The sequence below is a fragment of the Gorilla gorilla genome, chromosome 11 (genome assembly GCF_029281585.2).
Source record: "Gorilla gorilla gorilla isolate KB3781 chromosome 11, NHGRI_mGorGor1-v2.1_pri, whole genome shotgun sequence".
In the NCBI taxonomy this organism is placed as follows: Eukaryota; Metazoa; Chordata; class Mammalia; order Primates; family Hominidae; genus Gorilla; species Gorilla gorilla.
The window spans coordinates 81,552,209-81,840,566 of NC_073235.2; the positions used below are offsets into that span (position 1 = coordinate 81,552,209).

The 288,358-nt window shown below is 37.6% G+C and overlaps 1 protein-coding gene and 1 non-coding gene across 3 annotated transcripts; both read right to left on the reverse strand.

Moving 5' to 3' along the window:
• Positions 1-30,859: 30,859 nt before the first annotated feature.
• Positions 30,860-187,455, reverse strand: SESTD1 (SEC14 and spectrin domain containing 1). 2 transcript variants are annotated; one of them, XM_004032876.5, is made up of 18 exons: positions 186,607-187,455; positions 113,825-113,904; positions 104,979-105,087; positions 98,361-98,451; positions 94,043-94,156; positions 73,218-73,331; positions 71,228-71,325; positions 68,333-68,388; positions 65,508-65,719; positions 54,200-54,322; positions 46,233-46,427; positions 45,585-45,699; positions 43,631-43,790; positions 39,393-39,474; positions 38,533-38,655; positions 36,927-37,118; positions 34,596-34,717; positions 30,860-31,582 (listed from the first exon to the last, which is right to left on the reverse strand). In XM_004032876.5, the coding sequence occupies exons 2-18, from the start codon at positions 113,877-113,879 to the stop codon at positions 31,453-31,455; spliced, it is 2,091 nt and encodes a 696-aa protein (XP_004032924.2). In that variant the 5' UTR covers positions 113,880-113,904; positions 186,607-187,455; the 3' UTR covers positions 30,860-31,452. The 2 variants fall into 2 exon arrangements, with proteins under 2 accessions (XP_004032924.2, XP_055236298.1); XM_055380323.2 differs by having other exon boundaries at positions 186,225-186,608.
• Positions 47,413-47,514, reverse strand: LOC115933899 (small nucleolar RNA U13). The gene has a single exon (XR_004069740.1). It is a non-coding gene; the product is annotated as a small nucleolar RNA U13 (small nucleolar RNA).
• Positions 187,456-288,358: the final 100,903 nt, after the last annotated feature.

Consider the following 288,358-nt stretch of genomic DNA (forward strand, 5'->3'; position numbering starts at 1 on the left):
AAGAAGGGCATTACATAATGGTAAAGGGGTCAATGCAACAAGAAGAGCTAACTATCCTAAATATATATGCATCCAAAACAGGAGCAGCCAGATTCATAAAGCAAGTCCTTAGAGACCTACAAAGAGACTTAGAATCCCACACAATAATAGTGGGAGACTTTAACACCCCACTGTCAATATTAGCCTGATCAACGAGACAGAAAATTAACAAGGATATTTAGGACTTGAACTCAGCTCTGGAACAAGCAGACCTAATAGACATCTACAGAAATCTCTACCCCAGTTCAACAGAATATACATTCTTCTCAGCACCACATCACACTTATTCTAAAATTGACCACTTAATTGGTAGTAAAACACTCCTCAGGAAATGCAATAGAACAGAAATCATAACAAACAGCCTCTCAGACCACAGGGCAATCAAATTAGATTTCAGGATTAAGAAATGCACTCAAAACCACACAACTACATGGGAAGTCAACAACCTGCTCCTGAATGACTACTGGGTAAATAACAATATTAAGGCAAAAATAAATAAGTTCTTTGAAATCAATGAGACCAAAGACACAACATACTGGAATCTCTGGGACACAGCTAAAGCAGTGTTTAGAGGGAAATATATAGCACTAAATACCGACAGGAGAAAGTGGGAAAGATCTAAAATTGATACCCTAACATCACAATTAAAAGAACTAGAGGCCGGACGTGGTGGCTCACGCCTGTAATCCCAACACTTTGGGAGGTCAAGGCAGGTGGATCACTAGGTCAAGAGATCGAGACCATCCTGGCTAACATGGTGAAACCACATCTCTACTAAAAATACAAAAAATCAGCCCAGCGTGGTGGTGGGTGCCTGTAGTCCCAGCTACTCAGGAGGCTGAGACAGGAGAATGGCATGAACCTGGGAGGCAGAACTTGCAGTGAGCCATGATTGTGCCACTGCATTCCAGCCTGGGCGACAGTGCGAGACTCCATCTTAAAAAAAACAAAACAAAACAAAACTAGAGAAGCAAGAACAAACAAATTCAAAATCTAGCAGAAGACAAGAAATAACTAAGATCAGAGAAGAACTAAACGAGATAGAGACACAAAAAGCCCTTCAAAAAATCAATTAATCCAGGAGCTGGTTGTTTGAAAAGATTAACAAAATGGATAGACTGCTAACCAGATTAAGAAGGAAAGAGAGAAGAATCAAATAGACACAATAAAAAATGATAAAGGGGATACCACCACTGATTCTACAGAGATACAAACTACCATCAGCGAATACTATAAACACCTCTATGCAAATAAACTAGAAAATCTAGAAGAAATGGATAAATTCCTGGACATATACACCCTCCCAAGACTAAACCAGGAAGAAGTCGAATTCCTGAATAGACCAATAACAAGTTCTGGAATTGAGGCAGTCATTACTAGCCTACCAACCAAAAAAAGTCCAGGGCCAGATGGATTCACAGCCAAATTCTACCACAGGTACAAAGAGGAGCTGGTACCATTCCTTCTGAAATTATTCCAAACAATAGAAAAAGAGGGACTCCTCCCTAAATCATTTTATAAGGCCAGCATCACCCTGATACCAAAACCTGGCAGAGACATGACACAAAAAGAAAATTTCAGGCCAGTATCCCTAATGAACATTGATGAAAAAATCCTCAGTAAAATACTGGCAAACCAAATCCAGCAGCACATCCAAAAGCTTATCCACCATGATCAAGTCAGCTTCACCCCTGGGATGCAAGGGCGGTTCAACATACTCAAGGTGGAGTAAAGACTTAAACATAAGACCTAAAACCATAAAAACCCTAGAAGAAAACCTAGGCAATACCATTCAGGACATAGGCATGGGCAAAGACTTGATCAATAAAACAGCAAAAGCAATGGTAACAAAAGCCAAAATTGACAAGTGGGATCTAATTAAACTAAAGAGCTTCTGCACAGCAAAAGAAACTATCATCAGAGTGAACAGGCAACATACAGAATGGGAAAAATTTTGCAGTCTATCCATTGGACAAGGGGCTGATATCCAGAATCTACAAAGAACTTAAACAAATTTACAAGAAAAATACAAACAACCCCATCAACCCCATATCCTTTTTGGGCAAAGGATATCAATAGACACTTCTCAAAAGAAGACACTTATGAGGCCAGCAAACATATTAAAAAAAGCTCATCATCACTGGTCATTAGAGAAATTCAATTCAAAACCACAATGAGATACCATCTCATGCCAGTTAGAATGATGATCATTAAAAAGCCAGGAAACAACAGATGCTTGAGAGGATGTGGGGAAATAGGAACAATTTTACTCTGTTGGTGGGAGTGTAAATTAGCTCAACTATTGTGGAAGACAGTGTGGCGATTCCTCAAGGATCTAGAATGAGAAATACCATTTGACCCAGCAATCCCATTACTGGGTATCTACCCAAAGGATTATAAATCATGCTGCTATAAAGACACATGCACATGTATGTTTATTGCAGCACTGTTCACAATAGCAAGGACTTGGAACCAACCAAAATGTCCATCAATAATAGACTGGATAAAGAAAATGTGGCACATATACACCATGGAATACTATGCAGCCATAAAAAAGGATGAGTTCATGTCCTTTGCAGGGAAATGGATGAATCTGAAAACCATCATTCTCAGCAAACTAACACAGGAACAGAAAACCAAACACTGCATGTTCTCACTCATAAGTGGGAGTTGAACAATGAGAACACATGGACACAGGGAGGGGAACATCACACACTGGGGCCTGTCGGGGGGTGGGGGGCTAGGGGAGGGATAGCATTAGGAAAAATGCCTAATGTAGATGATGGGTTGATGGGTGCAGCAATTCACCATGGCACGTGTATACCTATGTAACAAACCTGCACATTCTGCACATGTACCCCAGAACTTAAAGTATAATAAAAAAATTAATTATATTATTTTAGTTATTTTTAAATGTAAAACTAAATTATTATCGACTATAGTTACCCTATTGTGCTATCAAATACTAGGCCTTATTCATTTACTCTAATTATTTTTTTGTATTGATTAACCATCCTCATCTCTTAAACCGCCACCCCCCCACTACCATTCCTAGCCTCTGGTAACCATCTGTATTAGTCTGTTCTCACAATGCTAATAATGACATACTCAAGACTGGGTAATGTATAAAGGAAAGAGGCTTAATTGACTCGCAATTCAGCATGGATGGGGAAGCCTCAGAAAACTTACAATCATGGCGGAAGGGGAAGCAAACACATCCTTCTTCACATGGCAGCAGCAAGAAGTGCTGAGCAAAAGGGGGAAAAGCCCCTTCTAAAACCAACAAATCTTGTGGGAACTCACTCACTATCACAAGAACAGCAGCATGGAGGTAACCAACCCCATGATTCAATTACCTCCCACTGTGTCCCTCCCATGACATGTGGGGACTATGGGAACTACAATTCAAGATAAGATTTGGGTGGGGACACAGCCAAACCATACCATTCAGCCCCTGGCCCCTCCCAAATCTCATGTCCTCACATTTCAAAACACAATCATGCCTTCCCAACAGTTCTCCAAAGTGTTAACTCATTCCAGCATTAACCTAAAAGTTCAAGTCCAAAGTCTCATCTGAAACAAGGGAAGTCTGTTCCACCTATGAGCCTGTAAAATCAAAAGCAAGTTAGTTACTTCCTATCTACAATGGGGGTACAGGCATTTGGTAAATACAGCCATTCCAAATGGGAGAAATTGGCCAAAACCAAGGGGCTACAGGCCCCATGCAAGTCCAAAATCCAGCAGGGCAGTCAAATCTTAAAGCTCCAAAATGATTTTCTTTGACTTCATGTCTCACATCCAGGTCATGCTGATGCAAGAGGTGGGTTCCCATGGTCTTGGGCAGCTCCACCCTTGCAGCTTGTCAGGGTACAGCTTCCCTCCCAGCTGCTTTCATGGCGGGCATTGAGTGTCTGCAGCTTTTCCATGTGCACTGTGCAAGCTGTGGTTGGATCTTCCATTCTGGGATCTGGAAGATGATGGCCCTCGCTCTCTTCTCACAGCTCTCCTAGGCAGTGCACCAATGGGGACTCTGTGTGGAGGCTCCAATCCCACATTTCCCTTTGGCACTGCACTAGCAGAGGTTCTCCATGAGGGCACTGCCCCTGCAGTACACCTTTGCCTGGACATCCAGGCATTTCTATACATCCTCTGAAATCTACGTGGAAGTTCTCAAACCTTAATTCTTGTCTTTTGTGTACCAGCAGGACCAACATCACGTGAAAGCTGCCAAGGCTTGGGGCTTGCAGCCTCTGAAGCCATGGCCCAAGCTGTACCTTGGTCCCTTTAGTCATGGCTGGAGCTGAAGCAGCTGGGACACAGAACACAATTTCCTGAGGCTGGACACAGTAGGGGGACCCTGGGCCCTGCCCACAAAACCATTTTTCCCTCCTAAGCCTTCAGGCTTGTGATGGGAGGGGCTGCTGAGAAGGTCTCTGACATGACCTGGAAACATTTTCCCCATGCCTTGGTGATTAGCATTTGGCTCCTGGTTACATATGTAAATGTCTGCAGCAGGCTTGAATTTCTCCCCAGAACACGGATTTTTCATTTCTACTGCATTGTCAGGCTGCAAATTTTCCTAACTTTGTGCTCTGTCACCTATTGAATGCTTTGCTGCTTAGAAATTTATTCCACTAAATACCCTAAATCATCTCTCTCAAGTTTAAAGTTCCACCAATCTCTAGGGCAGGGGCAAAATGCCACCAGTCTCTTTGCATAGCAAGAGTGACCTTTGCTCCAGTTCCCAAAAGGTTCCTAATCTCCATCCGTGACCACCTCAGCCTGGACTTTACTGTTCATATCACTATCAGTATTTTGGTCAAAGCCATTCAACAAGTCTCTAGGAAATTCTAAACTTTCCCACATTTTCCTATCTTCTTCTAGGCCCTCCAAACTTTCCAACCTCTGCCTATTACCCAGTTTCAAAGTCGCTTCCACATTTTCAGATATCTTTATAGCAGCACCCCACTGCCAGGTAACAATTTACTGTATTAGTCCTTTCTCATGCTGCTAATAAAGACATACCGGAGACTGGGTAATGTATAAAGGAAAGAGGTTTAATTGACTCACAGTTCAGCATAGCTGGGGAGGCCTCAGGAAACTCACAATCGTGGTGGAAAGGGAAGCAAATATCCTTCTTCACATGGCGGCAGCAAGGAGAAATTCTGAGCAAAAGGGGGCAAAGCCCCTTATAAAACCGTCAGATCTCATGAGAACTCACTCACTATTATGAGAACAGCCTGAGGATAACTGCCCCCATGATTCAACTCCCTCCCACTAGGTCTCTTCCACGACACTTGGGGATTGTGGGAACTACAATTCAAAATGAAGTTTGGGTGGGGACACAGCTAAACCATATCACCATCCTTCTACTCTCTATCTCCATGGTTTCAATTGTTTTGATTTTTAGACCCCACAAATAAGTGACAACATGTGATGTTTGTCTGTCTGTGCCTTGCTTATTTCACTTAACTTAGTGACCTCCAGTTCTATCTATGTTGTTGCAAATGACTGAATCTCATTCTTTTTTATGGCTGAATAGTATTCCATTATGTATAAATACCACATTTTTCTTATCCATTCATCTGTTGATGGACACTTTTGTTGCTTCCAAATCTTGGCTATTGTGACAAAAGCTGCAACAAACATGAGTACATATATCTTTTTGATATACTGATTTCCTTTCTTATGGGTGTGTAACTAACAGTGTGATTGCTGAATCACATAGTAGCTCTACTTTTACTTTTTGGAGGAGCCTCCAAACTGTTTTCCATAGTGGTTGTACTAATTTACATTCCCACCAACAGTGTATGAGGATTCCCTTTTCTCCACATCTTTGCCAGTATTTGTTACTGCCTTTTTTTTTTCTTTTGAATATAAGCCATTTTATCTCAGATGAGATGATATCTCATTGTAATTTTGATTTGCATTTCTCTGGTGATCAATGATGTTGAACATATTTTCATATGCCTGTTTGCCATTTGTAAGTCTTCTTTTGAGAAATGTCTATTCAAGTCTTTTCTCCATTTTTAATCAGATTTTTAGATTTTTTCCTGTAGAGTTGAGTTTCTTATATATTCTAGTTATTAATCCCTTGTCAGATGAGTAGTTTGCTAATGTTTTCTCTCGTTCTGTGGGTTGTATCTTTACTTTGTTGATTGTTTCTTTTGCTGTGCAGAAGCTTTCTAACTTGATGCAATTCCATTTGTCCGTTTTTGCTTTGGTTGCCTATGTTTGTTGGATATTATTCAAGAAATCTTTGCCCAGACCGATGGCCTGGAGAGCTTCCCCAATGTTTTCTTGTGTTAGTTTCATAATTTGAGGTCTTAGGTTTAAGTCTTTAATCCACTTTGATTTGATTTTTGTGTATGACAAGAGATAGGGGACTAGTTTCCTTCTTCTGCATATGGATATCCAGTTTTTCCAGCACTATTTATTGAAGAATCTTTTTCCCAATGTATGTTCTTGGCAACTTTGTCGAAAATGAGTTCACTGTAGGTGTGTGGATTTATTTCTGGGTTCTGTATTCTGTTTCATTGGTCTATGTGCCTGTTTTCATGCCATTATTATGCTGTTTTGGTTTTTGGTTACAATAGCTCTGTAGTATAATTTGAAGTCAGGTAATGTGATTCCTCCAGTTTTGTCCTTTTGCTTAGGATAACTTTGGTTATTCTGGATCTTTTGTGGTTCCATATACATTTTAGCATAGTTTTTTTTCTATTTCTGTGAAGAATATCATTGGTTTTATGATAGGCATTTCATTAAATCTGTAGATTGCTCTGGGTAGTATGGACATTTTAACAATATTCATTCTTCCAATTCATGAACATAGAATATCTTTGTATTTTATGGTGTCCCCGCCTGAATTTCTTTAATCAGTGTGTTGTAGGTTTCATTATAGAGATCTTTAACTTCTTTAGTTAATTCCTATATATTTAATTTTATTTGTGGTTATTGTCAATGGGACTACTTTTTAATTTGTCAGTTTCTTCAGTTTCAGTTTCTGTTAACATACAGAAATTCTATGTATGTTGATTTTGTATCCTGCAACTTTACTAAATTTTTAAATCAGTTTTAATAGATTATTTTGTGGCTTCTTTAGGTTTTTCTAAATATATCATTTGCAAATTTGACTTCTTTGTTTCTAATTTCGATGGCCTTTATATCGTTCTCTTATCTGATAGCTCCAGCTAGGACTTTCAGTACTGTGTTGAATAACAGCGGTGAAAGGCATCCTTGTCATGTTTCAGATAATAGAGGAAAGCCTTTCAAATTTTTTCCCCTTCAATATGATACTATCTGTGGGTCTGCCATATATGGCTTTTAATATGTTGAGGTATGTTCCTTCTATATCCCATTTTCTGGCAGTTTTTATCATGAAAGGATGCTACATTTTATCACATGCTTTTTCAACATCAATTGAAATGATCATATGGTTATAGTCCTTCATTCTGTTGATATAATGTATCACATTGGTTGATTTGCATAATGTTGAACCATTCTTGCAAAGTAGGAATAAATACCACTTGGTCTTGGTCTTTTTTTTTTTTTTTTTTTTTTTTTTTTTGTCTTTGAGATGGAGTCTCGCTCTGTCACCCAGACTGGAGTGCAGTGGCATGATCTAGGCTCATTGCAAGTTCCGCCTTCTGGGTTCACACCATTCTCCTGCCTCAGCTTCCCCAGTAGCTGGGACTACAGGCACCCGCCACCACACCCGGTTAATTTTTTGTATTTTTAGTAGAGATGGGGTTTCACCATGTTAGCCAGGATGGTCTCGATCTCCTGACCTCGTGATCTGCCCACCTTGGCCTCCCAAAGTGCTGGGATTACAGGCGTGAGTCACCGTGCCAGGCCAATGAATAATCTTTTAAATGTACTGTTGAATTTGGTTTGTTAGCATCTTGTTGAAGTTTTTGTATCAATATACATTAGAGATATTGGCCTGTAGTTTTCTCGTTTTTGATGTGTCTTTGGCTGCTTTTGGTGTCAGTGTAATACTGGCCTTGTAGAATGAGTTCCAAAGTATTCCCTCCTACTCTGTTTTTCAGAAAAGTTTGAATAGAATCAATATTAGTTATTCTTTAAATATTTGGTAAAATTCAGTAGTGAAGTCATCAGGACCAGGGTTTTCTTTACTGGGAGACTTTTTATTATGGCTTCAATCTCATTACTTGTCAGAGGTCTGCTTAGGTTTTGAATTTCCTTATGGTTCAACCTTGGTAGTTTGTACGTGTCTAAGAATTTGTCCATTTCTCATAGGTTTTCCCATTTATTGGTATATAGTTGCTCCTAGTAGCCACTAATGACCCTTTGAATTTCTGCAGTATCAGTTGTAATGTCTCCTTTTTTGTCTCTGATTTTATTTGGATCTTCTCTCTCTTTTTTTTTTTTTTTTGTTAGTCTGGCTAGAGGTTTGTCAATTTTGCTTAACTTTTCAAAAAACCATCTTTATGTTTCATTCATCTTTTGTTATTTTCTTAATTTCAAATTCATTTATTCCTGCTCTGACCTTTATTATTTTTTACTTCTACTAATTTTGGGTTTGGTTTGCTCTTGCTTTTCTAGTTCTTTAAAATCCATTGTTAAATTTTTTATTTTAACTTTTTCTTATTTTTTTGATGTAGGTACTTATAGCTATAAACTTCCCTCTTAGAAGCGCTTTTGCTGTATCCCATAAGTTTTGGCATATTGTGTTTCCTTATCGTTTGTTTCAAAAAATTTTTCAATTTCTTTTTTTATTGTAATATCTACATTTTTTATTTTTTTAAATTTTATTATTATGCTTTAAGTTTTAGGGTGCATGTGCATGACGTGCAGGTTTGTTACATATGTATACACGTGCCATGCTGTTATGCTGCACCCATTAACTCGTCATTTAGCATTAGGTATATCTCCTAATGCTATCCCTCCCCCCGTCCCTCCACCCCACAACAGTCCCCAGAGTGTGATGTTCCCCTTCCTGTGTCCATGTGTTCTCATGGTTCAATTCCCAACTATGAGTGAGAACATGCGGTGTTTGGTTTTTTGTCCTTGCGATAGTTTGCTGAGAATGATGGTTTTCAGCTTCATCCATGTCCCTACAAAGGACATGAGCTCATCATTTTTTATGGCTGCGTAGTATTCCGTGGTGTATATGTGCCACATTTTCTTAATCCAGTCTATCATTGTTGGACATTTGGGTTGGTTCCAAGTCTTTGCTATTGTGAATAGTGCTGCTATAAACATACGTGTGCATGTGTCTTTATAGCAGCATGATTTATAATCCTTTGGGTATATACCCAGTAATGGGATGGCTGGGTCAAATGGTATTTCTAGTTCTAGATCCCTGAGGAATCCCACAGTGACTTCCACAATGGTTGAACTAGTTTACAGTCCCACCAACAGTGTAAAAGTGTTCCTATTTCTCCACATCCTCTCCAGCACCTGTTGTTTCCTGACTTTTTAATGATTGCCATTCTAACTGGTGTGAGATGGTATCTCATTGTGGTTTTGATTTGCATTTCTCTGATGGCCAGTGATGATGAACATTTCTTCCTGTGTTTTTTGGCTGCATAAATGTCTTCTTTTGAGAAGTGTCTGTTCATATCCTTCGCCCACTTTTTGATGGGGTTGTTTGTTTTTTTCTTGTAAATTTGTTTGAGTTCATTGTAGATTCTGGATATTAGCCCTTTGTCAGATGAGTAGGTTGCGAAAATTTTCTCCCATTCTGTAGGTTGCCTGTTTGCTCTGATGATAGTTTCTTTTGCTGTGCAGAAGCTCTTTAGTTTAATTAGATCCCATTTGTCAATTTTGGCTTTTGTTGCCATTGCTTTTGGTGTTTTAGGCATGAAGTCCTTGCCCATGCCTATGTCCTGAATGGTAATGCCTAGGTTTTCTTCTAGGGTTTTCATGGTTTTAGGTCTAACATTTAAGTCTTTAATCCATCTTGAATTAATTTTTGTATAAGGTGTAAGGAAGGGATCCAGTTTCAGCTTTCTACATATGGCTAGCCAGTTTTCCCAGTACCATTTATTAAATAGTGAATCCTTTCCCCATTGCTTGTTTTTGTCAGGTTTGTCAAAGATCAGATAGTTGTGGATATGCGGTGTTATTTCTGAGGGCTCTGTTCTGTTCCATTCATCTATATCTCTGTTTTGGTACCAGTACCATGCTGTTTTGGTTACCGTAGCCTTGTAGTATAGTTTGAAGTGAGGTAGCATGATGCCTCCAGCTTTGTTCTTTTGGTTTAGGATTGCCTTGGCGATGCGGGCTCTTTTTTGGTGCCATATGAACTTTAAAGTAGTTTTTTCCAATTCTGTGAAGAAAGTCATTGGTAGCTTAATGGGGATGGCACTGAATCTATAAATTACCTTGGGCACTATGGCTATTTTCACGATATTGATTCTTCCTACCCATGAGCATGGAATATTCTACCATTTGTTTGTATCCTCTTTTATTTCATTGAGCAGTGGTTTGTAGTTCTCCTTGAAGAGGTCCTTTACATCCCTTGTAAGTTGGATTCCTAGGTATTTTATTCTCTTTGAAGCAATTGTGAATGGGAGTTCACTCATGATTTGGCTCTCTGTTTGTCTGGTGTATAAGAATGCTTGTGATTTTTGTACATTGATTTTGTATCCTGAGACTTTGCTGAAGTTGTTTATCAACTTAAGCAGATTTTGGGCTGAGACAATGGGGTTTTCTAGATATACAATCATGTCATCTGCAAACAGGGACAATTTGACTTCCTCTTTTCCTAATTGAATACCCTTTATTTCCTTCTCCTGCCTGATTGCCCTGGCCAGAACTTCCAACACTATGTTGAATAGGAGTGGTGAGAGAGGTCATCCCTGTCTTGTGCCAGTTTTCAAAGGGAATGCTTCCAGTTTTTGCCCATTCAGTATGATATTGGCTGTGGGTTTGTCATAGATACCTCTTATTATTTTGAGATACGTCCCATCAATACGTAATTTATTGAAAGTTTTTAGCATGAAGCATTGTTGAATTTCGTCAAAGGCCTTTTCTGCATCTATTGAGATAATCATGTGGTTTTTGTCTTTGGTTCTGTTTATATGCTGGATTACGTTTATTGATTTGCGTTTGTTGAACCAGCCTTGCATCCCAGGGATGAAGCTGATTTGATCATGGTGGATAAGCTTTTTGATGTGCTGCTGGATTCGGTTTGTCAGTATTTTATTAAGGATTTTTGCATCGATGTTCATCAAGGATATTGGTCTAAAATTCTCTTTTTTGGTTGTGTCTCTGCCAGCCTTTGATATCAGGATGATGCTGGCCTCATAAAATGAGTTAGGGAGGATTCCCTCTTTTTCTATTGATCGGAATAGTTTCAGAAGGAATGGTACCAGCTCCTCTTTGTACCTCTGGTAGAATTCAGCTGTGAATCCATCTGGTCCTGGGCTTTTTTTGGTTGGTAAGCTATTGATCATTGCCTCAATTTCAGAGCCTGTTATTGGCCTATTCAGAGATTCAACTTCTTCCTGGTTTAGTCTTGGGAGGATGTATGTGTCGAGGAATTTATCCGTTTCTTCTAGACTTTCTAGTTTATTTGCGTAGAGGTGTTTATAGTATTCTCTGGTGGTAGTTTGTATTTCTGTGGGGTCGGTGGTGATATCCCCCTTATCATTTCTTATTGTGTCTATTTGATTCTTCTCTCTTTTCTTCTTTATTAGTCTTGCTAGCAGTCTATCAATTTTGTTGATCTTTTCAAAAAAGTAGCTCCTGGATTCATTAATCTTTTGAAGGGTTTTTTGTGTCTCTGTTTCCTTCAGTTCTGCTCTGATCTTAGTTATTTCTTGCCTTCTGCTAGCTTTTGAATGTGTTTGCTCTTGCTTTTCTAGCTCTTTTAATTGTGATGTTAGAGTATCAATTTTAGATCTTTCCTGCTTTCTTTTGTGGGCATTTAGTGCTATAAATTTCTCTCTACACACTGCTTTGAATGTGTCCCGGAGATTCTGGTATGTTGTGTCTTTGTTCTCATTGGTTTCAAAGAACATCTTTATTTCTACCTTCATTTCCTTGTTTACCCAGTAGTCACTCAGGAGCAGGTTGTTCAGTTTCCATGTAGTTGAGCAGTTTTGAGTGAGTTTCTTCATCCTGAGTTCTAGTCTGATTGCACTGTGGTCTGAGAGACAGTTTGTTATAATTTCTGTTCTTTTACATTTGCTGAGGAGTGCTTTACTTCCAGCTATGTGGTCAGTTTTGGAGTAGGTGTGGTGTGGTGCTGAAAAAATGTATATTCTGTTGATTTGGGGTGGAGAGTTCTGTAGATGTCTATTAGGTCTGCTTGGTGCAGAGCTGAGTTCAATTCCTGGGTATCCTTGTTAACTTTCTGTCTTGTTGATCTGTCTAATGTTGACAGTGGGGTGTTAAAGTCTCCCATTATTATTGTGTGGGAGTCTAAGTCTCTTTGTTGGCCACTCAGGACTTGCTTTATGAATCTGGGTTCTCCTGTATTGGGTGCATATATATTTAGGATAGTTCTTCTTGTGGAATTGATCCCTTTACCGTTATGTAATGGCCTTCTTTGTCTCTTTTGATCTTTGTTGGTTTAAAGTCTGTTTCATCAGAGACTAGGATTGCAACCCCTGCCTTTTTGTGTTTTCCATTTGCTTGGTAGATCTTCCTCCATCCCTTCATTTTGAGCCTATGTGTGTCTCTGCATGTGAGATGGGGTTCCTGAATACAGCACACTGATGGGTCTTGACTCTATCCAATTTGCCAGTCTGTGTCTTTTAATTGGAGCATTTAGTCCATTTACATTTAAAGTTAATATTGTTATGTGTGAATTTGATCCTGTCATTATGATGTTAGCTGGTTATTTTGCTCATTAGTTGATGCAGTTTCTTCCTAGCCTTGATGGTCTTTACAATTTGGCATGTTTTTGCAGTGGCTGGTACCGGTTGTTCCTTTCCATGTTTAGTGCTTCCTTCAGGAGCTCTTTTAGGGCAGGCCTGGTGGTGACAAAATCTCTCAGCATTTGCTTGTCTGTAAAGTATATTATTTCTCCTTCACTTGTGAAGCTTAGTTTGGCTGGATATGAAATTCTGGGTTGAAAATTCTTTTCTTTAAGAATGTTGAATATTGGTCCCCACTCTCTTCTGGCTGGTAGAGTTTCTGCAGAGAGATCAGCTGTTAGTCTGGATGGGCTTCCCTTTGTGGGTAACCCAACCTTTCTCTCTGGCTGCCCTTAACATTTTTTCCTTCATTTCAACTTTGGTGAATCTGACAATTATGTGTCTTGGAGTTGCTCTTCTTGAGGAGTATCTTTGTGGCGTTCTCTGTATTTCCTGAATGTGAATGTTGGCCTGCCTTGCTAGATTGGGGAAGTTCTCCTGGATAATATACTGCAGAGTGTTTTCCAACTTGGTTCCATTCTCCCCGTCACTTTCAGGTACACCAATCAGACGTAGATTTGGTCTTTTCACAGAGTCCCATATTTCTTGGAGGCTTTGTTCATTTCTTTTTATTCTTTTTTCTCTAAACTTCCCTTCTTGCTTCATTTCATTCATTTCATCTTCCATCACTGACACCCTTTCTTCCAGTAGATTGCATCGGCTGCTGAGGCTTCTGCATTCATCACATAGCTCTCGTGCCTTGGTTTTCAGCTCCATCAGGTCTTTTAAGGACTTCTCTGCATTAATTATTCAAGTTATCCATTCGTCTAATTTTTTTTCAAAGCTTTTAACTTCTTTGCCATTGGTTTGAATTTCCTCCTGTAGCTCAGAGTAGTTTGATCGTCTGAAGCCTTCTTCTCTCAACTCGTCAAAGTCATTCTCCATCCAGCTTTGTTCCGTTGCTGGTGAGGAGCTGCATTCCTTTGGAGGGGGAGAGGCACTCTGATGTTTAGAGTTTCCAGTTTTTCTCCTCTTTTTTTCCCCCATCTTTGTGGTTTTATCTACCTTTGGTCTTTGATGATGGTGATGTACAGATGGGTTTTTGGTGTGGATGTCCTTTCTGTTTGTTAGTTTTCCTTCTAAAAGACAGGACCCTCAGCTGCAGGTCTGTTGGAGTTTGCTAGAGGTCCACTCCAGACCCTGTTTGCCTGGGTATCAGCAGCGGTGTCTGCAGAACAGTGGATATTGATGAACCACAGATGCTGCTGCCTGATCGTTCCTCTGGAAGTTTTGCCTCAGAGGAGTACCCGGCCGGGTGAGGTGTCAATCTGCCCCCTACTGGGGGATGCCTCCCAGTCAGGCTACTCGGGGGTCAGGGACCCACTTGAGGAGGCAGTCTGCCCGTTCTCAGATCTCCAGCTGTGTGCTGGGAGAACCACTACTCTCTTCAAAGCTGTCAGAGAGGGACATTTAAGTCTGTAGAGGTTACTGCTGTTTTTGTTTGTCTGTGCCCTGCCCCCAGAGGTGGAGCCTACAGAGGCAGGCAGGCCTCCTTGAGCTGTGGTGGGCTCCACCCAGTTCAAGTTTCCCTAGCTGCTTTGTTTACCTAATCAAACAACTAACTCGGAAATGCCGGGCGCCCCTCCCCCAGCCTCGCTGCCACCTGGCAGTTTGATCTGGGACTGCTGTGTTAGCAATGAGTGAGACTCCATGGGTGTAGGACCCTCTGAGCCTTGTGCAGGATATAATCTCCTGGCGTGCCATTTTTTAAGCCAGTTGGATAAGTGCAGTATTAGGGTGGGAGTGACCCGATTTTCCAGGTGCCGTCTGTCACCGCTTTCTTTGACTAGGAAAGGGAATTCCCTGACCCCTTGCACTTCCCAGGTGAGGCGATGCCTCGCCCTGCTTCAGCTCGCACATGGTGTGCTGCACCTACTGTCCTGCACCTACTGTCTGGCACTCCCCAGTAAGATGAACCTGGTACCTCAGTTGGAAATGCAGAAATCACCTGTCTTCTGCATCACTCTCACTGGGAGCTGTAGACTGGAGCTGTTCATATTCGGCCATCTTGGCTCCTCCCCCCCAATTTCTTTCTTAATTTCTTCTTTGACCCAATGGTCATTCAGGAGCATATTGTTTAATCTGCATGTATTTGTATAGTTTCCAAAATCCCTCTTGTGATTGATTTGTAGTTTTATTCCATTGTGGTCAGAGAAGATGCTTGATATTATTTTAATTTTGAGGGGATATTTTAAGGCTTTTTAAGTGACCTAATATATGGTCTATGTTTGAGAATGATCCATATGCTGAGGAAAAGGATATGTACTCCATAGTCATTAGATGAAATGTTCTATTAATATCTATTAGATCCATTTGGTCTATAGTGCATTTTAAGTCTGATGTTTCTTTGTTGATTTTCTATTTGGAATATCTGTCCAATGCTGAAAGTGGGGTGCTGAAGTCTCCAGCTATTATTGTATTGGAGTCTCTCTCTTTAGCTCTAACAATATTTGCATTACATAGCTGAGTGTGCCAGGGTTGGGTCCATGTATATTTTAAATTGTTATATCCTCTTGCTGAACTGACCCCTTTATCATTATATAGCGACCTTGTCTTTTCTTATAGTTTTTGTTTTGAAATCTATTTTGTCTGATATAATGATAGCTACTCTTGTTCTTTTTTGGTTTCCATTGGCATGGAATATCTTTTTCTATTCCTTTATCTTCAGTTTATGTGTGTCTTTATAGTTGAAATGTGTTTCTTGTAGAAAACAGATCAATAGGTCATGTTTTGTGTTTCTTTGTATCCAAAACTCTGTCTTTTATTGGAGAGTTTAGTACATTTACATTCAATGTTATTGTTGATAAATAACGATATAATTCTACTGTTTTGTTTTCTGTTTGCTTTGTGGTCTTGTCTTCCTTCTTTCCTTCCTGTCTTCCTTTTAGTGAAGGTAATTTTCTCTGGTCATATGATTTAGTTTCTTGCTTCTTATTTTTTCTGTATACGTTGTATGATTTTTGGTTTGAGATTAGCTGATAACAACACTGTTTGCAGAAACAAACAAACATGCAAGCAATCAAAAAGAAAACTAATATTGTATACCTTAATATTCCCCTTGCTTTTTAATTTTTTGTTGTTACTCTTTATATCTTACTGTACTGTCTACATCATAAAAATTTGTTGTTGTTACTATTTTTCATTGGTTCATTATTTAGTCTTTCTACTTAATAACAGTTTACACACCACAGTTACCATGTTATAATATTCTTTGCTTTTCTTTGTACTTCCTATTACCACTGAGTTTTATACCTTCAGATTATTTCTTCTTGTTCCTTATTGTCCTTTCCTTTCTGACTATAAAACTCCCTTTAGCATTTCTTGTAGGACAGCTCTAGTATTAATAAAAATCTCTCTCCTTTTTTTTTTTTTGTCTGGGAAAATCTTTATTTCTCCTTCATGTTTGAAAGATAATTTCACCTGATGTACTATTCTAAGTTAAAAAATATTTTCCTTCAGCACTTTATATATGTCATGCCACTCTCTCCTGGCTTGTAAGGCTTCTACTGAAAAGTCTGATGCCAGATGTATAGGAGCGATTTGTGTCTTTTCTCTTGTGGCTTTTAGGATGCTTTCTTTAGCCTCGAAATTTGGGAGTTTGTTTATTAAATACCTTGAGGTAATCTTCTTTGGGTTAAATCTGTTTAGCATTCTATAACTTTCTTGTACTTGGATATTGACGTCTTTCTCTAGGTTTGTAAAGTTCTCTCTAGTTATCCCATTGAATAGATATTCTACCTCTTTAAGGCCAATAACTCTTAGATTTCCCCTTTTGAAGCTATTTTCTAAAATCTGTACGTGTGTTTCATTGGTTTGTATTATTTTTTGTCTCCTCTGACTGTGTATTTTCAAATTGCCTGTGTTCAAGCTCACTCATTCTTTCTTCTGCTTGATCAATTCTGCTGTTAAAAGACTATGATGCATTCTTCATTATGCCAAATGCATTTGCCAGCTCCAAAATTTCTCCTTGATTGTTTTTAATTATTTCCATCTCTTTGTTCATTTATCTGATAGAATTCTGAATTCTCTGTGTTGTCTTTAATTTATGTGAGTTTCCTCAAAACAGCTATTTTGACTTCAATATCTAAAAGGTCACATATCTCTGTCTCTCCAGGATTGGCCTCTGGTGCATTATTTAGTTCATTTGGTGAGGTCATGTTTTCCTGGGTCATCTTGATACTTGTAGATGTACATCTGTGTCTGGGCATTGAAAAGTTAGTTTTTGTTTGTTTGTTTGTTTGTTTTTTTGTAGTCTTCTCAGTCTGGGCTTGTTTGCAACTGTAGTTTTTGGGAAGGCTTTCCAGATATTTTAAAAGGCTTGGGTGTTCTGATCTAAGCTGCATCTGCTTTAGGGCAGACCCCAAACCCAGTAGTGCTGTGGTTCTTGCAGACTCATAAAAGTATCACCTTGATGGTCTTGGCCAAGATAAAGAATTCTCTGGATTACCAGGCAGAGACTCTTGTTCTCTTCCCTTACTTTCTCCCAAATAGTCTCTTTCTACCCTGAGCCACCTGAAGCTGGGGGTGGAGTGACACAAGCACCCTGGTGGCCACCATCCCTAGGATTCTGCTAGTTCAGACCTGAAGCCAGCACAACACTGGGCATTATGCAAAGTCTGCTGTAACCACTTCCTGGCTAACACCTATGTTCGCTCAAAGCCCTGGGGCTCTATAATCAGCAGGTGCCAAGGCCAGTCACACCTATGTTGTTCTTTCATTTAGGGTGGTGAGTTCCCCCAGGCTCCCAGGTGGATCCAGAGATGCCATCCAGGAGCTATGGTCTAGAGTCAAAAACCTGAGAAGTGCACCTGGTATTTTATCGTACTATAGCTGAGCTGACACTGAAACCACAAGAGACTGTCCTTCTCATTCTTCCCTCCCCTTTCCGAAGGCAGAGGAAGCTCAACTGGTGGCCATTGCCACCTATTCCATTGTGGTCAGAGAAGGTGCTTGATATTATTTTAATTTTAGGGGGATATTTTCAGGCTTGTTATGTGACCTAACATATGGTCTATCATTGAGAATGATCTGTGTGTTGAGGAAAAGGCCCATGGGGAGTACTGCCAGACTACCACTGATGTTCTCTTAAGGCCCAAGGGCTCTTCAGTCAGCTTGTAGTGAGTGCTGCCTGGCCTGGGACTCATCTTTCAGAGCAATGGGCTCTCCTCTGGCCCAGGGCAGGTCCAGAAATGCCATCCAAGACCTAAGTCCTAGAATTGGGGGCCCCAAGAGCCTGTTTGGTGCTCTAGCCTGCTGTGGCTGAGCTGGTATCTAAGGTGCAAGACAAAGTCCCCTTTACTTTTCCCTCTGCTTTTCTCAATCAGAAGTCTCACCCTTTAGACACCACACCTGGGAATATGCTGAGACTCATTTGTGGCTGGTAAGTCTCTGTCTCACCCAAGTCCCTTGACATAGTACCTGGGTATTGCTGCTGGTTATTCAGGACTCAAGGGCTATTCAGTTACCGGGTAATAAGCCCTGCCAGTACTGGGTCCTTCCCTTCAAGGCAGTGGTTACCTTCTGGCCTAGGGTTGTGTCTAGAAATGTCCAGGAGGTAGGGCCTGGAATAGGGTTCTTACGACTTGGACTGGTGCCCTATCCTGCTGTGGCTGAGCTGGTATTTAAGATGCAATACAAAGTCTGCCCCACTCTTCCATCTTCTCTCTTCAAGTGCAAGAAAGGGTTCTCTTTTGGAGTTGCCTGGGGTTAGGGGAGGGGTGATGCTAGCACTCCCTTAGTCACCCCAGCTGATGTCTCAGTATGTCCCATGTCCCTCCAGGCCACAGGCTCTGGGCCCAGTTCAGACCTAGGACTCATTTATGTGTTGCAGTCCTTGTGGCCTAGACAGCCTTTCACGTTTATTTGGGACCCCAAACCCCTTAAGCCTACAATGATGAGGTTTGCAGGAACTCAAGTTCCAACCTCTGGGATCTGTGATTCCCCTCTGGCTAGGACTGGTTTACATGCACCCTCCAGGGTGGGCATCAGCTGAGTTGGGTCTGGTTTTGCTTTCTGCTATAACAGCAGCACGGAGTTCAATACCTCACAATTGCTGTGCTTTCCCTCTCCCCAGGGCACAGAAGGCACAAGGTTCTCTTCACCTTGTTGCCACTTTCAGGGGATGGGGGAGGAGGTGGTGTCAGTAATCCAAGACTGTTCATTCTACCTCTTCATTGCCTCTTTTAGCGATATGAAGTTAAAACCAGGTACTTACTGTGAGTGCTCACCTGATTTTTTGTTCTTATGAAGGTGCTTTTTTTGTGTGTGTAGATATTTTTTAAACTGATGTCCTTGCAGGGGGCTTGAGGGGGAACAATTGGTGAAGACTTCTATTCCACCGTCTTGCTTTACCCACTCCACCTGCCTCACGTTTTAAATGCCATGCAAATTATCATTTTCTTTTTCAACAAATACTTACTGAGCACTTTTGATGTACCAGACATTGACTTAAGCACCAGGAAAACATCAGGGAAGAAGACAAATGGGATCCCTGCCCTCAGGAGCTTGCTGTCTAGGAAGCTCAGAGAAAATAACATCAATATAGGGCACTGATCGTGTGCCAGCTACCCTGCTGAAGATTTATTTTACATAATGTCACTTAATTACTAGAGAAACACTGAAGTATTTTCTATATTAATGCCATTTTATTAAGGACATTGACCTAAAAACGTTAAATAACTTATCCAAAATCACAAGGCTAATATGGCTTAACTCATGCCAACTTAACACCAAAAATAGAATTCTGAACCACTGGCTCTAAATTATGAAACCCCAAAGCCTGTGTTCTGTTTTCTGTGTCACACTGTCTAAAGTAAATCTGACTTTGAGTAACTATTGGAACAATGATAAATGATTTTACCAAACTGAAAAATTAAACATGCATTACTAATTTCAGGATAGGTCAGGTGAGCCTTGTACTTGTGAATTCTTTTGACCATCAATCCAACTACAACAGAATCTGTTGCACTTTGTTAGTGTGAGCACCTGGGTTTCTGTCTCGGTCTATTTCTTCTGTTATTAGTGTTGATACATCATTCTGGTTTTGCATGTCTTTGTTGATCTCATGGGTCAGGCCTTATTGTTTGTGTGTTTTGCATGTTATATTCAAATATACTATTGTAAATATGCTTCATATGTTTGTAAATATACTCAGTAAATGAATACTATAATCATTACTGTTCCATTCCTTTCACAAATCTTCAGTTGTTTCTCCATTTTTTCCCTTCCCTTCCATTTTGTGCTACTCTCTTGCTGTTTGGTCTTTTCTGTTGTACTTTTTCCTCTCTGCATTCTGCACAGGTTCTCTCTCTCTGCTATACAGCTACTACTTCTTCACTTCCCTTCTTGTTTTGACTAAAATACCTCTAAGCCTATAACCTTTTTCTTTACTACATAAATTCGCTGGCATCTATACTCACCATGCCACCAAAAAAATTCTTTCAGTAGGAAAAGCTGTTTCTCTGCAATGCTACAAAAAATAACTTTTTATTTTTTGTTTGTCTTACTTTTAAAGCAATACTAAAAGCAGTGTGGTATAGGCAAAATTATAAACAAACTGATCAACAGGACAGAATAGCTAGCCTAGAAGTAGCCCCAGAAAACTTAAGAACTCAACTCTATATATTTTCAAAGGAGTTTCAGAAATCAATGGGAAGGATAGATTATCCAATAAGTTATGTTGAGAACATTTGATATGTGGAAAAATGTATCATATTATATCACCACCTGACACAAGGCACCAAGTTTTTTTCTGAATGTAGGAGTCTAGAGTAAAAAAAAACTGCACAGGAGAAATAAAATTTAAGCTGAGGAAAGATTTTCTAGTCATTAAGGCAATATAAAAATATCAAGGTCTGTAAATAAATTTCACCATAAATATGAGCATAACATCACCAAACTTCGTAAAGACAGAATAAATAACAAACTAGGAAAAATACTTGTTCAAATATGATGGATTATTAGCCTTATTAAAAAAAAAACTCTTCAAACAAATAAGAAAAAAAGCTAACTCCAAAGGAAAAGTATGCAAAAATAGTAACAGACAAGTCACCAGAAGGGAAACACAATGGATAATAATAAATCATTAAATTTGTTTCAGCCTCACTGGTGGTTAAAGAAATGTACAGTGAACTGGTTTTCTCAAAGATTTGTAATGACTTTAAAAAGAACACCACTTCATTCTGGAAATAGTGCCATGAGACAGGCACCCTGTTTTTTTTTTTTTGTGAGCTTATTATTATTATTATTATTATTATACTTTAAGTTTTAGGGTACATAAGCACAATGTGCCGGTTAGTTACATATGTATACATGTGCCATGCTGGTGTGCTGCACCCATTAACTTGTCATTTAGCATTAGGTATATCTCCTAATGCTATCCCTCCCCCCTCCCCCCACCCCACAACAGTCCCCAGAGTGTGATGTTTCCCTTCCTGTGTCCATGTGTTCTCATTGTTCAATTCCCATCTATGAGTGAGAACATGCGGTGTTTGGTTTTTTGTCCTTGCGACAGTTTACTGAGAATGATGATTTCCAATTTCATCCATGTCCCTACAAAGGACATGAACTCATCATTTTTTATGGCTGCATAGTATTCTATGGTGTATATGTGCCACATTTTCTTAATCCAGTCTATCAGGCACCCTAACTGTTAACAGACACATACATCTACCTAACCTTCTGGAAAGCAATTTGGCCATATCTATTAAAAGCCTCAAAATATAAATACATTCCAATCCAATATTTCTACTTTCAGGAATCAATCCCAAGGAGAGATGCTGTCAAAAAGTTAAGAGCAAGGATGTTCATTGCAGCATTACTTATAGTACCATTAAGAAAGAAAGAGAAAGAAACTAAATGTTTCACCTAATAGTTTAATAGTTAAATCATGGTATTTACATATTATTGACTATTACACAGCTATTGACAAACTGGAAAAAAGTTTAATAATTTTTTTATGCTATAATAGCTGTAAAAAGCAGGAAATAAAGTTGAATGCTAGCATACTCGTTAGGTTAAATACAAAGGAAATGTATCAAATATTAACTATATTCTCAGCATTGATAATGGGCAGTTTTCACTTTTTATATTTTTCTGTATTTACTAGAGTACTTTAAAATAATAACTACACATTATTCTTAAACAGAAATTTAAAGAATAAAGCATAAAGGAATTAGTTATTTCCAGTTGAAAACAACCTTCCCTTAGTGATGAGATACTGGAAAATGACAGTTCAGGCTTCACTCTGTTTTGAATTTGCTAAAATTTACCATAGATTGGATGTGCTAATCTTTCAGAACGTGTTAATTTCATAAACATGTTTGGTTTCTCTAGTCCCTATAAGTATATAATTCCCAAAATGCCATCTCTGTATTCTTCTATTCAAATTAGAGAAATTAGGTAATTTGCAGGATGATCAGACACTGTCTCTGAAAAGTTTATATATTGAAGTTTTTATAAAAGGTATTCTAGAATCTTGCAGTCAGAAGTGTGGTCTGCAGACTGGCAGCATCAGCAGCAGCTAGAAACTTGTTGAAAATGCAAAACTTTGGGTCCTACCCCAGATTTACTGAATCAGAATCTGCATTTTAGTAACACTTCCAGTTGATTTGTAGGCACATTCATATTCATATAGAACACATATTCTAGTTCTAACTACATGTCTACAATGCAACTATAGTCCTCCTTCAAAACTTAATCTATGTTCATGTCCTAAGTACCAGTACTATCTTTATGGTCTATGAGTTCTAAACATTTTCTTAGAACAAGAGCGGCTTCCAACTAATGAGTGGGATATATCCTCAAAATATATTGGTAGGTCAGTTGTTAACTTATACAGTAATATTATTAATGCTAGATTTCTAGGTCATCTTACAGTAGCTTGCATAACCCATAATATAGTTGAAGAAGAGGACTAATTGCATTTTAATCATTTTTTTATGGGAAAATATGTTCCCAGTTCTAAGATTCTAGGAAAGCCTGATGCTGCCATCAATACAGGACTCCCAGATGGATGCAACTATTAGTATTTGTGTATGTGTAGACAATTAGTAGAGCTGATTTTCCGATTCTGAAAATGTTCTAAACAAAAGAATAAAATGTATTAAAAAGACAGGAATGTCAAGTGTTGCTACTGACTCATTCACATTTTCTCCCAATTTTATTTTGACAAACACAATGGTAAGATCACTTCAATGGTTTGAAACAGGTTTGTGGATACAATGAAGCATCTAATGGAAAACCTAGAGATGGATACTTTACTCTAACATGTAAAGTAAACATGTCCATTAATAACAAACGTACATTGTCTTCTATATATTTTTTTGCTTGTATGTTGAACTGTCACTCAAATGTACTTAACTTCATTGGACAAGGTATAAGCCTTGCCAATTTCCAAAGTCTGGCAATCCAAAATCCTTAGTAGCCATTCTGGAACTGCTATTGTTTATAGCATAATATGATTGTGTTATTTTAAATACAGCTTTGTTGTAATATGCCTCCTCCATCCCCAAATACACATTCACCTTTTATGCCTTAAAAATGGACTTCTCAGTAGGAACAATGGAAATTTAACCACTGTCTATTATGGTGAGAACCTATTTCTGACAACAACATAAGACCTAGAGAAAGCACTGAACTTCTGTGCCAAGCCTGTGGGAAGGGATTGTTGGGGTCATGGGAGAGGGAAGCAGAAGCCTCTGTCTTCTAAGACTCCAGGTTATTTCAGAATATACAAGTTACATTTTTGATTTAATCAAAGGTTTTAGGTAACACTGTTAGAAACAATTTAAACCTTTACAAAAAATAACTCAAATTGATTCAAAGATGCAGAATTCATCAGATTATCTTATAGAGACCAGTGTGACTTAATTCTCCCTAGATTTTATGAACAACTTTTATTAACAGAAATCAAACTTATTGTCCAAAGTGACAATATATCAAAGAAATACATACCAAAACCTGCTGCCATTATAGTTTTTAACATTTTTATTGCATATTTACAATGTGTGGAACATTATAAGGATTTACAGTAGAAGCCAAATTTCCCAGCCCTTAAAATTTTAATAGGAAAAATCGAATAAACCATACATATTTTTGAAAATGAGCATTAGAAACACACAGATGATTATAATTCTATAGACTAATACAGGTGAATGCTGTATGTAATAGAACAGCTGGGAGAGGTAAAAGAGTGGATAAGAGAGTCATCAGAGTGTGAAAAAACTACAGCTGGGTGGTATTGAATAAAGAGACAATATGGAAAATATTTTTAAAGGCTAAAATGTCCCGTAAAAGCATAGCTATCCCCTATGCAAAACTGTGAGGTAGAATTTTTCCCACCCCGTTTTCTGCTCTTCTGACCACCATTTGGGGGACTTCCCTGCCCAGGTGACTCTCTCTCACATAGCTGTACCTGGGGCTTACTAGCAATACATGCTTTCCACTACCCCCTCAACCTCATCACAGAAATAACCTTTTCTGTTCAATGATCAGTCTTACTTTACCTACTGAAAACGGGTGGTGAAAGTTAGTAACATAAACAAACCAGTGCTGTTTCTTCTAGCTAACATATCACCATGGTTGGGCTTTAACCTTTCAAGGAGTGAAATATTGCTAAAGTTTCAGGCATAGGAACCCCTTAAGGAGCTGTTTGGGGCAGACAGGTCTTTGCTTTGCTTTCCTCAAATAGTTCCAATTGTCATCCTTGACCATGAACAATGCCATTGTTATTCCAAACTCACTTCTTCTAATACTTCAGTATGGATCATAAAAATAGTTTACACCTTTATGCACATCAAAATACAAAATACAGGGTACAATAAAACTGAACTGGAAAAAGGTATGGCAGTTTCTTTTAAAACTACCCTGTGACCCAGCAATTCTAATCCAAGGAATTTACTGCAAAGAAATGAAAACCTATGTTCACAAAGACTTACATAAGAATGGTCATAGCAGCTTTATTTATAATGGCCAATCCTGGAAACAGCCCAGGTATCTATCAATAATAGGAAATTGAATAAACAAACTGTAATATTGTCATACAGTGGAATACTATTCAGCAACAAAAAAGAACAGCAATAAAAAATGAAACCTTGTAGAAAAGCGTACATGTTGTGTGACTCTATATAAAGTTTTTGAACAGAAAAATCTTATGGTAAAAAAAGGAACAGTGGTTGCCTTTGAGGGTCAAGTAGGGACATGAATTGACTGGAAAGGGCAGTGTGGAAACTTTCTAGGGTGGTGATAATGTTTCCTATTTCCATAGCACTATATGCATTTGCCAAACCTCAGTGAACACATATGTTCTATGCACTTCATTGTATGCTAATTTTACATAAATAAGCCAACAATGAACTCGTTAATGATATGCAATTTAAAATGCATCAAATAATAATATGAAATGATGAATGGATATGTGACAAAGCAAGCATAGGTAATGCTAATTAGCATCTAGGTAGTGAGTACACTATAAAATTGTTTTAACTTTTTAATGTATTTGATAATTTTCTAACAAAATGTTGGGTAAAAATACAGGGTGCAATGTTTACCAAATAGTTTTGCTGAGAATTTCATTATTGATTTTATGACAGTAAGATCATCAAATTCTTCTAAGTGTCCATTGAGAAGTAAGTTTCTCTTAAAGGCTTCTGAGACTATTCCTAAGTGTGATGTGAGCAATCAGTTCTCAAATCTACTCTGGTTTATAACTGTCAAAGTGGTATTTCGATCGTTTCACCTTTACAAAATACAATACATATATTTGATGATATATTCTGAGCAAATCTGTTGGCCATAAAGATAACATAAGAGTTAAGATGAGAAAACATTCCTAAGAGAAAAATCAGACATACAAATTTTATTTACCCTAACTTCCAGACTAAAAAAGAATCTGTAACTGTAATAGAAAAGAAGTGAGGCTTGGTCATAAATGGTGAGTGGTCTACTGTGTTCTGAGTGGAAAGGCACCCAGTCATCTCTCATCTCTCCCCCAAGACAGAAGCATTTGGACACGCTAAAGACATGGTATTCAGCTTGTGAAGACTTCTAAGGTGCCTCCTGGAGATTCACTGGGAAGTGGCTGGAGTTCAGTAGCCCTTTTGTCGAAAGTTTTCTACATGCCTAACTTAAAATTCCTAATAACACTGCTCCTGATAAGTAGCAGTTGATAACTATTTTCAGTTAAGAATTCCTATAAAATTACACACAGGAATTATACATATAGCCTCATAAAGTTCTCCAAAAAAAATCTTTAAAAATGTGCCCACTGCTTTCAAAATATTTCATCATAGTTCTGGCTGTCTTTTGATCTCTAAGTTCTTCATGTTCTAGTACAGGTTCTGCTTTTTCTTGAAGTAGAGGGACTAGTGTTTATTCTCAAGCTTTCATGTTTGCTTTAAAATTCTGCAGTAATGTTGAGTCATATTAAGTGTCATACCCGTCATCTAGCATGACGGGTATGACACTTAATATGCACATGTATACATATGTAACTAACCTGCACAATGTGCACATGTACCCTAAAACTTAAAGTATAATAAAAAAAAATGTAAAAAAAATAAATAAATAAAAAATAAAAAAAAAAAAAAAAAAAAAAAAAAAAAAAAAAAAAAGTGTCATACCCATGAACTTTTTTCAGTCTTAAAGACTCCCCTGTATTTATGCCAGCTCACGGAGTGTCCTTAGTTCTATGCCTCTATTACAGTATCAGTTGGCCATTTTCTGCTCATCATCACTGCCTGAGTTTACCAAGAGACTGCTCCTCTCTAAGCATAACCAGCACTAATTGTGGTCTTTTCATGCTTTGTTCTGTTTTTTTTTTTTTTAACCTCATTATTGGGATACTTTATAAATAACAGATTTATGCTGTTGTTGTTTCTACTGGTTGGTGCTCGCTCACTAATACCCAATCCTAGTATGATTTTCTTTTACTTGTGTCTATTAACGGGGTTATGTCACACCCTGTCAACCTCAAAACAGATGATACTCATCACTTGTCTTCCATCTTGCTGTTCTATTATCTTCCTACAAAAATAGCTAATTTGTCAGATTTCAAAGCCTTGTTATTTACTGATGAGCTTACCAACTGGACCTTTTGTATCTTCAGTGTGTAATTCTGAAGATGCAGATACACTAGTGAACTGGGGGGACGGTGAAGGGGTGGTGGAGCTAAGGGGGGTGGGGCGGCGAACATAGGCAATACGCCATTTCCTCACCATCCCATGCTTGTCATGTGAGACAACAGAAAGGATAAAGAATACTCTATTTTTTATTCTGAAAAGATAATTATAGCAATGATACCTTCCATTCTGTTTATTTCTGGATATTTTGGCTTCAACAATTCTTTATATCGTATTTTATCCTTGAAATTGGTATGACTTATTTTACAGCCTGAGATAAATTCTCAGATTTTTTTTTAACCAAGATCAGTCACAGTAAATGGCAAAGCCAGATTTTTGAAGCCAAGTATTCAAGCTCCAAACACTTTCCATTATATTCTTACAGTTCTTGTTTTAGCTGGTATGTTCTTTCCTCTACAAGTACTGCCATTATTTATGCTTCTTAGCTAAACCTAGACTTTTCAGTAGCATGTATGAAAGTCAAATAATGTCAAATGGTAAGTTTCTACTTCATTTTATCTCATCAGGGTATTTGTTGCTCTATATACCAGCATAGTATATTTTCTACTCCCAACTGAAGCTTTTCATTTTTAGGACTGAAAGTTAACAATAAGTCTACTAATTAGGTTAACTGCTTAGCTATGTTCCAGCCATGTTTTTAATGCTAGAGAATTTTTCCTTTGGGGGCTTAAGCAAAGATATCCTAATCATACAGATCTCACTACTGATGATAATATACTTAATGGTGCTTGTTTCTGCCTGTACCATTCCCTATAGGCTGAAGATGTAAAGGACATTAGCAACCACAGTATGTTTAGTTTTTAGTAGCAACAGTATTTTACTATGGCCTTGTGTACTTTGGGTAGGATGTGAGAAGGGGAGGAGTACATAATAATGCCCAATCTCTATTAGCAAGTAACTTACAATGTAGTAGAGAATTCTGAACTATTTCTTCAAATGTAGACCACATAGTGAGATAGATTCAGCTAACTTCATAATCACATCATTGGTAACAATGGGTTTAGATCAGAGTATGGTTTACTCATCACCGTCAGTAAGGTAACTTAATTGTCATGCTCACACTAATGAGTATGACACTAATAACACCACTCTGTATGTCAGCTAATAAGATAATGAAATAACAAACATGTTAAGACTAGCTAACACATGGGAGCAATAGCCAATGTAAATTTGTATAAAGTGAGAAGTATTCAATCTTCTACCTAGCAATGAAGCCTAGACTTGCCATCAATATCCCAGCTGGCAGGCTGAGCAGTTTCATCAACATCACCAATGAGTCACCAGAACTGAACAAAGTGACCAACAATGAGGACTGGGAACAAAGCCAGTTTGACCTAAAATGAAGTCATCATTTTTGCATAACTCTGCTGGGTTAGACATGTGCGAAGAACAGATGCCAAACTGCCACTATATATTAAGCTTACACAGGAGCAAACAAATGATAAAAGAAAAAAAAAATCCTCAAACAAAAAAACCCAAAAAAACCAAAACAAAATGAAACTAACCCTGCCAGCGTTTCAATAATTCCCTGAGATGGGCTAAAGGAATGTGGGAGGTTGTGACATATACCAATTACAAATGAGTGGTTCTTTCAGAGACTTGCAAGCTGATGTTAATTTATGACATAGAAACAGCTTGTGGTTTCAAACACACTGCAGTCACTTTTTTCACATGTTTACCTTAAGTGAGCTTTGGACCCTATGGAAGAAAGTTGCTTTAGGGCATTACTGGATTTTCATTCATAACTCTATGTACAGATACACATATGAAAGCAGCAGCAAATTTACAGATGAGGAGCAATGATATTCATTATGTTAAAATCATATTTGGCCTCATGTGAAACACTCAATTTACAAGTAACATTTATGAATCCTGCCTTATTTTACTTTTTGTAGGCAAGATAGCTTAAGGTATATAAAAATTAACTTATTTGGCAATTGTAACTCCATGAGTTGATGGCAGAATTACTAACAAACCAGTTCCTTTCTAGCAAAGTCTTAAGAAAAACATTCTAACTACTCTGAAATTCAGAAGAAACAGATATTGAGTATTGATATTTAGTTATTGAGTATAACTAAATAGTTAGTATCTAAGAATCTAAGAATAGATTCACTTGTAAGTCAGTTCTAACTTTAAAAAAGTATGTTTAAAACATACTTCAGACTGCAATGTAACAGGGATTATTACTAATGCCTATAATACAGCATTCATATTTAGGAGGAATGGGCATCTGTTATGCATGAGCAAGACTGGGAAAAGGAGAAGACAAGATTCCTTCCCTCAAAAGGGCTTAGTGGGTACAGACATAAACAACTGTAGAATGTGATAGCACCATCATGAAGACTGAAATAAATAATCACAAAAGTTCATACTCATAGCAGTAAAGCCCCAAAGGACTGAGAAGATTATCAAGTATAGAAAGAACTTCCTGGATGTTCTCAGAAGCAGTGACCACATAAGACAAGAGGGAGCAGTTGAACTTTGCCCTGAACTTCCTGGCATGTTTGACTAGGAAAAAAGGCTGCACCACTAACCTAAATTGTTCCAGGAGGAAAAGGTGATAAATATTGTCAATCTTTAATCAAGGTTGAAATGTCAAGTAGGCAATTAAAAAGAAGTACAAGTCTAGATTTCTGGACCAGGTATGTAATCCAGAACATTGGTATAAAATAAAAACTCTAACGATGCGATACCTAGAAAAGAGCCAAAAGCATTCTGAGGACAGGATCTGAGAGAGCACATGTTCAGCAGGCACATCTTAAATTAGGGTTATGCGACTGTACTCACAGTTATTTCAGAGGATAGCATCTTCAAGGAAGGAGACACTGTCTAGGAAAGGTTGCTCAATGGTGTAAATGTTGCAGAGAAAAGGGTAAGGGATTCAGACAGAGAAAAAAACCATTCAGTTTGGTAACTGGGAGGCCATTGCTGACTTTCAAAAGAACAGTTTCAGTAGAGTGCTGTGTAAAACCAGACTGCAAGCTGCTGAGTAGTGAGTGATGAGGATGTAGGGGCACTGGATGTGGATTTCTCCAAGAAGTCTGTCAGTGAAGAAGGCTGGAAAAACTAGCAGGTTAAAAGGGAGGGTTTTTTTTTTGCATTGGAAGATACATGAACAATGTTTGTAGACCTCAAAAAGGAACCAGTATACAACTCGTTTATAATTTTGTAATGACTACAAGACTAAAAAATAATTTTTAATATTTTAAAAAATGTTCTGAAATAAAAATACATAAAATTTAAATTATATGCATTTTACCATTTAAACTTAATACAAACTTAAAAGAACTAGCATTTCATGATAAATTTTATTTCTAAAGGAGTCATACGGTTCTGTTATTGGACTACTTGAGAATTTATTTTGCTTTTAGACTATAATGAGAAACTAAATTTTATTAACAATTGCTATTTTAGCTCCAGAAAGATTACTCTGATATAAAGGATTACACTGAAGTAATTATGTATGCCTTCTTCCTCAGCCCTCCTCCCCTAAAGACAAAGTATCTTCAGGGTAGTTAATAATTTTGAGAATATTTTTCAAGTTGAAAAAGAGAAAAATTAGAAATAGTATTCCATTATTAATAAGTTCTTAAAGATCTAAATTGTTCACAATAATTTTTCATGATAAAACATGCTTATTTATTATATACACATGCTTACATATGTATTTCCTGTCTAAAATACATGCAACCACCATGAAAAAACAAATATTAAACCATCCTCACAGTCCTAAGAATGCCCTTTTAAATAAGGCACTCATGTTTGGAAATAGGATGTAACTACTAAATTAAATAAGATGTTTAAAGAAATCTTTTATTAAGCACAAACAACTTTTAATACATTATCAATACAAATAGGAAAAGGTCTTTTAATGACTATGATATATCAAAGATCTGAAAGGCTTTCTCTGTATTGACACAATAAAAATAATCAATTCTGAAGAATTACAAAGTAAAATTTTGAGGACACCACTGTCTACTAACAAGAGTTTAACTACTGTCTAAATTTACTAAATCACCTGTGGAGGAAGGGCAACTTTTTTTTTTTCTTTTTAATAGAATTCCTACTCTTTTTAGCACCATTCAAAGCTTATTATCAGTTGTTGGTCTACAAACTGACAGGTCAGGTAAAGCTTTAAAGCAAGTTTTCAGTGCAATGTTTATAGTTCCTTCTTTTAAGATACTTGGAATCTACAGCCTCGAAGCATGTTAAGTAATTATGCCTTGGTAGTAGCAAGGTGTTAACATGTAAAGAGAAATGTGTCATGAAAAGAAATGAGACTTATTTTGGCTGTGAAATGCATCTTAAGGTGTGGTGGCTAATGCTGTAGTATGTTGACAACATGCGGGATTATGAACTGCAAATCTGTAGGTAGCTGGTAGCTATTAGCTCTCTGTGGTCACCATTTCAGGATGTCTCAGCTGCTGCCTTTTGAGATTAACTAGTTTCATCCTGTCTCTGATGTGTTCTGCAGTAGAAGCCATGTCACTTGGACTCCCAAAATATTGTTCGGTTCTAAAAATCAAAACACACAGAAAAACCTCAGATTAATACAAATCTATTAACTGCAGTGAATACAAATAGAAGCAAAAATTTACCATAAAAAATCTACATGAGATAGCTTATGTGTAAATATCAGTTCATTGGTGATCATACTGTTTGAGCAGGAAATTTAGCAGGAAAAACATTTTTTAAAATGGCATAAAATACATTAAGACATGATGAGAAAAACATATTGGTGGTATAAAGGTTATATTGTGTGTAGTTATGATAACAGCAACAAACTGAACAATGAAACACTGGAAATATGTGGGTCCAGAAGGATGCACAAACATAAAATTTATACAGGTACTTGAGTGCTACCGGCTGGAGACACCACTTGTCTATAGAGCTGGCAAGCAAAATAAATATTCTTTTTAATGTTATGACATTTTTTGGTACATTAACAGATAAAATTATTAATTTTATTCTACTCTCAAAGATACTGTATTCAGAATCACAGAATATTTTTAGAGCTGGAAGATTTCTTAGAAATTATCAGGTTAATCTCTTTATTTTTCAGATCAGAAAAGTGGAGCCTAGCAAGTTAAATGATGTAAGCAAGGTCACACAGGGAAAAACCAAAATTTGAACCTAGGTCTTTGAGCAGTGAATCCAGAGAGACCATCAATCTCTTTTATTTTACCAGGAGAAGGTATAAAAGACAAATCTGTCTAACCTGTCAAACAAACTATACATGGCATAAACAGATTACCATTATATTAATAATTATGGAAAACACTACACACAACTTTGGGAAATATTTAATTCAGCAAAATACCTAAAAGAGATATACGTAAGTTTTAATATGAATATAAAGTGGAATAAAATAGCAATTCCAAAATACTAAAGGTGGGTGTGAACTTTGAATATATAGTACTAACATTCTTTTATCTTAAAAGGATGAGGAAATGACACATAGACTATCTGTGAAACACAGACGAGAAGCTGAAGCAAGCATACCAGGGAGAGGTGTTCCTAGGCTGACACGGGTAGAACAGGAGACTGACTGTGTGACAACTGGCTGTGAAATGTAGGAATCAGGGAGGGTAAGGGATCCTGGAATGGAACAACCAGAAGCACGCCTATAAGTCTGCTACTAGCTGAATTTTGTTGTCTTTTATTGCAGATGTGTAATACAACTTTAGGTGACTTTAGGCCACCTCTGATTGTTCAAGTTTAGGTGGGGCTTGAGATAACATAAGTATAGACTATGAATAATATTCTTTCAAGGAAATAAAATGCCATCTTTTCAATATCAATCCCAAATAATCACTGGAAGATCATGGCACAGTAGTAGCAGTGCTTATTGTGTGTCAGATCTGTTTTAAGTACTTTATACTTATTTAGCTCAGGTAATTCCCACACCCCCGTAACCTGAGGAAGGTATGAGTGTTACATGGCAGTTTTTGGATGAGGGAATTGAGGCACAAAGGTTAAGTGGCTTGCCCAAGGTGTTACAGTGAGTAAGTGGTAGAGCTGAGACCTCTGGCTCCAGAGTGCACAGACTCATCACACTATACCACACTGTTAAAGGTACTTGTATTTTTATTTACTGGTTTGGTTACTCTATCATTTGAATTAAATATCCTCTGGATTATCTCTAAATTATTTTCACTAAGAATCAGGTCTAAATCACCAGGGATGAAGCTCCTCCTGATTCTTTTTTTTTTTTTTTTTGAGACGGAGTCTTGCTCTGTCACCCAGGCTGGAGCACAGTGGCGTGATTTCGGCTCACTGCAAGCTCCGCCTCCCAGGTTCACGCCATTCTCCTGCCTCAGCCTCCCGAGTAGCTGGGACTACAGGTGCCCGCCACCACGCCCAGCTAATTTTTTGTCTTTTTAGTAAAGATGGGGTTTCACTGTGTTAGCCAGGATGGTCTCCATCTCCTGACCTTGTGATCTGCCCACTTTGGCCTCCCAAACTGCTGGGATTACAGGCGTGAGCCACCACGCCCGGCTGAAGCTCCTCCTGATTCTTTTCCTGATCCATTTATTTTGCATCAGATTATTTCATATTTTTATCACTATTTGAAATGGAAAGGTGTAAGATAATCAGGACCCCATTCCTTCACACATAAAGAAATTAGAACGCCATATAACACAGTACAAAGAGAATGGGTTTGGAGCCACACAGACATACCTGAGATTTTATCTTTATGCTAACTCTTTTTTTTTTTTTTTTTTTTTTTTTGAGACGGAGTCTCGCTCTGTCGCCCAGGCTGGAGTGCAGTGGCGCGATCTCGGCTCACTGCAAGCTCCGCCTCCTGGGTTCACGCCATTCTCCTGCCTCAGCCTCCCGCGTAGCTGGGACTACAGGCGCCCGCCACCACGCCCGGCTAATTTTTTGTATTTTTTTTTTTAGTAGAGACGGGGTTTCACTGTGCTAGCCAGGATGGTCTCGATCTCCTGACCTCGTGATCCACCCGCCTCGGCCTCCCAAAGTGCTGGGACTACAGGCGTGAGCCACCGCGCCCGGCCTATGCTAACTCTTAGAAGCTGTGAAATCCTGAGAGCCTTACTTAATCTCTGTGGGCCTCAGTTTCTTCATTTGTAAATCAGGAATAATCATACTGGTTTGGTCCTCTTTGGTCAAAAGTAATGAAGGTGAAATGTTTCACTTGGTACTTGGCATATATTGTGAACTCACTAAACATCAGTCCCTTGTCCCCTCTTCCTTTTCCTGAATGAAGCCCCAAGTCACACTATTCCCCACCATCATAGCCAAGGCTAGAACCCAGTGTCTTAATCTAGTCAATGATCATTCTACAACAAGCTGTCAAGAAGTAACACATCTGTTGTTGGCAAGTACCATTACTGTGGCTAAGAGGTGTGGATTTCTTTTCATTTTAAACTAATTTATCGTAGGAGTTAAAGATGTGGACCAAACCTAATTTACTTGGCTTTTTAAAGAATAGATTTCCTCTTTTAATGATTTCACTTTAAGACCACACCAATAAAAAATAAAATTATAAGAACATGCCCCATACCCATCAGGATAAACTACAGGAACAGTTAATCTATCCAAAAGTGATTTCCCAACTGCTTCAATTTCATCAAATTGCTCCTCATCATTAATAGCTTCAGGCTCTTCTGGACAGTCCTGCAAAATCTGCAACAAATAAAAGAGCAACATCAATCAAGAGACACAGACAGGTCTGCAGTTTCAGAGGATCACCCCACCCCACAAAAAAAAAGAGAGAAAAGAAAGACACAGAAATGGAATCAAGCTCATACAAATTTGGTAGATTAAAGGCATTTTCTTGTTCTTAGCATCTTCAGGTACACCACTATATAAGATCTATTATTGGCAAAATTCTTCAAGAAATTCAAACAACAAAATGAAATACATAATTCCTACTAACAATATGGTGATTTCCAAGAAAGAAAATAACTAGACTACTATTTGGAAAATAAGTTCAATCTGTCCTTAAGAAGTATTCTTTCATTTATTAAGTAACCATTTATTGAACAGTTTATGTTTATTTAGCAGCCTGGAAGGTGAAGGAGGTATAGACTGTGTTCTCAAAGAGCATATAGACATTACAAATGAAAAATTATATAAATAAAAAACAACAAAGAGTACAAATAAATAACTGATGTGACAACTTAGCTAGATGATAATATTTAACAACTGATCTGCTGGCTTGAGTTAACTGCCATAAAATGATTAAGTTATAATTCAAATATGGGAATCTCTATAGTCCTTGATGAGATACTGTTCTTCACTTCACCCTAACCATTACCATTTAAATTAAACCACAAGAAAGAACTGCAAAATTTGAGAGAGAGAATCAAAAGAAGTACTCATTTTTACAACTTTTTTTTGCATTACACTTTATCTAATCATGTTTACTTCAGCATTACTCATAAACGGACATTTTTGTATTTTAAAACTCAAGATTTAATTTAGATACTTTTCTAATCATTATACAATTTGCTTATAGTTGTGGTTATTTATATTTATGCTTAATGGTATAAAATAGAATACAGTCAAGAGGAAAGTAATATCTGATAACAAAGGGCTTTACTTAGGTTTGTACAACAAGCTCCAGGAGGCGGAGCCTGCAGTGAGCCGAGATCATGCCACTGCACTCCAGCCTGGGCAACAGAGTGAGACTCTGTCTCAAAAAAAAAAAAAAAAAAGTTATCAGTGGTGCTAGACATTGGGCCAATTGTCACCCTTTGACAGTGAAGTGATTGGGGGAGCAGTACTGTGACTACAGAGGGTGGGGGGAGCTTCTGGGTGCTGGTAATGTTCTGTTTTTTTGAACAGTACACTGAGTACACAGGTGTGTTCACTTTATGAAATCTCACTGCACAGAATACTTGTGGTATGTTTTCTATGTTAATAGTATACTTCATAATAATAAAAAATTCTCATTGAAACAATCAGTAGATAAACAAGTTACACCATTTTGTATACTTCCACTTATCATCATTAGGCCCATGTTAATCAAACACTGATCTGTGGAGTTCAATGACCAGCTGAGAATGAGTTAACTATGGACCCTTCCCAACAGATGTACTTCATAACTCAGATAGAAACTGTTTAATTCCTGAGGTTCCTTGCAACATCTGTTCCATGGATCAAGTTAGGTTTGCTAATATCTCAAAGTGTATTGAACATTCCCTACATATAAACTTTTATTGTAAGAGATCAAAACAAAATTAACTACATAATAAAGTTCCTTTTCAGAATGGATATGTAAGGCTTGGGTACAATAAATTCTTACTATGAAGAGTAAGAAAAAAGTTCTATTGAAAATGTGTCCAAATAACCCTGCATATTTTATTTTTTGTTTCTGAAATTAATGACCTTAATTCATTGAATAATAAATTCTAGAATGAATCTTTAAAGAACACATATAAAAAAGCGTTTTACTTTTGTCCTTATTTTTTTAATGTCCCGACTTTATAAAATCACAAGGTGCCTTTTAAAAAATGTGTGACAATTAATAGCAGTTGCCAAAGCAAAAAGTTTCCCTTCCAGGCATAACAAAAGAGACTGAACTCATGATACTCTAAAGAACAGAGGGCATATTCTGGACACCAGGCTTGGTGAGGAGAGAAGTGTAAAGAGAAGACTACCAGGTGGTTCTAGATTTCTCCAATCATGGCTCTCCAGCACTGGTAAGGATTAAGGAAATTTAATTTGAACTCTCTAAGGCAATGTATTATATCTAAACAAACCGTAACAACGGAACTAATATAAATATTGAAAAATAGATTAGTCATATAGTTACATTACTAAAATTAACATATTTTAAACACATATAATCAATACCACTGAGAATAACATTTCAAAAACACAAGCAAACCTTTTCAGCATTTGAGTGAAATGCAATAGCCATTTCCAATCTATGTACTCTCTCTTCAGATGCTATTGTAAATTGTTTCCATACTCTGTTCAATCGAGGAAGTGTATCCCCAGATGACCGAGAAGTGCAGCGTAAAGATTGGCATAACACAACTGTGGCCTGTAGCAACTGCCTGCCATAGTCATAAGTGCTCTAAAAAAGAAAAGGAAACATAAAATTGTAATAAAAGAATTCTTAAGAGAAGGATGGGGAAAGTGTGCAGGAAGATTGTCGTTACAATTAAGTGACACTACTAGAAATCAATACTGAATAAATCTAGTGGCACTTATTACTACAAATCATCTGTGTGTATAAGTAATAAAGGGGAAGCTATATTTTTGTTAGTTTATAATAAGTTTCATGGCCAGGCACAGTGATTCATGCCTGTAATCCCAGCACTTTGGGAGGCTGAGGTGGGTGGATCGCTTGAAGCTAGGAGTTCAAGACCAGCCTGGCCAATATAGCAAGATCCTGTCTCTAAAAAAAATGAAAAAAATTAGTTGAGTTTGGCCACACTTGCCTGTAGTCCTAGCTACCTTGGAGGCTGAGGCAGGAGGATCACTTGAGCCCAGGAGTTTGAGGATGCAGTGAGCTATGATTGTGCTGAAACATTGTATCCTAATTGACAGAGCAAGGCCTTATCTCAAAAAAACAAAAATTGTTTTAAAATTTTTAATTAGAAAAAAGTCTCTTTCTGTTAGGCTTCCCCACTTTATTCTGTTTCCCCCATCACAGTCTGCTTAAATTTCACTGGCCAGAAAGAATGTCTGCTTATGAATTAATCAAAACTACTTTCAAAAGTAGGTGAAATTAGGCACTTTATATTCCATATAAGAAACTACACCTGTTAAAACGTGAACTCATTATTAGGGAAAATAAGATACTTTTTGGCTTGGCGCAGTGGCTCACGCCTGTAATCCCAGCACTTTGGGAGGCCGAGGCAGGTGGATCGCTTGAGGTCAGGAGTTCAAGACCAGCCTGGCCAACATGGTGAAACCCAGTCTCTACTAAAAAGACAAAAACTAGCCAGGCGTGGTGGCCGGTGCCTGTAATCCCAGCTACTCGGGTGGCTGAGGCATGAGAATTGCCTGAACCTGGGAGGCAGAGGTTGCAGTGAGCTGAGACTGTATCATTGCACTCCAGCCTGGGCAACAGAGGAAGACTGTGTCTTAAAAAAAAAAAAAAAAAGATACTTTTCACCACAAAAAAGTTCTGTATTATTATGCTAACACTAGTGAGATACAGAAAGTGAGGTTTCTTATTTACTGATATTAACATCCATTTCATATTAACTTCTGTGGATGAACAGTTGGATTGCCTTAAAAATGCCATAATATATAGCATAAATCAGAGGGACCATGCAGAACATGTATTCAGGGAAACATAAACCCTCTCAAGTTTATGCAGGCTAGTTTTGATGCACCAGCTGACATTTTCTTAATTCTGTGACACTTCTGGAATAACAAAACTAACCTTCTTGTACTTGGAGGGTAAAGTTACATTATAATCATGCAGAAAGCTATTCAAACACTGAGCTTGTGGAAAAGGAAGATAACCAGTTTTGCACCTGTGCAACATCAACAAATTTTCTATGCTTTTCCAGCAAAACTTTCGTTTCTTGAGCATCATCGCCCAATCTGATGTGAGTCTTAAGCAGAGCATCCAGAAGTTCACTTAGCCATTCTACTGCCTAAACAAAAAGACATAACAATGAAGATGGATTCAGAACTCTTTACTTATTGTATCAAAATGTCATTTATACAGAGATTACTATCATGTGATTAATGAATCCGTTAATTATAACCTAAAGTCTTAAAAACTTATTTCATTCAATGATAAGCTACATGAATTAATGACCTCTCCTACTCCTCAAAATTCTTTAAATCTGAAGGCAAGACATACTGAAGAAAAGCATTCTTTTAAAATTAATATCACATAATAAAAGATCATGTATTTCTGTATATAGATCCAACAGGATTGCATTACAGATTTGTGTTACTACATAAAATCAAAAATTTTATCTAAATCTAACTGAAATGATGTTCTCTGATGATAACGACAAAATATATCAAATTGTTTATCTGGTACTGAAATTTCTCTTGCAGATGCAAGAGAGCAAAATGCAGTGTGCTCCACCAGATTTTATCCTGGATGTAACTGACAACATAATAAACAATAATAAATAATAAACAATCCCAATCTCTAGCTCAATAGAGGATTATAGAGAATTTCATTGACAAAATTAAGTTAAATGAGATCAATCAACTAGCTGGGAATACCAAAGTGTATTCTTCAACAAGATAAACTAGAACCTGACTTCAAGAATTTACTTTTTTAGGACCCTGAAAAGTACATTTTTGTTTGTAGTTAGATGAAAGCAATCTTCTAAGAAAAGTTAACTACATAATGTAGCTGACTGCTCCTTACCTGGGCAGCGTCTTCTTCACATTTAAACAACTGCACCATCTGAAGCATCTTTAACCTTCGCACATCTACCATGTCTTCACATCTAATGAACCCAAACATAAATTTAACTCATCATTTCTGTTTTATTGATTACTATTGTAACATCATCATTTGGTACATGTATTTTATAGTACACTAAAATACTCAGTCCTACACAATGGAGAATGCAAGTATTTTGTATTGATTTGTAAGAATTTTAGGGATATTTATATCAATGTTACATCAAAACATCAAAATACCCAAATGATACTCAATGACAAACCCTCTTAAGGATAGCATGGATTCTGCAAAATATTAAAGCAAAATGTAAGGACAATAGTACACTAAAACCCCAAAAAATCTCCATTGCTGTTTAGCATCAAACAAGTTTCAAGGATAAAAGTGTAACGTTTCTCAAATACAGGATGATATTTTTTTGAGACAAGGTCTCACTCAAGCACCTAGGCTGGAGTGCAGTGGTACCATCATAGCTCACTATAACCTCAAACTCCTGGGCTTAAATGATCTTCACATCCCAGCCTCCCAAGTAGCTAAGACTACAGGTGTGCACCACTATGCCCAGCTAAAGAAACATTTAAAAATTAACGCTTTTCATTATATTATAGTACCTAAAATAATATTTAATTCTGATTTTTTTTAAAACCCTCCATTTACATTCTTAAAAACTAGACGGAGGGCTTAAGAAAAAAACTCTACTGACCTCTGGGTGTAGAGAAACACAATTCAAATTTTTTTTTAATCTCATTGTGGTCTGTTTGGATAATATAACCATTTAAATTTTTAAGGCAACTTAACCTAACTTAACTCTGGTCCATTTCCTTCATTTCCATAAAATTCTGCATACTGCAGGTGGGATGGGGGACTCCCACTGCAGTCTCAAATACCAATAATATGTTACCAGACACTGCGCTCTACTATACTTGATGTCCTTAAAGAAAGCTTAATAACAATATAGAAGTAGGTATCACAAGGCTTTTTTTAAAAAAAAAATAAAGATGCTCTGAATAAAAGCTATAACATGACATTAAAATTCAACTTGGTTAAAGTAATCCTACAATGGACTGAAGGGAAGTGATAATTATTTTTTAAATATGAAACTAAAAAACAATGTAGGCCACTTTGATGAAGATGGTATCATACATATACTGTATTCAGGTATTAGATAATGTGTGCTGGGGAAAATATAAGATATGGTCTCTACTATCAAGATGCTCCCATTTGCAGAGATGTAATAAGTACTATTATAAAGCTATTTAAAATGTTTTATAAGAGTAGGGAGGAGCAAGTGACTAACTTGCCTTAGAAGTCCAAAAAGGCTTCTTAAAGTAAGTATCCCTGAGTCTTGACGAGTAAGTAGGAATTCACTGAGCAGAAAACAAGGAAACAAGTATTCTTAGTCATGGATGCATGAAATAGCATGATGCTTTCAGGGAGATAAAAACAACTGTGTGATTTTATGGGAATGTTATAGAAGATAAAATTATGCAAGAATTGGATTATGAAGGGTCTCCTACATTATTCCAAGAAGACAAACTCCATCTGAGCAAACAGGAAGTCACTGAAGGAAGTTTTACACAATTGTTGTACTTTATGAAAATTACACTTATATACAAAAAGCTGAAGAGTAGCCAGGCCAGAGGCAGATAAGAGTTTAAGATCTTGACCATAAATGTTTGAGATTCAGAGACAGCAGAACCTGGACATTTGATTAAGCTATAAGGGATGAGAAAGACGAAGGATTTTAGGATAAATCTCAAGTTTGGTAGCTGATGGTAACTTTAACCTAGGCAGGAAATTAAAAAAGGAGGGCAAGTTTTAGAGGAAAATGATTCCAGTCTGGACATACTAGGTGATCTGGTTTGGATCTGGGTTTTGGATTTGTGTCCCCACTTAAATCTAACATCAAAGTGTAATCCCAATATTGGAGGAGGAGCCTGGTGGGATGTGATTAGATGCCTCCCCTTCCACCACGATTCTGTTTCCTGAGGCCTCTCCAGCCCTGCAAAGCTGTGAGTCAATTAAACTTCTTTCCTTTATAAATTATCCTGTCTTGGGTATATCCTTACAGCAGCATGAGAATGGACTAAGAAATACAAGGGGCCTGGTGGGAGATGACTGGATCATGGGGGCACATATCCCCCTTGCTGTTTTCATGTCAGTAAGTGAGTTCTCATGAGATCTGGTTGTTTAAAAGTGTGCCGCACCTCCCCCTTCACTCTTTTCCTCTTTCTCCATCCAAGTAAGATGTGTCTGTTTCCCCTTCACCTTCCATCATGAGTGGAAGTTTCCTGAGGTTTCCCCAGCCATACTTCCTGTACAGCCTGTGGGACTGTGAGCCCATTAAGCCTCTTTTCTTTAAAAATTACCCAGTCTCGGCCGGGCGCGGTGGCTCACGCCTGTGATCCCAGCACCTTGGGAGGCCAAAGTGGGCGGATCACGAGGTCAGGAGTTTGAAACCAGCCTGGCTGACACGGTGAAACACCGTCTCCACTAAAAATACAAAAATTAGCCGGGTGCAGTGGCACGCGCCTATAGTCCCAGCTACTCAGAAGGCTGAGGCAGAAGAATCGCTTGAACCCAGGAGGTGGATGTTGCAGTGAGCCTTGATCATACCACTGCACTCCAGCCTAGTGACAGAGTGAGACTGTTTCAAAAAAAAAAAAAAAAGAAAAGAAAAGAAAAGAAAAACTACCCAGTCTCAGGTAGTTCTTTATAGCAATGCAAGAATGGACTAATACACTAGATTTCAGCAGTACATGGGGCATCCCGCAGGCGACACTAAGTAGGCAACTGGAATTATGGGTCTACAGCACGGGAGAGCTGTAACTACTAAACCATGATCTATTAAAGAAAGTAATTCAAGTAGTGAGAATGTCCAGGGAGAATATATAAAGAAGGGAATCTGGCCTCAGAACAAACCCTGGAAGCAGTAACTTTAGCTAGTGGCCAAGAAATCAGTGACAAAAACCAAGAAGAAACAGAGAAGGGTCATAAATGTGTTTTCAAGAAAGATGAAATCGAAGAAAAGTCAGTTGTGCCTAACGCTAATCACAGTTAAGCAAGTCAGGACTAAAAGTATTCTCTGAACTTTAAGTAAGATCCAGCATTTATTACGTTGGTAATGCCGGTAAGAGCAACACTGAATGAAACAGTGAGGGTAGAAGTCAGACTGAAAAGGGATGAAAATAAATTGGAGGTAGGGGGGAAGTAGTATGAATGTACCGTAAACCTATCCAAATGACTTAGCTGTGAGGAAGAGTTCTAATGCTAAAAGACAAAGAGTTGAAGAGGAAGACATACCCATGTGTGTGATTATTATTTTTAAAATAGGAGAAATTTAAGCATTTAAGTGAGGGCAGGAACCAAAGTAGAGAATGGGATTTGATGGGAGTTAGGAGTCAGGAGGGTGATCAGAATCAGAGCCTAAATGGAAGCTCAGCTTTGATATTTTTTGATATAAATGGAGAGCTCTATCATCCTCTGTGGTGACAGAATAACAGTAAGTTTGCAGATATGAGGGAAGAAATTTCTGCCTCATGACTGTTTTCTCTGTGATGTAGAAGGAAGCTTTCTGTGAAGTTTTGTTGATGATCATAAAATTTTTAAGTGTGCAAAATTTCATATAACCATGCTAGATTGTGTATATTGCATAATTTTAATCCTTTACTTTGCAATACTTTGTAGTTGCTATTGCAAACTGAGTTTTCAAAGAATCTTTTGAATTCCTAGTTTTATAGAAAATGAAACTAAACATCACTAGTCCACTGTTTAATCCTCCTACAGCAAATATGAGAACAATGAATGTGTGACATTCTGTAAGTGTAGATGAAGAAACAGATCAATGTAGATGACAAGTTTAATGGAAACTCTAAACTAAATGAAATTTAAAAAGCAAAATTATTCTTCAAGAAGTTTTTTTTAAAGAAGAACAGAGTCATAGACTACACTAGGGATATGGAATTTGAAGTAGTTGAGTATAATTGAAATTTTTACAACCCAATAAAAAGGAAAATGGTACCTAATAATTGAATAAATTATTACTATTTGTTAGTAAAATTATATACAGTAATTATTACATTCACCAAAAACCTACTATATGTCTTCTATATAACAGTTAAGAACGTTTTGTCTCTATATAAAATGTTATATAACTTTTCATTTATTATTTTAGTAAAAAGTAATTAATGGTCAAACTTTGCCTTTGTTTTCTAAGCTGCATATCTTCCATCACTCCTTGTATGTGGTCCACATTTTCTTTATTTTCAATGGTTACATCCTTTCCATAGGCCCAGGATGCCTGATTGGAGATCTGATCCAGGAGACCTTGACCTTTTTCACGCAAACCTTGCAATCCCACATCTAAAACAAAAGTTACTAGATTTAATCTCTTACACAACTAAGGCGCTTTCCCTCCCTCAAACAAATCGTCTCATCAGATATTGTACCTGGATCGCAAGTATAGGAGCTTTCTTTGTACAGTAAACCATCTTGGGATGGAATCCCAAAACTCCATCCTATGAACATTTCAAGCAATAAAACCCTTTAAATGTAACTCGAACTGGAGCTCTCTCTCATGCCAAATTCTCCCTAAAGGGAATTTTGAAAACATGGGTTTCCATAGACAATAATTACTTTTAAAAAATGAAAGCAGAAGAAAAATATGAAAATTCCTATTTCTAATAGAAAACAATTTTCTGTTTTTTCTTCCTGCTTTTATGCTGTCCAACTTATAGGAGAACAAGGCAAACACGTTGTTTAAAAAAGCGCATAAGCCTTGCAAAATTTTAAGACACTCCAGCAATGTATCATCAATGTCAAAGGATGTTGAACATTGTGACTAAAGGTACAGTCTAGCTTCTATACCATAGGAAGCAACAATTAGGGTATATTTACAATTCTCCAAATTACATGTGTAAAGGAACTTTTTTTTTTTTTAAACAAAGACTGTGGCTCAAGAAAACTAATATTTTAAAAGAAAATTCATTTGTCATATTAAACACTAAATATGTATTATGCATACCATCTGTTAAAATAACAGAGGCTGGCCAGGTGCGCTGGCTCATGCCTGTAATCCCAGCACTTTGGGAGGCCGAGGTGGGCAGATCACCTGAGGTCAGGAGCTCGAGACCAGCCTGGCCAACATGGCAAAACCCCATGTCTACTATAATTACCAATACAAAAATTAGCCAGGCGTGGTGGCAGGTGCCTGTAATCCCAGCTACTTAGGAAGCTGAAGCAGGAGAATCGCTTGAATCGGGGAGGCAGAGGTTGCAATGAGCCAAGATGGCACCACTGCACTCCAGCCTGGGCAACACAGCAAGACTCCATCTCAAAAAAATAAAATAACAAAGGCTGTAAGCAAGTAAAATGTCAGTACAAGTGTGATTTTTCAAACCAATTCCCTAAGGCAGTTGTCAATAATTAATTTGGTTTAGTCATGTGCAACCACTTTTTACTAGTTCTCTGCCTTAAGTTCCTGTTTCCTCTCTTCCATTGCCATTTCCCCTTTTGTCCCCCCTTGATACGACTCCCCACCTTCCCACTGTCACATCCTGACCTTTTAGGAAAGTTCACTGTGCTTCCTGCTGTAGAAAAATTCTGAAGGCCTTGATGTCAAATGACATCAAGCCTACATCAGCTTAATGTAACTGGACCCCTTAATGTAAATGTACCCCACTCCTTGGAGAATGGGTAATCTGACAATATTCCCACTTTGGTGAGACAAGAACCAAAAAACCAAACCAACTATTTTTTCACAAGGTTAGGATAAAGCAACAACAAAAATCATTGCATGAAACACAATTTTGGGCATACAGGGTTTACCACAGAACATTTCACAGCTAATTACAGTTCATGCATGCACTACAAATAACTGTTCATAGTATATGCAAGACACAGCACCTGTAGATATAGCTGGGTAAACAGGCAAGGGTAAAGGCCCAGTGAAGGGAGGAGTGACTAACTAACGATGAAAAATAAAATTTTCAGCATAAATTATAACCCCTCAAGGGAATAAAACCTTTTTATACTATTTTTCTGTTTCCTGAAAATAATACTAATTAGTTCAGTGTAAGTTGACTTAATTGTCTAACCATGGTAATGATATTTAAAAAAAAAAAACCTTATGTTTCAGCATTTTTAAAATCTGCTTACCAACACTTTTCAGCTTCTCTTCAAGCAGTTTTAAAGTTTGCTGAATCGATGCTCCATCAGCTGGCGCTACATCTACGCACAACATCCCTAATAAGCCATCCAACTGCTGAGACAACTAAAGCAGAGGGACACCAAAGAGATAACCCTGATGTAATCGGCATCTAAAGTGTTTAATGATTAATGAGGTTTATATCTAATGAGGTTATCACAATTACACTTGAAAAGACTACACTGTTACAAGACAAGGACGAATCATTAGAATACGCATTATCTGGAAGATAGAACACACAGATGCATGCACCAGGAAGACAAAGAAGTACATTCAGGTCAGCAGAATGCAAAAAAGTACTGAGACTTCCATTTCCATCTAAGTTATAAAGCATAAACATTGAGAAGGAGTCAAAATAAAATATTCTACTAGATTGGAACACTCTAGTTAGACAATAAAAGGTTGAATTGCATGCAGAATGACTTAAAAAATACTTGTTTTTAAAAAAATCAAAGAATTTTATCTCATTACCCCCACCAGTAATTCATTTTATTGGTTCAGAAAAATAATTTAGGAGGCATGCAAACCTGAAAAAAATTACGTGTAGGTAAGTGTTCAGATAATTTGAAGAAAAGAAAAGAATCAGAGTAGACACTTACATCTTGGGCAACACCATGAAATTCAAGAGCTGCTTGTAAGAGATTTTGCCTAAATTCCAGCTGACTGGCCTGTCGATAACAAACATCACTAAGTTGTTGCTGCAGTGACTTTAGTTCCACAAGATCTTCCTCATCGCCAGCATTCAAGAGTGCTGCAATTTGCTGATTAAGTTCCACATACACTGCAAACCACTCCTGTGATCAAGATGTTACAAAGTAAATTAAGGCTCAAATTAGTTCCTGGAAGAGATTACATTTTATAATTTCTCCAGATAAACTAAGTAATACATGATTTTTTTTTCTAAGGCAAAATTATTAAAATTGAGGGTGGAAAGTTCCTAATCCTCAAATCCTAACTGTGATCCCTGGAACTCAATCCCTGACCTCTAAATGTTCTCTTCTCTTCCTTGCTCTAAGTGAAACCTGTCCGCCCTCAGTCACCCCTGCAGCCTTCTCAACTGATTACTGTTTCCAAGTCTCACATACTGCAAGCCTGAAGGTGGGTTTGGGTGCCTCGTTCCTCACTACTTGCAGACCATTTATTTTCCCTCTTCTTTCAAAAAACCGTATGCCTTTGAAGTGCATGCTGTTAGATTACATCTTTTCAGCTTTCTGTGTTATCCCCTCATGCACAGAAGGGTTTAGCAAAGGTCACACTGCCTTTCTCTCAGCATCAGCCTTCTTAGTGACTTCCACTACATAGGCACCCACCACCATCCTGAACCTCCAGTTCCTTGACTCCCTCCCTCACCTCGAACTAACTTGTCCTCACCTCAACTCAGCTACCTCTTCCACTGGCCATAAAAACGTGTCATCATATACTACTATGTAGCTCCAAAAATCTGTTTCATGAAACCCATTTTCTGACCACCTATTGACTCTCCCATTCACCTCTGTTTGTAGGCTCACACCTACAATCCCATGGAATCCACCAATCTATTGACCTCTCTACCGTCCAGCACATGAGAACCTCTGTCCTCACTTCCATCCTTGATCAAAGGCTATAACCACCTCCCAGCATATAATCCATGCCCCTGCCTGGCTTTCTTTCCTTCCATCAGAATGACCTGTTGAAACCTGAGATCTGTTTTCTCTGCCTAATGTGTGCCTGTACCAGAGTAGCCGAACATGGGTAGACTAAAAACAACTAGGTAGATAGCGCTCTCTCTCTTTTCCCTCACATCAGAAGGGTAACATGCTGATGTTGTTACAAGGCTTTGAGGGAGACACATCTCAGATGAGTGTGAGCACCCATCATCACGCTTATAAACTACAAAAGGATTGACAGATCTCTTTTTAAAGTTATGACTAAATAATCTCAAATGAGTCTTTGGTAATCCTTTTATGTTTCTCTAGTAAATTCACTTTCTCATTCTCATGATCATTTATGTTTTTTTCACTATCAGTCTCCAATTCCCTTTTCACTTCTTCATTCTCAGCCAAAGATCTTAATTCACTGGGAAGTAATCGGAAAACTCTTTCATCTTCCCACCAACAAATCCCCAACCCTCCGTTCTTCTACAGCCCTATGCTCTGCCCTCAGAGCTGTAATAATCAGCAGCCTGTCTCTTCTTCTAAGGCCAACCACTCCACTTGTGCATTACAGCCTATCTCTGTTGCCTACACAAAGCTTTGCTCTCACAGTTATCTTCTCTGTCTCCCATCAGTTCTTCTGTCTCAACTGGATTATTTCCACCAGCATATAAATAAGCTGTAATATATTAAACAATAAAAGACACATTTAAGATTTGTGCATTTTACTACGCTGAAATTAAACCTCAGTTTAAAAAAAAAAACATTTTCTTAAAGGAGTTCTCTGTATTTACTCTTTTCTCATTTTTCATTCTTTTTTTAATCCATTCCAATCAGGATTTTTTTTCCCACCCTTCTGAAACCAATTGTCAAATTCACCAAAAAATTCCATCTTGCCACAAATCCAATGGTCAATTCTCAGTCTTTATTTTATTGAACCTCTCAACAAACAGCTGCATTTGGCACAAGTAAGCACTTCCTCCTCCTTGAAATGGCCTTTTCTCTTGTTTTCTGAGACACAACAGCTCCTTTTAGCCTTCTTTGCTGGCTCTCCTCCCTCTTTTTGCACTTAAAGTTTAGGTTGACCCAAGGCTCAGTTTTCCAGAGGCTCTCTTTTCTTCTCACTGGGTTTGGATGACTTCACCTAGTCCCATGCCTTTAAATAGATCTATAGGCTAAGAATTACCAAATTAATATAGGCTTTAAATATATCTATAGGCTAAGAACTACCAAGTTAATATAGGCTCTAAATACATCTATAGGCTAAGAATTACCAAATTAATCATCAACATTGACCCCTCCCATGAACCCCAGATACTGATACCCAACTGCCCACTAGCCACCTTCATCTGGATGACTACTAGATATCTAAAATCTAACCTGCCACCAAAGACACTGATTCACTATCCTCCCAACCTGTTCCTCTCGCAGTCCTCCCTGCCTTAGTAGCTGCTAAGGCCAAAAGCCTGATTCTTTCATCAGCAAGTCTTGCTGGCTCAACCTCATCAACTTCTATCAATTCTCATTACTTCTAATGCCTCCATCTATCAGCCTCCCGCCTTCCATTTTCATTTCTAGTCTCTGTTCCCTATTTTCCACACAATAGCCGGTGATTTGCTTAAAACATAAATTAATTATCCGTCCAAAAGTTTCAAATAACTTCACCTAACATTTAAAATAAATTTCAAGTTTCTTTTCATGGGCTAAAAGACATTACATGTTTTGGCCCCTGACATCCTCTAAAACTTTATTTTCTGTGACTCTCCTTTGCTCCCTGTACTCCAGCCACACCAACATTCTTGCTGTTCCTCAATCATCTTCCTGTGCTGGGGTGTTTCTACTGCTGTGTCCTCTATCTGAATTGCCCTTTGTTTGGATTACTTCTCGACATCATTTCAAGGTTTCTGATTAAATGTCATCTCCTCAGAGAGGCCTTTCCTAAAATCTATACCTATATTGCTTTCCGCTCCCCAACTTGAATGTAAATTCCATATAGTAAGACAGTATTATATTGCAAAAGCCTAGAACAACACATGACACATAGTATGTGCTCAATTAACATTCATTGATTGAAGGTATAAAACATTAATCACTGTAGATTTACCGACATTACATTAAGTAGGTAACAGAGGGTGATTTTGTCACTCAGGGAACATGTGGCAGTGTCTGGAAACATTTTGGGTTATCACAACTGAGGAACGGGGATGCCACTGCATGCAGTAAGTAGAAGCCAGTGATGCTGCAAAATACCCTACCATGTGCAGGACAGCCCTTACGACAGACATTTATCTGGCCCAAAGTCTCAAGAGTCTGCTGAGGATGAGAAATCCTCCTATATCCAATGGTGATGATAATATCTGTCTTACCTTGTTTATCAGTTATTGTTTGGATTTAACTCAATAACAAGCATAGAATATTTTTAAACTATATAGTTTATAATGGTTAACAGAGACTATTTTAAAGTAGAAAATATTACCTCAGAAAATTATCACTGTCATGCTCTAAAATATAAAAGGATTTCAATACCTTATTCATAGTACTTACATATCATTAAATGCTCTAAATAAATAGGCTTAACTCTTTGAAGAAGTAATAGCAACGATTCTGAGAAAAGCAGTAAAGGATTAGAGTCCTAGAATAGCACTTTTCAGAGCTACCAGCATTAGACCACTTGGGGTGTTTATTAAAAATGTCTAAACTTCACTCCTGAGTTACTAAATCAGTATCTGGGAGTTGGGCCCTGGAATATATATTTCAACAAGCATCTCTGATGATTCTTATGACTGTTAAGGTTTAGGAATCACCATTGTGGAGCTAAAATTATTTCCTGGTTTGAATTTGTAAAATATAGGCTCCAGCAACCTGACCAGGGATGTAAATACATTGTGAGGACTACTATGTCTCAAGAAATTAACACCTGAAATTAGAGACATTGATATTACTGATTGAGGTTGCCATAAAGAAATAATTAGTCTCTCTGGGATGTGGAGAGCAAAAAAATCTGGCTGATACATTTGCATATATTTAAAAAAAGTCATCCAAATGTTTCTTCCTAAAAAACGGGAATGTACGGCCAGGCACAATGGCTCATGCCTGTAATCCCAGCACTTTGGGAAGTCAAGATGGGCAAATCATGAGGTCAGGAGATGGAGACTATCCTGGCCAACAGGGTGAAGCCCTGTCTCTACTAAAAATACAAAAATTAGCTGGGTGTGGTGGCGCATGACTGTAATCCCAGCTACTCTGGAGGCTGAGGCAGAAGAATCGCTTGAACCTGGGAGGCAGAGGTTGCAGTGAACTGAGATAGCACCACTGCACTCCAGGCTGGCGACAGAGCTAGACACCGTCTCAAAAAAAAAAAGAAAAGAAAAAAAAAAAAACAAAACAGTAGAATGTAGACTGCCTAGAACCTTAGGTGTATTTTGTTCACTTACAGCCATTCTCCGGTCTGTCTCTTATGTATATTTAACTGTGTAGAAAATGATTATTTTATAGCAAAATAAAAAAAAACACCACCAATATATGGGATTTGGATTGAGATGGTAAGAAAAGGACTTGAAGGTTCACATTTAGGACACAAGCAGTCAGGATTGACAATGCAATCATGTTGGCAGTGATGCATACTTGGTGAAATGATGGATATTTATACTTTATACCATGAAATGTGAATCCATATGTAGGCAGAAGGAAACAATGCCAACTCGGGTTAAAAAGGTGATTATACTCAGACTACACATTAGGAGAAATGAGTCTTGATTCGCCAGGTAGACCTGTTCTGCTGCTTACTATTATGCATAATGCACCAGAGAAAGTGGTTTCTTTGTAGACCAGAACTCAGCACTACGAGATGGTGGGATAGTGACAAAATTCTGAAGTAGTTTCAGATATTTATGCTCCTCAATGTTCCTATCACACACGCTTTTCCTACCACACACTTCCTTCAACCCAAAACATAAAATTAGATTTTTGAACTAAACTGCTTTTAAATTTATTGTCAGTTACTATAACCATTTTCATGTACCTTATTTTTTTTGTTGTGTTCTATTAAAAAACCAAGTTAACTTCTAATTACCAATCCTTGAACTAGAACTACAGGTTGGCAGAAATTTCATTTTTCTATGTATTAAAACTTAATATCCTAACAAATTTGGGGTTTTTAGCTTTATTTCTGCATTGTGCTTTTATATGGACTCTAAAATTTAATATATGACATTGAGCTGGTAATGCAAGATTGTATGTTAAAAGTTTTCTCAAATTCTACCGTTAACAGCTGTCAATGCCAGAAATTAGTCACAATTTCACAAGACTTGAACAATTCCAATAATGCTTTAATCTGTTAACTCTTAGTTACAGAGAGAAAAGAAAGCTTTTAATAAAATATTAGAATATCTTAAACATCATAAGCTAAAATATTCATCCAGCATCAACCAACCTATTCTCAGGGTGACAATGCAGTGCCACCTATTGGCTAAAACAGCATAACGGGCTTTTTAAAAATATGTCAAAAGTGGGAAGAATAGTGTAATGAACTCCTTCCTATCCAGCTTCAATAATAATCAATTCATGGGTAATTCTGTTTCACATACACTCCCATCCATTCAATCTGTTCCTACCTCCCAATTCTGAAACAAAACCCAAATATCACACATGATTTAAGGAAATAAAATCTCTGATAGCCATCAATGTTTCTTTTCTTTAGGTCATGTCTATAAATGCAGATGTCAATGTATATGTACATTCCTAAGTATTAAAAGTACAAGAATGAAAAAATACTGTAGCTTAAGCATATCTGTAAAATTTAGTAGCTTTCTCTAAGAGACAGAGAAAGGATCCCCCCTGGGTATCAAGAGATCTGTGTCTTAACAATAGTCCAACTATTCATTGATCAAAAAATGTAGCTTCCCAGTGTTTTCATCTATAAAATAAGATGAAGATATTAGAATAATCTATAAGGTATTTTGCAATTCAAAAGTTTTATATATTGGTTCCACATTATAAGTAAGCTTAAGCACATGGGAAGGGCCACCCTTAAGCGATGTTTCTTTAAGCTGATTTTGAAAACCTTATATATTAAAAATACAAAACCAACATCTGAACATAGCAATTTCTATGTACATCATCTGCAATTTCATCCATACTATACGCAATATGAAATTTGCTTTTGAATTCTTTTTGTAAACTTAGAGTACAGTACAATATGTATACAATCCAATTTCTAACTGTAATTAATTATTATTTCTCTTGGCATTTAAAAAAATAATAAAATATAGATAAATCCTGTCTTTAGAATCCTCATGTGCCATGTGTCCTTCCTAAAAAGGACTTTTGGAATACTTTCATAACTAAATCCCCTTAGGTGAAGTCTAGAATGTTCTAGAGTAAATACAGTTTTTAGGAACTAAAGAGAGGAACAAATTGTAGACTCTAACTATAGTAACATGTTCTAGAACAGTCTACCAGGTTCAAACAAATCACAATCCATGTTAAAAAAAATCAAAACATTATTTTAAAAGTACCAAGAGAATTAAAAGATTATATCCTCAGGAACAGGGTTTGTAATATGATTATTTTAGTATAAAAGGAAGAACCATTATGTTGGAACCTATGAAATGCATAAAATAAATCGATTTTCAATTATGAGATTTCATTTTCAAGTTTTTTACAAGTACTAATTAGAAAAATTGCAAGGAATATATATGTAGTGCCTTTAGACAATTCCAAATCTTGTAATATCTCTTATTATTCCTTCAGCTAGATTACAACTGCTTTAGGGTATAGTAGTAGATTTTCTGCCAATACCAGTAATTGCTATATCTGATTTACAGAATATTACAAAGAAAGCAATATGAGGAAACTAAGCAAAATGGAATACATTTAGAAGAAAAATAAGAATCAGATATTGTTAAATTCTAGTAAAGATGAGATTTACTCATTCAAATTTATTCCCAAGCAAACCATGTTACTTATTCTTTAATCTTGTTTAGTTAAAAATGGACATTTCCTAATACTATCCAACATAATTAGAGGAAAGAAGAAACGTTGCAGAAATTAATGTTCCGATGGTACTTAATGCTCATCTGGGTCCAGAGTTTAACATTTTGACCAACTTTTTTAAGACAACCTAAGGAGAAGGGAATTAATGGATTCAAATTTTATTTTTCCAATTTTGTATTTAATCTATTTTAAACTACCAAAGTAATATGACCTTGGGGAGAGGGGGGTGAGCTACCCCGTCCACAAACTGGATGATCTCTTTCTCAGTAATGAAGAATTAACTATAACAGAGCAGGAGCTTAACGAACACCAGCTTCTTTCACGTAACAAGTTGTTAAATTTTAAATTATCTTTAACAATTATTATCTATAATCTGCTTAAGAATCTATTTATTTCCCAATAAATAGATTTCCCAGTAAATGTGATTTGTCTGATTACCCCTTTCACAAATACAAAAGGGACCCCTAAATGCTCAGAGAATGGAAAAATATTCTGCACCCTCTGGACTTACTCTCCATCAGTTGTGTTTAATGCAGCAGCAATTCTGCTATCACTCTTAGGCATTTAATTGTACTATATACTCCCAATAAAGCGGGGGGTGAGGGGGACTTGAAAACAGAAGTTTCTGTCACAGAGACTACAGATGAAAGCTCTATTTTTGTATTATCACTCTTTTTTCTGTCACTGTAGCTTAAAATTTCATGCAAATTGTGCTTCTATAAAAATGTAATTAAACTGCATTAGAGACAAAACCAAAAACAACCTTCTAATTAACATGTACTAAGTAATCAAAATGTACTTTATGACCTCTAGGCACTTAACAAACTTTACTTCATGCCCCATACCAAAGTTTGTAGCAACTTATCACTCAGTACCACAAATGCTACTAATTACCCACGTTCATAATATCATTGTAACTTGCAGAGGAAAAAGCCTCTCACACTGTGCTGGCTCTCAATCTCTTCGTGTTTCTGCTGTAGGGCCTGGGAGGCCCTAATGGAGTCTCCAATGCCCCACTGGGCTCTTAGTTGTTCTGATCCAGGCCCTTCTAGCCAGTTCACAACCTATAAACAAAAGTTGAGATAACATTTTTAAAGAATCAGAAACTTTTCAAACTTTCATTCTAACTTATTTTTCCCCTCCCAAAGTTCCCCAATTATTTTTAATGTAAATTATTTACATTCTATCACATAGGCAGTAAATGTTTCTTTTGGAACTACACAGCTATAATGTGACAACATTTTCAAAACTTAAATGTGGAAGAATGTACACTGTAGCATCACAAGCTTTCAGCTATCTGATCATCTTCCAGGCTAAAAGAAATCTGGAATGCTTCTATAAAAGAGGATTAAAAATTAACTTACGAAAAGAGAATCAGAGAATCATAAGATTTAGAGTTGGAAGAAACATCAGAAATGATATCAGTCAAAGTTCTTAACTAACATTTAAGAAAACTGAGTTTCAAACAGATTAAGTGACTTGCCCAAGATAACATAATCCATTATTGAAAAACTGGACTAACAGCCATATGTTCTAACTCATAGTCTAATGTTCTTCCCAAGCATTGAAAAAACTGACTGAATTAACTACTATAAAGTTAATATACCACTTTATCACTTCAAAAATAAAATTAAAAACTAATTAGAATTATGCTAAAGTAATAAATACCCTCTTGGAGTCTTCTTAGGATCAACCAACACTCAGACCCACAAAAGGCCCCACTGGCACCAGTCTGCTAGTAAGGATATAGGGTGGGAACTATAGTTTGCCAGGATGACAGCATCAGGAGTTCTTCAGCTGAGTCCCTCAAGCAGGTATAAGGAGATGAGATCAGTATGGGGCAGATATGGGAGACACTCTGGCATCAAAACATGATACCCCACAGGACTATGCCCATTATGAGTCACTGAACTCAAGGATCCCCACCCCAAGTTATGCCTTCCATCATATATTAATAATTCTCCCAGTCCAGATCTGCAATAATGTTTACTATAAGCAATATTGCCTAGTAACATAGTTGACATTCCAATTTTTAATCAGGTCTTCAGGGGAACAGAGCTAAAGGGTTAAGCAAAGATCAAGTTCTCATGCAGAAGGAGAGGATTGTGCTGACACTCTACCCACAATCATATACACTCTGAAACTACAAACACATTGTGGAGTAATTTTAGTGGAAAAAATGGTATTACCAAGCTTTACCTTTTGCCAAATTAGAAAAAGGAATTTAAGAATAGATGTATGGTTATATCCTAAATCTAAACTCAGGATAGCTCCCAAGAAGTGAATGGGGATATCTCTGCAGCATAATATTATAGACCCAGTGGGTAGGGTTAACGTACAAATTTATAAAAGAGCAGTGCAGATATACATTTCTGCTGTTACCAGGTTAAAAAAATATATTTCTAAATCTAACAGTTCATGGATCTTTTTATAATTATATAAAAATACCACATCATAAAGAAAAATCACATACGCACTCAGCCCTGTCTGGATATCCACAGATTTTCATGCCTGAATTCAACCAATCACAGATTGAATATATTTGGGAAAAAAAATCAAGCACAAAAAAATAACAATACAACAATTTAAAGATACAAATAATAAGCCAGTACACTATAACAGCTATTTTCATAGCATCTGCATTGTAGTAGATCTTATAAGTAATCTAGAGATTATTTAGTGTATATGAGGGTATCCATAGGTTATATGCAAATATTATGCCATTTTATATGAGACTTGAACATCTTTGATCTTGGTATCCACAGTCTGCAGGGCATCATTGAACCAATCCACCACAAATACCAAGGGACAACCATATTCTATTTCCTTCCATTAATTTTTCACCTGCATAAGGGTTTTCATATGCTACTCCACATTTCAGTGTTATAGCCAATTCTCATAGATAACAAGTAGTTTTCATCCTGTTTTTCACTTAGCATTAAACTATAATACTTTAATGATTTTTCCACTTGGCTATTGTTATTATAACATAATTTTCAATGACTTTGCAAATCCTTTTTTCAGAAGGCCAATCCTGTTGCCTGCCTGCCTCCATCTCTCCCATCTGTCCAACCAAGCAACCAATCAACCCACTCTTATTAAGAGCTAAGTAACGTACTGCCTCAAATAACTATTGTACCTGCTATCAACACTTCAATTCTCTATTGTCGGGAACATAGGATGTTTCCAATTTCCATCAATTCTAAGTAATTGTATGACTAACACATATATAGCAGTTATATATAACGTTTTTTTTTCTCTGTTTTATTTTCCCAGAAAAGGTTTCCAATACAGATTGGAACAGTTTTCCAATAGAGATCTTCTTGGGTCCAATGATGATGTAATACTAATGCTTGTTAATATACTTTACAAAATTGCTCTCTAAAGCTCTTGTTTCTATCTGAAATACCCAATTAATGACAGTTTGAACTGTAAATAACCTCTACAAGGTATACAAACTATTGACTGTTAATATACTTTATAAAATTGCTCTCTAAAACTCGTTTCTATCTGAAACATCCATCAATTAATGATAGTTTGATCTACAATAACCTCTATAACATATACAAACTATTGGTTTTTTTGTTGTTGTTTTTTGTTTGTTTTTGAGATGGAGTCTTGCTCTGTTGCCCAGGCTAGAGTGCAGTGGCACGATCATGGCTCACTGCAACCTCTGCCTCCCAGGTTCAAGCAATTCTCCTGTCTCAGCCTCCTGAGTAGCTGGGATTACAGGCGCCGGCCACCACACCTGGCTAATTTTTCTATTTTTAGTAGAGACGGGGTTTCACCATCTTGGCCAGGCTGGTCTCAAACTCCTGACCTCGTGATCCACCTGCCTCGGCCTCCCAAAGTGCTGGGATTACAGGTGTGAGCCACCGCCCCCCGGCCCAAACTGACTATTGTTTTTAAAATACTTCTGCCAATTGAAAAAACAGAAATCTTTCCATATTTTTTACAGATTAGTGATTGAATACATTGCAAATGTTTGCTTATTCAAGGTATGTGATATTTTGTGATTTATCTCTTCATGTTCTTTGTTCATTTACTTTCTAGAGTCTTAAAGAATTAATACATAAACTTGTCCCTTCTCTTTATAAGGCTTAATACTAGAGAGAAGGCTAGGCACAGTGGCTCATACCTGTAATCCCAGCACTTTGGGAGGCTGAGGTGGGCAGATGGCTTGAGCTCAGGAGTTCAAGATCGGCCTGAGCAACATAGTGAGACCCTGTCTCTACTAAAAATACAAAAATTAGCCAGGCGTGGTATGCACATCTATAGTCCCAGCTGCTCAGGAGGCTGAGATTGGAGAATCGTTTGAGCCTGGGAGGCGGAGGTTGCAGTAAGCTGAGACTGCACCACTGCACTCCAGCCTGGGTGACAGAGTGAGACCCTGTCTCAAGAAAAACAAAACCCCAAAATCTAGAGCGCAAAACTCAAAAACAAAAAAGTCAAAGTATTATTGTTGACTCAGTGGAACAGCCTAAGTGCTATAACTTTCTATTGGCTAAACACTGTTTTCACAGCGCTAAGTTCATCTTCAAAACTGTATTATCAGATGCTCTTCAGAGTACAATGTTTTTTTCCTCAACACATCCACTTTTTCTGCTTTACTCTTTTGTATGAGTTATCTTTGGAGGGCTAGTGTACTAGGATTCTGTTTCTCTCTGCTAGCTTGGGGAAAGTATCATTTTTTCACGAGACAGGTAAGCAGTGCGACATAAAGAAAGCCCTAGCCATGATTCTGAATTCTGAATTCTCATTCTGCCACTACTAGTGGGTCTGAATTCCGGCTCTGCTTCTTCTAGTTGAAAAACTTTGGTTTCTCATCTTTTAAATGATGTTAATGATACCTACAGCACAGGGCTGTTGTCAGGATTATACCACTCATTATATGTAAGACAGCCAGTAATGATACTAATAATTGTTAGCCTCTATGCTTTTCTTACTTTTTCTGTAGCCTAGTTCCCTCTGTCCACTAACTCTTTATGGAGTTTATTTCACATCTGCATTTTACAATAACAACCCTGAGTTTCTGGAGAAAGTCCCTGAACTACTGTATCTGACACTGTATTCTATAATACTGTATTCTATTTAAAAAATAGAAATAAAAAGAACGAGTTTTAAGGAAACATAGGTAAACATTTTAGAACAATTTTCCATGTCTTTTTTGGGAATCAATTGCTTCTCATTTATCACTATGTGTTACAAATACAGATATAGAAACATAGTGATAAAATGACTTTTAAGTATTTTAAATAATGTAATTATTTTACTAGAAATATCTAAGTTCTAAAAATAAAAGTGGAACAAATGCATATAAAAAATTTAACTAACAATATATAGTTTTTAGAAACTTAAGACATCATTAAACATTTAGACTTTGATTTTAGAATAATCTAGAAACAAAAGAAGCAGGTTAATATAAATCGTGATAGCTGGGGATACAATTCATTAACATGGAACTTTTAAAATGCCGTAAATTGAAAAATAAATCTTAAATAAAGCAAAGATATATCTTTGCCTCAAAAAACCAGTCACATAGTAATGGACATATATATGTATATATATATGGCCTTAATATAGGCTGAAAGTAATCTCCCTTAGTATACAACATCAGTAATGTAGACACAGTAAATATGTCTATTTCTAATTAAAATGATGCAAATTGAGGTTGATGCCCCAGTAAACAAGTCTATTTAAATGCATTAATAATGGCAGTTTGCCAAACTAGGTTATAACTTAATTTCAACCAGGACATCTTGCTCAATCAATCTGAATATTAACTTACTGGAAAAACAGTTCTATCCCCAATCCATATCAACGTGACCCTTCAAATGGTTACATTTACATGCAAAGTATAACCTTGGAGCCATGCTTTTAGAATCCACCATGAAAAATATTTACACTGGCCAGAAATGCTTGTGACTATCCATGCTTCTTGCATGGCTAGGCTCATTTTTAAAAACTGCATGACAGAACATGTAGAAGTATGCAAAGTCAAACCAGGCAGAAGGGCATGTCAAGCAAATGTCAACCATCTAACCTGGAGAAAGAGTATGGAGAACTGAGAATACAGCCTCCAGCTGTATGCTTATGCAATGCAGTGTATTCTATTTGGCATCTATGATTCCTCTCTACAGAGGAAGAAAAGCATATGGATGATTCTAGAAATAACATTTGCAGTGCTGGCAGTAATTACTGCCACAATAAATAATGAGCATAATGATAGCACATTTCAGTGAAGTGGCACTGTCTGCTACCCAGAAGCATGTGAAATCTAATTTTTAACTGTAACAGCAGCAGCAGTATGGAGAATCTCTGCATATCACATGAAGTCTTGTGCTACCAATTTGAACTGTGGGGAATCACGGATAAATATCATGGTTATTACTTATATAATTTATCCATCAAAGCAATTGATTCCTCTTGCATTATGTTTTCAGTGATGTGTCGGTAAAAACAAAAGAAGTTTGAAACAATTCAATTTTCACTGATTTAACACAGAGATACTCAGTTCATAATTATCTTTACACAAGCAAAAAAATTTTCACATTTTCGTCAAATTTGTAAGACTGAAAATAGTATGATTCATGCTCTGTGTGACCAACATATGATCAATGTTACTATATAGTTCAATATATATTATCATATAGTAATCATTTTGGCAAGGGATATAGATATTTCCTTAAAATGTGACCTGTGAAAAACAGAGTACAGGAAACATTATATGCTGAATATTATTGTTCAAACAAATTCACTTGTTATCCTGATATAGAAAACTGAATATGAAGTTTACCAGTTTTTAACAGTAATCTTGTTACCATCATCACCATCATTATAAATATAATCATCGTCATCTCCTTTCTCCAGTTTCTTCCTTACCCAGTTGAGCTGGTCCGTCATTTAAAAATGTGTTTGCCAATACATTAACGCCTTTGCCCCTCTTTCTGTCATAATCACTTAACCCATTTAGCAAAGTAAAAATGCTGGATAAATCCTGTCACCCATGTTTTTGGTGCCTGAACCTCAACAGCCAGCCATGAATTGTCAGATAGGGTTACATAAAAAGCCAAAAAGGTTCTGCAATACATTCAAGATCAACACTACCCCAAAATACAGCTACATTTTTGTGATGTGAAAGTTGTCCGAATCAAAATGGAGTCACTAATATTGGGGGAAAAATAAACAACCCTGACAAATAGTGCCAGAGAAAGCCATGGTGAGAGGTTCTCAGGCTTGTATGCCTGCTAACAAAAACTATCACAAAGGACTGCAAAAATCAAAACTATACACAAAGGCATTGCAACTTCACACAAAAAATACTTCTGCAGCCTGAGAGGCATGGTGAAACCCCATTTCTACATAAAATACACACCAAAAAAACAGCTGGGCATGGTGGCATGTGTCTGTAGTCCCAGCTACTCAGGAGGCTGAAGTGGGAGGGTCACCTGAGCCTGGGAGGTCAAGGCTGCAATGAGCCATGATCAGGTCTCTGCACTCCAGCCTGGGTAATAGACTGAAACCCTGTCTCCAAAAAAAAAAAAAAAATCCTTCCACAAGGACATCTGTCCAGCAATTGCCTGTCCAATATCAGATGCGCATCACCCTTGTTATTGATCTTTAGAACCAAAGGCAATTATTTCAAAACAATTACGTAATCCTCATTTTTTTTCCTTTAAAAACGTTTGTCTTCCTTTACCTCTCTGAATATGCACACAGCTTACTATGACATGCATATTCCCATTGTAATGTTCTATTCTCTAAAACAAATAATCTCTTCCTTTTAAAGAGCCCTTCACTGTTATTTAGGTTGACAGTGATAATTTCACTCTTCGATTCCCCACAAAGAAAATTTTTAATCACCTCCACTCTATTCAAACCACTGATCCTCTTTAACCATCACCCCTGCAATTTGTACCATCAAGCAGACGGCCTTTTCCTCTTTATGAAAAAAAGACACATCACACAGTAACTCCTTCAAACTTCCTGATGCCTGATTTACACACAGATCACCTCTGGACTCATCCTAAAACCGCCCCTATAAACTTTATAAAATTAATCAGGGAAGAAAGAAGGGGGAGAAATGAAAATATACAAGCTTGCAGCATGTTGAACATTAATTGTTAGGTCAGATCAGTTTCACCTGCTTCCTCATAGTTGTTTGGTGCCTATTGACCTAGAATCATGGACCCTATTTCAAGATTATAGTTCCCCTTAACTGTTCTATAGATAACAACCTAAACATTATGAATCGTTAAGTTTTCACTTTGAGACATTCCTTCAGGTCCTGCATACTGACAAAACTACTGTGCCAGTTGGTTTGAAGGACCCCACTGACTCAGCTGGTCTGAGGGGCCCCACAAGACACCGACTCACCAATGATGCAGTTTCCACATCCTGCTGACTTCATCTCCCTTGCCTCAACCAATCAACAACCCCAATTTTCCAGCCCCTTACCCTACATGATCTCCTTAAAAACTCCAGCTCAGAACTCCTCGAAGAGATGGATTTGAGGGTCTCCTCCCATTTCCTTGCTCGGTGCCCTGCAATAATTAACTTTGCTGTATTCCTGCTGTCTGTGTAACTGGTCTGTTACTGGCCAGAGGTCATAGGAACCTCATGGTCCTATGGTAATCCTAGCCATCCTTCCTGGGACACAGAAGGAGCTCTCGCTCTTACATTCTAAAGCGAATCCCTTCTATTGTGCTTTGATTCCGTTTACGTCCACCTTGTTGGGAACTCGATAGTATTAATTATTCCTTCTCTCTTGTGTATTCAACCTCTCCCCCCCAACACTTTCCAGCAATCTTTAAAGTTTTTCATATCATGAAAAGAAAGAACAACTATCCTTACCCCTCCTATAGGCTGAATTGTGTCCCTCCCCTCAAAAATACATCTGTTGAAGTACTGACCCACAGTACCTCAGATTCTAACAATATTTATTAGGAGACAGTCTTTAAAGAGGTAATTAACCTAAAATAAGGTCTTTAAGGTGGGCCCAATATAAATATATGACTGGTATCCTTATAAGGAGAGGAAATCTGGACACAGACACATACAGAGAGAAGACAATGTGAAGACAGGCAGAGATGGCCATCATCAAGTCAAGGAGAGAGGCTGGAACAGAGCATTCCCTCATGGCCCTCAAAGGAACCAATCCTGCTGACATCCTGATCTCAGAATTGCAAGAAAATAAATTTCTGTTGTTAAATCACTTAGTCTGTTTGCTACGGCAGCCCTCGCAGAGCAATACAACCCCTCTTCCACCACTTACAGCCATTACTCTATTTCTCATCTTTCCTTCAGAGACAGTTATCAATGACTTGTCTATACTCATTGCTTCCTTCACCACACCTCCCTTTCATTCCTGAATTCACTCCACTGTTGCTCTTGGCCTTGCCACTCCATGCCCTGTGGTCACCAGTGACCTCAATCTTGTGCTTTCTAACAGACATTTTAAGTCCTTTTATTCAACCTTACAACAGCATTTGACAGGGTTGTAACTCCTTCCCTGAAATGCTTTCTTCCCTTGGTTTCCATGACAAAGAACTCTTCACACTTTCTCATCTCTGGCCAGTCCTTCACTGCCTTCTTTTCAGGTGTATGCTCCTCTACCTTGCCATGAAATGTCAGAGTTTCTCAAAGTTCAGTTTAAAGCACTCTTCTTACCTCTCTCAACTTTCTCTTCGGACAATTTTCAATCACATCAATGCTTTTAATTACCATTCACGCACAGATGACAAACAAATATACCCCAGCCCAGACTTCGAAGTCTGGACCTGTTGTGGACTACCCTTCTACATATTCTCTTAGAAGTCACAGTCACCTCAAACTTAACAAGTCTGAAACCAAACTCATGATTCTCCACACTATTTTGCATCCCCAGTAATATCCAAATCTTGCCCAATGTTCCCTAGGTGGGCAACACCATTATCTTGCAAACTAAGACACCAAGTCTTACAAGTCAGAAATATGATTCGTCTCTAATATCTTCTTACTCATCCTAATCCTACTCCCATCACTCTCCTTCTTGGCACCTGGCATAGCTGCAATTTCACAGCTGTTTGTGTCATCATGTAATTATCTCCCATGAAGCAAGAACCCTATTTTTACTCATCATCACATTGCTGAGCCTAGGACAATGTCATACTATTGTAGACATTTGTTTTTTTTTTGAATGGATGAACTAATAGATGTTATTAATAGAAGACTCATTATGTGCCAGACACTAAATATTTTATAAAAATTATCTTCTTTAATTCTTGTAACAGTCCTATTAAGTAGGTATTATTGTTGTTGTGGTTACTGTTGTTATCCTTTGCTTACTGAAGAGGAGACTATGACATAAGGACCTTCTTTTTCCCCAAGGTCAAGCAGCTTGGAAGTGGTAGAAGAGGGTAGATTCAGATTATTTGGGTTCAGAATATGATTTTTGTACTGCTCTGCTACTCTGTCTTAGTGGTTTTCTAAGATAATCTCAAGCTAATGGGCTAAAACTTACCTGAATTTAAAACAAACCCTTTAACTTATGAATGAAGTCCATGGAAAAAGCCACATACAATTAACGTATGCTCAGAAATCTCCAGTTTATATATGGTTATCATGGAATAAATTCTAAATCCTTTTGCCTGAAATTCATCATCTTCCATGATCCAACTCCTTCCTTCCTTTCAAGTCTTTTTTTCCCATGACATCCTGATGCTCTAATTTGGGAAGTCATGAACTAGATCAATTGTGCAGGCCAATTCTGGCCCACCACCTGTTTTTGTATAATAAATAAAAGTTTACTGGAGAATGGCCACACATGTTGGTTTATACAATGTCTATATCTGCTCTTGTACTATAATGGCAGAGTTAAGCAGCCACAGCTGCAAGAAAGACCGTATGGTCCACAAAGTCTAAATGTCTGGAATTTTACAGAAGTTTGCCAGCAACTACACTAGACCTCTAGAGTAGTCTAGTTCAAAAGAAATACATATAATAACTACCACTGATTGAGAGCTGGGTTCTTTCCAAACACTAGCCTTTCAAAAGGGGTATTATTATTCCTGTTTCAATTAAGCAAAGAAGGCAGAGAGGGAAAGAAAGAGAGGAAAAGAGGAAAGAAAGAAGACAGTTCAAGCGAGGCTCAGAGGTGAAGTATCGTGAATAGTAACACAGCTAAGTGAAGAAACTGGGATTGGGATCATGCTCTATGACTCAAAAAGGCCATCCACTTCCCACTGTGCCTACTGTTTCCTTTTTCCTCAACAGAACTTGGGATTCTATGCTGCTATGATTTACCATGCTACTCTTCATCCTCCACAAAATGCCAGTTCTTTCAAAACCTATCACTGCCTGGTGAAATCAGATACATTCTGGGAGGACAATCTCAAATGCTACTTCCCCCACTAAGTCTTCCCAGATTACCTGAAGCTAGAGAAATAATCCATCCTATAATTGCCCATAACCTCTCAGTCATGTCCTTGTGACCCTTAACACTTTCTCTCCCTAAACTTATTGATAGTAAAAATCAAGTCTACCTTTATATCCTGTAAAAAACCTAGCACAATGCCTTCCACAGAGGAATCACTTAATAAATGTTTATCTAATGAGTAAATGAACCTAGATTTAAAAATTAGGACGTTTCCAGTTTGCATTTTTAAATAAAATATTCGAAGATTTATTTTCTTAATTATTCAACATAAAAATCCAGAGTGTAATGTAAATAATAGAAATGTCTTCCTTTAGTATTTTTAGTATTTTAGCCTACTTTTCTTATAAAAATAAAGTTTAGAAGAAATTAAAATTCCTAATAAATACATTTAATATTTTCTATCAGTATTATAAAAAAATTTGATATTAGAATCATTTGCATTACATGTGTTATTTTGTTAGGATAGAAATACTCTTTGTAATACCTAAATTAACCAAAAAACTAAGTTATTAGAAATGAAGAATAAATCAAGTATCAATAATGAAATGTTATTTATTGCAAGAATACACTGAGACCACTGATGACGTTTCCAAGAACCAGTTATTTTTGAAGTTCATTGTTACACTAAGCTGAATGCTCAATGTCATCACTGTGAAAATAACATAACTTTTAATTCAAATACTATTTGTAAAACAATACACAATTTAAAAGTTTTAGAATCCAGTTTGATGTGTTCTAAGGTTTTCTATATAGTGTATATAAGACTTAATAGTCACATAGTAGAAATTATAACGAATTAAAAAGAGTTAAATATATTCAAATCAGACACCTACCTGCATTACCTTCTGTTGAATCTCTTCTAACTGTGTGCGCTTGCTACGTTGCCTACAAACTTCCTGGTAGCGGGTATATTGCTCTCGGAGTGAATCTAATAATTTCATAACCTGTGGCTGTGCAAGAAGTTCATCATCCATAGGAGACCATGAAACCCCTCCGTCTGAGCCATTAAATCGACGCTGCTGTAATTCGGATAACAATTCATGCCCTTTACAAATAAAAGATACTTGAAATTAATATCTGTAAAGAAATGTAATTCTCACTTCTCAATATTCCCAATTCTAGTCCCTTGTTTTTAAAACCTATCTACCTACATATCTACCAGGTTATAAATGGAATTTAAAAATTTATGTATCACAATAAATAGGAAAACTGTACATATTAATATGTATATGTGTGTATGTGTGTGTACATATATGTTATGTAACTAGATAGTATATTAAAATGCTATATCACATATCACAAATATACACACCATAGAAATACTATACTACATATTAAATATGGCATATATACGGTTTATATATTTTTTCTATCAATCACATTTTTGTTATTGGTGAATTCATTACTCAGGATACTGTGCCAAACAATCCTATTTCCCTGTAGAGCAAAATTATACTGTGGGATTTCTGTCTGATGGTACTAATCCAAGTAATATGTTGTAGGATTTCAGTATTAATCCATATTCTCAGTCACAGCATTTAAAAAAAAGGTGACAGTATAACAAATGAATGATTAAAGGGAGAAAAGTTTTTATTACAAGTACAAAATAATATTTATATAATCTCTATTTATAAGAATCTTCACAATATATTAACTGTGAATAATAACGGGCCATACTAGTGTTAGAACTGCAATGAATGTGACTCAATTACAGCAAACTCATGTAGAAAATCCACTCATACATGAGAAACTACAATTGTAGAATGTGCAACAACTAAAGCTGTAGATATTAAATAATTTTAAAAGTAAATAAGGTAAAAATTGTTTTTGTGACTAATATTCAGGCATCAAAACAATCCACATATTTAAATTCTCTTCCTTATTTAGAATAATATCCTAAATTTAAATGGCTTTCAATATATAGCAACTGAACTTTTACTATGGTTTGGAGGTATTTCTAATTTCTAAAAGTACCCATGATTGTTCCAAACCTCTTTGTTTTATACTCTCTTTCAATACTTACTTTAAAAGTTAATAGCATATAAAATAGGACCTAGTAGCATATAAAATTAAATTTACAATAGAAATTGTAAAAGTTTCTTAATTCAATGAATTAAAATAAAAAGCTTTCAAGCTGCTAAACATATATATGGAATTAAGTTTTAAATCTAGAGCAGTATTTTTACTGACAGTCTATTGTACCTGCTAAATATATAATAATTCAGAGATTACAAGTATTTCTTTGTTCTCTAACAAATTAAGCTGTATATCATACTGGAAGAACTTAGGACACCTGAATCAATACAACAAATATATTCAGAATTTACTTCTTTATTATTTATTACATTTTATAATTGGAAAAATAACTGTTCTAAAGGTTTGTGCAAAGTCTTTTTATATATATTCATAAAAGCTATGAATATCAGAATACATTTATTTTTTTCTACTTTGACAATTGCCACCCTTAATTATTTTCCTTGTCGATATCATTTTCATTAGAGAAGCAGCATAGCATAATGATTTCAAAGAGCATGCTTTGAAATCAAACTGCCTAGGTCCAAGTCCCAGCTCCAGCATTTACTAGCTATGTAACCTATATAAGTTACTTAACGTTTTTATGCTTCAGCTTTCCCATCTTAAAATTGGAATGACAATAGTATCTATTTCACAGGACTGAAATGAGTTAACATATGTAAAGTGCTCAGACAGTATGTGGCACACAGTAGGATTAGAATTATGAGCTATTATTAAAAAAAAGATCAGAAATAAAATTGAGGTATTTCAATTGGAAAAAATTACAATTTGATTCTCCTAGAGTTTGTGAAACTGCTACTAGAGATATTTGGGTTGGAATATACATATCAGGCAGCACTACGTGCTTGCACTATGTGCAAGGCTTTGCAAGGTGATAAGTGTTTTTACATCGATGATTATAAAACAGTAGAGCTTTGGCTTTGGATTTAGCTATGGAGAGAGAGCTTAATAGTTACTTGATCTTCGGCAAGTCATTTTCTATTGCTAAGCCTTGGCTTCCTCCAGTACAAAATAGATAAAATAATACTAATTATCTCAAAGGCTTGTTAGGAGAATGAAAAATAAAAATACATAAACACAATGTCTGGCACATAAGGAGTGTTCAATAATTCTCATAGCAACCCAGTGAAATAAAAATTTTCATCTTCATTTTATAGATAATAAATTAAATCCAAATTAAGAGAGAGATTATTATTAATTTTTAAAAATATTATAAAGCTGGGGTTCCCCCCACCCCCACCCTGGGCCACACAGCAGGAGGTGAGTGGCAGGCCAGCAAGCATTACTACCTGAGTTCTGCCACCTGTCAGATCAGTGGCGGCATCAGATTCTCATAGGAACACAAACCCTATTGTGAACTATGCACGCGAGGGATCCAGGTTGCGTACTCCTTATAAGAACCTAATGCCTGATGATCTGAGGTGGAACAGTTTTATCCTGAAACCATCCCTCACCCAGTCCACAGAAAAACTGTCTTCCACAAAACCAGTCCCTGGTCCTCAAAAATTTCCCCTTGAGTTCCTTCCACATGTACCACATTCATGCTGAATTCATGTTTATTTAATGAACGAATCAATCCAATTGGTTTATTGGATTATTATCACAAATATTTTTTAAATCTTACCTGTCTGAAGAACTGTTTCAGGATCAACTGATGGAAGAAAGTTTAAATCCACAGACCTGGAAAACACCAAAGGAGTAATTTTCAAAAGGCATATTTCTATCAATGTAACTAAAAATTCCTTTACATATAAAAAAACAGAACAGGGGCACAAAAGTATGAAAATCTGAAGCATACCATCCTACCATGCTAACTTCTCTCAAGCATAAGGAAGCCCGTTAGGAAAAGTAAATACTAGTAGCCAGAGAAATACCAACGTAATAAATCATAAAACAACTACTTGGAAAAATATAGTTTACTGTTTTTAGTCATAATATTATTTCAAATATATCAAAGAAGTCCATTTAGTATTTATCCAATGAGTATTTGTTTCAAAATGAAGTTTGTCATATACTAACCCAGAAATGTAACATTAAAAAATGCATGCAGCCATCCTCCAGACAAAACTTTATTTACCTACAGCAATCTTTGATAGCTGTGAATATTCTGTCTTATATTCCAGGGGTGTGTGTGTGTGTGTGTGTGTGTGTGTGTGTGTGTGTGTGTGTCCTAGCAGTTGTACTCTCTTCCCTAATCATACTTCTTGTGCAGCTAGCTGGACATCTGCCTTTATTTTCCTAAACACATACAGGAAAGAAAAGATGAAGGAAAGAAAGGGGACAAGGACCTTGCTGCTGTAACTGACTGGTCTCGTGCTAAATTTTTCACTTTTTGTCAATGGATCTAGGCCCTCAGATGCTTCCTGAGGATTGACATAAAGAAAGTTGAAAAAAAAAAGACAGTTGATAAAAATTTGCAAGAGGAGGGACTCTATTATCTGGGATCTGGGGTTTAAAGGAAACTAAGCAATAACACATCAGTTCCTTGAGGAGGAACTGGCAAATACAAGATTTTGATATTTCATGTAGTCATGGAAACCAGGACTTCCCAAAGTGTTTCCCAAAACACTGAACAAGATATGTTTGGTTTTTTGTTTTTTTTTTTGAGACGGAGTCTCACTCTGTCACCCAGGCTAGAGTGCAGTGGCGTGATCTCGACTCACTACAACCTCCGCCTCCCAGGCTCAAGGGATTCTCCTGCCTCAGCCCCCTGAGTAGCTGGGACTACAGGCACGTACCACCACGCCTGGCTAATGTTTGTATTTTTAGTAGAGATGGGGTTTCACCATGTTGGCCAGGATGGTCTTGATCTCCTGACCTTGTGATCCACCCACCTTGTCCTCCTAAAGTGCTGGGATTTCAGGCATGAGCCACCGCGCCCAGCCTGAACAAGATATGTTTTAAGGAAGCAATTAAACAGGTTTCTTTGCTGCACTGCTTCTTCAGAACCTTTAATCTGCATTATTCACCGTCATTCTCAAAGAGGGAAATACAGTCAACAGCACAAACTCTTTGACCATGGACTCATTTTCTATAGTCACCAACATGGGATGTCTTTCCCAAGGAATATAACTAAGAAACATCAAACTTACTCGGATGGACTATTCAAAAAACAAAGAAGTCCAGCTAATTTTCAAGTAACTCATGATATTTTCACTTCCTAAACCACAGCATATATGTGTGTGATATCTACAGACACACAATCACATATTTATATACATATACAAAATTTCATAATTTTACATTTTTATACGGCATCTGTAGGATGGAAACATTCCTAACTGCTTGTGGTGACTTTAATCAGATTTACATTCAAACCATTTGTTTTCACAGTTTGACTTTGTTTTAATCAAGATTTTGTGTTAAAACTATGATCTTACACTTGAAAACTTGATATGTGACTATATTTGGATTCAAGGAATAACAAGCATTTTATTAAGGTTCCACTGTTATCTTCAAGGTCAGATTCAAAGGAGACAGATCGGATGACAGGGAACACCAGGATTCTTTCACATTTCCTAATGAAAAATTACTGTTTTAGTGACCAGTAATAATCAAGTGGCCTGAATAGTTAATTTGCTTGCTAAAGTGCTTTTTATCTGAGGAGAAGGACTTGGTGTACCAACAGAAAAGTGAAAGCTGACAAGGTTGTAAAGTTCAAGGGAAATCTGTTAACATGATAAATCTAGGTAGTTACATTCAGATAATACCACTCAACTATTCATTGCATATCATAAAACACTAAATTCCCCAATTTGAATTCATGAATATCACATATTTTACAAGAGCAGAAAAAGTTCTATAAGCTAGACATTTAAGTGCTAATGTATTCAAATAAGGTTATAATAATTGTATTTCAAACTGAAACTTTTTTCATATTCTTAACCAGGAAAGAAGATAACTCTAAAAAGGTAGAAAAGTGTTTCTTTTGAAAACACGTTCTTGAAACATTTTACATAGTGTCAGAAAAAAGTAAATACATTACTATTAATTTAAAAATGAGCCGGGTGCAGTGGCTCACGCCTGTAATCCCAGCACTTTGGGAGGCCGAGACGGGTGGATCACGAGGTCAGGAGATCGAGACCATCCTGGCTAACATGGTGAAACCCCGTCTTTACTAAAAATACAAAAAATTAGCTGGGCGAGGTGGCGGGCACCTGTAGTCCCAGCTACTGGAGATGCTGAGGCAGGAGAATGGCGGGAACCCAGGAGGCGGAGCTTGCAGAAAGCCGAGATTGCGCCACTGCACTCCAGCCTGGGTGACAGAGCAAGACTCCCTCTCCAAAAAAAAAAAAAAAAAAAAAAAAAAAAAAAGGCTTTTGTGAAGAAACTCTGATTCAAACCAATACGTTTTACATGTAAAGCAAATTCAAATTCTCACGAATATTGCACATCAATTTTGATTGAATGAAGACTTTGTTTACTGTAGTTCTTTTACCTTGCATTAACAACAGAGGTATCTTTTATCAGAATAATTATAGTTTTGCAAGGATATAACTGCATGCCACTAGCCACCTACCTTTCTTTCTCTTGCTGATTTCCTTTATCACTTCCATTGTTAATCAAAGCAAGTTCATCTAATAATGATGTAGATTCCTTTGTAAACTTCTCAAAAACCTACAATATGAGTTTTATTAACATACTAAGAACAATCTTAAAAATTAATATGTAATAATGATTGCCAGTTAAGAGCAATAGAATTGGCCAGCTAGGATTTGTTTTCCTTCCCCGGCAGTTCGTGCAATTCTACCACCAGAGCACAACAATGTACACAAGAGAAGACAAAACTGTTTCCTAAAGCAATGAATAGTTTCATGGATAAATAATTTTTTAAATTTAAATACATCAATAAATTATCTTCATTCTCCATTCAGATACGTGTTTCTTTGAGAAACATTTGCATTGATAACAGTTCTAACTACATACATGTAATTTAGAACACGCTAAGTCTCTAATAACAGTTACAGAACACTTCTTTATGTTATTCTATCACCAGCACATGTTGGTTTCATATAATAGTTGTTATATACATGCATGTAGCATTTAAAATTAGTTATAATTTTAATGATTTCTTCAAATATTTCTGAAAAGGAATTTGGGCAAGTCTGTTTAAACGTAAGTAATGAAGTAGACAATCACTTGACTAACACCACTTTTTAAATATGGTGGAAATAGGCTAGGTGCAGTAGCTCATGCCTGTAATCCCAGCATTTTGGGAGGCCGAGGCAGAGGGGTTGCTTGAGCCCAGGAGTTCATGACTGGCCTGGGCAACATGGAGACTCCATCTCTACAAAAAATAAAACCTTCGTCAGGCATGGTGGCATGCACTTGCAGTCCCAACAACTTGAGAGGCTGAGGTGGAAGGACTGCTTGAGCCCAGAAGTTAAAGGCTACAGTGTGTGGTGATCATGCCACTGCTTTTCAGCCTGGGGCAAGACCCTGTCTCTAAATAAATAAACTGGGTGGAAACAGAATTAGTTATCCATTCAGAGATAACCAAAAGTTCACCATTCTCCAATAAAATTATCATTTAATCTAAAATGAGTTAATCTGACGTTTGTTCTTTCAGTAGTTCAATTAAAAAAAATCAAATTACACAGAGTTGCAGATTTCAGAAGTCTAGAATGCCAAAGACGATACATTTTCACAAATGAAAATGCTTAATCTGTCAAACTGCTCTTCAAGTTGATAATTCAAATTAATGTTTAAATATCCTCTGAAAATGGTATAGCAACTAGATCACCTCAAGAAATTATGCTACTGTTGGCTGGGAGCAGTGGCTCACGCCTGTAATCCCAGCACTTTGGAAGGCCGAGGCAGGTGGATCACGAGGTCAAGAGTTTGAGATCAGCCTGACCAATATGGTGAAACCCCGTCTCTACTAAAAATACAAAAATTAGCTGGGCGTGGTGGCGCGTGTCTGTAATCCCAGCTACTCACGAGGCTGAGGCAGGAGAATTGCTTGAATCCCAGAGGCAGAGGTTGCAGTGAGCTGAGATTGCGCCACAGCACTCCAGCCTGGGCAACAGAGCAAGACTGTCTCAAAAAAAAAAAAAGAAAAGAAAAAAATTATGCTACTGTTATTCTAACTAAAAATTTTACAACCTTTACTGATGCTACTAATGACAGAACAGTAATAGCTAAAACTTATACAGTGCCACTATATCATGTCTGGTGCTGTTCTAAATGCTTTATATGTATATTCATTTCATTTTACCCATAATCACACAAAGGTAGGTACTATTACTATCACCATATTACAGATGTGGGAATCAGGCCAAGGCAAGATTAAACGCATTGTTGAAGGCCTAGCAACTAGAATCAGGATTCTAATCAAGTAAGTCTGACTTCACAGTATTTGTCTATTACGCTATAATGTGGTATGCACATATTTCTCCATTTTTGTAAAAAGAAAAATAATCTATATTTTAATAGACTAAAATGATAAAGTTATCAAAATATATCTTATTTCTACGCAATAACATTTTATCTCATTGTAATATACCAACCAGCCTCTTATTTAACCAGTCCATGTGATCATAGGTGAGACTCCCACCAAAATCTTCTGTTAATTGGCATGGTTCTATATAACGAGTCAATTTGTTGGCGGACACTAAAATAACCTATAAAAAGGTTAAAAGAAAAGAAACATTTAGTAACCCACTATTAAAATCCATGAAAGTAACCAGGAGGTAAAATTAGGTTGAAATATGCAATATTGTTTCCAACATGATGATACATTATCATTTACTTAATACAATATTTAAAACCAATTCAATAAGTTATAGATACCTGATAAAAAATTCATCAAAAACTTCTTCTAATACATTTTAAAAAACAACAGGTACCAGCAGTTCAGATGAAATATTTTCAAAAATATTTTATCTTGTTTCTTTGTAATAAAAATCAATAATCAATTCCTTAATACAATGAAGTAATAAAAAATTTTCACATCATCTTAAAATTAGCTAAGGACACTAAAATGATAAGCCCTATGAAGAGTAAATGTAGCAATCAAAAAGTTATCCATTTTAAAGTTTTTCTAATGTTCCTTTGATTACATATAAACAAAACAAGTCCTCCGGTTGTAGAGTATAACCCACAATAACGTATGCCAATATTTAATTTTTAGTAAAAATTAGAAGATCAGAGTATTTATAAACTTGAAACGCACATATTAAAATGCTAATCTTTTAACTCTAAACTTAAAAAGATTTCAAATACAAATTAAATAAGTACCTAAGAAACCACTGCAGAACTAAATAAAACTTCAGTGAAGATACACATGCATATAAAGCAAAATACATCTATGGAAGAAAGATATTCAAATGGTAGTGTTAATACTAAATGACATATGGAAATGTGAATTTATTAAAAATGACTTGATAAGAAAAATAATGTGTCTGGCTGGAAAGAGCATCATTGCCACTCTCACAATAACAAAAGCCAGACAATCTGCAAAATTATAACTTTTTCTGGAACTCCTAAGAAAGCTGAGGTTACAGGGAAACCTGTAACTAGTTTGAAGTTGAAGAGAAGGCAAGCACCACAGAGAGAAAGGTGAAAGGGGCTACCACAGAGCGCATGTGCGAAATTTTTGGAACTCTTCTGTATCTTGATTATGGCAAAAATTATGTGACTATATGTGCTTGTCGAATCTCATAAAACTATATGCTAAAGTATGAATTTTACTTCACATAAATTATACCTCATAAAACTGACTTTAAAAAAATTTAAAAAACAACTTAAGGAGGACTTGTGGAAGAACTCAAAAGGAGACAAATGAAAATTTAGAAACAGACACAATATGTAAAACAAGGTACATCCATACTGTATATGAAGTTATAATATCAACAATAAATAAGGAGAAATTACCAAGACTGCTTTGCCGGAAGAGGGAAAATTTCATCCTCAGGAAGATACCAAAAACATTGCATGAAAAATTCATAGAACTATGAACTCTATCAAATTTGAGTGTACAACAAATTGCTATTCATAACAATACATTCAATGGAAATTAATAGTCTTAAATATTTATATGAGGAAACAAAGCCTAGTGAATAATGAGCTAAGTGACCCATCTAAGAAGTCAGGAGAGGAAAAAGAATAAGTCCAAAGAAAACAGAAGAAAGGAGGTGAAAAATCAGAAGTAAATATAAATTAAGATATTACAGGGGCTCAAAAAAGCCGAAACTTATTTCTTGAAAAGACTAATGAAATCAACAAACTTCTGATAGGAGGAAGCAAGAAAAACAAAGTACAAATAAATAATGGTAGCAACATAAAGGAGAATACAATTTCGTTGATAGCACTGGTTTAAAAGACATTAAGGACACAAGACAATTTTGTGCCAATACCTATAAACTTAGAAGAATAGACATATTCCTATTAAAAAGTGTAACTTATCAAAACTGACATAAGAAAACAATACCTACAACCAATGAAGTGAATCATTAGATTCTTTATGTTTTCAGTAATCATGCTGTTAGTGATAGTTTTAGTATTGCCATTCTGCAATCACCTGATGAGGAACAAAGCCAATGAGTGAGATGGGATATTATAATTCTGCCATCCCTAACAACCTTAAGAAAATGGGATTTTTGGAAAGCGAGGAAGGAAGATGTGGGAGAGAAAAAGCATCCTTACGGTGCTCGTTTTAAATTGGAAGTATCAGTTTAAACTCCACAATATATTTCATTTTAAATGAACACACACACACACTCTCGCTCTCTCTCTCACACACACTTATATGTATGTGTATTTTCTAGTTGTGTCCAATGGAAGGTTTAGAAATAATGACCAATTTTGTAGAAATGTATGTTCCTAGCATCCAGACTGTGATCTCTGAGTACCATTTCTCATTAAAAAGAATCAGGTTTTGTTAAAATAGCATTAGTCAAAAAAAAATAATAATTTTAAAAGAAAATAAAAGGAATCACACCATGATGAGTGAGCTTGGAACATCTTACCCAGACATCAAAAAAGCTATCAAAGACTACTATGGTTGTGACGAAAGGACATGAAAAGGCTTCCACTGACCAAAGATGTGACAAGTTACACATCAATAAGAATAATAAATGCCATGAATCGAAACATTAAATATGCTTAAATCAATGAGTGCATACTGATACAAAAGAAATAATGACCATTGGACTAAGCTAGAGAACACACTTATTATAATGAAAACGAGACTGGGCACGGTGGCTCATGCCTATAATCTCGGCACTTTGGGAGACCGAGGCAAGAGGACTGCTTGAAACCAGGAGTTTAAGACCAGCCTGGGCAATGTAAGAAAACCCAATCTCTACAAAAAAAAAAAAAAAAAAAAGGTGTTTACTTGTAGTCCCAGCTACTTGGGAAGCTGAAGCAGAAGGACCACTTGTTTCCAGGAGTTAGGCTGCAGGGAGCTATTATTGCACCACTGCACTCCAGCCTGGGGGTCAGAGAACCCCATGAAGAAAAGAACGGAAGGAAAGGAAGGGAAAGAAGAAAGGGAAGGAAGGAAGGGAGGAAGGAAGGAAGAGAGGGAAGGAGGGAGGGAGAGAGGGAGACAGAACAGCAATAAAGAGAAACAAGCATTTATTTCACTTTTCATATACAAACTGTATTACTGGATAGACAAATAATAAGTTTCTCATTATAAAATGATTCCAGCTAGTAAATGAAGAAGGAATAATAGAACTAGATTATCATTTTATAATTTTTAATGAAGTAAGAAATCTAGACACTGAACATTAATGGCTGCTAACATCACAAAAAAGACAACTATTACAAATCTCATGATCAAGGAACACATCACCACCTGTGAAGAGCCTTAGAAAAAGGAAATCAACTCTAAAACTAATCACTGTCTAAATCCAACTATCAATTTATAAAAACACATGTAAATTATACCACAGGGATACTTTCAGAAATATGCAGACTACTGGAAACTCTATAGGACAAACAATTTGGTCTCTTAAAAAAATGTATACGAGAAAGAGAAGCTAAAGATTAAAAAGCTGCATTTAATAGACATATACAGAATCTCACAACCAATAATAAGAGAATTACATGTTCTTTTCAAGCAAGTATGAAATATTTTAAAACTTGACTGTATATTAGTGCATAAGAAAGCCTCAGCAAATTTCAACGGAATATATAACATAATCACAAAATTAAGCTAGAAATCAATAATCAATCATATCAGCAATCCGTATTACTGATTTCTAGCTCACTGTAGTCTCTGCCTCCCAGGTTCAAAGGATTCTCCTGTCTCAGCCTCCCAAGTAGCTGGACTACAGGGGTGTGCCACCATGCTCGGCTCATTTTTTTTTGTTTTTTAGTAGAGACGAGGTTTTACCATGTTGGCCAGGCTGGTCTCACATTCCTGACCTCAAGTGATCCACCTGCCCTGGCCTCCTAAAGTGCTAGGATTACAGGTGTGAGCTATCGCATCCGGCCCACAACTCTTTTTTTGGGATCCACAGAAAGGCTTTCACACTAGGGAAATTAAACACAATCAGATCCCAGAAAAGAACTTTTCCTTTCTCCAAAAATGTCAAGCAATATATTAATAAGATATATAACTATATATACTAAGAATGAAACCAAGCAATATACATTTATTCTATGAGTAAATAAATTACTTGCTAAATTGAGCATGAATTCACATCTGAAAAGATAAAATCCCAGAGCACTCTCTCCTGAAAATGCAGGCCGGGCACGGTGGCTCATGTTTGTAATCCCAATGATTTGGGCAGCCAAGGTAAGAGGACTGCTTGAGCCCAGGATTTCGAGACTGCAGTGAGCTATGATCATGCCACTGCACTCAAGTCTAGGCAACAGAGTGAGATTCTGTCTCAAAAAAAATACAAAACGTAAGGATGGTCTTTTTGCTCTTCAACTGCATCTTATTTAACGTAATAGTCTATTTAAATACTGACAAAAATCTCTTTTGAGAAATCCCACTATCATGTCCCTTATTTATTTTTAATTTTCCATAGGTTACTGGGGTACAGTTAGTGTTTAGTTACATGAGTAATTTCTTTAGTGGTGATTTGTGAGATTTTGGTGCACCCATCACCCGAGCAGTATACACTGCAGCATATTTGTAGTCTTTTATCCCTTGCTTCCCTCTCACCCTTTCCCTCACGTCCCCAAAGTCTATTTTATCATTCTTATGCCTTTGTGTCCTCATAGCTTAGCTCCCACATATCAGTGAGAACACACGATGTTTGGTTTTCCATTCCTGAGTTACTTCACTTAGAATAATAGTCACCAATTTCATGCAGGTCGCTGTGAATGCCATTAATTCATTCCTTTTTATGGCTGAGTAGTATTCCATCATACGTATAATATATATATGTATATATATGTATATGTGTGTGTATATATATGTGTGTATATATACACATATATATATATCACATATATATATCACAGTTTCTTTATCCACTCAATGATTGATGGCGACTTGGGTTGGCTCTATGATTTTGCAATTGTGAATTGTGCTGCTGTAAACACACATGTGTAAGTATCTTTTTCGTATAATGACTTCTTTTCTTCTGGGTAGATACCCAGTAGTGGGATTGCTGGATCAAATGGTAGTTCTACTTTTAGTTCTTTGAGGTATCTCCACACTGTTTTCCATAGTGGCTGTACTAGTTTACATTCCCACCAGCAGTACGGAAGTGTTCCCTGATCACGGCATTCACGCCAACATCTGTTTTTTGATTATGGCCATTCTTGCAGGAGTAAGGTGGTATCACATTGTGGTATTGATTTGCATTTCCCTAATCATTAGTGATGTTGAGCATTTTTTCATATGTTTGTTGGCCATTTGTATATCTTCTTTTGAGAATTGTCTATTCATGTCCTTAGCCTACTTTTTGATGGGATTGTTTGCTTTTTTTCTTGCTGATTTGAGTTCATTGTAGATTCTGGGTATTGTCCTTTATCAGATGTATAGATTGTGAAGATTTTCTCCCCCTCTGTGGGGTTGTCTGTTTACTCTGCTGACTGTTCGTTTTGCCGTACAAAAGCTCTTTAATTTCATTAGGTCCCAGCTATTTATCTTTGTTTTCATTGCATTTGCTTTTGGGTTCTTGGTCATGAAATCTTTGCCTAAGCCAATGTCTAAAAGGGTTTTTCCAATGTTATCTTTTAGAATTTTTATAGTTTCAGGTTTTAGATTTAAGTCCTTAATCCATCTTGAGTTGATTTTTGTACAAGGTGAGAGATGATGATCCAGTTTCATTCTCCTACATGTGGCTAGCCAATTATCCCAGCACCATTTGTTGAAAAGGGTGTCCTTTCCCCACTTTATGTTTTTGTTTGCTACCCCTTTTACAATAGCTGCAAAAAAATAAAATACTTAGGGATATACCAAACCAAGGAGGCAAAAGACCTCTACAAGACAAACTACAAAACACTGCTGAAAGAAATCACAGATGACACAAACAAATGGAAACACATCCCATGCTCATGGATGAGTAGAATCAATATTGTGAAAATGCCCATACTGCCAAAAGCAATCTACAAATTCAACACAATCCCCACCAAAATACCACCATCATTCTTCACAGAATTAAAAAACACAATTCTAAAATTCACATGGAACCAAAAAAGAGCCCGTATAGCCAAACCAAGACTAAGCAAAAAGAACAAATCTGGAGGCATCACACTACCTGATTTCAAACTATACTATAAGGCCATAGTAACAGTGTCATTGTTTCTTTGTTTTCATATTTAGAATCATAGGATTATTTATTTCATATTTAAAATCGTAAGATGATAAATCACAGGATGAGTTATTTCTGGGTTCTCTATTCTGTTCCATTGGTCTATGTGACTATTTTTATACCATACCAGCACAGAACCCAGAAATAAATCCAAACACTTACAGACAGATGTCCCTTATATTAAACTTAATTTTTAATAATGTGTTATTGATTCACTTAACAATCATTATTTAGTGGAGCTAAATTTATTTATTAGAAGACATGTGTTTTAGTGTTGGGAATATGAGGATGAATAAGATATGCTTCTAGCAAAGAAATTATCTTTTCATTTGTTTCTTTGCAATATTTCTCTGCAATATTCCAGAGACAGTTGTGTAATGCACAAGATGTAGAATAAAGTTTTCTGCTTTGTTCTAAGGCCTTTGTTGAAAATACCCTAAATGTCATTGCTGCTTTTGTCATAACAGCATAGAGGGCCAAAGGCTTTACTAGAATACCCCAAATGATTTCCAAACCCTTTTACTAGGGAAAAAACACCATTATTTTACAACTGAAAACATACAAAACTAGAAGCCATTCATTCCAGGTTTGTGCCCTAGTTCTGCCATAAATTCACTAAATTTGTAGAAGACAATCTAAAGGAATTCACCACTCCAAGCTTATTCCCCAATCTTTTGAAGAAGCCACCTTCATTAAATTATCTATGATGTTTCTTTAAGCTCTAAAAGGACATAATTCTAATGAGTTGTTATCTGATACATTTAATTTGGGCCATTCTCTCTCTTATATTACCTATCTTGTCCAATGAAGAGCTCTTGTCACTTTTCTATCCACACTGGTTAGCCTTACCATATGTATTCCTTTCTACTTTTATAGTTCCTAAATGCACCAAAATCATTGATAAACATGTTTCAAGTTTAACAAGCCACACGGAAATTTTCCAGTTAACAGTTACATACAACAGAAGTTTATTTCCATGTGAATAATTCTCTTAAAAGCTCTTTTTCCTAAAATTAACTTAAATGTAAACAGTACAGATTCACCTTCTTTTATGACATAACACATATTTAAGAGTATATTATCCTTTAATCAAAATAATTTTTTTAAAAAAATTGACCAAGATTACTGCTATTATGTTTTTACCTATGCAAAATAGTTTTAAATAAGGGAAGGACACAATTATGGAGAGCTACAGAAAACTCATTATTATAAAACATTTTATACAATCCATATTCTTATAAAATTCACTGGTGGCTATTAAAAGTTAAAACAGTAGCCCTGCCATGTAGACATACAGAATTGTATCAACACCAAAGGTATCTCAAAGTTAAATAACGTATGTCGGGGAAAAGCAACAGTTTGAACAATCGGCAGACTCACAATCACAATAATTTCCAATTGACAACTTACAGAACTATCTACTGTGATGAAACATCTCAGTTTCCACTGCAATAATCTCATTTTTGTTTAAGAGGGTGAAGGTGAGGAGAAAGGGCAGAGTAGGCTGGCTAAAGAACAATAAATGTTTCCATTTTACTAGAAACATTCTTTTAGAAAAAGAATGAAGGGAAAAGACATTTAAGAGTGTGCAATAGTAGGAAACATCTTATTCTATGCATATGCTTTTCGCCTAACAATCACCTTTACAAAGTGGGTCAGGATCAGCATGTGTAAGAGGAAAGAGAATCCCTCCTTCCAGTGCACTGCAAAAATACACCCTGTTTACAAAGGTGAAAAACTGTCCACCTGCTTTTGGAAAATTACACCACTTACCAGGATACAACATATAAATAATAGACAACTGCTTCCCAGAGGACAAACCAAGTTTGAACAAACAGACAATTCAACTCCACTCCAATGATGGCAAACATCACAGAAAGGTGTGATTTCACTGCTGTGAATTTGCTCGTGAAGACCAAATTCAAATGTGCAAGCAAAAGTAAGAAACCATTTGCAGGGCGGGATTTAGGCCTGAAGTAGAACTGGAATGCTGAAAAAGGAAAACTGTGTAGAGATTTCTAGATGTTTGAAAAGCAAAAACTCGAAGAAAACAGAGAAAACTGACACATTTCAGGGTAATGCAACAAAACAAGATTAGGAATCCCAGACTAGGTGATTTTCTATAAATTGTTTCATTACAGCTTTTTAAATTACAAAATACTGGTAGGGCTTCCTATATTCCTTTCTGTTACAGTCCTTAAAGAGACCACTAAATTTCCATAGATAGCAAACCTATATGAAAGTTTAAATATAAAGCAATGCAAATCAAAGGATCAGTTTTATCTTATTGGAAATGTTCTATTACCTGGCAAAGAAGAAAAAAACAAAGAAACAAACATAATGAAAAAAAATTTTTTTTGAGAGTTTTGCTCTTGTCACCCAGACTGGAGTGCAATAGCACGATCTCAGCTCACTGCAACCTCCAACTCCCAGGTTCAAGCAATTCTCCTGCCTCAGCCTCCCGAGCAGCTGGGATTACAGGTGCCCACCATCACGCCCAACTAGTTTTTCTATTTTTTTAGTAAAGATGAGGTTTCACCATTTTGGCCAGGCTGGTCTTGAACTCCTGACTTCAGGTCATCCACCTGCCTCAGCCTCCCCAAGTGCTGGGATTACAGGCGTGAGCCACTGTGCCCAGCCCATAATCAAATTTTTTTAAAGTCCATCCTCAGAGAGCAATTATCAACTAAAAGTAAGAACAAAATTAGGAAAGATTCCCCCTCAAAATCATATTGAGATCACATGTATTACGTATAATTCATTTTCATCCTATGATTCTAAATATGAAAACGAAGAAACAATGACACAATTGCTGAAAATTCTAAAGAAATATTTTCCAAAGCTACAAAAAAAGCTTCGAAAATCTTCAGTGAAGTGATTAATGAGTAAGAAATAACACCGTGAATTAGAGCACAAATATTTAAAAGTACAAAATGGCAAAAATATATATAATTATATTAGATTATATTAATTTAAAAATTATATGGTTATTTTCTGCAAAACCTTCTTTTAAATATTTATTGACATTGTCACCTGTTCTAATTAAGTGACCAATTGATAGAAACATCATATTCTAACTTAAAGACAAACCTTTAAAAATCAAACAATTCATTGCCTGTGAAGAAGATGGAACCACAAACTCAACATTTTCATTTCTCAGAAAATATTTAAAACAGTAAATTTTCTAAAAGTATCCAGCATTTCTTTAGACTAGCCTATTGTGAGTCTCTAAATCACTACTTCCCAGTTATGAAAATCTCATACTCTCCATATCATTCTACTTTTTTTTTGCAGAACATAATGAAGTAGTATATATAATAAGCTCATTTTAATTTTAAAAAGGATTTACTTATTAGTATTACAAAATTAACTAAATTAAAGCAAACTTCATAATAACACACCTTAAACAATTATTTTTTTTTAGAGACAGGGTCTCTCTCTGGCACCCAGGCTGAAGGGCCACTGCACCTTGACTCTTCAGCTCAAGTGATCCTCCCTTCTCAGCCTTCCTAGTAACTAGGAATACACAGGTGTGCACCACCATACCTAGCTTTTTTTTTTTTTTTTTTTTTTAATTTTTTGTAGAGGAGGGTTCTCATTATGTTGCCCAGGCTGGTTCCAAACTCCTGGGCTCAAGTAATCCTGCCATCTCAGCCTCCCAAAGTGTTGGGATTACAGGTGTGGGCCATTGCTCCTGGCCTTAAATAACATATTATACCAAGATAAAAATGTAAGACCAATTTGTATTTTTCCCACCTAACAAATGACATTAAGGATCTTCGGTTAATTTAGAAACAGTTATGTAAAATACAATGATTCATCACAAATCATTTATAAAGTTACCTTTCATGTTGAATTTTAAGATTACACATACATCACATTCAAAATGGTATTATGTTGGGAGGCCGAGGCGAGCGGATCACGAGGTCAAGAGATCCAGACCATCCTGGCCAACATGGTGAAACCCCGTCTCTACTAAAAATACAAAAATGTGCTGGGCATGGTGGCACATGCCTGCAGTCCCAGCTACTCAGGAGGCTGAGGCAGGAGAATCGCTTGAACCCGGGAGGTGGAGGTTGCAGGGAGCCGAGATCACGCCACTGCATTTCAGCCTGGCAACAGAGTGAGACTCCATCTCAAAAAAAAAAAGAAAAGGTATTATGCCATCAAAAATAGAGCGGAAAAGCTATTTTCATGACCTGATATTTGAAATTTTAACTTTTATACTTTTAAAAAACCTAGCTGGCTTGTTTTTGTAATCTTCATATTTCTTTTTAAGCAACTATATATGAGAAAAAGTTTGCTGTCCTGGACTGGTAGATAACTCTTTGAATGTGTAAAAAGTCTTTTATTCTCCAAAAATGAAGAACCAAATTTGGTTTCATCACACTGCATACTATGTTTTTTACCATTATTTTTAGAGTACTAAAGACATCTTGATATGCTACATAACAATTTTATGAAACGAGTACAATTTACACATTTAGTAATAATTGTCTTGAGGCAAATTTATAGGATTATCATCCTTATTCTCCTTAAGTTGTCATGTATCAATTATCAGTGACTCTTATGGTTTGTTATTCACCAGTGGTTTATTTGAAATTGTTTAATAGAGAAAGTCACCAAACTGATTATGATTTCCAGCTGAGTGATAAATCTGAGCAACTGACAAATCTCCCAAACTAGTCAACTAATATCTGAAAGTTTTCAAATTAATATATTTTAAGTAAAAAAAAAAATATTTTCTAAAAGATACTATTAAAAATATGATTCCTTCATTAAGGATATAAATCCTCTGGAACAATTTACAAAATGATGTAGGAAAATGCTAAATAATGTTGCTCTCGGCTTGGAATACAAAGTTTAAAGAGAGACTGATACTTACTTTGATACTAAAATATCAAACTTCAAGAAACAGCTTATATTATCTTGCAGTGATCAATGCAGTATGTCACTGATATCCAAAATCAAGTTTTACAAAATATCCTCCTATCAAAAAATAAAATTCATCTATAAGAAAAACTACCTAAATCTCAGAAACAGGCAGACATTATTACTGAGTGTTCTTTCATGCAGTGGTGGGTTTGTATCTTTGATTGACTCTCTATAGACTGATCAGTAGGTATTAAGCTCTGTAGGAGTAGAAGTTAACTTGTAGATTCTGTTTAGAACAAAGGCAAATAGGCTGGGCACGGTGGCTCACGTCTGTAATCCTAGCACTTTGGGAGGCTGAGGCAGGTGGATCACAAGGTAGGAGTTCGAGATCAGCCTGGCCAACATGGTGAAACCTCGTCTCTAGTAAAAAAAAAAAAAAAAAAAAAAAAAAAATTAGCTGGGCGTGGTGGTGCATGCCTGTAATCTCAGCTACTCGAGAGGCTGAGGCAGGAGAATCACTTGAACCTGGGAGGCGGAGGTTGCAGTGAGCCAAGATTGCGCCACTGCACTACAGCCTGGGCAACAGAGTAAGACTCCGTCTCAAAAAAAAAAAAAAAAGAATAAAGGCAAATAATTGTTGTCTAACGAGATTGATATATTTCCGTCCAGTGGAATAAGAGACAACCTCAAAGTTTATAACTTATGGATCTATAGAACAATAATTAGTTTTGTATCTAATTTGGTTGGCAATCTTTTCCTATAAAAACCTGGAATTCCTCAAATGCTCTTTGAACCACAGCTTACAAATTACTAGTAACCTCATTTATCAATGAATTGAATAATGTATTTGACTTATGCTCATTTTATATTTGCATTAGAGTCATGATTTCACCTTTAGGAAAACGACACTTTAACATATGCTTTATCAATTTCAGAATGTGGAGTGGATGAAATTCTGACTTTCATCAACTATTTTCAAATAGCCATCTCCATGAACATTCTAATATTTATGCGTACCATTAAATTTATGAAGAAAAACGTTACTAGTTGCGTTCAAAGTAGCTGTCATTTTACTAAGCAGAAATCTAAATCTCAAATCTATCCTCACATTACCAAAGAAATCTGAAATCTAATAATCAGCATAAAGGGAACAAGAATAAATATATATATATAATATATATAAAAGAAGGAAAAAAAAGATCACTACCCTGCACAAGAATTTCAAACTTTTGCTAAGTCCTTTCAAAGGCAATACAAAACATAAAGTTTTAAAAATAATAAAGCCCTACATAAATATTACTTTTCCCCTTCATTTTATACATGCTAGAGAAGTTAAGACAAGACAAATTAAATGACTAAACCACAATACTGTATTAACTAGCACATATCATGGTTCAACAAGTTTGAAGAGAAAGGTATTTACCATATGGTCTTTAATAAAACATTTGTGCAGGTTTTCTTTAATCTCAAATTTTAACTTGCAGAAAGATTAAAAACTTGTTTCTCCCTTACTCTCATTATTCCATCTGTAATTATAATACTTATCCTTTCCTAGTAAAACATTCCCCAAAAACCTACCACTGAAACTTTCATTTTGTAGGCACTGAGATGGTTTATTATTATTTCACTATTGCTAAGAATGTGCGTGCAAGATCCAGAATGAAAATCTGCCTTTGTATGTATTTCTGCACTTAGTAAAGATTCATGTGTGTATATATGTTCATACACATACTATTTTGATGTGTATGTCTGCTTGTACCTGTTTGTTGAAGAATATTTTTCTCACTCAAGGAAAATAGGTTTCTATAAAAACTGGAAAGAATCAGAATAAATGGAGCCAGGAGTGTTCTTGAAAGAAGAGCATCATGGAAGTCTTTGGTCCTGGATCCTACAATTATGTATAGTCTCAAAAAAGAACATGATTAGATCCAGTATTAACAGGTAAGAGAATAAAGCAATTTAGAATGGGTGCTGGTTAACATTAAATAAACAACACTTTAATGAGTGACAAAAAAGGAGAGTGGAGATCCCTTTGATAATTAATCTCTCCATTTGAGGACAAGATTAATGCTAGTATGACCTCAATTTTATCTTGTCATTAGACAGAATATAGACACTATCTTCAAACCAGCAAAACCTATCATAGTCACCAGGTACAATGCCGCTGAAGGATACGAAGTACTTGAATATAATATCTGAGTTGCTAAAAAGGAAAATGAACAGGTAGGTATCTATGTCAGAGATAGGAAGGATATACAGAGAAATATTAAGGTTAGCAACGAGAGATGAATATTCAATTGCTGATGAAAAACATTGGAGGAGTGAATAGCAAGGAGGTTACCTAGAAGAAAAAATTTAGAAAGTATCATGGGCAAGAAAACAAGAAATCATGTGGGAACAAGGTGTCACCAAAATGACCACTGGGTGTATACTTAATGAGCATTGTGGACAGCTGGTAATAAATCTTTGTTGCAGATAATTTAATTTTATAAGGTAAAACATACATTTATGCTTACAGGATCACCACTACTCTTAACAAAGTTTTTAAAATATTTTTTTAAATATTTACAAACACAGGCTTAATTATAACAGCCTAAATTATCCAAAATAATACCAAGAAAAATAATTTGCAATTAAACGAGCATCTATGTTGGATTTAATTATATAGAGCTCTAAGTCTCATTTAATGGATAGTGTTGAACTGCCCCCTTATAGCCGGGTTTGCCTGGCAGCGTATTAACCAGCATTTGAAATTACTCTCACCTCATTAGGAAATTGGGCTTTTAATAAGTGCCTAGCGCTTTCTTGAGAAAATATCCTAGCTGAATCTCTTCAATGTCTAAGAAAACGTATTGATATAAGAAGTTTTAATGCTTCTGTTTTAAAACAACAATCTATGACACCACATCAAGGTAGACAGAAATTCTGTCTTCTATTTTATCCTCCAAGATGCAGGGTATTTAATCACTATTAATTTCTATAACATAAGACCCAACTACCAGAGCATCTCTGAGCAGATGCCTATTTAGTTTAAGCAGGATGTGACAGGTGCCTCATAAAAGGGATCTTCCGTGGTACTGGGTGTTCACAGCTTTAGTTTCAGCTATTTGCCCCTGGTTCACTTTGCATTGTCTCAGAGCAACATTCCCTGCATGCCCCAAGGCCATGAACTGCAGACCTTACTAGCTGGCTGAAGTCTTCACTCACCATGCTCCTGACTCTTGAAGCAACATTCAGACCTCCTGGCTTCAGCTTTTACTTTCTTCCCTCACTATGCTTTTGTCTCTTTTTGTTGGGGCACAGTTTTCCAATCAACTACCAGGGCAACACCCTTCCTAATGTGATCCAGCAGCCTTGGTCATCTTCCCTTACATTACTGGCACACATCCTTCCACAAAGTCTACATAATAGTCAAGTCTACCAATGACAAAAGTTGAAGAGAAAAGTGGGAAAAAATTCTGGCTCCTACTTAGGATGTAGAAAGTTGGAAAGAGCATGGCTCCAACTCTTACATAACAATGACCAAAAAAAAATGCAAGTTAATCTGAAAAAACCACAACTTTTCTGAAGCCACTGGAGAGCTAAATTCACAAGGAAACCAATTAACCTGGAATCTAAGGAAAGATCTGCATCTTCAAGAAGATGGAACTGGAGTACTTGCTCACCTGGGAAAAATGCCAGACCTGATGCCAGCCAGGTAGGAATTTAGGTTAAAATTTTTAATGAATCACTAAGGCCAAATGTGGGCTAGTGTGAAAGTACAGAACTCATGGGAAGTATAGACACAAGAATTCATACTCACTTGGAGGCTGAATCTCCAGAGGAAAGATCTCTGCAGGAGTCATGAGAAAGACTGGAAATAAGAGGAATAAGAGATTTGAAAAAGCCTCTCTTGGAGCACAAGCCTGGGTGAGGGGAAGAGCAGCCACTAATGGAAAGGCATGAAGCACAGCCCAAAATCTTCGATGCTATCTCTCCTATGAAAAAAAAAATCTTAAGAGTGCTGTGGAAAGGACTGAAAATCCTGCTGACCTTAGAGGACAACTGAAGTCCCACCACAGGTGGAAGAAGGGAAAAGAAAAGACTATCACAGGGGAGGGAGTAGACACAGGAATATATTATAAACCCGAACTATCATAGGTTCCCAAAACTGGGGGAGGGGCAACATTACCCACTAGGCTGAGGGACACAGAGCCTGCCTAAGATTGAGGCTGAATAAGAACAACAGAGAATGCCTCTCTAACAAACACGGAATAACAAGGAACAGCAGCCTATTGCTGAGGGTCAACTGTATACAGAAAGACTTTCTCTGAGGCGCAGGTACAAAGGAAAGACCTAGAGCAGAGGGTAGAACAAATAATGAAAAAGCAAAATTCTCTGGCAAACCAGCCCCCATCTTCAACACAAAGTAACTCTAGAGAAATGAGAAGCCTGTTGTGCAATGAGGAAAATAATAGCAACAACAAAATCCAAAGCCAATTCAGTTCCTGGTTAGAACTCAACACTTCTCTTACGCTACCAAAAGCCTAGGAAAAGGGCAAGATGAGCCCATGTGCAGGCACAAATACTACCTACACCTCAGTCTTTACTGTCCTAAACAAGATGTCTAACATTCAATAAAAAATAACAAGGCACACACAAAAAAGGAAGGAAAATGACCCACTGTCAAGAAACAAAGCAAACAACATAAGTGGAGTAAGACAGATGCAGATATAAGGACTATCAGATAGGAAATTTAAGATATTGATGCTATAGAGAATGAAAAATAACATGCAAGGACAGACGAGGAATTTCAGCAAAGAGATAGAAACTCTAAAGAAAAGTCAAATAGAAATGCTACAAATCAAAAGCATGGTAATTTTCAATGGTCTCATCAACAAACTTAACACAACCAAGGAAACAAAGAGTGAACTTGAAAATGGATCAAGAGAAAATACCTAAACTGAAACACAAAGAGAAAGACACAGGGATAAAAATAAAACAGGAGACCAAAGAAAATGGTGAGAAAATTTCAAATATTGTATCATACATCCAAATGGAGTTCCAGAGGAAACAGAAAAAGAGCAGATAAAATATTTGAAAAGAGAATGTATAAGCATTTTCCAAAATTGATGACAGACATCAAACCAGATATCTAAGAAGTACAGAGAACACTAAGTGGAATAAATACCAAATAGAACACACAGAGATACAGCAAAATAAAACTGCTAAAAACCAGAATCAAAATGAAAAATCTTGAAAGTGGCTGAAGGGGAAAAAAGGCAAATAACATACACAGAGGACCAAAGATATAAATAACAGCGGCCTTCTTGTCAGTGACCATTACAATGAGAAGGCAAAGGCAATGAGACAGCACTTTTAATTTTATTTAATTTTTACTTTTTTTTCTTTTTTGAGGCAAGGTCTCACTCTGTTGCCCAGGCTGGAGTGCAGTGGCATGATCTCGGCTCACTGCAACCTGGGCCTCCTGGGTTCAAGCAATTCTCCTGTCTCAGCCTCCCGAGTAGCTGGGACTACAGGCACATGCCACCACGCCCGGCTAATTTATGTACTTTTAGTAGACACGGGGTTTCACCATATTGGTCAGACCAGTCTCAAACTCCTGACCCTCAGGTGATCCACTGCCTTGGCCTCCCAAAGTGCTGGGATTTCAAGAGCCACCACACCCGGTGAGAAAGCACTTCTAAATACAGTTGACCCTTGAACAACTCAGGACTGAATTGCACAGGTCCGCTTATAAGGGAGTTTTCTTCTGCCTCTGCTACCCCTGAGACAGTAAGACCAACCCCTCCACTTCCTCTTCCTCCTCAGCCTCAAGACAATGAGAATGGAGACCTTTATGACGATCCACTTCTACTTAATAAATAGTAAATATATTTTCTCTTCCTTATTATTTTCTTAACATTTTTTCTCTAGCTTATTTTATTGTAAGAATACAATGTATAATACATATACAAAATTTGTGTTAATTGACTGTTTATGTTATTAGTAAGGCTTTTGGTCAATAGTAGGCTATTAGCATTTAAGTTCTTAGAAAGTCAAAAGTAAGTTAGACACAAATTTTCAACTGCACAGGAGGTTGCTGGCCCTAACCCCTGCATTGTTCACAGGTCAACGGCATGATTAAAGTGCTGAAAGACAAAAAAAAAAAAACTTGAAAATAATTTTCAAAACTAAAATAGACATACAGATTTTCTTTAGGCAAACAAAAAATGAGACAATTCAATGCCAACACACCTGTACTGCAAGATACATTAAAAGAAGTACTTTAGGCAGAAGGAATGTAACACCAGACAAAAAGATGAATCTCCAAAAAGAAACGAAGAATGCCAGAAATGGCATAAATGAAAGTCAATATGAAATTAATTTAAAATTTTTAATTGCTGTAAAAGAAAACAGATTATCTGTAGCAAAAAAATGTAGCAATGTAGTGTTTGTTTATAGCACAGTAAAAGTGAAATGCATAACAATAATGGGATGGAAGTATTGGAGATATACTGTTTTAAGGTCCTTCTATTTCATGTGAAGTGGTATAATTGAAGGTTAGACTCTGATTATTAAAGATGTATACAGTAAACAGTAAGGTAACCATTAAAATAATTAAGAGACATAAATTACAAGCCAATAACGGAGTAAGGTGTAATTATAAAAAATACTTAGTCCAAAGGCAAAAGAACAAAAAACCCCATAAAATCTAGCAAAATGGTAGATTTTATAAACTATATCAATAATTGCATTAAATATAAATAGTCTTACCCATGAAAAGACAGAGATTGTTAAACTGGATATGAAAGGAAGATCCAACTATATGGTGTCTACAAAAAATTCATTTTAAATATAAAGAAGTTAAAAGTAAAAGAATGGAAAAGATACAACACACTAACACTAATCAACAGAATGCTGGAGTAGTTATATTAATATCAGACAATGTACATTTCAGAGCCAGATATAGTATCAGGAATAAAAACATTCAAAAATGATAAATTGGGCCCTACTCACCAAGAAGACATAGCTATCCTAAATCTTTATGCAATAAACAATAGAGCTTCAAAACACATGAAGCAAAAACTGACAGAAATAAAATAGAAATAGTTCCACATATAACAGTTGGAGGTTGCAATATTCCTCTTTCAGTTATTAAAAAAACAGGCAGACACAACATTACCATGGATAGAGAAGACCTGAAAAACATTAAGAATCATCTTGACAGTTACAGAACACTCCACCCAACAACAGAATACTTATTCTGGGAATCACCAAGATAGAACATATAGTGTGTCACAAACCAAACCTTAAACTTAAAATGACTGAAGTCAGCCGGGCACGGTGCCTCATGCCTGTAATCCCAGCACTTTGGGAGGCCGAGGTGGGCAGATCACCTGAGGTTTGAGACCAGCATGACTAACGTAGAGAAACCCCGTCTCTACTAAAAATGCAAAATTAGCTGGGTGTGGTGGTGCATGCCTGTAATCTCAGCTACGTGGGAAGCTGAGGCAGGAGAATCTCTTGAACCTGGGAGGCGGAGGTTGCAGTGAGCCGAGGTCGCACCACTGCACTCCAGCCTGGGTAACAAAAGCAAAACTCCATCTCAAAAAAAAAACAAAAACCTGAAGTCATAAAATACATATTCTTGACCATAGCTCACAAACATTAACTCAAAATAGATCACAGATCTAAATTTAATGACTAAAACTATACAACTTTTAGAAGAAAATATCAAGGACAATCTTTGTGACCTTGAGTAAGGCAAAGATTTCTCAGATTATGACAACAAAAGTCTGATTCATAAAAGAAAACTGTTTCTCCACCTGTGAAATCAGAAGGCAAAAAAAAAAAAAACTGAAAAAGTGGACTTCATCATGGTTAAAAAAATTTCTTGAAAACTCTTAAGAGAATGACAAGGCAAACAATAGACTAGGAGGTAATATTTGTAAATTATGTGTCTCATAAATGACTTCTATACAAAATACATAAAAAACTCTCAAAATCCAGTAACAAAAAAGATCTTATTTATTTTTTAAAAAAAATAGGTAAAAGATTTAAACTGATACCATCTGTGATACTGTGATATAAGAAATATGCATTTGCTCTTTGTCCTCGGTTTCTGGCACAGAACTCCTGAAACCCTTGTAATTCCTAGGTGACAGGAGCATCCTTTATTACAGTATTTGGTCTCAGTCCCCAGTTATCGACACAAGAGTTACAAGATCCTTGGCATTTCTGGAGTGATAAGTGTTTTTTTGGGTGTTAGTAAGATGAGTGGTGGCTGTGGGCCTCTAAACAGATTCAAGATGAAGGCTTGTCACCAAAAAGACCAAGGCATAATTAGAGAGTTGAAACTTTCATGGCCACTCCTCTCCCTCCAGGGAAGGGGAAGAGGCTGGAGACTGAGTTAGTTAATCACTAATGGCCAATGATTTGGAGAGTTTCTAGGTTGATAAACATGTCCACGGGCCAGGAGGGTGGTGCACCCCAACTCCCTAGGGTTAGAAGCTCCTGCGCTCTGGATCATTCTAGACCTTGCACTTTGTGTATCACTTCATCTGGGTTGTTCATCTGTATTCTTTATATAAAGCCAGTAAATGTTAGTAAAGTGATTCCCTGAATTCTATGAATCAATATACCAAATTACTAAACCTGAGAAGGGGCTTGTGAGTACAGAAACAGTTTTCCTACCACCAGTCAGGGGCTAGAAATGGAGAAGTTAACTATAGGAGCATATAGGGGAATTCTGGGGGTGAGGAGACACTTCCTGATTTCTTGATTGTGGTTTTATATGTTTTGTCAGAACTCTCAGAACTACACACTAAAATGAATTAATTTCACTGCACGTAAATTATAGCTTAATTTTTTTAAGTAAAGAATAAAACCATGTATTTTTAAGAAATTTCAAGCCATCTCCTTTAAGAATAAACTAAGTTTTCTCAAATCTTTCTATCCAATATACATTAACAACCTTTTCTCCATACCAAAAATACACTGATATTGACCTCAGTAAAAATAAAAATGAGTGTATAGCATGGCAAGTTCCAAAATGAATCTTTATTATCTGACTGTAAGCATTCCAAGGGCCTATATTATACCAGGTTGGAGTTAGTCTTTGTATTCTTCAAAGTTTCCACACTTTATTTAGACAATGTAAAGTCTGTTATTTATCAACTCTCCTACTGGGAAGTTGAGAATTAACAGGTGTGGAAGAAAGAATATGACAAACTGCTTAGATTTACATTCCATCGTAGTGCTTTTTTCTAACCTACAATAAGATGCACTATCACACAAGGAAAGTGAAAGAGAGAAATAAAAAGTCAGTAGGAAAGAATGGATAACTGTGTTCATGTATTAAAACTGGCCAGATACTAAACAATAATTCTGACATGTCACAAAAAATAGACTATAATTTCAACTCCAAAATGTCCAGGATTTCCTAGTATTTGTTAAATTTCCTCTCCATAATGCAATAAAAAACTTTAAATACAAAGGTTCTACTTATTCAAAGAAGTAACAAAGAATGATACAATTGAAAATGGAAAACAAGAAAGCTTTCATGATCTTTAACAAAATATCATACTTCATTCAGCAAGTATCCAAATGCTGACCATATACTAATTATTACTTAGGCACTAATTAAGCATTCCTTAAGCACTGCTTAGTAACCAATGCTGAACCGTCAAAAATAATTTCAGTAAAATACTATTTTTAAAGATATAACGGACTTTAAAAAAAGAGATTACATTTACCTCAAAGCCAAGTCTATCCTTCTCCTTCCAAAAACAAAAATGCGTTACTTTCTTATCCCAGAATTCATCTGGCTTTACCACACAAACAAGGGACACCTCAGCTGGAACAACATTCTATAAAATACAGAAAAATAATTACAAATTACACATGTAAAATGAATAATTTACTAAATTTATAAATTACCAGACAGTCAAGATTATGCTACATAAGAGACTTTTGGAGAAGAATTAAAATAATAAAGAAGAAATTCTCTAGACTTCAAAACATACATGGCAATAAAGAAGAACTTGAAAGACAAGGTGATTCAGAAAATACTTCAAATAAAAAATGCAGCATAAATTGTACATGTGAATTACTTTTTGTTTTATTTAATCTCTGTACTAGGAATATGTTTAGCTTAAACTGTAAGAGTTAATTTTTAGTTGGGAAATTATTAAATTTGATTTTTCTACAGTATGAAAAATTTTTTCTAACACAATCATCTTGGAGAATTTCTTCAAAAGATGTAAAATCAATTTTCTCACTAAAATAAGTTTTTTATCAGTCATTATACAATGAGACCAAGATTTTACATGATTATTAACTTGAAGAAGAGGACAAAAAGCTAATCTTTGACGAATACAATTTCACATTTACTTGATATGGTTACTTATACTACCTAATGAACTGAAACGAACATTTATTGAATTAATAAATGTTTCACATATATTTTATCAAGTCCTATAGAGTCTAACTTTAAAATGCATCTTAAATTCAACAAGTTCTACCGCCTGCATTGTTAACAACGCCAAACTATCCAGCTTTCTGAAATATCATCATTACAAGGCTCCTTGCTTGACTTTCTCTTGCACTCTGAATGAAATTCAAATCTCTTACCAAGACCTACAAGGCCCTTCAAGCTCAGGCCCCTGTTGGCCTCTCAGATCTCATCTTACACCTTCCCCTCCTAGCTCACTCCTCCACAACAGTTTGCTGCTCCTGCAATATGAAAAGTCTGTTCCACTTCAGGTCTTTGTCCATGCTATTTCCTCTATCTGGAATGTCCTTTGCCTTATACCTAGGAGTGCTCCCTCAGTTTATTTAAGATTCTATTCAAATATTCCGTCTTCAGAGAGGCCTTCCCTGTCTACCCTACCTAAAGTGGCATCATCTGACTCAGTCTCTTTCACTGCTGTATTTTTCTTCATAGCATTTATCACCATGGGCTGTTACGTTTGCTTAACTGCTTATTGTCTAACTCTTCAAGTAGAATATAAGATAATAAAGATAATAAAACCTTCCCAATGGCAGGTACCTTATCTATCCTGTCACCCCTATATTTCCAGTGTCTATGACAAATGTCTCACATATGTAATAGAACACATGCTATAAATATTTGTTAAATAAATGAATCCTCATTACTAAGTAGATCTCATTCTCTTAATTTTACAGGAGAGTAATTTGAGCTTCAGAGAAACAAAGTCACTTGTCTAAGATAACATAGTTAAAAAGTCATTGAGCTGAATAGAAACCACCTCTGTCTGACTCTAAAGTTCTACTACACTACTTCATATGCTCTGAACCTGGGTTCAATACATTCTTCCCGAAAGGTCCAGATAATAAGTTATTCTAAGCTTTGCAGGCCATAATGTCTCTATTGCTACCACTCGGTTCTGTCAGGATAGTATGAAAGCAGCCACACACAATATATAAATGAATGGGAATGGCTGAACTCCAATAAAACTTTATAAATTCAAGGGCCCAACCTCTGTTCTAGACCATAAATTGCAGCACTGAATAATTATAATAATAATTACTATTATTACTATTCAGGGAAAAATGGAAAACCTTTGGAGGTAAACATGCACACATCATAAATCTAGCATCCTCTGCAACAACTGCATTGTGACTAAGGTAAGTAAAATAAATTCAATGGTATCAAAACTTTTACCAGAGGGGCTGGAAAATTTAAGATAAAATTGAGCTTTATTCATATATTGCCTTGTGGAAGATTATTATTTCAAAATCATTGAATATGAAAGGTGTGAGAAAGAAGAGAAACCACACCCCTCATTTTAGAGAATACCAGTTATAGGCACTGTGGGGTCCCAAACAGCTGGTCCCAGTACCTTCGGAGATGAAAGCAATGAATGACTTCATATGTAGAAACTGTTTGACTAGAAGTAAAAAGGCCATTGCAACTTCTGAAAATGTTAACTATTAATAAATCCAAAAGTTGTTAAAATACCTATCAGAAAAGAAATCGCAAGAGGGGATTAAATCATCCATTGATTGTTCTTCAAAACTGCCACTGATCAAAGTCCAGTTCAAACAGCAAGTCCCAAACAGCTCATCTGTGACACAGTTGAAATGACAGGATGAAAGGAAGAACACAAGGTCATAATTAATGGATTTCTTACCTAATAGTTATTTTAACAACTTTCACAGAGAAGAGTTAATTCTCAAGGTTTGAAAAAGTGCTGGAAGCACTTTTTTTCCAAAGAAAAAGTTATTTTAGGACACCAATTTGTGCTCCCTTAAAAACTGATCCTGCGGAGGCTATGTCCTTTCTAACCCAAAGAGTGATTCTAGCCTGTAATCTCAGCGATTTGGGAGGCTGAAGCAGAAGGATCACCTGAGCTCAAGAGTTTGAGACCAGCTGGAGCAATATAGTCTCTACAAAATAAAAAAAGTAGCCAGGTGTGGTGGCGCTCGCCTCCAGTCCCAACTACTCAGGTGGCTGAGGCAGGAGGACTGCCTGAGCCCAGGAGCTGGAGGCTTCAGTAAGCCATGCAACTGCACTGCAGGCTGAGTGACAAAGTGAGTCCCTGATTTAAAAAAAAAAAAAAAAAGGTGGGATGGGGGGATTCTCATGATGAAAAGTTTAAGCCAAACATTTAAGAAGAATGAGGCAATGGGTAGAAAATTCAGAGACCACCTCAGCAGATACATGCCACTGGTAAATACACATTTTAAAATGGATAAAGTCAAGGCCTGGGGCTTACTTAGACTATACTAAGTTCCAATTTTAAGTTATTTAAAATCCTTGAACCTCGTTGACCTCTGTAAGGTTGTGAGGCCAAAATTAAATGAGATAAATTTATATAGCAAGCTTAGCACAGTACCAAAAACATAATAAGCACTAAAACTAGAACTAAAACCTAAAATTACCACTTTGTTCCTATCCCTTGAATCCCTTTCTCCCAATTAACCTAAATAAATGATAAAACGTTAAAAACCATTCTCCTTAGTTATCATTTAAATTTTAAAATTATATGCCTTTCCACAGAACCCTAAAGTAGCTACCTTATTTGTTGAATTCATTTAAAATTCTTGATCTTTCTTTCAATATCACTGATATCCACTTAAGTGAATGTTTATGATTCCATGTTACTACCAACTTATGTTTCCCCTAGACTGGCCTGCCATCAACTACTCTCATTGTATTTGCTTCATTATGAGCTACATGTAAGTCAGAGTACCTGTGAGGAAGGCCCTCTTTACTTTCATTTAAATTGGATAATTAAAATTTTACCTCTCTAGAAGCCCTTCTACAGAAGGCCAAGTGCATGAGAGCAATCTGCCCTCCGCATCACTCAAATGTTTTCCTTTTCCTTTTCAAATCATATCTTCAATACCCTTAAAATAAATCAACAAATGTCTACTGGGTGCCTACTACATGCCAGGGGATCACATAAACATTCTGTGTGGAACACGAGGAAACATAAAACACAAGGCTGGCATCAGATCTCAAAAAGTTTGTAATCGTAGATGTTTATTAAATGTTAATTTGTGAGGGGCTGAAATTCCTGAGGACACAGCTGTTAAGTTTCTTCTGGGCTACAAAGAAATAATAACATCATCGTGAATCCTGATGCTTTATGTAGGAAATAGGGGACCAGAAGAGAAAGACATGCCAGAATCACCAGAAGTTTCTTCGAACTACACTTAACCAATCCTACCACCCACCTATAGTTTCAGAATGGGGTGCAAGAGGGAGAATGATACAGACATCAGAGCATGCAAAAGCTCCCAGGTGAGTCTCATCATTTCAATGCTCACACATTTAAAATCACTGGCCTCCTTTCTTAAATTACTTAAACATGACATATTATTTTCATTTACAAACCTATTAGAATAGAGGTGAGATATACTTAACTGCTTAAATTCAAACCTAAGGAGGTGAATTTGAACAATCCAATAGTGATAAGTGCATTTTCACAACTCAGTCACTGCTAGGAAGCCAGGCACAGTCCAATAAATTAAATGCATTTGCCATTTTCACCAAGATCTGTTGCTGTAAAATAACCATTTCCTGATAGACAAAACCAAAATTACCTGTAGCATTACGACTACTGTTTTCACCACATTCCACTGTGATTTTCTGCCATCCACAATCACAGTAAATCCTCTAGCCTTACACTTCTCACTGAAACAAAATAAAATTACAAAGCATTAAAACAAGCTCCAGATTTCGTTCTTCATAATTCTAAATAAAGAAGGTTTAAAACTTAATCGCATATGGAGTAGAATTAATCTCACTTGGTTTAGTTTACATTGTCAATAAATAAAATTCTTGAGAGTATCCTTTCATTTTCTCAAGCAATTTATTTTTCTCATTTTAGGAAATGTTCACAATTTACAAACTAATGTGGCAAGAAAATTATTCTAAAAGCATAAAAGTCAATGTCTTAAAAAGTAAAGAAATCAAAGCAACATTCAAACAGTCTTACTAGTCTCTCAATTTCTTCGTCTGTAAAATGGGATCACAGTGAAGTAAGTTACTTATTGCCAAATGTGTTATATATTTCTTGTCTCACCTTCCTGCCAGAAGTATAAGATTTGTGAAGTGATAGTTCAAAACAGATAGAAAATAAAGTAAGTTATTAATAAACCACAATAATGGGCTTCTTAGCGTTCCTTTGGAGAAATTTAATGAGATGAGGTAGAACTTGCTGATTCAAAAGCTTGGACAGACCATGTCTAACCCACTTATGCTCTCACTTTTGCATTCTCAGTCACAGGACCAGTAAAATATTATCTTCAGTGTTGGATTCCTGTATTGCATTGAGTGATTTAAGTATTAACTAAACACTTCCCAGAAGTCTAACCTAGTAAAACGCAACAACTTCTGGAGGGAAAAACTCCATTCTAAAGGCCAAAACTACATACCTATCATTATCATTATTATTATTGTGTTTACTTATCAACTTAATGTAAGGATCTCAATTGCTCTCCTTCCAATACAGTAAATGGAACTACAGCTTTGCTTATCAGAGCAAGATTTTGGTAGTGAAACCTGTCCCCATCCAAACTGTTCCCAGTTACATACATTATAGGGAAAAATAAACAGACCTTTTCCTGGGATTTAAATCCACCAACAGTTCAGGGGACTTTACTAGTCCTCCTCTTCTCCCTCCAAGCATGCACACTAGTTCCAAGAAGGCTCTTGGAGAAGTCATGCCCTGTTCTACCAACAAACAGTAAGACCACAAGAAATGAGGATGATATTGCTAAAAGTTTAGAGTGGGAGGGAACAGGCAAGGACTAAAGCTGAGCTTCCAAAGTAAACAAAAGAGTATTCAAGAGGTAAGGCAAACTGATGCATATGTTCACACAAAAACCTGCATGTAAATATTCATAGCAGAATAATTCATGATAGCTGAAGAGTAGAAACAATCCAAATGTCCACCAACTAATGAAGAGAAAAACAAAACACAGTATAACCAAACAATGAGACATTATTCAGCCATAAAAAAAGAATGAAGTACTGACAGATGCTAAAACATGGCTAAACCTTGAAAACATTATGCTAAGTAAAACACACCAGACACAAAAGGACACACATTGAATGATTCCTTTTATATGAAAGGTCCAGAATAGGCAAATCTAGAGACAGAAAGCAGATTAGTGGTTGACAAGGGTTAGGAGGGAAGAATGGAGAGTGAGTGCCAATGGGAACAAAGTTTATTTTGGGCTGATAAAAATGTTCTGAAATTAGATAGAATAATGGATGCACAACCTGTGAATATACTAAAAATCACCGAATTGTCTACTTTAAAAAGATGACTTTTGTGACATGTGAATTATATCTCAATAAAACAAAAGTACTCTATTTTTGGATGTGCATCACAAGATAAAGGATCCACTAAATATTCCTTGGAAAAAACTAAAGGTAAGGCCAGTACAGTGATCACTTGTGGGTTAGCAAAAGAAAATAAAAGACTTGCAGAGGGGGCTAGGCGTGGTGCCTCATGTCTCTAATCCCAGCACTTTGGGAGACTAGAGCAAGAGGATGGCTTGAGCCAAGGAGTTTGAGGCCAGCACGGGAGACCAGCAAGACTCCATCTCTATTTAAAAAAAAAAATAAAAGACTTGGGGAGAGAAGCAAACCTGACACACAATGACTATCTGTGGGCTCAAGTAATGAGGGGACTCCTGGAGTTCTCCACCAACAAAACATCTAAGAAGACCACCATGACACAGGAGAGGATACAAGCCAAAGAGTGATCAGCTAGGCACGGTAGCTGGCTGTTGAGCGGCCTGGAGTAGAGGCAACAATGCAGGGATTCTACCAATGCCTTTTTCAGGAAGGAGAGCTAAGACACAGCAGTCCAGGAGAGGGCCTTCCCACCAACAGAAATGTGCCATGTGCCATTCTCATAATGTGATACTTTCTCAACACTGGCTTCTGTATCCCTGAGATGCAGGTTACACAACCGTTTTGTTAAATACATTTTATACAAGCAATACATTTATATTTCAAAGCACATTATAAATTAATCTGTACATTAAGACTAAGAAAGTAATGAAGCTTGCAAATACCATCTGTAGTGATCTTAAAGGAATAAAATACTCTAAATTTATCTTTCAGAGTACTTAGAAACACGCTTAACTCTGTCACATTCTCACATTTTACTAAGATGGATAATGAAAATACACAGAATCCAAAGATAACTATTTCAAAATTGCCAGACCAAGTGGTCTTTCAGGTACTTGAAAGGAAATAGTTTTGTTTTTTGCTTCATCCCTGTAAGTGGAATGATGGCTTAAACTGCTTTTAACAACATATTTAATTTAGAAGCATGTTACACCCTTTATAAAGGGCCTGTTGTAGGACCTAAAGTGTCATTAATAAAAAATTCCTATAGCCACTGTTAGCATGTTTATAACTATACTTTAAGAACAGTAATAGAAAAAAAAAAATCTAAGACTCAGCCTCCTAGTTCCTAGTCCAGTTGAGCCTTTCAAGTGTGACATAGCTGAGTTAAAACAGCTATGTAAAGGTGAAACTGTCTAAACAGTCCACTCACTTTTGACACAGAAGACAATGTTAGTGGATTTCCTGGGGCCAACATCCTGCAGATCTTCACTCATTTCTTTGATTACAACTAAAGGCTCCTTCTCTTCCACTCATACAGCTCTGCTGGTACTTACATAATGGCACTAATTTCACTTATGCTTTTATTATAATTACTTGTTTACAATTCATCTTCATTAGATAATATGCTTCCAGAAAGCAAGAATGTTATCTTACAAATGTCCTGGCAGCTTCTAGCACCGTGCTTTAAATATGGAGTGCCTTTAATAACGTTAGATGACACACATCACATCACTCCTCAGACACGACAATAGCTTTCCATCTCATTCAGAATGGAAGCCATTGCCTACATGGTCTTCCATGACCTGACTCCTGACTCTCTTCTGATCCCCCTCCCAGCACTGTGCTCCTCTCTCAAACTGTTCCAGCCACGCTAGCCTCCTTGATGTTCCCAGAACATGTTAAACCTGCTCCTGCCTCAGGGCCTTTGCACTTCCTGCTCACTCTGTCTTCAATGCTCGTTGATCAGATTCTGTAGGGTCTGCCTCTCCTTTCAATCATCTCTGGTAAAATATCTTCTTATTTTGTAAAGTATCACCACTCTACCACTCTGACTCTTTTCATGCTTTGTTTTCATAGCACTCATGAATATCCAAAATACTGTACACTTAGTATCTGAAACACAAAACAAACTTAGGGCCAACCTGTGTAGAAAAGAGTCAAGAAATGCTTCCATTCTCAACTGTGCTAGGTTACCCACTTAAAATAGCTATATATCACACTTTGTCCCTGTGTTCATTAAAAATAAGCACAAAGTATAAGAAATTGAGTAATTTCTTTTTATTTTTGCAAGAATTTTGAAAAGCTATTATTATATTCAAAATGTTAAGATAGTCATTGCATGAAAAAAACAACTTTGGACATCTCCTATTAGGAAGAGGCTACCTTAGCTAGCTACACTGCTGGAGATGTTGGCAGATGTTCACAGCTGGAAGGAGTTAAACATTAACAGCTGGAAGCTGGGAGACAAAAGCAGGTCACAAAAGAATGTAGATACACCAGAAATGAAAAAACCTTTCTAGATACATGCTGGGCCTGATCTGCTAGGGTAAACTTAAAAACATTCCTAGGACAAAAAGAGGGGTGAAACATGGGAGATAACGTGATAAAAACAAAGTACACTATTAGTTTTAGATTTTCCAAGTGGTGGACATATGGGTGTCACCGTATAATTCCTTCAACTTTCCTGCATATATGAACATTTTAATAAAATGTTGGGGGGTTACGTTTTAAAAGCACTCCTGAGTGGTGGAAATTCTGAATGAAAAACATTAGTTTTAAGATCACACATCTAGTTAACTGCTCTCTAGCATTGCAATGGAGAGATCAAAAACATCTTAGCTCTCTAAGGAAATGGCAAGTACGGATAAAAAGCTGACAGCCATGTTTGTTAATCCCAAAATTATGGGAGGCTGATCCAAGAAAGCAGAAGGATAGAGTTTTCATGAATATTTGAGAAGGCCAAACTTTAGCAAAACAATCATAAGAAATAAAGTATCCAGGTATCTATTTTGCCTTGCTAGAATGAGTTCTTTCATCTTGCTTCAACTTACACCTTCTCTGCTAGTTGGCAGGTACGTGTAGATATGCAGAAACTGATTCATCATTTACACTGGAGGAACATCATATGCACATTTACATGAGAAAGAGAAAGAAAAAATTTAAATAGTATAGGCTATTTTGCCTTCCACTGTACTTCCTGCTTATCCACGCCAGAGTGAACATGAGCCCAGAGATGTGAATGAATCTGCTGGTCCTTTAGCCTCCCTCAGTTACCCAGTGCCTCGGACAGGGTGAGCATCCTGTTGAACTGAATGTGATTCCAGTATACACAAACATGCATTTTCTTAAAACAAACCTAATCACAAGCCAACTATGTCTTCTGGAATTCAGTATGAATAACTTGCTCCAATGCTGAAGGAAAACCTAACATGTTCATGGAAAGATAATACAGTGTCTGATCCACCCTCAGGCATTTTTCAAGAGTAACTTTGACAATTAGGAGTTTTTGCTTTTCATTTGAACCTCAGAACTGGACTTCACATGAGATGCAACTACACTGAATTCTACTCATTTGAAGTACAAAAAGGCTCTAAATTGGTGTCAGGAATCGTGGACTCTCATCCCAGCTGTGCGACTCACTAGGTGTGAGATCTTGGGCAAGTAACCATAACCTCAGAGTTTCAATTTCCTCAACTACAAAATAAGGCACTTGGCTCAGATGGCACTTGACATATTTAACCTTCTATGAATCCATCTATGAATATTTTTTTCATAATTTGTAAGCTATAAGTCTGGCAACCATGGTTACCTAAAAAGCAGTTTGTTATCTAATGATGAACAAGTTAGCAATCCACAGCTTGGGGGATTAGCAAGATTACTGCTAATGCAATTAGCTAATGCTAATACTAATGCACTGACTACAGGTTCTCATCATTTTCACCCCCAGAAACTGAAAAAATTGAAAATTTTCACATGAAGACCGCTGTTTCCACAATATTAAAAAAAAAAACAGCAACAGAATCATTAAATTATAGAACACTATTGGATGCAGGTGCGATTAAAATCAGTTGTTTAACCCCATACTCTGCAAGGTGGTTTAAATGGAAAAAAGCTATTGCGTCAATAAAATGCAAATACAGGAAAAACATACAAAGAATTGTTTACTCTGATGAAAATGTTTAAAATTCACTAGCTAGAACTTAAGAGCAGTATATGAGATAGTCGTGTTCCTTTTTCTACCTCTACATTGTACACACACAAACACACACACACACACAGAAACCTGCCCTCATTTACATGCTTAATTGTAGTGGTTTACAAATCTGGTTGCACATTAGAAATACACAGGAAGCTTAAAAGACTTTTTAAAAATTCTGATAAGCAGGCTTCCCAAGAACAATTGGATCAGAATCTCTGGAAGTGAACCCCCCCATCATTAGAATTTTGAAAAAAATCTCCAGATGACTAATACGCAGTCACAGTTGTGCCTCAGTCCCAATTATGGGAGAAGCAGATGCGGAGGAAGCTTTATTTTTTTTGTTGAAGTCATGGGTAGACTAGGACCAATAAAGAGGGTTAAGTTGGGTCTTCACTGAAGAAATGTGAAAATTAAAGGCCCTTTAGATTAAAATATAAACAAACATTTTTGACATTTTTAAAAATATAAATATTTATAAACTCCTAATAGCCTTCACTCACTTAATACATTAAAACCTGCAGACGTATTTATATCAATATGGTGAAATACCTTACCTAAATAAAAGATGTTTTCTACTGATTGAATTCTCCAATTTTCCTAAAGTTATATGATATAGATGCTTAGTTACTGTGTTCCTTAAAAGTCGACAATACATACATTTTGGAAATCTGTATATCCTTAAATTCATCAAGAGCATAAAATAAGCATTTTATCTACAATGATGTTATAAGTCATTGATTTTAGTATCTATAATTATAATTTCACTGCGAATAAAAGCAGATAAGATAGCAAAGTATACTTCAACAATAGAAAGAATCATTAGTAACTGAATGAAAACATACTGAGATTTAAGAAAAGACACCTTTAGAGTCACCTTGGAATGCTGAGTAGGTAGTCTAGGGTGACACTCAGCTCATCCATATTTGTCTGTTCCAGGCATAATGGAATTGTCAAAATGAGGCCACTCCGTCTGTCCTTTCCTCCTATTAAAAAAGAGATTTAAATTTAACATGTAATACATATTAAGGCATAATCTGAATAATATACATTTGAATCCAATCTTACTAAAATAATGATAAGTTTAAGATATAATTTGGAAAATATCTAATGGCTACTTATAGATTGTAAATTTTTATGATAGTATAGAAGAATTACAGAAAATTTAGAAAAAAGGAAAAAAATTCACCCATGAAATCTTCACCCAAACATAGCAAATATCACTTTATTTAAATTTCTTCCATTTACTGTGCTTAATGTAATCAATTCATCAAACACCTCTCATGTGCCCAGCACAGTAAGTATTTGCAAGTAAAATAAAATAAATTTCCAATCAACCTAGGAAGAAAATATTTAGGAGATAAGAAATATGATAGTTTGTTATGTTCTATAAGATATATAAAATTATAAAAAGGGATTTAGAAAATGATTAAGAGCTGCAGTAAATGTGAAAAGTTTCACTGAAAAGTTGAGACTTGAGAAAAACAGAGTTGGGGGTATTGGCGTGTCTGTAGTCTCAAGTCCCAGCTACTCAGGAGGCCGAGGGTGAGAGTATCACTTGAATCCAGGAGTCCAGTACTGGCCGGGGCAACATAGCAAGATTGCATGGAAAGAAAGAAAAGAAAAGAAAGAAGAGAGAGAGAGAGAAAGAGAGAGAGGAAGAGAGACAGAGAGGAAGGAAGGAAGGGAGGAAACGAGGAAGGGAGGTAGGGAGGGAGGGAGGGAAAGGAAAACAGGTAGAATTTGTAAACCAAGTCAAAAGAGTATTCTGTGATGAGGAATGATCTGAGTTAACTCACAAAGGTCAGACAGGCATATACTGTTCATAAGACAATAAAGATAAAACCCTGCCCAGCTGAGAAGGGTGCATGGGAACTGGATATTGAAGTCTGAAATCCAGGTAGTAGAATACAGTTACATTCCATGTACGTTCAAGTCCCTTTCAGTGTGCCAAAAGTATAATGTAACTTTTAAATACTTTTATACCCACATCATGTCTTTGGAAGTTTCCTACATGTTTGAATTTCATACTGAAGCTCATCTTCTGACCAAACTGACATTTGAGGTAATTTTAGAAGCTTAAAAAGCAGCAAATACTGAAAGAAACGATTCCACATGATCGCTAGACATCTATCACTAAAAACTGAAAGGTGTGAAGAAAAAGACTCATATTAGCGACACAAATGCAATTCATAACATATGAACCATAAATGAACCTCTGTCCTCCATTAGGTCAACCATTACTGCCATCCAACCACTTTGTTTAATGTCAACAAATAATCATCTAAGGTGATTCAACTTAGTAATCAATCAATACGACTTCAATTGCCTATTTTGTGTTCAGAATATGTGTCATTTTTCAAAACAAAAATGGATTAACACAAGTGGTTTTCAAACTGCATCCCCTGAATGACTCTGTTAGTTTGAAAAAATTTTCTCTATTACTAAAAAAGTTTGAAAATTACTGGCTTAAATCATCAATGGTCAAGAGAGGGCGTTAATAGGAACAGGCTAAGAAGTCTTTCATTTACTCCTCAAAATTGCTAAGCTGTATCCACGCATTAAGCCAAGCCCCAAAAAAGGCTCACACCTGGACTATGGCACTCTGACTCACTGTAGAATTGTCTTTAGAAGACAAATTTAACATTCAGGGCTATATTTAAATCCATTCCCTCAGCTTTCATTCAGGGACAATAAAATAATCACCAGTGTAAAAGTATCAGAGGAGTGAAAGCCAACAGGAAAAAGACTTTCAAGATAGTTATGGTCAAAAGCATCAAATGCTACACAGAGACAAGCATCACAAGATGCAAAAATGTCATGGTAAAGATTATAAGAGAATAATAATGTCTACTATTGAAAAGAGTGTGAGAACACAGGCATTTTCACACACCATTGGAAAAAATAGAAATTGAAACAATCAGAGGGCAATCTGACAAAACCTAACACAAATATAAATGCGTATTATCCTTATACCACTTCTACTTATAAAAATGCATACTGCTGAACTTGTACAAAATAGACAAAGCTTTCCAGGTATAGAAGAGAAAAAAATGCACAAACCTATGAATAAGAATATTTACAAAATCATCATTCATATCAGAGTATAATACATAATATAGCATATATTAATATTATATATTGTATTAATATAGTATAGTATTATAAACTCAATATATATTACATATTGTATATATAGTATATATAATGTATATAATATAGTATATTGTATATTGTATAATAGTAATATATAGTATATAATATACTATATATTACTTATCATATATACAATATATATTATATTGTATATTGTATATTATATATCGTATATATGCAATATATATGTATATATGTTATATACGTATATAATATTCAATATACAATATAGTATTATACATATATTACTATTATACAATATATAATATAGCATATACAATATATAATATAGCATATACAATATAGTATATTATATAATATATAATATAGCATATACAATATAGTATATTATATATAATATATAATATAGCATATACAATATAGTATGTTATATACAATATATAACAGCATATACAATATAGTATGTTATACACAATATATAATATAGCATATACAATATAGTATATTATACACAATATATAATATAGCATATACAATATAGTATATTATATACAATATATAATACAGCATATACAATATAGTATATTACATACAGTATATAATATAGCATATACAATATAGTATATTATATACAATATATAATATAATACATACTAGGAAAATGTCAATTATACAGAGACATAACATACTTTGAAAAAAGGACATTAGTATTATCAAGGCAATTAGGACACGACATAAAAAAGAATAACACAGAGAAAGCAAGATAATGCAGTCCAAATAACTCTGAGTTGGCAGAGCTACAGTATCTATACTAAATCATGTAGAGATTTACTCAATGATCTAAACTCCAGAAGATCACTACACCCAATGTACCATACATACATGCTGCCACTCATAGCTTCCCCTTGACTCATCTTAGCTGATACACACTTCAAGTTGGTAACTGAAGATAAATTCAAGTGTATATAAACAGTTTTGAACAGCAAAGAGTGAAAACAGAATAATGGATATTAACTCCTCCAGTGTACTGAAACTTTCTCAGAGGAAGATGGAAGAAAAAAGCTAGAAGACAGTTATCATAAAAACTAATTATTCTGTATTTCAGAAACAATTATTTGGATGCCAGTCAATTATTATTACATTTTCATATCAGAAGTGAGACATCATGACATCTACCTTGTAGAGGTCATTTTAATGAAATTACAGAACTGAATAAGTATCAGAAGACTGTACTTTCAGGGAATTTTGTTTTTTTTTTTTTGAGACAGAGTCTTGCTCTGTCGCCCAGGGTGGAGTGCAGTGGCGCGATCTTGGCTCACTGCAAGCTCTGCCTCCCAGGTTCACGCCATTCAGGGATTATTTTTACAGTTCATTCCTAGAGAGCTTTCTCCGAATGTGTAGAGCATCAAAAATCTTAAAGGAGGCTAGAGAAGAGTCAGATCACACACAATGGGAACCCTGTCAGGCTAACAGTGGACTTCCCAGGAGAAACATTATAAGCCAAAAGAGACTGGAGGCTTATTTTCAGCATTCTTAAAGAAAAAGATTTCCAACCAAGAATTTCACATCCCACCAAACTAAGCTTTATAAGTGAAGGAGAAATAAAATCTTTTCCATACAAGTAATTCCTAAGGGAATTCATTACCACTAGACCAAAGAGATCCTTAAGGGAGTTCTAAATATGGTAACAAAAGAACACCTGCTACTACAAAAATACATTTAATTACATAGCCCACAGACCCTATAAAGCAACTACGCAATTGAGACTACAAAGCAACCAGGTAACAACTTCAAAATAGGATTATAACCTCACATATCAATATTAGCCTTGAATGTAAAAGGTCTAACACCCCACTTAAAAGACACCAAATGGCAAGATGGATCCAAAAAAAAGATTTGGCCAAGCACAGTAGCTCATGCCTATAATCTCAGCAATTTGGGAGACTGAGGTAGAAGGATCACTTGAGCCCAGGAGTTTGAAACTAGCCTGGGCAATATATAAGGACACCTGTCTCAACAAAAAAATTAAAAATGAGAAAATTAGCTGGGCATGATGGCACATGCCTGTGGTCCCAGCTAGTCGAAAGGCTGAGGTGGGAGGACTGCTTGGGCCCAGGAGGTCAAGGCTACAGTGAGCTATGATCGCACCACTGCACTCCAGCCTGGGTGGCAGAACGAGATCCTGTCTCAAACAAACAAACAAAAAACAAGACCCATCCATCTTCTGTCTTCAAGAGACCCATCTCACATGTAATGACAATGACAGGTTCAAAGAAAAGGGTTGGGGAAAGACCTATTACACATATACAAAACAAAAAAAGAGCAGGGATCACTATTCTTATATCAGAAAAAACAGACTTTAAACCAACAATAATAAAATAGGACAAAGAAGAGCATTACATAATAATAAAGGGTTCAATTCAACATGAATACTTAATCATTCTAAATATATACACATGCACCCAACATTGAAGTACCCAGATTCATAAAAAAAAGTAATTCTGGACCTACAAGATGAATTAGACAGCCACACAATAATAGTAGGGGATTTCAACACTCCACCGATAGACAGATCATCGGGGAGAAAACAAACATATTCTGAACTTAAATTTGACACTTGACCAACTGGACCTAATAGACATCTACAGAACAGTCTACCCATCAACCACAGAATATACATTCTTCTCATCTGCATATGAAACATACTCTAAGACCAACCACAGGCCCAGCCATAATGCAAGTCTCGATAAATAAAAAAACTCGAAATCATACCAACCATACTCTCAGATCACAGTGTAATAGAAATAGAAATCAATACCAAGAAGATCTCTCAAAACCACACAATTACATGAAAATTAAACAGCTTGCATTTGAATGAATGTTGTGTAAACAAAATTAAGGTAGAAATCAAAAAATTGTTTTGAGATAAATGAAAACAGTGATACAATGTATCAAAATCCCTGGGATGCAGCAAAAACAGTGTTAAGAAGAAGGTTTATAGCACTAAATGACTACATCAAGAAGTTACAAAGATCTCAAATTAACAATGTAACGTCACACCTACAGGAACTAGATAAACAAGAACAAACAAACTCCAAAGCTAACAGGAAAAAAAGAAATAACTGAAACCGAGCAGAAGTGAATGAAATTGAGACCCCAAAATCCATTAAAATGATCAATGAGGCCAGGCGAGGTGGCTCAGCCCTCAAATCTCACCACTTTGAGAAGCCAAAGTGAGCGAGTCACTTGAGCTCATGAATTTGAGATCAGCCTGTGCAACACAGCAAAACCCCATCTTTACAAAAAATACAAAAATTGGCTGGGTATGGTGGTACACACCTGTAGTCCCAGCTAATTGTCAGGGCTGAGGCTGGAGGATCGCTTAAGCTCAGGAGGTCAAAGCTGCAGCCAGCCTTGTTCGTACTACCGCTCTCCACCCTAGACTGAGTGACAAAGTGAGATCCTGTCTCAAAAAAAGGGGTGGGGGGCTGACAACACCAAATGATACACAAGATCAACAGACCACTAGCTAGATTAAGAAAGAAAAAAAAGAGGGGAGATCCAAATAAGGACAATTAGAAACGACAAGGTGACATTACAACTGATCCTACAGAAATACAAAAGACTTCTGTGCACACTAACTAGAAACTCTAGAGAAATGGATAACTTCCTAGAAACACAGACCCTCCCAAGGTTGAATCATAAAGGAACTGAAGCCCTCAACAGCCCAATATTGAGTTCTAAAACTGAATTGGTAATTTAAAAAAATCTACCAATCAAAAAAAGCCCTGGACTAGATGGATTCACAGCCAAATTCTACCAGACATACAGAGAAGAGCTAGTACCAATCCTACTGAAATTATTCCAAAAAATTAAAGAGGAGGGATTCCCTCTTCTGTAAAGCCAGCATCATCCTGACACCAAAACCTGGTGAAGTCACAACAACAAAAAAAGAAAACTAAAGGCCAATATCCCTGATGAACACAGATGCAAATATCCTCAACAAAATACTAGCAAACGGAATCTGACAGCAAATCAAAAAGTTAATCCTCCACATTCAATTAGGCTTTATTCCTGGGATGCAAGATCAGTTCAACATGCATAAATCAATAAATGTGAGTCACCACATAAACAGAATTAAAAACCATATGATCATCTCAATAGATGCAGAAAAAGCCTTTGATAAAATCCAAAATCCTTTCATGATAAAAACCCTCAATAAACTATGCATTGAAGAAATACATCTCAAAATAATAAAAGCTATCTATAGACAAACCCACAGCCAACATTATGCTGAACAGGCAAATGCTAAAAGTATTCCCCTTAAGAACTGGAAAAAAACAAGGATAGCTACTCTCACCACTTGTATTCAACATAGTACTAAAAGTCCTAGCAAGAACCATCAGGCAAGAAAAAGAAATAAAAGGCACAGAATTAGAAAAAGGAGGAGTCAAATTATTGCTCTTTGTTGACTTTATGTTTCCATACCTAGACAACCCTAAAGCCTCCACCAAAAGGCTTCTAGAACTGATAAATTACATTAGTAAAATGTCAGGGTAAAAAAATCAATATACAAAAATAAGTTGCATTTCCAAACACCGATGACAAACTGAGAGCCAAATAAAGAACATATTCCCATTTATAATGGCCATAAAAAATACCTAAAACTACACCTAAGTAAAAAGGTGAAAGATATCTACAAAGAGAGCTATAAAACACTGCTGAAAGAAATAACAGAAGACATAAAGTAATGGAAAAACATTCCATCGTCATATTTAAAATGTTAAAATGGCCATACAGCCCAAAGCAATCTACAAATTCAATGCTATTCATATCAAACTACCAATGTCAATTTTCACAGAATAGAAAAAAACTAAAGTTCATATGGAAACAAAAAAAAGCCCAACTAGCCACAGCAATTCTAAGCAAAAAGAAAAAAGCCAGAGATATTACATTACCTGTCTTCAAACTACACTACAAGGCCGCAGTAAACAAAACAGCATGGTACTGGTACAGAAACAGACACATGGACCAATGGAACAGAATAGAGATTCCAGAAATAAGGTCACATACCTATAGCCTTCTGATCTTCAACAAAACATGCAATGGGGAAAGAACTACCTATTTAATAAATGATGCTGGGATAACTTGCTAGCCATATGCAGAAGAATGAAACTGAACCATACCTTTCACCATATACAAAAATTAACTCAAGATGAATTAAAGACTTAAACCTAAGGCCTAAAACTATAAAAATCCTAGAAGAAAACCTAGGAAATACAATTCTGAGTATCGGCCTCAGAAAAAAAATTATGACTAAGTCCTCAAAAGTAACTGCAACTAACACAAAAATTGAAAAGTAAGACGTAATTAAACTAAAGAGCTTCTGCACAACAAAAGAAACTATCAATAAACAGACAACCTACAAAATGGGAGAAAATATTCACAAACTATGCCTCCAACAAAGGCCTAATACCAAGAATCCATAATGAACTTAATCAATTCAACAAGGAAAAAACAAATAACCCCATTAAAAAGTGGGCAAAGGACATGAACAGACATTTCTCAAAAGAAGACATACAAGTGGCCAACAAGCATGCACATCACAGATAATCACAGCAATGCAATCAAATTAACAATGAAATATCATCTCATACTAGTCAGAATGTCTATTATTAAAAAGTCAAAAAATAACAGATGCTGGTGAAGCTGCAGAGAAAAGGAAATGCGTATACACTGTTGGTGGTCATGTAAATTAGTTCAGTAACTGGAGAAAGCAGTTTGGAGACTTCTCAGAGAACTTAAAACAGAGAATCTACAAAACAATGTATTTTCCTTTGGGTATATACCCAGTAATGGGATTGCTACCATTCAATCCAGCAATCCCATTACTGTGTATATATCCAACGGAAAATAAATTGCTCTATCAAAAAGACACATGCATTCATATGTTCCTTGCAGCACTATTTATAATAGCAAAGACACAGAATCTACTTAGGTGCCCATCAACAGTGGAATGGATAAAGAAAACGTGGTACATATACATCATAGAGTACTATGCAGCTGTAAAAAAAACAGGGAAATCATGCCCTTTGCCACAACATGGATGCAGCCAGAGGCCATCATCCTAGGTGAATATTGACACAGAAACAGAAAACCAAATATTGCACATTCTCATTTGTAAGAGGGAGCCAAACATTGGGCACACATGGACATAAAGATGGGAGCAACAGACACTGGAGACTACTGCAGGGGAGGGAGAGAAGGGGAAAAGGGCTGAAAAACTACCTGCTGGGTATTATGGTCACTACCTGGGTGAGGAGAATCAATTATACCCCAAACCTTAGTATCATGTAATATACCCATGCAACAGACAGGCACATGTACCCCCTGAATCTAAAAAAATGAAATTAGAAAAATAAATTGGCCTGCCAAGAACCAGTATAGAGTTAGCTCTCCTAGCTCTTCATTCTGATTTAAAGATGTCTTAGAAATACCTTTTAAACAAAACTTTCATTAAAAAAATGCATTTGTCATACTTAACAAAGAAGAAACTATTAAAAAGTTTGTATATCAAACACTTCAAATTTTAAGAAGAAATCATACCTGAAAGGAAGGCTAGTTTTTTCTTCAGAATGGGTAATATTACTGAGGCCTCCATTTTACTCCAGTGAACTTCCTTAATTCTGAAAACACAGAAAGTCAAATGTCAACTACAAGACAACAATTATTCCACGAAATATATCCTGATGATAGTTTATCCCAGAGTTTCTAAACCTGAGAACTACTGACATTTTGAGCAAGATAATTCTTTTTTTGTAAGGAGTTATCCTGTGCATTGTAGAATAGTTTGCAGCATCCCTGGTCTCTACTCACTAAAAACCAATACCACCTCCCTTTCCCAGCTGTGACAACCAAAATGTCTCTAGACATGGCCAAATATCCTCTGGTAGGCAAAATCACAAGTGGTTGAGAATCACTGGCTTAATTCTTTCTCAGAGCAATACTCGGGCTAAAACACTGCCTGGTACATACCAGTAACTAAAAAATTAATTCGTTGAATAAACAAATGAATCAATCAAACAGGCAGTCAATCCTCCTTTGTGTTCCTTATTAATTACACAGCTTAATGCCAAATATCTGATTCTTTCCATTTCACTATTAAATGGCTTTTTCTGATTTCTCATATTTTTACTCCCCTATAACACATGGTACCACATCTTATCCTGTTTATCTCACATTTTCTGATACATTGTTTCAATTTTTGCCCCCATTGTTAACTGCCTCCATCTCTCTACATTTTACAGTTTTTAATTTTCCAGAGAAAAATTTGATTAGGCCAGCTCATCTTTTTGTACCAGGCCACAATTCACTATTCTTTGATTCAGTTTTCCAGGGTCTACTCAGCCATAGCCAGGGGTTATAGCTAAATACAAAAAGGGACTACCCTTATAGCAAGGGCTAAGGGCAAGATAGTTTCCCTTAAATGGAGGTTTTGCCATGGCAGGCATTCAGGCTAGGCCAGCCCAGTATACCATCAAATTTTGATTTTAAGGAGAGCAGGACCTTTCAAACAAAACAACAACAAAAATGAACAAAATCAGATTCAATTCTATTATCCTCTTATACTCATGTCTGAGAGAGTATTCTCAATCACATTTTATCCCTTCCTCCCCTGTCCCATCTCACACCCACCCACCATCACAACACAGAGCAGTTCCTTGAAGTACACTGTGAAATTTTATTGTATTTAGTGAAAGCATATTCTCTTGAAGACATTTCTAGAACAGCAGAAAATATGACTCTTTGTATATTACTTATTCAGCAAACACCTGCTATTAACCTATCCCACCTAAGGCTGTGCTATCAGCTAGAGCTAAAAACTCCAGAAACAGCCCTGCTCTAGGGGGCGGGAAAAAAAGGCAGTCTTTAAAAAACAAAAAAAATAGATGTTAAGGCAAAAAAAAGATGGAATTGTAACATTGGTCAGATAATGGCTAATTAAACAAGACTAATTGAACCAGTATATAATTTTATAGCTTTTGTGTATACAATTTAAAAAAAACAACCATTTGCCTCTGTCTTCAAAGAAAACAAGTTGTCCATCTAGATGATATATTCAAGTTCCCTTGAATATTTGCGATTTGTTTATTCAAGTTTGTTCTAAATTAGCCCGGCAAACAGACTAGTAGGAAGTAGAAGGAAAAAAGCTCACAATTTACATCTTTAATCTAAAACTAGTAGCACTTCATGATGAGTTGTTATCCAGTTATACAAGAACCCAGACAGCTTGGATTCACATCTTAGATCTCCTGTCTTGTGACCAGCTTGTTGAAGACCTGATTTGAAAGTTTGATAAAGGGGTGATAATAATTATTATAATTAACATTGACTAAGTGTTTATTATAAACTATGCACTGTTTTGAACGATTTCTTTTTATTATCTTAGTCTTCACAACATTTCTACAAGGTAGGTACTATTATTTTATTAGCCCCAAACAGCTTGTTGTTTTCCAGTCCCATCATGGGACAAACCCCGTCTATTCCTTCAGACTCATCTCTGGGTTGCATCCTAAAATAATGGACAAATCTGACCCTCAGACTCTCAAAAACAAAGTTTCATTTTCTTGTGTAATACAACATGGCCACCTTATAAACTTTCAGATCAGGAATCCTCCTGGCCACCAGGTGGGACCCTTGCCCCAGTTTACTATTTTACAGCTTGACCTTTTCTGTTGCAACTCTTTTAAATGGTCTGAAGTTCCTATTCCAGGCTTTCATAACTCACTCTCTCGGGATCCTGATCTCCACCAAATCTGCTGAATGTGCATGACTATATTCTCTGGCCCCACTGACTCTTTTGACATTTTGGATGGCCTTTCTTTTACTCTCTCCCGTTCTCCCCAACTAGCTGGATGGGTTGAGGCCACACCTTCTTCCCCTAACAAACCACCTTCACATTCAATTACACCTACTCCATCTGCTCCCTCTCTCTCACCTTCCCCTCAACATCCCAACCTTTGATGTTGTTTTCCAGTGCCTCCTCCTTATCAGGGATTCTATTCCCTTTCTCATACTAGGTCAGAGGCCACCTATGATCTCATTTTGGCCTCAGAAAAAGTTCTGCTGCTCCAGGACGTGGCAAATGGGGATCTAGGAACCATCAGAGTCCATGTTCCCTTCCTAATGTCTGATCTCTCCCAAATAAAAACTAAGCTTTGGCTCTTTCAGTAGGGGCCTTCCTCATTTCATGAAGGAATTTAAAGGACTATTGCTTCCTTCTACCTCACTTGGCAGGACATGTATATTATTTTTACCACTTGTTGCACCCATGAGGAAAAATCCCACATATGGTCTCTGGCTCAAAGGTGAGCAGATGAAGTGCATACCCCAAACCCCCAGGAGTCCGGCCCTGGGAGAACAGCAATGCCTTACACTGATCCTAGGTGGGGTTATCAAGAGGGAGACCACAAAAGGAAATGTCATAATCACATGATCACTTGCCTGATTCAGGGCATGAAAAGGGCCACATAAAACTTGTAAATTATGCCAAACTAAGGGAAATAAGACACGGGTCAAATTAAAACACAGGCCTATTTTATACCAAGCTGGCTGAGGCTACGAGAAAATATACTAATATGAACCCCCAGAGCCCAGAAGACCTCACTGTCATAGCTGTTTATCAGCCAGGCATCCCCATACATCAGACATGAACTCCAAAAGCTAGATCAGAGACCACAAACTACTTTCCCAACATTGCTGGACACAGCCTTCAAATTCTTCAGTAATTGAGAACAGAATAAGGGGAACAGAGCTACAGAGAAAGAAAAATGCAAGGACAAGAGACAGGCTTAACTGTTGGCTGCTTTAGAAGCCTCCAGCCCATTCCAGATTGTCCTAAGGACACTTCTCCAAGTAAGTGTTCTTGATGCAGAAGGACAGGCCACTGGATAAGGTTTGACTCTGTGTCCCCACCCAAATCTCATCGTCAATCCCCATGTTTTGAGGAAGAGAATTGTAATCTCCATATGTAGAGTGAGGGAAGTGATTAGATCATGGGGGTGGTTCCCCCATGCTGTTCTTGTGATAGTGAGTTCTCAAGAGATCTAATGGTTTCATAAATGGCAGTTTCCCCTGCCCTCCTTACTTCTCCCTCCTGCCACCCTGTGAAGAAGGTGTCTGCTTCCTCTTCTACCATCACTGTTAAGTTTCCTGAGGTCTCCCCAGCCATGAAGAACTGTGAGTGAATTAAACCTCCTTTGTTTACAAATTACCCAGTCTCAGGTATTTCTTTATAGCAGTGTGAAAACAGACTAAATAGAAACTTCAACTTAGATAGTCATACTTCAGGGGTTTAAAATATAGCCCACACTTATTCAAACAAGCCCTAGCAAGAAACCTAATTGAACAATCTCTTAAGAGGGGATAACTTCTAAACTATGTAAATTACCTCCTCATTTGATCCTCCTTCACAGAACTCCCACAGCAAATGAAATGGAAACCTTAACTTCCCAACAAAACGAAAATAATTTTTCCCTAATTCAAAGGTTACGTAAAGGTTATATATCAAACAAGGTAAAAGGAACCAGGGAATAAGAGAGACATGAAGAAGGTTATAAAGGTAAAAAGGCATTTTGCGAAAGGAAGGTTATTTAAAAAAAAAAAAAAGACTTCATATGAGAAAAAAAAATCTCGTATGGTAAATTCTTGTCCTAAAATAGAATGACTGGTTGTTTAAGAAAGAGGAATGTGGGAGGAGCCAAGATGGCCGAATAGGAACAGCTCCGGTCTACAGCTCCCAGTGTGAGCGACACAGAATACGGGTGATTTCTGCATTTCCATCTGAGGTACCGGGTTCATCTCACTAGGGATGGCCAGAGAGTGGGTGAAGGTCAGTGGGTGTGCGCACCGTGCGCGAAACAAAGCAGGGCAAGGCATTGCCTCACACAGGAAGCGCAAGGGGTCAGGGAGTTCCCTTTCCTAGTCAAAGAAAGGGGTGACAGACGGCACCTGGAAAATCGGGTCACTCCCACTCGAATACTGCACTTTTCCGACGGGCTTAAAAAACGGCGCACCAGGAGATTATATCCCGCACCTGGCTCGGAGGGTCCTACGCCCACGGAGTCTCGCTGATTGCTAGCACAGCAGTCTGAGATCAAACTGCAAGGCGGCAGTGAGGCTGGGAGAGGGGCGCCAGCCATTGCCCAGGCTTGCTTAGGTAAACAAAGCAGCCAGGAAGCTCAAACTGGGTGGAGCCCACCACAACTCAAGGAGGCCTGCCTGCCTCTGTAGGCTCCACCTCTGGGGACAGGGCACAGACAAACAAAAAGACAGCAGTAACCTCTGCAGACTTAAATGTTCCTGTCTGACAGCTTTGAAGAGAGCAGTGGTTCTCCCAGCACGCAGCTAGAGATCTGAGAACGGGCAGACTGCCTCCTCAAGCGGGTCCCTGACCCCTGACCCCTGAGCAGCCTAACTGGGAGGCACCCCCCAGAAGGGGCAGACTGACACTTCACATGGCTGGGTACTCCAAAAGACCTGCAGCTGAGGGTCCTGTCTGTTAGAAGGAGAACTAACAAACAGAAAGGACATCCACACCAAAAACCCATCTGTACATCACCATCGTCAAAGACCAAAAGTAGATAAAACCACAAAGATGGGGAAAAAACAGAGAAGAAAAACTGGAAACTCTGAAAAGCAGAGCGCCTCTCCTCCTCCAAAGGAACGCAGTTCCTCACCAGAAACGGAACAAAGCTGGACGGAGAATGACTTTGACAAGCTGAGAGAAGAAGGCTTCAGACGATCAAATTACTCTGAGCTATGGGAGGACATTCAAACCAAAGGCAAAGAAGTTGAAAACTTTGAAAAAAATTTAGAAGAATGTATAACTAGAATAACCAATACAGAGAAGTACTTAAAGGAGCTGATGGAGCTGAAAACCAAGGCTCGAGAACTACGTGAAGAATCCAGAAGCCGCAGGAGCCGATGCAATCAACTGGAAGAAAGGGTATCAGCTATGGAAAATGAAATGAATGAAATGAAGCGAGAAGGGAAATTTAGAGAAAAAAGAATAAAAACAAATGAGCAAAGCCTCCAAGAAATATGGGACTACGTGAAAAGACCAAATCTACATCCGACTGGTGTACCTGAAAGTGATGGGGAGAATGGAACCGAGTTGGAAAACACTCTGCAGGATATTATCCAGGAGAACTTGACCAATCTAGCAAGGCAGGCCAACATTCACATTCAGGAAATGCAGAGAACACTACAAAGATACTCTTCGAGAAGAGCAACCCCAAGACACGTAATTGTCAGATTCACCAAAGTTGAAATGAAGGAAAAAATGTTAAGGGCAGCCAGGAGAAAGGTCGGGTTACCCTCAAAGGGAAGCCCATCAGACTAACAGCTGATCTCTCTGCAGAAACTCTACAAGCCAGAAGAGAGTGGGAGCCAATATTCAACATTCTTAAAGAAAAGAATTTTCAACCCAGAATTTCATATCCAGCCAAACTAAGCTTCATAAGTGAAGGAGAAATAAAATCCTTTACAGACAAGCAAATGCTGAGAGATTTTGTCACCACCAGGCCTGCCCTAAAAGAGCTCCTGAAGGAAGCGCTAAACATGGAAAGGAACAACCGGTACCAGCCACTGCAAAAACATGCCAATGTGTAAAGACCATTGATGCTACAAAGAAACTGCATCAATTAATGGGCAAAATAACCAGCTAACATCATAATGACAGGATCAAATTCACACATAACAATATTAACTTTAAATGTAAATGGACTAAATCCTCCAATTAAAAGACACACACTGGCAAACTGGATAAAGAGTCAAGACCCATCAGTGTGCTGTATTCAGGAAACCCACCTCACGTGCAGAGACACACATAGGCTCAAAATAAAAGGATGGAGGAAGATCTACCAAGCAAATGGAAAACAAAAAAAGGCAGGGGTTGCAATCCTAGTCTCTGATAAAACAGACTTTAAACCAACAAAGATCAAAAGAGACAAAGAAGGCCATTACATAATGGTAAAGGGATCAATTCAACAAGAAGAGCTAACTATCCTAAATATATATGCACCCAATACAGGACCACCCAGATTCATAAAGCAAGTCCTGAGTGACCCACAAAGAGACTTAGACTCCCACACATTAATAATGGGAGACTTTAACACCCCACTGTCAACATTAGACAGATGAACGAGACAGAAAGCCGACAAGGATACCCAGGAATTGAACTCAGCTCTGCATCAAGCTGACCTAATACACATCTACAGAACTCTCCACCCCAAATGAACAGAATATACATTTTTTTCAGCACCACACCACACCTATTCAAAAATTGACCACATACTTGGAAGTACAGCTCTCCTCAGCAAATGTAAAAGAACAGAAATTACAACAAACTATCTCTCAGACCACAGTGCAATCAAACTAGAACTCAGGATGAAGAATCTCACTCAAAACCGCTCAACTACATGGAAACTGAACAACCTGCTCCTGAATGACTACTGGGTACATAACGAAATGAAGGCAGAAATAAAGATGTTCTTTGAAACCAACGAGAACAAAGACACAACATACCAGAATCTCTGGGACACATTCAAAGCAGTGTGTAGAGGGAAATTTATAGCACTAAATGCCCACAAGAGAAAGCAGGAAAGATCCAAAATTGATACCCTAACATCACAATTAAAAGAACTAGAAAAGCAAGAGCAAACACATTCAAAAGCTAGCAGAAGGCAAGAAATAACTAAAATCAGAGTTGAACTGAAGGAAATAGAGACACAAAAAACCCTCCAAAAAATTAAAGAATCCAGGACCTGGTTTTTTGAAAGGATCAACAAAATGGATAGAGCGCTAGCAAGACTAATAAAGAAAAAAAGAGAGAAGAATCAAATAGACGCAATAAAAAATGATAAAGGGGAAATCACCACAGATCCCACAGAAATACAAACTACCATCAGAGAATACTACAAACACCTCTACGCAAATAAACTAGAAAATCCAGAAGAAATGGATAAATTCCTTGACACATACACTATCCCAAGACTAAACCAGGAAGAAGTTGAATCTCTGAATACACCAATAAGAGGATCTGAAATTGTGGCAATATTCAATAGCTTACCAACCAAAAAGAGTCCAGGACCAGATGGATTCACAGCCGAATTCTACCAGAGGTACAAGGAGGAACTGGGACCATTCCCTCTGAAACTATTCCAATCAACAGAAAAAGAGAGAATCCTCCCTAACTCATTTTATGAGGCCAGCATCATCCTGATACCAAAGCTGGGCAGAGACAAAACCAAAAAAGAGAATTTTAGACCAATATCCTTGATGAACATTGATGCAAAAATCCTCAATAAAATACTGGCAAACCGAATCCAGCAGCAAATCAAAAAGCTTATCCACCATGATCAAGTGGGCTTCATCCCTGGGATGCAAGGCTGGTTCAATATACACAAATCAATAAATGTAATCCAGCATATAAACAGAACCAAAGACAAAAACCACATGATTATTTCAATAGATGCAGAAAAGGCCTTTGACAAAATTCAACAACCCTTCATGATAAAAACTCTCAATAAATTAGGTACTGATGGGACATATTTCAACATAATAAGAGCTATCTATGACAAACCCACAGCCAATATCATACTGAATGGGCAAAAACTGGAAGCATTCCCTTTGAAAACTGGCACAAGACAGGGATGCCCTCTCTCACCACTCCTATTCAACATAGTGTTGGAAGTTCTGGCCAGGACAATTAGGCAGGAGAAGGAAATAAAGGGTATTCTATTAGGAAAAGGGGAAGTCAAATTGTCCCTGTTTGCAGACGACATGATTGTATATCTAGAAAACCCCATTGTCTCAGCCCAAAATCTCCTTAAGCTGATGAGCAACTTCAGCAAAGTCTCAGGATACAAAATCAATGTACAAAAATCACAAGCATTCTTATACACCAACAACAGACAAACAGAGAGCCAAATCATGAGTGAACTCCCATTCACAACTGCTTCAAAGAGAATAAAATACCTAGGAATCCAACTTACAAGGGATGTGAAGGACCTCTTCAAGGAGAACTACAAACCACTGCTCAATGAAATAAAAGAGGATACAAACAAATGGTAGAATATTCCATGCTCATGGGTAGGAAGAATCAATATCGTGAAAATGGCCATACTGCCCAAGGTAATTTATAGATTCAATGCCATCCCCATCAAGCTACCAATAACTTTCTTCACAGAATTGGAAAAAACTACTTTAAAGTTCATATGGAACCAAAAAAGAGCCCGCATCGCCAAGTCAATCCTAAGCCAAAAGAACAAAGCTGGAGGCATCACGCTACCTGACTTCAAACTATACTACAAGGCTACAGTAACCAAATCAGCATGGTACTGGTACCAAAACAGAGATATAGATCAATGGAACAGAACAGAGCCCTCAGAAATAACGCTGCATATCTACAACTATCTGATCTTTGACAAACCTGAGAAAAACAAGAAATGGGGAAAGGATTCCCTATTTAATAAATGGTGCTGGGAAAACTGGCTAGCCATATGTAGAAAGCTGAAACTGGATCCCTTCCTTACACCTTATACAAAAATCAATTCAAGATGGATTAAAGACTTAAATGTCAGACCTAAAACCATAAAAACCCTAGAAGAAAACCTAGGCATTACCATTCAGGACACAGGCATGGGCAAGGACTTCATGTCTAAAACACCAAAAGCAATGGCAACAAAAGACAAAATTGACAAATGGGATCTAATTAAACTAAAGAGCTTCTGCACAGCAAAAGAAACTACCATCAGAGTGAACAGGCAACCTACAGAATGGGAGAAAATTTTCACAACCTACTCATCTGACAAAGGGCTAATAACCAGAATCTACAATGGACTCAAACAAATTTACAAGAAAAAAACAACCCCATCAAAAAGTGGGCAAAGGACATGAACAGACACTTCTCAAAAGAAGACATTTATGCAGCCAAAAAACACATGAAAAAATGCTCACCATCACTGGCCATCAGAGAAATGCAAATCAAAACCACAATGAGATACCATCTCACACCAGTTAGAACGGCAATCATTAAAAAGTCAGGAAACAACAGGTGCTGGAGAGGATGTGGAGAAATAGGAACACTTTTACACTGTTGGTGGGACTGTAAACTAGTTCAACCATTGTGGAAGTCAGTGTGGCGATTCCTCAGGGATCTAGAACTAGAAACACCATTTGACCCAGCCATCCCATTACTGGGTATATACCCAAAGGACTATAAATCATGCTGCTATAAAGACACAGGCACACGTATGTTTATTGTGGCATTATTCACAATAGCAAAGACTTGGAACCAACCCAAATGTCCAACAATGATAGACTGGATTAAGAAAATGTGGCACATATACACCATGGAATACTATGCAGCCATAAAAAATGATGAGTTCATGTCCTTTGTAGGGACATGGATGAAATTGGAAATCATCATTCTCAGTAAACTATCGCAAGAACAAAAAACCAAACACCGCATATTCTCACTCATAGGTGGGAATTGAACAATGAGAATACATGGACACAGGAAGGGGAACATCACACTCTGGGGACTGTTGTGGGGTGGGGGTAGGGGGGAGGGATAGCATTGGGCAACATACCTAATGCTAGATGATGAGTTAGTGGGTGCAGCGCACCAGCATGGCACATGTATACATATATAACTAACCTGCACATTGTGCACATGTACCCTAAAACTTAAAATATAATAATAATAATAATAATAATAATAATAATAATAAAGAAGGAGGAATGCTTAGGACAAGTCACAAAGTCCAAGCATGTCAAAAATAGTCTGTGTAAGTCATAAGAAGGTTTGTAAAGGGAAATTTATGAAAGGAATTTTGTATGTGATTAAGTTGGTTATAACTGAAAGGGAATTATTTAGGATAGTCTTTGTAACATTGCCTCTCCCCATGTTAAAACAAGGTTTTCTTACGGTATTAATCTGTTCTTAATAAAACTGCAAGTTTTACTTTTCATTTTGTAACGTTTATTTTTAAAACTTCTCAGAATCATCTCAGTTTAACTTTTGCTGTGTCCCACTACTTTCTGCTTTTTCTCCCCTAAAGAAGGCCTAATAAAATAACACTCCCCAGTTTTTGTCAGCTCCTGTCACATTTTCCTCCAATTCTAACTGTTATTATGGCCTAATGTTAACATTAGCATAATATTTTAATGTTTCAACTTTAAGTCAAAAAACTTAAGCAATGTTTTCCTCGAACATAATTTAATTCGGACCCTTGGCTTTTCTTGATATGTCTAAATTCTCAATGTAATCAAAAAAACAACTTATGCTGTTCCTAAGAGTCATGTATTCCCCTGTTGAACACATACTTTCTGTGTCTAATTAAATTCAAACACTTTTTCATTGAGTTTAATTTTCAGGTTACCTAAATGGGTTTCCAATAAGGAAAAACAGTCACAAAGCAAGAGGTTTGTCTCCCTTTTTGTCCAACGGCTTTAAAAAACAAAACTTTATCTTCTAGAATTCAACAGTTTCACTTTCAAATGATACTGTGAATGGAATCATTCTCTCCCCAAAGACGCCTGCTACCTTTATGAATCTCACCTGGATTCAGCTGGTCACCAGTTTCATCTTGACATGCTTCTCCTCTCTGATGAGTGCCTTCCTCCAGAAAGATCCAATATCCTAAGTCCCACAATCTGGGACAATGACCCACAGGGTCTCCTGACAAACCAACAACCATAGGTAGGGCCTACTCCATGCCCTAAGCATGCCAGACAGTAGTTGGAAGATGAGACCTCCACCTCATTGCCAAAGATTTGTCACTGCTGTTCTGTCAGAGGGGGTGGGGGAGATGTGGAGTCCTGATAAGTAAGCAACAACAAGGAAGGGGTGATCCCAGATGGGAAACAATGAACAACTGTTCTGATAGATGGTTAATCATAAACAACCTGCAGGCACAATGACCTTGTTCCCCTTGCAGATAGCCCCCTTGCAGCATGACTCTATACAATTTCCCTCCAGCCCCCACCTCTTGGCAGACAACCCTTTCTCTGCTGTGCTGCCCATTGCAACCTTCCAGCATATTTTTATACTTTCGCTAATAAATCTGCCTTTCTTTACCTACAACTGTCTTGGTAAATCCCCTTAAAAACTGCAAAGCCGGCCCCAGGCAGTACCACCCATGACACCCAGGAGTTCAAGACCAACCTGGGCAACATGGCAGGAACTCCACTCTATTTTTTAAAAAAGTCGAGGGGAACAGTGCAGAGAGCTTCCAGGTGGGTGAACACACCAAGGTGCTGAGACGGTAGCACACCCAGAGAGGCCATGGAAGGTCCCCATGCCTCCTCCCCCGATACCTTGCATTAAACATCTCTTCTATAGGCTGCTCCTGAGTTGTGTCCTTTATAATAATCCAGTAATCATAAGTAAATTGTCTTACTGAAGTCTGTGAGCTGTTTTAGTGAATTATCGAACCTGAAGGGGTTGTGGGTGATGAGAACCTTGATTTGCAGCCAAGTCAGACAGAAGTGTGGGTAACCTGCAGACCCAATACTTGTGCCTGGCATCTAAAGAGAGGACAGCCCAGCAATGGCACCTAAAGTGAAGACAGCCTGAGCCTGTAGTCCCAGCTACTAAGGAGGCTGTGGTGGGAGGATTGCTTGGGCCCTAGAGTTTGAGTCCAGCCTGGGCAACATAGCAAGATCCTTGTCTATAAAAAATAAAAAGAAAGAAATGAAGTGAGGACAGTCTTGTGGGATTGAGCCCTTAAACCCTGGATCTGATAACTCCAGGCACTTACTGCTAGAATTGAATTGGGTTGGACACCCAGGTGGTATCTGGAGAGCTGGAGAATTGATTGGTGTGAAGAAAAAACTCACACATTTGATGTGAGAAATATTGTCAATGAAAAGTTTCATATATATATATACAGACACACACACACACACACACACACACACGTGCGTACAGATGAAAAAAGAACTTTTATCTGAGGAATGCAAGTCCTTTTAATTATCAGACCAAGAGAGACACTAAAATGAGACCACAATCATGCCCTACTCCACGTCTTGAGCTGTGTATTCATCTTCTGAAATTGCTTGCTATTGCCATAAGTAGCTATAAATAAATCTAATAATGCCCCACCAGACATTATAACCCACACCCTATAGCTTAACAATGTAGAGCCAATCACTAATCAATGTTATTTCTGTGAACCAATGAGAATTTCTGACAACTTTTTTTCCATAACCCATACCTTATAGCTTAACAACGTAGAGCCAATCACTAATCAATGTTATTTCTGTGAACCAATGAGAAATCCTGACAAACAACTTTTTTTGCCCTTAAAAATCTACTTCTAACTGCTACTAATCAAAGTGCGTGTTCAGGACAATTTGAATCTATGCTCCCAGGTTGCAGTCCTTGAGCTTAGCCAAAAAAACCTCTCTACTTATATTAATTTTGCCTCAGCTTCTTCCTTTTAGGTTGACATGCATACAGACATGCCACTGCCTTGATTCATGCTAAGGCACCAGCACTTTTTCCCACCAATGCTTTTACACCATCAGCACAAATGTCAACACAGTAAACAGGGCAAATAAAACCTAAGAATTATAAAAAACAGTTTTGACTTCAGGGACTCCTGAAATCTAGAAACAAGAGAACTACTGATCTCAGTTGTCCATGGGATGTTCCCCCAGAAAAAAAAAATTCAACCTTGAGGAAGAAATGCAGATACAGAGACAACAGTCACAGAAACAGAACTGGCTTCCTAACCAGATTTTCCTTATGGTATATGAGCAGAGACAAATTCTCAGCTGCCTTTAATTCCTTCCTATTTTTTTGAACTTATTTCTCCATCCTTCTCATCAGTTCTATAAATTATACAAAATAAATCCCTTTTCTGCTTAAGTTGGCTAAAATAGGCTCCTCTTTTAATCAGTGGAGAGAGTTGGTAGAAGCAGCAAAACTAAAATTGAGAGTTTAGTAGACAGTCTCCAACCACATTTAAGGCCTTTTTTTTTTTTTACTCTGTTGCCATTTAATTTGAATAAAAATGCACATCAATACATTGAGATTTTAACCCTTGCCATAGTCAAACCTAATTAAATAGCATCCAAGAAACAGGAACATCTGGAATCCCTAAGACAAGGCATAAGAAATGATAGATGCAGGTGACTCATGGATAAAATCTATTAATGTTATTGAAGATTTCCAAGTCAAATTATTGATTTTACACCATCAAATGCTAAAATTTAATTTTTCACAACTGCATTCTCCACATCTCTAAAAGGGAAAAGGCAAATGGTTTTAGTTTCTCGGTCTAGATTTACTTTGGCAAACTATGATATCCAGAAGCAATCTTCCATTTCATCACTATCTCCTGAGAGATGGGTGCTTTATCCAACCTTTCCTTTACACAACCACTTTAGCATGGTAAAATGCTGGGTTTTAAAAAAATTAAACAGCTTTTAAAAATTGTTTTAAGAATAACTTGAAAGTGATAAAAATGCAGCTTAAAGTAATACTAAAGAGAAATACAGTTTTGTGGGTGTATAAGCCAAGATCAAATGAACTGATAGATAAAAAGTAAAGCAGTCAAGAGATGAAAACAATTGTATTTACTCTGTATCTTCCTCCCTTCTAGAGTCTCCTTTCCATCAATCTCTTTCACTGTTGTCACAAAAGAGATGGGTAATAAAAAATAATTATTACTCTACCACTAGGTCAAATTTAATTTAATTTTTCAAAAGTTATTTGCTCCAGTTTTTCAAGTGTTTAGCACAGTCATTAAAAAAAACAAAAATCTTTCTCTTTCTGGTTATCTTAGTATCTAATAGAAAAATTTAAATAGGTAATGTACAAAATAAACAAAGGAAAAATCTTGCAAAATACAACCAACACCACCACCATCTCCACAATAAAATGTTAAATAACATAAAGGTGGAAAATGGCAAATAGGAGACAGGACTAACGTGCAGCTCCCACTTGGACAGACAGTACAGCATCTGGAGACGCATATTGTTAACTTTTCTTCCAAGACTGACCACAGGAACATAACAGGAAAACTGAAGAGTTCACAGACCCTTCGAAAGAAGTGGCTTGCTGCTGCAAACACCACAAAACAGCTGAAAAACTGTGAATCGATAAAGTGTGAGAGGGGGAAAAGTCAGCCTCTGAACACACATCCCCACTGGGGAACCAAAAAATCCAGATCATGGGAGAAGAATTTAATCTTACATAGAGCTGAAATGGATTTAGGGAGCTGTGTGAAATATAAAAGGAGAAGCAGCAGCTGGAAGAGCCCTGTAGGCACTCCTGGTCCCCAGCATGAGCCCAGGGAAGCCATTCCTGACCTCATTTCACAGAGGTCCCTTAGGGAAGGTAAGGCAGCTGGTGAAATTGGGGGAAGGGCCACAGGGTGAAGGATGCTCCTAGCTGAACTCTGTAATAATTTCAACTGAGCACAAACTTTCCTGAGCAGAATCCAGAGAGTAGGGGGCAAATGGGAAGTGCAGATACAAGCACAGAAGCCACAGCTGACCATGCAGGCGGGCAGGCAGGGAGGTGAGAGACCTGAGAGCCCTGCTTGTTTTCTCAATGTGAAGGCTTGTACCTGAGGGCAAGACCCCAGCCCTGCTCTCTGGCTGTCTGGATACAAACTCAGTGTGGTTGGTGGGGGCAAGGTGGGAGTGAGACTGGCCTTGCTGACTCTATGGGAGCTGGGTGAGGCCTGTCACTGCTGGCTTTTCCACTTCCCTGGTGATCTATATGACACAGCAGAGGCAGCCATAATCACCCTGGAACATAACTCCATTGGCCTGAGAACCACCCATCATCCCCCAAAGTGACAACAGAAACCCCCACCCAAAGAGAGTCGGAGCTCAGACTAGTCTAAACCTGCCGATGGTTTTGCTCTATTTGCCCTGGTAGCCAAAGACAAAAGATAAAGCTCTTGGGAGCTCTATGGCCACAACCAAACCGGAGAAAACAAAGTACTCATCCTGGCCAATGTGGGGCAAGATTATATCCACCTTCTACCACTGCAGCTAGCACTCTCTTGAAAGCGCCACCTCCTGGCTGGAGGCCAACTAAGTCAAGCCATTACAGTAACTCAACAGAATAACCCTGCTCCAAAAAAGGAGAAAACAACAGCTAATTCCACCACCTGCAACACTCTGGCTAAACCAAGGTCCTGATTCTGTCCACATGAGAACTTCACTACCAGCATAACCAGCATTCAGGAAAACCAGCACCAAACAAAACTAAAATCAAGGACTCCCACAGAGTCCACCTTATTTACTCCCCTGCCACCTCCACCTGAGCAGGTGCTGATAACCACAGAGGGGAGACCTAAAGACAGATGACATCACAGGACTCATTGCAGACATTCCCCAGCACCAGCCTGGAGCCTGGTAACCCCAATGGGTGGCTAGACTTACAAAGGCAATAACAATCACTGCAGTCTGGCTCTCAGGAAGCCCCATCCCTAGCACCACACCAAGAGATCACCCTGTAGGACAAAAGAATCTGAACAGCAGCCCCTGAGTTCCAGATCTTTCCACTGAAACAGTCTAACAAAATGAGAATGAATTCTGGTAACATGACAAAATGAGGTTCTATAACACCCCCAAAAGATCACACTAGCTCCTCTCTGGCAACAGATCCAAACCAACAAGAAATCTCTGAATTGCCAGATAAAGAATCAGAAGGTTGATTATTAAGCTATTCAAGGAGGCACCAGAGAAAGGTGAAAACCAACTTAAAGAAATTTTTAAAAATACAGGATATTAACGAAAATGTCTCCAGAGAAATAGATATCATAAAGAAAAGACAATCACAACACCTAGAAATAAAAGACACACTTAGAGAAATGCAAAATACACTGAAAAGTTCCAATAATAGAATTGAACAAGTAGAAGAAAGGACTTCAGAGCTCAAAGACAAGGCTTTCGAATTAATGAAATCCAAAAACGACAAAAAAGAATTTTTAAAAATGAACAAGCCTCAAAGGAATTTGAGATTACGTTAAAACAACCAAACATAAAAATAATTGGTGTTCCTGAGGAAGAAGAGAAATCTAAAAGCTTGGAAAACTTATTTGAGGGAATAATCGAGGAAAACTTCCCTGGTCTTGCTAGAGACCTAGACATCCACTTACAAGAAGTTCAAAGAACACCCAGGAAATTCATTGCAAAAAGATAATCACCTAGGCACATAGTTTTCAGGATATCTAAAGTCAAGACAAAGGAAAGAATCTTAAAAGCTGTGAGGCAAAAGCATCAGGTAACCTATAAAGGAAAACCTATCAGATTAACAGCAGATTTCTCAGCAGAAACCCTGCAAGCCAGAAGGGATTGGGGTCCTATCTTTAGCCTCCTTAATCAAAATAATTATCAGCCAATAATTCTGTATCAAGCAAAACTAAGCTTCATAAATGAAGGAGAGATAAAGTATTTTTTAGACAAACAAATGTTGAATTTGCCAATACCAAGCAAGCACTACAAGAACTGCTAAAAGGACCTCTAAATCTTGAAACAAATCCTCGAAATACACCAAAATAGAATCTCCTTAAAGCATTCATCTCACAGGACCTGTAAAACAATAACACAATGAAAACAAACCAAAGTATTCAGTCAACAAATAGCATGATGAATAGAATAGTACCTCACATCTCAACACTAATGTTGAATATAAATGGCCTAAATGCTCCACTTAAAAGATACAGAATGGCAGAATGAATGAGAATTCACCAACCAAGTATCTGTTGTCTTCAAGAGATTCAACTGACACATAAGGACTCACATAAATTTAAGGTAAACAGGTGGAAAAAGACAGTCCATGCAAATGGACACCAAAAGTGAGCAGGCATGGCGTAGCTATTCTTCTATCAGACAAAACTAAAGCATCAGCACTTTAAAAAGACAAAGAGGGGCATTATATAATGATACAGGACTAGTTCAACAGGAAAATATCACCATCCTAAATATATATGCACCTAACAGGGGCGCTCCCAAATTTATAAAACAATTACTACTAGACCTAAGAAATGAGACACATGGCAACACAATAATACTGGGGAAATATAACACTCTCCTGACAGCACTAGACAGGTCATCAAAATGGAAAGGCAACAAAGAAACAATGGACTTAAACTACACCCTAGAACAAATGGACTTAACAGGTATTTACAGAACATTCTACCCAACAAATGCAGAATATACATTCTTTTCATCAGCATATGGAACATTCTCCAAGATAGATCATACGATAAGCCAAAAAACAAGTCTAATACATTTAAGCAAATTGAAATTATATCAAGTACTCTCTCTAATACTACAGTAGAATAAAATTGGAAATTAATTCCAAAAGGAATACTCAAAACTATACAAATACATTAAAACAATCTGCTCCTGAATGATCTTTTGGGCAACAATAAAATCAAGATAGAAAAAATTTCTTTGAACTGAACAATAATAGCGACACAACCTATCAACACCTCTGGGATACAGCAACAATGGTGCTAAGAGGAAAGTTCATAGCATTAAATGTCTATTACATCAAGAAGTCGGAAAGTGCACAAATTGACAATCTAAGTTCACACCTCAAAGAACTAGAGAAACGAACAAATGAAACCCAAACCCAGCAGAAGAAAAGAAATAAAGATCAGAGCAGAACTAAATGAAACTGAAACAACTACAAAAAAAAGATAAATGAAACAAAAAGCTGGTTCTTTGAAGAGATAAACAAAAATCAATACACCATTAATGAAATTAACCAAGAAAAGTAGAGAGAAGATCCAAATAAGCTCAATTAGAAATGAAATGGGAGATATTATAACCGAGATCATTCAAGGCTGCCATGAACACCATTATGCACACAACCTAGAAAACCCAGAGGAGATGGGTAAATTCCTGGAAATATACAACCCTCCTAGATTAAACCAGGAAGAAAGAAAAACTCTAAAAAGACCAATAACAAGTAGTAAGATTGAAACAGTAATTTAAAAATTCCAACGAAAGAAGTTGAGGACTAGATGGATTCACAGCTGAATTCTATCAAACATTCAAAGAAGAATTGGTACCAATACTACTGAAAGTATTCCAAGATAAACAGGGAATCCTCCCTAAATCATTCTGTGAAGCCAGTATTCCCCTAATACCAAAACCAGAAAAGGACATAACAAAAAAAGAAAACTACAGACCAATATCCCTGATTAAGATACATGCAAAAATCCTCAACAAAATACTAACTAACTGAACCCAATAGCATATCAAAAAGATAATACACCATGACCAAGTGGGTTTCATACTAGGGATGCAGGGTTGGTTTAACATACAGCAGTCGATATATGTGATAACCACATAAACAAAACAATTAAAAACAAAAATCATACAATCATCTCAATAGATGCTGAAAAAGCATTTGACAAAATCCAGCATCACTTTATGATTAAAACCCTCAGCAAAATCAGCATAGAACAGACATATCTTAAGGTAATAAAAGCCTTCTATGATAAACCCACAGCCAACATTATACTGAAAGGGGAAAACTTGAAAGCATTCCCCCTGAGAATTGGAACAAGATGTGGATGCCCAGTTTAACCATTTCCATTCAACATAATACTGGAAGTCCTAGCCAGAGCAATCAGACAAGAGAAAGAAATAAACGGCATCTAAATTGGTAAAGAAGACAAACTGTCACTGTTTGTTGATGACATGATTGTATACCAATACAACACTAAAGACTCCTCCAAAAAGCTCCTAGATCTGATCAGTGAATTCAATAAAGTTTCAGGATACAAAATCAATGCACAAAAATCAGTAGCACTGCTACATACCAACAGCAACAAAGCTGAGAATCAAATCAAGAACTCAGACCCTTTTAACAACAGCTGCAAAAAAAAAAAAAAAAAAAGGAATATACCTAACCAAGGAAGTGAAAGATCTCTACAAGGAAAACTACAAAACACTGCTAAAAGAAATCATAGACACAAACAAATGGAAACACATCCCATGCTCACGGATGGATAGAATCAATATTGTGAAAATGATCATACTGCCAAAAGCAATCTATAAATTCAATGCAACTCCCATCAAAATACCATCATCATTCTTCACAGAATTAGAAAAAAAATCCTAAAATTCATACGGAACAACAAAAAAAAGAGCCTGCATAGCCAGAGTAAGACTAAGCAAAAAGAACAAATCTGGGGGCATCACATTACCCAACTACAAACTATACTACAAGACTATAGTTACCAAAACCGCAGGGAACTAGTATAAAAACTGGCACACAGACCAGTGGAACAAAATAGAGAACCCAGAAATATGGCAAATACTTACAGCCAACTGAACTTTGACAAAGCAAACAAAAACATAAAATGGAGAAAGGACACCCTACTACCCTACTGAACAAATGGTGCTGGGATAATTGGCAAGAAACGTCACACACACATGCACACACACACACACACACACACACACACACACACAAACACATCACGGAATACTACTCTTCAGCCATAAAAAGGAATGAAATAATGGCATTTACAGCAACCTGGATGCAGATGGACACCATTATTCCAAGTGATGTAACTCAGGAATGGAAAACCAAACAACATGTTCTCACTTGTAAGTGGGAGCTAAGATATGAGGATACGAAGGCGTAAGAATGCTATAATGGACTCTGGGGACTCAGGGGGAAGGGTGGGAGGGGGATGAGAAATAAAAGACTACACACTGGGTTGAGTGCACATTGATCAAGTGATGGATGTACCAAAGTCTCAGAAATCACCACTAAAGAACTTATTCATGTAACCAAACAGCACTTGATCCCCAAAAACTATTGAAATAATTAAAAAATATCTTCCATTCCAAGATGGCCGAATAGAAACAGCTACAGTCTGCAGCCCCCAGTGTGACTGATGCAGAAGACATGTGATTTCTGCATTTCCAACTGAGGTACCTGGTTCATCTCACTGGGACTGGCTGGACAGTCAGTGTAGCACATGGAAGGCAAGCCGAAGCAGGGCAGGGAGTTGCTTCACCTAGGAAGTGCAAGGGGCCGGGGGATTTCCCTTTCCTAGCCAAGGGAAACCATGACAGACTGTACCTGGAAAAACAAGACACTCCCACCCAAATACTTCACTTTTCCCAAGGTCTTAGCAACTGGCAGACAAGGAAATTCTCTCCTACGCCTGGTTCAGCAGGTCCCATGCCCATGGAGCTTGCTCACTGCTAGCACAGCAATCTGAGATCAAACTGCGAGGCAGCAGCCTGGCTGGGGGAGGGGCGTCCACCATTGCTGAAGCTTAAGTAGGCAAACAAAGCAGCTGGGAAGCTGCGGAGCCCACCACAGCTCAACAAAGCCTATTGCCTCTATAGACTCCACCTCTGTGGGCAGGGCATAGCTGAACAAGAGGCAGCAGACAACTTCTGCAGACTTACAAGTCCCTGTCTGACAGCTCTGAAGAGAACAGTGGTTCTCCCAACATGGCGTTTGAGCTCTGAGAATGGACAGATTGCCTCTTCAAGTGGGTCCCTGACCCCCGTGTACCTAACTGGGAGACACCTCCCAGTAGCAGCCCAAAGACACCTTGTACAGGTGGGTGCTCCTCTGGGACGAAGCTTCCGGAGGAAGGATCAGGCAGCAATATTTGCTGTTCTGCAGCCTCCGCCAGTGATACCCAGGGAAACAGGGTCTGGAGTGGACCTCCAGCAAACTCCAACAGACCTGCAGCTGAGGGACCTGACTGTTAGAAGGAAAATTAACAAACAGAAAGGAATAGCATCAACATCAACAAAAAGGACATCTACACCAAAACTCCATCTGTAGGTCACCAACATCAAAGACCAAAGGTAGATAAAACCAAAAAGATGGGGAGAAACCAGAGCAGAAAAGCTGAAAATTCTAAAAACCAGATCACCTCTTCTCCTACAAAGGATCACAGCTCCTAGCCAGCAAAGGAACAAAGCTGGATGGAGAATGACTGTAACGAATTGACAGAAATAAGCTTTAGAAGGTCAGTAATAACAAAGTTCTCCGAGCTAAAGGGGCATGTTCTAACCCATCGCAAGGAAGCTAAAATTCTTGAAAAAATGTTAGACAAATGGCTAATTAGTATAAACAGTATAGAGAAGACCTTAAGTGACCTGATAGAGCTGAAAACCATGGCACAAGAACTTCAAGACGCAGGTATAAGCTTCAATAGCCGATTCGATCAAGTGGAAGAAAGGATATCAGTGATTGAAGATCAAATTAATGAAATAAAGCAAAAAGACAAGCTTAAACAAAAAAGTGTAGAAAGAAACGAACAAAGCCTCCAATAAATATGGGACTATGTGAAAAGACCAAATCTACGTTTGATTGGTGTACCTGAAAGTGACAAGGAGAATGGAACCAAGTTGGAAAACGCTCTTCAGGATATTATCCAGAAGAACTTCCCCAACCTGGCAAGGAGGCCAATATTCAAATTTAGGAAATACAAAGACTACCACAAAGATACTCCTCAACAAGAGCAACCCAAAGACACATAACTGTCAGATTCACCAAGGTTGAAATGAAGGAAAAAATGTTAAAGACAACCATAGAGAAAGGTTGGGTTACCCACAAAGGATAGAATCTCCTGGCAGAAACCCTACAAGCCAGAAAAGAGTGGGGGACAATATTCACCATTCTTAAAGAAAAGAATTTTCAACCCAGAATTTCATATCCAGCCAAACTAAGCTTCATAAGTGAAGGAGAAATAAAATCCTTCACAGACAAGCAAATGCTGAGAGATTTTGTCACCACAAGGCCTGCCTTACAAGAGCTCCTGAAGGAAGCACTCAACATGGGAAGGAACAACCGGTACCAGCCACTGCAAAAACGTGCCAATGTGTAAAGACCATTGATGCTACAAAGAAACTGCATCAATTAATGGGCAAAATAACCAGCTAACATCATAATGACAGGATCAAATTCACACATAACAATATTAACCTTAAATGTAAATGGGCTAAATGCTCCAATTAAAAGACACACACTGGCAAATTGGATAGAGTCAAGACCCATCAGTGTGCTGTATTCAGGAGACCCATCTCACATGTAGAGGCTCACATAGGCTCAAAATAAAGGGATGGAGGAAGATCTACTAAGCAAATGGAAAGCAAAAAAAAGCAAGGGTTGAAATCCTAGTCTCTGATAAAACAGACTTTAAACCAACAAAGATCAAAACAGACAAAGAAGGCCACTACGTAATGGTAAAGGAATGGTAAAGCTCTTCTTCAACAAGAAGAGCTAACTATCCTAAATATATATGCACCCAATACAGGACCACCCAGATTCATAAAGCAAATCCTTAGAGACCTACAAAGAGACTTAGACTCCCACACAATAATGGGAGAATTTAACACCCCACTGTCAATACTGGACAGATCAACGAGACAGAAAGTTAACAAGGATATCCAGGACTTGAACTCAGCTCTGCACCAAGCAGACCTAATAGACGTCTACAGAACTCTCCATTCCAAATCAACAGAACATACATTCTTCTCAGCACCACATCACACTTATTCTAAAATTGACCACGTAATTGGAAGTAAAGCACTTCTGAGCAAATGTAAAAGAACAGAAATCACAACAAACTGTCTCTCAGACCACAGTGCAAACAAATTAGAATTCAGGATTAAGAAACTCACTCAAAACCACTCAACTACATGGAAACTGAACATCCTGCTCCTGAATGACTACTGGGTAAATAAGGAAATGAAGGCAGAAATAAAGATGTTCTTTGAAACCAATGAGAACAAAGACACAATGTACCAGAATCTCCGAGACACATTCAAAGCAGTGTGTAGATGGAAATTTATAGCACTAAATGCCCACAAGAGAAAGCAGGAAAGATCCAAAATCGACACCCTAACATCACAATTAAAAGAACTAGAGATGCAAGAACAAACACATTCAAAAGCTAGCAGAAGGCAAGAAATAAGTAAGATCAGAGCAGAACTGAAGGAGATAGAGACACAAAAAAACCTTCAAAAAAATCAATGAATGCAGGAGCTGGTTTTTTGAAAAGATCAGCAAAATTGATAGACCACTAGCAAAATTAATAAATAAGAAAAGAGAGAAGAATCAAACAGATGCAATAAAAAATGATAAAGGGGATATCACCACTAATCTAACAGAAAAACAAACCACCATCAGAGAATACTATAAACACCTCTATGCAAATAAACTAGAAAATCTAGAAGAAATGGATAAATTCCAGGACACATACACCCTCCCAAGATTAAACCAGGGAGAAGTTGAATCTCTGAATAGACCAATAACAGGCTCTGAAATTGAGGCAATAATTAATACCCTACCAACCAAAAAAAGTCCAGGACCAGACGATTCACAGCCGAATTCTAACAGGGGTACAAAGAGGAGCTGGTACCATTCCTTCTCAAACCAGTCCAATCAATAGAAAAACAGGGAATCCTCCCTAACTCATTTAATGAGGCCAGCATCATCCTGATACCAAAGCCTGGCAGAGACACAACAAAAAAAAGAGAATTTTAGACCAATATCCCCGATGAACACTGATGCTAAAATCCTCAATAAAATACTGGCAAACCAAATCCAGCAGCACATCAATAGCTAATCCACCCCTATCAAGTTGGCTTCATCCCTGAGATGCAAGGCTGGTTCATCATATGCAAATCAATAAACGTAATCCATCACATAAACAGTACCAACAACAAAAACCACATGATTATATCAACAGATGCAGAAAAGGCCTTCAATAAAATTCAGTAGCCCTTTATGCTAAAAACTCTCAATAAACTAGGTATTGATGAAACATAACTCAAAATAGTAAGAACTATATATGACAAATGCACAGCCAATATCATAGTGAATGGGCAAAAACTGGAAGCATCCCCTTTGAAAACCTGCACAAGACAAGGATGCCCTCTCTCACCACTTCTATTCAACACAGTGTTAGAAGTTCTGGCCAGGGCAATCAGGCAGGAGAAAGAAATAAAGGGTATTCAATCAGGAAAAGAGGAAGTCAAATTGCCCCTGTCTGCAGATGACATGATTGTACATTTAGAAAACCCCATCGTCTCAGCCCAAAATCTCCTTAAGCTGATAAGCAATTTCAGCAAAGTCTCAGGATACAAAATCAATGTGCAAAACCACAAGCATTTCTATACACCAATAACAGACAGAGAGCCAAATCATGAGTGAACTCCCATTCACAATTGCTTCAGAGAATAAAATACCTAGGAATCCAACTTACAACGGATGTGAAGGACCTCTTCAAGGAGAACTACAAACCACTGCTCAATGAAATAAAAGAGGACACAAACAAATGGAAGAATATTCCATGCTCATGGATTGGAAGAATCAATATCGTGAAAATGGCCATACTGCCCAAGGTAATTTATAGATTCAATGCCATCCCCATCAAGCTACCAATGACTTTCTTCACAGAATTGGAAAAAACTACTTTAAAGTTCATATGGAACCAAAAAAGGAGTCCACATTGCCAAGACAATCCTACGCAAAAAGAACAAGGCTGTAGGCATCATGTTACCAGACTTCAAACTATACTAAAGTCTACAGTAACCAAAACAGCATGGTACTGGTACCAAAAAAGACATATAGATCAGTGGAACAGAACAGAGGCCTCAGAAATAACACCACACATCTACAACCATCTGATCTTTGACAAACCTGACAAAAACAAGAAATGGGGAAAGGATTCCCTATTTAATAAATGGTGCTGGGAAAACTGACTAGCCATATGTTGAAAGCTGAAACTGGATCCCTTCCTTAAACCTTATATAAAAATTAATTCAAGATGGATTAAAGACTTAAATGTTAGACCTAAAACCATAAAAACCCTAGAAGAAAACCTAGGCAATACCATTCAGGACATAGGCATGGGCAAGGACTTCATGACTAAAACACCAAAAGCAATGGCAACAAAAGCCAAAATTGACAAATGGGATCTAATTAAACTAAAGAGCTTTTGCATGGCAAAAGAAACTACCATCAGAGTGAACAGGCAACCTACAGAATGGGAGAAAATTTCTGCAATCTACCCATCTGACAAAGGGCTAATATCCAGAATCTACAAAGAACTTAAACAAATTTACAAGAAAAAAACAACCCCATCAAAAAGTGGGCAAAGGATATAAATAGACACTTCTCAAAAGAAGACATTTACGCAGCCAACAGACACATGAAAATATGCTCATCATCACTGGCCATCAGAGAAATGCAAATCAAAACCACAGTGAGATACCATCTCACGCCAGTTAGAATGGCGATTATTAAAAATCAGGAAGAAACATGCTGGAGAGGATGTGGAGAAATAAGAACTGTTTTACACTGTTGGTGGGAGTGTAAATTAGTTTAACCATTGTGGAAGACAGTGTGGTGATTCCTCAAGGATCTAGAACTAGAAATACCATCTGACCCGTGATCCTATTATATCCTGGTTATATACTCAAAGGATTATAAATCATGGTACTATAAAGACACATGCACAAGTATGTTTACTGCGGCACTATTCACAATAGCAAAGACTTGGAACCAACCCAAATGTCCATCAATGATAGACTGGATTAAGAAAATGTGGCACATATACACCATGGAATACTATGCAGCCATAAAAAAGGATGAGTTCATGTCCTTTGCAGAAACATGGATGAAGCTGGAAACCATCATTCTCAGCAAACTACCACAAGGACAGAAAACCAAACACCACATGTTCTCACTCATAGGTGGGAACTGAACAACGAGAACACTTGGACACAGGGCGGGGAACGTCACACACTGGGGCCTGTTGGGGGTTGCGGGGCTGGGGAAGGGATGGCATTAGGAGAAATACCTAATGTAAATGACGAGTTGATGGGTGCAGCAAACCAATATGGCACATGTATACCTATGTAACAAACCTGCACGTTGTGCACATGTACCCTAGAACTTAAAGTATAATTTAAAAATAAATTTAAAAAATAACATAAACATACTAGTCCACATTCTTCTACAATGGGATATCTGACCTAAATACATCTGAGTGGATTATACTCTCAAACAAGGAATGAAGCCAATAACAGACATTTACCTAATATGAAATAATAAAGAGTAGAAAGGAAAATACCTTTAAAAAAAAACTTGTCTTGTAAAGCAGGCTAAGAAATGAAAGAATTAAGGAATTCACAACATTCGTAACAAAAAAAATACACAGCACTGTACTTATCCTATTTATATGGTCATTTAAAGCAGCACCTATTTTAAGTCATAGTTCATTAAATAGAAAAGAGGCAGAAAGCCACACTTTATGACAAATTAAATGCCTTAGAGACTGGTAAATATAAAGGAAAATGCAACCATGATTTTGTGTTACCTTCAACCGAAAGCAAGAAGCACCAAAAAAAACTAATATCATTTCTAGGTGCAAAATAAGTACTTCTTAGAACAAAGCCCTTCTACAGTTAGGGACAATGAATTCTGAGAACTAGAAATACAGGGAGACTAGGTTTCCATGGATATTTGTATCCATTTCCTAGTTTAACTATCTTTCCCAGTATTGTGGAGATTTAAAGAGGAAAATAAAGGCAACCAAGGTGTATTTAAGTTTGTATTTTGTCTCCCCAAGGGCAGAGACCACGTCATTTATTTTTGTATTTATTTGCTCACTCAACAAATCTATACTTAGAACCTAACAGACTGACAGAAGTCCAGGCGGTGGACATTTCTGGCATTCCCAAACATCTGATGAATTAATGGATAAATGAACAATAAAATGAACAAATGGTAAAGCAAAACACTTACTCTATGAATCCTAACATTGTCACAACTACCTGAATGCCAACACCTTGAGGGGAAATCACAGGATTCACATCTGCATGCTTTTCCTTCAAAGGAGCTCCCACCAGCTGTCTATCTACTGGGAGAGCCACCCAAGATCCCGCAGCTACATAAGTTGCTGGATGCCAAGAACAGGAAGTTCTTGGTGGTTAAGATGGACATCAGTGGGTGCCATCAATGAGCTGTCATTAGAGGGCAGCAGAGGATGTATTCAGCAGCAGAAAACAATTGCAGGCCTTTTAATCAAGACTGGGCAAACTGCACTTTATGAGAGACTGTAATTGATGATGTGAGTGGGTACACTAGAACTCCCCTCTCAATAAATATAAATCAACCAGTTTATTTGGAAAATTTAGTTAAATTCTTCAAGGAGCATTTCTTAACAACCAGTGAAAACCCATTAGGATAGCGTAGGGGTAACTAAATCATCTCTAGTAAGTCTACATCACGTAGACACAAAATAGCAATGAACAAAATTAGAATGCAGGCTCTTTGGCCTTGCATTTCCAGAAGAAATACTATAGTTATAACTATCCTCAAGTTGAGATTAGAAATATTTTCAACTGTTGTTACAAAGTAAGAGCAATTTTAGAAATTAACACATACAAGTACTCAGTGCTCTATCACTCCACATATTCATATATAAAATTATACAGAAATAAACATTACTCAACTTTAGGATAATAAATTGGTGAAGCAAGTCAACAATGGAAATTTTATGTAATTTGTGTGTTATTGCAGGTGCCAGTGCATGATTACTAATCTGGTTTTGCAAAAATATTGACAGTTGTAGAGGAAAGAACAACAATCCTTTGAGTAGACCTAAAATGAAAGTTATTTTTTAAAAGGGCTTTCACCAAAATACAGATTTATCCAAATGTATAACTCCTCTAAATTAATTTGAAAGTTAAAGTTTCACCGAATAATATCATTTTTACCATATGAATCAAGAACTAGTTTATTCAGTAAGAAATGGAGAAAAGGAAAAGAAAGCCTCTGAGATTTCAAGTTTTCTATAAAACTACTGCTAATCCACCTTAAAGAGACAAAAAAATCTACATTAAGAAGTCTAGCGGAACATTAAAAGTCCTATACTATATTTAAAATTCAAAAGTCTACTGAAAATGGTAATGACAGCCCACCACTTAAAAACCCTTTTCAAAAACTACAATATAAGCCACTACCCCTAGACCATCCTCCTCACTCTGTCCCTTCTCCACCCCTCTAGGCATTCTACCAAACCCTTATCAACGGCAAACCTCCATTTTTGAAGGTCCAGATTTAAAGTTCCTTAACTTTCATATTAATATATGAAAAAATTTTAAAATCTTTGGCTCTTCTTAATTTACAGATAAATCCTTAGTTTGACTGCTTCCTCACCAAAATAGGAGCAGCAAAAGGAAAAAGGAACATTGCACTAGAGGAGCAAATCACACTTGTGGAATTCCAGGAGGGTCAAGATATTCCTGGAACCCCCAGCTTTAGAGTATCCCCTATGGCTAGGACCTCATTATCTACTGCCACAGTTCCCTTAGATGAGCTCTCTACCTGTACATTTTCTGCATCTAAGCCTTGTGTTGAGCTCTAGAAACCTGAACCATTTCCTTTTCCTTTCCCAAGGCATGCATGTGTCCACTAAATTCACCTAGCTGGGTGAGGTCTCCTTCCATCACCAGAGGAGGAAGTGGATACAGCCACAATAACTTCACAAATTCCAGCATCTAATTTCCAGATTCCAACCCCTCTTCACCTACTGTAGGTGTTTCCTCTCCTCTTCTTCAGCTCAGAATTTCTCTGGGTCATTACAAAACCTCATTCTCTCCCAATCTTCCTCCTAGAAAGAAGTGTTCTTCCTCTCTCCTTGGTTAAAAACACACATGCCTTCCATTGAGTTAAGACTGTAATATTCCAGATATAAAAGATTTAAATGCATTTGGAACAGAGGTTCAGATGTATTACAGGGCCCCTAATTCCACATAATTGGCATAACAAATTAATTTTTAGTGCCCAAATGTTTATATGTTCAATACCACAAATACATAAAATAATACTTTTGTTCAAATGAAATAATATACCTGTATCATGAATTGAGATTTCGGCACTAAATTTTTTTGTTTGTATAATGTAAATATTTGGTATGTACCAAACACTACATTGGGGAGGGGAGGAAATGTAAAAATAGTTTTTAAAAAAGGTTAAAAAAGTTTTAACTTAAAAAATGGAATATTGCTTTAAAATGGAAATTATAACAGTGTTACCAAGGCAGAAAAAAGCCAGTGAGATGTATAAGTTGCTTTCATCAGAGTGAAAGTCCCATTTAAAAAAAAAAAATGGGGCTGGGTGCAGTGGCTCACACCTGTAATCCTAGCACTTTGGGAGGCCGAGGCAGGTGGATCACCTGAGGTCAGGCGTTCAAGACCAGCCTGGCCAACATAGTGAAACCCCATCTCTACTAACAATACAAAAATTAGCCAGGCGTGGAGGTGCATGCCTGTAACCCCAGCTACTCGGGAGGCTGAGGCAGGAGAATCGCTTGAAGCCGGGAGGCAAAGGCAGAGGTTGCAGTGAGCCAAGATTGCGCCACTGCACTCCAGCCTGGGTGACAGAGCGAGAGTGTTAAGGAAAAAAAAAATGCCCCAGGCATGGTGGCTCATGCCTGTAATCTCAGCACTTTGGAAGACCAAGGTGAGAGGACTGTATGAGCCTAGGAGTTTGAGACCAGCCTGGGCAACACAGTGTGACCCCATCTCCACAAAAAATAAAAAAATTAGCCAGGCATGGTGGTGTGCACCTGTGTGGTCCCAGCTACTCAGGAGTCTGAGGTGAGAGGATCCCTTGAGCCCAGGAGGTCAAGGCTGCAGTGAGCCATGATTGTGCTACTGTACTCCAGCCTGGGTGACGGAGTTAGACCCTGTCTCAAAAAAAAAAATTAAAAAACAAAAAACAACATATATTGTATTTTTTGTAGTAAAACTACTGAAACAATAGAACATTCTGCAAATTTTCAATCTGGTCAACTATTAAACTTGTTCACTTATTAAAATGTCATTTTGGAACAAACATAGGACACATGGAAAACCAAGCATTTATAGAGTGACCACCTCTTTTCTCTCTCATAAGGACTGTAAGCGATATTAGCTATCTATCCCAAAAAAAGACTTCCCCCACCAAAGATCTCTCTACTATGGGATTCTGTTCCAAAGAGTTGTTCTCCCTGAAATAAAGTTTAGTGCAGTGGCAAAAAAACATGGCCTTGGAGCCAGGGTGTGACTCCCGGCCAGCCACTTACTAGCTATGTGGTTTTGGCAATTCCTTTAATTTCTTTTATGAGCAAATCACTGAGCCTAACTCACAGGACTGGGACTTAAGTGAGCAAATTTGTATATATAGTTTAGTATACTCAGGATAAGCACCCAATAAATGGCATTTATTACTAGCAGCTAAATCTTCCTTCCTCCACTAATTACTGGTTTACCAGTTTACTACCAGTAACTCCACTGAGGCCACAGTGAAAGCATTCCCACTAAGGCATTCTTGATCCAGAAAAATAACAGTCCCAGCCTTATCCTGATACTTTTTTATATTCCAAGAATATTCTTTCATCCTCATATTAATACTTATATATGATTCTATTAATAACCCAATGTTTTCACATGAAAAAGCTGAGGCACAGAGAAGTAATCTGCTCAAAATAATATAGAAATTAACAGATTTATAAATCGTAAGAGATCATTTAGTCTAACCTTTCCATGTTGTAGATAAGGAAACTAAAATCTGGAGACACAGATTTGCCATCCTAAGGCCACAAAACAAGAAAGTAGCCTGTGAAACCTAGGCTCCTGCAACTCTGTCCAGTGCTTCTCTCCACTATATTACATTGTCACATAATAAAATCAAAATTAAAAACACATAAATAGCAGATAACTATTATTCTATTCATTAATTTTAAATAAACAAAAAATATATGCACACAAAGACTTGTACACGAATGTTCACAGCAGCACTGTTCATATAACAGCCAAGACATGAAAGCAACCCAAATGTTCATCAATTCTATATGGATAAACAAAACATGACACATCCATATAATAGGATACCATTAGGCAATACAAATGAATGAAAACGCTGATATACGATATAACGAGGATAAACTCAGAAAATATACTAAGTGAAAAAAGCCAGACACAAACATATATTGTATGATTCCTTTTGTATAAAAAATATTCAGAATAGGCAAATCCAAAAAGAAAGAAAGTAGTAGGCCAGTGGTTGCCTAGGGCTGGGGTGGGTATGGAGAGTGACTGGTAATAGACACTAAGTTTCTTTTTGGGGTGATGGAAATACTGTAAAATTAAATTGTGGTAATGGCTGCACAGCTCTGAAATCTACTAAAAATCAATCTGTATGATTAAAATAGGTGAAATTCATGATTCGTAAATTTCACCTTAGTAAAGCCATCAAAAATAATTTAAAAAATAAACAACTGAATTGGTCATTTTGTAAATCAGGATAATCTGGATGAAAATGATGTACACTTTATTAAGATATAAAAACTAAAAAAAAAAAAAGTAACCAATATTCTCTAGAAAGTCTGTAAAATGAACTGCATATGGTAAGCAATTTATCCCCAAGTGGTACTATAATCAGAACATATTGCCATGAGAAACTTCACTTTTGCAAAGACAAATTTCTTCCAACATTGTACATTCTGGATGGTATAAAACAATGACAATAAAAGACTAAATGGATTAAATGAAGGGAAGAAAGGAGAGTATAAGCAGTATTGTTGATAACATTTATGTTCATAGATTGTCCAAACTATCTATTACTCTATATTGGAACTACAAAAGGAACTAAGATTTGCATTTTATTTTTAATCTCAAGGGAAAATTATAAAGGTCTTATATCTTAGGGTATCTCAAAGTTTTCACATCAACACACATAAAGACATCCAAGGTTTGAGTAAAGGTTAAATTTATTCCTTTCAATGCTATTACATGTTTTAAAACAAATCAAATTTGCTTTTGAGAAAAGGATAAATGTGCCTATGGATTAAAACGATATTATTTTGTATTCCCTAAAAATAAACTCTGAAGAGCATGATTAAACACAAATCACTTTGAAACATGGCCTAATCTAAAAAATGGCATCTCAAATTAATTATGTGTATTTCCTCACACCTCCAAATAAAAATAACAATAATGCTAACATTATTGAGCATGTTTTACATATAAACACGATCCTAATCGCTTTCTGTGCATTGTTTCATTTATAACTCACAATTATCCTACTTAGTTAAAACTATTACTGTCACCATTTAACAGCAGAGGAAAACAGCAACCTAGTGAGATGGAGAGAGGTTAACCTGCCCAACGTTATGCAGCAAAACTGGCATTTAAACCTAAGGCTAAGTCCAAGGATACAATATTGTGACATAAGAAATATACTCTGTATTTTGTCTCTGCTCCTGATTCTTGGCACAAAGCTCATACAACTCTTGCAATCTCTAAAGTGCTAAGTGTCTTTTGTATGCTAATGAAATGACTGATTGCTGAAGGCTCTTTTGAAGGATGGGCGCCGGTTGCCAGGGAAATCAACCCTGTGAATAAAGAGTTGGAACTTTCAGTCAAACCTCCCCCTACCCCCACTAACTCTGAGAAGGAAAGAAGAGCTGAAGGTTGTGTTGATCACCAATGGCCAATGATGTAATCAATCATGCTTATATAATGGAACCTCCACAAAAACCCTACAGGACTGGATTCAGGGATCTTCCATATTGTTGAACACATGGAGGTTTCTGGAGGGTGGAATGTCGACCAGAGGTCATAGAAGCTCTATGCCCCTTCCCATACACCTTGCCCTGTGTATCTCTTCCATGTGGCTGTTCATCTGTATGTTTTATAATATCCTCTGTAATAAATGGGTAAATGTACATGTTTCCCTGAGTTCTGTGAGCCATCCTAGCAAATCAAAACTGAGGAGGGGGTCACGGGAACCCCAGTTTATAGCCAGTCAGTCAGTAACACAGGTCACAACCTGGGGCTTGCAATCAGTATCTGAAGTAGAAGGGTAGTCTTGTGGGACTCACCCTCAACCTGAGGGATCTGATGCTGTCTCCAGGTAGGCAGTGTTAGAATTGAGTTAAATTACAGGATACCCAGTTGGTGTCAGCTGGCAAATTGATTGGTTGCTGGTGGGGGAAAATTTCCACACATTTTGGTGACCAGAAGTGAAGCGTTCTATGTTGACTGTGTCAGAGATGAAAAAAACAACTTAGGGTTTTTTTCCCGTATCTCCTACAGAAGCCCTACTCTTAAGCTCTAAGTTATATTAATTCTCATGCTCGTGGTAATTAATGTAGTAACCTTTACTGTAATATAAATAATAAAAGTCTTTGACATCCCTTAAATATAATTATTCATTTTTTTAAAGATATGACATTAAGGTTATATTTTTTAAAAAGAGATCTTTATATTTTAAATGACATATACTTTAATGAAATATGTCTGGGTATTTTAATCTGTTCATGCTACTGTAACAAAAAAACCTGAGACTGGGTAATTTATAAATAATAGAAATTTACTTCTCACAATTCTGGAAGTTAAGAAGTCCATGATCAAGGCACCACCAGGTTCAGTGCCTGGTGAAGCCCTGTTCCTCATAGATGGTATTGTCTAGGTGTCCTCACATTGCAGAAAGATGGGAGGGCAAAAAGGGTGCAAATACTGTGTCTTCATGTGACAGGAAAGTGGGAGAGCAAGAGAGCATTCCCTTCAATCTTGAGCCCTTTTATAAGGGTGCTAGTCCCATTCACGAGAGCATAGCCCTTCTGACTTAATCACCTCCGAAAGGCTATATACCTCTTAATGCAACCACAGTTGGAACTAAGTTCCAACACATGAATTTTGGGGGACATTCAGACCATACCATTAAGATTTGCTTCAATAATGGAGAAGGAAGAATATGCATAAAACAGGATTGGCCACTTACTGATAATTGTTAAAAATGGATGATGGGTAAACAGTGGTACCTTTTATTATTCCCTATGTTTCTGTATGTTTGAAAAGGTCCATAAAAATTCAGGAAAACTAAATCCTTAAACATATCAAAAATGTATAACAGGGAGCTATAATTCTTAAAACAATTTTTCATTTTAGCAATATTTTTATTTCAAAATCTCAAGGGAAGGCAGAAAATAGGCTACACATACTCTTAAAATATTCTCATATTCACCAACAGATTCTAAAGCCCAGTGTGGGGAAAAACCTGAGTATCTGGACCCCATTTAAGACTGCTGAGAAGACAGGAGACCAATTCTGATCACTGCAACAGCCGTAAGATAGAAAGAGGCAGGCAGGCATGCCGGCAGAACTCCAACTTCTGCCACTCTGTTGGCAATGGAGACATTTATTCCTTGTCTTGTTAGGCCTTTCTCACTTTTGTGACTGCAGTCATTTTCCCAGCAGTCTCCTTCTCACTATCACTATCACCATTATTATACTTTTTGTTAAGTGATTAAATTACTATGAAAAACAACAATTTATGTCCACAATATCCACTCACGCTGATATGTGCATAGAAGTGGTTGGTCAGAAGACCAGGCAGATCTCCAGGTTAATAATCAATAAATGTCATATTGCTTGACTCAGAAAAGAAACAGATTCCAAAGATTTTGAGCATGATGCATATTAACACTAAAGAGCATACCCAAATTTAATAACAATCTATTTTACATATATAGTCAATAAAACCAAAATAGTTATTTCTGAAATCTAAAATAGATGTTGGCTATGTCATTTGAATGTGTCTATTTGTTTGCCTAGGACAGCGCCTGGCAGATAGCCAATGCGCAATAAATATTTGTTGAATAATGATCCTGCCAGCTTTCTCAGTTAGGTGCCACTTAGCAGAATACAGAGGAAGCAGGAGAAAAAGGAAGGAGAAAACAAGCTTAGATAATTTTCAACTTGCCAAAGAACTATGAATAGAGCATTATCTACTTTGAGCAGAATGTTAAATTACATAGTTCAGGGACATTTACTGAAACATTTTGAGACCTGGCCCATTAGGATCATGAATGAAGAGGGGCACTTTATAAAGCCTTCTTTATGCTGAGTCAACTCCAACTTCTAGCTTCAGAAATGGCTTACTTGACTTTACTACTTTTACAGCCTAAGTGAGTTTTCATTATCTGTATTTCAAAACTTCGAAAAAGTCACTATTTAACATGCAGATGTTTCCATTTTATAAAATTACATCTTAACTTTTATTACAATATTCACTATTATCCCCCACCTCACTTTCTCACTTTAGTATCTATGAAACCTTTTCAGTTCCTAGTACATTCTCAAAATATTTAGATGGCTCCTGACTGCCACTAACCTCTCACTTGGCAGATTATCTGATACCATCCACAAAAGAAGCACAGAGAAAATTTTGGGATTCCTCTGGACAGTCAAAAATAAGAGTTTTTGCTAGCAAGTATTTCTAAGAATTGAGGTAACAAAATTTTTGCCATCCACTATCACTATACTCTAAAACAGCTATTTGAACAAATAGTATTTTTTGAAAGAAAAAGCACAACACAAAATCTAATATTTAAAAATAAGGAACTATGATAATTGTTTCCTTTACAAAAAATGATTTAAGGTTAAAAGAGCTTTCTTAAAGTCTCACTGCTTTTAGTACAAAGCTTAGGTAGGAGGCACCGAAGTAGCGCTTCCCGGTTTTCAATGACTTCTGCACTGCCTGTGGAGCTCTTGACATTACTAGAAATTTTGGGAGGAAAATGAGCAGAGGCAGCAGGGTGTCATGATTAAGGCTAGCACCAGGCTGAACTGGGGGATCAAATGTGAACTCTGCCACTTATTAGGTGTGTGACCTTAAGCAAGCTACTTTACCACTCACCCTGACTTCAGTACCTTAAGAGGACCTGGCTGCCATTTGGTATGAGGTGATATGCCAAAACTATTCCATTAAATCCCCCTTTTAGCTTAAGCCCACTCACATTGGTCTCACTGCTTAAAGAACTAGAAGTGAGACAATCATCCTTCCTGAACAGCCTCCTTATGATCCCTTCCCTCGTAGGAATCTACCATCTATCAATCACTGAGACAATAATCTGTGTATAGTCCCCAGACCCTCACACTGTGTAAGTATAGTGTCATTTAGTGTGTTACCAGGCGGCCTCTATAACATGACAGACATCAAATATGTCACGGATGTATGTGTCTGTGTACGCATGTGTGCATGTGTGTGTGTTGCAGATGAGGAAGTTCTTCAACACTACTCCTGGCCTGAATATTATACCTCTTACCTCGATTACACATTTTACATTTTGGGGAGTTATATATCTCCTTTTTAACAAATATGTCCATGTGTGTAATGGAAGGTTAAAGGAGTTCCATCTTAGGGCTTGCAAATACAGTGGCAGAAAAGATGTTGCAATGACTTTGCCTTAAGATACAAGCCTGTGGTGGGAATGGGGTCTGTCTTTAATGAAGGCACATACTGTAGAACTAGGGACTCATCCTACATCAGGAAAGAACACAGGCTTCATCTTGAATGCTAACCCAGGCTGTTGGCATTATACGGACACACTGAGTAACCTACTCTGGTTTCAGTAGGGAAAAAATTATCAACTGAAATGAAGTTTCGTAACTCATGGGTTAATCAAGGTATTAGTGGCCATGTAAATCCAAATCCTCCAATATAACCTTCAAAAGCTAAAAAGACTAACAGGAAGAACTAATAAAACCATACAAATTTCACGCTTTTAATACAAGACAAACTAACTTCAAATTACGTAAAGTAGAAAACATAAACTCCATTCTAGTGGAGATATTAATCAAGCTCTTCCCCTAACCTATTAGAGAGGACAGATAGATCTAGGGGGAGAAAAATTTTGCAAAAAGAAAGTGGGGGCTGGAGGCGAGGACAGAAAGCCTAAAATTAAACTAAAATCATCCACAGAAAAAGAAAGCCCAGTCTATGTGAAAAAATCCTCAAGACCACTCATAGATGAGAGAAAATTATAGGGAAGGGATTTAAAAGTGCAGGGAGGATTCAAGAAGGTAGTCTTGATAAAGTAATGCATCAAAGGTGTGATGGTAAATTTCACGTGTTAACTTGACTGGGCCATGAGATGCCCAAATATCTGGTTAAACATTATGTCTGGTTATGTCCATTACAGTGTTTATGGAAAAGACGAGCATTTGAATTTGTGGAACAGGTAAAGCCATTACTTTCCCCAATGTAAGTGAGCATCATTCAACTTGTTAAGAGCCCAAACAGAACAAAAGGAGGGAGAAAGGCTGAATTCTCTCTATCTGCCTTACAGCTTGAAACATCAGTTTTCTCCTACCCTTGGGCTGGAACTTACACCATTGTCGCTCCTAGTCCTCAGGCCTTCAGACTGACTGGAATTTACACCACAGGTCTTCCCAGGTCTCCAGTTTGCAGATGGTGGGACTTCTCAGCCTCCGTGATTACATGAGCCAGTTTCTTACAAAAAAATCTCGTTCTAGATATAGATATACATATGTATTTAGATATATATCTATGTAACTCTCCATCCTTTTGTTTCTATTTCTCTGGAGAGCCCTGACTAATACAAACAAGGACGGCGGTAAAAAGAAAAGAATGTGTGTTTTTGGAAATTAGATGATGAAAAAAGAAACGAAAAAGAAAGTTTCAGATTCTGTAAGGTTCTTACATACATAAAGAAATTTAAGATTTTGTAAGAACTTACATATATATATATATATATATATATACTCAAATACACACACACACACACACACACACACACACACACACACAACCCTACTTGAGAAACACAAAATCCTCTCCCTCAAAAGGTGAAAAAAAGCCATCCAACAAACAAACCATACTGTGCTACACTGACAGAGGAGGACATTCTTGAATTAGTAATCTCATAAAACCCCCTAAAACAACAGCCCTGCTCACAGTCACACATAGTTGTTGCAATCTTCATCTATATAAAATTTCTAAAATAAAAAATAACATTAGGACAATTAAGCTAATGAAAAGCACCCCCAAAAAACCAACAACAAAGTAGAAGATTTTAATAAATATTCCAAACTGGATTGTATCTCTTTTTTTTTTTTTTTTTTTTGAGACAGGGTCTTACTCTGTCACCCAGGGTGGAATGCGGTAGCGCGATCTCAGCTCACCCCAACCTCCACCTCCTGGGCTCTCAAGTGATCCTCCCACCTCAACCTCCTCAGTAGCTGGGGCTACAGGCACACACCACCATATCCGGCTAATTTTTGTATTTTTTGTAGAGAATGAGTTTTGTCATGTTGCCCAGGCTGGTCTCAAACCCCTGGGCTCAAGCCATCTGCCCACCTCAGCCTCCCAAAGTTCTGGCATTACAGACATGAGCCACCGCGCCCGGCCTGAATTGTATCTCTTTAAACAAGCACTTAGGAGTATGAAAACCATCATAAATCAGAAATGTAAACCTAAAAATAGAATGGGCAAAAATAAATAAATAAATAAGAGAAAAGGTGAGGACTAAATTCCTGCTCAAAAATAGAGTAAAACCTTAATAAAAGGCACTGAGGAAAACAGGAAAAGAACCAAGAGAATGAAAATGAGATAAAAAAATAATCACAGGAACAGTTGGTAAAATGGAAGCTAAACAGAGAAGGTATAATTATATGAGTAACTGAAGTCCCTGCAGAAGAAAAAGAAAATATTAGAACAGAATTAATATTTAAAACTATAATCCAAAAAAAAAATTTGCAGAAACAAAAAAAAAAATCTGATTCTACATATTAACAGAACCCACTAATGTAGCAAGGAAAATTGACCTGTTAAAATCAATTCTAAAATATATTATAGTAAAACTATTAGACTTTAAAAATATGAGAAGGAAAAGATCCAAGAATTCCAAACAAAAGATTCAAGCAACTTACAGGGGCAAGAAAATTAAGACTGGCATCAGACTTCTCAAAACAACAAAACATATAGAAAGCAAGGCCACATTATAAAAAGGGAAAGTGTGAACCAAGGACTTATTTCCACCCAACCTGTACTACCAATATTAAGGCTACAGGAGAACAATTTTTAATATGCAGGAACTCAGGGAAAATTGTGGTCACCATGAGTTCTTCTTAAGAAATCCACTAAAAGCTGAGCTATATCTAACCAATAGGTAAACTTCAGCAAAAGAACTGGTGGTGAAATTTTAATATATTTAATTGTAGATCTAAGAGCAAAACGAAGTTGCAATTAAGGATTGAGGATGAAACAGACATAATGCAACTGAAGAAAATGGAAAAAGAGAAAAAAAATGTAAAATAAACTTTTGTTGAAATAGCAATAGATAAGAATTATAGGACACCATTAAAAACAACATAATAGATAGTATAAACTTAAATAAGAAAACAAAGAAATGAGGACATTTAAAAAAGGCATAAACACACAAGTAGCTGCTACAACAAACAGCAAAGCCTAAATATCCAAAAAAAAAAAAAAAATTTAAAGATGAAAAGGCAAAGAAAGCACATCATAGAGAAATAAAGAAAAATAGAACAATGTACACAGTATTTATAACATGAGTTGAAATCAAACATAAGTCATTAAAAATTTTTTCATTTGGCTATTAAAAAATACTTAATAAATGCTTATTCAAGAGATAACCTAAAACAGTATAGACCAAAAAGCTAAAAAAAAAAAAATTTTTTAAATTTTAAAAAAAGGGATAAGCAAAGGCATACAAAGCAAATAGAAACAGTAAGGAAGCAAGAGTAATGATCTTGATACTAAAGAAGACTCAAGTCAAAAAGCCTTAAATATGACACAGAGAAACACTGTTTAATGTTAGAAGCTGCAATTCACATGAAGACATAACCATTGTGTATGCCTATCATCACATAGCAACTACTTTTAAAAAGCAGAAACTACAGGGATGTACAGACATAGGAACATAACTTTAATAATACGTAAGACTGAAAACACTTATAAACTTAACTGAAAACTACATACCCTGATAATAAAAACTGTACCTCCTTCTCAAATGGACATCAATATTGACCAAAAAAAGTTCACACATATTAGGTAATTTAAAAAGCAACAGTATATTTTATGAAGTAGTAATAATGCAAACCCTCTGATCATAATTCTAACAAAACTAGATATTAACAAAACCAAAAATAAAAACGGCATTCTACCTGAAAATTATACATTTTCCAAAAAAAAGATACAAAATTATACATTTAATAACCTGAACAGAGGAAAATCTGTAGCCTTGAACATTTATATCAATAGTAAATTCATAATTCAAAAAGAACAAACTAAACTAAAACAGAGACTAGAAATAATAAAGACAAAATAAATCAGCTGGGTGGAGAATTTTAAAAATCACATCATAAATCAAAATCCTGGAATTTTTTTAAGTAAATGAACAAGGTTAATCCAGAAAAAAAAAAGGAGAAAGCACAAATTCAAAATAAGAAGCAACAAGGGAGATGACACATTTCAACAATACAAAAACACGTATTACAAAGATTATTTATTGCAGTGTTATTTATAATTGGAAAATACAATCAGAAATAACCTGAATGTCCACAAATGGGAAAGTGATTGAATAAACAAGCTGTAGATCCACACAATGGAGTACTATGCAGCTCTAAAAATTAATAAAGAGATCTCTATATCATTATAAAATATAGATATCCAGTATATACTGTTAAGTGGGAAAAACAAAATACAAAAGAATATATGCAGTGGTCTACTTTTTGTATAGGAAAGAAGACATACATTTATCTGTCCATTTTGTGTACAGAGAACCGAAAGAACTATATACATGAGAAACTAATCAGGATAATCGCCTAGGAAGCAGAGGATAAGGGATGGAGAAGAGTGGAGAAGTGGTAGAAAAGATGGGAGGTATGATCAACACTCTTCTGTGTATAGCTTTCTGTATGGTTCTGACTTTTGGAACCATGTTAATGCTTAATACACTCAAAGAAATATGGAGATCCACAAAGATGAGAAAGCAAAAAAATTCTAAGATGGAAATCAAACAAAACAAATGTCTCTATTGGTATTTCAAATGACTCAGGGAAAATTTAGGAAGAAAGGAAGACCTAACCACCAAAGTAACCTTTGAACACAGTATTTTTACTACATATTCTCAGGACGTAAACAAAAGAGAACTGTAAGTAAACACTGAGTTCCAGTAAGTGGGTTTGCTTTTTATAGTGTTAAGGATTAGCAATTCTAAATTACTTTTTGTATATTCTAAGATTGAGCAAATAAGTAAGTATACTGTGAACAACAGAAACCACACTTCCTACTGTTAAAGGTAGTTACAAATACGGAAAGTGCAGAAGGAGGCTAGAATGAAACCGGTAATGATGGCTGGCACAGGAATATGTCTTCATAGTTTTTTTTTGCTTTTGCTTTTGCTTTTGCTTTTGCTTTTTAAGATGGAGTCTCGCTCTGTCACCCAGGCTGGAGTGCAGTGGCAGGATCTCAGCTCACGGCAACCTCTGCCTCCTGGGTTCAAGCAATTCTCCTGCCTCAGTCTCCCAAGTAGCTGAGGTTAGAGGCGCATACCACAGTGCCCAGCTAATTTTTGTATTTTTAGTAGAGACAGGGTTTCACCATGTTGGCCAGGCTGGTCTCAAACTCTTGACCTCAACTACTCCACCTGCCTCAGCATCTGAAAGTGCTGGGATTACAGGCATGAGCCACCACATCCAGCGTATTCATAGTTTTTATACAGAGATAGATACAGGGATACATGCATGCATGCATGCATGTATGCGTGTGTGTGCACATCGCCTGGCATGTGTGCATGTGTGTATGTGTATGCATGCCCTGGTGTGTGTGCATGTGTGTATGCATACCCTGGCTCTGTACACTTGGAGGGCTCTGATGGTTAATTTCAGTAATTTCAGGTGTTGACTTGACTGGGCCACAGTGTGTCCAGATATTTGGTTAAACATTTTCTTGTTTTCTGTAAGGGTGTTCTGGATAAGATTTACATTTTAACTGGTAGAGTAAATCAGTTTGCCCTCCGTAATGTAGGTGGGCCTCATCAAATCAGTTGAAAGCATGAGTAGAACAAAAAGACTGACTCTCAGTAAGAGGCATTCCTCCAGCAGGACTGCCTTCAGACTTCATTTACAACATCAGCTCTTCCACAACATCAGCTCTTCCTGCCTGATGGCCTTCAAACTAGAACATCGGCTCTCTCTGGGTCTCCAGCCTGCTTGCTGACTCTGCAGATTAGACTTACCAGCCTCCATGATCATGTAAGCAAATCCCTTTAAATAAATAAATAAATAGACATCTCTCAGTAACATGAGTGCCCAGATCCTGATTTCTAAATAACATTCGCACTAAAAAGAATTAGGGCTGCTTGAAAATATGACAGATTTCAAGGCTGGATAAGGTAAGTACAAGATGACTCTGAAACACTTGTTGCCAGAATATAAGAAAAGGCTCAGGCCGGACGCAGTGGCTCACACCTGCAATCCCAGCACTTTGTGGGGCTGAGGCGGGTAGATCACTTGGGGTCAGGAGTTTGAGACCAGCCTGGCCAACATGGTGAAACCCCATCTCTACTAAAAATAGTACGAGTATACATCACCAGTAAAGGAACAAAACAACAGTATGGGTGTCCTGACAAGAGATTCTGAAGACACATCACTTCTGTAGTATTCCAGCCAGAAATGCATAACCTGAATCTAATCATGAGGAAATAGCAGACAAACTCAAATGGCAAAAATATTTCTAAAAAATAACTGACTGGAATTCTTTAAAAAATGTCGTTTATCAGCTGGGCACAGTGGCTTTTGTCTGTAATCCCAGCACTTTGGAAGGCTGAGGTGGGAGGATTGCTTGAGGCCAGGAGTTCAAGGCCAGCCTGGGCAACATAGTGAGATCTCATCTCTTTAAAAAAAAAAAAAAAAAAAAGTCATATTATGAAACACAAAGGAAGACTGAGGAAGTGTTCCGTATTAAGGAACCTAAAGAGACATGAAAAACCAAAAGTAACACATATAATCCTGAACTGGAACCTAAACCAGGGGAAACAGTTTCTCTTTCACTTAAAAGGAAATTAGGAAATACTGCAAAATTTAAATAAAGTCTATAGAGTACTGCATCAATGTTAACTTCCTGATATTGATGATTATATTGTGGTTATATATTTTTTAAAAATCCTTATTTAGGGAGACATACTTAGGAATAAAGGGACATAAGTATTTAGGGGCTAAGGGGCATAACGTCTACAAATTACTCCCAAATGGTTCAGAAACAAATACTGTCTCATGAAAATATGAAACCAAATATGGTAAAAAGTTAATATCAGGAGAATGTGGAGTGAAACCTATACAGTAATTCTTTGAATTATCTTTGCAATTTTTCTATAAGTCTGAAGTTATTTCAAAATAAAATAAATTTAGGTAAAATTACAGTCATCTGTGACAAGCTTTTCTACGTTATTTCTCAACATATGTCCAAACCCACATACGTATTATAAAAACCAAAGGCAAACACTTAAGAAAACCCTCAAGTTATTCTTTTCCTGTACCCTCTACATGCAATGGCACGTAGCCGGCTGATTCTACCCTCTTCTCAACAGCACTATTGCCTCAATTACCATATTACCTTGGAAACATTTCCTGACTCCAGACTCACCCGCCTTTACCCACTTGCAAAATTAATTCTTTCACTCCATTTGAAAATCCCGAATGGTACTCCACAGCCAATTCTTTTACAAGACTTAAGTCTTTTCCAGATCATCCTCCTGCCTCTCTCTCCACTTCATGTTTTTCTCATTAGCAAGAAACCAAGTGCAACTCTCTGAACTTGCAATACTGTTTCACGGTTTGAGCCCTGGCCTATGATGTCATCTTCGCTGAAATATCATTACTACAATCCTTTGTCCATGAAATTCCTACTCATGCTTTAACCCTATCTTAGATTCACCTTCTCTGTGAAACCTTCCCTGACACAACACTCAAGGTGAGGATGAGTACCCATTCCCTCCCTCCTCAGTGCTACCATTTACCTTCCACTCTATTATGATTATCATTCATCATTATCCATCTCCCCTTCTAACAAGAGCTCACTGACAGAAGGAACCATGTCATTTTTACTTGTTGAATTACTTAAGGTATAATATTAACTCAAATAGCGTTTATTACAATGAGTAATTATATGTAGCCAGGTGTGGTGGCTCACACCTGTAATCCCAGCGCTTTGGGAAGCTAAGGCAGGAGGACTGCTTGACCCCAAGAGTTCAAGACCAGCCTGGGCAACATAGTGAGACTTCATCTCTTAAAAAAAAAAAAAAAAAAAAAAAAAAAGCTGGGCATGGTAGCACATGTCTACAGCCCTAGCTACTTGCGAGGCTGAGGTGGGAGGACCACTTGAGCCCAGGAGTTTGAGGTTACAATGAGCTACAATCGTGCCACTGCACTCTAACCCGGGCAACACAGAGAGATCCTGTATCTAAAAAGTAATTTTTAAAAATTATATGTACATATAAATACACATGACCTGAGCATATAGCAAAGGGTAGATGTTAAGAAAGCCTCAATCTGTATGTTGACAAGTAAAATCTAAGAAAATGAAAAAATAAATTTCAGTCTGAAAAATATTTAAGTAGGGGAGATGACCCATGCTCTTACTTGTAATTTAATATGTAAGAACAAGTCCTAGACTTAATTATTTTACACTCATGTTTGAAAAAAAATCTGATGTAGTTTTTTTTTTTTTTTTAATTTTTATTTGCTATCATTTGATGATCCAGAACACTTTGTGGTTCACAGGCTTTACAATCATGAGTTGGGACCAAAATAAATGTATGTAAATAGAATAATATAGAACCATATTTTACCAAGTAGTTTTACTTGGTAATATTTAATTACAAGGATCATCTTTTTGGTCAAAGTGTTTTAAAAGCAGTAATTCCTGATTTAAAATCAAGTCTATAAAAATATCTAATTAGGTCTTAATCATATTTTCTTGATCTAAAACCAAACTGATTATATAATCTTCTATCAGAAAAATGTTTAAAAGAAAACATTGCAAATGTTGCACTTGCCCTCCTTTCTAAGGGACAAATGAAATTATTTTCTAATAATTTACATTATTACAGGGACAAATGAAATTATTTTCTAATCCTAAAACAGAGATCCTTAAATCAGTAAAGACATGATAATCTATATGAAAGCTTCTGTGAAAAAAAAAATACCATGACACACAAATATCCATAACCATACTTACAGAAATTAGCACTGCTTTTCCTGTCTTCTTGTGTTTTAATACCCCATTCCCCTGGTTTTTCTGATGACCTTCTGATGTTCACTTTGTGTTAGACTTTTTGGGGGACTTGGCATGATTTGATCCTTGTTTACCTTGCCCTTCCCACATTTCCATCGTAGCCTACATTTCCAGGCATAAAATTTAGCATCTATTAAAAACACATGCTTTACAAAGTCAGGCACTGAGCCAGTTTTTATTTACCATTGTGTGTGTGTCCCTTCCCTACAAGTCCCAAGCATACTGTCAGTGAACATAAGACAAATGGCTAAGTTTGGAGATAATTTTAAGGGCTAATTTTTAAAAAGATTTATTTTCTTTTGAAATAAGGAAAGTGATTTTTTTCCATGGTCCCTTCTGTGAGTAAGCTCATTTTCCAAACTTGTAATATGACACATATGCCAAATATAGAAGCATAAAGGGTAACTTCAAAATCTGCCCTCAATGTTTGAGTACAGAGACTTGCCCCACCCCTGCTCATCAGAGACTCCGTGGGAGTCAGTATCTTTATCTCTTGCCAGAATAACGGAGATCCAGTCATGGCATACAAATTTGGAAATGAAACTGTAAGTATTAATTGTAAGTGGACCTTTGAGCAATACAGGGATTATGGGCACCTGCCCTCCACATAGTCAAAAATCCACATATAACTTTAGACTCCCCAAAAACTCAGCTACTAAGAACCTACTGCTGACCAGAGCCTTACCAATAACATAAAAGCAATTAACATATATTTTGTATATGTACTATATACAATATTCTTACAATAAAGCTAGAGAAAATAAAATCTTATTAAGAAAATCAAAAGAAGAGAACATATATTTACTATTCATTAACTGGAAGTGGATCATCAAAACTGTCATCATCCTTGTTGTCTTTACATTGAGTCAGTTGAGAAAGTGGAGGAAGAGGACAGGTTGGCCTTGCTGTCTCAGGGGTGACAGATATAGAAGAAAAGCCACATAAAGTGAACCCATCTGGTTCAAACCTATTGTTCAAGGATCAACTGTACAATCATACTAGTAAGTCCACAGAAAACTGTTGGCATAATAAAACTAATGCCTTCTCATGGCCTTAGAAATCCTGTCATGATCAAATTTCTTCAAAATTCTTAGATTCCATAAAAATATATATTAAATAAAAGTTACAGCTTATACATTTAGAAAAACAAAATTTGACAAATACTTTGACAATTATCTAATAATGTTCTTATTACCATTCCTAGAGATTAACCTAATATGAAGCATCAGCCCCTTTAAAGTAGTCCCCTCAGTCATGCCAGTTTCTGTAAGAAACTAGAAACTTATTGCTCAATAAATTACTATGTGTAGGGAAAAAGGTCAGTGTCATTTTATAATTCTTTCTGTGCTTTGGAGTCATAATATAATAAACCAAATTGAGTATATGGCCCTAAAATAAATAATGAACTAGAGCACCTAATTTCTTCTTCCTCAGAGGAAAGGCTTTGTTGTCACAAAGTTAATTGAATTCTTATCTTTGAGTCTATTTTTTCTCTATGTTCTTTATTAACTGACCTCTTTTCTCCTTCTTTTCTTCCTCTGCCTTGCCCTTGTTTCCTTATCCCTAACTGCTTTTATTATTAGAAACTAAAAGTCTGTCAGTCTCTTAAATTAAATACATTAACTACTTACATGCCAAATGTTTACACCAGTTTTATCATAAGAAATTCAAGAGTGTCTCATTTATTAATCACGACTAATGTTTGATTTCTCTGCTGTAGCAGTAAATTATTTATTATCTATATTTGTGCCAACTATGTATCTTAGTATCTGACAAAAAGTAAACACTTGAAGTGAGATTAAGACTATTAATTCAACAAAAAATTCTACAGTATCAATGGATTATATAGGATGCTATACGCTCTGTACTGTTCCTGCAACCATCTTTTAAAAAAATGAATAGAGAATTTTTTTAAATCTTTGAGAGAATAATCCTGAATTCTGTCATTTCATATTGTCTACAGAAATTTAATTATTGCCACAAAATGTTTTCTTCCTTTTGCAAACCAGCTCATCGTTCATATAATGACTCTCCTGGATGAGTCATCTGCAGGAAGTACAAGGGTTTTTTTTTTTTAATCTGCTAAGGTAAAAACTTTGAAGTATAAAGTTAAAAGCTGCACAGCTGGAAGCATTCTGGGAAAGAACTTTAAAAGTGACTGAAACCACTGGTATTCACTTATATTTTAACCCAGCTACATATTAGAATCATTTGGGGAGCTTTTAAAAAATATAAATGTGAGAGCCCCAGTTCAAATCAACTGAATGACAATCTCTGGGTTTAGACCTAGGCACAGGAATTATTTCAGAGCTCCCCAGGTAAACAACATATGCAGCTAGGATTCAAAACCACTGGCCAAGTCTTTATCATTATTAAGATAGATTAAAACAATAAGGCATCATTTAGCACTACTAACGCTTTATTCTTAAGAAATGCCATTTAACTACATGCAAACCTTAAATTATCTACTATTCCAATGTTTAAGTCCAATACTCAACAAAGAGTAGATGCTCCACAATCAGTGACTGGTGATAATGATATATTAACAACCAAATTTACAATCATTACCTTACTTTAGAAGGACAATCAAACTATTCTGGTGCAGAACATATTATTTTGACATTTTTCGATAGTTCCAGCTTCACATCTTCTGAAACAACTGATGATCCAGTCAAATACCTAACAGCTTGCAGATTACAAGGTGATGAGATACATGGCCTTGAGATGAACGATTGGGGCATTTCAGACAGAAGAACAAATTGATCAAGGTCATGGTATACAGACAGTAGAAATGCAGAATCCTATAGAACAGAATTCTATAGAACATCAAATGGTGTAACAGACACACACAGGAGTAGCTGGAAGAGGAGAGAAAAGCTAAGATTCTCCACAGATTAAGAAGCTCTCTGAATAACAGACTAAGAAACTTAGATGATGATCTACAGGCAACAGAGAGTCACTGGAGGTTTTCTAAAAGGAGTGACTTGGTGTTCTACTTCCTGGAAGATGGAGTAGATACAATTTTTCCTATTCCTCTCACTAAGTACAAATAAAAGTGCTACACATTACATATAAAACAAGCCTAAGAAGTCTGTGAACAGTAGAGAAAGGAACGCAGACTGACTAGGGGCCTCAGGACCCAGGATTAAGTTTCCCTTGAGTTTTCTTTTTGCCTAATTACATCTCAGACTTGCAGCTGTAAAACTGGCAACCTGGAAATAACAATAGGAGAAGACAAAAATAAAGCCCCAACCAAAAGCCTCCAGTCAAAAGACCAGGAAGGAGCAGTCCAGCAAGAAAAAAAACTTTAGACAAGAAAAGTGCTACTCTAGCCCAAAATACACAAAACACTGGCCTCACCCTCACCCATGCCAGAAGGTCAAGTGGAGGGCCTAGACTTCCATTCTTGAAAGTCTGTAAGGAGGCATATAACACCCCTCAGGAGTGTGAAGTGAGAGAAAGCCAAGTAGGGATCCAACACATTCATCTAGTAATGATCTCCCACCTCCAACATCCCCCATCCCTGTTGTGTGAGTGGAGCCCAGTGGAGCCCACATGGGGTGCTGTTAGAATGATCTGACAATGATTTTAAAGCAGCCATGATGAAAATGCTTCCACAAGGAATTATGAACGTGTTTAAAACAAAACAACAGAAACCCTCACTAAGAAAACAGACAATCTTGGCAAACAAACAGAAAATATAAGTGAACCAAATGGAAATTTTAGAACCAAAAAATACAATAATTAAATAAAAGTGCAGTAAATGGGATCAAAGCAGAATGAGGACACAAACAAAGGAAATCAATAAAATAGAATATAGTAGAAGTTGCATGATAATATCAAGAACACAGATGGAAGAACAAATGAACAGATCCTCAAGGACCAGTGAGACTATATGAAAGATCAAACATGTGTTTCACTGGAGTCCCAGAAGCAGAGGAGAAAGTGAGGGAAGGACTGAAAAAGTACTTGAAGAAATTAAGGGCTAAAAACTTCCCCAATTTGGCAAAGAACCCAAACATAAAGAAGGTGAATGAAGCAGAAAGAGGAGGGACACACACAAAAAAAATCTGTGCCAAGTTACACCCTAATTAAACTTTTGAAAACTAAGGACAAAGAAAGCATTCAGAAAATAAATGAAATCTTATCTACAAGAGAAAACAAAAATAATTCAAATGAAAGCAGATTGCTCATCAAAAGCCACCAAATGAAGTGGCTCATGATGGGGGCTCAAGCAGGAAGATTGCTCGGGCCAGTTCAACACCAGTCTTGGCAATATAGCAAGACTCTCATCTTTAAAAAAAAAAATTTAGGGCCGGGCACAGTGGCTCACGCATGTAATCCCAGCACTTTGGGAGGCCGAGGCAGGCAGATCACGAGGTCAGGAGATCGAGACCATCCTGGCTAACACGGTGAAACCCTGTCTCTACTAAAAATACAAAAAATTAGTCAGGCATGGTGGCGGGCACCTGTAGTCCCAGCTACTGGAGAGACTGAGGCAGGAGAATGGCATGAACCCAGGAGGCGGAGCCTGCAGTGAGCTGAGATCATGCCATTGCACTCCAGCCTGGGTGAAAGAGCGAGACTCTGTCTCATTAAAAAAAAAAAAAAAATTAAGAACAGGCAGGAAGGCCTAGAGGGAGCAATTGAGCAAGAGGAAGAAATAAGAGGCATATATGTAAGAAAAGAAGTCAAATTATCTGTTTTCATTATAATATGATTGTATACCTAGAAAACACTAAAGCCTTCATCAAAAGGCTCCTAGAACTGATAAATGGGCTCAGTAGAGTTTCAGGATACAAAATCAATGTACAAAAATCAGTAGCACTTCTATATGCCAATAACATTCCAGGTGAGAGCCAAATCAAAAATACTATCCCATTTACAATAGCCACACACACACAAATAAAATACCTAGGAATACATCTAACCAAGGAGGTAAAAGATCCCTACAAAAAGAACTACAAAACACTACTTAAACAAGTTATAGAGAACTAATGGAAAAACATTACATGTTCATGAATTGGAAGAATCAACATCATTAAAATGGCCATACTGCCCAAAGCAATCTACAGATTTAATGCAATTCCTATCAAACAACCAATGTCATTTTTCACAGAATTAGAAAAAAACCATTCTAAAATTCATCTGGAACCAAAAAACGACCCAAGCACCCAAAGCAATTCTAAGCAAAAAGAACAAAGCCAGAGGTATTACATTACTCAACTTCAAACAATACTATAAGGCTACAGTAACCAACACAGCATGGTACTGGTATAAAAACAGACACATGGACAAATGGAACAGAAAAGTGAACCCCAAAATAAAGACAAACTTCAGCCATCTGCTCTTCAACAATACAAGCAATGGGAAAGGACTCCCTATTCAAATAAATGGTGCTGGGATAATTGGCTAGCCATGTGCAGAAGAATGAAACCGGATAGTACCTTTTACCATATACAAAAATTAACTCAAGATGAATTAAAGACTTAAATGTAAGACCTAAAAGCATAGAAATCCTAAAAGAAAACCTAGGAAATACCATTCTAGACATCAGCCTTGGCAAACAATTCATGACTAAGTCCTCAAAAGCAATTGCAACAAAAACAAAAATTGACAAGTGGTACCTAATTAAACTAAAGAGCTTCTGCACAGCAAAAGAAACTATCAACACAGTAAACAGACAACCTACAAAATGGAAGAAAACATTCACAAATCATGTATCTGACAAAGGTCTAATATCCAGAATCTATAAGGAACTTAATCAATTCAACAAGCAAAAAACAACCCTATTAAAAAGCGGGCAATAGACATGAACAGACATTTCTCGAAAGAAGACATACAAGCAGCCAACAAACTTGAAAAAAATGCTCAATATCACTAGTCATCAGAGAAATGCAAACATACCTGTCAGAATGGCTATTATTAAAAAGTCAAAAAAAATGACAGATGCTGGCAAGGCTGCAGAGAAAGGGAAATGTTTATATACTATTAGTGGGAATGTAAACTGGTTCAGCCAGTGGGGAAAGCAGTTTGGAGATTTCTCAAATAACTTAAAACAGGACTACCATTCGACCCAGCAATCCCATTACTGGGTATATATCCAAAAGAAAATAAATTGTTCTACCAAAAAGACACACGCACTTTTATGTTCATTGCAACACTATTCACAATAGCAAAGACATGGAATCAATCTAGGCGCCCATCAATGGTGGACTGGATAAAGAAAATGTGGTACAAATATACCATGGAATACTATGTAGCCATAAAAAAGAAGGAAATCAAGTCCTTTGCAGCAATATGGATGCAGCTAGAGGACATCATCGTAAGTGAATTAACAAAGAAACAGAAAACCAAATACCGCATGTTCTCACTTGTAAGTGGGAGCTAAACTACGGGTACACATGGACATAAAGATAACAAGAGACACTGGGGCTACTAGAGGGGAGAGGGTGGGTGGGGGCTAAGGGCTGAAAAACAACCTATTGGGTACTTTACTCACTACCTGGGTGACAGGACCATTCATACGCCAAACTTCAGCATCATGCACTACACCCATGTAACAAACTACATATGTACCCCATGAATCTAAAATAAAAGTTTAAATTATTAAAAAAAATATATGTGTGTGTATATATATATATACACACACACACATATGAGGTGGTGTACACTTGTATCCTAGCTACTTGGGAGGCTCCAGCAGGAGCCTCACTAAGCCCAGGACCTTGGGGCTGCAGTGAGCTATGATCTTGCCACTACATTACAGCCTGGGTGACAGTACAAGACTCCGTCTCCAAATCTCTAAAAAACTGAATGAATTAATTAATCTTTAAAGAAAACAAAACCAGCTGGATGTAGTGGCTCACACCTGTAATCCCAGCACTTTGTGAGGCCAAGGCATGTGAATTGCTTGAGATCAGGAGTTCAAAACCAGCCTGGCCAACATGGTGAAACCCCGTCTCTTACTAAAAATACAAAAAATTAGCCAGGCATGATGGCCCACGCCTGTAGTCCTAGCTACTCGGGAGGCTGAGACAGGAGAATCACTTGAATCCAAGAGGTGGAGGCTGCAGTGAGCCGAGATCACACCACTGCACTACAGCCTGGGAGATACAGTGAGACTCTGTCTCAAAAAAAAAAAAAAAAAAAAAAACATGGAGGCCAGAAGGGAGTGGTACAATATTTTTCAAGTGATGAAGCAAGACTATCAACCCAGAATCCTCTACTCAGTAAAAATATATTATAGGCTAGAGGGAGAAATCAAAACATTCTCAAATGAAGAAAAACTAAGCAAAACTTTTTCCAACATACATACCTCAAAAGAGTGGCTAAAAGAAATTTTCTAAATAGAAAGATAATGGTAAAAGAGGAAACCACAGAAGAGCGGGAACAAACAAAAAAAGGTAGTTAAGCAAAAATATGGGAAAATACAATAGGCTTCCCTCGTCTTGAGTTGTCTAAATTATGTTTGACACCTGAAGCAAGGATATAGCTGTCTGACATGATTCTAAATGTGTGTACAGGAAACACTGTAAGATGATTATATTACAAATGGGGTAAAGAGCCATAAAGGAGGTAAGGCTTCTACACTTCACTCAAACTGGTTAAATGATGACAACAGTAGACTGTAATAAATTATGTATATACAATTAATAGCTAGAGCAACCACCAAAAAAGATACACAAAGAGATACACTCAAAAACGAAACACATGAATCAAAATAGAATTCTAACATACGCTTGCTGGGTATGGTGGCTCATGCCTGTAATCCAGCATTTTGGGAGGTTAAGGCAGGAGTATTGCTTCCATCCAGGAGTTTGAGACCAGCCTGGGCAACACAGCATGTTGGCAACATAGCAAGACCCTGTCTCTACAAAATATTTTTAAAAATTAGCCAGATGAGCTAGGCACGTTGGCTCACGCCTGTAATCCCAGCACTTTAGGAGGCTGAGGTGGACGGATCATGAGGTTAGGAGTTCAAGACCAGCCTGGCCAATATGGTGAAACCCTGTCTCTATTGAAAATACAAAAATTAGCCAGGTGTGGTGGCACATGCCTGTAGTCCCAGCTACTCAGGAGGCTAAGGCAGAAGAATCACTTGAACCCGGGAGATGGAGTTTGCAGTGAGCCGAGATTGTGCCACAGCACTTTAGCCTGGGCGACAGAGCGAGACTCTGTCTCAAAAAAAAAAAAATTAGCCAGATATGGTGGCACACACCTATGGTCCTAGCTACTTAGGGGGCTGAGGTGGGAGGATCACTCAAGCCCAGAGGCTGCAGTGAGCTGTGATGGCACCAGTGCACTCCAGCCTGGGCAACAGAGTGAGACCCTGTCTCAAAAAAATAAAATATGCCCAAATAACCCATAAAAAGGGAGGAAAAAGAAAACAGACAAAAGAGAAACAGGGATGAACAGAAAATAAAATGGCAGACGTAAGCCCTAACATAGCAACAACTACAGTAAATATATTAGTCTAAATATATTCATTAAAAAACATGTTAATAGATTAAAAAACATGACCCAACTAATTGCTCCCTACAAGAAACTCACTTCAAATATACTAAAAAGCCAACCTCAAAGTAAAAGGATGGAAAAAATAAATCATGTAAACATTAACCAGGCTGGGCACAGTGGTTCACGCCTATAATCGCAACACTTTGGGAGGCCGAGGCGGGCGGACCACGAGGTCAGGAGTTCGAGACCAGCCTGGTCAATGTGTCGAAACCCCGTCTCTACTAAAAATACAAAAATTAGCTGGGTGTGGTGGCGTGCGCCTGTAATCCCAGATACTCAGGAGGCTGAGGCAGGAGAATTGCTTGAACACAAGAGGCAGAGGTTGCAGTGAGCCAAGATCATGCCACTGCACTGCGGCCTGGGTGATAGAGTGAGACTCCATCTCAAAAAAAAAAAAAAAAAAAAAATTAACCAAAGAAAAGTGAGAATGGCTATACCAGAGACAGAGATGTACATTTTATAATGATAAAAGGGCCAATTCATCAAGAAGACATAGCAATCCTAAATGTGTACACACCAAATAATAAAGTTGAAAAATATGTGAAGCAAAAACTAAAGAACTAAAAAGACAAATGCACAGTTATAACTGCAGATATCTCTTCAGTATCTCTCACTCTCTTTCTCTCTCTCTCAAGTGTTTATCACACAAGTGTCTATCGAACAACTACACAGAAAATCAACAAGGATACAGAAGAACTCAACACTACATCAACCAACCAGATCTAATCAACATTTATAAAACAGTCTACCACAAAACAGCAGAATATAAATTTCTTCCCAAATGCACATGGATCACAGACTAAGATAGATCATACCAAGACAGACCTGAGCAACAAAGCAAATCTCAACAAATTTAAAATAACAAAATCATACAGAATCTCTTCTCCGACCAATATGGACTCAAACTAGAAATCAATAACAGAAAGATAAAAGAACAATCTCCAACCACTTAGTAATCAAGTAACATTTCTAAAAAATCTCATGAGAAGGTGGCAGAGTGAAAGTAGGTTAATGGTAAAAACTTGTTGGAAAGATCTACTCAGCAGTCTGACCAAATCCAACTTTGAGGAGTTTATGAAATAGGAATTAGTCTCCCATTATATATATTTTTTATTTTTTTCTCTGCTTTGTCCATGTTGAGGATGGTCTCCCACTTTCAGATTCCACTTGGGCATATATTCTTTTATTACCTACCCAGGTAATATTTATAACTAAAATAGTGGTGAAGGCTGGGCACATATTTTTAAAGTATTAATTTTACTTATTTTTCTAATTGACAAATAATTGTACATATTCATGTAGTACATAGTAATGTTTTGATATATAATGCACGCTGATCAGATCGGGGTAGGTTTTTTTTTTTTTAATTCCAACTTTGTTTACATTATATAAGACCATTTTATCTAATAAAAGTCTAAGTCTAGATGCTGCATGAGGGATAAGCATATTAAAAAATAAATAAATGAAGCATAAGTTCTTATAACATTTACAAAAATCTAGAAAACTCAGCTTTAGAAGATGGAAGCTGCCCAAATATTTTGTTTGTTTTTGTTTTTGTTTTTGTTTTAAGAGACACGGTCTTTCTTGCTCTGTCACCCAGGCAGGAATGCAGTGGCACCTTCTTAGTTAACTGCAGCCTAGAACTCTTTGTCTCACACAATCCCTCCCACATCAGCTCCTAAGTAGCTAGGACTACAGGCATGTACCACCACACCTGGCTAATTTGTTAAATTTTTTTTTTTCTTTTTCTGTAGAGACAAGATCTCGTTATGTTGCCTAGGCAGGTCTTGAAGTCCTAGGCTCAAGGGATTCTCCTGCCTTGGTCTCCCAAAGGGCTAGGGTTATAGGCATGAACCACCATGCCTGATTAAAGGATGTTATTTCTGACAATATTATTTAGGATGGTAAATAATTAGCAATGACTTAAATGTATGGCAGATACAGGAATAAACAGAAATTTACACTACCTAAAAGCCAAATAGGAAGTCTCAAGGAAAATAAAAAAATACATTGAACTGAATGAAAAATGAAACTACAATATATCCAAATATATGGAACATAGCTAAGGCAATGCTGAAGGGAAATTTATAGCACTAAATGCATACATTAGAAAAGAGGAAAAAATCTCAAACCAATAATTTAAGCTCCCATCTCAAGAGCAAAATAAACCCAAAGCAAGCAGAAGGGGGAAAAAAGGCAAAGAAAAAAAGAGACGACACAGATTACCAGCATCTGGAATGCAACAGAGATCTCATGGCAGACTCTGCAGACAGCAAAATAGAGTACTATGAACACCTCTACACATTTTTAGACTAAATGGGCCACTTCCTCAAACTATCACAACCCATCTAATATAAAATAGATAATTTGAATAGCTCTTTAGTTATCAAGTAAAATAAACTCACAGTTTATAAAACTCAAAAAGAAAAAAGAAAAAAAGAAATCTCCAAGCCCAGGTGGAGAAGTCAACAAAATACTTTAAAAGGAATTAACACCAATTCTACACCAGAAACAGAAGAGGAGGAAACACTTTCCATTTCATTTTATTAAGTTAGTATTACCCTGATGCCAAAACTAGGCAAAGACATGAATATAAACCTAAGAATCCTAAACTAAATATTAGCAAATAGTATTCAGCAATATACAGCAAGATTATACAAAGTAATCAAGGGGGGTTTATTGCAGGGATGGCAAGTTGACTGAATATTAGAAAATCATGTCAACAAGCTAAAGGAGGTAACAATCACATAATCATGAACTCTTGCAAAAAAAAAAAGCAATAGGCAAAATTCAGTACCTAAGAAACCTCTTAGAAAAATATGAATAAAGGAGACTTCATCAACTTGATGAAGAGTTTGCATTAAAAACTTAAAGCTAATATTATACTCAATTGTGAAAGACTGAATACTTTTTCCTAAGATAAAGAATATGGCAGCCAGGCACAGTGGCTCAGACTTATAATCTCAGCACTTTGGGAGGCCAAGGTGGGAAAATTGCTTTAGCTCAGGAGTTCAAGACCAACCTGGTCAACGTAGGGAAACCCTGTCTGTACAAAAAAAAAAAAAAAAAAGAACAAAAAAATTAGCTGGGTGTGGTGGTGCCCACCTGTGGTCCTAGCTACTCAGGAGGCTGAGGTGGAAGGATCACTTGAGCCCAGGAGGTCAAGGCTGCACTGAGCCATGATCGCATCACTGCACTCCAGCCTGGGTGACAGAGTGAGATCCCGTCTTTAAGAAAAAAAAAAAAAAAAAAAGCATGGCAAGTATGTCTACTTTCACCAATCTTTTCAATACAGTTTTGGAAGTTCTAATCAGTGCAATAACAAGGAAAGGAAATAAAAGGCATACAGATTAAAAAAAAAAAAGAAGACTACCCCTATTTGCAAATAATTGCCTATGTAGGAAATCCCAAGAAATCTAGCAAAAATTCCTAGAACTAGTGAGTTCTGTATGGCTGCAGGATATAAGACAAACATATAAAGCCCTATTGTATTTCTACATACTAGCAACGAACATATGAACAATGAAATTTAAAAAACAATACCATTTATAATCACTCCAAAAAATTAAATACTTAGTTATAAATCTAACAAAACATGTATAATACTTGTATGCTGGAAACTACAAAATACTGATGAGAGAAATCAAAGAGCTATAAAACATTGAGAGACATAACATGTTCATGGATTTGCAGACTCACTATAGAAACGTGTCAATTCTCTCTGAATTTATATGAGTTAAATGCAATTCCTAGCATAATTCTATCAAAATTCTTTGTAAATATAGAAAAAAATTATCCTAAAAGTTACGTACAGAGGCAAAGAAAGAATACCTAAAACAATTTTGGAAAATAATGCAGTAGAAGGAATCAGTTAACCCAATAAATGAATAAAACAGAAGAGAGAACTCAGAAATAGAAACACACAAATATGCCCAACTGCTTTTTGACAAAGGTACAAAAACAACTCGATGGAGAAAGACTGCCTTTCCTACAAATGGTGGTAGAGGGACTGAATATCCACAGGCAAAAAAAAAAAAAAAAAAAGAACCTTGACCTAAGTCTCACACCTTACACAAAATCGATCATGGACTTAAATGAAAAGTGAAAAACTGTAAAACTTTTAGAATAAAAGTTTTCTAAAATTTTCAGGATCTAGAGCTGAAATTTCATCAAAATTAAAAATATTTGCTCTGTGAACAACCATGTTAAAACAATGAAAAGACAAGCTACAGAGTGGAATAAATTACTTAACAAACCACATATTCAATAAAGAGCTAGTTTCTAGAACACATAGAGAAGGCTTGAAACCCAACAGCTAAAAAAAAAATCCAAATAGAAAATGGGCAGAAGGGCAGAAGTCACAAACAGACAACTCATCAAAGAGGATATACCGATGACAAGCACATGAAAAGACGTTCAACATCATCAGCCACCAGGAAAATGCAAATTAAAACCACGGTGAGACATCACTACAAACCTATCACAATGGCTAAAATAAAAACAGTGAAGAACCAAATTGCAAAAACACTGGATCACTCATTGTATTATTCTCCTAGAGCAATCATAACAAAATACTACAGACTGGGTAGTTTAAACAGCAAAATGTCTTTTCTTACAGTTCCGGAGGTTAGAAGTCCACGATTAAGGTGTCAGCAGGTTTGGTTTCTTCTGAGGCCTCTTACTTTGGCTTGCAGGTACTGCCTTTTCTCTGTGCCCTTTCATGGTCTTTCCTTTGTGTGCACACATCCCTGGTGTCTCTCTGTGTGTCCAAATTTCTTCTTTTAAGGACACCAGTCAGATGGATTAGGGGCCACTCTAAAGACCCAATTTCAACTAAAATCACTTTTTGGAAAGACCTGTTTCCAAATACAATCACACTCTGAGGTACTAGGGGTTAGAGCTTCACACAACCTATGAAATTTGTGGGGATATAATTCCATCTTTAACATTCATATAGTTAGTGGCAATTTAAAATATTAATAGTACAGACACTATGGGAGACAGTTTGGTAATCTCTTTAAAAACCTAAACATGCAACTACCATACATCTTGGCAACTGCACACTTAGGCATTCATTCCAGAGAAATGAAGACTCATGTTCACACAAAAACCTATACATGAACATTTACAGCAGCTTTACTCATAAGAGTCAAAAGCTAGAAACAGCCTAGATATCCTTCAATGGGTGAATAAACTGTGGTACATCCATACCACAGAATACTACTCAGCAATTAAAAAGGAACTATGGAAACAGAGTAACCTGTGTATGAATCTCCAGTGAATTATGCTGAATTAAAAAAAACCAATCCCAAAAATATATATACAATAAGATCCCATTTATATAGCACTCTTGAAATGACAAAACTATAGAAATTGGAGAATAATGGCTGCCAGGTATTAAGGAGGAAGCAGTGGGTGAGAAGGAACTGGGTGTGGCCACAGAAAGAAACTCTTTATATCTTGCTACACATGGGTGGGAAACTTACCTGAAACCTTTCTTGTACTTTCTAATATTTGAATGCTGTGTTCTAAAATAAAGTACAAGAATAACAATGGTCACATAGGGGTGGATGAAGATATATTAGTTACCATATGTGGAATGATTAAGGAGGGCTAGGTTCTGTCTAATCCAGACCTGTCCTTGCTCCAACACCAGTGCTTCCAATCACCAGTCTATGCTCAATGTTTAAATGTCACCCAAAGCAACAACTGCAGTGTCCAGCATGATCCTGCACAAGAGATGTACTATAGACTGAATGTTTGTGTCCTCCCCCACAAAATCATACGTTAAAATTCTAACATCTAATGTGAGGGTATTAGGAGATGAAGCCTTTGGTACGTGATTAGTTCATGAGGGCAGAGACCTAATCAATGAGATTAGTATCCTTATAAAAGAGATCTGGAGAGTTCCCTTGCCCTTTTTCCCATATGAAGACACAGCAAGAAGATGGTCAACTACAAACCAAGAAGCTGGCCCTCACCAGATACAAAATCTGCTGTGCTTGGATCCTAGATTTCCCAGCCTCCAAAACTGTAAGAAATAAGTTTTTGTTGCTCATAAGCCACCCAGAATATGGTATTCTGTTATAGCACCCTGAATGGACTAAGACCAGATGTAAATTATAAAATTCTCTGTCCTATCAACATTCTTATTTCCACAGTATCTGATGTCAGCAAAGTATTACGGAGAATAGCAATAATTTGCTTAAATGATTCACACTAAGGTATGAGTAACTGATAGGCTTAAATATTCTCTCAAGTTTCAAAAGCAGTTTAGCTCAAATGACATTTTAACAGAAACTGTTATGTTCAGAACAGAATTAAACTGTAGTCCAAGTGCTATCACCTGCTTAATTCAGAGGCCCTAATGCATCCACTCACTCTATTTCTAATCTTGGAGTTCTTAGGTATTTTGAAAGTAAATGGGATATAAATCCTAAATTATAAAGTAGTAGTGGCTTACGCCTCACCATAACTCAAGAAGCATTATCTGGTTAGCTGCCTGTCCTACTAGGAGAAATCTCTGGTATTGAGCTTTCATCTGGCTGTGAGTAAAGGTAATTCAAGATCTAGTAAAAACTACAAAAATCGCTGTTTGTCTTCTGAGCTGCCTGTAAGCTCCCTTTTCTCTTGTCTTAAGTTCTCTATAGTATCCTTCCTATCTCCTGCCTCAGGAGTCCACTATCTTCCACCTTCCTCTATCAAATCAGAAAAAGATTTAAACAAGGACTGAACTGTCTTTTTAAATGCTTGGCTTGCACTTCAAGGCAGCTAAGAGGTATTTTTACCTTTTGGTTTGACTTGGTTAAATTGAGGAAGTAGGGGCTTTACTTTTTATTTTGCTGGGTCCACTAGAAAAATTGTTTTAGTACAGATACCACACCTGGGAGAATTTGGCCCAAAAAGTTAATAGGTGACTTGACCTCTCTTTTGTCCCTGCCACCTTTTAAACTTAATTATTCAGAACCCAAGACTCAAGCTGCAAAGATCCAGATGTTATTTTCATAGTGTCTCCTTTCCTCTCCTGGTTTGATACCCCTTTCTTTCTTTTAGTGTGGTGACCATTTTTGTATATCTTCCTCCCTTCCAAACCCCAGGAATCTGTTCTCCATCCCAAAGTTCTCACAGCCTCCATCCTGTGAGAAGTAAATGAATTACAAAAGTCTGGGGAGAAGAGAGGCATAAAATACATAGGTGGCTAGGCTGACCTCACAGACTTCCAAACATAAAACTCAAACATGGGAAAAGAGCAAAGGACCACCACCACTACTACCCCCATCCAGCTGACAAAAAGTAAGGTTCAACACTTTTGTTTTTTAGTGTGTGTGTCTTAAAATAAATCACCAGTACTTCTTAAAACTCACTATCATTAAAAAAAAAAAAAAAAAAAAAAACACCTCTGAGAAACTGTCAGAGGAGACTAAGGAGAAATGACAACTAAATGCAATCTTGTTTTCTAGATGGTTCCTGAAACAGAAAAGAACTTTAATGGAAAACCTGGTGATATCCAAAGCAAGTCTCCAGTTAACAGTAACATACTGATGCTGGTTTCTTAGTTTTGACAAATGAACCACAGTAGGATACTGTTAGTGGAAACTGAAACTGGGTGAGGTGTATATTGGGATGTTGTACTATTTTGCAACTGTTCTGCAAATCCAAAATTATTCTAAAACAAAAAGTATATTTAAAAATAGAAAAGATGAAAGCTTTTAATGTAATTTTCCAAGAAGTAAAAAAAAGTAAGGTACATAACACTATGTGATACAGAAGCAGCAATATAGGAATAGGTACTGAAGTATCATTTGTATAAAAAGGATGGGAAATCATATGCAAATATATAAAATATTTCTGAAAGAATACATAAGAATCTGATGACACTGACTTTGTGGAGGAGAGAACTCAGCAGCTGAGTAGGAACGAAAGGAAGAATTTGTAATGTGTCCTCTTACACCTTTTAAATTTTGAGGCCAGGCACAGTGGCTCACACCTGTAACCCCAGCACTTCAGAAGGCTGAAGCAAGCGGATCTGCTTGAGCTCAGGAGTTTGAGACCAGCCTGGGCAACATGGCAAAACCCTGACTCTATAAAAAATACAAAAATTAGCCAGGTGTGGTGGCATGCACCTATAGTCCCAGCTACTCAGGAGGCTGAGGCAGGAGGATCACCTGAGCCCAGAAGGTTGAGGCTGCAGAGAACCCTGACTGCACCACTGCACTTCAGCCTGGGTGGCAGAGTGAGACCTTGTCTCGAAAAAATAATAAAATAATAAAAAATAAAATTTGAAACATATTAATGTATTACCTATTCAAAAAATAATTAACTTTTAAAATAAAAAGGATGACCAGGAACTGAACTAAGACAAAGACTATGGAAATAATGTAGAGGATTAATGAGAAAAAAAATTTAGGAGCTAAAAAAGAAAATCTAATCTACTCCATCTATCCATTAAGGCTTTCTACAACCCCTTCCTCACTTTTTCCACCAACCTCCTTTCTCCTTAACGCACCACAGACTTTTTATTCTAGCTGAACCAATCTGACTGCTAATTCCAAAGAGTCACCAGCCATTTTTCCTCAAATCCACATCTCTCTCTGCAAAACCTAACTTTAAACTTAAAAGCCACCCACCTATGTGCTATTTAGCATTCTGAATATTCTGTCTACACCAGGGACAGCAAATACAGGCACTAACGCCATCACTACTCCTACTCATAACAATAAACACTGCTCAATGATCACAGTATCCTTTCCCACTAATCCAGAAGCTGCGTCCAACTAACTTCTCAATGCAGTCTTCCAGGCAGTCTTCACTAACAATCAAAGCTAGCCCATGAAATAAAACCTACTTGCCATTATCTAGTCCCCACTATATTAATCTGTTTGCCTCGATATATTTGCCATGAATTTTAGGTATATTTACATGCATATCTCACTTTAATACACTTTACTTTATTGTGCTTTGCAGATATTTTCATAGATTGAAGGTTGGTGATAATCCTAAGTGGAGCAAGTTTGTCAGCTCATTTTTCCAACAGCATGTGTTCATTTTGTGTTTCTGTGTCACATTTTGGTAATTCTCACAATATTTCAAGCTTTTTCATTATTATTATATCGGTTATGGTGATCTGTGATCAGTGATCTTTGATGTTACTACTGTAATTGTTTGGGGGCACCATGAATCACACCCATATAAGATGGAAACTTAATCAATACATATTGTGTGTATTCTGACTGCTCCGCTGACTGGGGCTTCTGTCTCTCTCCTTCTCCTCAGGCCTCTCTATCCCAGGAGACACAATAATACTGAAATTAGGCCAATCAATAATCCTACAATGGCCTCTAAATATTAAAGTGAAAGGAGGAGTCACGTTTCTCACTTTAAATGAAAAGCTAGAAATGATTAAGCTTACTCAGGAAGGTATGTCTAAAGACAACAGAGGTCAAAAGCTAGGTCTCTTGTGACAGTTAGTCAAGCTGTAAATGCAAAGGAAAAGTTATTGAAGGAAAGTAAAAGTGCCACTCCAGAAAACACACGAATGATAAGAAAGTGAAACAGCCACATTGTTAATATGGAGAAAGGTCCAGTGGTCTGGATAGAAGACCAAACCAGCCATAACATTCCCTTAAGCCAAAGCCTAATTCAGAGCAAGACACTAGTTCTAGTCCATTCTATGAAGGCTGAGAGGTGAGGAAGCTCCAGAAGGCAAGTTTGAAGCTAGTAGGAGTTGGTTCATGAGGTTTAACGAAAGAAGCCACCTCCATAACACAAATGTGCAAGATGAAGCAGCAAGTGCTGATGTAGAAGCTGCAGTATGTTATCAAAAAAATCTAGCTAAGATAATTGATGAAGGTGGCTACACTAAACAACAGATTTTCAATGTAGATGAAACAGCCTTCTATTAGACAAAGATGTCATCTAGGACTTTCATAGCAAGAGAGAAGTAAATGGCTTCAAAATTTCAAAGGACAGGCTAACTCTCTTGTTAGGGGCTAATGCAGCTGGTGACCTTAAGCGAAAGCCGATGCTCGTTTACCATTCTGAACTGACTGAAATCTACTCAGTCTGTTCTCTATAAATGGAATAACAAAGCCTGGATAACAGCATATGCGCTTGCAGCATGGTTTACTGAATCTTTTAAGCCTACTATTAAGACCTGCTGCTCAGACAAAAAAAAAAAAAAGATTCCTTTCAAAATATTGCTGCTCACTGGCAATGCACCTGGTCATCCAAGAACTCTGATGGAGATGTACAAGGAGATTAATGTTTCCATACCTGCTGACACAAAAGTCATTCTGTAGCCCACAGATCAAGGAGTAAGTTTGACTTTCAAGTCTTATTATTTTAGAAATACATTTCAAAGGCTACAGCTGCCATAGATAATGATTTCTCTGATAGATTTGGGCAAAGTAAATTGAGAACATTCTAGAAAAGATTCATCAATCTAGACTCCATTAAGAAATTTGTGATTCATGGCAGGAGGTCAAAATATACTGACATGAATAGGAGTTTGGAAGAAGTTGATCCCAACTTCCATAGATAACTTTAAGGGGTTCAAAATTTCAGTGTAGGAAGTAACTGCAGATGTGGTAGAAATAACAACAGAACTAGAATTAGAAGTGGAGCCTGAAGATGTGACTGAATTGCTGCAATCTCAAGATAAAACTTTAACAGATGGGGCCGGGCACGCTGTCTTACGCCTGTAATCCCAGCACTTTGGGAGGCCAAGGCAGGCAGATCACGAGGTCAGGAGATCGAGACCAACCTGGCTAACACGGTGAAACCCCGTCTCTACTCAAAATACAAAAAATGAGCCGGGCATGGTGGCAGGAGCCTGTAGTCCCAGCTACTCGGGAAGCTGAGACAGGAGAATCACTTGAACCCGGGAGGCAGAGGTTGCAGTGAGCTGAGATCCTGCCACTGAACTCCAGCCTAGGCGACAGAGCGAGACTCCACCTCAAAAAAAAAAAAAAAAAAAAAAAAAAACTGACAGATGAGCAGTCGCTTCTTACAGAGGAGCAAAGAAAGTAGTTTCTTGAGATGGAATCTACTCCTAGTGAACGTGCCATAAACATTGTTCAAATGACAACAAAGGATTTAGAATGTTACATAAACTTAGTTGATAAAGCAGTGGCAGGGTTTGAGAGGACTGACTCAAATTGTGAAAGTTCTACTATGGCTCAAACGCTACCACCCAGCATCTCATGCCACAGAGAAATCTTTCATGAGAAGAAGAGTCCATCAATGTGGCATACTTCACTGGTGGGTTGTTCTTTTTTTTTCAATTTTATTTAAAATCAGGACACATCTCATTCTATGTCACAGAATGAGGGAGTCTATCTTGAACCTATTCTGGTTCAGGGGGCTGCCCTTATGAAAAAAAAGAAAAAGGCAAGAAAGTAATTACCATAGCTACCCCAAACTTCAAGCAACAACCATCCTGATCAGTAGCTATAAACACTAAGGTAAGACCTTCCACCAGCAAAAAGATTACAACTCACTTAGGCTCAGAGGATCCGTAGCACTGTTAAGCAATAAAGTATTTTTAAATGAAGATATACGTAGATCATTTTTTAGACATAATTCTATTACACATTTTGTAAACTACAGTGTGAATGTAACTTTTATATGCACTGAGAAACAAAAAATTGTGTGACTTGCTTTACTGAGATATTTGCTTTACTGTGGTGGTCTGAAACTGAACTGGCAATATCTTAGAGGTATGCCTACATTTGTATATACCCCATTTTGTTCTGCAAAGGATTAAAGACACAATAAATGAACTATAACAAGTTAACAAATTAAAGATAAAGGCAAAGAATAGAGAAAAGAACCAAAAATGGTGCCAAGAAAAAGGCTAAAAATTGTATAATATAAAAACCTATTTACGGTATGGAGTGGGCCACAAATCTAGTTCTGGCTTTCTAGTAGGCATAACAAAAAGGAAAACCCAGGCAATCTAAGAGATACACAGAGAAGTACTCAGAAGGGGAGCTACCTTGGTAGTTAAACCAAACAGTAATTTCATATAGCAAAAAGAACCCCATAGAATGATCAAAATATAGGAGACACATAACCACCAGTCTTCAAAGGGTTAGATGTTTCTCATATTGTCCCTCAGGAGAGACCTATGACACCTTACCGAAGCCCAATGTGGCAAAATTGATTTTACAAAGACAAGACACGAGCTTTAAGAGCTCTTTATTCTTCTACTCAGTTTCTTCCTTCATTGCCTCCCTAATCAGATTATAAACTCTTTGAAAACAGAACCATGTTTTCTAATTCTTATATATAGCTCCAAAGTATTTTGTATTCTGCAGAAAAGATGCAACGTCAGTGAGAATTTACACAGTGCAATTCAAGCCTTTTCTGATAAAAATTATCTAACCTAAACTCAGTAATTCCCACTTCTACTACAAAAACATGCTAACTGAAGCCCCAATAGATAGAATTCCTAAACTTTCTAAACTATTACTGAATCACAATTCATGACCTCTCAAAAGCATTTTGTTTCATACATCCCTAGCACAAAGCATGCAAGGATACCAAATCAATATCACTGAACCTGATCAAATAAAATGAAACTCATAAGCAAAAGCTCTGGCAATACCTACTAAAGGAAAGACAATATTACTATCTTTCAAGAATATAATCAATAGGTCTTTACAAACCAATTGACAAAGGCAGGTTCATTTTCTAAATGATTCTGCAAATCTACTAGAAGGCAATTAAATTATAACGCAGATTACTTCTTTCCAACAATGTGCAGTTTCTGCATATGCCAAACTGCTGAAGAACTGTACTTCTCAGCTCTCACACACACATGCACACGCACGTGCATGCATGCACACACACACACACATCACTATCAAACCAGCTCTGACCACTAACTTACTAATTTACTTCTGTGCTTTACCTGGTCAAACTGAAAATGAAATTAGGAGTAGGTAATAAATTATTTAGATAAGGTGATCATGGGAAAATGAAGTATCATCTTAAATTACTACTCTTAAGCACTGGCATTGGGACACATTAACAATCCTCTATTTGTATTTTATTAATGGAAGTCATTAATAAATAAGTAGTCTCATCCAACACTGGCTTAGTTCATTCATACACTTAGTATTTCAGTTTATAGTAGGTTCCCCCCTTGGTATTCCCTGTACATAGGGGCACGCCCTATCATCCCAGGAGTGAATACCTGTAATGAGCCAAAGAATATTCCCAGGACTGGGGGAGTCCACCAAGTAGACCTTGGAAAATCCAATTCCTGCACCTTTGTTTCTTTATCTATTAGAAAGGGAAATGGAAATCATCTCTATCTGATAGGATTATTGGAAAGATTAAATGAGATAAGGTTGTAAAGTGCCTAGTAGTTGTTGTCTAGCTTTTTGTTTGTTTGTTTTTGAGACAGAGTCTCACTCTGTCGCCCAGGCTGGAGTGCAGTGGCGCGATCTCGGCTCACTGCAACCTCCACCTCCCGGGTTCAAGCAATTCTCTGCCTCAGCCTCCTGAGTAGCTGGGATTACAGATGCCCCCACGACACCCGACTAATTTTTGTATTTTTAGTAGAGACGGGGTTTCACCATCTTGGCCAGGCTGGTCTTGAACTCCTGACCTCGTGATCCACCTGCCTCAGCCTCTCAAAGTGCTGGGATTACAGGTGTGAGCCACCGCACCCAGCCTTAGTTCTCTAGCTTTTTTATAGGTAAGGAAAACAGAAGGATCTAAGCACTTAGGCGACTCATCCACAGCCAATGGCTAATAAACACAGGACAGAACAAAACTTCTAACTTAGGGCTTAATGTTCTTTCCACCTCACCAAGCAGCCTTAAATTAATAGAACTCAACATCTCAGGTTTGTCACTGTTGGGTATTCACTACATGCAAAGAAAAAAAATTTGACTATTTTGAACATCTATTACATGCTAGAAACTAATGTCTTTCTTCATAACTGCCCTATAAGTGTTATCTCATGTTACTAAGAAATTAACTTGTCCACAGTCACAAGGCTAACAAGTGACAACACAAGATTCATCCACATCTGTTTAGTCAATGATTTTACCTACCATCCTTCTTAAAGAGTGTATTTAGATACCATTGTCTACCAGAATCAAATCCCAAATGGCCTGTGAATTTTTATAGATACTTGTGATTTATTAGTGGAAACTGTCCCTAGCTCCACCATCCTATCTACTTAAAAATTTGTTCCTATTAGGTTAAAACATAATTATAATAACTGTAGTAACAAATTTACATTTGTATAGCATGTTACAGTTTATTACATTTTTTTCATTTTTGTTAGATGCAACTACTGAGCCTTTTCATATATTAGCTCACATATCATTTAATATTTCAAGACTCTTATGAGGTAGGAATTATTGTCATTTGACAAATAAGAAAATGGGCCAGGTGCAATGGCTCATGGCTATAATCCCAGCATTTAAGAAGGCCAAGGTAGGCAGATTGCTTGAGCTCAGGAGTTTGAGACCAGCCTTCGCAACATTGAGAAACTTCATCTCTACAAAAAATGCAAAAATTAGCTGGGCATGGTGGCATATGCCTGTACTCTCAGCCACCTGGGAGGTTGAGGTGGGTGAATCACTTGAGCCCAGGCAGTTGAGGTTGCAGTGAGGTGTGATCACGCCACTGCACTTCAGCCTGGGCCACAGAGTGAGACCCTGTCTCAAAAGAAAAAAAAAAAATTAGAAAGGTCATCTCAGATCTCTCTCTGCCCCGACAGTTGTCAGATGATTTCTAGTAAACGTTTAAAGGGCAGATATTTTAAACTGTTCCAGAGCACAGAAAAAAGTGAAAAGTTTCCTAATCATTCTTAATCCTGACTTCATCTTGACACGGAAGCCAGGCATGGATAGCAAACTTAAATGAAAACATAATATTAGATTTATCCTTTGTAATTACAGATGGAAAAGTTTAACATATTTAAGTGAAAAACAAAGGAATATGTGTAGTATAATCCCATTTGTAAAAGAAAAATTATGAATAGAAACATGTCTGTATGTATGGTAAAATATGGAAATGTGTATTTATAGATAAATACACACATAAATGCAAAGATACAGGTTTGGAAATATAAACCTCAAACTGTCAACAGCGGTTTCTCCAAGATGGAAGTGGTCTTAGGAGTGAAGAAGGGGAAAAAGACAAAAAGTGAAGGGAGATTTTCAGCTTTTACTCTCTCTATATATATACACATACATACTATTCAAATTCTGAAACAGTGGGTTCTAGGATCGGCTATGCCATTAAGAAGCTGTTACTAGGTTGAATCACTCTGACTCTGTTTCCCCATTGGAAATGTGGAAAGCAGACCCACCTTATTATGACAGAAGAAAAGGAATTTATTTGAAAATGCGTAATAAAATCTGATGAATATGTGGCAGTGTTGCCACAACACCTTATGGTTTGTTATTGTTTGGTTTGATTTTTTTTATTTTTCCCTCACTTTGTCATTAATCAACCAGACATTCACAAACACAATTTAATTTCTGTATGCCTCATTGAGTGCAGGAAGTAGAGTCAGAAGACCTGAGTTTACATTCAGACCTTGCCTCTTATTAACTGTAAGGTTAAAAAAACAAGCAAATGATTAAACAACTTTGCACTTTAGTTTCCTGGCAGTAAAATAGGAATAAACCTACCTTACAGCATCATTTAAAACATTAAATGAGAAAATTATATACAAATGGCCAATAAAAACATGATAAGATGAAATACAAATGAAAATCACAATGCGATATCACTTCACAGCCACTAGGATGGCTATCATCAAAAAGACAAACATTAACAAGTGTTGGCAAGGATGTGGAGAAAATGGAACCCTCATTGCTACATTGATAGAACCCTACATTGCTAGAAGGAATGTAACCCTTCTAGCAATGTAGAAGGGTTACCCTAGAAAATGGAACCCTACATTGCTAGAAGGAATGTAAAACAGTGCAGCAGCTATGTAAAACAGTCAAGCAGTTCCTCAAAAAGTAAACAGAATTACCATATAACCCAGCAATTACACATCTAGGTATACATCCAAGAAAATTGAAAGCATATATACCATACAAAAACTTGTAAATGAGTATCCACAACATTATTTATTATGGCCAAAAAGTAGAAACAACCCAAATGCCCATCAGTTGAAGATTGGATAAACAAAATGTGGCATAGCCATATAACAAAATAATATTCTGCCATAAAAGGAATGAAATATTGATACATGGTATAATATGAATAAACCCTGAAAGCATTATGCTAAGTGAAAGACACTAAAGGCCACATATTATGATTCTATTCACATGCAATGTCCAAAATAGGCAAATCCATAGAGACATAAAGTAAATTAGTGGTTGTCATATATGGGGAAGGGGGAATAGTAACAAAAGCTACCAGGTACAAGGTTCTTTTTAGGGTAATAACGTTCTTGGATTAGTGCCGACATTTGCATAATTTTGTGAATATATTAAAACCACTGAATTGCATACTTTAAAAAAGTGAATTCTGTGGCATATGAATTACATCTCAAAGAAAACTATTATAAAAATTTAAGTCTCTGCTTTTTTTTCTTTTGAGACAAAGTCTGGCTGTCACCCAGGATGGAATGCAGTGGTCCAATCATGGCTCACTTCTCTGCTTGCTACTTTTTATTAGTAAATATTCTACTTTCCTCAAGAGGTTGCTTGTAACAGCTTTAAAAGATCTTTGAAGTTAGCTACTATACAGATGAATGGTATTTTTAGTAAAGTAAAACTACTATAACAGAGAAACTTTCTAAAAATCGGATTAGTTTGGTACAATTTCATTTTTTCAAAAGAAATGTCATTAATACCAAGTTCATTTTTAGAGAGTGGAAAAGCTTCAACAAGTCCTTATAAAATACATTTTTTAAAAAGGTCAAAATGCAATACTTTGTTTTCTTAATTAGTGGACATTTCATTTTCAGATATATCATTAGTAGATTACCTGTTTAAAATGTCATTAAATGCCTAGCAATGAATTAAAACCCAAGTAGATGCAACTTTGTGACCTCTACTTACAACTTTCTACATTCTGCATTCTGTTGTCAGATTCCTAGGCCATCACTAGCTCCTAATCTCTTACATCAATTATTCCATTCAATTCTTACTCACAGGGGCTAAAATGTTTGGTAAATGCAATCAATTCATTTTTCTAATGCTGGGGAACTTACTAGAGTGGGTCCAGTTTTTAAGGTTAAATTTAGTCCAGAATGTTTGAATAAATATTCAACAAAACGATTTCCTGGAATTTGGAACATAAAAACAGCCTATAGAGTTGTGAAATGCTTTCTAGGTCCTTCGGGAATTTTTTCACATATTTAGTCATGGGGCAAAGTATTACGTATAAAAACTTCCTGGTCCTAGAACAAAGACGTATTTTACTGCTCAAAGCTAAAGGAATTAGTATTGTTACACTAAAATAGCATACCAATGAAACCAGCTAGGTATTGGCATAACTTAACCAAGGTATGTAAACAAAGATAAATTGTACCTTATTATGCATTCTTCCTTGGGGGGAAAAAATTCTCACATTAATAAGATTTAGCCAGCCAAAACAGAAAAAATATATAGATATATGTGTGTCTGTGTATGTAGGCATGTATAAGGATTAGGATTTTGAGTGGCAATTTAAATTTGATGGTTTGCCAAGCTATGCTGGGATACATAGTGGGCATGCTTGAATTGACACAGGCAAAACGTGAAGTAAGAGACGACCTGTCAAACAGCTGCTATCTAGTTACTCCCTCGGCAGCACTCCCAACTTCTCCCGCGATGTCTGTGTATGAGAGAAAGATGTCAAAGCACCAAGAAAACCACGGGGGCTGTCAGAGCAACAGCCAAGTCCAAACCGTGCATCCCAGGGTGAAATCCCACCCGTACCCTCAAGAGCTGGTCAGACTGCGGCTCTTTTCTAATATGAGTCTACCTAAAATAGAAAAATAAACACAACCAGAGACCCTGGCCAACCCTCTCTCTCCTCCCCTTTGTGACTCTCCCAAACGCTGGAGGGATGTTAACCTCTGGCAGGCCCGTGGAAGCCAAGCCCCGCGACCTGAGGAGGCGTCCAGGAGCCTCGGCACAGCCCTGGGGCCTCGAGCCCGTGTCCTCCACCCACCCGACAGGGCCGGTCACCGGTCACACAAAGGAGCCAGCCGCGGGCGCTGGACGCGGGACTCGCCCGAGAGCAGGGAGCCACATCTGGTTCCTGCACGCTGGCAAAAGAGACCTGCTGGAAAATAAGGACTAACGCCCAAACCTGTTGCACAATTCGGGTCCCTTTCACCCAGAAATGAACAAGGGCGCTCAGGAACGGAAAAGCGCGCGGCCCGGTCTCTGCGGGCCGCGGCCGCACCCGGCAGACGGCGCGGAGGCAAAGGCGGCCCGCGGGGCTCCCACCTCCGGCGCTTTGTCTGTGGCGGCAGAGACGGTGGGGGCGGTCGGGGCGCTGGGAGCAGAGGCGGTGGCGGGGCGGGGGCGCCCCTCCTTCACTGCGTAGCCCCTCCGCCCCGCGGCCCGCGCAGGGGAAGAAAGCCGGGCCCGCTACCGCCGCCGCCGCCGACTGCACCGGCCCAAGCCGGCCACCCGGCCGCGGGGCCTGCGCGCTTCTCCCGCCCGGGTCGAGCGGCGGCCACACTCACCTGGCTGGCGCTGACGCTAGCGGCCGGCGGCTCCGGGGCGTTGGGGAAGACAGGGGAACGCTAGCGAGGTGCGGGCGGAGGCGGAGGGCGCGGCGGGAGGAAGGCGGGCTGGGGGCGGAGCGGGTCCGGGCGGCGGCGGCGGCAGCGGCGACGGCGGCGGCTCCAGTCACTCGCGGCAAATCGCGTCCCGGCCCCTCCGTGCGTCAGGCGGCGAGCGGGGGTGCGGGTGGCCAGGCGACCTCTCGGCACCCGCGGCCCGAGCCGCGTCCGCGCGACCCCGCGCGCGCCCGGGTGACGGCGGTACAGCAACCCGCCCGGCGCGGGAAGGGCGAAGGAGGCGGGGCGGGGCGGGGCGTCAAACCGGGCCTGGGGCTGAGGGCTGGGCGCGAGTGGGACTCTGGCGCTCCGGACGGACCCTGCCGTCCCCACCCCTAGCCGAGGCCCAGGCTCCCCAGGCGGGAGGCAGTCTTGGAGAGTGGAAGGGTACCTAGATCTGGAGTCAGAAGTCTGGGCTTAAGAGAGGGTCCGTTACTTGACACCTTGGCAGGTCATTTATTTCCTCTGGCCTCATGCTGGAGTTCGAAGGTTCGAGTACAAAGTCTCCAAGAGCTGCTCCCAAGTACTCACTGCCAAGCGGTGGTGTGGCTGAAGGATGAAGGCAGATGAAAGGGAAAGGGTTGCGGTGAGGAAGGGCTGGATTCAGGGCATTTGTTTTGCTTTGAGGATCTTTCCATTGGACAGTCCAAAATTAATCCACAATGGGGCTCCCTGATAATGGCTACTTCCCCATTTTTACCAACCTAGTTATTTTTCTCCAAGTATACTGACTTAAGAGTCCTTGTTTTCATTTTATTGCGCAAATCATTTTTATGTCATTTCCTGAATTCAGTTCAAAAGAGTCATCAGCAAATTCACACCAGATCAGAGCAGCTGTGTGGTCCCAATTTCAAGACTTCCATATTATTCACTCAGCCACTCACTTCAGTATCACCTAATTCCGTTGATAAAATCTTCCTATTCCAACAACTAAGCAACCAAATTTCTCTCCACTAAAGTTTTCTGACTTAAAATCCCATGGATTAATTCTTCCTCTTAATTCTGTGAATATCAGTCTGTCTCCATGACTTCCACCTCTTTGCCACTCTAGGTCAAGCCTTTAACTTCACTGCTGCTTCGGTTCCATATAACTGCCAGAGAGAATGCTCCAAAAAGACAGAGCTAAGCATGAAACGTCCCTCTTTAAAATCATTCAGAGTCTCTCCACCTGGTTGAATCAGGTTCAAACTCATTACCATGGTTTACAAAGCCATTTAAAATCTGATCTCTTGACCTCCTTGGCTCCAGCTTTAACTCCTAATATATCTACGTATCACATAAATTCAACAGACTTTGTCTTTGTGCCCTTGTAGTTTTCCCCCACCTGAAATCCATCCCTCATTTAACCAGTTGAACTCCTATTGTCCTTCAAGATAATGAAGATAATGCATCCCTTCCTCTTTGGAATCTTGCCTGACATCATCTCCTTTCACCACATCTGTATCCTTACCCCACACACTTACAATGAATTAAATACTCTTTTTCTCTCTGCTTTCATAAAATCGTCTATCTACAGTATTCCCTATGATAATCTTTAATACTTGCTTTTTTCCTGTTGCTTTGCTTGGTGGCCTTTTCTTCCTAGACTGTGTGTTCCTTAAAAGGACAGGGATTTTGTCTAGTTCATTTTTTTTTGCTCCCCAGAACACAGCACAGTGCTCAGCACAAAAAACGTTCTCTTTAACTGTTTGCTGAAGTGTTGAAATAATTTTCCATCCCAACAAATAGATGTTGAGCATCTACTCAACGAAAAGAAAATACAGGGAAGTCCACAGTCCCAGCCTTTTTTAACCTTCCATGGTATCCTGTTTTTCCCTTCTCTACTATGTGGCATTCTCTGCTTATCATTTTAACTCTCTCCAACTACCATTCACATTCTTTGCTTATCCTAGTAAAACAAGAGCATGCCAAGCAATCCATTATAATAATTCACAAAATATCGCTGCCCTTCCTCTTTACGTACTTCTGGTTCCACATTGTATTACCTAGGTGTTAGATAAGAGGTAACTGCTATAATGGAAAAAACATTAAACTGTAAATTCAGAGAATGAAATTTGGATGCTACATTTTCCAATAACTACTGAATGAACTTAGCTCAATCACTTATAGTCATGAGGCTTTACTTCTGGAGTTTCTTTGGCTCTATGATTAGCATTTGTTTTTAATATTTCATTATAAAAGTAAATATATATATGCTAGATCCTTGCTATGTAGCTATCCAGCATATGTTTGAACTCCAAGTGATAGGAAACCATTCATGACCTCACAACAGTTTTCAGTTTTAAACAGTCCCGCTAGTTTCTATGTTCAACTAAAATGTGTCTCTGTATACATTTGGTAAGTAGCTACAGTATTGGTAGAAACACCACTGGACTTAGACTCCAAAGAAGTTGGTCAAATCCTGGGTTTATAACTTCCTAATTGTGTGACCTTAGAAAAGCACAAAACTGCTCCAAGTATGAGTTTGCTCCATTCTAAAAGGAGAAAACGATAATAATAGCACCTTAAATCATTATTGTAAATATGAATGCAATGCGTATGAATGTGTCCAGTGAGTCTGAACCTAGTACTAACATTGTTTAATACAGAACAGCATGGTTCCCCCTCCATATGCAGCCTTGTAAACATTTGAAGTCAGCAGTCACAATGTGTGCCTTCTCCACCCACTTTTTATTCACATCTCATTCGTCTCCATACGCATTTATCTAAACATTCTCCAGTGTCTCTTAAAATGTGGCACCTAGAACTGAATACAATATTCCAAGTATAAAGGAAGGAGTAGAGCAGTACAATTTTCTGCATCCTAATGATGATATTTCAAAATTCAGTTTGATATCACATTATTTTTCTACCACCCCATACCGTTCATAAATATCATGTTATTGCCAACTAAAAACAAGCAAAAATTACCCCCAAATCTTTTTTAAGTCTTTAACATATATACAGCTATAAAACCATGTCTTCTCCAACCTGTATTTTGCAATTTGTTTTTGGAAACTGTGCAGATCTTTGCATTTATTCCTCTTAAATATGACTTTGGAAGTTATGTACAGAAGCCCCTGCCAACTAGAAATCAATGTGAAGTGAGAGTAACATTTTAAAAACATTAAAGGGTGGAGAAAAAGAATCCAAAGCCACCTCAAGCAACAAGTTTCTAAATTCTTAATTTCTCCTCTACTACTTCTCTTAGATTTATTAATTATTATTATTATTAATTATTTTAGAGGGAGTCTCACCGTGTCGCCCAGACTGGAGTGCAGCAGCACGATCTTGGCCCACTGCAACCTCCACCTCCCAGGTTCAAACCATCCTCCTGCCTCAGCCTCCCTAATAGTTGGGACTACAAGCATGTGCCACCTTGCCCAGCTAATTTTTGTATTTTTAGTAGAGACGGGGTTTCACCATGTTGGCCAGGCTGGTATCGAACTCTTGACCTTGTGATCCACCCACCTCAGCCTCTCAAAGTGTTAGGATTACAGGCATGAACAACTTCACCTGGCCTAATTTATTTATTTTTAAGAGATGAGGTCTTCCTGTATTGACAAGGCTGGTCTCAAACTCGAGGCCTCAAGCGATTCTCCCACCTTAGCCTCCCGAGTAGCTGGAACTACAGGAGTGAGCTACCATACCAGCAAGCTTTTTTTTTTTAAGCCACATTTGAATGTCATCTAAAATTAGATAACTTCCCATACTCATCTTGTTTTATTTACATCATAAATTAATAGTGAAAACGCCTTCTATGAGTGTGTTCCATACATTGTTTGCTTGAACCACTGAAGAATTCTCAGTCTGTCTCAAACTGGTATTGTTACTGCCAATTTCCTGAAACTCAGCTCGGTTAGGTAATTTGCTACACAGTCATCCTGCACCAAAGTTGGCTTGGAGAAACTGCCCCTCCTCCAGCCCTTGCTGAAGGGTGGCCCCAGGCAATATACTCTTTTGTGTTGTGTGTGTAATCCCTGAATCACTGTTGATTGCCCCTGGGTGGGCACTGACCTAGACACAGGCAAGTCATACTCATTCAAAAAATGACCTGGGGGGAAAAAATCAGTCCAAAAAAAAAAAACCCTGATCCAATCAGGCAATCAATTGAGGAAGCTGAAATCCAGAAGGACTCACAGAGGGTGTTCATGGGCAGGAAGGGCCCTGACAGATCACCAGTAAGCAGAAGCTAATGTCTACCAAACAATGACTGAGCAGAAAATATCCATTCATATATTCATTCAACAAGTATTGATTAAGCGTCTCCTGTGATTTAGGTGCTGGGGATAGAGTTGGGACAAAATACACAAAAATTCTGCGTCATGAATCTTGCATTCTGGTGGGTGGGACAGGCAATAAACACAAAATAAGTAAATTAAATCGTGTATTAGGTGATAAGTGCTGGATAAAAATAATGCAGGGAAGGGGACTAGAGAGTGCTGGGGTTTGGGGTGCAATTTTTACTATCAGGGAAGGCCTTGCTAAGAAGGTGAAGTCACAGATAAGGCTTGAAGGATCCAAGGCAGTGAGGCTGTGAAAAAAAGGTAGGGGAGAAGCAGAGGGAGCCAGCTAGTGGCCGGGTCATCACGCAGCAGGCACCAGGATAAGGAGCCACAACATCAAACTATACACAGAGCAGGACATTGACAATCTAGCTGGGAGCTTTTCCCCCAGGTCAACTAGACCAGAAACTTTGTAGATGGGACCTCAAAAGTCTGTATTTTCAAACACTCCTGAGATGATTAGGACATTCCACCAGGATGAGAATCCCTGCTCTTAAGAAGACTGCAAACTCTCACAGATGCCTTGGGTTCTGAACACCCGTTAAATTCTGTCTTCCAGAATGCACAATTTAATTTGCATTCCTCTCCTCTTAGGGTGTATATTAGTCCATTCTCACACTGCTATATAGATAATACCTGAGACTGGGTAATTTATAAACAAAGGAGGTTTAATTGATTCACAGTTCCACATGGCTGTGGTGGTCTCAGGAAACTTATAATCGCAGCGGAAGGGGAAGCAGCCACGTCTTACATGGTGTCAGGCAAGAGAAGAGTGAGCGTGTGTGAGTGCAGAAAAACCTACCATTTATAAAACCATCAAATCTCATGAGCATTCACTCACTGTCACAAGAACAGCATGGGGGAAACCACGCCCATAATCCAATCACTTCACTCCCTCAACATGTGGGGATTACAATTCCAGATGAGATTTGGGTGGGGACACAGAGCCAAACTATATCAGGGTCTTTGATTGTTCAACTTTTCTGTTGTTCATGGAACACTTGATTTCATGGCTGAGATTTCACAGGTATTCTTTATAAACTAAATGAAAAGAAACTAACACCCTAATCCCCAAAGTAACATGGTTGAGTTCTATATCTTGCAACCGCAATCACCTAACATACCAAAGTCACAAAGCCTTGAGATGGTGATGCCAAAACTGTAGCATCCCATAACTCATATCTTTAGGGGCAAAACTGAAATTTGGGGCTATCTCTTTAACATTTCAAAATAAATTTTTGAAAATTGTTGACATATTATATAAAGGTATATAAAATTTAATAATGTACATTTAATTAATCTGAGTGTCCAATTTATCAGTTTTGACTGGTTTGACATTTTAATTCCCAGCTCAAAATTTCTCTCTTTCACTAAGGCCGTTAAAAAGATCTTGTGTTTCCTAAAAAAAAAAAAAAAAAAAAAAAAACTTTCATGATTCTGAAATTATACAAATGATATTTTTAAGTATTTTTGTTTTAGTTTTAGTCTCCTGTTAGTTCATTATCTAGGCCAGTGTATTCTGAATCCTTTAGGTCAGCCGTCCCCAACCTTATTGGCTCCAGGGACCAGATTCATGGAAGACAATTTTTTTCCATGGGATGAGGGGATGGGGGATGGTTGTGAGATGAAACTGTTCCACCTCAAATCATCAGGCACTAGATTCCCGTTGGAGTGTGCAACCTAGATCGCTCGCATGTGCAGTTCACAATAGGGTTCGTGCTCCTCTGAGAATCTGATGCCATCACTGATCTGACCAGAGGCAGAACTCAGTGGGTAATGCTTGCTGGCCAGCCACTCACCTCCTGCTGTGCACCCAGTTCCTAACAAGCCACGGACCACTACCTGTCCACACCCCAGGGGTTGGGAACCCTTGCTTTAGGCAATAGAACCTTTTCTAAGACCAAGAGAGTTTGCATTCACTTGGGTCAGGTGGCTTTCTTCCCCCCGATCACACTTTCAAGAAATGTTTTTGGTAAACTGTCCAAAGGGAAAAATAAAGAGCAGTGTTTGATCTTTTTTGTAAAATCAGCAAAACTTTTTTTTAACAAAACTGATTTTCTTTTCTAGTTGTAAAATTAGGATCTTAAAACTGGAAGACACCCATCTATTTCATCCTCTTCTCCCTGAGACTCAGAGAAGTTAAGCAACATACCCAGCCCTAGAGTTAGTTAACAAAATATCAAACACTATAATTCAGGCCTCTTGACTACTTGTTGATATAAGCCTTGGAAAATATTAGAATATTTGCAGTATTATCTGTATGTGTGTGGTACATAGATGTGGTGCATAATTTAGGCAAAATACAAATTTATGTCTTAAGCATTAAATGTGCTTTAAAAGTATTGTGAATTATAGAAAATAAAATAGCATTTCAGACAAGGGAAAAGCTTCTAATTTCAGTGATCAATTTACTGTCACTCTTAATTAATATGAACGTTGTGAGAGAGGTCAACAAAGGAGGCGAAGTGAAAAGCAAATTGTTCAGGCAAATCATTTTAAATGCTCCTGGCAATATACAATATATTACATAATGGAATACAGTAAACAGGCTATGCCAATTTTTATAGTTCTCTTCAATCAATTTTTTTTTCCATAAGAACCCTTAAATGCTACAATATATGCTCAAATGAGCGTTCCTGAGTCAGAACTCTTTGGTTGCAAGTGCCAAAGCCAGTTTGAACTGGATCGAGGTGGAGGTATGATGGCTTTTCTGGATTAATACTGAGGTAACTCAGAGCATTGAGGAAGAATTGCATTTCTGGGGACCTCAGAGACCAGCATCAGAGGACCTAGCAAAGTTAGCATCTTTCTTTTTGCCCCTTCTATCAAATCCATTCCTCTCAGACTTGTCTTCAATCTGTCCAACAGGAAATCAGTCTGTTTTAGACTACAAGGAGCAGAGGCCCAAATAGCACTGGCTGTACATACATCCCCCAGCTTGAATAGCTCATGCAGAAAAATATCAGGAATGACTGATATTTTGTGTCAGGTGAAATTTCAAACACTGTGGCCAGTAGAACAAGATTGGCCTGGCATGTGGGGAGCTGGGTATCCTAACTGGCAGCTCTAATCTTGGGAGAAAGTTTACCCCAAAGAAGATGGGGCATTACCAAAGAAGGAGAGAAAGGGATACCAGGTAGATTAAAAAAATAGATATTCACTGCAAGTTGTGTGCTTTTCAAAGCCTCACACTGGAAAGGTGATTTTTGTGAAATATTTTATTACCCACTCAAATGTTAAAATTATAATGTAAATTACTTCTAGTCTCATCATTTTATATTAAAAACCTATACTCAATTACGTTTTTCTGGTTTGTGAATGTTCCTTTAAAATCCTAGCCTAGAAAAAATCCTTCAATTTATTCATGATGATGGTAGAAAAACACAATTTTATTTGATCAGAACATTTTTACTTATTGCTTGCATTAGAAAATTTGAATCTAAAAATATGGTATTCAGAGCTAAAGAGGTAAAAATACTTGATTGTCAAATTCAATCTGCATAGTGAAATATTCAGATCTCATTGAAAAAGTATTAGTTAAGTTACAGAGAAAGCTCTTTGGTTTCTGTTACATGATATTTCAATATGGGGCTGGGTCCTAGATATTAGTAAGACAGAAAAGAATGTTAAAAACAAGCTTGGTCCAAGTCATAAGGTTCTCTGTTGTTTTTCTGATGTGTGCCAGTTATCAGATTGAATACAAAGGTCAACATTTATCTTAGCCATCAAGTAATGTGTTCTGCTCTGGACTCTAACACTCTAGGCCAGGGACTAAAGTGTTTTCCTCCTAGCTTCAATTATCTGGTGGTAAGAAATGGTTCTCTTGTTTATCTACAGTTTTTTTTTTTTAATCCTGTGTTTTTGGACAAAATAGGGACAAACCACATTTAAAAATAATCTCTACCCATGCCCAGGCTCCTTCCACTCTGTCACTCCTTCCAGCTGCACTGGAGAGGTGTGTACAACTCTTCTGTTAACGAGCAGCTTAATGGCAGCTCGTGAGAAGTCCCATTGCATAAAGTCGGAGGAGGCACTAGCAACACAGAAGCAGAGTTGATTTGGTTGTGGGATAAAGTAGAAAATGGAAAGAATTGCCTTTTGTATCAGTCTAACTTTTCCTCTCCTTCTGAATAAAACATTATTGTGTAACAAAGGGCTTTTAAACAATTTCTTTCTTTCTTAAGTTGGCGATTTGACAAATACTGATTGTGTCATCCTGGGTTAAAGCCACTTCTTAGGGTGTGGCGTTACTTGATTCCGGCACTGTGGATCAGTGTGCTCAAAACATCTGACACCAGCTAGCTTTATGCCTCATTAATATTGTCTTAGATTTAGGGGGAAAAAAGGAATGAAGAGTAGGTTTCTCTTTGGGGTCTGGAAGAAGGGGAGCCACCGAGTTAACCATCTTACCTAGTTAACCATTTTATAATGAAATCATAACTTTTTGTATAAAAAAGGTAGACAACTCAATGAATATATTCTATCATCATTTCTAATGATGGAAAAATTTGTCATCTAGACTTCTCCACTTAAAGTAGTAGCAAATTTGGGGCAGAAGCTATTGCTGCTGTTTAGCTTCCCCTCCTGATTACCAATCACTGGGTGTCTTGTCTGTACAGAAACTGTGCCTTGATGCTTCCAAGCAAGAGTATCTGACTCTGGAAGTATTTAGAGATGCTGTGTGCAGGCATCAGCTTGGTTGTATCTGGGAAGATGTATCATTCTAATGTTACATGGCCAACTTTTAAACATTTTACTTGGAAAAAAGATAAGCATGAAGAAACATAGGAAAAGACATTCAATGACTTCTTTGTTCATGCAACCAAAAACGTCAGGCCAGCACTGTGTTAGAGACCTGGAGACAAAGACGGGGATGTCATGTGTTTGCTCTCATTGTAACTGGGAAACAAGAACCCAAGCAAACACTCAATGCAACATGATATATACCACAGTTGTAATTAAATTCTACACAAAACGTTAGCAGGACCCAAATAGGAGTCACTGCCAGGGTGTTTAGTGAAGGGTTCACTGAGCCTTTGACATTTGAACTGAGTCTAGAAGAAAGTCATTAACTCAGCAGAGAAAGGGGGGAAAAAGCAGAAGAAAAAGTATACAGTGGTTGAGAAGCACCAAACAACATGCTGTTTGGAGGAGAATTTAGAGTATTCCTGCTGTGGCTGCATGAGGATCATTTAAGAGAAGGATCAAAATGGGAAGTACCTGTGGGCCACGGGTGGAAAACTCAACAGGCTGCAGAGGCCAGGCAGGTAATGTAAATAACGTAAGTTAAGCAGCTTTAGGCACAAAATGTATTTGCTGTGTGTGTCAGAGCTGATAGCTCACTGTAGGACACAAAAACCTCTAAAAATAGTGCATAAATTATATTTTCCCCCACAATGTGAGAGATTGTCTTTTTTCCCATACTCTTTCCAAAAATGAGTATTTACAGTTTTTTTTTCATTCATTCATTCAACAAACATTTATTGAGTGCCTTTTATGTTAAAGTATTATATTGGGAATTGAGGATGCTACAGCAAATAAAACAAAAATTCCTATCTTATGGAACTTACATTGTAATGAGAGAGGAAATAGAAAAAGAAGTAAAATGTGCATTTGTCAAAGAAATGTTATGGAGAAAAATTAAGGAGGGAGAAGTAATAAGGAATGGGAGATAGTTTGGGTTTTAGATTGGATGACCTGGAAGGTCTCACCAGGAAGGTAGCCACTGAACAAAGACTGGAGAAGGTGAGGGGAGGGAACTATGGGAATGTTCATCTGTAGAAAGAACATTTCAAGCAGAGGAAACAGCATATGAAAGGACCTGAGGTGAGGTCGTATCTGCCAGGGCAAGGGGGAAAAGGGAATGGGAGGAGGGAAGAGAGATTGTATAGAGCCTTTTAGGGAATTGTAAGGACTAAGGCTTCAGCTCTGAGCAAGTTGAAAAACTTTTGAGCAGAGGAGTGATAAGTGGGGTTTGTATTTTTAAAGACTCACTCTGGCTGCTGCGTGCAACCAGAATGAATCCCTTGGGGGAAGGGTGGAAGTACAGAGACCAGCTGCAAGGTGAGAGCTACTACACAGGGCAGACATGATGGTGGCTTGGCCCAGTGTGGTGGCAGCAAGGGTAGTAGGAAGTGGTTAGATTCTAGTTATATGTTAAAGATAGAGCACCAGAATTTCCTGACAGATTGGATGGGAGGTGTCACTAAAACAGAAATCCAGGGATAACTCTGAGGTGTTTGGCCTGAGTTATTAGAATGATAATATTATATTTACTATGGAGAAGATTATGAGGAGGAACAGTTTGGGAAAGAGGCAGAGCTCAATAATTTGGCTTTGAAAATGTTAACTTTGGGATGCCTATCAGACAGTAAGCACACATTTAGAATAAGCAGCTGGACAGATGAGCCTGGAGTTAAAGAAGGAGGTCTGGACTATAAATACACATTTGGAATGTGTTGGTGTAGCAGTGTATATATAATGTTAAAACCATGAGACTTGGTGAGATTAACTAAAATAGAGAAGAGGTCTAATGACTCAGCTCTGGAGTACTCTAACATTTAGAAGCAGGGAAAATGAGGAGGAATCAGCAAAGGAGACTGAGGAGAAACAGCCAGTGAGGTTGGAGAAAAACCAGGACAGTGTGCTATCCTGGAAACCAAGCAAATAAAGTTTTCAAAGGAGGAGAGAATGAACAACTCGGTCAAATGCGACTAATAGGGCAACTGTTTTAGTCAGACTTTTTCTGAAATAGAACCAATAGGATGTGTGTATAGAGACTTTTTTTAAAGAAAATTAGCTCATGCAATTATGGAGGCTAGCAAGTCCAAAATCTATAGGGTAGGTGGACAGGCTAGATATCCAGGAAGAGCTCATGATGTAATTCAAGTCCAAAGGTCATCTGCTACACAATTCGTTCTTGCTCAAGGAAGGTCAGTCTTTTGTTTTATTGAGGCCTTCAATTGATTGGATGAGGCCCGCCCGTGTTACAAAGGGCAATCTGCTTTCCTCAAAATTGACTGTTTTAAGTGTAAATCTCATACCAAACCATGCTCACAGAAACATCCAAAAAGTGTTTGTCCAAATATTTGGACAATATGGCCCAGCCAAGTTGACACATGAAAATACTTATCACATAAAGGAGGGGTGGAACAAGATGGTGGAACAGAAGCCTCCACCAATCTTCCCGCTACAAGGATACCCATTTAAGAACTATCTACACACAAAAAAAAAACCTTCATAAGAACCAAAAATTAGGTGAGCACTGATAGTACCTGATTTTAACTTCATATCGCAGAAAGAGGCACTGAAGAGGTAAGAAAACCAGTTTTGAATCACTGATGCCACCCCTTCCCCATCCCCCGGGCAGCAGTGGCATGGTGCAGAGGACATTTCTATGCACTAGGGAGAGCCAGCATCTATGAGGCATTGAACTCAGTGTTGCCCTTACTGTAGCAGCAAAACCAGGCCAAACTCAGCTGACATCCACCCATGGAGGGTGCATTTAAAATAGCTCTAGCCAGAGTAGATTCACTAATGCTGGCAGTCGGAACTTGAGTTCCTGCAAGGCTTACCACTGCAGGCTAAAGTGCTCTGGTGCTTCAGATAAACCTGAAAGACAGTGTAGGCCACAAGGACTGCAACACCTAGGACAGCCCTAGTGCTTAACTGGGCCAGAGCCAGTGAACTGGGTGGGGCAGAGGGTTGGGGGCCATGCAAGCTACTGGGACATCATCTGGGACAGCTAAGGGAATGCGAGCATCACCCCTCCCTTAACCCCAGGTTGCACAGCTTGTGACTTCTAAAGAGACCTCTTCTTTCTGCTTGAGGAGAGAAGACAGAAAAGTAGGGAGGACTTTGTCTTACCCTTTGGATAGCAGCTCAGCCAGAGCAGAATAGGGCACCAGTCAGAATTGTGAGGCTCCTGTTCCAGGCCTTAGCTCCCAGATGACATTTCTAGATACATCCTGGGCCAGAAGGGAACTGACTGCCTTGAAATGAGGGATTCTGTGTGGAAGGATTTATGATCTGCTAACTGAAGAGTCCTTGGGCCCTGAATAACCAGCAGTGATTCCCAGGTACATCAGAGAACTTTGGGTGAGACTCTGAGACTTCCTGGCTTCAGATGAGACTCAGAACATTCCCAGTTGTGTTGGCTACAGATTGAGACTCCTTCTGTTTGAGAAAAGTGAAGGGACAAGTGAAGGGGACTTTGTCTTGCACCTTAGGTACCAGCTCGGCCACAGGTGGGTAGAGCACCAAGCGGGTTCCTGGGGTCCCCAGTGCTAGTACTTGGCTTTTGGGTGGCATTTTTGGATTGGCTCTGGGCCAGAGGGGAGCCTGTTGCCCTGAAGGGTGAGTCTCAGGTCAGGCGGCATTCACCATAAGCTGACCTAAGAGCCCTCAGGCCTTAGGAAACATCAGTGGTGGTCTGGCAGTACTCTTTGTGGGCCTGAGGTAGCAGTGGCCATGGGGTAAGGCCCCTCCACCTTTGGAGAGGAGAAGGAAGAGCTGGAAGGACTGTGACTTGTGGTTTGAGTGCCAGCTCAGCCACAGAACAATTGAGCACCAGGTAGACTTCAAAAGTTTTTGCCTTTAGACCCTTACTCCCACATGGCCTCTCTGGATCTTCCCAGGACCTGGGGGAACTTGCCACCCTGAAGGGAGGAACATAGGACTGGCTGGCTTTGCACCGGCTGACTGTAGAGCCCTGGGGCTTTGCATGAACATAGGTGGTAGCCAGGAAGTGATTACAGCAGGTTTTGGGCAAGACCCAGTGCTGTGCTGGCTTCAGGTTTGACCCAGTGCAGTCATAGGGGTAGTGGCCATAGGGGTGCTTGTGTCACTCCACCTCCAGCTCCAGGTGGCTCAGAGCAGAAAAGAAACTCCATTTGCTTGGGAGAAAGTAAGGAAAGAGAACAAGAGTTTCTACCTTGTAATCCAGAGAATTCTTCCAGACCTTGTCCAAGACCATGCAGATGGTACATCTGTGAGTCTGCAAGAACCACAGCACTATGGTGCTTGGGGTTCCCCTTAAAGCAGATACAGCTTAAATTGCAGTACCCACATTCTTTCAAATAGCTGGAAAGCTTTCCAAAGAAAGACAGGTATGAACAAGCCCAGACTGCAACTACTGCAATAAATACCTAACTCTTCAGTCCCCAGACACCAGTGAACATCTACAAGTATCAAGACAATCCAGGAAAACACGAACTCACTAAATGAACTAAATAAGGCACCAGGGATCGCTCCTGGAGAAACAGAGATATGTGACCTTTCAGACAGAGAATTCAAAATAGCTATTTTGAGGAAACTCAAAAAGAAACTCAAGATAACACAGAGAAGGAATTCAGAATTCTAACAGATAAATTTAACAAAGAGATTAAAATAATTACAGAGAATCAAACAGAAATCCTGAAGCTGAAAAATGCAATTGGCATACCGAAGAATGCATCAGGGTCTTTTAACAGCAGAATTGATCAAGCAGAAGAAAGAATTAATAAGCTTAGAAACAGGCTATTTGAAAATACACAGTCAGAGGAGACAAAATAAAAAATTAAAAACAGGCCAAGCGTGGTGGCTCATGCCTGTAAGGTGGCTCATGCCTGGGAGGCTGAGGTAGGCAGATTACCTGAGTCAGGAGTTCGAGACCAGCCTGGGCAACATGGTGAAACCCTGTCTCTACTAAAATACAAGACAAAAAAAAAAATTAGCGGGGAGTGATGGCATGTGCCTGCAGTCCCAGCTATTCAGGAGGCTGAGGCAGGAGAATTGCTTGAACCTGGGAGGCAGAGGTTGCAGTGAGCCGAGATGGTGCCACTGCACTCCAGCCTGGCGACAGATCAAGACTCCATCTCAAAACAAAAACAAACAAAAACAAACAAAAAATACAAAACAATGAAGCACACCTACAAGATCTAGAAAATAGCCTCAAAAGGGCAAATCTAAGAGGTATTGGTCTTAAAGAGGAGGTAGAAAAAGAGATGGCATAGAAAGTTCATTCAAAGGGATAATAACAGAGAACTCAAACCTAGAGAAAGATATCAATATTCAAGCACAAGGAAGTTATAGAACACCAAGCAGATTTAACCTCAAGGCATTTAATAAATAAGCTCCCAAAGGCCAAGGATAAAGAAAGGATCCTAAAAGGTACAAGAGAAACTAAACAAATCACATACAATGGAGGTCCAATATATCTGGCAGCAGACTTTTCAGTGGAAACCTTATAAGCCAGGAGAGAGTGGCATGACATGTTTAAAGTGCTAAAGGAAAAATCCTTTAATCTAGAATAGTACATCTGCTGAAATTACCCTTCAAACATGAAGAAGAAATAAACACTTTCCCAGACAAACAAAAGCTGAGGGATTTCATCAACACCAGACCTGTCCTATAAACAATGCTAAAGGAAGCTTTTTAATCAGAAAGAAAAAGACAATAATGAGCAAGAAGAAATCATCTGAAAGTATAAAACTCGGTGGTAATAGTAAGTACACAGAAAAGTACAAAATACTGTAACACTGTAACTGTGGTGTGTAAATTTTTTTTTTTTTTTCTCAGACAGAATCTTGCTCTGTTGCCCAGGCTGGAATGCAGTAGCGCAATCTTGGCTCACTGCAAGCTCTGCCTCCCGGGTTCACGGCATTCTTGCCTCAGCCTCCTGAGTAGCTGGGACTACAGGCGCCCCCCACCACGCTCAGCTAATTTTTTGTATTTTTAGTAGAGACAGGGTTTCACTGTGTTACTCAGGATGGTCTCAATCTCCTGGCCTCGTGATCCACCCGCCTCGGCCTCCCAAAGTGCTGGGATTACAGGCGTGAGCCACCAAGTCTGGCCTGTAAAATATTTTTATCATAGGTAAAAAGACTAAACAATGAACCAGTGAAAAATAAGAGCTGCAACAACTTTTCAAGACATAGAGAGTACAATAAGATGTAAACAGTAACAACAAAAAGTTAAAAAGCAGGAGGACAAAGTTAATGTGTAGAGTGTTGCCTTCTTTTTGCTTGCTCCTTTGTTTGTTTGTTTATGCAAACATTGTGTATTGGTCCATTTTCATACTGCTGTAAAGAAATACCCGAGACTGGGTAATTTATAGAGAAAAAGAAGTTTAATGGACTCACAGTTAAACATGGCTGGAGAGTCCTCACAATTATAGTGGAAGGTGAAGGAGGAGCAAAGTCACATCTTACATGGTGCACACCATTAGATCTCATAAGACTTATTCACTATCATGAGAACAGCACGAAAAAACCCACCCCCATGATTCAATTACCTCCCACCAGGTCCCTCCCAAGACATGAGGGGATTATGGGACCTACAGTTCAAGATAAGATTTGGGTGGGGACACAGCCAAACCATATCGCAGTGTTAAGTTGTTGTTAGCTTAAAATAATAGGTTATAAGATAGTATTTGCAAGCCTCATGGTAACTTCAAACCAAAATCATACAACAGATACACAAAAAGTAAAAAGCAAGAAACTAAATCATATAACCAAAGAGTATCACCTTCACTAAAAGGAAGACGGAAAGGAAAGAAAGAAGGAAGAGAAGACCACGAAACTAGCAGAAAACAAATCACTTACTTATCAATAATAACATTGAATGTAAATGGATTAAACTCTCCAATCAAAAGACATAGATGAGCTGAATGGATTTTTAAAAAACAAGATCAATGATCTGTTATCCATAATAAACACACTCCACCCATAAAGACACACACAGACTGAAAATAAAGGGATAGAAAAAGATACTCCATGCCAATGGAAACCAAAAAAGAGCAGTAAACCAATAAAATAACTATACTTATATCAGACAAAACATATTTCAAGACAAAAATTATCAGAAGAGACAAAGAAGGTCACTGTATAATGATAAAAGGGTCACTTCAGCAAGAGGATATAACCATTTTAAATATACATGCACCCAATACTGAAGCACCCAGCTATATAAAACAAATATTATTAGAGCTAAAGAGACAGATAGACCCCAATACAATAATAACTGGAGACTTCAACACCCCACTTTCAGCGTTGAACATATCTTCCAGACAGAAAATCAACAAAGAAACATTGGACTTAATCAGCACTACAGACCAAATGGACCTAATAGATATTTACAGAGCATTTCACCCAATGGCTACAGAGTACACATTCTTTTCCTCAGCACATGGATTATTCTCAAGGATAGATCATAAAACAAGTCTTAAAACATTCAATAACACTGAAATAACATGAAGCATCTTTTCTCATCACAATGGAATAAAACTAGAAATCAATAACAAAATGAATTTGGAAACAGTACAATTCCATGGAAATTAAACAGTATGTGCCTGAATGACCAGTGGGTCAATGAAGAAATTAAGAAGGAAATCGAAAAATTTCTTAAGACAAATGATAATGAAGACATAACATACCAAAACCTATGGGTACAGCAAAAGCACTACTAAGAGGAAAGTTTATAGCTATAAATGCCTACATAAAAAATAAGAAAAACTTCAAATAAACAATAGAATGATACATATTAAAGCAATAGAAAAGTAAAACAAACCAAAACCCCAAAAAGCAAAAGAAAAGAAATAATAAAGATCAGAGCAGAATAAATGAAATTAAAATGCAGAAAACAATACAAAAAAAAATTAATGAAACAAAAAGTTGGTTTCTTGAAAAGTTAAACAAAATTGATAAACCCTTAGCCAGATTAGCTAAGTAAAACAGAAGACATGCAAATGGCAAACAGACATATGAAAAGATGCTCAACATCATTAATCATCAGAGAAATGCAAATCAAAACTATAATGAGATGTTATCCCGTCCCAGTTAAAATGGCTTACATCCAAAGATAGGCAATAACAAATGCTGGTGAGGATGTGGAGAAAAGGAAACCCTCGTATACTGTTGGTGGGAATGTAAATTCGTACAACCACTATGGAAAACAGTTTGGAGGTTCCTCAAAAAACTAAAAATAGAGCTACCATGCTATCTAGCAATCCCACTGCTATATATACCCATAAGAAAAGGACTCAGTATATTGAAGAGATATCTGCACTCCCATGTTTGTTGAGGCACTGTCCACAATAGCCAAGATTTGGAAGCAACCGAAGTGTCCCATCAACAGATGAATAGATAAAGAAAATGTAGTATTTATACACAATGGAGTACTATTCAGCCATATAAAGAATGAGATTCAGTCATTTGCAACAACATGGATGGAACTGGAGGTCATTACGTTAAGTGAAATAAGCCAAGTACAGAAAGACAAACATTGCATGTCCTCATTTATTTGTGGGATCCAAAAATCAAAATAGTTGAATCCATAGAGATAGAAAGTAGAAGGATGGTTACCAGAGTTTGGGAAGGATAGTGGGGTGGTTGGGGGGAGATGGGGATTGTTAATGGATACAAAAAAATAGAACGAATAAATAAGACCTAGTATTTGATAACACAACAGGGTGAGCACAGTCAATAATAGTTTTACATTTTAAAATAACTAGCAGAGCATAATTGCATGGTTTATAACACAAAGAATAAATACTTGAGGGGATAGATACACCATTTTTCATTATGTGATCATTATGCATTGCATGCTTGATCAAAACATCTCATGAACCCCATAAATATATACACCTATATGTACCCACAAAAATTAAAAATAAAAAAATTAAAAATATCATCACAGCAAGGACTATATGGTTTGAATATTTGTGTTCCTCCCAAAACTCATGTTGAAAGTGAATCTCCTATGCAACATTATTAAGAGGAGGGACTTTTAGGAAGCGATCAGCCCGTGAGGGCTCTGCCTTCATGAATGGATTAGTGTCCTTATAAAAGGGCTCAAGGGAGGGAATTTGGTCTGTTTTGTGCTTCCATACTTTGACCTTGTGAGGGCATAAGGGCATAGTTGGTGTCACCTATGAGAAATAAGCCTTCATCAGGCACTGAACCCGTCAGTGCCTTGATCTCAGACTTCCCAGTCTCCAGGACCATGAGAAATAAATTTCTGTTACTTATAAATTACTCCATGTCAGGTATTCTATTATGGCAGAACAAACAGACTGAGACAAGAAGTAAGATGAGGTGCAAAAGTGACCCTTGCACTTGGAGATTATTGGTGACCTTAGGAAAAGCAGTTTTGATGGAATGATGGGAGAGGAAGTTTGATTGAAAGGGGTTCACAAGAAAATCGGAGAAAGGTCTTATTTTGCTACAAAACGATAATGCCATGCACTTCTAGGCTTACACGATTTGGGGGAATGAAAGCAAAGCAGTGGGCTATAAGTCACCAGGTCAGACTGACCCAGAGAAAGGGTCCTGGGGCAAGTTGGAGAACTGATGAAGAGCAGCTCTCACAAAGCCAGAAACCTGGAGAGGAGTTACGGTGGTTCCAGATTACTAGTGGGGCATGTGGCTCCACATAGAAGATGAGTTTTGGAGAAACACATCTTCAGATTAGGACTCCAGGATTCCCACAGATTAAAATCAATTAAATGGGAGTTCATAATCAAGGGTTATAAAAAATATAAACAAGCAAATTCATGAAAGTATCAGAAATAACCAACATCACATTTAGTTCAATCGGAGTTTCACATACTGGAATGATCAGACAAAGAATATGAAACAAATTATATGAAATGTTTAATGTTTTAAAAGATAGAAACACAAAAATTAAGCAAGCAATAAGAGGCTCTTCTATAAGACCAGGCAAATTTGAAGACAAACCAAAAAAACCTCTTAGAAGTTAAAAAAATAGAATTGCTGAGGTAAAAAATTTCAATTGATTGGTTAAAGCACACATCAGGCAGAGCTAAATAAAAATATTGGCAAATTCGAGGACCCATCTGAAGAAATGATACAAAGTGCAGCCCAGAACACAAGCAGATAAAATATATGAAATGTTAAGAAATATGCAAACAGTCTTATCAAATTAATAGGAAGAGAGAAAGAGAAAGCCCATTTGCTTCAAAGGCCTAGCAGCTCACCAAGCAGGTGGGCAGAAGATAAAATCCATAGGCTCATGCACACTAATACTGAACCAGAAAATCTGAGGTTGATCCGACTAATATTTTTTCCTTTGGGGGCTGTGGAGGAGGGGGTGGGAAAATGCAGAGCCAGCAGGAGTTTCTCATCCTAGTTATTAATAATAAATGAAATGCATAAATTGTGGAAGCACTTGCAATGTGCATGCTTTAAGATCTTCCTGTAAAATTAATCTTGCCATGTGACATCAGAATTCTCCTGTGAGTAATTTCTTTTTCTGTAGCTACAAAATATTTATGTTTCTGTTATTTATAAAAACCAAAATTCAAATATTCTTTCAAGCCATTATCTTCTTTTTCCTTCCATTCAGTGACAGCTTTCTTGTGCGTGAAAAATATCCAGAATAGAAATGATTACTTGTTCACCATTCATTCACTACTTGCAGCCTCCCCACTAAATCAACTGACATAGTTCTTTCAAAGTTAACAATGACTACTTAATTATCATATTCAGTGATTTTTTCCCTCTCTTCCCTCTTTATAGTACTTGATACTGTTAACCACTCATTCCCTTTTTCTTTTAATCAACTAATAGTTATTAGGTTTTCACCAGTCTCTAAACTAGGATCTGGGGATGAAAAGGACATTCTCTGATGTCAAATGTTGTTCAGTCTATTTATCAAAGAAGATGTGCACAAACCATGTGATATAAAGCACTAAAGGAAAAAAGTAGAACCACAAATGAGGGAGAAATTACCTCTACCCAGGGAAGTCATGAATGGCTTTACACTTGAGTCTTCTAGAAAGACAGTGTGTGTTGACCAGATGGATGGAAACAGGCTATGGCATCATTAGTGGCAGAGGAAGTACATGACCAAAGGTGCAGAGACATAAAGCACCCAGGTCTGCTGAGGGCACTGCAAATAGCTCAGTATGTCTAGAACATAGGAACCAAGCTGGGCTTCACAGCTAGAATGAAAGGCAATGCAAAATAACAGAAGACATTGAACTTATCGAAGGAATTTGGACTTAAACCTATAGGCACTACCCAAGGTGCTAACAAAGTTCTCCTTCTCCTTTTTGTCCTTCTTAATACACTAGTATTTTGCAAATAACACACTTACTTGCAAGTAGATGGAAGCTGGATTGGAAGGCTATAAGACTGAAGGTAGAAGACCATGTGGGAAACTTGAACTTCTGAGTGAGAAAGGATAAGCATCTGAACTAAGAAGGAGGCAGACAGATGTGAGAGGTGGTGGACTGAGTGAATGACAGTCCCGTTAGGAGAGAGGGTATACAAGGCAAAGGAGCAGGGTTTGGGAGAATGTTCTCAGGGATGAGGAGTGTGGGCTAACTGGGCATCCCAAAAGGGGACTAATCCAATTGGTGACCATGTATTTCTTTCTGCCCTTTTGTTGCTATAATATTCATCACTTTCTTCATTATAAAATACATACCTTTCATTGCAGATGATTTCAGCCATTCTGAAAAGTATAAGGAAAAGAAAAACCACCAGTGATCTCATAATACAGACATTTTGGAATATTTGAAAAGATCACACCACTGCACTCCAACCTGGGTCAAAGAGCAAGACTCTGACTATAAAAACAAAAACCAAAAAAAGGTGTGCACTATGCACATATGTACATTTTTAGAAAATTGTTTCTTACCCTATGTAGAATGTTATAGCCTGCTTTTAACATTTAATCTGCACCATGAGCACCGTTCTGCATAATAAGATAATCTTTGGATATATCATTTTAATGACTGTATAGTGTTTTATCCTATGAATGAACCACGTTTTTTTAACCTATTGATTAACATTGCAATTGACTTATGTTTTGCTCTCAGATATAATGCTATAATGAACATTTTGCATATAATATTAGACAATTTTGATTATTTCCTTGGTACAAATTCCTGGAAATAAAAAATACAGTGTCAAATTTAAGAAAAAACATGCCAGGCATGGTGGCTCACACCTGTGATCCCAGCACTTTGGGAGGCTGAGACGGGTGGGTCACTTAAGGCCAGGAGTTTGAGACCAGCCTGGTCAACACAGTAAATAAAACCCCATCTCTACTAAAAATACAAAAATTAGCTAGGCGTGGTGGCACACACCTGTAATCTCAGCTACTGCGAAGTCTGAGGCACGAGAATTGCTTGAACCCAGCCAGCAATGGTTGCAGTGAGCCAAGATGGCACCACTGCACTTAAGCCTGGGTGACAGAGTGAGACTCTGTCTCAAAAAAAAAAAAAAGTTTAAGAAAGAACAATTATAAGGTCTCTTGATACATGCTAACAAACTAATTTCCAAATATATGTCCCAATTGATGTTCCCATTGGCATTGAGAACTTCATTACAATTTTTTTTACTAAATATATCAGCAAAGATTTCTTCTTTTTAAATTTGCATTTCCTGAATGATAAAATAATATGTTTATTGGCAATTGTATTTTCTTGGTGAATTGTCCCTTCATGATTCATAGATAATTTTTCTATTAGAATGTTGGGTTTTTTTCCCTTGATTTATATTAGTTGTTTTTATACTAAGTATATTGACTTTTTTAAAATTCTGCCATACTTTTTTGCAGATATTGATATACAAAGTTTTATAATTATTTTACAGATAATGGTATTTATCTTTTCTTTTGGAACCCTTGATTTTCTTCTCAAAACTCTTCTCTTTCAATGTCCATGACACTGTTTTATCCTGTTTTTCACTTCTCAGTCTATTTCCCTGTTAATGGTGTCTAGCTGACATTTTTTCCTTCTTCAGATAGAGACATTTGTCAGTCCTTGGCCCTTTTCTGCCAATATCCTTATACTCAGAGACCTAATCTATCTCAATGCCTCAGTGTTTTTAAATACTGAGTCTCTTAATCTAATTTTTTTGAGTACTATATGTACATAATATTAAATTCAAAACCACAAAATAATATACAGTGAAAAATAAGTCTCTTTTTTCTCCCTGACCCTGGGCCATCCAGTTTCTCTCCTAGGAGCTAACCACCACTATTAGTAATAATCTTTTGTGGAACCATCTAAGAATAAGTTATGCATTTACAACTATTCACAATAGCAAAGACATGGAATCAACCTAAATGCCCAGCAATGGTAGACTGGATAAAGAAAATATAATACATACACACCATGGAATACTATGTAGCCATAAAAAAGAACAAGATCCTGTCCTTTGCAGGAACATGGATGAAGCTGGAGGCCTTTATCCTTAGCAAACTAATGCAGGGACAGAAAACCAAATACCACACGTTTTCACTTACAAGTGGGAGCTAAATGATGAGAACACATGGGCACATACAGGGGAACAACAGACACTGGGGCCTAGTGGAGGGTGGTGGGTGGGAGTAAGGAGAGGATCAGGATAATCAGGATAAATAACTAATTGCTATTAGACTTAATACCTTGGTGATGAAATAATCTGTACAAGAAACCCCCATGACAAAAGTTTACCTATATAACAAACTTGCGCATGTACCCCTGAACTTAAAAAAAGAAATTTTTACAATACAAATTCTGAGCTACATTGAATCTACCAACAAAAATGGAAAACGTTTATTGTTACCTTGTTAATCTTTAACTTGAATGAAAATACTGATATTGGCCGGGTGCAGTGGCTCACGCCTGTAATCCCAGCACTTCGGGAAGCTGAGGCAGGTGAATCATTTGAGGTCAGGAGTTCAAGACCATTCTGGCCAACATGATGAAACTCTGTCTCTACTAAAAATACAAAAATTAGCCAGGCAAGGTTGTGCAAGCCTGTAATCCCAACTACTCAAGAAGCTGAGGCAGGAGGATCACTTGAACCTGGGAGGCGGAGGTTGCAGTGAGCCAAGATCGCACCACTGAACTCCAGCCTGGATAACAGAGAGAGACTCTTGTCTCAGAAAAAAAAAAAAAAAAAAAAAAAAAATTAAGGTATTTAGTCAATCCCTTCTTTCAAAAGCTCTTAAGTTTAAAATGTGTTAAATTGTCGTTTGAAAATACGAATTGACCTACAAAGTAAAATGAAAATATTTGGATCCTCAATTAATGGCATCTGAAAAAGATAGGATATTATTTAACAGAATTAGAAGTATTTTTAAAGCAGGACACATCTAGAAATAAATTATTGTAATGGCCATAGATAACATTCCCTGATTCTTATGGCAATCACATAAACAATTTGTTTTTCTCTCTTTCAATTCTGTGTCTACATATTTTACCCCTCCTGGCAATTTTAAAATAAAGACCAAATCTTCAAAAGAATATTCTATCCATTTACAAACATCTGAGTACATACATATGTATGTATATGTGTATAATTTCCCCACACAAATATTACCATACTATGTACTATTCTACACATTACCTTTTTTTACTTAACAATAGATTTTGGGCCAGGCATGGTGGCTCATGCTTATAATCCCAGCACTTTGGGAGCCTGAGGTGGGAGGATCGCTTGAGCCTAGGAGTTCAAGACCAGCATGGGCAACGTAGTGAGACCTTGTCTCTACAAAAAATGAAAAAAAAAAAAAAAATTAGCCAGGCTTGGTGGCATGTGCTTTTAGTACCAGCTACTTGAGAGGGTGAGGTTGTAGGATGGCTTGAGTCTGAGAGGTTGAGGCCACAGTGAGCCATGATCATGCCACTGCACTCCAGCCTGGGCAAAAGAGCAAAATTCTGTCTCAAAAATAAAAAACAATTAAAAAAAAGCAAACACAAAAATAAAATCAAAACACCCCAGAAAAACAATAGATTTTGGAGATCTTTTCCTACTAGTATTGTATTTCATTGTTTGAACATGTCATATTTTTTTAACCAGTCTTCTAATGATAAACATCTACTCTGCTTCAAGTCTCTTATAATCTATCATAAACAATCATTTTGTACTTACAGGATAAGTACTTAGGACTAGAATTACTAGTTCAAAAAGTATGAGCATTTGTTATTTTGATTGGTTATTGTGAAATTGCCTTTTGTTGAGGTTGTACCAATTTACAACCTCTCCAGTAATACTTGATTACTGTGGTATAAAATGTTTTGGATTTTGCCAGTCTGATAGGTGAAAGATAGCATCTCAGTGTAGTATAGTGAGGACTGATATCTTCATATATATGTTTAAAAGCCACCTGTACTTCCTTTCTAATAAACCATTTTCAAAATATTCTTTAGCTCCTCACTCATATTTTACATTGAATAGTTGGTCTTTTAAAAATAATTTATAGGCCCGGCGTGGTGGCTCATGCCTGTAATCCCAGCACTTTGGGAGGCTGAGGCAGGTGGATCACCTGAGGTCAGGAGTTTGAGACCAGCCTGGCCAACATGGCGAAACCCCATCTCTACTAAAAATACAAAAAATTAGCCAGGCCTGGTGGCAGGTGCCTATAATCCCAGCTACTCGGGAGGCTGAGACAGGAGAATCGTTTGGACCCGGGAGGCAGAGGTTGCAGTGAGCTGAGATCCTGCCATTGCCCTCCAGCCTGGGTGATAAGCACAAGACTCCATCTCAAAAAATAAAATTTATAGCAATTTGCTTCCGATATTTGGTGTATATATTATTTCTTAGTTTTTAGTTTATATAGGATGGTTTTATTTCACTAATTTGCCCGCAGAATTTTTGTGATTATTATGTAGTCAAATTTACCAATCTTTAATAGCTTCTGAGTTTTATGTTATCCTTAGAAGCCCTTCCCATGCTGATATGATTTAATATAAAATTATTCTATATTTTTTTCTGGTACTTTGGATTCATTTTTTTGGTCTAAATCTTTGATCCATCTGGAATTTATTTACATGTAAAGTGTAACATAGGAATATAATTTTTTTCCAGCTTGCTATCCACGTGTCTGAATATCATTTGCTGAATAATTTTACTTCTTCCTCAATTCGAAGTGCTGTAAAAGTAGCACTTGTATCATCTCCTTGTATGTTTTGTGGTCTTCTACTGGACTTTCTGTTTTATTAATGAACATGCTCCAAACTATTTTAATGACTGTAGCCTTTCTGTTATAGAATAGGAAGTCCCTCATCTCTCCTTTGAAATTTATGATTATTATTTATATATTTTTACATATGAACTTTAGAATCAGCTTGTCTACTTCCAAATTTTAAAAATTCTTATTGTTATGTTTATGGGGATCAGGTGAAATTTACAGAATAATTTAGGAAGAATTGACATTCTTATGATGCTGAATCTTCCAGTCTAAGAACATAATATGCTTTTGATTTGTTCAAGCCTTCTTTGATGTCCTTCAGAAGTTCTTTTCATTTTCCTCATATAAATGATGCGTATTTATTTTAAAGTTCATTCTCATGTTTTTCATATTTTTGTTGCTATTGAAATATTTACTATTATAGTTCTATGCAATTCACTTTCAAATTTCTTGTAGATGTACCACACACACGTTCAGCTATTTTTTAGATATTTTCATCTGAAAGTTCTGCTGTTATTTTAAACTCGGCAAATCCCATATTTGATTCATCATTCTCCACTAGCCAAAATGCAATCTGTCTTCTTCAGTTTTGTATCTTGCCAGGGTCTGGTACAGGGCCACATGCCTGGCACATGGTATGTTGACATATGTCTTCTGAGTTGAAACACTTGCATGTGTGCCTTCCCTTTCTACTCCTCTCTTTTTCTCTTTCACATAGACATACACACACTGAGGGCCAGGTACATAATTTGTGGAACCTCACATAAATGAAAAGTGAGGAGACCCTTGCTGAAAAGCAAGGAAAAAGTGCCATTCAAGGTATTGAAATAAAAAGCTTTTTCCTTTTTCCTGTGGTCTCTCTTTCTACTTGCCATGGTGTTTTAATTTGATATTTAATGTCATCCCAGGTAAAGACAAATTAAAATGTTTAATGATTAGCATTTTGCCACTGACTTTTATGTGTGCAGTGCCAGTTTCAAACACAAATAGAACATTTAATGTATGCAGAATGACAAAAATTTTGCGATTTCAGTGTACATACATATGTACTTTGTTATTACCAGAACAGTGAAAACATTACACAAACCTAACTCAATTTTGATTTCACTTTTTTTTTTTTGAGACAGAGTCTCACTCTGTCACTTAGGCTGGAGTGCAGTGGCACCATCGTTGCTCACTGCCACCTCCGCCTCCCGGCTTCTGGGTTCAAGCAATTCTCGTGTCTCAGCCTCCTGAGTAGCTGGAATTACAGGTGCACGCCACCATGCGCAGCTAATTTTTGTACTGGGGTTTCACCATGTTGGCCAAGCTGGTCTTGAGCTCCTGACCTCAAGTGATCCACCTGCCTCAGCCTCTCAAAGTGCTGAGATTACAGGTGTGAGCCACCACACCTGGACTATTTCACTTCTTAATACACATACATCCTGCCTGCACTGTGTGCCTTTGACTTGCTGATTAGTTAGGAAGGATTGAAAAGAAAAAGAACTACGGGTTACCTGTTTTCCCTTTTTCTTTTGTTTGTAAGTATCTTCTATAATCTCCTTTTCTTTTATGTTCTTATTTTCAGCTTAAGTGGGTGACTAGTAAGAAAACTAACATGAATAGGAAATGATATAACAGCGTTCCTTGGTCATTCACGTTTCTTAGAATGCCATTGTCTTTTTTCTGTGTTTGAAGTAAGTTCTGGTTCAAAGGGAAGGTTTGGCCTCTTAGAGCTGTCAGCCCCTTCTCTTACTCAAGCATAGACATAATATGCTTGACTTTTTTTTTTTTTGAGAGGGAGCCTCACTCTGTCTGGAATGCAGCGGTGCAATCTTTCCTCACTGCAACCTCCGCCTGCCGGGTTCAAGTGATTCTCCTACCTCAGCCTCCCAAGCAGCTGGGATTACAGGAGCCCACCACCACACCCGGGATAATTTTTTTTTGTTTTTTTTTTGTATTTTTAGTAGAGATGGGGGTTTCACCATGCTGGCCAGGCTGGTCTCAAACTCCAGACCTCAAGTGATCCGTCCACCTTGGCCTCCCAAAGTGCTGGGATTACAGGCGTGAGCCACTGCGCCAGGCCATTTGCTTGCCTTTTTCTTGCTTCAAGTCTCATTGACCTTCACATGTTGTAGGTCCACCAGAATTCTGTGCTCATGGGCCATATGAATGCTAAGGGCACATAGGGCAGCAAAGAACAGCAGGCACGTATTTGTACATATCTCGTCTGCCCATTCACATGCTCCATTGTCTCATTGAGCTTCACTTACAAAACATAAGTTAAAGGATACAATTATTAAGAATTTCAAGACAGGGACAGCAGAGCATTAAACCACACATGGCTCCCTTCTGGGAGCAGGGTGCAGTTGGACTGAACAGGTCTTATGCCTATGAAGCCAGCCCTACACACACCCAGCTTCGCTTTCTTCCTACTTCATTCTCGGTTTCCAGTAGCAAGGGGTCATGCTAACTTAGAATTTTGAAGTTAGTTTTGGCTTTTTCTTCTTTTCCTTGCTGTTCCACCCTCTTCTCTCACTTCTATTTACTAAATCCTATGGCTTAAATCTATCTCTAGCATCTGCCTTTTCTTTCTATTCCCACTGTTATCATCCAAATATGAATAATCTTATTTCTCTGTAGTATTTAGTAAAAGTAACCACTTGCTATGGACTAAATTATGTCCCCTCAAAGTTCACATGTTGAACATTACTCCCCTATGTGACTGTGTTGGAAGTAGAGTCTTTACTAAGATGAGGGCAATTAAAGTTAAATGAGATCATAAGGATGAAACCCTAATCCAATAGGGCTGGTGTCCTTATAGGAAAAGGACCAGAAGTGCTCTGTTTCCACCATGTGAGGAAACAGCCAGAAGACAACCATTTGCCAGCCAAGAAGAGAGCCCTTGCCAGAACCCAACCATGCTGGCACTCTCATCTCAGACTTCTAGGCTCCCAAACTTTGAGAAAATAAATTTCTCTTTTTTAAACTACCCACTCTGGGTTATTTTATTTTATTATTTTATTTTGAGATGGAGTCTTGCTCTGTCACCCAAGCTGGAATGCAGTGGTGCAATCTCGGCTTACAGCAACCTTTGCCTCCTGGGTTCAAGCAATTCTTCTGCCTCAGCCTCCTGAGTAGCTGGGATTACAGGCTCACGCCACTACACCCATCTAACTTTTGTATTTTTAGTAGAAGCATGGGGTTTCACCATGTTGGCCAAGCTGGTCTTGAACTCCTGACCTCAAGTGAGCTGCCCACCTCGGCCTCCCAAATTGCTGGGATTGCAGGCATGAGCCAATCTGCGCAGCCCAATCTGGGTTATTTTGTTATGGTAGCAGGAGAAAGACTAATCCATCGCCTAATACTTTTCCCCTATTTTTAGTTTTTATCTGCTTCCATCAGTATACTTTCTCTAGATTAATTATCTTAAACTTATAACTCAAAGTATTACCCCATTTAAAAACATTGGTGATTGAATTGAATGTTTGCTTCTCAGCCTGGCATTCAAACACCTCCACATAAGTGGCTTTTACCTACTTTTCTGTCTTTTGTGCCTCAAGAAAATTGCATTGCTCATGCTTTCAGGAACAGGTCTCCTCTTTCCTGCCTCTGTGTTTTTGGAACTCTTCTCCTTCCATCTCTGCCTATTGAAATCCTCCTTCCTTTTATTCAAGGTCTGTTTCTAAATGTCTTTTCTTCCTTGAAGCTTTATCATACTGTGTTATCTCTGTTCATTTTTGGTGACAGGGAGGAATCTCCTTGGTATTTCATTTCCAATCCCATACAGAATTTAAATAAAATTCAGGGCAGAGTATGATTTTGGTATTTTTCGTATCTTTCCTATTACAATATTTATTTCATATGGATAGTAGCTGGGTCCAAACTTGGGTTTTGGGAACTACGTGCCTTACTGTGGAGTCTAATAACTGTGTGAACTCACTGTGAAGTCTGTTTTTATGTATCAATTTAAATAATTGTTATCTAGAGAGAGAAAGTCAAAGATGTTCTAGTTTAACTCTTTGCTTATTGGTCTGTTTTTCCCCAAGGATGATGAGTTCTTCGAGGGCAGAAATAGTCAATTCAGTTTTCTGTAATCTCCAAAAAAACTTCATATTGATTCAATAATATTATCTAATATTCATTCCAAGTCCCAAAAGTATCTTTCAATTTTTTTAGGTCCAAGATCCAATTAAGGTTCATCCATTTCATTTTGGTGTCATATATTTTTCTCCTATAATCTAGAACAGGCTTTACCTTGTTTTTTTGTTTTGTTCAAGGTCTAGGCCCAATTATATGACAGAATGTCCTATAATTTGAATTTGTCAGATTATTTCCTCATGATTGGATTTAGGTTAACGATTTCAGGCAAAAATATTACATAGGTCATGTCATGTCCTTCCCATTATATTACAAATGGAGGCACATAATTCCAGTTTATTCCGTTATTGATGACTTTGCTTTTGACCATTTCATTAAAGTGGTGTCCTCCAGCTCTTACTACTGACAGGTATATTTTCTCTTTGTAGTAAGTAGATTCATCTGTGGGTCATACTTCGGGACCAATGAATATCCTCTTTTCCAATCTCTTTTTATCTGATGGGTTTAATGTCCAATTAATGATCATTTTCTGAATCATTATTGTTACACTGAGGATAGTCAAATGGCAGTGTTTCACATTTGGAAAACAAAAATGTATGACAAAAATCTAAATATTTCTTTTAGAGGCTCCAGTAACAAAAAAAAGTATTGATCTTGCTAAAAAGAACAAGAAATTGGCACCCAAGGTTTAAACCCAGGTCTGAGAATTGGGTAGAAAGGCAAATAAAAAGCTATAGAATAAGTAACATACCAAAAAGGAGTCTTTTCTTTTAAGAGTTGTCTGTGCATGCAGGCAAGAATAGGAGCCATTTCCTGCTAAACTAAAGCTGTGCACAGAACAGCTCCAAGTAACTTGGATGAATAAAAAAGGAGTAAGACTGTGGAATGGGAGTTAGCAAACTATGGTCCATGGAACAAGTCTGACCCAGGGCCTGCTTTTGTAAATAAAGTTTTAATTGGAATAAAGCCACGTTCATTTGTTTACTTTGTCTATGGCTACTTTTGTGCTAAAACACTGTATTTGAGCTTGCAACAGAGACTTAGTGGCCTGCAAAGCCTAAAATATTCACTGTCTGGTCCTTTACAGAAAAAGTTTGCCAGCCCCTGGTATAGAATGTCTCCAAATGTGTGTTTGGTAAAATGTGATTTTTATTCCAGCCTTGTAGGGTGGGGCTCCAAGCAAGTGAAGAATGACACATTCAAATAAGAAGATGCGGCCCTTTAGATGAGAAGCAATAAAGCCTATTGCTTAGCATTAGCTCTGGAGCTAGCCTGCCTGAGTTCAAATCCTGGCTCTATCATTTATTAGCTGTGTGACCTTAGGCAAGATTTTAAACTTCTCTGTATCTCATGTTCTTGTCTGTATAATGAGGATAAACATCATACATATCTGATAGGATTGTTGTGGATATTAAGTTAATTGCATATAAAGTTCTTGGACCAGTGTCTGGTACATAGTAAGGTTCTTTAACAGCTATTACTATGTAAAGCAACTCTGACATAATTTTTTATTTCCTAAAATACTTAATAAAATGGAGAAATATTAACTGAATACATGTTCTTATAATCAAGATAAAGTGGAACTTGTCTGATAATGGCCCAGGTGCAAGAGGAAACTGTGATACATTTTGAAGGTCACAGGCAGAGGCCTGTCTGGTTTTGTATAGGTAAAAGGACAACCATAAAATATAATCTCTGAAACAAAAGGAAAATGACAGATTCCATAACTGGGTATTTTTTTACACTGCAAAAGTAATGTGCAATTCTAATATTTAGTAATTATTTTAATTCTCTTTAAAAGATTATCATTTGATAATTTAAATAGTAACTAATATATTTTGTTGAAATCACTTGATGAGTTTATATTTTTGTTTATGAAACTATACATCTTTGAAATTTAAATATAACTATGAAAATTTAAAATTTATTTATCATTTGTAGACATTACTGGCTTTAATATATTTTTAAAAACATGATTTAGTACAATAGAAGTTGATCCTCTGTTGCTTTTAGCTTTATTCGTTCCTTCAATGAAAACTGATTAAGTACCCAAAATGTGCTATACTCTGCACATTACAGGGTTCTGTTAGCTGATATATTTATGTGTGTGTGTATTTGCATTTGGGTTTATATGAATATAAAATGTTTTCCACAGAGCCAAAAGGACTTTACATACATATTGCATCAGTTAATTTCAAAACCATGTTCTAATGTGCAGAGAGAAGACGTAGCTTTTACTTGCACTTACAAATAAAAGAAATAAAAAACAGTACCTTGTTTTTCTTTTTAGTTCTCAAATCATGCTCACATCTTTTTTATTTATTTAATTTTAGAGACAGGGTCTCGCTCTGTCACCTAGGCTGGCATACAGTGGCGTGATCATAGCTCACGGCAACCTCAGACTCCTGGGTTCAAGGGATCCACATGCCTCAGCCTCCAACCACTATGCCTGGCTAATTTTTAAATTTTTTTGTAGAGACAGGGTCTCGCTATGTTCCCCAGGCTGGTCTCAAACTTCTGGCCTCAAGTGATTCTCCCTCTTCAGCCTCCCAAAGTGTTGGAATTACAGGTGTGAGCCACTGTGCCTGGCCCCAACATCTATTAATGCATGTAACCAGTTCTCTGAGACAAAGTAGGTATAATTTCATCTAATAGATTTAAAAAAAAAGCCAAGGCTCTGAAGATTAAGAGATTTACTGAAGGCTGTGAAACCACTCAATGAGCCCTGGAGGCCAGAGTTAGGTCCCCACCATTTTCCATTTTCTAAATTAAGTCTATGTAGAAAAACCTTTCAAAACTTGCTTCTCTTTTAGAAACTTATCATGTTATAGGACCCATTCCTTCCAAGGTCCATCATGCTAGTCTACACATGAATCAATTTTAGAGTCAAGAATAAATTCAGATCTGCTTACTCTCAAACCACTGTACTTTCCACATGTTACAAAACAAAAGGATCCTTTTATGCCATTTCTGACTCCGTACAGCTAACATTGTTGCAGTGTAGACTATAAACACAACTAACCTTATTAGTTTCTAAACATTTTTAATGAGGCCAGGTGCAATGGCTCACACCTATAATCCCAACATTTTGAGGGGCTGAGGTGGGAGAATCATTTGAACCCACGAGTTCAAGAACAGCCTGGGCAACATAGTGAGACTCTGCTGCTACAAAAATTAAAATAATTAGCTGGGTGTGGTGGGATACACCTGTGGTCCCAGCTACTTGGGAGGCTGAGGTGGGAGCATCACTTGAGTCTGGGATGCTGCAGTGAGCTATGATTGCACCACTGTACTCAAGCCTGGGTAACAGACCAAGACCTTGTCTCAATAAATAAATAAACATAAAGGTGTTTAATTACATAAAAATTCATATATACTCAGAAAAAACTCATATGTCAGGGAAACTTTTATATTGAAAGAGTTGGCTAAAAACAACATTTAGGATGGGTGTGGTAGATCATGTTTGTAATCCCAGCACTTTGGGAGGCTGAGATGGGAGAATCACTTGAGTCCAGGAGGTTGAGGCCAGCCTGGGCAACATGGTGAAACCCTGTCTCTGCAAACAATTAGCCAGGCCTGGTGGTGCACACCAGTAGTCCCAGCTACTCGGGATGCTGAGGTGGGAGGATTCTTGAGCCTAGGAGGTAGAGGCTGCAATGAGCCAAAATCACACCACTGCACTGCAGCCTGGGTGAAAGAGTGAGACCCTGTCTCAAAAAACAAACAAACAAAAACAACAGAACTGAGGGATAAAGAACCTCTTCACGCACATGATAGAGTGGAGCTGCCACCTACTTAATATTTTCCTATTCATCATTTTCCTACGGAATATGAATTTGGAGTCTACTGTCTTCCTGGAAACTCTTCAGTGAAGCCTGAAATATAAAAATGCTGGACATACTAAATGCAGTTAGTATACTTCCTGGGGAGCTGGACATTTAGGTTGGTGTGTGTGACTAGAAAGGAGATAGTTGTTTCCCCATTTGATGTTTTCTTAACCCCCTTATCACTGCCTACAAATGCTGGCTCCACTGGAAATTAAGTTTCCGAGGTATGCTGGAGTAAGCCATTTATTACTGAATATTTTCTGGAAAATGACTCATAGACAAGTAGAATAAAACCCTTGAGGGCAAGAACTTCCCTTTTGCTTGTTGCTCTTTGATGTACCTACTTTATTTAAAACAACTGGCGTCCCAATAACACAATGGAATTCGATGTATGATATAATCCATCCAAGACCTAGGAACTTCTTGAATTAGCTGAAGAGTTGGTCCACCTACTCCCCACATTTGGAGACACAAAGGGAAATGCCAACTCTTCAGCAGACCTAAAATTTTCTGGTTGGATTATAGCCTAGTTCTCCCAACCTGTGCAATAGTAGCAATGAAGCTCAGAAAAACAATCTGAAGTAAGCAATTAAGAAATTTCTGTATTTCTATGTGTGTGTGTGCACAAAAGGGAGGTGTGGAGCACAGTTGACCCATGGACAACATCGGGGTTAGGGCCACTTTCTCCCCAAACACTTAACTACTAATAGCCTACTGCTGACTAAAAGCCTTAATGATAATGTAAACAGTCAATTACTCATGTTTTGTATGTTAGCTGTATTATATACTGTATTATAACAATAAAGTAACCTAGAGTAAAGAAAATGTTATTGATAAAATCATAAGGAAAAGAAAATATCTTTACGGTACTGTACTATATTTCTTGATACCGTAAGCTTGCATCATCTGTTTACAAGATAAATCATCTCTCTAACATGGTAGGCAACCACAGCTGTAGACCTCAGTCTACAGAATATATCAAGCTATTCAACTTTTTCTTGTAATGTTATGACTTCTCTGCTTCTTGGGCGCAGTTTCAGCGCCAAGTGCCTAGTGGCACTTCCTGTGGGTCCCATGGTGTTATTTGAGGTTTACAGTATTGCACTACATATGATGAAAAATACGTGAGAACCAGGAGAGATCACTTTTACTACAATAACCAATTTACTAGAGAGATGAACTGCTTATGCAGAGATAATTAGCCTCATACAGTGCTATAAGTGGATACTTGCATCACTTGAACTTGCTGCAGTAGCAGTAGGAGGTAGCTATAAAATAATTACAGTTGTGCAGTATGTACTACAGTTACTTTTATGCAGTTATAATTTAATAGCATCTTTTTGGTTGCTTACATTTCTCTTGGCCCCTCATGGCACCATGCATGGTCTGTAAATATTTGTGTAGGTTTTGATAAATTTTAACTTTTTATAATAGATTTGTGTATATTTTGTGGTAGTAAATGATAAAATAATAGACTAATATCTACCTATATTTTATGCATCATGACATATCTAAGTTTTTCTTATTTTTTTCCATATTTCTAGGCTATCTTGGAGCAGGAAGTTCCCTGAAGTCAAGAGCGAGCACCACTGCAAGACATAATGCAAGCCTAGCGGCTTGCAGGAGGGATCATCAGCCCTGGGGAGAGGATTTGGGTGGAGTTCCATTGTATGCACTACAAGGCCGTACATGATGTGACCCCCTCATATCTCTGACCTCATCCTCTCTACAGCTGCACTGGCCTCCTTACTAGTTCCTGAAACTGCTAGGCATGCTCCCACCTCAGAGCCTTTGTTCTTCCTGTTTCCTCTATCTGGAACACTTGTCAGGTGACAAACTGTCCTGGTTTGCTTGGGCCAAGACTGCCCTGGTTTCAGCACTGAAAGTCTTGCAACCAAGGAAACCCCTTAGTCCCCAACAAGCCAGGATGGTTGGCCACCTACACCTCTTCCAGATACCCACATTTGGCATAGATGTTATCTTCCTTGACCATCCTTTTGAAAACTGCACCCCTTTTCCCTCACATGCAGAATCCCAACTCTCTTTCCCTGCTTTTATTTTTATCCATAGCATTAGTACCTTCTAATGTAGGATATCATATAGATATCATATATTTATTTTCTTTTTCTTTTTTTTTTTTTGAGACAGAGTCTCGTTCTGTCGCCCAGGCTGGAGTGCAATGGTGCAATCTTGGCTCACTGCAACCTCTGCCTCCTGGGTTCAAGCAATTCTCCTGCCTCAGCTTCCTAAGTAGCTGGGACTACAGGAGCATGCTGCCACATTCGGCTAATTTTTTGTATTTTAGTATAGAGATGGGGTTTCATCGTGTTGCCCAGGCTGGTCGTGAACTCCTGAGCTCAGGCAATCTGCCTGCCTTAGCCTCCCAAAGTTCTGGGATTACAGGCATGAGCCACCATGCCCAGATTTGCTTTCTTTACTTTAGGAATATAAATTCCATGATGACAGTTTCTGGTACATAGTATGTGTTGAATGGATAAAATAAATGAGTATATCTAATATTTTATAGAAAATACATACTTCCTGTTCTCAAGTATATTTGTCCTTTAATAATTAGTTAAATATATTTCAGATCATAATCATTTATCATTGTTAATTATTTGGCAATTATGCTGGCAAAAGGTCAAATTGATCACAGAACCATTTCTTCAGTAAGAGAATGAAGAAAGACTTTAAAATTAAATCATTCTACTTGGTGGCTCATGGTAATGATATGCTATTTTTAAATTATGTGAAATAATTTAACAGATTACTTATTTAGAATTTGCAACTTGAAAAAAATAGGCTAGAAAAAATGGGGCAATCTAACTGACTGACAGCGTTGTGAACTTAATACACGGTAGCGGTCATATCTTAAACACATCTTTATAAGCAAATGTTTAAATGGCAACACAGGACAGCTCTGAGAATGAAATTCCAACAGCTATGAAGTCAAAGCATCAGATTTTGCTTTATCTTCAGTGATCCATATTTTCTTGAATAAGAAGGGCAGAGAAAGAGAAACAAGTATCATTTGGAGAGATAAATATTTATTTGCACTTGAAAGAAAAGTTTTTAGAAAATAAAATGGATACTCAAACACACATTTTCATTTCCATAGAATGTAGTAGATGCTTTGACTCCTATTTCTAAGAACTTAGCTCAAACTATAGTTCGCTGTGCTCCACAAACAGGAAAGTATGATAATAAATATGAAGTGGTCTCTCACAGTATCTGAAATGAACTTTTTTGCTTTGGGTTTTAGTAGATAATTTTTTTTTTTTTTTTGAGGTGGAGTCTCACTCTGTCGTACAGGCTGGAGTACAGTGGCACAATCTCAGCTCACTACAAACTCTGCCTCCCGGGTTCAGTTGATTCTCCTGTCTTAGCCTCCTGAGTAACTGGGATTACAGGTGCCCACCAACACACCCAGCTAATTTTTGTATTTTTAGTAGAGACAGAGTTTCACCAAGTTGGCCAGGATGGTCTCGATCTCTTGATCTCGTGATTCGCCCGCCTTAGCCTCCCAAAGTGCTGGGATTACAGGTGTGAGCCACCAAGCCTAACTTAGCAGAGAATTAATATACCTTCAAACCCCTTTATCAGCCAACCCATAGTATGGGCAAACAATTATTGTCCAGCCATGGAGAATTTTTAAAACAAAGAATGAGGAACATTTTTCTTTAATTTTATTTCTGAAATATTTTATCCCAAGAAAATGTAGGCCAGACGTGGTGGCACACACCTATAATCCCAGCACTTTGGGAGGCTGAGGCAGCAGATCACTTAAGCCAAGGAGTTCAAGACCAGCTTGGGCAACATGGCAAAACCTTGTATCGAGAAAAAATAGAAAACTTAGCCAGGCATGGTGGCACCTGCCTGTAGTCCTAGGTACTCGGGAGGCTGAGGTGGGAGGATCATTTGAGCCCAGAAGTTTGAGGCTGCAGTGAGCCATGATCATATCATTGCACTCCAACCTGGGTGACAGACCTATACCCTGTTGAAAGAAAGAAAGGAAAGAAAGAAAGGAAGAAAAAGAAAGAAGGGAGGAAGGAAGGAAGGAAGGAAGGAAGGAAGGAAGATATAATAAATGAAATCCAATTAATCACATTGCATTATGACAGAAGTTAGTATTAGTTTCCCATGATTTATACATAGATTCACACACAATATGGTTGAGTTAAAATAGGTCACATATCTTTGTTCTGTGTATAAAACAATAGAAGAAGCTAATTCATCTAAATACTTGATCTGAAAAAGCCTATAGTTGTAACACATATAGTAATTCTACTAAAGACTAAAGTATTTTAATTTATGCTTAATTAGTTAGTTTGCATTCTCTTTAAAGTTATGATATGGTTTGGCTGTGTCCCCACCCAAATCTCATCTTGAATTGTAACTCCCACAATCCCCATGTGTCATGGGGGGAACCCATGGGAGGTGGCTGAATTATGGAAACAGGTCTTCCTGTGCTATTCTCGTGGTAGTGAATGAGTTTCCTGAGATCTGATGGTTTTAAAAACAGGAGTTTCCCTGCGCAAGCTCTCTTTTTGCCTGCTGCCATCCATGTAAGATGTGACTTGCTTCTCCTTGCTTTCCACCATGATTGTGAGGCCTCCTCAGCCATGAGGAACTGTAAATCCATTAAACCTCTCTGTTTTGTAAACTGCCTAGTGTTGGGTATGTCTTTATCAGCAGCATGAAAATGGACTAATACAAGTTATAAATTAAACTCCAACATGGAGTCAAAGAAAATATGAAGATTTTTTAAAAAATTAAATGAAGCTGGTTAAACCCACTGTTATGGGTTAAACTGTGTCCTACCTCCATCCCCAAATTAGTATTTTGAAGCCCTAACCTCCAGTATCTCCGAATGTGACTGTATTTGGAGAATGGGCCATTAAAGAGGTAGTTAATTAAAACGAGGTCATTAGGAAGGGCTCTAATCCAATCTGACTGGTGTCGTTATATGAAAAGGAAATTTGGACACAAAGAGAGACATCCGGGTTTCCTGAGTACAGAGGGAAGACCATGTGAGGCTGCAGTGAGAAGGTGGCCATCTACAAGCCGAGGAGAGAGACCTCAGGAGAAACCAGCTGCCGACACATTGATCTCAAACTTCCAGCCTCTAGAAGTGTGAGAAAATACACTTTTGCTGTTCCAGCCACCAGTCTGTGGTATAGTCATGCATCACTTACTCACAGGGATACATTCTGAGAAATTTGTAGTTAGCCTTTTTGTAGTTGTGTGAATGTCATAGAGTGTACTTACACACACCTAGATGGTACAGCCTACTGCACACCTAGGTATATGTTTTAGCCCATTGCTCCTAGGCTACACACCCATACAGTATGTCACTGTACTAAATACTGTAGCAGCTGGAACACGATAGTAAGAGTATGTGTGTATATAAACATATGTAAACATAGAAGAGGTACAGTAAACAATGTGGTATCATAATCTTACAGGACTACCTTCTTGTATGTGGTCTGTTGTGGACCAGATCATCTTTTAGTCCCCAATTAAAGTGCTATTTAAGTGTTTTGTCTGTTTGTTTTGTGGACCTTGGCATGGGTGCTGGATGAATTTTATCTGCCTGGAACCCTCACCAAGCATTTCTTGCTTCCTTCCTCCTTACCCATTCTCCCTGCTTTGTATTTTGTCCTTTGGTTCACTTCAGCTCTTTCCCTTCCAGGGCTTCGGAAGTGATCCACATGCTGCAACCAGATGTCTTTAAATGTATGAAAGGGGAACAAATGTCATTCTATTCCAAATGGAAACAATAGAGAGAAACTGAAAGGTAAGGGGAAATAGATGGTACTAGACCTGAAAAAAATTAGGATGGCATTCTTCCTCATCTTAGAAACAAAGTTCTTAACATGTGAACGGATTTCTAATTAAATTACTTCTAAGTCATTTAATGATTTTACATTTCACTACCTTTGTAAGCCTTTATCTTATTTTCTCTGAAGAAAAACAATTCACTCATTTCCCTCTGTCTATATCCCTAATTTTTGCTTCAAATCTATTTACATTTCTATTTCCCCCTCATTAAAAGTCATGGCTTGGTAAATAGTAGGCACACAATAATTGCTTGACAGATGAATATGTAAATACCAAAATGCATCTTGACATTTTCCACCTATTGCTATCCCCAGCTGTGGCCCACATCTGAGCCTCATTATCTCTCTTGTATCATAGTCAGGGGACCCCTAACTGGTCTCCCTATTCCCCTTGTTCCTGGCAGTCTGTTCACAACACAGTAACCAATGGTTGTTTTAAAACATAAGGCAAATGTGTTACTCTCTCCCAAAAGTCCAAACGCAGTTCTCCATTTTACTCAGTAACACACCAAGATCTTACAATGGCCCACAAGGCTCTAGTAATCTGCCTTTCTCCACAGTCCCACTCACTCCACCTTACCCACCTCCCTGCTGTTCTCCAGCCCTCTAGTTTCCATTTTAGAGCCTTTGTACTAGTTTTTCCTCTTACATGGAATATGATATCCTTGCTATGGGCTGAATTGTGTTTCCCCAAAATTCATATGCTGAAGTCCTAACCCCAGTACCTCAGAATGTGACTAGTTGGACATAGGGCCTTTAAAGAGGTATTGCGTTAAAATGAGATCATTAACATGGGCCCTAATCCAATATGATTGTGTCCTTAAAAAGAACAGGAAAGCTGCTCACAGACACAGAGGAAAGACTGTGTAAAGACATAGGGGGAAGAGGGCCACATGCAAGCCAGAGGGGGTCTCAGAAATATCAATCCTGCTGACACCTTGACCTCAGACTTCTAGCCTCCAGAAGAGTGAGAAAATAAACGTCTGCTTTGTTGCAGCAGCCTTAGGAAACTAACACAACCCCCAAAGCTCACTTCTCACCTCCTTCAAGTGTTTTTGAAAATGTTACCTTCTCAAAAATACTACCAGGATTGTCCCACTTAAAATTACAACCTCCCCCATTCTCAACATCTCGACTTCTTCTCCCAGTTCCCTTTACTACATTCTACTTTTTTTCACAACAGCATTTATCACTGTCTAACACACTCTAAAATTACTTATTTATTGTTTATTTTTTATTATCTATCTTTCCTTGATAGAATTTGAACTCCAGAAGGGTAGACATTGTTGTCTTTTTCTGTTCCCTGGTATATTCTCTGTGCCAAGCACCTGGAATAGTGTTTGGCTTGTAGTAGCTGCTCAACAAATATTCATTGGCTAGTGAATGAGTAACTGACACAGAATACTTGCCTGTGTTCCTAAGTGAAAATGTATTTTCTTCGATCAACACAATGCATTTCCTCAAATTAATTCAGTCTGTTTTGTTTCAAAATACATGGCTTCTCCCATAGTAATTTATGTATTGTTTAATCCAGAAATTGGGAAAAAATTCAAAGATCTATTCCAGCATTTATTGAGCACTTACAAAATATTACTTTTATATATAAATTTTATATATAGAATTTTATAATTATATATTTAAATATTAAATATAATATTTAATTTAAATAATAATATTTAATTCTAATAAAAAAGAGATATATTACTATGAAAATGACTCCCATTTTACAGATTGGAAAACAAAATAATAAAAATGTTTAATAACTTGTTCAAGGTTCTTGTGTTAGGAATGATGGAACAGCATCTGAACCCAGGCAATCCGTAAGTCTAGGCTTATAACCGCTATATTATACCTCCTGGTACAGGGATATTATTGATTTTCAAGTCTGTGTGTTATAACCCTATGTGCTGTGGACCTCCAGTACTAACTCTTAAGATTCTCAGGCCAGGTGCAGTGGCTCATGTCTGTAACCCCAGCACTTTGGGAAGCCAGGCAAGAGGATCGCTTGAGCCCAGGAGTTTGAGACCAGCCTGGGCAACATGGCAAAACCCTGTTTCTACAAAAAAAAAATAGCGGGGCATGGTGGCAGACACCTGTAGTCCCAGCTACTTGGGAGGCTGATGCAGGAGAATCGCTTGAACCTGGGAGGCAGAGGTTGCACTGAGCCGAGATTGCAGTGAGCCGAGATTGCACCAGTGCACTCCAGCCTGGCGATAGAACAAGACTCCATCTAAAAAAAAAAAATAAGTTCCTTGTCCTATGAGCAGGTTGACTTAAGATAGGACAGTTTCATGGCCTGGTAAGTGCCCTCGATGATTCCTTTCCAACCTGATCATGATCTCTACCTATTTCATTTTTCTGTCTTGGTCTGTCTTCATGTCAAAGTTAATTTGTATGGAATTTCTTAAATGTATCTATATACCACCTTAGAAGACTTCCGTTTCACTTTCTTGCTACTGATTAAAGTGGCTATAACTTTTTCTGTACAACATTTTTAAACATTTGTATAGATATATCGTTACAGAAAATTTCCAGCTGATCTAGTTGGGATTTAAGCTTTTCTAAAAAAAAAATACATTATCTTAGAAATTACTTGAATTTTTGTCCTATCACACTTGAACTATACTTTATTGGTAGTTAAAACACTTAAAATACAGAAGAATATATCTTTTCCATATTCCTTTGCACAAAATAGTTATTATTCTATTCTGAGAAGCCAGTTGAATACCGAGAATGGTATATCATTCTGTTGTCGGCAGTACAAACTGAAAATCTGTAAAATGTCTCTCTCATGTTTTATTATTCAAGCAGCTTCTCACCTCTTTTCTAAACAGATCTGCTAATGCTTCATCATCTTAAGAACAGAGTTGATGCCTCAAGCCAAAAAATTACAAAGCTTCAATTACTTGTCCTACTTTATAGGGATTTATTTTTAAAGCAGCAAAGAACAGTGTTTTGATGGCCTGTGCTACTGGACCTCTCATGCTCAGCATGACTACAGACAGCTGCAACCAAAGTTAGCAAGAGGCTAACCAGCTTTGACCTGACTGCGGAACTCCATCAATAATCTGAAGGAAATGCTGGGGCTGCAGCCAAAGGAGTTGACAGCTGTCTTCTTAAGAGCATTTCACAGCAATTTCAGAGAGCCTGATTGTAACTTCTTTTTAGAATTCTCTGGTTTCGAATTTTGGAAGACTGAGTAGTTGAATGGGGCTAATCTGAAGAATGTCATAATAGCCCCATTTAGGACTCAAATAAAACAATACATTTGATGGAGCTGTGAAATAAATACTGTTTAGAGAGAAAGCAGGGTATCATTATTATTGGCATTATTTTCAAACGACAGACCCAGCTCTAAAAACCAAACTGTGGTTATAAGATACATGAGTAAAATAAACTGACCCATGTTAAAAACATTAAAATCGTAAGTATTTTAACATATATTTGTAGTTAGGTTATTTTATAGGTATGGTAATTAAAATAAACAAAATATTGGCCTAAGAATTGATAGGTTAGTGAAATATAATAAGTAACCCAGAAATTAACTGTGTAAAACTTTAAAATCAAATAAAGGCAGTAGCACAAATCAAAAAGGAATAAGAGTTATTGAATAAATAGTGTCATGGCAATTGAATAGACACAAAAATAATTATTTTATTGTAGTTATTCTAGTAAGGATGGGTATATTAAAACCAGGGAGCATTTAGAGCTAATTAAATAAATACTCACAAACACTCAATAATAGGGAATTGCTTTTGTAAATTGTGGCATATTTATGAGATGAAGTTGTAAACTGCCATTAAAACTTGTAGTTACAAAGATTATTTGGCAATTGAAAGTATGATCTAATAAGTTACAATGATAGACTTTAGCAAAATTCATGCACCTATATTACTTAAGATTAAGTTCACTCAGATGTGGTGGCTCATGCCTGTAATCTCAACAATTAACAATTTGGGAGGCTGAGGTGGGAGGATTGTTTGAGGTCAGGAGTTCAAGAACAGCCTGGGCAACACGGCAACACAGCGAGATCCTTGTCTCTAAAAAAAAAAAAAAGATTAAATTCACATATGTGTGAAGAAAGCCCTAAATAACAGTGGCTTAAAGTAGATAGAAGCTTATTTCCCTGTTAAATGAAAGTTCATTTGGCAATCCAGGGCGGGGATGCTGATGGCGCGTAGACATTAACCTTGTTGATCCACTATGCACAGACTGAACATTGAAGCTGAAGATGGAAGCATTTCTGTGTTCCAGGCAGCATAGGATGAAGGAATAAAGACAAAGGGTCTATGTGCTGTCTCTGAAGGATGATTCCCAGAAGTTGCCACATGACCCTTCTGCTTTGAGCCCTCTGGCCTGAATTCAGTCAAGTGGCCACTCGTGGCTGCAAACTAGGAAAGGCAGTCTCTAATCTGGATGGTCATGTGTGCAGACAAAAGTCAGGAGCTCCATTACCAAAGAAGAAGGGAGAAGGGATTTGAGGGGACAGCAAAAGTCTCCATTATAACATCATTTTACAACTATGTAAAAAAGGAAAGAGGGGAAAGAAAGGAAATAAATAAACCAGTGAAAGAGGACATGTCATTGGAAGGAAAGACACTCAACTTGTACTTTTGTTCATGTTTGTTTCTGAAGTCCCTTCCTTGGCGGTGCCACCAAAAGGAGTTTCTTTGCCCTGGCCTCTTCTCTTCACATTGTCCTTACCGTCCATAGCTCCCATCTTTTGGGTTACTTTCCCCAAATACCCAAACCCTCTGTGCCTCCTCCCCTCTTTTCAGTTCTGCCTGTTTTAGGGATCAGTATGTACACAGGTGCTCAACAACAAAAAGACCTACAGGGCAATCACTCTTCACATGGCAATGATATTTTGTTACCTTCACTTATGGGCATTATTTTCCCTGGAAGGAAGTGTTAGCAACTCACAGAGAAAGCATTACACTAGTTAATCATTGTGCCCAGCTTGCCCACAAACTCCATTTGAGGAAAGCTGCCTTATCCCTAACCTGGACCTGAGGGAGCAGCCTAGAGAACTTTGACCCCCATTTCCTGCAGACCACAGCTGGTTGGACCAGAGATAAGCACCTGGCCCAAGAATTGTCTGGAAAGAATAGTATAGGCCAAAGAGGTGACAATGGAGGTGAACTGGGCCAACTGGAGGACATATGCTGAAGGCAAGCAGAAACCTATGAGTGAGAAGAGTTGTAAGGCCCAATAAAGATGCATCAGTGGGGCCGGGTATGGTGGCTCACACCTATAAGACCAGCCTGGGCAACATAGTGAGACCCTGTCTCCAAGAAAAAATTAAAAAATTAGCCTGGTATGGTGGCACACACCTGTAAGACCAAGGAGGGAGGATCACTTGAGCCCAGGAGTTTGGGGCTGCAGTAAGCTATGATTGTGCCACTGCACTCCAGCCTGAGCAACAGGTTTTTTAAAAAGTGGCATTGGTAGAGAGAGGGATTAGAGGATTGGTTGGTCATGATATTTTCATATGGAAATTCCTTCCTACCATTTCTCAGGAAATTTATGTTTTCCTGAATGCTGACTCTCTAGAAAACTCAGTTGAGAAATCAGGAAAACAGGGAAAGTATTCAAATTCTCCTGTGAAAATTAAAGCATAACAATCAGCATAGAAACATTATTGATCCATGGAAATCACTAATGTCAAGTCTAAAGCAAGAACAGGAAACATTGACATGTCAAGTCAAAGGTTAAAATCGACATTTCCGGGAATGGGACAAGAGCACATGGAAGAGAAGTGGTCACAATCCAGTCCATCAGTCTTGCTTGCAGCTGTTATAAGTGTATTTGTTAATGTTACAAGTGTATTTTCATGGCCCCATCTCTTTTTGATGGTGAGTTATTCTTGCAAAAAAAAAAAAAGTTTATATGCTTAGTATACTTAATACAAATCTTATGAGTGGTGTTCCAAGAAATAAGTTTTGGAAGTGAAATAAGTTTTGGAAGCAAAATAAGTTCTTAAATTGCCAAATTGGTAAAATCCTATAAACCTTGCTAGGAGATCTGAAAGAAATTACTTGGATATTATCCAATAATGTTTGCTGGTGTTTTCAACGTTTAAATATTCACTGTGGCTATAGATCTCTGTAAATACTGTGTAATAGGAAAAAGCAGAGGAAAAAATGTGAATGCTCCCTATATAAAATGGGAAACAGATCCAAAATCTGAATTATCAAAAGCAATATTGATTTCAGCTGCAAAACCAAAACCAGAGCAAACAGACAAAATATTTTCATCATTAAACAATGACATAAACTTAATGAGGAGGTTCCAAGATGGCCAAGTAGGAACAGCTCCAGTCTACAGCTCCCAGTGTGAGTGACACAGAAGATGGGTGATTTCTGCATTTCCAGTTGAGGTTACAGGTTCATCTCACCGGGGCTTGTTGGACAGTAGGTGCAGGACAGTGGGTACAGCCCATGGATTGTGAGCTGAAGCAGGGCGAGGCATCACCTCACCCAGGAAGCACAAGGGGTCAGGGAATTCCCTTTTCTAGCCAAGGGAAGCCGTGACAGATGGTACCTGGAAAATCGGAACACTCCCACCCTAATACTGTGCTTTTCGAACAGTCTTAGCAAATGGCACACCAGGAGATTATATCCTGCACATGGCTCAGAAGGTCCCACACCCACGGAGCCTCGCTCACTGCTAGGACAGCAGTCTGAGATTGAACTGCAAGGTGGCAGCGAGGCTGGGGGAGGGGCGTCTGCCATTGCTGAAGCTTGAGTAGGTAAACGAAGTGGCCAGGAAGCTCAAATTGGGTGGAGCCCACCACAGCTCAAAGAGGCTTGCCTGCCTCTGTAGACTCCACCTCTAGGGGCAGGGCATAGCTGAACAAAAGGCAGCAGAAACTTCTGCAGATTTAAACGTCCCTGTCTCACAGCTTTGAAGAGAGTAGTGGTTCTCCCAGCATGGAGTTTGAGATCTGAGAACAGACAGACTGCTTCCTCAAGTGGGTCCCTGACCCCCGAGTAGCCTAACTGGGAGACACCTCCCAGTAGGGGCCGACTGACACCTCATACAGCTGGGTGCCCCTCTGAGACAAAGCTTCCAGAGGAAGGATCAGGCAGCAACATTTGCCGTTCTGCAATATTTACTGTTCTGCAGCCTCCACTGGTGATACACAGGCAAACAGGGTCTGGAGTGGACCCCCAGCACACTCCAACAGACCTGCAGCTGAGGGTCCTGACTGTTAGAAGGAAAACTAACAAACAGAAAGGACATCCACACCAAAACCCCATCTGTATGTCACCATCATCAAAGACCAAAGGTAGATAAAACCAAAAAGATGGGGAGAAACCAGAGCAAAAAAGCTGAAAATTCTAAAAATCAGAGTGCCTCTTCTCCTCCAAAGGAACACAGCCCCTCACCAGCAACAGAACAAAGCTGGATGGAGAATGACTTTGATGACTTGAGAGAAGAAGGCTTCAGATGATTGGTAATAACAAACTTCTCCTAGCTAAAAGAGGATGTTTGAACCCATCGCAAAGAAGCTAAAAACCTTGAAGAAAGATTAGATGAATGGCTAACTAGAATAAACAATGTAGAGAAGACCTTAAATGACCTGATGGAGCTGAAAATCATGGCACGAGAACTACATGACACATGCACAAGCTTCAGCAGCTGATTTGATTTAGTGAAAGAAAGGGTATCAGTGATTGAAGATCAAATGAATGAAATGAAGCAAGAAGAGAAGTTTAGAGAAAAAAGAGTAAAAAGAAATGAACGAAGCCGCCAAGAAATATGGGACTATGTGAAAAGACCAAATCTACGTCTGATTGGTGTACTTGAAAATGACAGGGAGAATGGAACCAAGTTGGAAAACACTCTTCAGGATATTATCCAGAAGAACTTCCCCAACCTAGCAAGGCAGGCCAACATTCAAATTCAGGAAATACAGAGAACACCACAAAGATACTCCTCGAGAAGAGCAACCCCAAGACACGTAATTGTCAGATTCACCAAAGTTGAAATGAAGGAAAAAATATTAAGGGCAGCTAGAGAGAAAGGTCGGGTTATCCACAAAGAGAAGCCCATCAGACTAACAGCGGATCTCTCCGCAGAAACTCTACAAGCCAGAAGAGAGCAGGGGCCAATATTCGACATTCTTAAAGAAAAGAATTTTCAACCCAGAGTTTCATATCCAGCCAAACTAAATTTCATAAGTGAAGGAGAAATAAAATCCTTTACAGACAAGCAAATGCTGAGAGATTTTGTCACGACCAGGCCTGCCTTACAAGAGCTCCTGAAGGAAGCGCTAAACATGGAAAGGAACAACTCGTACCAGCCACTGCAAAAACATAACAAATTGTAAAGAACATTGATGCTAGGAAGAAACTGCATCAAATAACGAGCAAAATAACCAGCTAACATCATAATGACAGGATCAAATTCACACATAACAATATTAACTTTAAATGTAAATGGACTAAATGCTCCAATTAAAAGACACACACTGGCAAATTGGATAAAGAGTCAAGACCCATCAGTGTGCTGTATTCAGGAGACCCATCTCACATGCAGAGACACACATAGACTCAAAATAAGGGATGGAGGAAGATCTACCAAGCAAATGGAAAGCAAAAAAAAGCAGCGGTTGCAATCCTAGTCTCTGATAAAGCAGACTTTAAACCAACAAAGATCAAAAGAGACAAAGAAGGCCATTACATAATGGTAAAGGGATCAATTCAACAAGAAGAGCTAACTATTCTAAATATATATGCACCCAATACAGGAGCACCCAGATTCATAAAGCAAGTCCTTAGAGACCTACAAAGAGACTTAGACTCCCACACAATAATAATGGGAGACTTTAACACCCCACTGTCAACATTAGACAGATCAATGAGACAGAAAGTTAACAAGGATATCCAGGAATTGAACTCAGCTCTGTACCAAGCAGACCTAATAGACGTCTACAGAACTCTCCTCCCCAAATCAACAGAATATACATTCTTCTCAGCACCACATCAAACTTATGCCAAAATTGACCACATAGTTGGAAGTGAAGCACTCTGCAGCAGATGTAAAAGAATAGAAAACACAACAAACTGTCTCTCAGACCACAGTGCAATCAAACTAGAACTCAGGATGAAGAAACTCAATCAAAACTGCTCAACTACATGGAAACTGAACAATCTGCTCCGCAATGACTACTGGGTATATAACAAAATGAAGGCTGAAATAAAGACGTTCTTTGAAACCAATGAGAACAAAGACACAACATACCAGAATCTCTGGGACACATTTAAAGCAGTGTGTAGAGGGAAATTTGTAGCACTAAATGCCCACAAGAGAAAGCAGGAAAGATCTAAAATTGACACCCTAACATCACAATTAAAAGAACTAGAGAAGCAAGAGCAAACACGTTCAAAAGCTAGCAGAAGGCAAGAAATAACTAAGATCAGAGCAGAACTGAAGGAGATAGAGACACACAAAACCCTTCAAAAAATTAATGAATCCAGGAGCTGGTTTTTTTAAAAGATCAACAAAATTGATAGACCACTAGCAAGACTAATAAAGAAGAAAAGAGAAGAATCAAATAGATGCGATAAAAAGTGATAAAGGGGATATCACCACTGATCCCACAGAAATACAAACTGCCATCGGAGAATACTATAAACACCTCTATGCAAATAAACTACAAAATCTAGAAGAAAGGATAAATTCCTGGACATATACACCCTCCCAAGACTAAACCAGGAAGAAGTTGAATCCCTGAATAGACCAATAACAGGCTCTGAAATTGAGGCAATAATTAATACCCTACCATCCAAAGAAAGTCCAGGACCAGATGGATTCACAGCCGAATTTTACCAGAGATACAAAGAGGAGCTGGTACTGTTCCTTCTGAAACTATTCCAATCAATAGAAAAAGAGGGAATCCTCCCTAACGCATTCTGTGAGGCCAGCATCATCCTGATACCAAAGCCTGGCAGAGACGCAATCAAAAAAGAGAATTTTAGACCAATATCCCTGATGAACATCGATGCAAAAATCCTCAATAAAATACTGGCAAACTGAATCCAGCAGCACATCAAAAAGCTTATCCACCATGATCAAATCAGCTTCATCCCTGGGATGCAAGGCTGGTTCAACATACGCAAATCAATAAACATAATCCATCATATAAACAGAACCAGAGACAAAAACCACATGATTATCTCAATAGATAAGGAAAAGGCCTTCGACAAAATTCAACAGCCCTTCATGCTAAAAACTCTCCATAAACTAGGTACTGATGGGATGTATCTCAAAACAATAAGAGTTATTTATGACAAACCCACAACCAATGTCATACTGAATGGGCAAAAACTGGAAGCATTCCCTTTGAAAACTGGCACAAGACAGGGATGCCCTCTCTCATGACTCCTATTCAACATAGTGTTAGAAATTCTGGCCAGGGCAATCAGGCAGGAGAAAGAAATAAAGGGTATTCAATCAGGAAAAGAGGAAGTCAAATTGTCTCTGTTTGCAGATGACATGATTGTATCTTTAGAAAACCCATCGTCTCAGCCCAAAATCTCCTTAAGCTGATAAGCAATTTCAGCAAAGTCTCAGGATACAAAATCAATGTGCAAAAATCATAAGCATTCCTATACATTAGTAACAGACAAACAGAGAGCCAAATCATGAGTGAACTCCCATTCACAATTGCTTCAAAGAGAATAAAACACCTGGGAATTCAACTTACAAGGGATGTGAAGGACCTCTTCAAGGAGAACTACAAACCACTGCTCAACGAAATAAAAGAGGACACAAACAAATGGAAGAACATTCCATGCTCATGGATAGGAAGAATCAATATCATGAAAATGGCCATACTGCCCAAGGTAATTTATAGATTCAATGCCATCCCCATCAACCTACCAATGACTTTCTTCACAGAATTGGAAAAAACTACTTTAAAGTTCATATGGAACCAAAAAAGAGTCCACATTGCCAAGACAATCCTAAGCCAAAAGAACAAAGCTGGAGGCATCATGCTACCTGACTTCAAACTATACTACAAGTCTACAGTAACCAAAACAGCATGGTACTAGTAGCTAAACAGAGATATAGACCAATGGAACAGAACAGATGCCTCAGAAATAACACCACACATCTACAACCATCTGATCTTTGACAAACCTGACAAAAACAAGAAATGGGGAAAGGATTCCCTATTTAATAAATGGTGCTGGGAAAACTGACTGGCCATATGTAGAAAGCTGAAACTGGATCCCTTCCTTACACCTTATACAAAAATTAATTCAAGATGGATTAAAGACTTAAATGTTAGATCTAAAACCATAAAAACCCCAGAAGAAAACCTAGGCAATACCATTCAGGACATAGGCATGGGCAAGGACTTCATGACTAAAACACCAAAAGCAATGGCAACAAAAGCCAAAATTGACAAATGGGAACTAATTAAACTAAAGAGCTTCTGCACAGTAAAAGAAACTACCATCAGAGTGAACAGGCAACCTACAGAACGGGAGAAAATTTTTACAATCTACCCATCTGACAAAGGGCTAATATCCAGAATCTACAAAGAACTTAAACAAATTTACAAGAAAAAAATCAACCCCATCAAAAAGTGGGTGAAGGATATGAACAGACACTTCTCAAAAGAAGACATTCATGCAGCCAAGAATCACATGAAAAAATTCTCATCATCACTGGCCATCAGAGAAATGCAAATCAAAACCACAATGAGATACCATCTGACACCAATTAGAATGGTGATCATTAAAAAGTCAAGAGAAAACAGGTGCTGGAAAGGATGTGGAGAAATAGGAACACTTTTACACTGTTGGTGGGACTGTAAACTAGTTCAACCATTGTGGAAGTCAGTGTGGCAATTCCTCAAGGATCTAGAACTAGAAATACCATTTGACCCAGCCATCCCATTACTAGGTATATACCAAAAGGATTATTAATCATGCTGCTATAAAGACACGTGTGCATCTCTAGAACTAGAAATACCATCTGACCCGTGATCCTATTATATCCTGGTTATATACTCAAAGGATTATAAATCATGGTACTATAAAGACACATGCACACGTATGTTTACTGCGGCACTATTCACAATAGCAAAGACTTGGAACCAACCCAAATGTCCATCAATGATAGATTGGATTAAGAAAATGTGGCACATACACACCATGGAATACTATGCAGCCATAAAAAAGGATGAGTTAATATCCTTTGTAGGGACATGGATGAAACTGGAAAACATCATTCTGAGCAAACAATCACAAGGACAGAAAACTAAACACTGCATGTTCTCACTCATAGGTAGGAATCGAACAATGAGAACACTTGGAGATGGGGTGGGAAACATCACACACCAAGGCCTGCCGTGGGGTGAGGGGACAGAGGAGGGGACATTAGGAGATATACCTAATGTAAATAATGAGTTAACAGGTGCAGCACACCAACATGGCACATGTATACGTATGAAACAAACCTGCACGTTGTGCACATGTACCCTAGAACTTAAAGTATTAAAAAAAAATGAGATAAACTTATAAGAAGCTACATGTACTCAATGCCCGACTTGAGGATGCTTTTTTGGACCTACTTAAAAATCTGACTGTCAATGCAAAAGGAAAAAATATTTTCTGTTGAACAAGACAGTTAATTCTAGGTGTGTTTTAAAGTTTTACTTTAAGAATGATAATTTAAAATATTAAATATTAAATATTAAATATTAAATAGTTATGGTATTATTTTTTAATTTTAAAATTATTTTATTGCATGTTATTTTGTGTTATTCTTGCCTTCTTTTAGTGTTTTAAAAAATTATCAGGTAGAGTTTTTTTTACATATTATTAAAATAACATGCTAATATATTAGGGTCATAATAATAACAAACCATAATTTATTATTATAACATTTTTATAGAAAAACTCTGAGAGGTTTAGTATAAGCCTATCACAGAAAAATGACTTACTGCTTATTACTATGATAATATATTCTTAACAATACAGAAAGTGTTATGAAAAATATAGATTACTTATAATTTGGGGAATTGCTGAGAATTTTCAGAAATTCTTATTTTTTGTGTTTCTGAATCCTGAAGAGTAATATCTGTTGGGAATTTAGTAGGTCATGGTAAGAACCACAGAAGCAATGACGGGGAGAAATAAGCCACTACCAAGATGGGAGGTGGAGCGACTCTTGCTAATTGGTCTTGCTAATGAATCTTGCCTTATGCTGAGAGTTGTCCAGTGATCTAGTCCCAGGCCGCTTTCTTCTGTTCTTGAGGCTCATCTGCAATGGAATTCTTATTCCTTCCAGGAGAATTCTGCTTTCTTTATCGCCACATTGTACCATACTGTAAATTATTGGAGGTAACCTGAGTATGGCAAAAAGCCCTAACATGTAGCCTGGGCAACATGGTGAGATCCCATCTCTGGAAAAATAACAAATTAGCCAGACATGGTGGTGTGTGCCTGTGGTCTCAGCTACTCAAGAGGCAAAGGTGGGAGGAGTGCTTGAGCCCCAGAGGTCAAGGCTGCAGTGAGCTGTGATCACGCCACGGCACTCCAGGCCAGGCAAGAGAGTGAGACCCTGTATAAAAAAAGAAAAAAAAAAAAAAGAAAGAAAAGAAGACGCTAATATGTACAGAAATTTAAAATTGAAGGATCAGTCAGGGTGTGACTGAAGAGCATTAGGATTTGTTTTCAAGTAGATATAATTAATGAACAAGAAGTGATTTTATTTCGCCTCCTAATTAAATAGCTTTATTTACATTAAAATATGATTTAACCCTAGGTTCTACTATTTCAGAAGCCTGAACTACCTCAGAAGCCTGTGTCTGTCTGGCTTCAGTCTGATGTCAGAATTATTAAACAGGCTAATGAATCATGCTGATTGTCCAGGTAGCACTGTGAACTGTAAAATACCTACTACATTGTCTACTACTATAATACAAAATTATTTCTTCAGTCTGAAGTTGTGATCAGAAGGAATGCCAACATTTCCAAATTAGAACTAACCATTGGAAATGGTGCAGGTGTGTGGAATTCAGGAAGTGTTTCACAACTTCACCAAGCATGTTTCTTCAATTATAACTCAATTGTGCTACTAATTATGCTATTTATCTCTCTATAATTGGAATTTAGTTATTAATTTACTCTTTTTTTTTTTTTTTGAGTTGAAGTCTCTCCTGTTGCCCAGGCAGGTCTTGAAGTCCTAGACTGAAGCAATCCTCTACTTCAGACCCTCAAAGTGCTGGGATTACAGGCTTGAGCCACCGTGCCCAGCTGCTTCACTCATTATTTTCTGTTCCTTGGTTTTTTGAGTTACAGCCAAAAGAACTTTTGTATCATACACAACAGTGCTCCAGAATGAAAATGATATATAGATTTGTTTCCACATCTATTTATAATTTTTTTCTCTTTTATTGAAAGAATAATGTCACTTTATTTAAAAATCACCGATATATTCACCATGTCAACAGGACTAGTTTCCATTTCAAATATTAGACCTTTTGTGTCTACATAATTTATACATTATTTCAATCTCAGACAACTTTATAATATTTTGGCATTTCATTTTAATAAAATATGAATACTATTCTTTATTGCTAGGCTATTTATTATGAAGATATAAACTCTCTTATACCTTATATAACAAGTATCAGTAAACATTTTCTGTAAAGGGCCAGATAGTAAATATTTTACGTTTTTCAGGTGATACAGTTTCTGTCAAAAGTATTCAACTCTGCCTTTAAAGCATGAAAACAGTGGTGGATAATATATAAACGAATGTGTGGCTATGTTCCAATATACCTTTATTTATGTTCACTGAATTTAAATTTCACATTTTTTTGTTTCACAAAATATTGTTCCTCTGTTGAATGTTTTCAACCATTTAAAAATTTAAAAGCTACATTTGTGGGTCATACAAAAACAGATGGTGGGCTGGATCTGATCACTGGGCCAGTTTGCCAACCCATCTACTATGCTAGATTCATATATACATAAATATTTTCAACATGATGCTTCTACCTACTTTTGCTGGTAAGGAATAAACATTACAGTGTTAGTGGGAGCCAGAAATTCATTTTCATAGGTAATAAGTGAATTCACTTATTTATATGTTCCAATACTGTATATCAGAATGACAGATAATAACTAGGTTTCATTTGAGTCAAAGTGGTTTAGTTAATCATATATAGAAATAAAATTGGATTAATAATTCTTCCCTTTCATCCTCAAAGGGGAATTGGAAGAAGTGATTAGTGATTTTTACATCATATAAGAAGTAAAATTGCTATATAAGTATGGAATTTAACAAGGCATGTGAACTTGGCTTTCATCAAACCCAATTATAAATGTCTAGATTTACACACAAAGGAGACGGCAGGGTGATTGCTGACTTTACCAGACAATACACAATTGCATCTCTCTATTCAGCAAGCTCAATGAATGCATTTAAAATATAATTTGGCTTGCACACAGCTTTCCCACAATTTGTCTATTAAATATAGTGAAGAACTGCAAAATGATACAAAAATATCTATGAAAGTTTCCCTCAATGAATGTATCATCTCATTCTCACTTCAGAATGATCAGTGGAGCCCTGGAAGTCCTCTAGCTGTCACTCTACAAAGATTTTTCGACATGCATCAAAGAAGCCATTGGTATACATGAAGCATAGTTTATTTGTATATTGCATTTTTACATTTAGAAAATTCCAAAATGCTAAAAAGTCCTTTTACTCTCATCACTTGCTAAGTCTGCTTTCTTGACCAGCCTTTCCTATCCTTTCTACTCTGCCACGGCCACTTTTTAACTTAAAGCCTTTAAAGCATGGCTCGAACTACAACCAGGGACTGAACTTCTAGCTATGGATCTGCTCCCTTTGCCTTTGGGAACAGAAGGGTTGCAGCAGTTGCTTGATGCCATATGTTGGTGCTTGCTAGGAACTAGATGCTTTCTCAGTGGTGGTAAAATCTTTGCTCTTGCTTTCTGTTTTTAATGCGAATTGTAAAGTGGAAATTCCTACACATTTTGAGCGTGAGTATGAAGTGACTAGTCTGAATTTGGGCCAGCTTCCACTTGTTCCTATGTGGTAGAGGAGCCAGTAGGTATGACTTGGTGGTTCTGGAGTGAAAGCCTGCCACATATCTCAAGGGTTTTATTCTGGTGGAAAAATCTCAAGCTTCTTAAATCTCAATATTCAAATTAGAAGCATTTTTAATGAGATATTCTGTGTTTGCTCTGCTGAGTCTGACCCTTTTATTCTTCTTTTTCATGTTGATTATATCAACATGATACTCACATAGTCTCAAGTGGGATATTAATTTACTTTCTAAAGGAACATTAGATTTTCAAATTCCAGATTTCTATAGTTTTCCATCAAGCACTTTATCTGATAGTAAGGCTTGCTGTTATTAAAATCCTTACTGGCAAGTAACTTCACAGACTTGGAAAGTGCCACAGGCAAATGAAGTCACTTGTCTAAAAATTGTCAGGAAATTCTGGGTTCCTTGAATTATAATATTTTTCTTATCCTTTTGAGCTGCTTCCCAGCTTAGATTTTACAAAACACCTTAAACTACTTTTGGGTTAAATAGAATTTTCTTATGGTTGAGTCAAATCTCTTTGGATATTATAAAGTGTTCCAAGAAACATTATTAGAAATAACACAATTTTTTTCCTGTTATAGTTTTTATACTCAATTTCACTTTTAACCTTAAAACATAAAATAGCCCTTTAAGTATACTCCCTAATTGGAATTTCACTTTTTTTCCCCTTTATCATCTATTTAAAATGACATTTCTGATGGATGTTGGACAGGTTCACTATTCCATTGACCATTCAAAAGGACTCACTTTTCATTTTCCAGATGAAGTCACTTTTTCAGAGTGAGCTTTGGAAATCAATGTAAAAGTCTGTTCTCCTTATATTCAGGGCTTAGACCATTGAATCATACAATGTCTGTAAGGCATATAGAAAATGATGTACGTAGTAACATCATTTTCTTTATGTGAATACTTTTCTATGTTTCTATAATGCTCATAAGAAAGACTAGGTTTTCAATTTTTAATTCAGAAGTTATCACTAGTATTAACATCCTACATATGTCTCCAGGTTCATATAATGATTAGATATTGAGACTCTTACTAGGTCAAGGAACAGAGAAGATAATACAGTAGACACCTAGTTTTACAAATTCTTAGGGAAGAAAGAAGACTATTGTTATATAGAAACCGATGATGAACAACATAACTTAGAAACTGGAGATGAACAAAATAACCTATAATATGATGATAATTGTTAATCAGAAGACTAAACCAAATAAAGGTGGGCTATGGCCTGTTCAAGAACCAAAATTATGAATGCTACTTACAATGCAGTTTTCTAAGAAGTAGACCAAGCAGCTACTATTCTGTTCATTCTTTCCATCAATAGGTAAGGATTTTTTTTTGACGTCTACTATAAGCAAGGTGTTGTTTTATGTTCTGAAAATTCAAAGACTCTTGCCCTCTATGATCTCATGATCTAATGGGCAAAGTACCTAGTCCATAAGAACAAAGCATTTTCTACCATTTGTAATGAAAGACCTCTCATTGCCCAATTCAAAATTTCAAAGGATTTCTTTTTTTTTTCTTTTTTTTTTTTTTTGAGACGGAGTCTCGCTCTGTCGCCCAGGCTGGAGTGCAGTGGCGCGATCTCGGCTCACTGCAAGCTCCGCCTCCTGGGTTCACGCCATTCTCCTGCCTCAGCCTCCCGGTAGCTGGGATTACAGGCACCCGCCACCACGCCTGGCTAATTTTTTGTGTTTTTAGTAGAGACGGGGTTTCACCGTGTTAGCCAGGATGGTCTTGATCTCCTGACCTCGTGATCCACCCGCCTCGGCCTCCCAAAGTGCTGGGATTACGGGCGTGAGCCACCGCGCCCGGCCAGGATTTCTTAAGTGTATTAGTAAAAGTGTATTGAATGTTCACAGAAATTGCTTTGGGTGTGGTATGAAATGGCCTAACTTTTGGTTCTCAATGGTTAAGGGTAAGATGCTTTATTGGATTCAGATGTGCAGAGAGCTATCTCTGGGATGAGGAAAGTGCTCAGACATATTGAGGTAAATCTGAGGGAAAGAAACGTGTTTTGTCAGATAGCAAATATATCGATTCCTAGATTATATTTCTGGATCCATCACTGAAGCATTTTCTTATCCTTTCGATGCTTTGGTTTTCTCACCTATAAAATAAGATGATTTTAATCTCTATAAAGTAAGGATTTTAATCTCTAAAATCCTTTCTAGAATATAATACAATATATTTCAAGAGTTAAAAAATGGGAAGAAGTCGGTTTATTCATCATGTACCAGAACTGATATGAACTAAACAACTACAGGCTGTATGGCTGAAATGACCAAGAAACCATGATAAGCAAAAACAAAAGAAATAACATAGAAAATAAGAACATTTTTTCCTGAGGACTGGGAGCTGGACAGAAACATTAATAACAATTCATAACAACTTGGCTGGAGCATGGTTGAGTTGAGTTTGTAGAGCATGCACCTTAACAAAATAAAACTCTCTTGACTACATATTCCCTTCCTGCCTCAACCTCACTTCTTTGCTTCAGATTCACAGCAAATACATTGAAAAGACATGCCTCACTTTCTAGCTCCATAATCTCATTGCCATTGGGTTTTTGACTTTTTCTCCACTAAAATGGATTTTTAAGTTACCGGTGCTCCCCATGTCGCCAAATTCAGTGATTACTTCTTTGCCCTCCTCTTCTCTCAACAGGACTGACACACTCAATAACCTTCTCTTTTCTCTTTTTGTCCTCTTTAGCCCAACTTTCCTGATTTATGCCTACCTCACTGATAACTCTACAGTTCCTGCCTCTGTTTCTTCCTCCTATGCCTCTTCTCTAAATATTGCAATGTGATAGAATTCAGTCTTCTCTTCCCTAGCTACACTACTCTCTGTCTCTTGATCTCATTTGCTCCATGGCTTTAAAATGCATTTATGTGAAGATGACTTCCAAATATGTATCTCTATGCCTCAAGTTCCAGATTTGTAGTGTTCACTCAACACGGGCTATCTTCCCTTGGATGTCAATGAGCATATTGAACTCAACATATCTAAAGAGAATACTGGAAACAATCCTCCACCACCATCACTAGGAGAGCTGTTTCTCACTCGGGCTTTCCTACCTTAGAAATAACTTAAATGAGCTGAGTGTCAGAAAAGTGAAAACAGGTAAACTGGTCACTTAATCTAGTTACATAGCTAGTTAGGGGCAGAGCCAGAGATGTAACTCAGATCACAAGAATCTCAGTTCAAGTTTTAAAATATATTCCACACTACTTTGATATTTTTGAATCAGATATCAGGTATGATTTTTGCTGTCATTGATTTCCAATGCATCTTTTGTAGTCATTGTGTGACGGATAAGAACGAATTCATTCTAATCTTCCCCTGCCTCCAGTTGCTCATGGGCTGCTGGAGGAACTTGTGTAGTGATATAAACTATATCATTACAATGTGTATCTTCCAGCCTCACTTGGGTTTTCAAGCCCTCCTAAATATTTTTGCTTTTTCTTAGTTGCCTTTCTTTTCCATTTTTGCTCAGCAGATGCCCAAACTTTTATAACTCACCCCATTTATATTTATTGAATAAATTTACCTTCAACTTGCCATGGAAACAGAAGTTATCTGGTAAATAGTTCCTCAACTTCCCACCATCCTATCTCTAAACTTTCCTTCACCTGCCTTACACTTCCCTCTTCTGTCATCTCAATTGGAATCTACTATAATGTAAAACTTTTTAAAATTTTATATTTTTTTAGAGACAAAGTCTCACTCAGTTGCCCACACTGGAGGGCAATGGCATGATTATGGCTGACTGCAGCTTCAAACTTCTGGGCTGAAGTGATTCTCCCACCTCAGCCCAGCTGGAACTACGGTGAGTGCCACCATTCCTGGCCAATTTTTAATTTTTTGTAGAGACAGGGTCTTGCTTTGTTGCCCAGGCTGGTCTAGAACTCCTAGCTTCAAGCGATCCACCCAGCTTGACTTCTCAAAGTGTTGGGATTACAGGCTTGAGCCACCATGCCCAGCTAAATTAAATTTTATTAAAAAAAAAAAAAAAGAAAAGTTGAATGAGCAGAGCTGTTCCTCCTTCTTGGAACAATGTTTTCTCTTGAGTTCTCTATCACCATTACCTCCTGGTTTTCTTTGGACCTCTCTCACACTCCTTCACTGAGCTTATCTACTACTTAAACTGTGTTTCACTCTGGAGTTTCATCCTAGGCCTTCTTTTCTAATGTTTAACCCTTTCTCTTTGGGGAAACCCCATTTATTCCATATCTTTGCATAATACCTATAGGTGTGATCCATATATCCAGTGGGGATGTGAAACTACTATATCTTCAGCTTGCATATTTTATCTGACCTTCTTTTTTTTTTTTTTTTCTCTGTTTTTTGAGACAGAGTCTCACACTGTCGCCCAGACTGGAGTGCAGTGGCGCGATCTCGGCTCACTGCAACCTCTGCCTCCCGAGTTCATGCCATTCTCCTGCCTCAGCCTCCTGAGTAGCTGGGACTACAGGCACATGCCACCATGCCTAGCTAATTTTTATTGTATTTTTAACAGAGACTGGGTTTCACCATGTCAGCCAGGATGGTCTCGATCTCCCGACCTCATGATCCGCCTGCCTCGGCCTCCCAAAGTGCTGGGATTACAGGCGTGAGCCATCGCGTCCAGCCCTGACCTTCATATTTATGTTTCTAACTAGACCTGGTTATTAGAGCGATCTGCTTACCACATGGTGATGGGGTGGCCAAACCAACATTTTCATACCACACCTCACCAAGGTTTGCCTGCAGACATCAGTTTTCAATCACTGCCATCAAACGCATTAGCAGATACGTATGAAGAAGCTACCTCTGTTGGAGAAGTATGTGTGTCAAAAATTATACTTAACACACTTTGTCTTAAGGAGAGTAGAATATAAGATGGCAATGTTTGTGATGTGATGGGTAACAGCTGGCAGGATAAACTATATTCTAGGAGGATGGATTATTTAATTCTAGGCTTTTGTTTTGCTGATTGGGGAGTGCAATTTTGGGCCAAAAGCCAGACTCTTAAGAAAAATACATGAAGGCTGAGAACCTGCCTTGGTTTTTCTAGCTTTCCCCACACTGTACTTGCTGCCTCCTCTAAATAAAAAACAAAAACAAACAACAGCAACAACAGAAAACTTCAGTAAAGTTTCAGGATACAAAGTCAATGTGCAAAAATTAGTAGCATCTCTATACACCAATAACATTCAAGCTGAGAGCCAAATCAAGAATGCAATTCCCATTTAAAATAGCCACAAGAAAAATAAAATACTAGGAATACACATAACCAGAAAGTGAATGATCTCTACAAGGAGAACTATAAAACACTGCTAAAAGAAGTTGCAGATGACAAAAACAAATGGAAACACATTCCAAGTTCATAAACTGGAAGACTCAACCCTGTTAAAATGGCCATACTGCCTGAAGCAATCTACAGATTCAATGCTTTTCCTATCAAACTATCAATGCCATTTTTCACAGAACTAGAATAAATGATTCTAAAATCCACATGGAACCAAAAAAGAACTCAAATAGCCAAAGCAATCCCAACCAAAAGAACAAAGCCAGAGACATCACATTACCTGACTTCAAACTATACTATAAGGCTACAGTAACCAAAACAGCATGGTACTGTTACAAAACCTGGTACAAAAACAGACACACAGACTAATGGAACAGAATAGAGGCCCCTAAAATGAAGCTGCACACCTACAACCACCTGATCTTTGACAAAACAAGCAATGACCAAAGGACTTCCTATTCAATAAATGGTGCTGGGATAACTGTCTAGCCATGCACAGAAGAATGGAACTGGACTCCTACCTTTCACCATCACCATAAAAAAAACAACAACTCAACATGGATTAAAGATTTAAATGTAAGACCTACAACTATAAAACTCCTAGAAGAAAACCTAGTAAATACCATTTTGGACATCAGCCTTGTCAAGTAATTCTTGACTGAATTCTCAACTGCAACAAAAACAAAAATTGACAAATGGGACCTAATTAAACTAGAGAACTTCTGCACAGCAAAAGAAACTATCAACAGACTAAACAGACAACCTACAGAATGGGAGAAAATATTCAGAAACTGTGCATCCAACAAAGGTCTACTATCCAGAATCTATAAACAATTTAAGCAATTTAACAAGCAAAAAACAAACAACCAAATTTTTAAAAATGGGCAAAGGACAGGAACAGACATTTCTCAAAAGGAGACATACAATTGGCCAAAAAAACACATGAAAAAATGCTCCACGTCACTAATCATCAGAAAAATGCAAATCAAAACCACAATGAGATACCATTTCACACCAGTCAGAATGTCTATTATTAAAAAAAACCCAAAAAAACAGATACTGATGAGGCTTTGGAGAAAAAGGAATGCTTACACACTGTTGTTAGAATGTAAATTCATTCAACCACTGTGGAAAGCAGTTTGGAGATTTCTGAAAGAACTTAAAACAGAACTACCTTTTGATGCAACAATCCCATTACTGGGTATATATCCAAAAGAAAACAAATCGTTCTGCTAAAAAGACACATGCGCTTGCATGTGCATCACAGCACTATCACAATAGCAAAGACATAGACTTAACCTAGGTACCCATCAACGGTGGACTGGATTAAAAAATATGGTACATATGCACCATGGAGTACTACACAGTCCTAAAAAGAAGGAAATCATGTCCTTTGCAGCAACATGGATGCAGTTGAAGGCCATTATCCCAAGTGAATTAACACAGAAACAGAAAACCAAATACCTCATCTTCTCACTTATAAGTGGGAACATTGGGTACTCATAGACATAAAGATGGCAACAGTAGACAATGGGGACTACTAGAGAGGGGAGGGAGGGGAGGGTCAAGGGTTGAAAATCTTTTGGGAACTATGCTCGGTACCTGGGTAATAGGATTATTTATACCCCAAACTTCAGCATCAAGCCACATGTGCAGATAACAAACCTGCACATGTACCTCCAAAATCTAAAACAAAAGTTGAAAAATAAAATAAAATGGAAAAGAAACAAAATAAAGCAACAAAGAATCTACAACTGTCAAGACATCGTGCTAAATCCTTTATCTGCTGCTTCCAATAATCGTAGCAAGGTCTGCTTGACTTCGATGAAACTAATACAATTAGAACTTTGGTGAAATGAATCTAAAGAAAAATAGCATATAGGCATATGACTTCTAATTAAATGTTAGAGATGTATGTTCTAAACCAGGTGTGGTGGTGTGTGCCTGTAATCTTAGCTACTTGGGAGGCTGAGATGGGAGGTTTGCTTGAGTTGCTCAAGAGATTGAAACCATCCTGGGCAACATAATGAGACCCTGCCAAAACAAACAAACAGAAAAACACACACCCCCCACAAAAAAAAAGATAGAAAGAAAGAAAGGAAGGAAGAAAGAAAGAAGAAAGAAAGAAAGAAAAGAGAAAGAAAAATATTTGTCTTTTTATCACTGTAATTTATTATGCATGAATTGATGTAGTCTACATTGTTGCTGAACAAATGCTGAAGAAGTTTCCACATTTCAACCTGAAGCAAATAAACCCATTAGAAAAATATATCAGAGGGATAATGCCATTCTGTTGTAAATAGAATCCAAAATTCATATTTGTGTCTGGAGGCTGATCACTTCTGACCAGCTGAATCTATTTTAAGCAACATGGGAGAGAAAGCATATATTCTGGACATGAAAGATAACAAATACTGTACTTCGGATTTGATTGGTTTAAAAATATTCTAAGAATGCATGAGGCAGGTGCATATAAAGATATAAAAATCTAAGACTGCATGTTTATCTTGTGATTTTGATTCCACGTCTTCACTCAGAAAATGCCTAGATTAAATTTTTGTCCATTTTTGTCAGACAATGTGTAAACTAAACCTCAGGACTAGAATTCCTATTGGGAGAGCTTTTTCCTCTATAAAGGAACCCTTGTCATAGTGAATGAATATCACTTTCTGATTCACAAGAAAAATCTGTTAAGGTAGGAGAACATCCAATCAGGTAGAAAAGCATCCTGAAACAATTTGGTTATAATAATTAAAGAAAATGAAGGGGATGAATTAATCTCTGGCATAGTTTGGCAAAAAGCTTTTATGCTGAGTTTGCATTAGCAGTGGATGTCTGGTGTGTGGCATTGAGAAGGATTCCAAGTACAACCGCAGGCTAAATAGGAAAGATCAATGAGTAATATTTGCCTTGGGTGTAGAATTGGGGCATGATAGCCCTCACACAGTGTATTTGCTGACCCGAGCATAACAGTGTGACTGTAATGCTGAAAAAGCATCTGGAGAGAAGACATAAATAAGAATTCTGAACATGAAAGGAAATATCAATTTCATGGCCTCCACAAAATATGTAAAGCATTGGTTAGATAAAAGATAAAATCTGGTCTCGAAAGAGATAATTAATAGCACTTGAAACAAATTCCATACTCTAGTATTATTTGGAATTTGTGTACTTCGATATAGTTGAAATAGGATGATACAAGAGGCTTATCATCAAATAAGTAATGAAAAACCTATAAATCAAAACAGGGAACGTTGCCAGGCATGGTGGTGCATGCCTGTAATCCCAGCTACTTGGGAGGCTGAGGCAGGAGAATCCCTTGAGCCTAGGAGTTCAAGATCAGCCTGGAGAACATTAGTGAGACCCCATCTCAAAAAATTAATAACTAAAACAAAATAACGTTTAAAAAAACAGCAAAAGTTCACATTGTTATTATCCAGACATATGCAACCCAAACGACATGGATTACTTTCATTAAATCCAAGATTCAGAATTTTGAATGAGAAAAACAGTGTAAGCCCAATGTTTAAACAGGTATCTAACGTTCAGACTTCTTCTCCGTTTTCTCTTTTGTTTTTATGCTGATTCCAAGTAGAGCTTTTTACCCACAACTCACCAATCAGGATCTTTTTCTCCCTCTCTCTTTCTAATTTAGTTTCTTTTATAAAACACTTCTGAGATCTTTCTAATTTAGTTTCTTTTATAAAACACTTCTGAGATGAAGTGTAACAGGAAAGAAAGAAAAGACAAAGGAAATTAAATGACTAATCACCCAATTAAATTAGAGGCTTATCTTCTGTCTCTACTCTTCTTCCAGTTGGTTATCTACGCATTTATGAAGAGTTCAGTGTGGTGCAACACAATAGCACCACAATTAAGCTTAATCTATTTATTTCACAACCAGCCAAGTGAAAGTGTTCAGAAAATAGATGTTCTTACAGTGTTTTCTGGCTTAATTTCTGCACCTAATTTCTGGCTATTTTCTCAAGAGGGAGAGATGATAAAAGTACATGCACATTATACCATACATGTTGAAATAAAAGTTTAAAATCATCTCTAGGGCAAAAATTTTTCTATTCATTCTGTATTAAAGCCTAGTAAAATTAACTCTGTGCTCACCCTTCTCCCTGCCATTCATTTGTGCCTTCTTTGAAGAAACCTATACATCAGAACAGGAAGTTCTTTCTTCTTCAAAGAAGAAGGCACATATTAAGTATTTGAGAAGTTACATTCTTGTGGAAAGAATAGAATCTTAGCCTCTTTAAGCAAAGCACCAGAGAGTAGGTAAAAGCACAACTCTGAGATGATATTTCTTAGGGAACAGATGTAAATGAGGTCTCCCCACATTACTTTATTGGTTCTCATAATACCAGCACACTGTAGCTATTTGGAAAAAAACATGTATTAACAAGTTTGATTAAAGAGATATTTACTGAATGCGTACCTCAGTATGTTAAGGTATTATAAGTAACATAGAGAAATATCAGGATAAACAAAAGACTAACTTTACTATCAAAGAAGTCATAGGCTAGTGGAGAACTTAGGTATTTTTAGAAATCTGTCTCTCTATCAAAAAATGTAATAAAAATAAACAAAATATGACCAGAGAAGTAAAGTCAGTGAATTATCTGGCTCAAGATGATTTATCTGGTAAGTGGTGGAGGTAAGCTTTGACTCCAGGCTTTCTGATTTCAAAGGCACCTCTTCATAACTTACAAAATAGCCATTTATGCATTAGAAAGAATCCCATTAAATGGTAGTGATAAGATAGAGTTGGGGTGTGGGGGAGGGAAACAATGGAATTAGAAGGCATTTATCCAATGACATTATTTACCAGAAATAATGTTAGAGAACAATTCTTATTCATAAGCAAGAGAATGGTACTAGGTTATATACATAGAGTAATTTTTTTGTTTCTAAGGTACTTGTTTTTCCTTGTTTTAATATTTCTGAATTCAAGCTCTATCTTACAAGTTTACATGTAATGTAAAGCTGTTATTAAGTTGATATTACTTTTTATAATTAGTGACATCATAAATGAAGAAATCTTGGTTCTGCTACTCACTCACCATATAATCTGGGCTCTCTGGGTCTCACCTCAGATTCCTCATTTACAAAATTGGAGTGATGATACCTCATAGAGTTAATGAAGATCAAATGAGATAATGTGTGCAAATCACTTAGCAGTGCCTGGCATATGAAAGGTCCACAGCTAAATGTAGTTATTGTCATTTTTACGGCTGTTGGTGTTTACCAGTTCATAGGCTGAGCATTGTTTATCGTTTACTTTCTGTAAGAATTTTATCATTGCACAAAAAACATGACTACCATCAAGATACAAGCCTGGTTTTTGAAGAAAAGGAATTACTGTAGGGGTTGGAAAGGTGAGGCAAATGAGAGGGGGAGGGTTGCCACATACTGAAAATCTTCTTTGGGAATGTAACCTCTAAGAGAGGAACTATTTCTCTGAAAGCATGCAGATGCATCATAAGAACATGTCAATTTTCTATTCTGTGAAGGGTGAGCAAATTGTGGCTTATCATCAGTGAATTCAAGAGTGACAATAATGCACTGACAGCTATCCAATGACAATGGCAACCACGAATGGGAAGAGAGACTTCAGAAGAAAAACAATTATAATTAGACCACAAGAAGGAATCCAGAAGAATGTAGAAAGTAGAGGGCTATGTGCAATATTGCTGAGGTTACCTAGCAACAGGGTAGCTTTTACCGTTGTTAGAAAACGGCAAATGGAATAGTAAGAATACAATACAACATTGAGCTCAGGAGGGCTGAAATACATGACTTATCAATGAGGTTAGAATTACATGCATAGAAACATCAGTGTATGATGCTGTTTTGTGGCACGTGCTTCAGGGAATTGGTTACATAAACAGGTGGGGTGTGTGTGTGTGTGTGTGTGTGTATGTATATAATAATTTCATAGTCAAGCCTATAGGAATAAAGAATAATTCAAATATAAAGAATTCAGATAGTATGGAAGAAAATGTTAGGTACCACCCCTAACTGGAATGTGCAAGAAAAAGAATTATAAATTCAAGGAGACATTCTATATAAACCAGATGTGAGTTGGCAAAGTATATGACTTTTCCAAGTAATATTTACATTTTAAGAGGGGGCTCCTGGAAGTGCCTTCTTCCAAGCTATAAGGTACAGGGGTAGGGATTTCAGCACCTGCAAGGCAGATATTTTTGAAGTAGAGAATCTTTGTAGCAGCTGAGAGGGGTTTACAGCACACAATCTGTTCTTCTGTTCAAGGTCAGTGTGCCCAGATGAAAAACTGTCCTCCTTTAGAAGAGGCTAACACGGTCTGAAGCAGCTACAGAACAGCGTACGTTATCTGTCAATCCAAACCAGCATGATGAAAATTATTCAAATCAATTAATTAAAAAATCTCACATAAATAATGCATTTGCCATCCAACTTTGTTCTGTTTTCCTGGCTGGGTTCATAATCAAGAGAGTTAATAGTTTTAAAAATGCAAATAGTCTTGTTTTTAATCTTTAAAGATCTTGCTAAATAGACAATAGATAAAGTTCTACCTGGTGAAGTTCATGAAAGCTTTTAGAAGGAAAGCATTTGCCAGATCAATTTAGTGTGAGTCAAAAAGAGATAAAAAAGGAAATGACTCCCATATCTTCAGAGTACTCCAGGATCTTTGAAAGTGCCATACAAATATTCAACGGTTGCATACTGGCAAAGTAGAAATAAGCAATAGACAAATCCTTCAGGAAGTGAGGGAGGTACTTTAAACTTTAGCCTGCAGCTGAGCCCCAGGGTCTCCTGATTCCTAGAACCATCACCTTCATTATTCTTTAGTTCTTTCTTCACTGTGGTAAAACAGATACAACTGAATTCTTTAATTCATGTCTAGAAAGGCACCAGCCACACACCCTCTTCAGTCAGAAGGGATAAACATCTAGCCTGTTTTCCCCAAGCTGATCTCCCAGCACACTGAGTCTGTACATCTGGAAAATATTGTTTGCTGCTTAAAGGATCACTCCAACTGTGCGGCTGCTGGCAGGAATTCCTGCTACTCAGACTTTTGGTATTTATTGGGAGAGTCCCCGTATGCTGGTGCAAGGATGCCCAGAGGGAGTCCTAAAAATCCTTTTGAGTCTCACAGCTGGGCTTCTTTTTCAGGCTGCACAGCTGGCATTATATTTGGGCAGCATGCCTTGGCTTCTGACTGTGGGGTTGCAGAGGCCAATCCCCCTCTGCGGTCTCAAGAACTGCAAGTTCCTCCAGTATCCAGCTTCTGCCTTCATGAGAAGAAGTCTTGAGTTGCTTGAGTCTTAAAAGCTTTCAAATTGCTATCAGTATATTAAAATGTTCAGTTCTCAGTACGGTAAGTTTCACTAAAAATACTATAGATTAAATGGGTTTTGGCTAACTCTGAAAAAATAGCATTGCTAAATTTAAGATAATTTTTATTATGTAGCAGCTATGGAAAGAAAATTAAATTTGGAGTTTCTTGAGCAGTTAACTGAAATTTTAGTGGACCGTAAACTTATTCCTAAGACTCTTCCCAATGTGAAAGTTCAGCAAGAGTCTCACTCTGTCGCCCAGGCTGGAGTGCAGTAGCACGATCTCGGCTCACTGCAACCTACGCCTCCCGGGTTCAATTGATTCTCCTGCCTCACCCTCCTGAGTAGCTGGGATTACAGGCGCCCACCACCGCGCCCGGCTAATTTTTTGTATTTTTAGTAAAGAGGGGGTTTCGCCATGTTGCCCAGGCTGGTCTCGAACTCCTGAGCTCAGGCAATCTGCCCGCCTCAGGCTCCCAAAGTGCTGGAATTACAGGCCTGAGCCACCGTGCCCGGACGATAGTAAGATTTTCATAAAGGACATCAAAGTTGTCTTCCAAGCATTCTCCCTTCTTCGCTCATAATGCTTGACTCCATTTCCATGGCAGTCCTTAGCCCTGACATATCAAAACCAACCCAGGTAGCCCAGTCCCCTCGACACCTTTATTAGCTCAGGTAATGTAGGCCTAGTAATCGACACATGACATTTCCCTTGTTCATTGGTTGGAGGAATCCAGCCTCTTCTTTTGGATGTGACTGAGGTGCAGGTGGTCTCAGTTGTTGCTGCAGTCACCTTATGAAGACAGCCTGAGGGCAAAGCTGATGTATGCCAGGAAGAAGATTCAAAGACCCATGTCTCAAAGGAGCTGTACCTGACCAAATCTCACCTTAACTCCCATAAAACGTTTGGACTTTTTAATCTATTGAACTAAAAATTCCCATTTATTGTTTAATCTAATCAGGATACTTTTTTGCTACTTGCATCCAAAAGAATTTCAACAGAATAAATTAAGGTGCAAACTGAATATCCATAAATTTCCCCAGCCTCCTGGGATGACTCTTTCTTTTAGTACTGTAATTCAAGGCCTTTATCCCAGTAGACTGCTGGAAGTACTGTGGTGCTTGTTCCAAGTCCTCTGAGGATCGCTAAGGAGGGATTTTTTATTTTCTCTTTTCACCTTTTCTCTGGTGGCTAGGGTCACTCTTGTACAGATCTAAGTCCTCATTCTCTCTTCCTCTTTAATTCCTGTATGACAACTCAGCTGTTTCTGGGGCAACTACAACCCCAACCAGAAAGTTCTAAACAAGTTATTGCAACATTCTCTACATCTGAGGAAGACAGCCTTTTATGGAGAGTCGCTTAACTTTGGAGAGTTAAACCACTCTCCAAAAATCCATGATTTTTTGGCTGGACTTTAGAACCTCTTTTTCCTCCATTGCCAACTTTTTGACTCAGTATTCACTGCCCACTGCTCCACCACCCCCAAACACTGTTCCAGTGCCAAGTTTTGGGCCTTATCTTGCCTAACCAAAAATTTATTAGAATATTTTCCCAAAATAATGAGCAACTTTCCCCAAAGAAATTACAGTCATCCTCAATAATGAAGAGGACATTTGGTTTTCAATGTTATTATATATGTAGATACTAAACAAGAAAATTGTGATTGTGGCTAAACTTTTTCTAAGGCCTAAGATTTTATTGTGCATTTTAAATAGTAATAAATAAAATTTGGGAAAACTAGTAGAGGTTATGTGCTTGATTTTTTGGCTAATATTTATAACACACAGTGCACGAAACACTCAGAAGTTTAAAAAATATTACTTAATGTTTAGATATAAAGTTGGTAAAATACATTTCTTATTTTATTGGGATCCTCTTTTGAATATGACTTAGCAGATACAATTGTTTCTATACTTTCTAGTACATTATTTTTTCATTAAGAAAGGCTTTGGTTAAATCTCTCTATTCATCAAAAACGCTTTCATCTGATTTATTTTTGTATTTCCTCACCAAAGGTCTACATAAGTAAACATCATTGGGGAAGTATTTGAGTCGGAAGATAGTATTATGATTAATATTATGCTTTAATTAAGTTACATTGACATTCATAATAGATCTCTATCTGGCTAATAAGAACTAATATTTTCCTGGATAAAGAACAATGCAAATTATAGACAGACAGTGATCAACTACTAGTGCTTGGTTTTAGCACTTCAAATGAAATGGATCATATTCTATGGGAAATTATAGAACTAATTATGAAGAGCGATGATGCTTTGGAAAAAATAGATTCTCAACAGAAGGTTCTTATAAAAGTTACTGATAGGTCTAAATTTTTCAATATCCAGGACTTTTTCATGAGTGGGTTCGATTTCTGCTTCTCTTCCAGAGCCACCGTGATAAAGCACTCCAAAATAACTCAATGTGCAATATACAACATAAAGTGATGGGATCAGATACATTTCTGTCCGTGACAAAAATCATTCAAATAGGTCCATTTCTGAGCATCAACAGGAATCTCAAGTCAACCCAGCCCCAATATGCAAAGCATTTCTCTTCCCCTACAACCATTAATTAACTCCAGGCAGTACAAATATGTACAAATATCACAGCAGAGCTTGGAGCCTCTGGGCTCATCACATTGTGCTCTCACATCGCCTTGACCTGCACCACACAGAAACACATTCATTCACCGAATCTTTGCCAGCATAGTTTTATACATAGTAATCACTACCTTGATTAGTTTGATATAGGTGCGCTGATTCTTTTTGTTCCTCAAGCATGCCAAACTTGATCTTGTTTTGGGGTCTTTTTGCTAGCTGTCCTCTAATTGGAAGTTTCTTCCTGCAAGGCCCTGAGCAAATGTCACATTCTCAGGTCTTGGAGCAAATGTCTCATTCTCAGAGAGCCTTTGCCTGATGACTTGCTCTAACGTTGTTCACTTTCCACACTCACAATCATATTATTCTGTTTTGTCTTTTTGTTGTTGTTGTTTGTTTGTATATGTCTTCTCTCACATTCTAGAAGTCACTTCCCCCAGAGCAGAGACCTTGTTTGTCTTGTTCCTTCTATATCCCTAGCATTTAGACGGTGCTCAAAAATATTTGTTGAATGAAGCCAGGTGTGGTGGTGCATGCCCTTTAGTCCCAGCTACTCAGCAGGCTGAGGCACTAACTTTAGCTTTTCAAACTTTAATGTGCATGAGAATTGCTTAGGAAATCTTGCTGGAATGATACTTATGCTGCTGGTCTGTGGAACACATTTTGAGCAACAGTGGTATTAAGTAAGAAGACCTGGTGCTGCCCAAATTGTCTTTACAGTTACTGATTTGCTGCCCTCATGTGGTTCCTGAAATAATTGCCCTATGCGTTAGCATTTTCTTTATCCTTAAATATCTGCAAGCATTCTCTAATTATCCCAGTTAAATGCCTTTCAGACTGTAGTCTTCTCATAATAATTTCTTTCATATTTTTGCCATATTCACGTATCAGTACATATTACCATCATAATTTTTAACATATCCCTGTACAATCTCTTCTCTAAATTAATTATTTTAATCGGCTTTCTTTTTCTTAAATCGATATATTTTCAAATGAAACTTCATATTAATATTTCAAATGGAAAGACCAATACTGCTTATCACAAATAAAAGATAAGTGTAAAAATAATTGAAGGCAAGCAAAACAATGTTTAAAAGTCCAGATACATGCTCTTCAAAGCTCCAAAGGGAGATTAACAAGTGTGAGAGGGTAGTAAACACTCAGCAGTAAACTGGCTTTCATTTTCATAGTATCGTGAGGACTGAAAAGGGGCTGAATAGAGATTAACTCTTACATAATTTAATGTCATTTAAGGCAGTGAATGTGGACCCTCTAAATTATCTCTTGAGGAACCTGCTGTAGATAATGTGTTAAGAGTCTTGTTTTCCTTCTGCACATTCATGTCATCTGTACTTGAGAATTGTATTTATAGGTGTAAGTTAATTAGTGTCACAACAGGATTGGTCTAAGGTGAAAGAGTGTGTAAGCATGGGTTCCCTTACCACCCCTTTCTGCATAAACACTGGACATGAGGCATTGTGCACTCGGAAACTGGACAAACTGGGTTTATTTCTATGCCAATTTACTGTCAACTTTCTGGGTGTTGCAAGAGTTTCCATTTGTATTCTTAAATAAGCTTGTTCTAATCCATTCAGCCATTCATGGAGTAGGAATTGGGCCCTAATATATAAAGCTTTGAGCAGGGTAGTGGACAAATTCTGCTTGTCTTCAGATGATTAATCAAATTAATCCTGAAAATCCATCTCCCTTTACCAGTGAGTGGTTTAGGATGCGCAAGCTAAAGTTAGTGCAGGCCAATGAGATGCAAGGGGAGACTGAATAGCTGTGTGGGAAATAAGCTTTCTTATCCTTAGAACTAGAGGGAGGTAGCCTTCCTCTCCTCTCAGACATGAAGGAAGTGTGATGGCTAATAGTTACTGTAGGCCACCATAGCCCTCCTTTACCTTGGAGGGTAACAAGCCTTAGGGTGAAGCAGAGCCTGTAGGTGGTGGATCAGAGAGAAAGAATCTAGGTCCTTAATGGCATTGCTGATTGCTGAATCGACCACTTCTCAAGCCTGCTCTAGTCATCCTCCTATGTGAGGTGATTGATTTAATTCTGTTTAATCCAACATAAGTCTGGTTTCCAGAACTTGTAATCAATAGCATTCTAACAGATACAAGGAGGATATAAAAGATTTTTAATCTAGTTGGGGGAACCATAACACACTTTAAAAAAGTGAAATATCAGTGCATTTCAGTGTAAGTTAAGAATGGTGTGGTTTTGTTCTGATACTTACTAAGCACCTAGTATGAGCCAGGCACTCTACCCCATGTTTTACCTACATTATCTCATGTGTGTTCCAACACAGTTGGTGGACATTGTTATCCCAATTTTAGAGCTGAGGAAATTAAGGTTCAGACAGCTGTGTACCTGTCTAGTTTCATGGTGAGTGAGCAGAAGTGTGATTCTAAATTTTATGCTTTTTCCATAGAGTTGCTGGGAGCATGAAATTCAATAGAAGTCAGTGTAGCAGAGTGATCAGCTGAAAAGTGTGAGTAGAGTGGCTTTGTGTTCAGATAGACCAAGTATTTGCTTCTTACTATAATATAAGACAAATTACCTAATTTCTCTGAACCTCAGTTTTCTTATTTAAAATATGAGATAATTAGGCCAGGTGTGGTGGCTCATGCCTGAAATTCCAACACTTTGGGAGGCCGAGGTGGGCAGATCACTTGAGGTTAGGAGTTTGAGACCAGGCTGGCCAACATGGTGAAACCCCATCTCTACTAAAAATACAAAAATTAGCTGGGTGTGGTGGTGGGTGCCTATAATCTTAGCTACTTGAGAGGCTGAGGCAGGACAATCCCTTGAACCTGGGAGGTGGAAGTTGCAGTGAGCCGAGATTGTGCCACTGCACTTCAGCCTGGGTGACAGAGCGAGACTCTGTCTCAAAAAAAAAAAAAAAAAAAGAGAGAGACAATTATACTTACTTCACATGGTTCTTGCCAGGATGGGTAAGATTATATATTTATAATGAGACCATATTATTGGAATGATAGATGGTGTGATTATTGCAATACAAGGATTTGAGGAGGGTCTTGTCATGTATCACAGTCACACATTATTTTATGGGAAGGCTCCCTGTGTTTTAGTAGGACGAATACTCATTTTTAAACCTTTTTTATTTTGAAATATTGTTTATTCACAAGAAGTTTTCACCAATACCCGTTTTTAAAGGCTTATAGTATCAAACTTTTACCGTATATCCTGCCATACTTCTTTTTTTTTTTTTTTCAAGAGACAGAGTCTTGCTCTGTTGCCCAGGCTGGAGTGCAGTGGTGTGATCATAGCTCAATACCTTGACCTCACATAGCCTCTACTGCCTGGGCTCAAGCGATCCTCCCACCTTATCCTCCCGAATAGCTAGGACTATAGATAGGCATGTGCTACCATGCCTGGCTAATTTTAAACTTTTTTTGTAGAGAAAAAACTTTTTTTTTTGTTAACAGTGGAGGGTGTCCAGGTTCTTGGCGTCTTGAGCAAAGAATTGGACAAAACGCACAAACAAAGCAAGGAAGGAATGAAGGGATTTATTGAAAATGAAAGTACACTCCACAGTGTGGGAGTAGGCCTGAGAATAGGGGCTCAAAGGCCCTGTTACAGAGTTTTTGTGAGTTTAAATACCCTCTACTTGGGGTACGCCCTATGTAAATGAAAAGGATGAAGTAAAGTTACAAAGTCATTTATGGCGTATGCCCTCTGGAGAGGATATTTCCTGTTATAGCTCAAGTGTGAATTGGCCTTCTGTTCCCTGCCTCCAGACCCAATTTTCTTGCCTCATCACTATGTTGCCCAGGCTGGTCTTGAACTCCTGGCAGGTGATTCTCCTGCCTTGGCCTCCCAAAGTTCTGGGATTACAGGCATGAACACCTGTGTCCAGCCTGCTTCATTCTTTTACTTAAAAAGTTTACTTTTAATTCATTGACCTTTGGGAAATTTAAAATGGAAAGTTTGAATCCCAGACTTTGGTTTTGAAGCAATAGCTGTTTGAAGATCAAGAGCTAAATCAAGGCATTCAGAGGCTCAGAACTTCACACATTCATCCTTTCAGTACCCTTCTATTACAGGAGGAGCAAAGGTCATCTTCCCATTTAACTGGTGAAAAACTCAAAGGTGGAGACCAGTAGGAAAGGATGAGAACAAACAGAACTCTCTGCAGTCCCAGCCCAAGGCTGAGGAGCTACCTCCTTGCTGCTAAATAGGGAATTTTCCATTCATACCATTTTAATTTATGAAATATGATCTTCCTCAAACTCTGAAATAGACTTTGTGCTTTTTACCCTGCATGAACTTCTCACCCTCTTTCCTGATCCTCCGGAGTTTGCTCTCTTAAAAGTAACTTTTTAAATCCTGGAAAATGATTCTGTTTTCTCAATTGACTATGGCTGCTCACAGTGTCTGTAGCTGTCTTCAGTGACTCAGCACCTTACAGAGAAAAATTGTTCTGGAGGGAATGTTAGGGCAGGCCACATAGCCGCTTACGGGAAAGAAAGAGATCAAATCCTGCCTACAGGGAAAGCTGAAACACCAAACTTAAATGCTAAATGGAAACAATAACAACAACAACAACAACAACAACAACAAAAAACGACCAACAGATGATGAAAACCCCGTGAAGCAAGGTAAAGAAGGGAAGAGCAGAAGTTCTCCTAGGTATGAACAGGGCAGGTTCTGAAAAGCTGTGTGTAAATCTCTCAGTATCCATGAGCAAAGAGGCCCTAATCAGGTGATCACACTGCTGTGGCTGGTAGGTAGAGCCTACTCTCACTTGTTCTGATGCCTGCTTTATCCTCACTTTTCTGAAGTTGGAAGTTTGTGTGTAAAGATGCAGTATAGAATTTGAACTTAGAAAATTGCAAAGGAACCAAGGAAAAATCACTCTTCACTGCCTCTCTCACTTGTTCATTTGGATCCAATGCACCTGGCCTATTTCCTAAGAAAATAGTCTGTTTTAGGTAGTTTCTATGGTCACAGTGGGTCTTGTCAGAGCTGTATGTGTTCTTGGGACTTGGACACTGTCATTCTTCTTGAAGCCAAGTAGTAGAGAAAAATCTTCCATTTGTCATGTTTTCCTCAGGGCAGCTCCTCCTGAATCACTGTAGATTGTTCTAGAAACACAGACAAAGCAATAAAACCCTCTTTCATATTGCGTTGACTTGAAATCATAACCATAAGTTCCCACCACAAATTTCTTTCTTCATTAATTCATTCATTTCCTCCCTTCCTCCTTCTTCTTGTACAAAGGCTTTGAAGGAGCATAGTAAAATTTTAAAGAGGAGAAAATGAGTGCTAGGGGGAAATCTGGGCCTAGCACACCATGCATACACCTGGACATTTGCTAGAGGAGCACCTCATATTTGGTCCAGAGCTTTGCAGCAGCTAATACAGATGTGTGTGCGAGATCTCTAATTTGTAAATGGATAATACAATTGAAGTGTCCATAAGAAGAAAACAAATCTATTTTTTAGAAGAATCATAACAGTTTTTGACCTGAGAGAAATTCCCTCCTAAAGTGTAATGATGTGGTGGACAACTGTTCAGTAGCACTGCACATATAATGCAATAATGGGTTTCATAGGGTTGTTACTTATAAGGTCCAGCAATGCAAGCTGATGGTTTCATGGCCAAATTTAGCTCAGAAAAGGTAATCCTGCAAGGAGCTCGACAGTGTGGTTGTAGGATACTAGCTGTAAGATTTGATGGTAAAAAAATGTTAAGTCCCATAGAAACAGATTTACTGTATGGGTATCTGGGAATTTTACCTGATTTTTTTTCTTTCTTTTCTTTTTCGTTTTTTTTTTTTTTTTTATAAGAAGCTTTTTAACTCCTTTGAGCATCTGAGTTCAAGGTTATCCTCTCTGGAGAGCTGCTCAAGTATAGATAATCTGTGATGTTAATGAAGGACACATCCATTTGAGCTGGTGGTAGAACTGACATTTCCTTATGAAAACTAAGGAATCGAATCCAGACAAGGCCAGGATGGGAGGCTACCTTACCTTTAGATAGAGGGGGCTGTGATTATTACAGAAGAAAATAAAAACAAAACAGACTACTTTTTCTTCAATGCTAGAAATTAGAGAGCATTCGCTTTAGGAATTTTTATGCATTACTGTGTCTTAACTTTTGGATTTTAAAGGTGGAATATAGTCATACAAATTGAAAATAGAAACATAAAGAAAAAAATTAAAATCACCTTTTTATCCAATCACTGGAGACAATCAGTATTGGCATTTTCTAATTTTTAACTACAGAATTGGGGTTTTACTATGCAGACAGCTTTTATATACTTTGTTTCATTTAATATTATATTATAAACATTTTTCCATATCATTAAATATATGAAAAATAATTTATAGTCATGATTTTGTTACATTTGTTATATGTTGATTTGTTTATACTGTTATATACTATATTTTATATTTCATTGCATGTGTAAGTCATGACTTATTTAGTCACTCCACTATTTTGGGCATTTCGGTTTTTTTTTTGTAGACATTCTGGTTAGGAGACTACCTCATTTGGTTTCTGCAAAGATATTCTCTGCAGTTGGACTGCTTGGGTCCAAATCTCAGTTAAACTATTGTGTGACATTGGTAAAGTTATTTAACCTTGCTGATTATCAGTTTCTTCTGTCAAGTGGGGATAATATTGGTGCATCTCTCCTAGAGTTTTTGTGACAAGTGATGTTTGTTAAAGAGCTACCACATAAAAAAGGCATACCACGTGATAGCTGTTGTCATAATTATATTCCAGGGGTGTAAATTCAAAGTTTGTGCAGTCAACAATCCAAATTTAGATCTTGAGTGCCAAACCCCAAGCGTTGCAGCCTGCTTCTAAGACAGTTATCATCTCACAACTCAAGCTTCACGGAAGAAGGGAAGGAGGGGGCTATCACAATGAACACTTCAGTATAGAAAACAAAGATATTGGGTGAAAGGTAAAGAGGAAAGCAATTAAATATAACTGGGGCTGGTTGCTCACTGGTTGTGAAGTGGTGGCTCACACCTGTAATCCCAGTGTTTTGGGAGGCTGAAGCAGAAGGATTGCTCAAGGCTGGGAGTATGAGACCAACCTGGTTAACATAAGGAATCCCCATTTCTATTTAAACAATAACAACAACGACTGGGCTCTGTACTAGTTTGCTAGAGTTGTTGCAACAAAGGACCACAAAATGCATGGCTTTCACAACAGAAATTGATGGTCTCATAGTTCTGGAGGATGAGAAGTCCAAAATGCAAAATGTGTCTGCAGGGTTGGTTCCTTCTGGGGGTCCTAAGGGAAGGATCTGTGCCAGGCCTCTCTCTTTGGTTGTAGATGGCTACCGTCTCCCTTTGTCTCTTTACATCATCATCCTGCTATGTGTGTCTGTGTCCAAATTTCCCTTTTTATAAGGACACCATTTGTGGTAGATGAAGGTCTTCCCCTAATGACTTCATTTTAACTTGATTATCTCTGTAAAGACTCTATCTCCTACTAAGGCCACACTCATAGGACTTTGATATATTAATGAATTTGGGGGCAGTGGGGACGACACACTTCAACTCATAATGTAATCCAAAGTGAGTTTTAGTTTATTTTATGCTTTGGAGAAAAATCACTTTACCAAGAAAGACAAGATTCATACTAGTTCTAACTTTTTTATAGCCCACGATAGCATCAAAACTATGTGTGCCCAATGTAAGCTCTCTATGACAGCCATAGTAGCTGGTGAAGGAGGTAGATGTGGGGAAAAAAATCTTAAATTAGATAATAAAGAAGACTTCAGGGCCTCTCTCTCAAATTCTCCTATTCAAATGGTCTGTCTCTTTATCAAGCAGTTCTTTTTTTTGAGACAGAGTCTTGCTCTGTCGCCCAGGCTGGAGTGCAGTGGTGCAATCTCGGCTCACTGCAATCTCTGCCTCCTGGGTTCAAGCGATTCTCCTGCCTCAGCCCCCTGAGTAGCTGGGATTACAAGTGCCCGCCACTGCGCCTGGCTGATTTTTGTATTTTTGGTAGAGATGGGGTTCCATCATGTTGGCCAGGCTAGCCTCGAACTCCTGACCTCAAGTGATCTGGCCTCCTCGGCCCCCCAAATTGCTGGGATTATAGGCATGAGCCACCATGCCCAGCCTCAAGCAATTCTTTCATGAGTGAGGTGTTCATTATATTCTTGAGCACTACATGAACATTTTAAAAGACATGCATGGTAGCATCTCAGAGGGTAAATCTGAAGGGACCTCACTGCCTTGATAAAAATCAGAGAACAAAATTGAACTTCTAATGTGACCCCAAAATGGCTTCAACAGATAGGAGAAGGGGAAATCATGAAGAAAATGCTTTCTTTTCTACTCTTCAAAGCTAAAATAATAAACCAATATATACCTGTAGACTTAATTGGCTGAAGAAAATAAGTGTTCTAGAAGTAGATCATACAAATAACTCAAATACCTCAGGAATATATAAGACTGGGGTTTCAAGGCAATGGAAACCCAACTGATCAGCAATAACTAAGAGCAAAAACCCTTGGGAGGTGGATGGGTTAGCCTATTCATGGCCATTCTTCCCAAATACCAAGTAGAGAATCATGATTCATGTCACCAAAATGATCCAGGGTTTTGCAGAACTTGAAGAGGCACTAAATGGGAAAGCGGCAAGCAAAGAACAATTGACAGAATTATAATTCAGATCTCAGTTCTTGGTGTCTTTGAAGATTGTTCTAAATTTTGCAAGTGATACCAGGCAGGGACACAAGCTATAGTCTTCCTGCTTTAATCCGCAGTCTACAGGCTCAAAACTAATCCTGTGAAGTCAATGCGTATGAAAGATCCAAAGGCTCCTCCTGTGATTAGGTTTCCGACTTCCCTTGGAGCTGCCATTCATCACAGCTCCCTGGCCTTGTGCAGGACTTCAACATGAAACATTTCTCAGGGAATCGTTTATGCTGGAACTCTGGCCAGCATCCCTCCGGAAGCAGAGCTGAGAACTGAAGAATCTTTAGAAAGGAGAGGAAACTGAAAGTAGGACAGCCCTTGAGAGCACATTTATCCCAATGGCTTTTGGTGTGTTGTCAGATGCAAAAATTTCCAGTCTGAAGAGTTTTAATATTCCTATCCTTTCTAGCTGAAATATGGTTTCCTTCTTTTCTAAGCATCAAAGGATGATGTCACCATCCTTCCAAGTCATTTAGGAACAAGGCAGTAAAGTAGATATTTGGTAATGATTTCACCCAGACTTTGATGAAAAGCAGCAAATCATGGTTCTTCCTGAGAAATATTTGCTTTTGTATTCTATGTCCAGATTGTCATTTATTCTGGTGTGTGCAAACACAGAGGCTGTTTGATAATCTTGTTGCCTCCAAGACAACCTTATTCTCAGTTTAGGAATAAGCCAAATGCATAAATATCCTTTTCTTGCCTTTGAAATGATGGTATTCATAAATACTTCATGATTTATTTCAGATGCACCCAATTTAGTGGTTGGGCAATTTAAATCTCCTCACCAGAAGATTCAAATGCAAAGATATCTACCAGAATTTTAGTTTTATAGTTGAGATATAAATACACACAGAAAAGTCTATAAATACAGGGGCATGAGTAACTCCATATCATAAATATTTTATTCTCAAGTTCATATTTTTCTCTCCATCACATAGACCTGTGATATGCGGCTGAGATGTGCATGAGTGACAAATCTTTCCAGCAGATACATGATATGAGTAGTGAAAATTGTCTTAGTTGTTGTTTGTAAGGTGGCAAGGACACACTCTCTCTTCCTGAAAAATTAGTCCACTGTATCCTTAATATGTTTAAGAATAAGAATGAGTTAACTACTGCCTTCTGCTTAAAAGTAAAAATTAGGATGTCTTTTCTCAGTAATTTATATCATGCTATAAATAGTATTTGCTAATAATATTAACAAGGAACTGACCTACTTCCTCTTTTTAACCAAGAGATAAAAGGTAACTGACTTTCCAATTACTGAGTACTGCTTTTGCTGAAAACTTGTCTCATTTCATAAATATATTGAAATAATTTAAATTCTAAGCCTTGAAAAAAAAAACTGGTAGAATTAGAATTCTCTGGCTTTCTTATCAGGACGAGCAGAAAAGTATGCCTAATCTGGCTCCTTGGCATTGGAGGTCTAGAGGAATTATTTGGATGTTTTCAATTAAAACCTGACAAGAGATAAATTGCTGTGTGAATGACAGGAAAAATCAAATGCTGATTTTATTAGAAGGAACTCATTAGGGAAACACATTAAAACCAGGAACTGATGGGACCTTATGGTTCTGGGAGACAGAAAGTGGGTCTATTGCCACTTAGAAAATGTTTTAAAACAATATAAAATGAGTTCCACAAAGTACAGACAATGATAATGCAATTAGATGTTTCAGTTCTTTGGATGGCCAGGGACTAGCCATACTGACCAACCATAGCATACCAGGCATGATGACTGGGCTGCGTGTACTGGACTAGGAGTGCTCCGAGGGCAGGGGCTTCGTCTGTCTCACCTTTGATGTTCCAGTGGAAAATGATATATGCTTATTATCAAAATTCAAAAATCATTGAAAATACTCAATAAAGAAAATGAAAAGAATTCAGTCCACTCCCTTATAGATAATTTATTGTTGGCTCTTTGGTAAATCAGCATTTGATTTACTAAACCAAATTACTTTTCGGGGTTAATCTCTTTCTATCATTTATCCATCTACATTAGATATCAAGGTGGAAATATGTTTTGTTATCTCAACCACTAGTCTGAAAATTTATTATAGATTGAGGCCAGTTTTTGTTTGGAAAGCTAATACATGATTGAGTTAAAAGAAAAACCTTAAAGATGTTGAAAAGATATTGGTTGATGCACAAACTTCAGAGAACAGGGTAGAATTGCTCTGCATGAGAAAAGGAGAGGAGTTCTTTTTTTTTTTTTCCTTCCAAAAAAGGGCAGAGAGAAGAGTAGAGAACAAATAATCCAGGGAGAAGTAAATGAAAGGGAGGGAAGGGGAGCCAGAGGCGGCTGTGAGACTAGGAACTGTATGGAGGAGGAGTAAAGAGAAGAATTCATGGTGCCGGGGTGCCCAGGAAACATTTGGAGACCAGCAATTTCTTATGGGGGCATCATGGCATTAGCAGTGCAGCAGGCAGTGCCATGTTTCCCCTAATGGCTTAGTAAAGACTTTTATATCTACAGAATAGTTGATGTGAGTGAGCTTTTCCTGTGGGAACAGGGGTGAGTGTCAAGACCATATTGAAGCGGTGTGGAAAAAAAGCCCATATGTGTGGAAGCAGGCGCCCATGGGCTGAGAGACAGAGGTGGCCAGGAGACACAGCCAGGAGACACAGCCAGGAGACATAGCCCCTTACTTCTTTGCTGCATGATTCCCCCTAAATTCACAGAACACTTGGAAACGTTTTAGACTCTACAGGACCTGGAATTGGCAGTGTTGAACCACTTCTACCTTTAAGAGTCAGAAAGACCCTAGAAGATATCTTGTTTATAATTACGCTAATCCAAACCATGATGGTGAGACTGCTCTGCCAGTCTTATTGATTAAGATGCAATCTGCTCTAAAGAATGTGTCTCAGATATCTCTAATGGATTTTGGTACCTAATGTGTGCTAAGGAACACATCTCTGGCATTCCTCTCTTCTGGTCCTGACTTCATGTTAGTATCCCTCTTGTTCCAGTGATGACTCTCACCATCTCTACTCTGGAGGACATGGCTGCTTTCTGGCAGTGACCGCTGCCCACAAATATGGATGTGCGCTCCACCATAATTTCCCCTTACAGAAGAAGAACAAAGACTAATGGAAGGAGAGTCCAACACGGAAGATACATTGCTTCTGCAGTTCGAGTCCATTTTGCTGTAGGTCACCTATGGGCCCAGCCACCTTCCTGACTTGTCATCAGCTTTTCTCTGTGTTGTCAGGCCCAGGTCAGGACACCTGGCTCCTCACAGTCACCGAGTCTCAAACCCAGAGAAAAAAGAAAAAATTTCTCCTCACCTCAGACTAATTCCTACTCACTAAGTCCTCATTTTTTGTCCCAGGATGAATATCTTCCTAGTATAATGGACAGTGGAGTACTTCTATCTGTTATAGGGAAACCCAACTACTATATAAAAGAGTGAGACTGGCTCTGTGATCCCAAGAAGAAAATAACAAAGATGATGCTTTTTCTATCATGTGGGTTAGATGGCCTTACCCTTGGGCAACTTGATGTAATATTGTTTTTACAAAAGAAATACATAAAGTAACTCGAATACAATTTTCCATTTCCTCTTTCACTTGACAATACATTTTGTGTATCATTCCATATACGTCAACTTTATGCTTTTTAACAGTTGCATGCTGTTCCATAGTTGCATGGTTATACTATAGTTTGTTGATGAACATTTTGGTTGTTTAAACAAATACTGCCACAAGTATTTATTTCAAAATACTTTAATAGATGATGTAAATCTAGTGAGTATCCCAACATTTACCATACAACACTTCTTAAATTGTGGTTAAATATATATATAACATAAAATTTATGATTTTAACAATTTTAAAGTATAGAGTTTTGAGGTATTAAGTACATTCACATTGTGTGCAACAATCACTACCATTCATCTTCAGGACTTTTTCATCTTCCCCAGCTGAAACTTTGTACCCTTAAAGACTAACTCTGCATTCCCACTTCATTGCAGCCCCTTGCAACCACTCTTCTATTTTCTGTCTCAAAGAACTTTATTCCTCCAGGTACCTCATATAAGTGGAATAATACAGTGTTTTTCCTTTTGTGACTGCCTTATTTCACTTAGCATATGATTTCTTCAAGGTCCACTGATGTTGTAAGCATGTATCATAATTTCCTTCCTTTTTAAGGCTGATAATATTTCACTATATGTATATACCACATTTTGTTTATTTATTGGTTGATGGAACTTGGGTTGCTTTTGACTATTGTGAATGATGCTGCTATGAATGTAGGTATACGAATATCTGTTTCAATTCCTGCTTTCAAGTTTTTGGGGTTTATATTCAGAAGTGAAATTATTGGATCATATGGTGATTCTGTTTAATTTTTTAAGGAACTGCTATGTTGTTACCCATAGTAGCATTTGAGTCATTTTTAATAAAATAAAAGCCATACATATATATATTTATTTATTTATATATATCTGTATTATATATATTTATATATCTGTATTATATATATTTATATATATAAATAGCTATATATATATATAGCCGTATATAAATGGCCCTATCCTACAGAAATGCTTTACATAAAGGTACAGATATCTGTAGGATAGGGCTGGGAACAGTGGCTCACGCTTGTAATCCCAGCACTTTGGGAAGTCGAGGGGGAAGGATAGTTTGAGGCCAGGTGTTCAAGACTAGCCTGGTCAACATAATGAGACCCGGTCTGTACAAAAAATAAAAAGTTAGCTAGGTATGATGGTGTGTGCCTATAGTTCTAGCTACTCAGGAGGCTGAAGCAGGAGGATTGCTTGAGCCCAGAAGTTCAAGGTTACAGTGAGCTATATGATAGCACCACTGCACTCCAGCCTAGGCAACAGAGTGAGACCCTTTCTCTAAAAATAAATAAAATGAAACAAGATACTATATATTACTGTTTGTTTTTTTCTGTTCCATTGGAATACATCTCTTTTACTGAGCTGAGAACATGCCATTTTATTTATTGTGGCTTGGTATCACCTTTAAACATATATTAAATCTAATCCTTCTCTCTATAACTCTTATTAAAATTGTTGTTGTTCTTGGCTATTCTCACTTGAATATTCTCTCAGATAAACTTCAGAAACATTTGTTCAAGTTCATTAAAATTCCATTAGGATGCCATTGAATTTACAGATTAATTTAGGAAAATTGACAACTGAAAATATGCAGTCTTCTTATTCAGGAACAACACATTTTATGTATTTATTAAAGTCATTTTAATTTATGGTTATCTCTTGATTATTCTCAGTAGAAGACAAATCTTAGTTTAAAGTTTTTGTTGAGAACCACCTGTTCAGCTTGATTATCTCCTTTGTGTTTCTTAACTGCATTTATTCTCATCCTCTACATATGAACTATAACTCATTAGAGTTTGGAAGCAAGAACTTTAGAATAAAAATATCTAATTAAATTTCTACCTGAGAAAAAAGGACAAAGAGCGATAGCTGTACTCTTGGCAGCAGCTCCTCCAAAGCACATGCTTCCTCTCATTTTAAAGACTTGCCTTGATCCACCTTGGGGTGGGGAGAAAATGGAGAGCAGGGAAGGCAGAGAAAGAGAAGAAGAAATGGCAGAATACCAGAGGAGGAATCATGTGGATAAATTCTTAATTCTTGTAGAGTCAGAAATTCCATGTGTGGCCTCTTTGTTTTATTTCCAATGTTGTGAATTCTTAGAAGGTGAAATGTACTACGACTAAACATGAATGAAAAGGTCCTGCAAATTCAAATATAAATGATATTTTGGGAGACGCATAGTGCTATGTATACTTCCTCCAGGAGTGTGAATAACTGAGTACTGACAATACACTAAAATGAAAGAATTTAAACACTTTGATTTTAATTGAATAAAATTTGGGTTAACAAATTTTGAGGAAAATAAGATGTTTTCCTATGAAACAATTTGTGATGCAATTGCAAACACCATCACAGTGTAATTTCATCATTTGTATCTCCTTAAAGATTGATGAAATTCTTTCATACTGTACATTAAATTTTTAGTAAAAGGCCAAAGATGGAAATAAACATATATTTCTAAGAGAATGTCACAATCACCACTAGAGGGTACAGTAAGCAACCTTTCTTCCAGATATTTGAGCAGAAGAATATTACCAAGAAATAAAAGGCAATACAGAATCACAGTACTTGAAACAACCTCAATAGGTGATCTGAAAGAGAAATGGCTTTCAGAAATGGTCAATGTATTTGACATCTAGCCAAGGCAAAGGATATCAAGTGATTTTCAAGGGCAATGTGTGTCTTGGGTAAAAGTAAAGTGAATTTATCTAGGAATACAGAAATGTTTCTGAAGTAATTAAACAAACAAAAAAATAAGCCTTTTATACATACATGGAACTCTGTAACCATCTCCCTCATTAAGCCTGTTGATTAAAGCTGCTTCTAGAGTGATTTTATTCTGAAAAGTCAAACTTAACAAGGTCTTAGAAAACAAAATGATGACACAGGATTTTAGAACCTCAGTAAGATCCAAGTTGGCAGTAAAAGAAAAAGACAACATTCTCAAACCAGCAGTGACATTGGCATGAGTCAGATGCAGAGGGCATGAATTCTTTACTTCAGATACATCTCCAGACTAGTGGATCCCATGTTGTGCAAAATAAATACATTCCTCCTTCCTTCCAATCCTAAAAAGAGCAGCTTTTTGGGTATTTAAATTGGAGCATCTCATCCAATACGCTACTGAATCTACTGTAATGTTTCTGGATGAAAAAAATCTTTCTTTTATATAGGATTTCTCCCATATCTCACTATAAAAATGCATCCAACCTTTAACTTTCAAATACTATTATGTATTATATTACAGAAATATTACGCTTCTTAAAAGAAATACACCAAGCTTCGCACTATAGGAGAAAATAAGGCAAGCAAATCTCATGATAAGGAGAAAAATTAATCCTTTTATTAACTATTTTTCTAGGCATAATATTGCTTAACAGGTACAGAGTACTTAGCAATTTATGATATACCTTTATAATATTCTTTTAATCTAGTCAGGTAGGTATTTTTATTCACATTTTCTGAGTGAGGAAACAGAGACTTGGAGAAGTAAAAAGCCTTCTCCAAATTCTCCCAGTTAATAGAGGACAGAGCTAGGAGAATGAAGCTTTGGATTCCTTCCTAATCTAGTCTTATTGCTGCTATTCTCTGGCTCCCATGCAACAGAGATGATTCAGCGTCAGAAATCCCCTAAATATTGCACATTTACATCTCTCTGAAAGAACCTCAGAATTAATATGTGAAGGATTTTTTATTTGGCTGTGAGTGTTCTGGTACTTATGCCCAGAGTGTCCGGTTATCCCTAGTTTTGATTTCTTGGTCATTTTCCTTTCTCAGGTCCATTTCATCATATGGGTGTGAAACTCCAGGCAGTACATTACTAAAGGCTCATTATATTTCTTTGGTGGTTGAAGTTTCTTGGCCTTCATTATAACATTACCCTGTCTTATTCTGATTACCTGGAAAACTTTCTCAAGATGTGCAAAGTTCCCAAGTGCATGCTTAAACCTTTTTAGCATTTGTTAAAGCATTAGAGTAGTTTACAGAGTTGGTCAAGGTGCAGTGGCTCATGCCTGTAATCCCAGAGCTTTGGGAGGCCAAGGTGGGCGGATCACTTGAGTTGAGTTCAAGACCAGCCTGGGCAACATGGTGAGACCCTGAGTGTAATAAAATAGAAAAAAAAGTAGTTGGGCGTTAGTCTGTTCTCATGCTGCCAATAAAGACTGGGTAATATATAAGGGAAAGAGGTTTAATTGATCACAGTTCAGCATGTCTGGGGAGGCCTCAGGAAACTTACAATCATGGTGGAAAGCACCTCTTCAACAGGGCAGCAGGAGAGAGAATGAGTGCCGAGTGAAGGGGGAAGCCTTTTATAAAACCCTCAGATCTTGTGAGAATTCACTATCATGAGAACATGATTCAATTATCTCCACCTGGTCCCCCTTGATATGCGGAATTACAATTCAAGATGAGATTTTGGGTGGGGACACAGAGCCAAACCATATCAGGCATGGTGGTGTCCACCTGTGGTCCCAGCTACTTGGGAGGCTGAGGTGGGAGAACTGCCTGAGCCTGGTGGGTGGAGGTTGCAGTGAGCAGACATCATACCACTGCACACTAGCCTGGGCAACAGAGCGAGACCCTATCTCAGAAAACAAAAACTAAAACACAAAACAAAACAAAAAAAGAGTTTACCTATATTGTTACTCAGCAATTTTAATGTACATGTATTAAATTAGAAAAATATTTATTATACTTTTATATTGAATATTGATGACAATAAGATTATTTTTATATTGAATATTGATGACAATAAGATTATTTTAAAATGTAATAATGTCTTCTGCACATGAATAATTTCAAAATAATATGGAGATCAAATACTACAGGTGTATTCTTCCCTAAAAATACCTTATCTACATCCAAATTTTAAACTTAATATGGCCATTGGATCACTTTTGAACATATTGTCAAGTTGTGAATTTTGTGTGGTGAGGGTTTTTCAAACTTTAATCATTTATCTTCAATATTTTTACCATATCTATATGCCATCTGTACTATTATTTACTATATATATTCATAAAATTGGATTTAATTGTATTTCCAGTATATTAAATAAATGTGTAACTTTAAACATTTTTTCATAATCTATTTAAAATACTCTTTGGTACCATATTTGATATGATCAGAGGCTTCGTGATCTCTTCTCTGTCTCTGTCCTGTTTCTATTCTCCTGTGGCTCATTCTCATCACAATTTCCTCTGCTCTGTCATCTTGCTCATGACCCCAAAATGGCAGTAAGAGGAATCTATACCAACTTATACATTTTCATGGAGTCTAAGGTCTCTGGCTAATCAACAGATAAGCTCCTCTGGGAATGCACTTCAGAAAGAATGAGCTGTTGGCACCCTAGAACATTGAGTGGAGGGAAAGTGCACTTCATTCATTCAGTCATGAGCGTGTCAACCTCTTCCACTGCCCAACCCTCCCTCCCAAAGTATTAGTAACACCTTGCTAGGGGTTGTGGGGCAGACTAAAGACCTATAAGAATATATGGTTTTAAGATTGGGGTGTTTACATGACATGTAATATAAAAGAAAAATGCCCTTTCAGTACAATACACTTTATTCTTTTGAATGCTAATTGTTACCTCAGGTTTTCTTGGCTCTCAAGTTAAATCAACTCTCCTTCCCTGGGCTAAGCCATATTCATACTTTAAAACTTATTATTATTATTTCTGCAGAGAAATTTGCTCTGTTAAGTCAGGCTCCTTTATCTGGAGAAACAACCCCATCAAATCCTTCTAAAGTGGGAACAGAGGAAACAGTTTCAACACTTACTATGATGGCTCACTGACGTTGACAAATGTTGTGATGAAATATCTTATTTCTTAAGCAAGGAATCAATAATTGATTTCCCCCACCCCCAAATGTTGATATCCTGTCATGTAGACATAGGCCAGGAACACTCAGAACCATTAAAGAAATTAAAAGCTATATTTTCAGTATGATTTTATATACTGGAGTGAATTCCACACAAAATAAGTAATTTTCTTATGCGAAATTTTGCTGCACTTTTAACATAAAGACACAGTTCATAAATTATAGCATGCCTAAAAAAATCAAACTAAAAATTCTTTTCCAGTAGGTCTGAGGGTACACAGGAAACTGCCTCTTTAGTAAACACCCAGATTATGTTGACGCAAGTGGTCTAAGAACTACATTTTGAGAAAAGTGCTATGTATGGATGAAAACAATCTAAATGACCTCCCTGGGGATAACCTGGTTTTTGCTTTTTGCATAGGAATCATCACATCATGCACTTTATATTTGGGCATTCATTCACTAGTTATGCTAGCATAAGTCCCACTTACCTACTTGTAAATAATTACATAAGAACTGATTTTTAGAAACTAGAGTTGCCCAGTGTCCAGGGAGAGAGCCTAGCCTCTACCTAGTTGAGCATAACCAGGCCGGCCTAGTGCAGTGGAATCTGGTGTTGGTCTTCTGTTAGTTGACAACATTCTGTTAACATACATTGCTTTAGTGATGTTCTGTGCTTTTGGAGTATTCTGTGAAGTAAGAAGCTTTGCTCCATTTCAAAACAGCAGTTTTGCCAAGGGAAACATGTCTTTTGAAATCAGGTATATTTTCTTGAGTGTTAGAATACACAACTGTGGCAAATGATTATAGAAATTCTATGATAGTCTTTGGGCTATTTGAAAATGTCATAGTATATGATTTTTGAATCATAGAAGCTTATAAGTGATAGCAGTTCAAATTGAACATTGTGTGACTAAGGTACTTAAGATATTCTGAAGCCCACGGGATTTTTTGTGTGTCTCTACAGGGAAAATGTAGGAAAATTGAATGCATGTGATAGCATAAGAGACTTTCGGTTGTTTATCATAAGGACCTCCTGGAATTTCAAAAAACGATTGTTTCAATCTGAAAAAGATTTTAGAAAACAACAAAGGCAAAACTTATTTTCCAAAGTTTAACTTATGTTTTTTCATCGTATGCTGGTGATAAAGCCTCTTTATTCTTTATCCGTACATTTAATGCTGGCCATGTATCCTTAAAAAGCTGTTATCGGCTTTAAATCTTTTATTCTCAGCCATGGCCAAATTTGTTTTTGTGTTTCGTGTGTTTTATATTTTTAATCTTTGGACCATGAAGAAGTTACATTCTGAAAACTTGTTTAGTTTTCCTGACTTTTCCTTTGGAGATTTAAATTACCAGCCATTGTACTTTTTCCAATCAAATTTTCAGAAGCCTCCAATGATTCCACATCTGATTCAACTCCTAATTGCTTCATATACTATTAAAGGAAAGCACAATTTATTTTATAAAACTAATTGGGCTTACATACCAGTCAAGCCTATTTTTCTCCAGCTTCCAGTCTGAAACATATCTACTTATTCATATAGTTTCAATTCAGTGCCTCTCCCTTTTGAAGTCTTTCCTGAAAATCCCCTGCCTACTTTAGTATTCTTTGTCCTATTTTCCAGTCTCTAGTACTGCTGCTATCCCATAGTACTATAATCGTTGACATGTCAATCTCCACGTTACATAACAGCTCACAGAAGTCAGGAAACTTGTGAAATCCACAGTGCCAGTGAATTGCCCACTGCTAATAAAATACCAAATAAATACCTCAAGAAATGTTTCTTTATGTTTTAGACTGAAACCCACATGTTGCGATCCACATAAACATTTAACATTGTATTACGGAGAAGAAAGTTTGAATAACGAAAGCTTCTCTCCAAATGGAAGAAGTTATGACTTTGCCAAATCCCTTTAATATAGTTGCCTCAGTTACTCTAGGATAGGGTTTCCCAACCTTGGCACTACTGACAATTTAGGCTGGATAATTCTTTGTTATGGGAGGCTGCTTTCTGCATTATAAGACATTTAGCAACTTCCAGTATATACCAGCAGCTCCCCCTGCCCCAAATGTGGTAACCAAACATGTCTCTGGACATTGCCAAATGTACCTTGGAGGACAAAATTGCTCTTAGTTGAGATATACTACCCCAGAATGATACCTTTTCCAATTTTGGGTCAATCAGTCAGTATCTGAAAGAGATTTCAAACATCATTTTAAAATCTTATCCTGTTAACTCTGTGAAACATTTATTTTTAAGTTTTAATTGCTTGTTAAACTTCTAATCAGCTCACAATGTGAATTTACAATTTCTGTTTAATATTTGTCCCAGTCTGATTTTTTAACCACTCTCTCAACGTGTATTTCAATTATACCTATTTTTGCTCTTATCTATTGCTTCTTAACAAACCACCTCAAAATTTAGGGCATAGAACAACAATTTTATTATATACATGATTTTGTGAGTCAGGAATTTGGATAAGGCATAGCAGAGGTGGCTTGAGATACTTAGGACAGCTCAACACTGAGCCATATGTATGGGGCCTTTGTTCTCCCTATGGGTTGAGTTTCTTTTCTTTTCTTTTTTGTTGTTGTTTTTCATGTGGCATCTGCTGATACAGGAATGTCCAATATGGCTCTTTAGCTTATGTGACTGGTGCATGGGTTGAGATGGCTGGAAGTGTGGGGCTGTTGGACATCTATCTCTTTCCATATGGCCAGCTTGTGCTTCCTTACAGCATGGCAGTTTTGGTAGTCAGACTTTTTATACTCTCCCCAGACCAAGCATTTCAAGAAACTTGAACAAAATCTGCAAGGCTTCTTATGACTTAAAGTCTGCAAGTCCCAGAATACCAATTCTGTTGCATTTTGTTATTTAAGAAGTTTACCAAATCCAGCCTAGATTCAAGGGGTGAGGGGTGAGAGGTGTGGGAGGTGGAAGGAGAGGATTGGACCCTACCTCTCTTTAGGGGATTAAATGTACATACAGGAAGGGAGAAAACTGGTGGTGGCCATCTTGGAAACAAGCTACCAAATCTTCCTAGGTTTAAACAAGATTCTCCCTCTTCTTTTCCACCCTGCTATGATAGATTTCACCACCCCTCCCAGGTTTCTGGAAGCCCAATTTCTGGAAATGGACAAAAGAGGACAGATACTCCATTCAGGTTCCTAGGATATCCCTTCACTTTGGACAATAGTTCCTTCTCTCCCCTCCCCCTTTTGTTGACAATTAGAATTTGGTGGTCTACTGTAGACAAATCTCACTTTGCAGGAGGCATGTTAAGCTTGTTTATAAAGTTTTGTTCTAGTTTTTCTAGGATATCTTTCAGGAAATAGCATTTGCCACCCTGGGGGGCATAATAAGCTGACAGAAATTTTCCTCCTAGAATGGTCTGTCATGATTTTTGGCTTATCATAAACATAAACCATAAACATGGATGGGTCTTGGCAGTGGTTTAGTGGGGAGAGGCCATGGAAAAACAAAGTCTTGGGTATAAATTCCAGCTGCACCACTGTGGGGCCTAGTATGAGTTCCTTAACTTCTTTTACTCTCATTTTCCTTTTCTGAAAAGCAAGTAAAATCCCTACCTTGAAGGTTTTTAGTAGGTATTGATTATTGGAACACAGTCCTCTATAGGTCTCATGTTTTTGCACATCTTGTAAACAAGAGTCCCTGAATGCCTTTGCTCCAGACTATCTTTTCAAAGTTGAGTATATAGTGAAAGACTTGGAAGATAGTGACTCTCTCTGGGACAGAAAGCACATTTTTTTTCCTGACCAGGGTAATAAGACAATGTCTGCCTCTGGAACAAATGTCAGGTAGACTCACTGCCCATCATAAAAGATCCAGGTTTCCTAAGCTCAAAGTTTCTCTTACAATGTAATCAACTATGTATAAAGGAGTGAAGTAGCTTTCTTTATGTCACCCTGTGGGAATTCAGGCTTGAGAAACCTACGCAAATGCTGCCCCTGTGGCTACTGCTATTGCTATGATTAATAAAATCCTTTGGTTTTAGACCCAGGAGTTTGGTGTATTCTGCCAGCATCTGTGAAACTGTGGAAGGTTTATTCATCAGCTTGCAAGTAGGGTAAAAATTTAACCCTTCACAATTTTTGACACTGATATGGCTCCAACTAAGAGTATGAATGTGGGGATATTGCAAGTTTTTATTCCAGACTGCTGACCTCCCATACTGTATCCTCTAGAAGAGGGAGGATACATATAGACTCTGGTCTATTTCTCTTCTATTTAATTTCCATCTCGCTTCTGAGGTATCTATGGTGTCTGTCTTGCTGTTGTCTGTAGATTGACAGTAATTACTAACTCAGCTTCCAAGCATGTTCTATTTATTAGCTTCCTCAAAGACTTTTTGCTTATTTCCGTGGATTTTTAGATTTTCAGGTTAAAGCTCTAAAATTTTGAGGCTAAATATAGTCTTTACATCTAGATGTGGGCTTTGAGAACCAGAACATTGGGAATGGCCAAAATTCCGGTAATCGGATTTCACAGCTGGCTCCCCTATTTCTAGGGAAAGAGAAATGTTTTTCTGGCAGATACTGTCTGTTAATTCACACATGGTTCCTTAGGGTTAAGTCTCTTAGTAAACTGTAGTTAATGTCTTACCAGTTATTGTACATCTAAGAAATTTGTTAAAAGTTACTAATTAAAAGACATTAATTAGAAATTACCATAATTTACCTGAAGCTGGGCTGTACCTATCTCCTTATCTATTCCAAGTAGCTATTCCTTTTACTTTCCAAGTGTTTACATTAGTTGCAGGTCTTGAGGTCCAAGCAAGAAGAATCAACTTTGGCTAACAAAAACAGAAAAGCAATCTATGGAAAGATAATAGTAAGAAGGTAGAGAACCAGGCTTAAAAAGTAACAGCAACAGCTATCTCCAGGAATCAGATAGCACTGAGTATACCACATTGTTTCAGGATACTGTTCCAACCATTCTCCTTTCTTCCACTTAAAGTTCAAAGTCTTGGAGGAGAGAGGCCAAGTAGCCATCTTTGGTTCCTGGTCCACCCCTGAGCTAGGGAAAGACAGACAATCTTGTTTTATGGGTCCAGGATTGCACACATTGGAGTCAGTAATTTTCCAAAAGACACCAAGAAAATAGAGACTAGGGTAGCAAAAAATAACATACATCCCCTATAGTGAACAGTGAAAACATATCTTCTTCTTTGAATAGCTCTTGCTATTTGGTGCCACAGAGAATTCCACCACACAAAGAGCAGACTCAGTAGGTCTGGGATGGGGTTTGGGAATTTGTTTTTTAAAGGCTCTCCAGCTGGGGGTAATAAATAATCAACCAGGGTAACAAAGAATAAAAATTTTTATGCATAAAAACTTCTGAAGCAGAATTATTAAACTCTAAAATTATATTCTTGAGTATTTGTATAGAAAATAATTAGGAATTATAACATTTTAATTCTTATTTATATTTCTTTTTAGAGATAGTCTCACTCTTATCACCCAGGCCAGAGTGCAGGGGTGTGATCATAACTCACTGCAGCTTTGAATTCCAAGACTCAAGTCATCCTCCCACCTTAGTCTCTTCAGTAGTTAGGACTACAGGCATTTGCCACCAGCTAATTTTTTTTATTTTTTATTTGTAGAAACAGGGTCTCGCCATGTTGCCCAGGCTGCTCTCAAACTCCTGGCCTCAAGCTATCCTCCCGCCTAGGTCTCCCGCAAGTGTTGGGATTATAGGCATGAGCCATCACACCTAGTCACTTTTTTTTTTTCTTTCAGATGGAGTTTTGCTCTTGTTGCCCAGGCTGGAGTGCAGTGGCGTGATCTCAGCTCACTGCAACCTCTGCCTACTGGGTTCAAACAATTCTCTTGCCTCAGCCTCCCAAGTAGCTGGGATTACAGGCATCTGCTACCATGCCCAGCTAATTTTTTTGCATTTTTAGTAGCAATGGGGTTTCACCATGTTGGTCAGGCTGGTCTTGAACTCCTGACCTCAGGTGATCCACCCACCTCGGCCTTCCAAAGTGCTGGGATTATAGGCATGAGCCACCGCACCAGGCCCCTAGTCACTAATTTCTGATTGTTTACTATTATGGTCTGAATTGTGTCCCCTACTCCTCCACCAAGTTCATATGTTAAAGTCCTAACCCAGTACCTCAGAATGTGACTCTATTTGAGATAGGGCCTTTAAAGAGGTAATTAAGATCAAATGAGGTCATTGGGGGTAGGCCCTAATTTAATATGACCGGTGTCTTGATAAGAACAGGAGATTAGGATAAACACAGGCAGAGAGGAAAGACCATGTAAAGGCAGGAAGAAAACGGCCCTCTGTAAGCCAAAGAGAGAATCCTCAGAAGAAAATAACACTGCCACTACCTTGAACTTGGCTTTCCAGCCAGCAGAAGTGTGACAAAATAAATTTCTGTTATTTAAGCTACCGAGTCTCTGGTACTTTGTTATAGCAGCCCTAGCAAACTAATGCAGTTACAAACTGGTATAGCACGTTCAAAAATGTATTGTCATCACAACTATCATGGAGAAATTAACAATAGCTCCTATATTTTTCTAGGATTGCCCAGTCACTGTAAAACAATCCAGAAGATGGCCGGGCACAGTGGCTTACACCTGTAATCCTAGCACTCTGGGAGGCCAAGGTGGGTGAATTACCTGAGGTCAGGAGTTCCAGACCAGCCTGGCCAACATGGCAAAACCCTGTATCTACTAAAAATACAAAAAAAAAAAAAAAAAATTAGCCCGGCATGGTGGTGTGTGCTTGTAATCCCAGCTACTCGGGAGGCTGAGGCAAGAGAATTGCTTGAACCCAGGAGGCGGAGGTCACAGTGAGCCAAGATCGTGCCGCTGCACTCCAGCCTGGGTGACAGAGCAGGACTCCGTCTCATATAAATAAATAAATAAAATGATTCAGAAGATACTTTATTTTTCCAAGCACTGTTCTAACAAACCCCATAAAACTACATAAGATACAATCCTTTCTCTTTCTTCACATCCCATCTTAAAGAGGGGCAGAAGAGGGTGTATAACACTGCACTTACCTGGTCAGTAGTCAGACCAGTAGTCGCCTGCTAAATCTGGTCACTGATGGGACTCCACAGATCTCACTGGCCTCTTGGGGATTATTTGTGATATCTCTCCCACTGGCATCTATGGTCTTGGCCATTTGTTCTGGACCTGAAGCTCTCTGTTGGTCCAGCAGTCTTCACTGCCTCTCCGTACCTTTATCAAGATGTGGAGGGTTTTCTGGATTTCTGACATGAATATTCAAGCTTCCATATCTACTTGCTTTCTGCCTCCACCTCCAGTATTTTGCTCTTTCCTAAACTGAAAGTGGTTGGGTGCAGGCCTTCTCCATGGCTTGCAGTGAGAGATGCATACCAATAGCGCTGAGGTTCTCAAGTGCCAATATATTTATTAGGATATTTCTAAAGCCCCTCTGTGCTTTCACATTGGGCACTGGAGGCATGAAAGGGATCAATGGCCTTGATGTTTCCTCTACTCACTGCCTCTGCTCCCTTCTACTCTGCCTTATTCGCTTCCTATTAACTGGGCTGAGGATGAATTTGTTTGCTCAGTCTTCGTATATTGATAGGATCTTCCTTATATAAAAAACATTATGACTAAGATTACCAATCTTGGCTCTCTAAAGGAAGCAATAAAAGAGTCTGCAAAATCCTTCTGCTCTCTTTTTCTCTAAAACAAGTTGCTGCATTTCAGATAGCAAGAGGTGAATATTAACACTGTTTTTTTTTTTCCTCTTTACATTCCTGTTCTAACAATTCTAAATCTTCCCTAGGCAAATTTTTTGGTAGAATAGAAGTGAGATTAGCATAAGAAAAAGTAAAACAGAAAATTTCATTAATATTTTAGAAAATGTCATGTTATTACTACCTCTCAAGAACTGCTATGGAGTGATTCCTATCTCACACTAATGGATATAATTATGTTTAACATAAATTTAGTACATTGTGGATCAGTTTGGTAAACCCCCTTTGCTCAGAATGCTTCTTTAATATAGTTCTATCCCTTTAGAAAGCTCAGTGTCCCCCATACCAGATAAAGGAACTAAATCAGTAGAAACTCTTTGAGCAAAGCAGTCGGTATGCTCTCTACCTGCTCTCTCCAATCACATCTGAGAGCTGAAAGAGAAATCTCACTCAAATTCTCAATGCCATAGTTTGTTCCCCTAAGCACAGCTGAAATTGGTTAAAAAGCAGCTGAAAGAGAGAGGACCCAGTCTGGCGACATGATCAAATACCTATTATTTCTATTTTGAGGAGCATGTCACTTCAGATTTTCACCACGACGGAGCTGGATTAATTCTACCCATTTATGTGTGGTGTTCAAATGAGAACTCACATCACCTGGGGGTAAAACTTTCTTTATGAACTCCAAACTACATTGCTCTCCTGAGCCTAAAGCAAATCAAATTGTTTTTCACAGGATAGGGCTAGGGGAAGTCAGTCAGTGTGTTCAACAGCAACACTGAATCACCTTCTCCCCTCTCTTGGCTGCCTACTGAAAGTCATTTGGCTACTTATTATTGTTCTCAATTTATCTCAATTCAAAATATTGATTATCTACTAGTCAATTAGCATGGGGATGAGCATTGTGTGGAATATTAAGTAAGTACCTGGATCGTATAACCTTGTTGGGTCAACTTGACACTTGAATGGAAAAAAAAAATAAGGCAAAATAAAAATTTAGTCAAAATATGTAGTAAACCTAAAGAAATGAAAGCATATATTCATACAAAGATTTGTATACAGATGTTAATATCAGCTTTATTTGTAATAACTCTGAATCTGAAGTAACCCATATTAGTTTTCTCTTGTTGTGTAACACATGAACCCAAAATTTAGTGACAAAACAGCAAACATTTATTATCTCATAATTTCTGTGGATTGGGAATCCTGGAACAGCTTAGTCAGGTGGTTCTGGCTCTGGGTTTCCCATAAGGTTGCAGTCAAGCTGTCAAGGGCCTGTGGTCATCTGATGTCTGGACTGATGTTAGAAGATCTGCTTTCAACTTGGCTCACTCACATGACTGCTAACAGAAAACCTCGGTTTCTCACTACATGGCCTTCTACATGAGGCTATTTGAGTTTCCTCACAGCATGGCAGTGGGCCTCCTCCAGAGTGGATGACCCAAAAGAGCAGGGAGGAAATCCAAAATCTTTATATGACTTAGGTTCACAAGTTGCATATCATCATTTCTACTTTATTCCATTCATTAGGAATGAGTTGCTAAGCCAGTCCATACTGGAAAGGAGAGGGAAATTAGCCTCCATTTCTTAAGTGTCAAAGTAGTATCAAAATAATATTCTTGGACATATTTTGAAACAGCCACACAACCTAAATGTCCATCAATAGGAGAATCCATAAAGAAATTGCTTGCATGTTCATACAATGGAATACTATTCATCAATAAAAAGGAATAAAGTTTTGATACATGCAATAACATGGATGATTCTCAAAATAATTATACCAAGTGAAAGAAGTCAGACAAAACAGAAGACATACTGTAGGATTTTGTTTATATAAAATTATATAACCACACATTAAACTATACATATAGAACCCAGATCAATGGTTGCTTGGGACTGGGGCTGGGGGATAGAGTGATAAAGGAAGGGAGAGAGAAAGGGATTTCAAAGAGTCATAAGGAAACTTTTAGGGTTGATGGATATATTCATTACCTTGATTGTGGTGTCTATTTCAGAGGTGCATAAGTACATCAAAACTCATCACATTATATGTTTTAAGTATACACGGTTTATTATATGTTGATTATACCTCAATAAAGCTGAACAAATTATGGTGAAGACAAGAAAATTTTTCATTTCATATGCCAATTATATTTTCCAGAACTTTAGTTTTTAGCTCTGTCTCTTTAGTCACCAAATATAATTAATAAGTCTATGCCTTTTATCTATCATAGGATAGTTTTCAGCATTGAAGGAACTTATTAACCTCTTTTAACATATGTGAATAATTTCAGGACTCTGAGTTTTTATTTGGTTAATCAACACAGTTCAGGTTGTTGTCATATTGTCTTTTAAAAATATGCCCTGAAATATTTTAAATATATAAAGCCAAAAATATCTATTTTGTTTTGTGGGTTTGTCCAAAATCAAACTAACTTCTTCCTCCACAAATATGCACCCTTATCTCAGTTTATTTAGTCACCATTCACCCAGCATCATGACCTAGAAATATCTACTATTTCTACTTCATTCACATCTTCTTCAACCCATCCCTCATAATTTATTTTTTAATTTAACAAACATTCATTGAGCAACTGCCACACGCCAGACACTGTACTTGTTAGGTGTACAATGTGAGCAAACGCATCTGATTTTACCCCGATGCAGCTTACATTTAAATGTAGGATATAATCTCTAACTCTGGTCAATTGCATACCAGCAGCATCTCTTACATCCCTCGGTCCTCCATCCCCACTGCTACTGATTCAGTTTAAACATGAATTGTCTCTTGGCTAAAGTAATTTACTAACTGGTCTCTTTTTAAAAAATCTCCTCAGACTAGTTTGTTTTCCATATTGTTGCCAAGGCCTGCTTTCTAAAACATTGATTTGATTATGTTATTCTCTGATTCAACGTTTTTTGTTTTTTGTTTTGAGATGGAGTCACACTCTGTCGCCCAGGCTGGAGTGCAGGGTGCAATGCAATGATGTGATCTCGGCTCACTGCAACCTCTGCCTCCCAGGTTCAAGCGATTCTCCTGCCTCAGCCTCCCGAGCAGATGGGATTACAGGCATGTGTCCACCATGCCTGGCTAATTTTTGTGTTTTTAGTGGAGATGGGGTTTCACTATGTCGGCCATGCTGGTCTTGAACTCCTAACCTCTCTGGTGATCTGCCTGCCTCGGCCTCCCAAAGTGCTGGGGTTACAGGTGTGAACCACCATGCGTGGACTCTGATTCAAATTATTTTTGATGGATTCATATTTACCAGCTGAATGAAGTCCAAACTCCTTCATGACTTGACCATGACCTGCTGACTCAGCCTCAGCCTCACCAATTCAGCTCCCTCATTCATTCTAGCAGTGCTGCTCCGCTCAAAGTTCCCCATCATGCTGTGTGTGCTTGCACACTTTGCTTTTGCTTGGAAATGTCCTCTGACCTCTCCTGAGCCCAGTAAATTCTGTTTCTTCAATACACTATTCACATAAACCTTTTTTCTAAAGAACACCTATTCATAAGCAGAATTCATTAGTTTTTCAAACTTGTGTGTATTCTTGTAGTTTAGCACGTATCAAGGTAGAGTGTAGCTCGCAACTGAGGAAGAAAAAACAACTTCGCTCCCAAGCAAGCCATAGTTATCCTGCTGAACATAGCTGAACATACATTTTATAGAAAAACAAAATCATATGATGTTACTGTGTGCATAAACCACATAATGGATCAAAACAAAAACAGGAACCTTCTATAATTAACATCAGAGCCCAGAAAAAAACAAGAACACAGTGCTAACCATAATAGTGGCCACATACGCCCCGTTCCCAGTTAATAGCTCCTGCTGCCTTACAAATTGCAAGTTTAACCCCGTTTTATTCTTTCCTCCTCCTCAATAAAATTTAAGATAGCCAATCATAGAATTGCTCCCACTTTCTGACAGCACCTGATGTGGACAAAAACCACTGTTTCCTTAAACTTTCTCTTAAATTACCTAATGCAAACCCAAACTCAAACCCTACAACAAGTCCTCGCTATAACCCTCTGAGACTCCTCTTTGTTCCTCATGGCCTGGAGTCTCCCTTGTTGCAGCAAATAATAAACCCAACTTTGAATACAGGTATATTTCTGGTGGCTTGGCTGGTGGGCATCAACATATTCACATATTTGATTTTTCTACCTGAATATGAAGACTTTGACATCTGGGACTTTTTTTTTTTTTGTATTCCCTATACCAAATGTAGTGTCTGACCATAATGAGTACTGTTTACAGGATATGTTAATACATGTGTATTTTATGATAAAAGGCATACAGTTCAACAAATAGATGAAACTGAATCTAATAAAACATGTTACTTTTCATCAAAATGCTCTGCTATTTGGCTTCTGATTGAGTTTTGCTTTTGCATGTGAGAGTGCTCACCTATGGTTTTGATGCTGTTGTCTTTGGCCAGTTCCCACCATCTGCAGAGCTCACGTCTTCATTTTGAAGTTATGAGGGCTTGTATTGTACCTCCCAGTTTCCTAGAATCCTTAACATTCACAGCGTGGATAGCTATGTACAGCCCACCAGGTGTGAGGATGCTGTGATCCAAACTATACATTACTGGAAATAAGCCACGTAGGAAAGAAGATTAGGACAGTTTAAAGAGTGGGGAAAGAGAAGCTATGAAAAGCTAGAAAGAAAATTGATTTCTGCCTACAGCTAGATATCATACTTGTTTTGACTTCATGGGTGATTCAAGGTATAGTATAGTGTGGTTGCCCTCTCTCTCCAGGAATTATTTCTATCTGTAGATTTCCAGAGGCTTCTCAGCATTAATATTATGAATCTTCCTGTTTTGTGCTTTAGTAACCTACTATTTGAAATAGAATAACAAATGCTAGATCTATTCAAGGCACTTATCTCATTTTTATCCAGTATAGCAGAGTAGTTAAGAGCTTAGGTTTTTAACTCAGAAGGACATGGAATAGAATCCAGTATCACCAACTTTCTGTCACTTGAACTTTCTGAAGCTCAATTTTCTCATTTGTAAAGTAGGGATATCAATAGTAAATACCCTATAAAGTTGCAGTGAAGTAAAATGAGATAGTATATAAAAACTTTCCTTGGCACAAAAGTTGCTAAAATGAATTATAGCTATAATTAGCTACTTTTCATTTATATAGAAATTGCATTTATAAATACAGGGTAGAATGCTATGCAATGTTACATTATATAATACACTATTATTTTACATATTATGATGGTATATAATATTCCATATATATTATATAATATAAACTAAAATAGAATAGTTTATGTAATAAGATTTAGTCAAACATTATTTCAGTAATAAAAATTTTGCAAAACCGGTTTGTGTATTATGTCTTGTCTGAAATAAACTTCTAGCCTAGGAAAACAAAATAAACTCTTTATAATATCTATCACTGTTGGAGTTTTAGTGATTGGACTGGATGACTTTCAAGGTTCCCTGTCGTCAGAAAGAGAATAGCGAATTTGATAAACATCAGGACAGACTAAACCAAGTGGGAAAAGAAGCAGAAACTAGGCTGGCCCTGGGGAGGTATCATAGTCAGCAGAGTATGGCAAAAGAAAG

What these genes read in the sequence shown, in the direction of transcription:
- SESTD1 (XM_004032876.5), bottom strand. Translation starts at nt 113,879, where the DNA reads ATGGAGGCCTCAGTAATATTACCCATTCTGAAGAAAAAACTAGCCTTC. An exon ending in AGGATAGACTTGGCTTTGAG is followed by an intron (nt 73,332 to 94,042) that starts GTAAATGTAATC and finishes ACCTTTTTATAG; the next exon opens with GTTATTTTAGTGTCCGCCAA. An exon ending in TTCACTCAAATGCTGAAAAG is followed by an intron (nt 34,718 to 36,926) that starts GTTTGCTTGTGT and finishes TATTTGTTGCAG; the next exon opens with ATTTTGCAGGACTGTCCAGA.